The sequence below is a fragment of the Homo sapiens genome, chromosome 11, assembly GCF_000001405.40.
Source record: "Homo sapiens chromosome 11, GRCh38.p14 Primary Assembly".
Lineage (NCBI taxonomy): Eukaryota > Metazoa > Chordata > Mammalia > Primates > Hominidae > Homo > Homo sapiens.
The window spans coordinates 20,343,407-20,583,992 of NC_000011.10; the positions used below are offsets into that span (position 1 = coordinate 20,343,407).

The 240,586-nt window shown below is 39.2% G+C and overlaps 2 protein-coding genes, 2 long non-coding RNA genes and 1 pseudogene across 13 annotated transcripts, besides 21 other annotated features; 4 read left to right on the top strand and 1 right to left on the bottom strand.

Moving 5' to 3' along the window:
* Positions 17,327-17,546: an enhancer, noted in NCBI's record as "active region_4525". NCBI's record gives its function as "activates an Ori minimal core promoter by ATAC-STARR-seq in GM12878 lymphoblastoid cells {active_cell/tissue: GM12878}" and the evidence as "EXISTENCE:reporter gene assay evidence [ECO:0000049][PMID:35858748]".
* On the top strand, positions 20,308-40,376 carry HTATIP2 (HIV-1 Tat interactive protein 2). 5 transcript variants are annotated; one of them, NM_001098520.2, is made up of 6 exons: positions 20,308-20,506; positions 20,831-21,026; positions 23,768-23,875; positions 33,174-33,311; positions 38,772-38,833; positions 39,574-40,376. In NM_001098520.2, the coding sequence occupies exons 1-6, from the start codon at positions 20,406-20,408 to the stop codon at positions 39,797-39,799; spliced, it is 831 nt and encodes a 276-aa protein (NP_001091990.1). In that variant the 5' UTR covers positions 20,308-20,405; the 3' UTR covers positions 39,800-40,376. The 5 variants fall into 5 exon arrangements, with proteins under 5 accessions (NP_001091990.1, NP_001091991.1, NP_006401.3 ...); NM_001098521.2 differs by having other exon boundaries at positions 20,308-20,392; NM_006410.5 differs by having other exon boundaries at positions 20,308-20,343.
* Positions 20,309-20,728: a silencer, noted in NCBI's record as "silent region_3202". NCBI's record gives its function as "represses an Ori minimal core promoter by ATAC-STARR-seq in GM12878 lymphoblastoid cells {active_cell/tissue: GM12878}" and the evidence as "EXISTENCE:reporter gene assay evidence [ECO:0000049][PMID:35858748]".
* Positions 20,515-20,657: a silencer, noted in NCBI's record as "fragment chr11:20385467-20385609 (GRCh37/hg19 assembly coordinates)". NCBI's record gives its function as "represses an EF-1alpha promoter that drives an FKBP-Casp9 reporter gene in an ReSE screen in HepG2 liver carcinoma cells {active_cell/tissue: HepG2}" and the evidence as "EXISTENCE:reporter gene assay evidence [ECO:0000049][PMID:32094911]".
* Positions 23,841-25,040: an enhancer, noted in NCBI's record as "P300/CBP strongly-dependent group 1 enhancer chr11:20388793-20389992 (GRCh37/hg19 assembly coordinates)". NCBI's record gives its function as "activates an origin of replication core promoter dependent on BRD2, BRD4, P300/CBP, MED14 and CDK7 cofactors, with strong dependence on P300/CBP, by STARR-seq in HCT116 cells {active_cell/tissue: HCT116}" and the evidence as "EXISTENCE:reporter gene assay evidence [ECO:0000049][PMID:35650434]".
* Positions 24,289-24,433: an enhancer, noted in NCBI's record as "145 bp enhancer 64 fragment used in the MPRA reporter construct; PK_construct_3522". NCBI's record gives its function as "activates an SV40 promoter by MPRA in HepG2 and K562 cells {active_cell/tissue: HepG2 | K562}" and the evidence as "EXISTENCE:reporter gene assay evidence [ECO:0000049][PMID:23512712]".
* Positions 24,356-24,366: a transcriptional cis regulatory region, noted in NCBI's record as "NFE2L2 motif; enhancer activity is reduced when this motif is scrambled". NCBI's record gives its function as "necessary for full MPRA enhancer 64 activity {active_cell/tissue: HepG2 | K562}" and the evidence as "EXISTENCE:site-directed mutagenesis evidence [ECO:0005528][PMID:23512712]".
* Positions 41,504-41,704: a silencer, noted in NCBI's record as "peak1232 fragment used in MPRA reporter construct". NCBI's record gives its function as "represses an SCP1 promoter by STARR-seq MPRAs in K562 erythroleukemia cells {active_cell/tissue: K562}" and the evidence as "EXISTENCE:reporter gene assay evidence [ECO:0000049][PMID:32103011]".
* Positions 41,504-42,138: a biological region, named in NCBI's record as "H3K27ac hESC enhancer GRCh37_chr11:20406589-20407090".
* Positions 41,637-42,138: an enhancer, noted in NCBI's record as "H3K27ac hESC enhancer chr11:20406589-20407090 (GRCh37/hg19 assembly coordinates)". NCBI's record gives its function as "activates a minimal SCP1, AML or CMV promoter by ChIP-STARR-seq in naive H9 embryonic stem cells {active_cell/tissue: H9 hESC(naive)}" and the evidence as "EXISTENCE:reporter gene assay evidence [ECO:0000049][PMID:30033119]".
* Positions 44,018-44,187: an enhancer, noted in NCBI's record as "experimental_19887 CRE fragment used in MPRA reporter constructs". NCBI's record gives its function as "activates a minimal promoter by MPRAs in K562 erythroleukemia cells, with activity observed for both the introgressed and non-introgressed 11:20409055 variant alleles {active_cell/tissue: K562}" and the evidence as "EXISTENCE:reporter gene assay evidence [ECO:0000049][PMID:34662402]".
* Positions 44,018-44,668: a biological region, named in NCBI's record as "H3K27ac hESC enhancer GRCh37_chr11:20409013-20409620".
* Positions 44,021-44,580: a silencer, noted in NCBI's record as "silent region_3203". NCBI's record gives its function as "represses an Ori minimal core promoter by ATAC-STARR-seq in GM12878 lymphoblastoid cells {active_cell/tissue: GM12878}" and the evidence as "EXISTENCE:reporter gene assay evidence [ECO:0000049][PMID:35858748]".
* Positions 44,061-44,668: an enhancer, noted in NCBI's record as "H3K27ac hESC enhancer chr11:20409013-20409620 (GRCh37/hg19 assembly coordinates)". NCBI's record gives its function as "activates a minimal SCP1, AML or CMV promoter by ChIP-STARR-seq in primed H9 embryonic stem cells {active_cell/tissue: H9 hESC(primed)}" and the evidence as "EXISTENCE:reporter gene assay evidence [ECO:0000049][PMID:30033119]".
* Positions 44,310-165,932, top strand: PRMT3 (protein arginine methyltransferase 3). Of its 6 annotated transcripts, NM_005788.4 has the most exons (16): positions 44,310-44,368; positions 44,613-44,748; positions 46,338-46,420; positions 48,805-48,854; positions 49,491-49,593; positions 52,397-52,556; positions 54,171-54,315; positions 59,513-59,578; positions 64,505-64,626; positions 83,360-83,459; positions 108,724-108,802; positions 118,574-118,761; positions 121,054-121,140; positions 150,513-150,563; positions 150,761-150,848; positions 164,898-165,932. In NM_005788.4, exons 1-16 carry the CDS (start codon positions 44,341-44,343, stop codon positions 165,005-165,007), a joined length of 1,596 nt encoding a protein of 531 aa, NP_005779.1. In that variant the 5' UTR covers positions 44,310-44,340; the 3' UTR covers positions 165,008-165,932. The 6 variants fall into 6 exon arrangements, with proteins under 6 accessions (NP_005779.1, NP_001138639.1, NP_001138638.1 ...); NM_001145167.2 differs by lacking the exon at positions 44,613-44,748; NM_001145166.2 differs by lacking the exons at positions 44,613-44,748; positions 48,805-48,854.
* Positions 44,669-45,275: an enhancer, noted in NCBI's record as "H3K27ac hESC enhancer chr11:20409621-20410227 (GRCh37/hg19 assembly coordinates)". NCBI's record gives its function as "activates a minimal SCP1, AML or CMV promoter by ChIP-STARR-seq in naive H9 embryonic stem cells {active_cell/tissue: H9 hESC(naive)}" and the evidence as "EXISTENCE:reporter gene assay evidence [ECO:0000049][PMID:30033119]".
* Positions 45,131-45,180: an enhancer, noted in NCBI's record as "active region_4526". NCBI's record gives its function as "activates an Ori minimal core promoter by ATAC-STARR-seq in GM12878 lymphoblastoid cells {active_cell/tissue: GM12878}" and the evidence as "EXISTENCE:reporter gene assay evidence [ECO:0000049][PMID:35858748]".
* Positions 98,164-106,665, top strand: LOC124902808 (uncharacterized). Its single transcript, XR_007062965.1, has 2 exons — positions 98,164-104,359; positions 105,435-106,665. It is a non-coding gene; the product is annotated as an uncharacterized LOC124902808 (long non-coding RNA).
* Positions 107,080-107,249: an enhancer, noted in NCBI's record as "experimental_19926 CRE fragment used in MPRA reporter constructs". NCBI's record gives its function as "activates a minimal promoter by MPRAs in K562 erythroleukemia cells, with activity observed for the introgressed 11:20472117 variant allele {active_cell/tissue: K562}" and the evidence as "EXISTENCE:reporter gene assay evidence [ECO:0000049][PMID:34662402]".
* Positions 121,700-121,869: an enhancer, noted in NCBI's record as "experimental_19937 CRE fragment used in MPRA reporter constructs". NCBI's record gives its function as "activates a minimal promoter by MPRAs in K562 erythroleukemia cells, with activity observed for both the introgressed and non-introgressed 11:20486737 or rs7126986 variant alleles {active_cell/tissue: K562}" and the evidence as "EXISTENCE:reporter gene assay evidence [ECO:0000049][PMID:34662402]".
* Position 121,785: a transcriptional cis regulatory region, noted in NCBI's record as "Neanderthal adaptively introgressed variant 11:20486737 (GRCh37/hg19 assembly coordinates) or rs7126986 in the experimental_19937 CRE". NCBI's record gives its function as "modulates activity of the experimental_19937 enhancer by MPRAs in K562 erythroleukemia cells {active_cell/tissue: K562}" and the evidence as "EXISTENCE:reporter gene assay evidence [ECO:0000049][PMID:34662402]".
* Positions 146,575-146,624: a silencer, noted in NCBI's record as "silent region_3204". NCBI's record gives its function as "represses an Ori minimal core promoter by ATAC-STARR-seq in GM12878 lymphoblastoid cells {active_cell/tissue: GM12878}" and the evidence as "EXISTENCE:reporter gene assay evidence [ECO:0000049][PMID:35858748]".
* Positions 201,058-201,764: an enhancer, noted in NCBI's record as "NANOG-H3K4me1 hESC enhancer chr11:20566010-20566716 (GRCh37/hg19 assembly coordinates)". NCBI's record gives its function as "activates a minimal SCP1, AML or CMV promoter by ChIP-STARR-seq in primed H9 embryonic stem cells {active_cell/tissue: H9 hESC(primed)}" and the evidence as "EXISTENCE:reporter gene assay evidence [ECO:0000049][PMID:30033119]".
* On the bottom strand, positions 216,662-229,592 carry LOC105376584 (uncharacterized). Its single transcript, XR_931105.1, has 4 exons — positions 229,507-229,592; positions 218,227-218,286; positions 217,507-217,535; positions 216,662-216,840 (listed from the first exon to the last, which is right to left on the bottom strand). It is a non-coding gene; the product is annotated as an uncharacterized LOC105376584 (long non-coding RNA).
* Positions 217,740-217,909: an enhancer, noted in NCBI's record as "experimental_20020 CRE fragment used in MPRA reporter constructs". NCBI's record gives its function as "activates a minimal promoter by MPRAs in K562 erythroleukemia cells, with activity observed for the introgressed 11:20582777 variant allele {active_cell/tissue: K562}" and the evidence as "EXISTENCE:reporter gene assay evidence [ECO:0000049][PMID:34662402]".
* HMGB1P40 (high mobility group box 1 pseudogene 40) lies at positions 230,726-231,953 on the top strand (annotated as a pseudogene).

Sequence of the window (240,586 nt, forward strand, 5' to 3'; positions counted from 1 at the left end):
GGAGTGATCCTACTGGCATCAGGTTGATGCCTCTCGAGGTCAGTGATCCCAGAGGAAGGAGCAGGCACCCATCTTTGCTGTTCTCCAGCCTCACTGAGTGACATCTCCAGGCATGGGAGCGAACCAGATGAATAGGACCTGAAGTGAACCCCTAGCAAACTGCAGCACCCCTACAGAAGAGGGAACTGACCATTGAAAACAAACAAACAGAAAGCAACAACAGCATCAACAACACAAAAAAAAGTGCCCATGAAAACTCCATCCAAGGGTCAGCAGCCTCAAATATCAAAACTAGACAAACTCATGAAGACGAGAAAGAGTCAACGAAAAAACAGTGAAAACCCAAAAGGCCAGAGTGCCTCTTCTTCTCCAAATTGTTGCAACACCTCTCCAGCAAGGGTGCAGAACTGGACAGAGGATGAGATGGGTGAATTGATAGAAGTAGGCTTCAGAAGGTGGGTAATAACAAACTTTGCTGAGCTAAAGGAGCATGTTCTAACCCAATGCGAAGAAGCTAAGAACCTTGATAAAAGGTTAGAGGAGCTTCTAACTAGAATAACCAGTTTAGAGAGGAACACAAATGACCTGATGGAGCTGAAAAACACAGCATGAGAACTTCATGAAGCATACACAAGTATCAATAGCCAAATCAACCCAGTGGAAGAAAGGATATCAAAGTTTGAAGAACACCTTGCTGAAATAAGGCATGCAGACAAGATTAGAGAAATGAAAAGGAATGAACAAAGCCTCCGAGAAATATGGGACTATGTAAAAGGGCCGAACCTATGATTGATTGGAGTACCTGAAGGAGACGGGAGAATGCAAACAAGCTGGAAAACACACTTCAGGATATTATCCAGGAGAACTTCCCCAATCTAGCAAGACAGGCCAATATTCAAATTCAGGAAATACCGAGAACACCACTCAGATACTCCATGAGAAGATCAATCCCAAGACACATAATCAGCAGATTCTCCAAAATCGAAATGAAGGAAAAAATGTTAAGGGCAGCCAGAGAGAAAGGCCAGGTCACCTACAAAGGGAAGCCCATCAGAGTAACAGCAGATGTCTCAACAGAAACCCTACAAGCCAGAAGAGGGTTGGGGCCAATATTCAACATTCTTAAAGATAAGAATTTTCAACCCAGAATTTCATAGCCAGCCAAACTAAGCTTCATAACAAAGGAGAAACAAAATCCTTTCCAGACAAGCAAATGCAGGGGGATTTCATTACCACCAGTCTGCCTTTCAGGAGCTCCTGAAGGAAGCACTAAATATGGAAAGGAAAAACCAGTACCAACCACTGCAAAACACACCAAAATATAAAGACCAATGACACTATGAAGAAGCTACATCAACTAGTGTGCAAAATAACCAGATAGCATCATGATGACGGGATCAAATTCACACATAACAATACTAACCTTAAATGTAAATGGGCTAAATGACCCAATCAAAAGACACAGACTGGCAAATTTGATAATGAGTCAAGACCCTTTGGTGTGCTATATTCAGAAGACCCATCTCACTTGCAAAGACACACATAGGCTCAAAATAAAGGGATAGAGGAAAATTTACCAAGCAAATCCTAGTCTCTGGCAAAACAGACTATAAAACAACAAAGATCAAAAAAGACAAAGAAAGGCATTACATAGTGGTAAAGGGATCAATTCAACAAGAAGAGCTAACTATCCTAAATATATACCCACCTAATACAGGAGCACCCAGATTCATAAAGCAAGTTCTTAGAGACCTACAAAGAGACTTAGACTCCCACACAATAATAGTGGGAGACTTTAACACCCCACTGTCAATATTAGATCAATGAGACAGAAAATTAACAAGGATATTCAGGACTTTAACTCAGCTCTGAAACAAATGGACCTAATAGACATCGACAGAACTCTCCACCCCAAATCAACAGAATATACATTCTTCTCAGTGCTACTGGCACTTATTCTAAAATTGACCACATAATTGGAAGTAAAACACTCTGCAGCAAAAGCAAAAGAACTGAAACCATAACAGTCTCTCAGACCACAGTGCAATCAAATTAGAATTTAGGATTAAGAAACTCACTCAAAACCACACAATTACATGGAAAATGAACAATATGACTCCTGAGTAAATAATGAAATTAAGGCAGAAATTAAGAAGTTCTTTGAAACCAATGAGAACAAAGAGACAACATACCAGAATCTCTGGGACACAGCTAAAGCAGTGTTAAGAGGGAAATTTATAACTCTAAATGCCCACATCAGAGAGCTAGAAAGATCTCAAATCAACACCTCAACATCACAATTAAAAGAACTGGAGAAACAAGGGCAAACAAATCCAAAACCTGACAGAAGACAGGAAATAGCTAAGATCAGAGCAGAACTGAAGAAGATAGAAATGAAAAACCCTCCAAAAAAACAATGAATCCAGGTTTTCATTGGTTTTTTGAAAAAAATAACAAATTGGATAGACTGCTAGCTAGACTAATAAAGAAGAAAAGAGAGAAGAATCAAATGGATACAATAAAAAATTATAAAGGGGATATCACCACTGATCCCACAGAAATAGAGACTACCATCAGAGATTGCTATAAACACCCCTATGCGAATAAACTAGAAAATCTACAAGAAATGGATAACTTCCTGGACACATACACCCTCCCAAGACTGAACCATGATGAAGTCGAATCCCTGAATAGACCAATAACAAGTTCTGAAATTGAGGCAGTAATTGATAGTTTACCAACCAAGAAAAGCCCAGAACCAGAAGGATTCACAGCCTAATTCTACCAGAGGTACAAGGAGGAGCTGGTACCATTCCTTCTGAAACTATTCCAAATAATTGAAAAGGAGAGACTCCGCCCCAACTCATTTTATGAAGCCAGCATCATCCTGATACCTAAACCTGGCAGAGATACACACACAAAAAAAAAAAGAAAAGAAAAGAAAACTTCAGGCCAATATCTCTGATAAACATTGATACAAAAATCCTCAATAAAATACTGGCAAACTGAATCCAGCAGCACATCAAAAACCTTATCCACCACTATCAAGTCAGCTTCATCTCTGGGATGCAAGGCTGATTCAACATACATAAATCAATAAACATAATCCATCACATAAACAAAACCAGTGACAAAAGCCACATGATTATCTCAATAGATGCAGAAAAGGCCTTTGATAAAATTCAACATCCCTTCATGTTAAAAACTCTCAATAAACTAGGTACTGATGGAACATATCTCAAAATAATAAGAGCTACTTATGAGAAAACCACAGCCAGTATCATATTGAATGGTCAAAAGCTGGAAGCATTCCCTTTGAAAACCAGTAGAAGACAAGGATGCCTTCCCTCACCACTCCTTTTCAACATAGTATTGGAAGTTCTGGCCAGGGAAGTCAGGCAAGAGAAAGAAATAAAGCGTATTCAAATAGGAAGAGAGGAAGTAAAATTGTCTCTGTTTGCAGATGACAGGATTCTATATTTAGAAAACCCCATCATCTCAGCCCCAAAACTCTTAAGCTGATAAGCAACTTCGGCAAAGTCTCAGTCTCAAAATCCATGTGCAAAAATTACAAGCATTCCTATTCACCAACAATAGACAAGCAGAGAACCAAATCATGAATGAACTCCCATTCACAATTGCTACAAAGAAAATAAAATACCTAGGAATACAGCTAACAAGGGATGAGAAGGACCTCTTCAAGGAGAACTACAAACCACTGCTTAAGGAAATAAGAGAGGACACAAATGGAAAAACATTCCATCCTTATGGAAAGGAAGAATCAATATTGTGAAAATGGCCATACTGCCCAAAGTAATTTATAGATTCAATGCTATTCCCATCAAACCACCATTGACATTCTTCACAGAATTAGAGAAAACTAAAGTTCATATGGAACCAAAGAAGAGCCCATATAGCCAAGACAATCCTAAGTAAAAAGAATGAAGCTGGAGGCATCATGCTACCTGACTTCAAACTATGCTACAAGTCTACAGTAACCAAAACAGCAGGTACTGGTACCAAAACAGACGTATAGACTAATGGAACAGAACAGAGACCTCAGAAACAACACCACACATCTACAACCATCTGATCTTCAACAAACCTGACGAAAACAAGCAACAGGGAAAGGATTTCCTGTTCAATAAATGGTCCTGGGAAAACTGGCTAGCCATATGCAGAAAACTGAAACCGGACCCCTTCCTTACACCTTATACAAAACTTAACTTGCTATGGATTAAAGACTCACATGTAAAACACAAAACCATAAAAACCCTAGAAAAAAACCTAGGCAATACCATTCAGCACATAGGCATAGGCAAAGACTTCATGACGAAAATGCCAAAAGCAATTGCAACAAAAGCCAAAATTGACAAATGGGATCTAATTAAACTAAAGAGCTTATGCACAGCAAAAGAAACTATCATCAAAGTGGACTGGTAACTTACAGAATGGGAGAAAATTTTTGCAATCTACCTATCTGACGAAGGTCTGATATCCAGAATCTACAAGAAACTTAAACAAATTTACAAGAAACAAACAACCCCATCAAAAAGTGGGTAAAGGATATGAACAGACACTTCTCAAAAGAAAACATTTATGTGGCCAAAAAACATATGAAAAAATGCTCAACATCACTGATCATTAGAGAAATGCAAATCAAAACCACAGTGAGATACCATCTCACACCAGTCAGAATGGTGATTATTAAAAAGTCAAGAAACAATGGATGCTGGTGAGGCCGTGGAGAAATAGGAAAACTTTTACACTGTTGGTGGGATGTAAATTAGTTCAACCATTGTGGAAGACAGTGTGGCGATTCCTCAAGGATCTAGAACTAGAAATACCATTTGACCCAGCAATCCCATTACTGGGTATATACCCAAAGAAATGCAAATCATTCTACTGTAAAGACACATCCACATGTATGTTTATTGCAGCACTATTTACAATAGCAAAGGCATGGAACCAACCCAAATGCTCATCAATGATAGACTGGATAAAGAAAATGTGGTACATATACACCATGGCATATTATGCAGCCGTAAAAAGGAATGAGATCATGTCCTTTGCAGGGACGTGGATGAAGCTGGAAGCTATCATCCTCAGCAAACTAACACAAAAACAGAAACCAGCACTGCATGTTCTCACTCATAAGTAGGAGCTGAACAATGAGAACACATGGACACATGGAGGGGAATGACACACACCAGGGCCTTTTGGGGGGTGGCAGGCAAGGGGAGGGAACCTAGATGTCAGGTCAATAGGTGCAGCTAACCACCATGGCACACGTGTATACCTATGTAACAAACCTGCACATTATGCCCATGTATCCTGGAACTTAAAGTAAAATAAAATAAAATAAATTCCTTTAGCCATCATTGTGTAGGTAACCTTAACTTGTTCCATCTGCCAAAAACATAATTTGCATTACAAAAATAAGACAAAAATGAAAATCAACTCTTTGGTAGATTAGTGAATTTTGTGTTTCTGTGTTTATATCTAACTCATTGCTAAGATTTAGAATGAAAGCGATAAGATCTTTTTGTATCTGTACATATGTTTATATGTGTATGTATGTGTCTGGCATGTAATGTTATGTACGTGTGATATTTTTCTAGCTCTGAATGGTATTTCCAAAATTAATTTGTAAAAGAGTTCTATTTAATCAGCTTTAAAAAATACTCATATAAATTATGTATTCTCTCAGAAATATAGGAACTAACTCAAATGATTTTCAAGTTCATGTGCCCTGGGTAATCTTTGGTAAATAAAAATATTGTTGGTTTAGTTAAAGAAAATAAATATGCCTTTAGAGTTGTCAGCATTAAATATAATGCAGACATATTTTCTACCTAGCTTTACTAGTCAAACAAGCTTTAGTTATCTTTACTGGGTTAGTTAAGATTGTAAGACTATAAATCCAACCTCAGAACAAAATATACAATAAAAATGAATTGCTTGACATATATCAAGTACAGCAGTAAAATTTTAAAAAGCTATATGTTTAACTTTTTAGGTTCTTTGCTCCTGTGATATTTTTGATATTTGCCTGATTTGTCAGCAAAAACAAAAAATAATTTGAGGTGATGGCTGTGTTTAATATCTCATGAAATTTTCATGAGCAATTCAAGCATAATTACTAAGAACAAGTGAATTACTGTAAGTGGGATAAAAGTTTGTAAATGAACTTTTCAGCAATAATTATGATGTATAAATTATGGTTTTTAATATGTCTACTTAAAAATAGTTTCCACTCTTTTTGGTAATTTGAAACCTTAAAGCTTTAGTAAGTTAAGTTAAATTATGAGTATTCATTGAACATCTAGATCATTTCCAAATAAGATGAAACAATGAAACATTAATTGCTGAATATAAGTTTAAGTTTGTATACTTCTGTCATCTTGTTTTTATGCAGTATAGAGAATCTAAATATATTTGAGTCTGCTAATAAATATGAGAAATTGTACTATGAGGAAACAGCATATACCTATAAGAAATGTGAGATGAGGCTGGCATGGTGGCTCACGCCTGTAATCCCAGCATTTTGGGAGGCTGAGGTGGAAGGATCACTTGAGACAAGGAGTTTGAGACCAGCCTGGTCAACATAGCAAGACCCCATCTCTACAAAATAAAAAGTAAAAAAAATTAGCCAAGTGTGGTGGTGCATTCCGACAGTCTCAGCTATTCAGGAGGCTGAGGTGGAAGGATCGCTTGAGCCTGGAAGGGTGAGGCTGCAGTGAGCAGTGATTGTGTCATTGTACTCTAGGCTGGGCAACAGAGCAAGACCCTGTCTCCAAAAAAAAAAAAAAAAAAAAAAAAAAAAAAAAAAGAAAGAAAGAGAGAAAAGAAAAGAAAAAGGGAAAAAAAGAATGTTAGTGTCATAAATGTATGATGCAACAGTAAAATGATGGTTTTTTGGATTATGGGTCTTCTCTTAAAAAGAAATTGTAAAATGGCTTTTCTTTACCTTTTAAGTAACCTGCCTAGCAAACAAAGATTTGTGTCTGATCAAAATAATTTCCTGTGCTTCATGTTGTCTTTTCAGTTCTTGCAGGCCCAGGAACTTCATAATATTGGGGGAACCTTAAGAAAAGAGGAATTTGCCTAAATATGCAGAGATTGCAGGCAAGGTCTGATGGCAAGTCCCTGGCATGGCTTCCTAGCCTTAAGAGGCTTTTAAAAGTCTAATCTGAGATTTTTTTATGCAAAGTTTTAGCAAAGCGAACTAAAAGAAAGGGACCTATGTGGTCAGTCACTATTCTTGCTGTAGTATTGTCAACAATCCGACCAAGTTTAATGAGACTAGGCTCCTTTTGCAAACAAATTAGTTTCACTTTGATTATTTTTTAGAGAAATGGAGGTGATTGTAGAGAGAAAAATTATGTTTCAATGGAAACCTGTAGCACAGCTTTGTGAGTATTCCATTTTAGTCTTGTTCATTGTCTTTAAGGTTTTGTTATCTACCTATAAACTGAGTCCTGAATCTTCTAGTTTCCTCCAATATCTGTCTACAGCTCTTCAAATTAATGTTTCACATTTTTCTCTAGCCTCCTAAAATGGCACCACGGAGAGCTAAAACCTGACGGCTCATATTTTTATTGGGACTGTCTTTAACCTCCTTTTTGGGTCTTTATTTCCTAATGAAGGCTTCCATGTCACATAAAACATCTTAAATACATTCATATGACTTTCTCTTGTTAATCTGTCCTTGGTTATAGGGGCTTCAGCTAAGAACTTAGAAGGATAGAAGGAAAGGTTGGTTTTCCTCTCCTACACAGACAAATACCCGCACAGGTCCAGGTCCAGTAGGGAAGACAGTGCATCTCTTTTCATGGTTAACAGCCAAATAGGAATTATGTCACATGAGGTCTGATTGAGTAATGTGCCTAACCCTAAAACAATCGCTGTTGTCGGGGAAGGAAACGTTCAGACTGGCTAGAAGTGAATCATAGGCCCAGCCTTAGAGTTGAAAGTAGAATTGCTGCTAGAGTCACCTGCAGGACGGGGAATGGGAAGGGGCGGGCCACAAAGGAAATAAGGAATCGATGCTGGATAAAACAGTACAGCTGTCTGCTACAAGTGTTGTCACTCATTGATGTAAAAATAAACACCAATAGATGACACAGCATAAAATTTGCATGAATTTTTAAGAAAATATATATAATTTCATTAAAATTTATTTTTGCATTCCCCAAGCTCCAAAAATAGGTTTGCACTTTTCCCTACTCTAAGGAGTGTCTCGATATATTTACTCAATATTTACTGAGCATCCGCCAAGTGCCAGGCACTAATCCAGGTGGCAGGAATATAGTAATGAACCAAACAGATACAACTCCTGTCTTCATGGAGTTTGCTTTCTAGTGGGATGTTCACCTGCACCCACCCAAGCTTCTGCTCACAATCTGAGACGACTGAATAAGGCATTCATTCCTCAGCCCTTCTCCCCAGCTTTCTTTTAAACTGGGAGAAAAATATGTTTCTTAGCTCAGCTCTTCTAATGTCATTGCCAAGAGGGAATTTAGCCTCAAGGAACATTCCATGTCTTTTCCTCCTGGCTGTCTGCCTTTCAGTCTCTAGACTCTTCTTCCTCCCTAGAAGGGAGAGGTCTAGGCTGTGTTTTAATTTCCAAGCTCTTTGATCTCCAGCTGCCACTTTAAAGTTTGAGGTATGAGGGAGTGCCCTTCCTTTGTGTGAGTACAGCCTGCATAGTCTTTCCGGGTGTCATTCATTTGGTTTGGTGAGAAGGATGATTGTAAAATCTGAAACTGCTTGACCATCTTTTCTTGAAAGGCTAGGGTTTGTAGTTGGCTGGAGTGTCTTGTGTTTTTTGTTTGTTTTGTTTTGTTTTTTTACCATACCCTAGTATGGAAGAACTGAGCAGTGACTTTGTGTGATATTGACAGCTTTATGTACATTACCTCATTTAATTCTCTCAACAGCTTCAAGAGAATGTTGAGGCTCATTATTCCCTTTTACAGGATTGGAAAGGTGAAGAACTTTTCCATCTTACACAGCTAGCAAGTGGCAAACTTTCATTTTCTCATTTATAAGATGAGAGAATTAGATTAGATATTATTTCCTTTCCAGCTCTGTAGTTGTTTGAATTTATTATTGCAGTTGGAATCCTACGAATGGGTAGTACCTGAACAAGAACAAATAGCGGGCCAGGCATGGTAGCTCATACCTGCAATCCCAGCAGTTTGGGAGGGCCAAGGTGGGAGGATTGCTTGAGTCCAGGAGTTCCAGACCAGCCAGGATAACATAGTGAGACCCTGTCTCTATTAAAAAAAAAAAAAAAATTAGCTGGGTATGGCGGTGCCACCTATAGTCCCAGCTATGCCAGACGCTAAGGTGGGAGGGTCCCTCGAACCTGGGAAGTTGAGGTTGTAGTGAGCCATGATCAAACCACTACACTCCAGCCTGGGCCATAGAGCAATACCCTCTCTCGAGGAAAAGGAAAAAAGTAAAAAAAAAAAGGCCAGGCCACACCTGTAATCCCAGCATTTTGGGAGGCCGAGGCGGGAGGTCACTTGAGGTCAGGAGTTCGAGACCAGCGTGGCCGACATGGTGAAATCCCATCTGTACTAAAAATACAAAAAATTAGCCATGCGTGATGGCACATGCCTGTAATCCCAGCACTTTGGGAGGCCAAGGTGGGAGGATAACCTGAGGTCAGGAGTTTGACACCAGCCTGGCCAACGTGGTGAAACCCCATCTCTACTAAAAATACAAAAATTAGCCTGGTGTGGTGGCTCATGCCTGTAATCCCAGCTAACTCAAGAGGCTGAGGCAGGAGAATTGCTTGAATCTAGGAGGCTGAGGTTGCAGTGAGCTGAGATCGAGCTACTGCACTCCAGCCTGGGTGACAGAGACTGTCTCAAATAATAGTAATAATAATAGAGACTGCACTCTTAAATATCACACAATTCCAAGCACTTTACGTGGATGATCTCATTTAATCTTCACACCACCCAATGAGGTTGGTGCTGTTATCATCCCATTTTACAGACGAGGAAAGTAGGGCACAAGGAAGTTAATCGCCAGAAAGTGAAAGAACTGGGAACTGAACTCAGCTGTCTTACTCCAAAGCCTTTGTGCTTAACTATTACAGATAGTTCTTCTGAAGAGATTAACAGATGAAGAGGTGAAGAGGATAAGGAGAGTTTCAAATAGGGAAAATAAGGTATTATGAAATTTTAACTTCTGATGTTTCGATGAAAATTTGTGAGTGCATTTTATCTTTCTACCCATAGGGTTTAACACACGACTGGGCACCCAACCAGTAAATGTTAATTTATTTAATTAATCCATCACTAGCAACTTCTTTCCCTTCTGCATTCTCCCAAACTGCTTACTTATTTTAGCTTTTTCACTTGTGAACTATCCCACCCCTCAACTTAACCAAGTTAATAATGAAATATTAGCCAATAAACTTAAGGCTCATAGTCATTCCATTTCTTAAAAAAGCCAAGAGAACTAATAGTAAGCATGCTTATAAATAAAGATAAAAGGAGTTAACTAGAATTAATGGTAAAAAAGGAAAAAAATAGATCAAAGGGGATTTTCCAACACTGAATGGTACCCGGGAAAATAAAACATTTCCACCTTCTCTGGCGCCCTCTTGTGCTTCCTAGCTGCAACTGTCAAGATTGCGATGCTTCCAGGAGTGCAGGACGGTGATACTGGATCTGGATTTATGTTCTGCGTTGTACACACAAACCTTTATAAACTAAACTTGTTTTTCTTCCCTGTATGTTACTCTAATCAGTGCTTATGTCAGGAATTGTAAAATATCCTTTAACCTGGGTTTCCTAGGCTGAAATTGTCCTTATCCATTTGAAGTCCCTTCAGCTCCTGCTCCTGAAGACTCACACAATCTATGAAATGCGTTTTTGGAAGTATGTCTCCCTGTCTGACTGTGTTATTTGATAAGATTGTTCTCATTGCATTCTCTCTCTCTCTCTCTTTCCCTCTCCCTCCCCTCCTCCATCTACCCTCTTCCTCCTTTCTGAGGCCAAGGCTCTGAATTCTTTGAGGAGTTAAAACTGCAGGAAATTCCTTTTGGAAGAATAAAATACAGCCATTCTCCTTCCACTTTTCCTTTATTTAAAGGCAGCCTCCAAGCAGTGCTGCTTGTTCTTCATTGTCTTGCAGAGCTTTTTGTTCATTCCTTAGTAAAACAAGCGTTTTGGTTTTTCGGGTTCACTGTGTGTGCACCACAGGACTGTTACACAAAGCCATGGGAAACTAGCAGAAGCTCAGGAAGTAAATGTCATTAAGAAACAGATCCTACGTTGTATTTGAATCACCCTCCTTCCTTTCTGATGGCTAAATCTTTCTTATGAGGTGAAACTTTTCGTACCAGGATCTTTCTTTTGTTTGGATGCGTTATCTCCCAGGAAGCTCCTCAGACCCCAGCAAGTAGACTTTGGGTGTCCTGTCCCAGTGGCTGGATAAACAGGCTCGGATATTTCAAATTCTTAGTTAGAATTAAACTGGAACTTGTTTTATGTTTACATGAAACTGAATAATTAGTGATAATATTAAAATTAATAATAATTGGCCGGGCATGGTGGCTCATGCCTGTAATCCCAGCACTGTGGGAGACGAGGCGGGTGGATCACCTGAGGTCAGGAGATCAAGACCAGCCTGGCCAACATGGTGAAACTCTGTCTCTACTAAAAATACAAAATGAATCCATAATAATCATAATTCCTGATTTATAAGGATGTTCATAAGTTTTTTTTTTTTTAAAGGAGGAGAGTTGAACCCCAGTTTGCTTCAGGCCACTACATGGTCTTTCTAAGGTGAAGACTATGTTCATTTTCTTTATGGATATTATATCTTAATACCATGTCCTTCCACAGTGAATTTCTCCTTTAACTGGGCAGCAGTATGACTCAAGGAGTTTTTAAAACTGCTGTTCCTAATTCAGTAGGTCTAGGGCAAACTCAGGCATCTTTATTTTTCTAAAGCTTCAAGGGATGTCCATGTGTAGTCAGAATTGCAAATCGCCACCATGTGGCCACGTGGTATACTGTCACAGCACACAACCAGTGCTGTGTGGTATCTGATTTGAACTTTGCTATAAACCTATGCAATAAGCAGGTTTGCCATTACCCTCAACTTACAGATAAAAAGACTAAAACTAAGAGCTTGACCAAACGTACATAGCTAGTCAGTATACAAACTGGGGCTTATACGTGGGTCATATGACTCAAAAACTTATGCTCTTTCCATGTTGTTGGAGAGAACAAGATTGATTTTTTAAAAAATAAGGTCTTTCATATGCATTACTTCCTCCTCTTTCCTGCAGTGGCTACATCGGTCCATATTTTCATCATCCCGTAGGTTACTTTGGCAAGAGCTTTCACCAGAAGCCCCCTCCTGTCTTTATCTCTTCCCTGAACACTACCTTCGGCTTAATCTTTAACCATTAAGTGCAGAGTTCATCAAGTAACTCTTTCGTTTAAAAATGACCAATATTTGTCCTGTTTACCGACTATATTAGTCCATTCTCCTGCTGTTAATAGACATACCTGAGACTGGGTAATTTATGAAGGAAAGAGGTTTAATTGACTCACATTTCAGCGTGGCTGGGGAGGCCTCAGGAAACTTACAATCATGGTGGAAGGGGAAGCAAACATATCCTTCTTCACACAATGACAGGAGAGAGAAGAATGAGAGCTAAGCAAAGGCGGAAGCCCCTTATAAAACCATGAGATCTTGTGAGAACTTACTATCATGAGAATAGCATGGGAGAAACTGCCCCCACGATTCAATTACTTTCCACTGGGTCCCTCCCACAACATGTGGGGACTATGGGAACTACAATTCAAGATGAGATTTGGGTGGGGACACAGCCAAGCCATATCAACATCTGTAGTGGGTTGAATGGTGGCCCCCCAAAAGACCTGTCCTCATCCTAACCTCTGCACCCTATGAGCATGAACTTATTTGGAAAAAAGTTCTTTGTAGATATAAATAAGTTAAAGATCTTCATATGAGGTCATCCTGGATTATCTGGGCAGGCCCTAAATCCATTGACAATTGTCCTTATAAGAGACAGAAGACACAGACACCAGAAGAGAAGACCACGTGAAGACAGAGGCAGAGATGGGAGTTTTACAGCCACAACCCGAGGAACGCCTGGAGCCATCAGAAGTGGGAAGAGGGAAGGGAGCATTCTCCCCTAGAACCTGCAGAGGGAACATGGTCCTGCTGACACTTCAATTTCAGACTTCTGAGAGAGTAAGTTTCTGGTGTTGTAAACCATCCAGTGTGTGGTCATTTGTTACAGCAGCCTTAGGAAACTAATATACCAGCTCATCACCTCTTTTTGACTTTCAGGGACCATGACATCTGTGGCTTCCCTGCCAATCCAGCCCTGGTCTTGCATAAATCCTCTGCCCATCTGGTTGTTCCTTCACTGTCTTCTCCCTGGGACCCTCAGGTCTCTTTGTGTGCCTTCCCTCATGTTCCCTCCTCATCAGAAAGAAGACATGCCCTCTCAACAGAGTCCCCCTTCAGAAGGGAACTGGCTTTTGAGGTGGAGTGATAGTGGGGGAGGAGATGAGATCTCTAGGGACATGGTGGTGTAGTAGGCAGGGTGCTCTTTGCCAGTCAGTTCCTTGACATGTTTTCTAATTTTTTTTACCAGCCTCAACCCTTCCTTTTGTTGCCTGCATTAAAGAGTGTGTCTAAGATCCACTACTTGCACAAGTCTTGCTACATTCTTGGGGGTCATCCATAAAGTATGTTTGACTAGTTCACCTCTTACTCTCCTAGGTCTCATGCATAAGGTATGGTGAAATCTACCCCATGAAAACATTTTTCTTGAGCACCTACTAAGTGCCAAACACTGCCCCAAAGCTGGGGCTGTAGCAGTGAGATAGATGTGGTGGCTGACCTCACAGAGCAGAGTCTTCCTGTTTTGATAAATATTGTGCTTATCTAGTTGGACTTCACTGAGGTCACACAGCTACTAAGTGGATGGCCAGGATTCAAATCTACTTCCGTCTGACTGCAAAGTTGCTTTCTACCACATCATGTGTATCAGTTTGGGTCCTGGCAAGAAACAGAGAACATGTTCCAACAGAGTAACTGAGGGAGAATTTAGTGAAAGATTATTTACAAGGAAGCAGGAAGGGTTAAAGAAAACCCAACAAGGAATGGTGCTGTGTCTCAGTGCTAGCAATAGCGGGGAGCCATTTCTACTCCTAAGTCTAAAAGGTTGAGGCAAGGAGGTGGTTACTGGAACCTGGAGAGAGTGCCTGCAGCTGTCAGGGAGGCTATCAGACAGGAGTGAGGCTCTTGGGTCGAGGAATAGCAATCTCATAGCAGGAATTCAGGGGAATAAAGCCCCTAACCCCATACTCCTCCTCTGCTTCAATTTCCTACTGGTGACTCTTATCACCAAGGTAGGTGATAGGTCAAGGAGGACAAGGTAGACTGGGTGATGCAGGCCTTAGAGGTCAGCTGTGGAGTCACAGAAAAGGATACAGAGAGTGGAAAGTGGATCTGGAGGGGCAAATGAAAAATGTGCCTGTAATCCCAGTACTTGGGAGGCTGACACAGATAATTACTCGAGCTCAGGAGTTCAAGACCAGCCTGGGCAACATGACAAAACCCTGTTTCTGGAGAAAAAAAAAAAAAAGATGCGTGTCTGTAGTCTCAGCCACACGGGAGGCTGTGGGAGCTTGAACCCGGGAGGCAGAGGTTGCAATGAGCTGAGATCATGCCACTGCCCTACAGCCTGGGCGACAGAGCAAGATCATATCTCACAAAAGAAAGAAAAAAGAAAAATGCCCAACATACCAGTGTTTCCCAAACTTTACTCCTTCAGATACTATTTTCATGAGTTTACCATATCCTATGTTTACAATACACTCAGCTGTACTTAATATTTTATGAAAACGTCCTCTTTTTTTTTAAACTTTGTTAAATGTACTACTAGTAACAGGTACTAATAAATGTATTAATGGTAATTAAGGTAATATTTCACTACCTTGAATAGAAGAAAACCATAAAAAATAAATCTAATAAAATCAAGTTTGCTAAATTTTAAAACCTAAAATTTAACAATAATTATAAATGATAATGTATCTTATGATGTCCTTCACAGGCTGGTCCCTACCTGCCTCTCTAGTCTCCCCTCCCCTGCCCTGCCCCTGCCCCATGCTTCCATCTCTCCATTTCAAGCATATTGGTTTTTGGCCCTTCAAAACCAGCCATACTTCTACCTACCACAGTGCTTTTACATAGGTTATTCCTTTGGTATATATCAGTAAGAGGACATACCCATGAGTGCTAGGGAACCTGAAGAATTTAACAAATACAGTGCTATCAGCTAAAAACAAGAAGAATTATGCTTTCCTGAAAACATTCTAGAATTACACAGGTATTACTCATGATTTTGTCATTGATCTGGATATCCAGGTTCTTGTCCTGGCACCAAAGTTGAATCCCAAGATCTTAGATGATATATTTAATAAACGTGTGACTCAGTTTCTCCATCTATAAAAACAATTAGCTATCAAGAACACGATAGATACACTAAATCAACTACCTAAACTGTTGAATGCAATTCATGGTTGTATTTGTTATGTGAGAGCAGAAAATTACAATACTTTCTTTCAGACACCTACCTTTACCAAATCCAACCTCTTATGTGCCCAACCAGATATCTTAGTCATGCTACAGTTATTTAAAGCTCTCATTTGTTAAAAAAAAAAAAAAATTATCTAGCATTCATATTTACAAATAAATGAGATAAATGGGGAACAAGTATAGCCACTTTAGATGCTATTTAACATCCGTTCTGTTTTCTTTCTATAATAGTGACCTCTACTTTCCTTGGGGACCTTACTTCCTCCCCTACTCCCAGACATGTGGGAAGAGATAGCCCCACCCGGCTTCATTCCCAGAGCCACAGTGACAATCATAAGGTTTAATCAGAACTAAGGAGATACAGCTGGGGACTTCTGCTTACAGTTATGCTCTTTCTACTGGACTTGAATCTAGGGGGATGTACTTGATAGCTTCAATCATCCATTCTCCTCATTTATCTACCTTATTGTATGCCCTGAAGAAAACTGGTCTGCACAATATAAGTTCCCTCTAGCTTCTGGTTGAATTTAGACAATGAAGAGTATGAGCAAGAGCACAGCCTTTGGGTCATCTTGCAGGGTCTGAGAGTAAGGCCGACGTGAAGGGAAATAGAGCCATGGTTGGCAGAGGGACTGGGTCCTGGCCCCATTGGCTGACTGGCTGATTCTGGTCATGCCAAGACTATTATATACACTGATTCTTTAGTTGCATGAGCCAGGACATTTCCTTTTTTTTTTTCCTCAAAACATTTTGAGTTTGGGGCTTCAAACACGTGAAACAGAGTCTTAATGAAGGTATAACTAAAAATATAGCTCTGAAGTGAAGATGCATGGATCCCTGATCCTGAGGACTCTAAATCTGACCTAAATACAGTTCCAGTCTCCCTAAGGCCCCATCCTACAGCAGATCCTGTTTTGAGATTTCTCTGAGATTCTGTCTCTCTTATACATGATTTATAGCCTTACAATATTACAATATTCACCATCTTTACTCGCCATGAGTCAGTTTGTTCCTTGGAGCAAAGCGAATGTAATGAAACAGTTCCCATCTTACAGATAGGGAAATGGAGGCCAAGATATATGAAGAGACTTCATCAAAGGCAAACCTGAACGTGGCAGGCAGGTCTCTGGCCAAGGATCTTTCCATGCCAGCTCCGTTTCTTTATGTCCCCTTTCCCTCCTTCCCTATGCTTTCCCCTTCCCCTTTGCCCTGAATTTTTGTGGTCCGGTTGCTCTAGGAGCCTAGGTCTTGTCACATTATCTCAGCACTTGGATGACATGGTTCCAGCTGTCAGAGAAGGAAAGGCATGGACTTGTTTTTCTCTGAGTTTCCTTCTATTTCTGTATGCTCATTTGGCCTTCAGCATGTGCCACCCTGTGAAAGTTTGGGGGATGTTTTATAATGTTGCTTAACTTTATTTAGCTTCCCAAGTATTTATGACTTGCCTTCAAGATGAGAGTGAATTTAGCTGGTGTCCCTGATTCACCTTGGAAAAATCTATTGTGCCTAGCACAGTATCTGGCTTGCATTAGATAATCAGTAAATATCCATTGACAAGATTGACTAAAAGAATCTTACATTAGGCAAAATGCTGGCTAAGCTGCTGTAACAAAATTACAGTGGCTCCAACATGACAGAAGTTGATTTTTCTCTCACTCCCCAGAGGTGTGCCGGCAGTCCAGGGTGGGCAGGCGGCTCTGTTCTATGAAGTCATCCAAGGGCTCCTTGCCCTGCTATCCTCTAGAGAGTGTCTTTCTCCTCATGGTCAGAGCTGGTTTACCAGTACATTCACATTCTGGCCTAAGCAAAGGGGGAAAGGGAAAGTGAAGGGAAAGGGAAAGTGAAAGGAAAGAAGGTAACTTCCTTATAAAGATGTGATTCAAATGTGCACATATTACCTCTGCTTGCTTCTCGTTGGCTAAATCACTGTCACGTGCTCGTGCTAGCTTGCAAGTGTGTTGTGGGAAGTCAGGGACCCCGAATGGAGGGACTGCCTGGAGCTCCGGCAGAGGAACATAAATTGTGAAGATTTCATGGACACTTATCGGTTCCCAAATAATACTTTTATAATTTCTTATGCCTGTCTTTACTTTAATCTCTTAATCCTGTTATCTTCGTAAGCTGAGGATATACGTCACCTCAGGACCACTATGATAACTGTATTAACTGTACAAATTGATTGTAAAACGTGTGTTTGAACAATATGAAATCAGTGCACCTTGAAAAAGAACAGAATAACAGCAATTTTTAGGGGACAAGGGAAGACAACCAAAAGGTCTGATTGCCTGCAGGGTCATTATATTATATATATATATATATATATATATATATATATATATATATATATACACACACACACACACATCTTATATATATATACACATTTTATATATATATATACACATTTTATATATATACACACATTATATATACACACACATTATATATATACACATTATATATACACATTATATATACACACATTATATATATACACATTTTATATATATATACACATTATATATATATATAAAACATTATATGTGTGTGTGTGTGTGTGTATATATATGTCCAAGAGTAATGAAAACATGTTACTGCAGAAAGACTGGTCCAATAATGTTCATAGGAGCCTTATTCATAATTAGCCAAAAGGTAGAAACAAACCAAATGTCCATCAACAGGAGAATATTTAAACATGTTGTGGGATATTCATACTGGAATACTGGAAGGCTACTCAGCAATAAAAAGGAATGAATTCCTGATACATGAAACAACCAGGGCTGATTTACTCATTTGGCACAGTAGGCACAGTTCTGGGGCCTGTGAAAATAAACTTTTAGGTGGAAGAAAATGTTTTAGGTGAAAGAAATTGTCATATTCATCTTTATAGCAACATAGTCATAAGACATAATTTTTGATTATATAAATAGTTTGTCATATTCATCTTTATAGCAACATAGTCATAAGACATAATTTTTGATTATATAGTGTGTGTACATAAAATGAAGGGGCTCATGAAGTGCTTAGGGCCCATAGAAATCATAATGCAGGCCTACAAACAAGAATAAATACTAAAATATGTGTTAAGCCAAAAACCTGGGACACAAAAGAGTACATGCTGTACTCTTAAATAGAATTCTACAACAGGCAAAACTAATCTATGTTGATAGTGACCAGAAAGTGATTACCTCTGGAGTGGGGAGAGATTGCAAGAAGGGAATGAAGGCACTTTCAGGGATGGCAGACATGCTCTATATCTTGTTTTTGGTGGTGGTTATTTAGGTGTATATACAATCTCCTAAAATCATGGAACAGAACCTTTAGGTTCTGTACATTTTATTGTATATTAATTATGCCACAATTTTAAACAAAGGGGAAGAATAGACAGGGTACAATGAATAATTTCTGTGACAGATTTGATAAATGAATTACTAGGACAGTGTTTGCTGACAAGGTTTAACATTGCATTCTTGTAGAAAACCTTTAGGAACTCAAAGGGAAGAGTCCAGGCACTGTGACAGGCCAGTGGGGAATGAACCACACTGCTCTATATTAATCAAGCTTTTTTATTGCAAACAACAGAATATATCTGGTAAGCTTATACAGCACAGGAATTTATCAGAAGAATAACAGGAAGTACTGTATTCACAACAGTCTCTGAAAACAGGCAGGAATTTAAGACAAGATCAGACCATCAGATGGCTGGTGGATCATATGATGCCATAATCCTATACCCTTGCCCCAACCAACCCACATATATCTCAGGCCTTCACTGCATCTTTTCATTACTCCTCCAAAACTGAAAACCTATGCGTGAGCCTCTGGCTTGCTGAGCCTAGGCAAAGCCTACATATAATAACTCCCATGGAGATGGAAGAGGCAATGTGTTTCATTGGCTTCTAGATGGGAGGTGGGGCCCCCAAATGACCAATGTTCCCAACAAAACCTGAACAATCTGAAATTATTCAGATTTCTGCTTGTCATTCTAACCTCTGTTCAGGACTTCCAAGATCCAGGACAGGCCCAGTGTAGATACCTGTGTCCCAAACCACTGATCTGGGCTAGGAAGACTGAATCACAGGTGTGGAAGGTCACCCGGGTTCAACCATCTAGGTGATGAATTAGGCCAGGACCTGGGCAGGTAGACCATTTATTCTGGGGAGATATGATGCGAGCTTGAATTACATGGGAGAAATATTTGTAAGGCAGATGGGATAACAGGACTTGATAAGTCTGTAGTGTGGAAAGGCTAGAAAAGAAAGGAATCAAAGGAATCCTGATTTCTGACTTGACAGGGTAGAAGGAGGTGTGTGTGTGTGTGCGTGTGTGTGTGTATGTTTATGTAGGGACAGTGACACCCAAGAGAGGCTAGGAATAGGTTTGTTTTATTCCTGTTTGGGGTGGTTGGGTAGGCAGGGTTAAGTTTTTGACTTGGTGAATTTGAGATGATGGCCAATATACAATTGACATTCCAGCTGGGGGGACCATTGAAGATCAAGTCTGGCAAGTCTACTAGCTGGCGCCTGGGTGAGCTGAGCCCAGCAGGTGAGGGAAAACGCGGGAAGAGGGTCTTGCAGATTCCAAACTTAGGAAGGGTCGCGGCTCCGCGCACGTGCTCTCGGGGTCACCTTCCCCGCGCCTGTGAGGGTGCCAGGAGTTCGTCTCCAGGTCCCGCCCCTGTGGGCGGGGCGAGGCAGCGTCGCCGCGAGGCCACCCGGAAGACCAAGCCGGGTAGGCGCTGTCTCCGTCGCCTCCAACCCCCCCGGTCCGACCAGGGAAGGTGGGATGCTCTGATGGCCGGGCCTGCGGCGCTGAGCGCGGCGGCGGCGGCTGCTCTGGCGGCCGCCCTGCTCCTGCTGCGTCGTGAGGACCCGGGGCCGGGGGCTGGCCCCAGGTAACCCCTCCGCGTATGGGACCGAGCTGGGCCAGGTCTCCTGGCCGGGCCGGGGATACCGTGGGGTATGCCCAGTGATGCCAGCAGCTTGTGGCACCTGGGCGCACCCTCCAGCTCGGGCCCCTTCCGATGGGTCTGCTGGCTCAGGTGCGGGCGATGGCCGGGGAGCCGCGCCCCGCACGTGACTCAGCACTTTCCCCAGAGCCCGGACTGCGGAGAACAATATCCTCCTCCCTAACAGATAAACAGCCCTTGTTCCTCGGGATAAGGACTGGCAGTCCCCTGACACCCTAAGACCGGCATCTGTCGATGTTATTTCCCCAGCATGGCCGAAACAGAAGCCCTGTCGAAGCTTCGGGAAGACTTCAGGATGCAGAATAAATCCGTCTTTATTTTGGGCGCCAGCGGAGAAACCGGCAGAGTGCTCTTAAAGGAAATCCTGGAGCAGGGCCTGTTTTCCAAAGTCACGCTCATTGGCCGGAGGAAGCTCACCTTCGACGAGGAAGCTTATAAAAATGTGGTGGGTATTTCAGCTGGGACTCAAATGGACCCCCAGGATTCTGCGAGGTGAACATATTTCATGCCTAAAGGCTGAATACTGCCCTGCCAGTGGTGGGGGTAGTGAGAGGCCATCAAAACTTGGCCAAGATTGGTCTGTGAGAGTCCCTCCCAGAAGTCTGACTCCTGGATTGTAGCCCAGGTGTGCCTCCCTCCCGCTCATTGTGTGGTCTTGGGCAAAGCCCTTCTCTCCATCTGCAACCCTATAAAGCTGGGTCTGGGTTGTAATGGGGGTGGGGGCTGGTGAGACAGAAGAGCACTGTTTTCAGGGTCATACAAGCTGTATTCTAGAGGCAGCCCTGGTGACCTTGAGAATTTTCTCAGCCACTTTGCTGATTTTGTCAACCTGCGCACTTCACACTAATATTGTCAGGGATTCTGAAACTGCTTTGCAGAGTGAGATAGGTCTATGGCAGTGAAAGGTGGGATTATTCACTTACAAGAATTTGCCCTGCCTGACTTCCCAGGCTTGTGTCTGTAAATCGGATATTCCCTTCACTCTAAGTTAAAGGTTTTTTTTTTTTTTTTTCTGAGACGGAGTCTCACTCTGTCCCCCAGGCTGGAGTGCAGTGGCACGATCTCGGCTCAGTGCAACCTCTGCCTTTCAGGTTCAAGCGATTCTTCTGCCTCAGCCTCCCGAGTAACTGGAACTACAGGCGTGCGTCACCACTCCTGGCTAACTTTTGTATTTTTAGTAGAGACGAGACAAGGTTTCACCATGTTGGCCAGGCTGGTCTCGAACTCTTGACCTCAGATGATGCTCCCGCTTCAGCCTCCCAAAGTGCTGCGATTACAGGCGTGAGCCACCGCGCCCAGCCTAAGTTACACTTTTATGATTATAGGAATGATATACCAGACTTCTGTCTTGTCATGACCCCCTAAATATCAGAAGCCTGAGTTTCTTGGAGATTCTGTTCTTTATTTAAAGGGAATTATCTGTGAACTGCAACAAATTAACATAGTGTGATCTCAAGACACCACAGCTACAGAATTTGGCCCCACAGGTTTCATAGAAAGAACATTTCAAATAACAAGCCATCTTGCAAATAAATGTTCTTGATTCTCGCAGGTCTGTGTTCAGGTCATGGTGTGAATGCCTTTGGTCCATCAAGTCTTGTTTATTTAAAACAGACATCTTTCCTCAGGCTGAGGCAGATGTGTTCTCACCGGTTTCATGGGCTGTGTCAGATATTCATGGTAATTAGAAGCTGAAACTGAAGGCTGGGCGTGGTGGCTCATGCCTGTAATCCCAGAGCTTTGGGAGTCCGAGGCAGGGGATCTCTTGAGGTCAAGAGTTCCAGACCAGCCTGGCCAACATGGTGAAACCCTGTCTCTACTAAAAATACAGAAATTAGCTGGGCGTGGTGGTGCACGCCTGTAATCTCAGCTACTCAGGAGGCGGAGGTGCGAGAATCACTTGAACCCAGGAGATGGAGGTTGCAGTGAGCAGAAATTGTGCCACTGCACTCCAGCCTGGGTGACAGAGCGAGACTCTGTCTCAAAAAAAAAAAAAAAAAAAGAAAAGAAACAAATTGAAATCTGTGTTTTGAGTGTCGAGTTTTGGTGGCACATCTGTTTGACTAGGTACTTTGTGAAACCCTATTTTTCTTTTTCTTTTCTTTTCTTTTCTTTTTTTTTTTTTTTTTTTTGAGATGGAGTCTCACTCTGTCGCCCAGTCTGGAGTGCAGTGGTGCGATCTCAGCTCACTGCAAGCTCCGCTTCCTGGGTTCACGCCATTCTCCTGCCTCAGCCTCCCGAGTAGCTGCAACTACAGGTGCCTACCACCACAACCGGCTAATTTTTTTTTTGCATTTTTAGTAGAGACGGGGTTTCACCATGTTAGCCAGGATGGTCTCGATCTCCTGACCTCGTGATCCACCCACCTCAGCCTCCCAAAGTGCTGGGATTAACAGTGAAACCCTATTTTTCTTTAGTGTCATAGGCAGTGCCAGAAAAATTCTTTTCAGAGTTGACAGTAAGGATGGAAACCAACATTTTATCGGAGTTCTTGGATGATAGGAATTTATCATGCTTTCTTTTTTAAGTTATACAGCAAACTGATAAGGTTAGATGGAGGTTCGTAAACTTCTGTGTGCATGAGAATTAAGGTGGGTGCTTGTTAAAAGTGCAGATTCTGATTCAGAACTATTGGTGTGGGATGTAGGAATATGCCTTTTTATTAAGCACTCCCTGACTAATTATAATGCAAATGGTTCATGGATTGGACTGAAGGAAAGATTATCACCCCCATTTTACAGCTGAAAAAAAAAAGCTGTAGTGTATGATGAATAATTTGCCCGTAACTACATGCCTAGTGAGTGTAGCAAGCCCAAGATTTGCAGCTAGGTCTTCTTTAAGATGCCAAACGCCATCTCTTGCCCTCACATCATACCTCAGTGGTCTCCTTCCTGGTTAGCTACACACAGGTCTTTTATTTTTCCAGAGAGAGATTATAATCGAACCTGACTTCAGAAATCTGGATCACCCCTAGTCCAGTTATATAGACTGTGGACATATGTGTGTGTTGTTGATTTTCAACTGAGGTTCATTGCTTTTTGGTTGGAGAAAAGGAATTTGTAAAATTTGATGTTAAGTGGACAGGCCTGTCAGTAATGTTCTGTAACTTAGTCTTTAAATCTAGAGGGGGTTTTTGGTCTGTTGTTTAAATAACATGAAACTACATACAACTGTGTCCTTGCCTAGAATCAAGAAGTGGTGGACTTTGAAAAGTTGGATGACTACGCCTCTGCCTTTCAAGGTCATGATGTTGGATTCTGTTGCCTGGGTACCACCAGAGGGAAAGCTGGGGCGGTAAGGAAGGCATATGCTCTTTTCCCTTTTTGCTGGCCAGTAATATCAAGGATTCTTTTCTTGCTCACTCTTTTTCTTTGTGCCTGTTGCAATGCTTAAATGTGAATAAGCCTTTATTGTTTAAGATTCTATATGCTGCACTAACCTTTGGTATCCTTTTAATAGTACTGATAAGTTCGTCTTTCAAAGTAATCCTTGAGTTCAGGCCCCAGTGCTGGAGACGTCGTAAATATTTACATGATTTTGCCTATTGTGATTATCGCTATCACTACATCCCCTGACTAAGGGAAACCATGATGTCTGAGTAAAACTAATTGGTTTATGCTGTTAACAATCAGCTGTTTTTCCCCTTAATAAATGTTTGAAATTTGAAATGTTCTGTCTCACTTGAGTGATTTGCTTCAACTTATTTTCATGTCAAGCTTTAAACTTCTGGAATAGAACATCAGAACACAGGCACGATTCAACCAGCCTCCAGCGATGACTCAGCCTTCAGCGATGATTCAACCCCACTAATGATTCAGTCTTTACTGACGCAAAAGTCTTTTAACGCACATTTTATTTTCTTTTTAATGGTGTTCTAAATTGAGTCAGCTCCTGTACAGAAGTCATAGTTTACTACATAGTTAGAAATCAGAGTTTACTACCTGGATTCTGGGCAAATGTTAGTGCGGGTACATCTTATTTAATTTATACTTTGACTATAGTTTATTCCTCTGGCAGAATTTACATGCTGGAGCTGAAAAAACCTGCATGTTCTGCATATGTATCCCAGAACTTAAAGTAAAATTTAAAAATATTTAATAATAAATACATAAATAAAACAGAAGAAAGTGAAAAAAGTAAATAAATAAATAAAGCCGAGGCACAGTGGTTCATGCCTGTAATCCCAGGAAAACAAGAAAAAAGAAAAAATATATATATATATGACTATGACTCTGCCATGGGAATTCTCCTTAGGTTTATAAGCCAGACCCCTTCACCTGAAACATTAAGGGAGCATATAGTGAAGAACTATTCATTTATACCAACCGAGTAGTTAGATTCAGATGTATTTCTTTGGGCCTCCTTGTGATGCAAAGAGTAATTCTATGTATGCTTTCAATCAAGATGTATTTCCATACCTTCTGCAGTTCTGCCTATCTGTCCTGGAACACAGCTGGGATTGGAGCTCTGTGATGGGAACTATGGATTATAGAGAAGTTTGACTTTCCCAGGAATTGGCACATTATCTCTCCTAGAAAGGGTCATGTTCCTGCTTAACAGTGGGTGCAGTCTTTTCTGTCCCAGGCACAGTCACAAGTGGTGTGCCCTCCAAAAGCATTGAAAAACTTTTGTTCCAGGACACTGCAGGTTTGTCTCAAGTGCCAACCTGGTTTTGGTGGTGAGTCAGCAAAACAAAATGCTGCATTAGGCATAGAAGGGTTGATTTTCATGACATAAGGCAAATCTCATTATAGGGTGTGCCAGGGAAAAGTCTAAACTGCTTTTTGTGTTCAAAATGGGTAATGCAATTTTAATCAGAGGAATTGTGTGTCTTTACTATCCAGAATTTTCTTTTTTAATGGGGTTGGTTCTTCACGTCTCAGGCTATTCAATACCTTTTGTTCTCCTTTAAAATCAATTTGGAAAGATAAAAGTAATTAACTAGTAAGCAAGAATAGACTAATGAGCCTAGACTATTCACCTAGCTTAGAAATGAATTAGGACTTAAATGATTTAAGAGGTTAGTGGTGGAAAGCAAGCTGACACTTATACCAGAAAAGTGTTTTGTTTGTTTTGGGGGCTTTAAAAAAAAAACTAATTTGGGCTGTGTACAATATAAAGTTGGGAGGTTGATAACTTTAGCCAATATGAAAGAGGTGACAGTTCATATGTGGCTAAGTAACGATAGTGTTTTAAGTGGAGGTTGTGGATTTCCAAGCTTATCCCAGCTGGTGTTCTGGGTCAGCAGCCCTCTCTGTAGAAAAAAGTTCGTTGGGTGGTTTATCATATGAGTACTACAAAGCTAGTGGCAAAACTAGTACGCTTCACTAGGGATTTTGTAACTGGAACACCTCATATATTGCCTTAGCAGTCTGTGTTTCCAGCAGAGAAACTTCAAGAAATTCAGCGTTTTTGTCTCAGTATTGAGATCCTCTGTGTAGGTGGCTTATTTCCATGTGATGTTCAGTGTATTAGTTTGCTAGGGCTGCCATAACCCAAGTAGCTTGAACAACAGAAACGTATTGTCTCACAGTTCTGGAGGCTAGAAGTCTGAGATCCAGGTCTCAGCAGGCTGGTCAGTGCTCTGAGGCTGAGCCCTTGAGTTTCCAGGCCCTCTCCTTGTCTTGTAGATGGCAGCCTTCTCTTTGTGTCTCTTTACGTGGTATTTTCCCTGAATACCTGTGCCTATATCCACATTTCCCCTTTTTATAAGACCACTAGTCATACTGGATTAGGGACCACCCTATTTAGTATGATCTCAACTAATTACATCTGCAATGAACTTATTTCCAAATAAGGTCATATTCTGAGGTAATGGGGGTTAGGAGTTCAACATACGCATTTTGGGGGGATGTAATCCAACCCACAAAATTCAGTCTACTCAGGTTTCTATTGACACTGGTTCTAGGAAAAGGTCTATTAGCTTTCCTCAGCTGTTTGGAAGACTATTTCCTTTAACAGTAGCTGGGCAGATGCTAATCTTCCTTTTCATATTCACAGAACACAGTTGTTCAGTCAATGCACTGGCTCCCTGACTTGGCCCTGATCCAGATCTACTGCATCAGCATCTCTGAATTTGGAAGCTTGGAATCTGTATTTTTAGCAGGCTCCTTGGGAGATCCTGATGCAGTCAACCCTGTCCTTCTTGTTGAACCTACTTTCAAGAGGCATTGGGGTGTATTAATTCCCCTCACTTGCTGGTTTTCTGGGTACTGTGGTCCTGGATAACCTTTGCCTTGCTTTAGTGAGTAACTTGTTTGCTAGTGAAGATTGAAATAGCCTTTGAAAACCAGATCTGTATTGTCCTGGAGTGAAGCACAAAAACTTAGAGATGCCAGTGAGAATAGTTCATTTCCCCTTATTTGTATCAAAAGAGGGATTTGATTAGTGAATTCAAGGTGGTTCGATGTGGTTTCACCTTTTCATTTGTTTCCTCACCTGGTCGTAGTAGGCTCCAGAAGTCCAGGTTCTTGTTTTCTGTTGAGTGGATGATGTCATTAATGTGATTAGTGTGGCCACTGTGACATTTATTAGGCATCTCATGGCCCATCTCATTAGAACCTTATGGCTTCTGATTCTAATGATCTGCTCTTCTAATTCAAAGGTTTGCAATACAGCCTGCCACCTGTTTTTGTACACCCTGTGAGCTAAGAATGTCTTTATGTATATATTTTTTTTTTGAGACGGAGTCTCGCTCAGTTGCCCAGGCTAGAGTGCAGTGGCGCAATCTCGGCTCACTGCAAGCTCCGCCTCCTGGGTTCACGCCATTCTCCTGCCTCAGCCTCCCAAGTAGCTGGGACTACAGGTGCCCACCACCATGCCCAGCTAATTTTTTGTATTTTTAGTAGAGATGGGGTTTTACCGTGTTAGCCAGGATGGTCTCGATCTCCTGACCTCGTGATCTGCCCGTCTTGGCCTCCCAAAGTGCTGGGATTACAGGCGTGAGCCACCGCACCCGGCCTATATTTTTAACTGGTTAAAAAATTCAAAAGAATAATGTCATACCATGTGAAAATATAAAAACTTCAAATTTTAGTCTTTATACATAAAGTGGTATTGGGACACAGCCATGCTTATTACTTTATGTATTATCTGTGGCTGCTTTTGTGCTATTAACATAATGGTAGAGCTATATAGTTGCAACAGAGGCCTGCAAAGCTAAAAATAGTTACTGTCTGATCCTTTACAGGAAAAGTTTGCCCACCCTTGTTCTAATCTCTGTTGTTTATTTGATGTCTAGGAGGGGGCTTGTGAAGTGGCGAGGTCCTAGCTGGTTCAAGGGACCCAGATCACAGGCCCTGTTTGGTTGCCAAGTAGCTATGGAGCCTGGAGTTTGCTGGTTAGCTTTTGGAGGCCACTACCTCCTTGTCTGTCAGAAGGAGGTGACCAGTGAACCCACCTTCCTACTGCAAAATTCTTAAACATTTTTCTGTTTTTTTGAGACAGAGTCTCATTCCATCGCCCAGGCTGGAGTGCAGTTGTGTGATTTCGGCTCACTGCAGGAGTGCGATTTCGGTCACTGCAGCCTCCACCTACCCAGCTCAAGCAATCCTCCCACCTCAGCCTCCCAAGTAGCTGGGACCACAGGCATGCGCCACCATGGCTGGCTAATTTTTGTATTTTTTTTTGTAGAGACAGGGTTTTGCCATGCTTCCCACCCAGGCTGGTCTTGAACTCCTGGGTTCAAGTGATCTGCTTGCCTCGGCCTCCCAAAGTGCTGGGATTACCATGAGCCATCGCACCCGGCCTGAAAAATTCTTTGACTCTATGAAACACAGAAGAAAGAATATCCAATTGGAAAACTTTTTCAAGAACATATAGATTGACCCAGGAATCCTCAGTATCTGCTTGATTTTATTTATCTATCCAGAACTTCTCTAACCAAGATCTTTCCCCTACCATTGAACATCAAATATGGAGATGCCCTCCAGGACACAAACAAAAGGTGCCTCAGATTATACCATTTGGTGTTTGTCAGCATCTTTGTTTTCTAGTCTAATTTATAGGGTTGGATTGAAAGGGAGTGAAGGAGAAAGAACCTGAAGCAGAAATAGGGCTGAATGGGACCTTTACAGAATGATAGACCCACCCTTCTTGGAAAAAGATCCCCATGATTTACTTTTTTATAAATTAATTAATTTTTTAGAGACAGGGTCTCACTGTGTTGCCAAGGCTAGACTCAAATTCCTGGGATCAAGCGATCTTCCTGCTTCAGCCTCCTGAGTAGCTGGGACCACAGACCACCGTGCCTGACCCCATGACCTTCTTGAGTCGTTTAGACGTGCTAACTTGTCCTATCAGTCAGCACTGAAATACTATACCTTGTTAGGATGAGTTGTTCTGAAGCCAGAATGTTGTTTTTAGTTTTCAGGCACTGGTAAAGAAGATTAGAAGAAATACTTAGTAGCTTTGGATTTTAGTAAGACTTAAGAGTCGTTGGAGAATTTGCTGCCTTTGATGTTGTGGAGCCTATGAGGATATCTCTACTGAGTGTAGTATACTGTGTTTATTCTTTTTGAGAGGGTGCTGGGAAAGGACTTTATAGTGGGAACTTATTTAATTAATTCCTTTTTCTAGAAGGGACTCAGATTCCTAGCTTAGAGCAGGACACATTGGCTATGGAATCATAAAGACAGAATGACATGTGGACTTAATACTCTCAGAAGAGATGTCTGTCCACATGGTTAGGGAAACTAAGTACAGTTTTTCTAAAAATTGTGTTTCTGAGATATGAAATAGCTTGCTTTAGTTAGTTTTTCTGTTGTTTTTTTAATCGAGCTATTGGAGAACAATAAAGGGCATGAATAAGATTTTCGAGATCGCTCCTTTCATCTGTAAATAGAATCTTCCTCACTCCAGAGAAAATTGGTGTGTGATACCTCCTAGTCAGTCATCAGGACCCATGCTTCAGTTTGATTTTTAAGTCTTTGAAAGCTGTTGACCCTTTTGCTTTTGAGTTTCATTCACCAGCTAAAAGGCCACGCCATCAGGGTGACGGAAGTGAAATTCAAAATTTAGTGGGCTTGGAAAAACGCGTATTTATAATGAGCTTGAAGGCTCAGAGGATTTGTGAAATCGTTTTGGATTAACAGCCATTGATTGCTAATAAAACAATATTTAGCTTTGTCCAGAGAACAGCAATGGAGAAAGGTATGGGCACCTTGTCAACAGGCCCCATTGAGCAGGGATGATGGGCTAAGTGTGGGGGTCTCTGCAGCAGCGTGGGTGCTCGTCCTTCAAGGAGCGGTTGTCAGTCGTTAGCGAGGCGGGTGAAAGGAAGGACGCCAAAGTCTGATGGCCGGGGTGGTATTGATGTGCCTTCGCTGACTAATCAGATTGAAAAAGTCCCATGGTATTTATGTCACTTTAATTTTCATCAAACAATTGGAGACGACAGCACTCTATTAAGGAGAGGTTGATCCAGAACTAAAGCCAAATAAATTAGGGTCTCAGTTTAATCAAATTATCCTTTTACTGGCTCTGGATTAAGTGAGAGAGACAGCGTCGGTCAGGAGACTTGTGATTGGCTGAATCTTTCCCTTATTTTTAAAGAAACGGATGAAAGAAAAAGTATTTTAACAGACTACTATAATAATCCTTCCAATCAATCTTGCTAAAACAACAACAACAAAAAAACTGAATTTATTTCACTAGTCAACTGTGTCATTTTGTTGTGAATAACTAACCTGTCATTAAAATCAGAGTTCTGATAAACTGGCATGAGGGGAAGAAACAGATGTGGAAGAAAAATTTAGTGTCTTAGAATTTTTCTATGTAGTTTTGGGCTGTTTCTCTTGGCACACTTTCAGCACATCTAAAGTCTCCATTTGGAGAATGGCTCTGAGGGTAATCACTTCTCTCAGGATGTGCTGAGTACTTAAATTGGTTTGCTTTACACTAATTTTAAAAGCAACTGCATGAATTTGAGTCGGTATATAGACAGCTTGGCAAGTCCGTTGTTCAGGACTGAGTGTCAAAGTATACAACAAAAAGTATACAAAAGGAGATGGTGATGACTCGTGAGTAAAGAGGTAAGTTTATATTACCCACAAACTAAGGTAGAAAAAGTAAGGCAGAAAAATAACACTGTCCTCCAGGTGGTGGATATAGTTAAAAATGTACTTGTGAGTGATGGGAAAGGAGGATGAGGAAGGCTTTTACAGTAATGGTAATGTTCTATTTCTTGATCTTGGAACTGGTGGCAGAGCATGTTCAGTTTATGAAAATTTATTGAGCTCTATACTTATGTTTACTTTTATGATACACTTCCATACAAAGTTAAAAAATCTGCATGGGCGTATTGTTTTAAAATTGAATTCTGTATTAGTTTCCTATTGCTGCTTTAATAAATTCCTCAAATTTAGCAGCTTAAGACAACACAAATTTATCATCTTAGAAGTCTGACACGGGTTTACCTGAGATAAAATCAAGGTGTTGACAGAGCTGCATTCCTTTCTGGGAGGCTGTAGGACAGAAACCATTTCCATACGTTTTTCAGCTTCTAGAGGCCACCCCCATTCCTTGGCCTGTGGTCCCCTTACCATCCTTAAGGCCAGCAATGTGGTAGCTGAGCCCTTCTTAGGTTGCATTACTCCAGCCTGCTCTTCTGCCTCGTTCTTTTACTTTTAAGGGCCCTTGTGATTACATTGGGCCCACATGGATAATTCAAACTAATCTCTCTGTTTCAAGGCCAGCTGATTAGCACCCTAATTCTAAACACTGAATTTCTAAAACACTGAATTTCCCTTCCACATCTATTTCTTCCCCTCATGCCAGTTCACTAGAACTCTGATTTTAATAATGTGTTTGTTACAACAAAATGACACAGTTGACTGGTGAAATAAATTCAGTTTTTTTGTTGTTGTTGTTTTAGCATGATTCATCTTGCTTCTGCCTAAATACCATCTGTGATGGAATTCCCCCTTGTCATGTAACATGACATATTCACAAAGATTAGGACGTGGGCATCTTTGAGGGACCATTATTCTGCCTACCACAATCACGGATTAGTCATTTTCATTAGCGAGAGAGGGTGGGGGATAAAAAAGGAACATGGGTACAGTGAAAAGAGCACTGCTCAGAGTCCAGAATCTGCACTCTGCTCTCGGCTCTCCCACTTCCCAGCTAACAGTTCACCCGCCCACTGGACCTTGGTTCCTGTCTATATCATGAGGGGACTGGATGTGATATTTCCTAAGGTACCTTCTAACATTCTGTGAAAGATACACATCGCCCTACCAAATAGAACATTTAGAATCAGTAACTACTGAGGAGCAAATTTTTTAATTAAAAAAAAAAATCAGGCCGGGCGCGGTGGCTCACACCTGTAATCCCAGCACTTTGGAAGGCCAAGGTGGGCGGGTCATCTGAGGTCAGGAGTTCAAGACCAGCCTCGCTAACGTGGTGAAACCCTGTCTCTACTAAAATACAAAAATTAGCCGGACATGGTGACATGTGTCTATAATCCCAGCTACTTGGGAGGCTGAGGCAGGAGAATCACTTGAACTCAGGAGGCAGAGGTTGTGGTGAGTGGAGACCACGCCACTGCCCTCCAGCCTGGGCAACAGAGCAAGACTGTCTCAATCAATCAATCACTGGGGCAGTAGTCCAGTCTTCAGATTTGGAATTCCTACTACTCTAAGACCTCATTCTGTAATTGTGACTACCTATAAAGTTCAGCTTCAATAGACTTTAGACTTGTCTTCAGCTGTCTTGGGTTTGAAGATGCCAGAATTTATGGTGGTCTCAAGAGACTGTTACTCCTTGGAATTCCCTTTTCTGGGTAAAGGTGCATGCTTTTCAGTTAGGCCCTGGAAGTGAGTCTATATTCTGTTATTTGTGTCATTCTCTTCCCTCCCCCTTTTATTGCCACTTAGTTCTGTTTGTTTCTGACTGGATTTACCTTTTCTCTGCTTTCATTGGCGTTTTGTTCATTCATTTTTGGAGCATCTACCATATGCTGGACATGTGCTGATGCTGAGAGATGAATTAAGAAAAAAGACCCAGCCACTGCCTTCACTGGACTGAATCTAGATTGGGTGTCTCCAAACACTTTTGACTAGAGACCCATTAATAAAAACGTTTGAGGATGCATTCTTTACTAATGTGTGAGGTACATTGTAGAGCATACACAAAAATTGGGAATTAAATAGACTTTGTTCTCTTAGTGCCTGGGGAGTGTCCTCACCCATACTCGGAGACCCTACCACATTAGAATTGACACAGAAAACAGGAGTGTAAAGTTGTGAAGTTATTAAGACAAAAAAAAAAGTCTGGCTTAAAAGTAGTTTCTCAGCCTGATCTTACTGTTCCCTTTGTTCTTTGCAGATTTGTTTGGTGTCTGTGTTTCAATGTCATTGTCCTTGTTTCCTTATTGCAGTCCAGTCTTGCTGCTAAAGCTGGTGTGCCTATCCAGAGGACCAGACCTGGAGCCTTTCCCAGGGTCTAAGCCTGACTTTCATGTATTGCTTGGACACATTTTATTTAGATCTCCATCCTTCTAGGCCTCCCAGCCTGCTACCCAAGCCAAGTAGTAATCTTTAAGATGAACTTGCTGCTTTTTGGAAATAACTCATGTCCTTTTCCCCCTTAGGAGGGATTTGTTCGTGTTGACCGAGATTATGTGCTGAAGTCTGCAGAGCTGGCAAAAGCTGGAGGGTGCAAACATTTCAACTTGCTATCCTCTAAAGGAGCTGATAAATCAAGCAATTTTTTATATCTACAAGTTAAGGTTTGTGCAAGTTTCTGTTTTTCATACACTTTGGAGAACCCTAGCTATTTGGCAGTACTAAAGAATATAAAATATTATATAATACAAAAACCATCAAATGCATCATATTATGCATTTGTATGGCTACGGGACTGCAGGAATATATTTAGTAAACAGGAATGATTGGAAAGGTAATTTCCAATGTCTTCCTCTCTATTAATTATCCAGCAACAAATGGAATGAGATATGGCATCTCCAGCCTTGACTGTCAGCATGGCAGCTTAGCATTGGAAGAGACTTGGAGGCAGTGATTCTTAAACTTTTCCGTCAGTCTCCCTAATGACTGAGCGGAAAGAAGAGCTTTTATTTGTGTAGAGATTTGGAGAAATCTATCCTGAAGCAGTATTCTAGTTACAGACTCAACTTTCTTTTCTTTTTTTTTTTTTTGAGACAGGTTCCCAGGCTGGAGTGCAGTGGCATGATCTTGGCTCGCTGCAGCCTCTGCCCCGCCAAGTAACTGGGACTAGAGGCATGAGCCACCATGCCTGGCTAATTTTTGTATTTTTGGTAGAGATGGGGTTTTGCCATGTTGCCCAGGCTGGTCTCAAACTCCTGAGTTCAAATGATCAGCCCATCTCAGCCTCCCAAAGTGCTGGGATTACAGGTGTGAGCCACTGCGTCTGGCCTCAACTTTCTTAAAAGTCTTAACGTTTTATCTTTTAAAAATTTATGCACATTTTGCTATTCTTAGTACTATACATATCCCTGTTTATTTTAATTTAAAAGGTTTCTATTAACTTACCTTTCAGTTAAATTGATGCTGTTGGAAGATAGGCATGGCTTTGTCTTTGTGTGCCTCCCTTTGCACCCCAGGTGCCCACAGTTTAAGCAGCAGAGCCACAGAGGTCATTCAGCCATAGACTTTTCCTATGTGAAGTCCTTTTACAGAAGTTCATCTCCTTTCTGCTTAAATATCTCCAGCACTACAGAGATTACTATCTCGTTAGCCAACTTTTTCTATTTTGGGTCAGATCTACTTGTCCAAAAGTCTTTACCTTGAAGTGAAATTTATTGTTATGTAAATACAAATTGTTATCAGTTCTGCCTTTTAAAATAACAAAAATACGTCCAGTCTTTCTTTTGCATTGTAGTTTTTAAGACATTTGGAGATTATGACCCCCTTAATTGTATGTTTCCCAGGCATAACACCTTTAAATCCTTGCACCATTCTTTATGGGTTCCTGTGTCTAGCTCCTTCATGACTGCATCACTTTGCTAAGGGTGAACTTTGCAGTGATATTATACTGGAACTGCACTGGGAGTACTATTCATGCTCCGAACACTATGTTTTTTTAAAAAAATAGGATATAAGATTGTTACTATTTTACCAAACATCCTTATTATGTTGTTGGCTCATGATCAGCCTGTAATATTAAAAATTTCCAGATTTTTTTCACATGGCTTATAGCTGAGCCATATCTCACCTATCCTAAAATAGTATTTTGAACCAGATGAAGATCAGTGAGCCACCAATGAAATTACATGAAGAATGGAAAAGTTTCCACTTAATTGTCAGAGTTTAGAACAATTCTTAAAAGGAAAAAATCTGTTTTCCTTTTTTTTTAGAGTCAAAGTCTTGCTCTGTCACCCAGGTTGAAGTGCAGTGGTGCGGTCACAGCTCACTACAACCTCAGATTCCTGGGCTCAAACAATCTCCAGCCTCAACCTCCTGAGCAGCTGGGACTACAGGCATGAGGGATCAGGCCCAACTTGTTTTTTAAAACACTGACACATGTGGGTTCTGAGAAAGGTTATCAAATAGGATTTTTGCTCTCATTAGCAAGATCAACATTTATACCTTTTAGGAAAGAAAATATACATAAGATATTTCCTCATTGTTAAAGATAAAGGCGTTACTACTGACTCACTGGGTTATAATAATGATTTAACCAGATTTTTAAAAAAATAGCTAACACTAAATGAGCCAGGCAGTATTCTGAGGGCTTTTATGTGCATTTGCGTGGAAACAGGTACTGTGATATTAAGACCACCAGCTGTTGGCTGGGCACGGTGGCTCACGCCTGTAATTCTAGCACTTTGGGAGGCCGAGGTGGGAAGATCACTTGAGGCTGGGAGTTTGAAACCAGCCTGGGAAACGTGGCAAAACCCTGTCTGTACTAAAAATACAAAAATTAACTGGCACAGTGGTGTATGCCTGTAATCCCAGCTACTCGGGAGGCTGAGGCAGGAGAATTGCATGAACCCGGGAAGCAGAGGCTGCAGTGAGCCAAGATCACATCACTGCACTCCAGCTTGGGGACAGAGTGAGACTCTGTCTCAAAAACAAAACAAAACAAAACAAACAACAACAACAACAACAACAACAAAAACACCAGCTGTTAAGCGGCAAAGCTAGAGCTTGAACCCAGGCTGATTCCAAGGCCTATGCCACTAGCTATTAAGTAATGAATAGCCTTTGTCACTAATACATGCAAAAGGGACCCAGCAGAGATTGGACCGTGACAGAGCCTCAGCAAATATTAAGGCCAATACAACGGAAAGACACTTCTGATTTCACTGCAATTGGCCTGCATTACCTGCAGCCTGGGATTATGAATTAGATTAATAAAGGACAGAAATGACAACCAAATGATCCAACCCAGAATGACGCTGAACAATATATAATTGCTTTTACAATTTGGAAAGATTATCTTTCCAAAATAATCCTTCAACTACTGTGTGTAACATTCCTAGTATTTATTGCCTATTTTCTCAGCCTCCATGTGTGTATGAACTCCCCCGCCCCACCCAATTTTAGAAACTCCTTTATTGTTTAGGAACATTTATTCTACTCAATGAAGTTTCAATTGCATTCATTCATGGTGGGCCAGCTCTGGGGGCTTGGATCAATCATGTGCTTTATGGGCATTCTGCTGGTGCCGTGGGGAGACGTGTCAGGATGTGGAGCCCAGAGTACTGGATGGGCCTCATGTCCTCTGTTCTCAGGGTTTATAAGCTTTGGTTTCCTCATCTATTCAGGGTGAAGGTATACTTTCCAGACATGTGACATTTTATTATTGGGTATCATCCTTGACCTCAAGGAGTTTATAATCTGCTTGTATTGAGGGATCCTCAAAGACACCCCCAAGTTTGGTAATTCACTAGAAGGTTTCATAGGACTCAGCATATAGTCATACTCACAGCTACAACTTATCGCATTGAAAGGATATAGAGCAAAATCAGCAAAGGGAAAAGGTGTGTCGGGTGAAGTCTGGAGGAAAGTAGGTACAAGCTTCCAAGAGGCCTCTCCCCATAGAGCTTGCACAGGATGTGCTTAATGTCTCCAGCGATGAACGTTTTCTGCCAGAGAAACTCATCTGAGCCTAGGAATGCAGGGTTTTTATGGGAGCCAGTTACATAGGCACATTGGCCTAGCCAAATTGCAGCCCTCCAGAAGAAAGGCAAGTTTTCAGCATAAACCACATTGTTTGTACAGACAGTTTAGGCATAGTACATGACCCTTATCAGATAGGGAATGGTGGGAACACACCGAAAATCCAAGGTTGCAAGCACAAGCCAGGGGCCAAACTTGTAACAGGCCTTTCTAAGGATAGCAGTCTCAGCCTGCTATGGTATCTCTTTTATGCACACTGCTAATAGAGACAAAACAAATCTTTTAAAAAGCTAAGAAATGGGCTGGGCGCGGTGGCTCACGCCTGTAATCCCAGCGCTTTGGGAGGCCGAGGCGGGCGGATCACGAGGTCAGGAGATTGAGACCATCCTGGCTAACACGGTGAAACCCCGTCTCTACTAAAAATACAAAAAATTAGCCGGGCGTGATGGCAGGTGCCTGTAGTCCCAGCTGCTCGGGAGGCTGAGGCAGGAGAACGGCATGAACCCGGGAGGCGGAGCTTGCAGTGAGCTGAGATTGCGCCACTGCACTCCAGCCTGGGCGACAGAGTGAGACTCCATCTCAAAAAAAAAAAAAAAAAAAAGCTAAGAAATGTGTGTACACATAAAATCTTGTGTATGACTGTTCATAGCAGCATTATTTATAATGGCCAAAGAGTGGGAACAACCTAGATAGCCATCGACTGATGAATAGATGAATAAAATGTGATATATTCATGCAATAGAATATTATTCAGCTATAAAAAGAAATGATACATACTACAACATGGGTGAACCTTGAAAATATTATGCTAAGTGTGAGGAGACAGTCACAAAAGACCACGAATTATATGATTTCATTTATATGAAATGTCCAGAATAGGCAAATCTATAGAGATAGAAGGTACATTAGTGGTTGACTAGGTCCCCAGAGGGTAGGGTACGAGGAGTGACTGCTAATGATATGGGATTTCTTTTCAGGGTGATGAAATATTTTAAAACTTAGATCGTGATGAAGGTTACAGAGTTCTGTGTATATACTAAAAACCACCTATTAAAAAAAAAAGAATGGCCAAGCGCGGTGGCTCTCGCCTGTAATCCCAGCACTTTGGGAGGCTGAGGCGGGTGGATCACTTGAGGTCAGGAGTTCGAGACCAGCCTGGTCAACATGGTGACAACCCCGTCACTACTAAAAATACAAAAATTAGCCAGGCATAATGGCGGATGCCTGTAATCCCAGCTACTTGGGAGGCCGAGGCAGGAGAATTGCTTGAACCTGGGAGGTGGAAGTTGCAGTGAGCCAAGATCATGCCCTTGCACTTCAGCCTAGGTGACATGGTGAGACTCTATCACACACAAAAAATACATAAATAAATAAATAATTAAAATTAAAAAATTTTTAAAAAGAAAAAGATATTTAAAAATAGCTACTTAAATGTCTGTGATGAGACAGGTTAAGTGCCAATTGAGTGGTACACACAGGCCAAGAAGGAGGCGTGCATGACCGTGTGGTAGTTCACAGGCCTTTGGAAGTGCCTGTGGGCTGAGCTCCTCAGGCATTTTGTTTCCAGAGATGCCTGCCATGAAAATGCATGCTTTATTTAACAAATTAGATTTAAAGCATCATCTAGATGTAATCTGTCTTAAAATTTTGTGAGGTTTAAGAAGTGAGTAATATAGTGGGTCTATGGTTTTCTGACCCACTGGAACTACCTATAAACCAAAAAAACGTTAGTGTCTGCTAGCATGCAACATGAATTCTGGACTAAATAGAGGATATTCTTTTATGATTGTACTAACGTATGACTTACCCTCTCTGAATCTGTTTTAATATCAATAAAGTGAGAGGACTGACTATGCAGCCATTCACTCATTTAGTGGATCTTTTAAATGAAAGACTACACATCAGGATTAAATGATCTCTTCCTTAATTTCCCAGACTCCTTGGAACCTAAAATTCTAGATAAGGATATTTTGAGTATTGAGATCTGCAAAAGCAGATTATCTCAAAACCACAAATTATTCTCTCTTAAACTTCACACAGGTGAGCTGGTCGCGATTAAATACTGAAAATGTGTTTTTTCTTAATAGGGAGAAGTAGAAGCCAAGGTTGAAGAATTAAAATTTGATCGTTACTCTGTATTTAGGCCTGGGTAAGTATAATATTTATACTGAATGAGAGTATGCCACTGATGGTTAATCCCTAGATACTAATTTTTCATTTGGAAAGGCTGACAGCTGAAATATCTAAGATATGAAAGACATTGGCTAGAGGTAGATTGCTTCTCTGAAGGACACACCTTTTTGCTTAGAAAGAAAGGGTAGATGGTGGGGCCTGCTTCAGAATAGTCTGGAACTTCCTGGACAGCATTTGCTGCCTTCTTAAATCCTCTTCATGTGCCAAATAAAACCTTACGTCTACTGTATTAGTCTGCTTGGGTTGCCATAACAGAATACCACACAGATTGGGTGTCTTAAACAACAGAAATTTTTTTTCACGCAGTCTGGAGATTGGAAGTCCAAGATCAAGGTGCCCTCAGGGTTGGTGTCCGGTGAGGCCTCTTTTCCTGGCTGGCAGACAGACCACCTTCTGGCAGTGTCCTCACATGGCCTTTCTTCTTAGTGTATGCAGACAGAGAGAGACCTCTGATGTCTCTTCCTCTTATGAGGACCCCAGTCCCATCACACTAGTCCTATTCCATCCTTAAGACCTCATTAAACTTAATTACTTCCCTTAATGCCTTATCTTCAAATATAGACACCTTGGGGATTAGGGCTTCAACATTAGAATATTGAGGGGATACAGTTTTGTCCGTAATGCCCACTGTGGTCTCAGTGCAATTTACCACCTCTTCCTCTGCTTTTCTTTCTTTTTTTTTTTTTTTTATTTTAGAGTTCTGTTATGTGATAGGCAAGAATCTCGCCCAGGTGAATGGCTGGTTAGAAAGTTCTTTGGCTCCTTACCAGACTCTTGGGCCAGTGGGCATTCTGTGCCTGTGGTGACCGTGGTTAGAGCAATGCTGAACAATGTGGTGAGACCAAGAGACAAGCAGATGGAACTGCTGGAGAACAAGGCCATCCATGACCTGGGGAAAGCGCATGGCTCTCTCAAGCCATGACCACATTGGAGAAATGGTTTTTATTGTCAACCTTAACACCCATCACCAAATCGGTAATTTCAGGGTCTAAAAAAAGTCAGCATGTTTTAACTTTGTTGTTTTACTATCCTCAGGCATCCATTCCAATCAAGAAATGATGGTGCTCTGCATCAGTGGTTCAGAGCCTGGTTATACATATAGATCACTCAGGGAGCTTTGGAAAAATAAAGATTTGTCAGCCCTATCTCAAACTTGAATCAAAATTTCTGGGGTGTGGGCACAATAATCTGTAATTTTCTTTGTTTATACTTCCCCTGATGCCACTGGTTCCGATGCCACTGGCTGGGGGGCCTGCTTTGAAATGCTTGTCTGCAGAGTCACAGCAGCCATGAAAACCTTATGACCGTGCAAATGAGCTCTGCTCTAAAATTGTTGACATTCATGTCTCTGAGTTACAAAAGTGCTAATTCACTACATGTAATTGTGTAAGTAAACATTGTGCCTTTACTACTTCTTTATGTAATAGAAGTTATATACCTAAGCTTATATAATACATGGGGAGGATTAAATAAAGGAATAAAGATGAATGGACAACTCCTGGGTGCCTCTTAGATTGCTTGAAAATGCCCATGTAGTGTGATATGCAGCATTTCAGCCTATGGGGTGATATAATAGCAGCTAATATTTACCAAATGCTTGCTAAGTACCAGTCTTTACATGTGTTATCTGTGCTTTAACCCTCTTATAAACAATCCTTATAAAGTGATACTATCATGATCTTCATGTCTTAGATGGGGAAATGAGGCTCACTGTGGTTAAGTGCCTTGCTCAAGAGTCCAAATCTGAAGAACTGAAGCAAAGAAATGGCAGAGTCAGGATTCTAACCCAGGTCTGCCTGATCCCATAGATCCCATATATCGTGTTTTTAAGCACCCTGCAAAAGCATTCTGTTCCCGTATATTTCCAGGTAGTTCCAGTTGATTGTTACTACATGTTGTGGATGAACAAAATCGAAATATTTGGGTTTCTCCTTTGTTCTAGTGATTAATTACTAAATGTTCACATAGCCAGTAAAATTCTATGCCACCAAACTTTAAAGTGCTCATGCTGCTGCACTTTAAAAATTAAGGCAAAGGAAGATGCAGAAGGAAGGGTCAAAGCCAAGAGGAACATACATTGCTAATTTCCATCATAGAACAAAAGATGTTAATGTAACTTGTCTTAACGTCTGCACCAGGGAAGCAAAGTGATTCGAGGGACTCAGTCAATTCTTCCAAGGCCTACTGTATGCCAAGTACATTTCAAGCTTCAGTATACACTGGAGGATAAAGGCCATTCTCCTTAATTTGGAGTGTATATCCTTAGAAGGGAGAAGACATTCCCAGTGTCAGTCACCCAAAAAAGAGGCATATTTTAGGGCAGGGTGGGATATTGAAATGTGAGCTTTAAAAGGAAATGAAATATCTTCCTTCTGCCAGGTGGGGTTCCCTGGGAGTTGGACTTTGAAGAGCCTAAGTGTGTTGTTTTGATGGTGAAAAAGCATGGGCCGAGGATATGTTGAGGCCTCTGGGCTCTGAAAGCAGCTAAACCCAGTGGCCTGTTTTAAGTTATTCTCCTTATATTATTTCCTTACTCACAAACCTTCGAGCAGGTTTCATTCAACATGTTATTCTGGTCTCAGTAGTGATGTGGGATAATGAGGAAGGGTCTGTGTTCACCTTTGGAGTAGAGAGAAAAGCAGCCCTCTCTTGAGCTCTGCATTGTGGTGAGATATGAACTTACTAAGGAACAAGACTCTGGCCCAATCACTCCTCCACAATGGGTGTTAACTTGTTTTATTGTCAACACTGAATGGACTGGGTGTTCCATTTAGTACTAAGGGATTCAGGAAGTTTTCCACCAAATGTTACACAGACAGAAAAAGTTTATGTTGGAAGGATGAAGGGAAAAGTTGGATGGGCCCAGGTAATCAAGTGTTCATTAATTCATTCAGCAAATGCTTATTCAGTGCCTTTCATGTGCCACTGAGCACACAGGCACTGGGGATGCATCCATGAACGATGACTCCAACTCAAGAGAGCCAGCAGCTATTCTGGCAATGTCCTAGGATGTAAGAAAGCTTCAAAATTAATATTTGGGCCGGGTGCGGTCAATCACGCCTGTAATCTCAGGACTTTGGGAAGCCGAGGTGGGCAGATCACTTGAGGTCAGGAGTTCAAGACCAGTCTGACCAACATGGTGAAACCCTGTCACTACTAAAAATATAAAAATTAGCCAGGCATGGTGGTGAGCACCTATAATCCCAGCTACTTGGGAGGCTGAGGCAGGAGAATCGCTTGAACCTGGGAGGTGGAGGTTGCAGTGGGACAAGATCGCACCACTGCACTCCAGCCTGGGCAACCGAGCGAGACTCTGTCTCAAAGAAAAACAAAAACAAAAACTAATATTTAATGGATTCTGTCCTCTAGGAATTTACAATTAAGGGAGAAAAGTACATTTAGAAGTACATTTAGCAATAATATAAGGCATCATTTTTATTCAGTGAATACATTCAGTATCTATTAATACTATGGGCCAGGCCACATATTATGTGCCAGAGAAATGAAAGTAAAGAGACATGGCCCTTACTTACCCTTATTGTTCAGTGCTGTGGGGTATCACCAAAAAAGAAAAAAAAATCAAGTAAGCAAATGGTGGGTGCTAAGAAACTAACAGGATACTCCTGAAATAATGGTGGAAACTATTTTAGAAATGGCCTGAGGAAAGTGTTTCTGGTTGAGACCAAAGGGACCTACCCATGTGTAGAACATTCAATGATTAGCAGTAAATAAAAGGCTTAAGGGTGGGACCCAAGGTGAAGGGTTCCATTGGAAAGAGGCAGGATTATGCAGGGCCTGATAGGCCAATTAGATAAACTCTGCTAGAGCCTGGGGCACTCCCTCCTAAGCAAGAATTCTGGGCCGGGCGGTGGCTCGCGGGCAGGTGGATCACCTGAGGTCGGGAGTTCCAGACCAGCCTGACCAACATGGAGAAACCCTGTCTCTACTAAAAATCCAAAATCAGCCGGACGTGGTGGCGCATGCCTGTAATCCCAACTACTCGGGAGGCTGAGGCAAGAGAATCGCTTGAACCCGGAAGGTGGAGGTTGCGGTGAGCCTGAGATCGTGCCATTGCACTCCAGCCTGGGCAACAAGAGCGAAACTCCGTCTCAAAAATCAAACAAAAAAAAGTTCTATGGTTTGAAGAGATATAAGGAAAGGAAGAAAGGGACGTGGCATGAGGCAGGCAGGGGAACATTTGTGTTCTTCCCCACACAGCAGCCAGATTGTTACTTTCTCAACACATCTGAGAGCATCACTCCCTGGCTTAAATAGTTATGTCTGAGCACTTTACATGTATTAACTCGTTTTATCCTTACTGTAGTTCTGAAGTTAGTCCAGGTTTTTTGTTTTTTGTTTTTTTTTTTTTAAGATGGAGTCTTGCTCTGTTGCCCAGGCTGGAGTACGGTGGCACAATCTCGGCTCACCACAAGCTCCGCCTCCCGGGCTCAAGCAATTCTCCTGCCTCAGCCTCCCAAGTAGCTGGGATTGCAGGCGCGTGCCACCACACCTGGTTAATTTTTGTATTTTTAGTAGGGACAGGGTTTCACCATGTTGGCCAGGCTGGTCTCCAACTCCTGACCTCAGGTGATCCGCCCGCCTCAGCCTCCCAAAGTGCTGGTACTATAGACGTGAGCCACCGTGCCCTGCCCAAGTGCAGTTATTATCCTTGTTTTGTATTTGATGAAACTGAGGCAGAGAGAGGTCGAGTAACTTGCCCAAGATCACAGTTACAAAGTGACGTGGGTAGGATTCAAACCCAGCAGGCTGCCTCTAGAGTTCACGTTCTCACTTAACCAAAGATTAAAATCCGTCTTGGGGGGTTTGACACCTATCTGTCCCTGCAGTAGACCCACCCTGGCCCATGCAGTTCGTTCCCTCTCGCCAGCTGCACCCCCTCCAGGACCTGGGAGCCCAGAAACCAGCCGAGCCTCCAGCGTTTGGCCTCCTCCGCCACCAGAGGGCGTCATGGGCCGATCGCCCCTCCGCTAACCGCTCATCCCAGGAAAAAGGGGCGCACAGAGGACAGGATGCCAACCCCAAAACCGCAGCGACGTCTCTCTGCCTTGGGGCTCACAGCAGCGGGCCGCGACCTCCCACTAACGCCTGCCGCAACCCAAGGAGGAGACAAAAGTCATCTTCCGGGCTGCAACATTAACCGTCATCAGCGCGCCTCTTCAGCGCGCACTGCGCCAACCCTGCGGCAGGAGGAGGCGGAGCCCCCGCTCTCGCCCCGCCCCCACCTCACGTGACCCGCACGGCGCCTCGAGGCCGGAAGCGATTGCGAGCCAGCGCGCGCGCTTCGGCGTTCCCGGCGGTCTGCGAAGTTTCCGGAGCCCGGGTCCCGCCGCGGGTTCGCGCTTGTGCTCGCGCTCGTTCCTGGAGTCGGCGGCCGCTGCGCGCGCTCGTTGCCCAACCCGGTCCCCGCCCCCAGACACGCCGGGCTCTCGGGGCACCACAGCCATGTGCTCGTTAGCGTCAGGCGCTACCGGTGGGTACCCTGGCCCCTCAGCACCCGGCTCGTCCAGCCCCAGGCCGCGCCGCTGTGGGGCCGGTGGAAGACCCTCCGGGACACGGGCCCGGGCAGGGTGGGGGGCTCGCAGGGATCATGAAGGAGGTGCTGAGTGAGGGCCGCGGGCGAACGGGGCGGAGGAGAGCCCATCGTCACCTGCTCCTCGAGCCCCCGGGCCGCACCGGTGTCCGAGGCCGATCTGATTGTTGTGTGTGTGTGTTAGGCGGCCGGGGCGCTGTGGAGAATGAGGAGGACCTGCCAGAACTGTCGGACAGCGGGGACGAGGCCGCCTGGGAGGATGAGGACGATGCAGATCTCCCCCACGGCAAGCAGCAGACCCCCTGCCTGTTCTGTAACAGGTTCGTCCGCCTCAGCGCCTGGCCTCTGCCCTAGGGTGCCCGGGCGCGTGGGGTCTGTGTGCCCAGGAACGCCTTCGGGCGGGAGGCAAGCCAGAGTGGCCTGTCTTTGAATTCTGGAACCACTGGTCTGGGGTGAGGGCTTGTGGAGAAGGAGGACCCTCGGTAGTAGAGAGGGGGAACCGTGAACTGGAAGGCCGGTTGTACTGCAAGCTTTTGACTGGTAGTGCATTGAATCTGTGGTTCCCAAATCTTGTCACTTGAGACGCTGAAAACAAAATGATACTGAACTCTGCACCTGAATCCTTCCAAGTCAGGGATGGGGTCTAAGAATATTCTGTTTTTATGAGGACAAGATCGGAAGTAACAGTGAAGTTACTAACGAGTTACTACTAACGAGTAACATATTTGGCAGCCACCCTGAACTAGATAATCCCTACGGAGCCTTCCGGCTTTACCATGCTAATTCTTTGACCAGTACAGAGCTTCTCAGGTGAAACATTTCTTTTTTATTTGAGCGGTTTCCATAGTCTAAGAAGGAAGTTCACCTTACTTAAGTAGGACTTTTCACTTAAGGAAAAAGACTGTAGTATCAATAATTTGCTCAAGGTCACAAAGCTGTGGTGTGCTTATTTCCAAACTCACATTCTTGCCACTTAAAATTCTGCCTGTTAGTCTTGGGAAGCTTTGGCTCCTGTCCTAGGCAAGTAGGCATGAAAGAGGCCCGGTTGGCATTGGCCGGTGTTACTTTAATACATTTTCCAGTGTTCCCTGTATCTGGGCATGGTGCTGAGTGGTGGTGCGTTAGTGTTCTCATCTGTAGCCCCATTGGGTAGATAGAATGCCTGTATATATTCTAGTTGTCATAAAATATTTATTGAGCACCAGTGGTACCGTGGCTGTGATAGCCTCCATAAATAGTCGACATAACCTATCTCGGTAAACATTTGTGGAAAACTAATGCTCCACATGTGTTAGGAATATAGATAAGGTATACAGCTTCTCTGCTGTGTATTCCTGTCTTTAAGTAGCCTTCAGATTTGCATGTCACATAATAAAGAGGATTGATCCTCACAGTGTCTGTGATGCAAGTACGTTGGGAATACTACAAGATCACTTTTGAAATAAGGCACTTGGGGAGTATGCCAGCTGTAAAATTACATTTTATGCTTTATTTCTAAAAGCAGTTTGAGCTGTGCCAGTTCAAAGCCTCTGAAAGCAGAGTTGACACTTAGAGGAGAAAAGAATCTCAAGTAGAGAAATTGTATGACTTGAGAGAAACAGACTCTATCAAAGGGAACTCTCTTAAAAGCCTTTTGATAAAATCAGTGATATTATTTGACAAATAAATTCACTTTGACATTTAAAGGATAATTGGTTTTAGGTATAAAATGGGACTCAGAAGTACTAATTCCCTTTAAAAGTGCTGGATTCCCTTCCTTTCAGATACAAGTGTGTTTGTTTTTTCTTAATTGGAAGTAAAACTAGAAACCAGCAGAGTTAAAAAAAAAAAAAAAGTGTATATGTAACATGAAATCAGTATTTAGACTTCTTAGGGGACTATTCCATGAAGCTATTGCTTGATTTTTCAGGTTATTCACATCTGCTGAAGAAACATTTTCACACTGTAAGTCTGAGCATCAGTTTAATATTGACAGCATGGTTCATAAACATGGTGAGTAGTTTTTAGAATAAAGGCAATTTAATTTGTGAAATTTGGGCAGGCATGGCAGCTCACACCTGTAATCCCAGCACTTTGGGAGGCTGAGGTGGGTGGATCACTTTAGGTCGGGAGTTCAAGACCAGCCTGGCCAACATGCTGAAACCCCACCTGTACTAAAATACAAAAGTTATCTGGGTGTGGTGACGCACACCTGTAATAGCAGCTGCTCAGAAGACTGAGGCAGGTGAATTGCTTAAACCTGGGAGGCAGAGGTGGCAGTGAGCTGAGATGGTATCACTGCACTCCAGCCTGGGCAACAGAGTGAGACTCTTCTCAAAAAAAAAAAAAATCTGTGAAATATAAGTTCAGATTTTATAGTTTTTCAGACCCTTTTCTGTACGAGTTTAATATGGCGAATCACACAGCAACATCTTGTGGAAATGGAGTTTTTTTGACAAGCGGTCCTTGAGAAAAGATGAATAAGTCACTCTTCTAGACAAGATTCACTGTATTTAAGCTTATATTAGCTTTTCAACTAAAAACAAAAACAGACTTGGCATGTGATTACATTTTTACATTTTATGTGATTACATATTAGATTTAGGGAGAGCAAGTGTAGATGTAGGACTTGAAAAAGGACGCAGGTCATTTGAAAAAAGACAATCAGCTCAAAGCATGACATGAACTTCACAGCCTACGAGACTGAGTTTTATACAAAGTTCGGTAGAGACTGGAAAAAGAGTGATGAAGTTAAGATTAATATGCAAAATACTCAGGTGATGTTTCTATTGAAACTTTTATTTAAACACACTTGCCTTACAATTAAGGCCTTCCACTTTAAATGGATGTAGAAGAGCTATACTACAATAAAATTAACTAAATAGGCCAGGTGCTGTGGCTCACGCCTGTGATTCCAACACTTTGGGAGGCCAAGGCAGGTGGATCACAAGGTCAAGAGATTGAGACCATCCTGGCTAACCCAGTGAAAACCTTTGGGAGGCCAAGGCGGATGGATCACAAGGTCAGGAGATCGAGACCATCCTGGCTAACCCAGTGAAAACCCAACTCTACTAAAAATACAAAAAATTAGTCGGGCATGGTGGCATGTGCCTGTAGTCCCAGCTACTTGGGAGGCTGAGGCAGGAGAATTACTTGAACCCGGGAGGCGGAGGTTGCAGTGAGCTAAGATCATGCCACTGCACTACAGCCTGGGTGACAGACTGAGACGCCGTCTCAAAAAAAAAAAAATAATAGGTTTTTTGGTCCCTATATTTGTTGACAACTAAGAAGGGACATTACTGAAGAATAGCAAATACTAACAGGTGTTTCAGTGTCAGATAAATACGTGATATCACATGTTTATAAATCATAAATTCAACTGCAAGTACTTTCGTAAGGCATAAATGACAGCCTCATTTTTTAATGTTTTTTGTTTTTGTTTTTTTTTTGAGACGGAGTCTCGCTCTTGTTGCCCAGGCTGGAGTGCAATGGCACGATCTCGGCTCACTGCAACCTCCGCCTCCCGGGTTCAAGTGATTCTCCTGCCTCAGCCTCCCAAGTAGCTGGGATTATAGGCATGCGCCACCACACTGGCTAATTTTGTATTTTAGGAGAGACAGGGTTTCTCCATGTTGGTCAGGCTGGTCTGGAACTCCCGACCTCAGGTGATCCGCCTGCCTTGGCCTCCCAAAGTGCTGGGGTTACAGGCATGAGCCACTGTGCCCAGCCTTAATGTTTTTAATGTTGCATTTCTAAAGTATTAGAATCATACTTAAGATAGAATTTTGTTTTGTTTTTTTTTTACTTACCGATATAGGGGGTTTGTATACTATTAAAGTTTTCTCATAACAAGAGTTTTATGACAAATAATTGGTTGGTTGGATGTATTACTGCTTTCCTTTGTTTTAAATGCTGCTTCATTTCTGGAAAGATACGAGAACCAGATAACAAGCCTTATTGGGCTTGCATCATTTAACTTCATGTAAAAGCTAGTATACACCATGTCCTGGCAAAATTATAATTTGATACACACCATAAAAATTAGGGATTTAATACTTTCAGCTCTGATATCAGTTGCCAAATACTTGGTAAAATGTGGATCTTAATTTTCCAGATTTGTATTGTTCTGACAAAGGAGGAGTAGAATTTTAGAAATCAGTTTTCCATCTTTTTAGAAATACTAGAAAAGCTTTAATTTGTCATTTATGGCTGCTTCTCAAGATATTCAGAAGTATCATTGTATTACTACTTCTAATTCTTAATAAAATTCAAAATATAAGTAGTAATTTAGAGGTCAGAATTATTTTATTGTTTAATCAGAGAAGGCTTTATAGAATAGGTCAGTTAAACAAAACTCATTATGTTAACATAGGTGAATTATCTTTTTCCCCCTTTAGGACTTGAATTTTATGGATACATTAAGCTAATAAATTTTATTAGACTTAAGGTAAGTTGACAGCTTAATTTATAATTTCGTTTAGAAATCAAAGAAATGCTACAGTGACTGTCAGTGTACTGATTATTTAAAAGAATATGAGGAACTGCATTAAATTTGGTACTCATCATATTGGGGGAATCACGGACATTAGGAGGTAGCACAGCAGAAAGCACCATGTAAATGTCTACCATAACTAACAAATATTGTTTTCACTGCATCTAAGAGATGAATCGGTGTATGTGAAAAAGTAATTCAGTGTCAAATAAAGGGAAATACTGATGGACAGGATCTGTAAAATCAGAAATAATTTCTAATGTGATTTTAAGTATTTTGGTTGCTCTTTTTTATTCTGTTTTTTTTCAGATACTTTGTTTTTTTTTTTTTTTGTCCTGTTTAAATGAATGTTTAATGACATGACAACGCTTTCCCCAAATCCAAACAGTAAAAAAAACTCTGCGTTGAAACTGCTGGTTAAGCAGTCGTCCAGCAAGTTAATGAAATGACAGGCACGTAGACTTTTTGGAGACATACTGACTTTGTGTAATGCAAACATGATTTCCTTTTTGTTTAATTTCTGTAGTTTTTACTAAGGGGATTTTGTGATTATATGTAATGAAAAAAACATGAGATTAATTTTATATCCAGAATCCTACAGTTGAGTACATGAATTCCATATACAACCCAGTGCCTTGGGAGAAAGAAGAGTATTTGAAGCCAGTATTAGAAGATGACCTTTTACTTCAATTTGGTAAGATGAACATAAGTGTATCTCCTTTAATTAACATAAGGCCGTTTGTTAACGGCAAAATGGAGGTAGAGTGTTTTAGGAAAAGACATGCTTTTTAAAATTATCTAAATGCTTCATCAGGTAGTTAGTTTCAGTAGAAAAGTTAAGTTGCTTAAAAACTAATAGTCGGCCAGGTGTGGCGGCTCACGCCTGTAATCCCAACACTTTGGGAGGCTAAAAGGGCAGATCACGAGGTCAGGAGATCCAGACCATCATGGCTAACACAGTGAAACCCCATCTCTACTAAAAATACAAAAAATTAGCCGGGCATGGTGGCGGGCTTCTGTAGTCCCATCTACTCGGGAGGTTGAGGCAGGAGAATCACTTGAACCTGGTATACAGGTGACAGAGCAAGACTCTGTCTAAAAAAACTAAAAACTCTGTGATCAAAAGATTGTCTGGTTTTGCCTTTAATTGCTTCATGTATTTTGGAGCTCTTATGTGAGGTTTATACACATTTATAATTGTTATATTTTACTGAAAAATTGGTCAGCCTTTGCAGTAATTCTTCTCTGCCCGAAAGAAGTATCCAGGTGATTTGAACATCCTGAGACAGAAGGTAGATGTAGATGTTCATCTTTCTGAATATGGTTTAGGCCTTTGAATTAGACTGTTCTAGCAAATTGTAGTTAGGAATCTTAATATTTACTGAATCCTCTTTTTTTCAAATCTCTAAGTTTAATCTTTAATATATAATTATCTGCATATTCTTAACATTAAAAAGTTTTTATTATGACTAATTTTTATTGCAGCAGAAAGCAAAACAGAAACTGGCCAAACAGTTTGAAGAATTTTGAAATCAAAATACAAAATGAGGTTTGTAGTAGGAAGTAGAAAATACAGTATACCAGCCTTATATAGTTTGGAAATATTTTGTTGTGCTGATTAATTTTTGGTGAATTAGATAGTGAATGATGCAGTTTTTAAACCTCAGTGACTCAATATTCTGCCACAGTGATGAGAAGTTAGTGACACCCTGCACTGCTTTTATAACAAGAATTCAACTTAGGCTGTAGTCTCTTATAGTATAATGCATTCGTTTGGCTTAGCTATTTTGTCCTAATTCCAAGGACGTGTCTTCACAACTAAAAAATGAATAGGAATTTTTACGAAGTCACATTTCTTCCAGTGCTATCCTGAGGGGAAAATGTAATATTTGCACTGCTCACTGCCTTAAGTTGATCCGAAAGTTAGATCAGTAAATGGACACTGATTTTGTGAAATTCACTAACTACATATATTAACTTCTCTTTGTAGAGAAGTGAAATTAAAATTAAATACTAGGAATTAGGATATTTAATAATATCAGCAATAAGACTTTAGTGTATAGATTTCACTCCACCTTGCCCAGGATGAAAAATTATTGAATGTGTAGAATTCTTTACACGCTGTCCTTAGGAATGTTTTTTTTTTCCTCCAGTTTTATTCAGGTATAATTGATAAGTGAAAATTGTGTACATTTCAGGTATACAATGTGATGATTTGATATGCATATACATTGTGAAATGATTACCATAACCAAGCTGATTAACATCATCACCTCACATTCCATTTTTTTATTTTTGTGGTGAGAACAGTTAAGATCTATTGTCTGCAAATTTCAAGTATACAGTGCAGCATTTTTAACTATAGTCACTTTACAATAGACAGATGCCCAGAACTTACTCATCTTGTAGCTGAAAGTGTGTACCCTTTGACCAACATCTCCTCATTTCCACCACCATTCCACTCTCTGCTGCTGTGAGTTTTTTTTTAATTCCACACAAGAGTGAGATCACACAGTATTTGTCTGTTTGTGTCTGGCTTATTTTGCTTCACATAATGTCCTCCATGTTCATTCATATTTTCATATATGGCAGGATTTCCCTTAAGCAATATCTGAATTTAATACCTGCTACAATAAGGACATGGGCTAGGAGGTGGCTTTGTGTAATGGGAAGAACGTGGGCTGGGAAGGCAGGTTTGGGTTTAAATCTTAGTTCCTCCATAAACAGATATATAACTTTAGGATAGTCACTTAATTTCTCTGAAATTTATTTTTTCCTTGCCTAAAATAGGGATAAATACATCTTAACTGTGTTTTGAGAATAAAACAAGATGTAATGATGTACTGGAAAGATACCTGCTGATCAATAAATATTAGGTTTTTTTCTTTCTACTTTTTTCTTTCTTCCTGGATTTGGTTGAGTATAATTAATAATTAATATTTAAATATATGTTCAGTTTAGCCAACTAATGAAAAACTTAGACTAACAGCATGCTCTTTGAATTCAAATTAAAATAGTGTAGATGATAAATATTTATTATTATTATTATTACTTTTAAGACCGAGTCTCACTGTATTGCCCAGGTTGGAGTACAGTGGTGCGATCACAGCTCACTGCAACCTCCGCTTCCGAGGTTCAAGCAATTCTTCTGCCTCAGCCTCCCAGGTAGCTGGGACTAAAGGCTCGCATCACCAGACCTGGCTAACTTTTTGTATTTTTTTTTTTTTAGTAGAGATAAGGTTTCACCAAATTGGCCAGGCTGGTCTTGAACTGTTGGCCTCAAGTGATCTGCCTGCCTCGGCCTTCCAAAGTGCTGGGATTACAGGCAAGAGCCACTGTGCAAAGCCAAGATGATTAATATTCAATTAAAAGTACTTTCACTAATCTTTCTCAATTGGCCACATAGTAGAAACTTAGGGCGTATTTATTCCTAACATATTTATACTTGTTTTATTGTTATAAGATGGCCTGATAATAATGTCCATTTATTTCTTTAGATGTAGAAGATCTTTATGAACCGGTGTCAGTACCCTTCTCATACCCCAATGGACTCAGTGAAAATACATCTGTTGTTGAAAAATTGAAACATATGGAAGCCAGGGCACTGTCTGCTGAAGCCGCATTGGCCAGAGCACGTGAGGATCTGCAAAAAATGAAGTAATTTATCAATCTTGCAAAATTAATTGTTTTAGATCTCCAGAATAATACAACCTAATGGCAAAGTAGAATATAGTAGAACATTTCATATACTGGAAAGTACAATGTAGATATTTTATCTTCATACTGTTAAAGATATGTAGCATTTTTGTACACTATGGATATAGTTAATTAATATAAAATCTTATAGTTTTACCTATTCTGATATGTTCTGACAAATGTTGTCCTCATGAATGTTTTTGTTCTTTATTGCCTTCCTTTCAGTTTTCCTGTTTGCATTGATTTCTCCATTTTACTTTTTCTATCCTAGTTTTTTAAAGTGGAAGGATTAATCTTTTTGAGGTTTGGGGAAAATACAGGGTTGAAGTTTTTAGTTTTAAAGAATCAAAATGTAGGCCGGGTGCGGTGGCTCACACCTGTAATCTCAGCACTTTGGGAGGCCGAGGCAGGAGGATCATGAGGTCAGGAGTTTGAGACCAGCCTGGCCAACATGGTGAAACCCTGTCTCTACTAAAAATACAAAAATTAGCCGGGTTGTGGTGGTGCACGCCTGTAATCCCAGCTACCTGGGAGGCTGAGACAGGAGAATTGCTTGAATCCGGGAAGGGGAGGTTGCAGTGAGCTGAGATCGCACCACTGTACTCCAGCCTGGGCAACAGAGCAAGACTTTGTCGGGGTGGGGTCGGTGGGGGGGAATCAGAATGTAATTATGGTGTAGTATGAACCCAGAAAACCAGATATACAGTGACAGTTTTTTCCAGTGAATAAATTAGCATTCTACTGGTGTAGTACTTTTCAAAGTTTAATGTGCATAGGAATCAACTGGGATCGTGTTAAAATATAAATTCTGATTCAGAAGATTGAGAATAGGGCCTGAGATTCTGCATTTCTGACAAGTATACCTCACAGGCCTTCCTGTTGGATTTGTAAGCTGTTTGCTGTTGCCTGAGTACCCATCTGATGGTTTGCCAGAATGAATGTCCAGCAGGAAAGATAGTAGAGCCAATTGTAGTTCCTCTTCCCTGTTTCAGAATTTTTATGCTAGGTAACCAAGTAACCAACACCAGCTCTACCTTTTGCCCCTTTGAACTTCTCCCTTTTATATACCTTATGGATTCCTAATATGTCATGATCTGAGAGGGATCTAAGTTTTAGAGCTGGAGTGGGCGGTGCTGGTGTATGTAAATAATTATCTATTTGGGTCTACTTTCTGCTTACATAATACTCCCAAGAAATAATATGGTTTTAAAGAATATTAATAGAGCTGAAATAAACGACATTGATTCATTTGCTAAAAAAGGATTTTAAAACAATAGAAATAATAGAGGATTATAAAAGTAATATGCTTATTTGTTCAGTTGAAAGACATAAGGAGCTACAATCTGCGGTTGGCATTGCTTTTGTGGTTTGTAGAAGGAGTATGTATAATTGTTTCTGAATATTGCCATTGCTTCAGATCCAGCAGGGGGAGCTTTCAGTTGTTCAAGATAGAATGTGATTTAGAAGACTCATCACACTGTACTCCCTCCCCTTTCCTCTTCCTCAACCTCTAGCCTTTCCTTTATTCATGGTCCAATAAACCTGTCTCAAGGGTGTATTTCAAATTGATTACAGACAATTTGCTCAGGATTTTGTGATGCACACAGATGTCAGAACCTGCTCGTCATCTACTAGTGTCATTGCGGACCTCCAGGAGGATGAGGATGGTGTTTATTTCAGCTCATACGGGCATTATGGGATACATGAAGAAATGCTAAAGGTTAGAAAAGAACACAAATGCGTCAAATCCATACTAAAGGAAAAATAGAACAGGTTCTTTCTTAATATATGTGTGCACTATAGGAGACCTCTTTTTTTTGGGTGGGGAGAACTGCTTTTTAAACACCTCTTTGGTGCTTGGTATCTCATCTTGGGTTGAAAATATTACAAGACTGGGCACGGTGGCACATGCCTGTAATACCAGCACTTTGGGAGCCCGAGGCAGGAGGATTGCTTGAGCCCAGGAGTTTGACACCAGCCTGGGCAATACAGTGAGACCCTGTCTCTATTTAAAAAAAAAAAAAAAAAAAAAGATTACAGAGGCATCAGTCATTTGTACATTCCATTTAAAATCATTAATCTTTTTATGAAATCACTTTTTCCTTAAAATATTGGAAAAACGACAATTTTAGTCTTCTCAAGGGCAGCTATTAAATAGGAACAATTAGATGGATTAAATTATATATTACCTTTTAACGTGTAAAGGAAATGATTAATTTCAGTGTTTTAAATAGCCATACTGACTTTTGTTTGGGCCAATAATAATTCTTTGATATAAAGTTTAATTATAAATCTCACAATTTTTATGGTGTAAGTTTTTTACATTTGAAATAATTGACATATAGGAGTATTTCCTGAATTGGTCAAATTAGGTACAGTTGTGCACTGCATGCTAGTGTTTTGGTCAGTCAGACTGGTGTGATGGTGCTTCCATGAGACTATAATGCCATATTTTTTTTTGTTGTTGTTGAGATGGAGTCTCGCTCTGTCACCCAGGCTGGAGTGCAGTGGTGCGATCTCGGCTCACTGCAAGCTCCGCCTCTCAGGTTCACGCCATTCTCTTGCCTCAGCCTACCGAGTAGCTGGGACTACAGGTGCCCGCCACGGCGCCTGGCTAATTTTTTGTATTTTTTAGTAGAGACGGGGTTTCACCGTAATGCCATATTTTTACTGTACCTTTTCTATCTTTAGATATGCTTAGATACACAAATACCACTGTGTTACAGTTGCCTACAGTATTCAGTACAGTGACATGCTGTACAGGTTTGTAGCCTAGGAGTAATAGGCTATCTTACAGAGCCTAGGTGTGTAGTAGGCTATATACCATCTCCATTTGTGAAGTATTCTCTATGATGTTCACACAACAACACATTTCTCAGAAGTATCCCTAGCATTAAGCAACATGTGACTGTATTTAAATCTGGCTGGTTTTAATTTTTATAACGGTAATATCCATATAAAATAGAAGTTGATTTCTAGCTATACTTGATAATTATACATTTTATTAAGTATTATAGATTGTAAAATAGGAAGATGTAATTTTTAGTTCAGTGAAATTGAGAATATCTACATAGAGTAAAATAAATGTTGGAACGTAAAATTGAAAGTTTTAGATGTTTATCTCTGAATTTTAGATGCCACCATTACCTGTTCTTAAAACCAACAAACAAAATATCCCTTTCTAAATCCTTCTTTCAGAGATTGTTTTATTTTATGGTTTCCCTGAAGCATAGGCATTTAAGCTAACCAGGGATATTTGATAACATGTATATATTTTGTTGATTCAGTTTTGCTGGATCACAGAATAGAAGTTTGGTAATTGATAATTGTACTTATATGGGGTCTTTTAAAACATTGTCATGTCATTACTAATTGCATGTCATGGTTGTGCTTTTTGTTGTCACGTAGGTAATGGCATAACATTATAAATAATAGATATGTTATTATAAGTAATACGTTATTTTAAGTCTCAGTGAATTTGTTGAAAAGAAATTGACTTGCTTCATTTTCTTTATTAAAATTAATTTTTTTATGTTTAGAGTATTTTCTTTAAAGAGGTTTATCTAGGGCCATGTTTGTCATATTAAATCACCCCATCAGCTTAAATACCATAAACCTTTCATTCCTTTGGTATGGAAATTGTGTTGGGCTTTTCAGACAGATTAAAGGTCACCGAAACTTTCAGTAGAGTGTTGAGTGTTGTGAGTACAATCATCAGGGAAATTCAGTTTGAGTACTTACCATTTACAAATCTTTATCCTGGACACTTGTATGTCAGTAACCATAAGACTTCACACCTGCTCTGGTACGTTTAACTCCTTTCAATGTACATATAGATTTAAGAAGTTCCAACTTGAAGTTTCCAGTGCCACCTTCTCCCTTTGAGAGAATCACTTAAATATCATTCTTTGTGCCTTAGCTTCCTTTAGTTCTTGTGCAGTGTAATTTCCTCCCCTTGGAAATGATTTGATTAAATGTCTATAGGACATATGGATAGTTGATTCAAAAAGAACTGTTTATTCATTTGCATTTTGCCAAGTTACGTGCCTTGGATGAATGTGAAGCATGCCTTATATCACAGCTTTATTTCTTGTTTCTTAGAACGATTCTTAGCACACATAAACTGTTCAAGGTATATTACCACTAGAATCTTACCTAATTTTTATAAATCATTTAAAATTGAGAAATCATATTTACAGGACATATTTTTATGCTTGGCATTGGCCTTGTTTTTATAGAGTATAATTTGGATTTTTTGTTGCTTGGCTTCATGTCTTTCCATGACACTATTTTTGGTACATGTTTTAATTATAATTTTAAATAAAAGTAGCTTGTGATCTTATTTCTTTAGATAAGATGAAGATACCTTTTTTGAATTCCAGAGATATGATTGATAGAGGGATAGATTACATGAACTTTCAGAATTCCTTGCCACTTTATCTTTTTGAAGAAGAGTCATCATTGGCTAACACTATAAATCCGAAATGCATCGGTCTTCTTTGTTTTAAGATAAACATTATTCATTCTGTTGTACATTTATCACAGATCATAGTACCATTTAGTAAAGTGAAATTTCAGTAATTTTTCTTTGCTGCATTCTCTTTATTGTATCTGCACCTGTCTCATGCACTTGGTCCACCTTTATGAGCTTGTAAATTAAAAACATACTGTTGCTTGTGTATGTAAAATTTGTAGTATATAACTTTTTTCTTTACCTTCATTCTTTTTTTTATATTTGTAGGAATAATTTCTTGATACTTTACTAGTCTTAAAATATTATCTTGCTCCTAAGTATTGGAGCAGTAATTTTGTTATTTTATTTTTCTTAGTTTCAAGGTTGATATAAAAAAAATTTTTAAATTTCTGTTTATTGTTGATTTGTATTGACGTGTTAGCCTTTGTTAGAATAAATTTTTAGAAATGGTTATAAAGGCTACTCTTTTATTTGCTTGCGTTTTCGTATTTATTGGATTTTTTTTTTTTCCAAAAATTAAGTGACTGAATTGAAGCTCTGCTATATACAAGACACTATGTTTTGTATACTTTGGATTTCATTACACCAGCATGAGCATACAAACAAAAACAGATTTATATATTGTAAGAGCCAGAATGAAAGATTGTAGTTTAGTTGAGCAGCAGTGCATGGCATTAGGATAGCAGTTGGAATTCTTTTGATTAAGGGGAAGTAGTGGTCAGGCAGTATGATTAGTGGGAGCTTTCTGAGTGACTGCATTCCTGACTGATGTTCACTCTGTGTAAGTTTTGTCGTTTCTGCAAAAATCACTGGTTATAGTATCAGAAGAGTGTAAAATTTGTAAAAGTGTATGAAACGGTATGCTTTGAAAAAAAGTTTTAAAATTAGATAATTAGTTAATATATATACATTTATTCATCTTAGTAATTCTTCAGGAGAAGATTTAATAATTTTTTTGTAAAGCAGTGAGAAATAATCAGAAAACATGGAATTAATTATGGACAATTCCCTTTTTAGGTCTAGTACTTAAGTAAAACAACTTGCCCTTTAAGATCTCCTTTTATGCATTAAAAAAAAACTCAGTTGGCATAAAAATGTATTGGGGGTATGAGTTGTATAAAATTTTGATATTGTAGCAATTGGTGTAATATGTTCTTTTCACCCTAATGTGAAACTTAAAACTAGAATTCCCATTCTATGATATTTATTTTTATCACAGTCATATTTTACTTACTTGACAGCAGAGCCCCTAACTGCTTAATTTGCAGTCAGTATGTGTTTCAACCTAGGGAATCAACTCTGTTCATGAACCAGCATAAATGTTAGAGTTACATGTTTGCCTTGGTCACAGGTTATGGGAGACTCCAGAGTGTAGGAGCCTTATAATGTGGGCTGCAGGGCTCAAATGATTTACTTTTAGGCTTACAGGCTTTTAAACATCATTTCCTACTACAGAAATTTTTACAGACAAAACAGGAATGTAAATCAGATAGGTGCTGATCAATGACTTTCTTAGAAAAACGTATCCAGTTTAGTGTAATTTTTTGTATGTAGCTGAAACGTATCCAGTTTAGTGTAATTTTTTGTATGTAGCTGCAATGTTTACATTTATTTACTTTTATCTCCTTTCTATTTTTGTTTTTGTTTTTTTTTGTTTTTTGAGACGGAATTTGCGCTCTTGTGGCCCAGGCTGGAGTGCAATGGTGCAATCTCAGCTCACCGCAACCTCCGCCTCCCGGGTTCAAGAGATTCTCCTGCCTCAGCCTCCCCAGTAGCTAGGATTACAGGCATGCGCCACCACACCCGACTAATTTTGTATTTTTAGTAGAGACAGGGTTACTCCATGTTGGTCAGGCTGGTCTCGAACTCCTGACCTCAAGTGATCCTCTTGCCTCGGCCTCCCAAAGTGCTGGGATTACAGGTGTGAGCCACTGAACCCAGCCTGTTATTTTTATTTCTATTTTTTTTTGGAGGCAGGGTCTCACTTTGTTGCCCAGCCTGGTCTCAAACTCCTAGCTTCAAGTGAGTATTACAGGCATGAGCCACTGCACTTGGCTTCTCCCTTATTTTAATATAGCTCTAGTACAGAGAATCAGGCTGTAGTTTCCAGGCCCTATTGAAAGGAGCAAAACATGTTCATCTTTTATTAGCTTTAATTATCACTCTAAGTCTTATGGTGATAATGCACGTCAAGAGGAAAATGTACGCATTTTTAAGAACTTGGGTCTTATTTGAGTTTCAGTCTTCATAAAATATTTTCTTTGTGTGTTGTTGCTATTTCTATTCTTTATTGTTTTCTTAGGAAAAAAATAAGCTTGGTATCCCAGGTATAAAAACTGCTATGGAAACTAGCAATGTGTGTTAATATGGCAAATATCTCCCTTAAAAAATTTATTTGTTTAGACTGTCCTATAAACACAGCGTTTTCCTCTCTCCACCCTAGGACAAAATACGAACAGAAAGCTACCGAGATTTCATATACCAAAATCCACATATCTTCAAAGACAAGGTAAGTAGTATAGGTTATAGAATTATACATTTCATCTTGTTCTTGGGCAGTAGAAATCCTCTCTTGGCTCATCATTGTGATAGCAATTGATTTAACATCTTCTGTCTGTATTTCATGGAAGACATTTATGATGCTGCTCTGTGGTGCAGAGTACCAATAACAAATGCTGATTGCTGCTGTCATTCAGTATGCTCTTTTTTAAAATTGAAAGTTATTACAATGGCGTAACTTAGTTATAATGACATAGCTTAGTTAAATTTTGCTTATTCAGATAATTTTGCTTAAACCATATTTTTTGTTTACAGTTATTCCCATGAATTTTAAATGTATCAGATAAGCACCATGTCATAGCATACTTTTAATTATTACTCTAGTTTGTGTTAAGTAATTGAGAATTAATGAGTTTAAGAACAATAAGGGTTCACTATGGTAGTATAGTATTTAGTTTATATGCTTTATTTTAATACTTTATTTACCCCATTTAGAGATACTTTGTATTTTACAATTAATTTTAATATTGGCTCAAGTTATTTAAAAAATGATCTTATACCCTGTGTGTGCATGTGCCTGTGTGTTAGAAATTTGTGTTTTTTGGCTTTTCTTCCTTACACTTTTTTTTTTCTTTATTCTCTTTTTCCCTCTCTCTTTTCCTCTCTTTATACATTGGCATGGTTACTTAAAAGTTCAGGTTTTCCGTTTGTTCTTCCTGATGGGAAACTAGTCCCCTAATTTAATCAGGAATATTATGATCTCTGCCATTTATATACCTTTCCTTGGAAATTTTTTCCCACTCTTTTTACTTTGAGAACATGTATATTGATAATGTATCAGGTTGTTATAATTCGGCTTTCATCTCTCTAAGGTTACTTCATGGGGTTTACATGATATGGCAGCAGTAACAACTTTTGTGTTTTAAAAATCCTTTTTCCTGATTTTTGTATTGTTTGGAATATAATCTGGATTGGCTTTTCATTTTCCATACCTCTTTTTTAAGAGCAGTGTTTCACTTGTGAGTTGGCTGAACTGGACAGATATACTGTAATTTATATGGTGCTCTGATCTTTTTGGCCAAAGCATTGCACCTCGTGAAAAGTTTATAATTGTTTGTGCTGATTCCCACCAGAGACAAATAAATGATTTCATTTAAAAATTATAGTTATCAGTTTTTTATATTTAGTTTTTTTTTGTATGCTTTCTATATGTTACTATAGTGGAGACTTTTCATAGTTTTTTTTTTTTTTTTTTTTTTTTTTTTTTTTTTTTTTTTTGAGACAGAGTCTCGCTTTGTCGCCATGCTGGAGTGCACTGGCGCGATCTCCGTTCACTGCAACCTCCGCCTCCTGGGTTCAAGCGATTCTCCTGCGTCAGCCTCTGGAGTAGCTGGGACTACAGGCACGTGCCACCACGCCCAGCTAATTTTTGTATTTTTAATAGAGACGGGGTTTCACCATGTTGGTCAGGATGGCCTTGATTTCTTGACCTTGTGATCCGCCCGCCTCGGCCTCCCAAAGTGCTGGGATTACAGACGTGAGCCACCACGCCGGCCCTTCATAGTTTTTGTATTTGCAAAACAAGTGCTGGAAAGCTTATTTAATGTTTGTCTAAAAACCACTCTGTTTCCAGTGAAGCAAATTATGTTGCTGTTAATGATGTTGCTTTATATTTCTAGTTGGATGATGCCCAGATTTTTATTTTATTTTTTCCTTAATATGTTATATAGAGATGAAACATGAGAATCACTAATCCTGGCTAGTCTGGAACCAGTTATATACTTTTGGGCAAGTGGTGAATCTCTTTGGGCCTAACCTGTAAGGTGATTGTAAAAATTCCTTCTGGTTCTAAAATTCTGTGGGTTTTATTACGGTGAGAGCATTATCATTGTTTTTCTTTTAGCCATCTTCTCTTAATACTTGGTGATAGGAATACCAGAGGAGCTTGTTAAGAAAGTAAGTTAGAATGTTCCTTCAGTATGCTTCTGAATGGACTTGTCTTATAATAGGTAAGTAAATACTGAAAAGGCTCAAGTATTAGTAATCATAAGATTAATCATCAAGATATTAAATATTTTTATTAAAAATGTTTTCTTTCCTTTTTTCCTTCCCTTCTCTCTCCATCCCTTCCCAGCCTCCTTTTCTTCCTTCTTTTCTTAATATTATTTCAATTCACAAAGCTCCTGTGGAGGCCATATGGTTTCTCAGATTAATTTAACTTTGGGTGGTATTTAATCGTGTTGTCACCCACTCATAATTAATTTCTGTTTGTAGTTTATTGAAGAAATTCCCAGTTAGGTGCCTTCTTTATGCTTGTGATTATTATCTACAGTTAAAATTCATTCAGTTTTTTAAGAAAAAAAATGAATCAAATTTCCTCATCATTTTATAAAATAATGTTCATTCTATTTCTACCTCTTTGATTCTATCAAATTTTAGCTAATCTGCTTGATCACCTAATTCTAAGCTAGATGTGATAAATAACTAACATACAATTAAAAATATAGGCTTTAGAAGAAGGTTAACCTGTGTTTGAATGCAGGCCCTACAATTTACCAGCTGTGTGACCCTGGACCTATTTCTTTGCCTCTCTGAAGCTCACATTCTTCATTTGTAAAATGAGAATTAAATAAGGATTTCATACACATACACATATATGCATTTGTATATACATTATATATGAATGTATGTATGGATAGTCTTACAAAAAAACACATACTCTTATTGGAATATACTAAACATATCTTTCTATACTTAACTTTCTTCACTCAGCAGCTTTTCTTGGAGAAATTCCTTATTATCTTTTTACCCCCGTGTTTTTTCTTATGGTAAATAAACATGATACAAAATTTGCCATCTTAGCTATCCCTAAGTGTATAGGTAAGTGGTATTAAATACATTTATAATGTCATGCAGCCATCACCACCTCCATCTCCAGAACTCTTCATCTTATAAAACTGGAACTGTTCTCATTAAACGGTAATTCCCCATTCTCCCTTCCTCCCAGCCCCTGGAAATCACTGTTCTACTTTCTGTCTCTATGATTTTGACTACTCATATACATCATATAAGTGGAATCTTACAGTACAGTCGTTCCTTCAGTATCTGTGAGGGATTGGTTCCAGGACCCTCTGTGGATACCAGCATCCACAAATGCTCATTTACCGGATATAAAATGGTGTAGTGTTTGCATATAACCTGCACACATCTTCCTGTGTACTTTAAATCATCTCCAGATTACTTATAATACCTAATACAATGTAAGTGCTATATAAATAGTTGTTATGCTGTATTGTTTAGAACCGTGACAAGAGAAAGAAGACTTCATGTTCAGTACAGAAGCAATTTGTTTTCCCGAATGTTTTCGATTAGCAGTTGGTTGACTCCCTGGATGGGGAACCCAGGGATATAAAGGGCTGACTGTATTTCCTTTTGTAACCGGCTTATTGCACTTAGCATAATGTCCTCAAGATTTGACCTTGTTACAGCGAATGTCAGAATTTTTTTCATTTTTAAGGCTCAATAATCCATTTTACATATGTATGACATTTTGCTTATCCATTCATTCATCTGTCTATGGATATTTGGGTTACTTATATATTAAAGCTGTTGTGAATATTGCTGCTATTAACATAGGTATACAGATATCTCTTAGGGGCCATGCTTTTAATTCTTTTGGGTATATACCCAGAAATGAAATTGCTGAGTCATATGGTAATTCCATTTTTAATTCCTTGAGAAATCACTGTGCTGTTTTTCACAGTGGGTGTACCATTTTGTATTCCCACCAGCAGTGCACAAGGGTTCCAATTTTTCCATATCCTTAGCAATACTTGTTGTTTTCTAGTTTTTTGATAATAGCTATCCTAGTTGGTGTGAGGTGATATTTATATTGATTTGCATTTTTCTAACGATTAGTGATTTTGAGCATCTTTTCATTAATATTCTTTTAATAGTTCGTATATCCAATGTAAGAATGTCCATAAGTTGTTTCAGTTTTTATGTTAGAAACAATGCTTCATATAAAATATTAAAAATATTTGTATACATATGCGAGCACAATTATAAGGTAATTTGTTAGCACTGGACTCCCTAGGTCATGAAGGGTATATACCATGTATGGTGTCACCAGTTGTGCTGCCAGCTTGTCTTTGGTACACAGCAAGGGAGTGTTGATCTTCCCAGACAGTATCACCAAAGCACTTTCAGCAAACTTCTAAATTCCACACTGATCTTTTATTTTTCATTTTTTAGTTTTGTAAATGTTTTATTTTAATGAGAGTTTCTGGAAACTTATTATATACTGTTCTATTGTGTATATTTTTCTATTTTTTCATTTTCTGCCGTACAGTATTTCAAGTTGAGGTACTATAACTGTACTGGATACATATATACTATGTAGTATACTGTTTTCTTGCCATTTTTGTTACTACGTTTTATTTGGAACTTTTAAAAAATTCTTTTTGTTTGCAGTGATGTATACAGATTGCATGTTAAAGTAAAATTCTTAATGTTTATAAAAGTAATTATGTTAAAATGTACTGACTCACCCAGACAGGCCATGTGTTCAAGAACAGACAAATTCCCACTGAAACCATCTGGGCATAGGATAGGAAGCACAAAGTAGTAGCCTTTCAACAACTTTATTTCTTCAGTGGATATCAGGATGGTTAGATTATCTCTCTTCTGGAGTCAATACTAATAAATTATAATTTCAATACGTAATGGAAAGAGCCGGGCATGGTGACTCCTGCCTGTAATCCCAGCACTTTGGGAGGCCAAAGGATTACAGGCGTGAGCCACCGCGCCTGGCCAGTTTCAGATTTTTATTGTGATCTTTTCCTAGCCAGAAACATCATAATATATGAATAGAATTTAATATAGAGACCTTTTTGATAACATCTGTTTTGTTTTGGTTTTTTCTTAATTACCCTAGGTAGTTTTGGATGTTGGGTGTGGAACTGGAATTCTCTCTATGTTTGCTGCTAAAGCTGGGGCGAAGAAGGTTCTTGGAGTTGATCAATCTGAAATACTTTACCAGGCAATGGATATTATAAGGTACATATATTTTAAGCCTTCATTTAAGATTATTTTAAAATTTAATGATTATTTAATAGATTTTCTTGTCTTTAGTAGCTATCTAAGGCAGACTAAAGACATTTGTCTTTTAGTAAAAATTCACTCCAGAATAATAAGATTTTAAGTTGAATTGAGCTAGACACATTTGAGCTATGCTGCTGAATAATCTTTTCACAGTTCTCATTGATGAGAATTATTTTTATATTGATTTCTGGCTTTCTGACTATGGCTATAAATATGCCAATTCTAATAATATAAAATTAAAAACTATTGATACTTAGAGTAATACTGACAGAGGACTCCCTACTTACTAATATATTTATTATATATTAGTAATATTTTCTTTAGCAAATACCAGTTATACTAAAGACTAAGAGTTATTTGTCTTTTCCTTTTGTAACAACACTAGTCCATGTACCTCCTTCAAATTAAGTAAATTCCAAAGTTGCTGAAAACAAGGCAGAGTGGATTTAGTTTATTACCCCCTAAAACTTTTATTCTCTAAAAATCTCTGTCTTTTGAGTATTTAGCTGGGTTGATTGATTTTACAGTTGGCTTATACCCTAGTGAGAAGGCCTTTATTTGAAATCCAGCTGACACAACTGAATTTCTTTCCCTACGTGCTTAACAAAAGCACCTTACATTTGGAACTTAGGAGTCATTTCCAGAATATGTGATTAATAGGAGGCTTCTCATAGCAACTTTTAAGTGATTCTTCAACTTACATTGCTGTTCCACTCTTAAGATTGATTAATGTTGGCCAGGCATGGTGGCTCATGTCTGTAATCCCAGCACTTTGGGAGGCTGAGGTGAAAGGATTGCTTGAGCCCAGGAGTTCAAGGCCAGCCTAGGCAAAATAGTGAGACTCTGTCCTCTATAAAAAGTGTTTTAAAATTAGCCAGGCATGGTGGTGCATGCCTGTAATTCCACCTACTTGGGAGACTGAGGCAGGAGGATTGATAGACCTGGGGAAGTGGAGGCTGCAGTGAGCCGTGATCATGCCACCGCACTCCAGCCTGGGTGACAGAGCAAGACACTTTCTCCAAAAAAAATTTTTTAAATTTGATTAATGTTGGTCTTTTCTGATTAGTTTAAAAATTTAAATATGATTATATAAAATATTTAAATTTGTTTAGATTTTATTTTATAACTAGAAGGATAGTGTTGTGGTTAGAAGAACAAGTTTGAATCAAGCTTGGGATGTAGTCTTCACTCTACCATTTAACCAGTACTTGGAACTTCGGTTAAAGTACATCTAACGTGTTAGAAATCTCAGTTGTTTCACTGTCAAATGAAACTTATAATGGCTATCTTTTGTGGTTGTAAGTAAGATGCGTAAGTTATAAATAATACGTATATATAAATCAGTTTGGCCTGTTGCCCAGCACATAGTAAATATTTTGAGGTGCATAAGTTCTAAGTAAGATATACATATAAATCAGATTGGCCTATTGCCCACCACATGTTAAATATTTGGAGCGTTAGCTATGGTTATTATTAACAAATACCAAATCAGTGTTAATGGAAAAATTGCCCTGAACTTGTTTAGGTTTTTCATAGATAATGGTTTGTGGTTGCGATTTTTGTATTGGAATACACAAACACACACACACACACACACACACACACACACACACACGTTGCATTTGCAATTATAGAATTACACATACATATATATAGATAGATATCTAGTCAAGCTTTTTCTAGTTCTTATGATACCATTAAGTACAACATGATCATTTTGGGGGTTCCATAGAGAGTACCCTCAATTGCTTATTCATTGCCATCCAAACAAATATGAGAACCACTGTCCCAAAGAAGAGATTGTTTTAGAAGAATTCTCAAAATTTTATTGTTGATAGTAAAATTATGGTGAGCTATTTCTACTAGAATTTCTAGTCTTATGAAAGCTATTTCTACTAGAATTTCTAGTACATTTATGAGTTAGTCATTGTTTTTTACGATAAAATGGGACTAGATGTGCTCTCATTTTAATTTCTTAACTCTATGAAAGAAATGTAAAGGAATTATAATACATTGTTTCATTTTATTTTACAGAAGTCCTGATTCCCATTGTCTTTGTAGAAACATGTTTATGTAATGATTACACCTAAAATTCATCGTTTATAATATTAATATTTAGTGCTAGGGTGTTCATGTCCAAGCTTCTTAGTAAAATATTTAAAATGTTTCTGACATATACATTTAACATTCAATTACTTAATGAGGAAAATGTTTTCTGACAAATTATTGCTAGAAGGAAATTAATTTTCAGTCCTTTTTTCATTGCGGTCATCTAAACACTTCGTGATATATTACTTTTGATCTAGAGTTACAGTTTTGGAGGAACGAGACACTGGAATTAAATGTGTTTCTGGTATATTGATGAGCTCCCAGCGGAAACAATTTCTAAAAAAAATTATATTTTATGATTTTTCAAAATAAATAGGTAGTTGTGTAAATCTTATAATTTAATACCAGTATTAAAAACCTTGAAAATATTTAAAAATATTATTTAAAGATATTCACAGTAATTCTATCCAGATTTAAGAACAATTTTTTTTCTGCCCACATAATCCTAAATATTTTTATTAGTTAGAAGACCTTCTAAAGTATATTTGTCACTGGTGCAGAGCCCAGAATAATTTGGGATTAATAGTCTTTGTTTTTAAAGTCTCCGGGAAAGCTACCAACTTACTTTTAATCAAAGGATGGGTGTCAATTTGCATCTATTAGTATTTTTTCTGTTAAGATAGCATCTTCTACATCAGTGGGCAAAAATAGAAGTGTGAAAGAAATATGTCCCTGATTCAGCAAGTGACATCTGCAGTCACAAAGGAGTGCTTTTCCATGTACTCAAATACAATAAATTGCTCCTCCCTTCTCATCTTTAGATCTTTCACTTATAAAGCCAGAGCTAACAGAATGTCTCTTTAGCAATACTTACAGGATTCGATACAAAGATGTTTTTGAGATAACTTAAAGTTAACTCAGCTAAGTAAGCACATAACTAAAAGTATTTTAACAAGATTTTTATATAGTAATAATGAGATTTAAACCCAGCAATCTAGCATAATAGCTTTTCATTAAAATTATTAGGGTTCAAGATACCTAAGACCTAAAATTTGAGCTCTGTCAGTTTCTTAGGATAAAATAGGTAGAGACATGTGACTTATTTGGATAAGGATCCTCTGTCTGTAATCATTGACTCAAAATACTTGTCTTCAGTCTTTTCTGTGTGTATTTTTGGAAAGGGAGTCTGATCATTTTGTCAGCCAGATTTTTGAATCTCGAACACTAATTTTAATGTAGTGAAGTAGGAAGTACATATGTCAAACTAGTCTTTGCTGTGTCAAATATTTTATGCTTACCAATGTTTATTCTCTCAATCTTGTAAAGTGTCATTTTTGTAAGATTTCCTGCTAGCTCCAAAGTATATCTAGAATCTTTGCTTGAGTGTCAGATGTAGTTATAGGAAGGAAGCATAGATAAGAAGTGCAGTGAAGAAATCAAAATCAGTTTCACTACTGCAAATAATTATTTTCTTGCTGTAATGTTAGCAGTCAGAGAAATAGCATTTGTGACAAAGATCACTACTAACCATGGAGAGTATAACAAAATGACTAAAACTTAAGTTTATATTCAGTTAAAGTACCAATTTAGCTAAGTGAACATTTTGCATAGAGCACATATTTACTATAAATAGGCTTTTGCAAAAAATAATCACATTTTAAAAAATAGTTTTAAAACATTGCACATGAGAGCATATACCTAGAAGCTTAGTGAGGAAAAGTTTTATTATACAGCAGGTTCACAGTTGATTCAGAGGGAACAGCCATGTATTGTGACTTTGTGATAATGGATTTTTAACAAAACAAATTGTATCCACATAAGACTTGTTTTTTTCTAATTATCTATAAAGCTCCTGCATATGTTATTTTCCCCCTTTGTACAGTGTGGAAATTGAACAAGTAGATGTATTTAAAGGACTAAAGAAGCAGACTTATTATTATCTCACAGTTTTTAGTACTAATGACCAAGCTTGTACTCTAGTTGCTTGTTGAATGCTTTGTCACTCAATTCCTAGTTTTCTTTTCAGATGGAAACTATCAAAGGCTATAGTTGTTATTATCAAGATCCAGTGATATTTGTGTAGACCTTTTTGTCTTACCTCATGCTAGATGGCCATGTTTAAGATTCATTATAGACATTATTTTTGCCAATCATTACTAGAGTCATGGTCATCAGAGCAGAGGGAAGCATTTGTTCACCAGATCCATTTTGCAAAAATATGAATTTTTAAAAATCTGTTCACAAAACTGTTGAACAGCTATGTAGTCTGAACCCCCCCCCCACCTTTGTTTTGAAGTATCAGAGAGTTCCTTAAAAGGATTTTTGAAATTTTCAGCCATACATGACAGTAGAGAGAATGATATGAATTCCTGTGTGCCTATCACCCGCGTCTACATTTATCAATTTTTCACGATTTTTTTTATACATTTCCCTCCCACCTTTTTTGTTTTGTTTTTGTTTTTGTTGGAGTATTTTAAAGTGAAACTTATACATTATATCAGTAAATGTGTCCTAATACATTTGAGTGTTGGTGCATGAGAACATTTATTGAAAATGACTTAGCACTCAATCTTTAGATATCCCAGTTTAATAATAAAATTGCTAACATTAATTTAGTTTTTTCTATTGAATCTCCTTTGGTGCAGGTGTAACTGAATCTCCTTTGATGTAGATTATTTATACCTATTATAAGAGATTAAGAGGCTGGGCATGGTGGCATGTGCCTGAGGCAGGAGAATCACTTGAGACTAGGAGTTGGAGGCTGCTAGTGTGCTAGGATTGAGCCTGGGCAACATAGTGAGACTCTGTTTCTATAGTGGGGTCAGAATTAGTTACCAGGCAGCCTGACTCCATAGCTTATCCTCATAGCCAGTTTGCAATTCCTTATCTCCATTGAACTACTTACAAGGTATGTATTGGTTGTATTCAGTAGTTTGCTTTACTTAAAACCTATGGATGTTTGAAAAGCAGGCCTTTTTGTTTTGGATAAGCCAACATTGTACTGTTTCTTCAGAAATGTTCTTTGCCTTTTTTATATTGTGAAAAGGTAGTTATTTTTATAGTGTTCTTATGTGTCTCTCCTTTGTCTTCCATTTGAAATTTTAAAATTTGGAGTGAAATGCCTTCTATTCCTCTGTGAATGTACTTCTAAAAGAATATGTAGGAAACAGTTAATTGTTAATATCACTGCAGTTTACTGACTCATTATTCTAACCAGTTGAGGAGGCCGCATAGCATGCTCATCTCAGCATCCAGACATGACTTGAGTTCTAATTTTTCTTTCACTACAACCCCTTTAAGCCCTGATTTCTTCATTTATAAAATGAGGTTGATGGAGTCTTATCTCATAAGATTGTTACAGGAATTGTATCCGTTATGATGCTTTGCAAAATGGCTGGCCCTGTAACTGCTTACTAAATGTTAGCAGTAATGATAATCATGTTAATTATTAGTAGTGGTCATCTGTTTGGCTTGGCATCAATGCCTCAAATAATATTTTACGTTTGGGTGGTTATGTTTCTAAGATGGACATTTATTGCAGCTATCTTGTCAAACTGTGACTACTTTTTTGTCTTCTTTCTATTTCACAATCTCTATTCTCTTATACCATAAAACTTCAAGCTTTAGTCGTACTCTGTACTCACTTGCCTCTCTTCAACTCTGTTCTTAACTTCTCTGATACTTGTCTATTCTTGCATATTGGAGTTTTCTATAACATCAGTCAACAAAAACAGCTCTTCTGGTTAACAGGCTCTAAGTTGTCCTTATCCCTTCTGAGGCCCTTTTCTCGGTCAGAAGTCTATATACAGCAGAATGTCTTCTGTTAAACTCCACAAGCCTACATCTATAAAAGGCACTTTAAATTCTAAAAGATAGATATTTTAAAAATACATAGTCTTTTATTCCTTCAAACACGTGCAACTTAACAATTCTTGGATTATGTTTAAAATAATTTTTGGCTAGGCATGGTGGCTTAAGCACTTTGGGAGGCTGAGGTAGAAGGATCCCTTGAGACCAAGGAGTTTAAGACCAACCTGGGCAAGATAGAACTGTCTCTACCAAAAAAATAATAAATACCTCTACTAACAATTTTTATCTTTTTTATTTAAAAAGGTGATCTAGCATTTCTAAAGAAATGAGTTTAGAATTGGATACATTTTGGTTGTTACTGTAAACTGACAGTATATCAGGTTTTAAGAAGATTAGGCTGGCTCTTCTGAGGTTGCAGACATGAATAAAACAATATAGATTTTCTGAGATGTTATGTTAGTAAGGGCAAATAGGTCTCAAAGTGACATATGGAAGAGAATCAGAAATTGTTTCTTATTTTTGCTATCATACTTTGAACTCTGCAGTGAAAGATCATTTCGGCAACATAAACTTACCTAAGGATAGCAAAGCTATTCAGTTGCCAGACAGTTGTATACTGTGTTTATTACCCTCAGGAAGCGCAGGTAGCGTCTGTTTAATATTTTTACCATTATTCTGGGTGCCTTTGGTTTCTCATTGACACAGTTATGGAATAGCTCATTATTCAGACTTTCAGATGTTACTGCAGAAGAGTTTTTAGGAGAAGGTTGATCCATCATATGGCCATAATGCAGTACACTCAATCTCAGTTTGACATTAAAGATGCAATCTTTTATATTGCCTGTGTTTAGAATACTGTTAGAAAGGAAACATTAAGAAAAGTCTAGAGAATATTTTGATTTATTGTCATGTTTATGCAGGTGTCCTTCTCTAGACACAAGGACAAGAGCTTTATCCTCATCTTTTTATCCCTAACACCTAACAAAGTGTCTGACACACATAGTAGATGCTTAGTTAAGGTTTTTGAATAAAAGTGAAGTATCTTAAGGTAATGATTTTAAAGACAGTGGTGGTGGTAGTGGTGTGTGTGTGTGTGTGTGTGTGTGTGTGTGTGTGTGTATTTTGGAAAAATATTACAAAATACACCAGCAAAAATTCTTGACATAAGGGATGCTACTTCATATTTTGTTTCTAAGTTTAATAGAAATAACAGAAATGTGAATTAAAGCCAAAGAGAAATTTGAACCACTGATGAGGCTAAAATGGTTTTAAAAAAAATTTGTTCTTCAAAAGCCATAAAACTCTGGTGAACGTCATGAAGGTCATCAAGACACCTTACAGGGAAATTAAATTTATTTCCCTTCCTAGTATACCCCGAAATCCCCTTAATTTCTGATTCACTCCAGTGGTTCTGTCTTTGTGGGGTACATTCCATGACCACCCACTAGTTCAGTGATTTACTGGAAGAACTCACACAATTCAGTATAAAGCTGTACTCACAGCTAGGATTACAGAAAAGGGTATAGTGCAGAAACAGCAGGAAAAAGATGACCATAGGCAAAGAGGTCACAGGCAGACTTCCAAGGTATCTCTCTCACTTTTTCCACTAGTTATACAAGACTTTCTTTCCTCCCCAGCTTCATACCTCAGAGGCACATGTGAGATGTCTCTACCCAGGGAAATTTGCATGAGTCTTAGAGACTGTAGTTCTCAAAGCTAGCTGGTCAAGTAGGCATATTTCCACCATGTTGACCAGCCATGGTATACACCCAAACCAGGTAACAAGTGTGCATGATGAATCTTCATGTTTACTTTAAACATATTGTCAACCTGCTTCATCTAAACCTACTGCTTCAGGTAAAATAGAGTAACATTATTATTCTGCAATCATATGAGTGATCTGGGAGTTCTTGTTCTTAGAGTTTGATCAAGAATCATTGCCATGGCTATAGAGATCTAAGCAAGAACTGAGTAAAACAAAACAGACCTGCTGCATTCACTCATTTCTTCCGAGTTGTAAACCTGGGATTCATACTTGACATTTTCTTCCCCTTTACCCAACATACCTGTTGGAGACAGAGTCCTGTTGAGTATCCTTAATGTTTCTCAAATGTGTCTCTCATCTATCCATGATGTTTCTCATGTCTTACTTTACATTCTTAGATCTCTCACCTGAATTAATGCATCTGCACTTAACTGGACCAGTTGTTTGTACTTTGTCTTTGCCTCCCACCACTCTCTGTCATCTGTTCTCTGTAGTGCAGCCAGACTGATTTCCCCACTTAATTCTCCTCTATTTTAAATAAAGAGGAAGAAGGGGTGGGGGGAAGATATGTTTGTCTTGGGAAGACATAAAAGAGGGTAAATTACATATGATTCTACTATCAGAGACTACTATCAACATTTTGGTATATTTCTTGCCACTCTCAAAAGCCTTAGGTCACAGAGATGAAATTCATAGGAATGTAAACTTTACTAAAATATCAGCTCCCCGTGGTGTGGCAGGAATTTTTCTTTTTTTCATTCTTTAATGTGTCCCAACTACCAGGAAGGGGACCCAGCACATCCTAGGCATTCAGTGTAAGTACTTATTCAATGAATGAATTAATCAATTTTCAAGATTTGGGACATTACATATTCAAAGCCAGGTAAATCATTGTCACCAAAGCCTGCAAACCCATTGTTTCTGATAGATTCCAGATGACTATTTTTATATTTTTTCACTTTATTAGAACTGAGTTATTGCTAATTTCGAACAATAAATGTCCTCAGTGTTAGTAATTCCACAGCTACACATTTGTAAATAAAGATGATACATTTGGGAGGGAGCAGCTCATAGAATAGCCCGTTATGGTTCCAGGTCTATGCCCCATACCTTCTTGGTAGTTCGTTTCTCATGGGATGTGTGTAAATCTACCCCCAGCTTCATAATGTTTAAGAATTCTTGCTTTTTGTTGACATTTATGAATGAAGGACTGGATACTTTAATAAAGATAACTGGCATAGGTTTTGTCTCTGAGGGGAAAGGGTGGAGACTGGTCAGTTTACAGTTACCCCCGTAATGTTTTAGTCCCTTTATCACTCCCACTTTGTAAACCTCTTGACTCCAATGGTTTGCGTTGTGAAGAATGGCTCCACCTCCACTGTCATGCTCGCTGACGTGTGCACTGAGTACTGGGTCTTTCTTCACAGGTTTACCAATATAATTTCATTCCCTTTTTTCTCTCACTGAATTATGAGATTCTTTGGCTCTTTGATATTCCCTTCCAAAATCTCCATGCATTTATCAGTGTCTTACATTTTACGTTATTGTCATTTCACTGTTCTTAGGGAGCAAAAGAGAAATAAATATGTATACTTCGATGACATATTGAACTGAAAGTAAATGAATAGTATATATTGTATCTATTTATATCTATTAGGATATTCCTTTCTTCTCCCCCATAAGCTATCATCCATATATTCTAGGTGAACTTTAAATTTGTTTTATCACTAACTTTAAATGCACTCGATTAGGTGTTCATTGTATGAACTCACATGTACTTTATGCTGTTTGCTTGTCTGTCTCCCCACTAGACCATCTTCTTCTTAGAACATAGACCGTATCTTTTACCTAAATCACATAGGGAAAATGTAGATTGAAAATTTAATCCTATATTTTTTATTCCAAAGATCCTGAAATGACTCTTCATTATCTTTAAGTAAAATATAGACTTGAAGATAAGTCATAGCATTACCTCTAAATATCCCCCAACTATGTCACTGTATACTATCTCTTGTTGCTCTAGTCATACTAAACTGTTCAGTTATTTAAATTTGCTTCTCTCTCTCTCTCTGTCACACACACACACACACACACACAGGAGGCAGTTGTGCACAGACACAACCCTCTTCTACTCCCATACCTGTACACATCTTTGTGTATGCTGTGTCCTTTCCTGGCTAAGCTCAGATGTCACTTAGATAAGGATTTATCATTTGAGCTTCCATAGTCCCCAATCCTGTTTACTGTTCTGTCTCTCTTAGACCATACCCGTAAGTGCATGGACTGTGTCTTTTATCTCTGTATGCTTCGTGCAAGATAATTAATCATGATGATGTCCCTGTATCATGAAGTGAAAGTTAAATTGCTACTTTTAAGATAGGAAATAAGATAGGAAAGTATGTGTTCTAACAAAATTTCCCCTCAGAAAAAGTTGATAATTTCATTTTTATTGGATTAGTGAAGAGAATTACTTAAAGATATCCTTTTTATTACCTCGTCATAGTTCTCTACATTAGAATCATGCTAGTTTTTCAGTAGGTGTTTCCAAAGATAAAGATTCATTTGGTTTATACTGAAGTAGGGTTTAGTGAGTAGCCACTTGAGAAAACTAAGTAAAATCTGTATATTTTTTTCACGAATGGAAAAAATCAGGTGGTGATTAACAGTCTCATGAAAGAGGTTTTCTGTGTCAGTGATATCTGTTTTAATACAAAATTAATGGGAATTACAAGGCTTTGTCTTTTTTCCTGTGTTTTCCCTTAAGTCATAATCTTTCTTGTTATAGTCATATTTGAACAAATAATTTCTGATACAAATAGGTTTATAACTTGTAGCAGACAATAAACAGGCCTAGCAGATGGTCTTTTACAGAACACAGATCTTGTTTCGGCATAACCATTCTGAAGATATTTTTAAGCAATGGGAACATTTTTCTCTTTTAAAAGAAGCTTGCCTTCAGTTTTCTTTGAAGTGTTTGTCATTGTTAAAGCCTTAATCAGTATTTTGGTAAGCAACAAGCAACTATAGCAATTTCATCAGAATTTTATTAAATACCCTTTTGAAAAAAAAAACTCATAAACATTTCTGTAAAACTTTTTGTATGAAATATGTAAAATGAGTACATAAAACATCAATAAACATGTTTAATATGCATAAGTATCCATAAATAACAAATGAAATTAAACATGTAGTAACCATCACCCAGGCCAAGAGAACTTTGCCACCAATTCAGAATCCCACCCACCTCCACTGCTCTTTCTCAATCAGATGGGCTGGTATGAACAATTTTGTTATGATCAGTTTTTACATGTGCCTTGGTGCACACATCTGGGGGGTGTATACTTAGAAGTAGAACTGTGGTCCTTAGGGTATACATATCTTCAAATTTCCTAGATATTGCCAGACTATTTTCCAAAGTGATTATACCACTTTATCTTACACCTATAGTATGTAACAGTTGTGGTTGGTATTATCCACCATTAAAAAATGTTTCCAGTCATTTGTGTAGCAGTATCTCATTGCAATTTTAATTTTTGTTTCTTTGATTGCTAATGAAACTGAGCACCTTTTCATGTGATTGTTAGCAATTTGGATTTCCTTTTTCTGTGAAATATCTGTTTATGCCTTTTGCTCAGGTTTCTTTTGAGTTGTGTCTTGTTCAAGTATTCATAGGCAATCTATGTGTATATTTTGGACTTGAACTGTTGATAGGTTTTATGTAACGTGAAAGTCTTCTCTCATTCGTGTTTGCCTTTTCACCCTCTTTGTCATATCTTGATGATCTGAAATTCTCAGTTTTCATATGGCAACATTCTTATTTATAGTTGCCACTGTTTGTGAGTTGAGTAAGGAATCTGTACCTTTTCTTAGGTTATAGAGGGTATATTTTCTTGTAAGTGCTTTATAATTGTGCTTTTTACACTTAGGCATTGATTTTTGTATATAGTATGAAGTGGTGGTCCAGTTTTGTTCCTTTTTTTGGTATTCTCTTTAGATGACCCAGTTGTCCTGGTCCCATTCATTATTCTTTGTACTTACACTATCATTTTTATCAAGAATCAAGCATCATTATATGAGGTCTTTATAACTTTTATACTAAAACTCCATTAAGGCAGTAGAACCGAAAATCACAAGTCACTCATTCATGAATGCAAATGCAAGAATCCTAATAAAAATATTGGAAAGCTAGGCCAGGCACAGTGGCTCACGCCTGTAATTCCAATACTTTGGGAGGTCAAGGTAGGTGAATTACTTTAGGCCAGGAGTTCGAGACCAGCCTGAGCAACATGGCGAAACCCTATCTCTACTAAAAATACAAAAATTAGCCCAGCATGGTTGCACATGCCTGTAATCCCAGCTACTTGGGAGGCTGAGGCAGGAGAATTGCTTGAACCCTGGAGGCGGAGGTTGCAGTGAGCTGAGATCGTGCCACAGCACTCTAGCCTGGGTGATAGAGCAAGACTCTGTCTCAAAAAAAGAAAAGGAAAACTGAGCAATAAATTGGGAAGTAAAGTTTATTCTAGGAATGCAAAGTTGGTTAAATATGAGAAAATCAGAAAAATCTATTGAGCGTCTCAAGAGATGCAGTATAAAAGTCTGATAAAATTTAGTATCCATTCAATGTATCTATGTATTTAAAACTGTTAGTAAACTAGAGTTAGAAAGCAGTGTCCTAATATGATAAAGAACAGGGGTCCCCAATCCCCAGGCTGCGGATGAGTATCTGTGGGTGTCCTGTGAGGAATTGGGCCACACAGCAGGAGGTGAGCAGTGGGTGAGTGAACATAATCGTCTGAGCGCCACCTCCTGTCAGATCAGTGGGGGCAATACATTTTCACGGATTGCAGGCGCTATTGTGAACTGCGTATGCGAGGGATCTAGGTCGTGCATTCCTTACAAGAATCTAATATCTGATGATCTGAGGTGGCAGTTTCATCCCAAAACCATCTCCCACCCCCAGGTCCATGGAAAGATTGTCTTCCACGAAACTGGCCCCTGGTGCCAAAAAGGTTGGGGACTGCTGATAACAGAATATCTATAAAAACAAAACCTACAACCAGTATTGTGATGAAGCATTGAAAGCATTCTCTTTAAGTTCAGGAACAGGACAAGGATACCTTTCATCACCTCTTCTATCCAACACCATAAAGGAGATCCTAGCCAATGCACTAATATGATAAAAAGAGAAGTATAAGAATTGGATGTGAAAAAACAAAACTGTTTTTATGTTTATGTATGTTTATGAATACATACATTAGAAAGAAGCTATAAACAAATTACAGTAAAAGTATCAAGATGCTGAATACGTAATTAATCAGAGTTTATTATTATTATTTTTTGTTTGTTTGTTTTTTTGAGACAGGGTCTTAGTTTGTCATCCAGGCTGGAGTGCACTGGCAAGGTCATGTCTCACTGCAGCCTTGACCTCCCAGGCCCAAGTGATCCTCCTACCTTGCTTCTCGAGTAGCCGGGACCACAGGCTCACGCCACCGTGCCTGGCTAGTTTGTTTATTTTTTGTAGAGACAAGTTCTTCCTATGTTGCCTAGGCTGGTCTTGAACTCTTGGGCTCAAGCAATCCTCCCGTCTTGGCCTCTCAAGATGCTGGTATTATAAGCATGAGCCACCACTCCTGGCCTATTGTTAATATTTTTAACCTCCTCCCAGACAATGCAAGGACATTAAGTCACTTTAAATGGAAAATTCACCCTGGGGATGAACATCCCCCAATAAATGTTGGCTGTGACTCATGGGTCAGCTGTTTTAATTTCTTCCTCCCCACTACCTTCTGACCTTGATCATTATCTCCTTGCCATATATTTCTCAGGTATCTTTTGTTTTATTGTTTTCTGCAATCACTTATGCAAAGAATAAGTCTCCAAAAACCCTTAATGACCACCAGAATTTGAACTGTCCTCTACAAAGCTTGTTAATAATTTCTTCGTAGAACCCTCATCTAATTTCTCTTTTTTACATCATTTTTCAAAAACCATTGAGTCCTTGGTTATTTTTTCCCTTGTCCTTTCTTTCCTCTCTTTGATTTTCCTTTTCCTTTCTATGTTAAAAACATCATGTGGGCCCCGTGCTTGTTAACTGAGCCAGTCAATGAGATAGTGCCTCCTGAATATTCTCTTAGCCTCCTAACGGTAAGATTACATAAAGTACTCGAGAATGGGGAGTTGCTAATTTCTACATACATTGTCACCTGTGTCCATAGCATTAAATTCTATTGTTATCATAAAGCCTATCTAAGTTCAGTTGCACTCCTAGCATGCCTACTCCTTCAGAAGGACTGTTTGCTTTATATGTGGGGAAGAGAGTATGGCAGTTACCCCTCTTGCGGTAGGTATGCTGCAATCCTACTTTTACTCACTGTAGCAGATTAGTTGTCATACCACCTGGAAGAATCTCTTCACAGCCACTTGGGGATCAATCAAGCCAGTAATCCCTTCTACTCAGTAGTATGTAAAGTAAGTGATGTGTTTCCCTGATTGTTAATTCTGAGAATTTATGCCAGTAGTAAATGTTGAGAGTTTATGCCAACAGTGAATCACCAGGCTTTTTTGGTGTTTCTCTGTAAAACAGTTTCTTTTTTTTTTACTGAATACTCTCAGAACATAGTAGTCCCCGAAACTTGTCCTCTAACTGTCTGCATTGTCTTTGTGACAACTCATAGTTTTAAGTTCATTACTTTCCTGTTGAATACTTCATTTTTCCAGGTAGACGTAAAAGCATAAGAAGTCTTTCAGTGAGGAAAAACTCTCTCTTGCCACCATTTCCTCTCTAAAAAGACTGACATTTATTAGAAACTAGTAACAGCCAGAGAATGGGATTTTTCACTATCTTCCCCTCTGCGTACTATTCCCTATCAGTCCACTAGCAGGTTCTCTAAATCTTGCCATTTCCTACCGAGGTTAGGTAGGCAAACATCCTAGGATTCAATCCTCTGCCAGTTTTCTTTTTTTAAATTCCTTCCTTTTTCTGACTAAAAAAATTATTTAGGCTTTGTGATTCATGGGTCTGCAAGAGAGTCCTGCACACAGCACCATCCTGAGCTAACATAGTTTCAAGTCAGACACACGTGAACCTAATTACCCGATATTACCAAGAGAGATTACCCAGTTTTAAACTTTATTAATAATTTCAAAGGTACAGGCAATCAGGGGACTCAGAAGAAGTAGGGATCAACCTGGCACATAGAGCAAGGCTTCTTACTGTGTGAATTGATAACCCATCCACCCCATTTGAAGACCTTTTCTACTCTGGGCCAGAGATTGTGTAGCTTATGTAGGGAAGGAAGGACCGAAGCAGCTGCTTTTAATATCCCAAATCTCTTAGTCTGGACTTCCTGATTCCCTGTATTTTAAAAATTATTTGTAAAGCTTGACACTGGGTAAGATCTCTGGTTCATGTGAGTTAGATTTGACACTCTGATCTTATGTATTCTTTCACCCACATATGTCCATTCACTTCTCTCATTTCTTCCTTTTTCCCAGACCATCTAGGACCAGTTTTCTTCTTCTTGAACTAATTTTTTAATATTTCCTTCATTGTACATTTATGTCAGTAGCCAAAGAGATTGTTGTTAGTTGGTCTGAAATGTATTTTGCCTATAATTCTGGGAGATATTTTTCTCTACATATAGAATTCTACATTGGCAGTAATATTGTTGTACAGGAGTTGGTAAACCTCAGTCCATGGGCCAGCTACCTGTTTTTGTAAGTAAAGCTGGAACACGGCTGGGCCTTTTTGTTTACATATTGTCTATTGCCTCTTTCACACAGAAATAGCAGTTGAATAGTTGCAACAGAGATCATATGTCCTGCAAGTCTAAAATATTTTTACTTCGGCAGTTTAAGAAAAGGTTTGCTAGTTCATTGGTGATATTCTACTATCTATGGCTTTCATCGTTGCTATTTTAAGAAGTCACCTGTCAGAACAATTGTTATTCCATTGAAGATAATTTGCCTTTGTTGATTTTTTTTCTCTGATTTTTTTAAGTATTAAAGATTTTAAAGAATTTAGTCTTGAGATTCATTGGATTACTTCTGTCTGTGGCTTAATGCTTTTTATCAGTTCCAAAAAGTTCTCTTGATCCCGGGAGTTTGAGGTTACAGTGAGCCATGATCACACAACTGCACCCCAGCCTGAGTGACAGAGTGAGATTCTCTCTTAAAAAAAAAAAAAAAAAAAAAAAAAAAAAGGCCAGGCGCGGTGGCTGACGCCTGTAAACCCAGCACTTTGGGAGGCCGAGGCAGGTGGATCACGAGGTTAGGAGATCGAGACCATCCTGGCTAACACGGTGAAACCCCATATCTACTGAAAATACAAAAAATTAGCTGGGTGTGGTGGCGGGCGCCTGTAGTCCCAGCTACTCGGGAGGCTGAGGCAGGAGAATGGTGTAAACCCGGGAGGTGGAGCTTACAGTGAGCCGAGATCGCGCCACTGCACTCCAGCCTGGGCAACAAAGCAAGACGCCATCTCAAAAAAAAAAAAAAAAAATTGATATGGGAGTGCAAATGATCAAGAATAGCCAGAAGGATTTTTAAAAAGAATAAACTTTAAGGAGGTACTATCAAATTTCTTGGCTGAATTTAAAGCTATAGTAATGAAGAAAGTGTTGTATTGGCATAAGGATACACATCTAAATTTGGGGGCAGAATTGAAAGTCCAGAAATAAATCCACACATACATGGTTGTTTTTGACAAAGATATCAAAGTAATTCCGTAAGTTAGTGATAGTTTTCCCAACAACATTGAAACTGTCACTGTTGATAGTCTGTCCAACAAAGTTTTTTCAACACTGTATCAGTAGTTATTGATATGGGGGAAAAATGAACAAGATACATATGGGAAAATTAAATGAAAACTGAAAACATTTTAGGAGAAAACATAGGTGAAGTATTTGGTGTAGGCAAAGATTCCTTAGATATGTCACCAAAAGCATGAACCATAAAAGAAAAAAATGATAAGTTGTTCTTTATCAAAGTTAAAAACTTTAGCTATTCAAAACATACCATTTAAAAAATTAAGAACCAAGCCACAGTATGGCAGAATTACTTACTGTACATAAATCTGACAGAATTTATGTCCAGAATATGTAAAGAACTCTTAGAATTCAGTAATAAGAATACAACTGGGCTAAGTGTGGCAGCTCATGCCTGTAATCCCAGCACTTTGGGAGGTTGAGGTAGGTGGATTGTTTGAGACCAGCCACAACATAGAGAAGCCCCATCTCTACAAAGAACACAAATATTAGCCAGGCATGGTGTCACGCACCTGTAGTCCCAGCTACTCAGGAGTCTGAGGTGAGAGGATCACTTGAGCTTGAGAGAGGTTGAGGCTGCAGTGAGCTGTCATTGCACCACTGCATTCTAACCTGGGCAACAGAGTGAGACCCTGTCTTTAAAAAAAAAAAAAAAAGAAAGAATACAACTGACCTGATGTTTTAAATGGGCAAAAGATTCGAACGAAAGAAGACATGGGAATATGGCAAGCAAGCCTAGAAAAAATGCTTGATCATTAGGAAAATGCAGTTTATAACCACAATGAATTCTTTCTACACAGTGAAAATTTCGAAGATCAACAATAGTGATTATTAACAAGGATGTGAAGCAACAGGAATGCACATGTATTACTGCTGGAAATGTCAAATTGTTTATATGCTTTGTAAAACAAGTTGGCAGTTTATTTAAAAAGTTAGATATACACTACCATTTGATGGAGCAATTCTGCTTATACACAGATGTTTATACCAGCTTTATTCATTATGGTCCAAAGCTAGAAGCAATCCAGAATTACATACACAGGTGAATGTATAAACAAAATTGTGATTTATCCATGTGGTGGAATACTACTCAGCAGTAGCAAGGAACAAACAAACTACTGATATACACAAAAGCATACATGAAACTAAAAAAGCATCATGCTTATTGGAGGAAGCCAGGCACAAAAAGAATCAGCACGATTCTGTTAGTATGAAACTCTGTCTGTAAAATGCAACTCTAATATATAATGAAAGAAAGAAAATCAGTGGTTGCTTGTGGATGGGGAGATTTTCTGGGATGGGCACTAATCTTTGGGGGAAGAGGAAATGTTCTATATATTGATTGTGGTGGTCAACAAAGTATCTGTTTTTCGGAATTTAACAAAACTACCCTAAAATGAATGCACTGAATTGTTTGTAAATAATACCCAATGAAGTTAAGGGGTACAATTTCTTCTTTGATGCAGGAAAAAAATCCTCTATAGTTACAATGTACATTCTGAGAATTGAGAATTTATTAATCAGATGTAAACTTAACCAGCAGCTTACATTCACCTTTGTGAAAATAACTGTTGTTTCATATTACAGAAGAAGGGGAAATATTGCTAATCTTATGATCAAGTGTATAAGAACATCTAATGAGTGCCACTGGTCAAGGTTAATTTTTGATAGTGATAAGATTTCAGGTTTTAACACTTAATGTTTTGTTGTTGATGATAGTGTCATTGTTTATAGATACATGTATAGCTTTCACAAGTATTTGATCCTCTTAATAGCCTGTGACGTAAATAGGGTCGGTATTATTCTCTTTTACACAGGAGTAGCACAGGCTCAACGAAATTACTTAAAAATTTGGTGAAGATCACATAGCTGACAAATGCTAGAGAATCTGGGGGTTAAATTATGGGCTTGGGGCTTCAAATTCTCTCACCCCTATGACAGACACAACACTTCCCTTTAAACCATACTTTTATATGTCTTATATGTCTGTCTTCACCACTGTGTTGTTTGTTTTAAAGACATGTAACTTCATTGACATGTTATTCTTGATAAAATTTGGATTTCTTTTCAAACTCAGATTTTAAATATTGGTTCACTGTATTGCCATATTAACCACAAACATCTTTGGGCATGCATGGAGTAACCATAAAATAATTACAATGTCCAAAGAACAACTAAGCTTTGATTGAAATACTTTTTTGTCCCACAAAACAATACGAGTTGTTGGCAAAAAATTATGTAATTTAACTAGCTTTCAGAATCTGTTTAACCTACTAATCTAATTCATTATAATTTTCAGACTAAATAAACTTGAAGATACTATTACACTAATTAAAGGAAAGATTGAAGAAGTTCATCTTCCTGTAGAAAAAGTAGATGTTATCATATCTGAGTGGATGGTGAGTGTTTATAGAAAAAACTACTTTCACTGGTAAAATGAAAAAACTTTTTTAAAGTAATAGTTTTCATGAATTTAATTATATTTGATACATGGCAGAATGGTGACATTATTTTTTAAGTAGCTACATTAGATACTATAATGTGTAATTTAAAAAAATAGCTACAGTCTTCTTACTGTAGTTTATTCTGAAATGGCCCTTATTTATTGGCTATTCATAATCTTTAAAAAGTGATAAATTATCTTTTTTATCTTAAAAGTCCTGATAAATTATTTTTCTACTTTCTAAGTTTTAGATACCTAAGTGTTTGCCTGAAAGCCTCCAGGGACTAATAAGAACTCATTAGGACTGTTTCATCAAAATTAACATGATATTGCCACCATTATCATACTGAATGTCCTATCTTTCTAATCTGTTGGGCCATGTAATCAATGTCCATTATCACATAAAATAGAATTTATTGCTGTTACTGAAATATTAAAAGGAAGGTATGTTACATAGCTTTATAATTTGCTGTTGAAATCTTTTGTCAAGACAGAATGTTTATTTTTAAATATATGGAAATAAAATTAATGGAGTCTGGGTATGGTGGCTCACACCTTTAATCCCAGCACTTTGGGAGGCTGAGGCAGGTGGATCACCTGAGGTCAGGAGTTTGAGACCAGCCTGGCCAACGTGATGAAACCCCATCTCTACTAAAAATACAAAGATTAGCTGGGCGTAGTGGCAGGCACCTGTAATCCCAGCCACTTGGGAGGCTGAGGCAGGAGAGTGGCTTGAACCCAGGAGGTTGGAGGTTGCAGTGAGCCAGGATCACGCCACTGCACCCCAACCTGGGTGACAGAGCGAGACTCCACCTCGAAAAAAAAAATGTATTTGACAGCTGATTTGACTTACTGATATGTCAATTTGACAGAAATAAACTGGATAGTGTTTCTAATAAAGATTTTTAAATTATTTTGAAATAATTTTTTTCCTTAAAGTTCTGTTTGGTAGATATATTTTCATAAAATTTATCAAAAAATTTTGAAAACATTGAGTTTTGCTTTATAATTTTTTATAAATTTTGAATAAACATAGTTATAATCCTAGTGAAATAGATGTTTCAAGGAACTTTTGGAATATTCAGATTTAATGTAGTAGTGTAGGGAGTTCCAGTCTAGAGCTGATGACAGTCACAGTTGTTGACAGTTACTATTTTGTATGTGAAACAGTATGTTGATTTTTTTTTTAATGCTAAGATTGGCCTTAAACAACCTTTAGTCACAATATCAGTATTCTCACACCAAAGAATTTGTATCAGCACTCTGATTTCTCATGAATTGAAAGAGTAGATATGAATTAAAAATGTAATATTTCTTTAAAGACTATGAAAAGATGCTTCTGAGAAAGCACATTTGAGGCATATAGACAAGAATTTTAAATAGTTTATGCTGTATATTTTACTCTTCTTAGAAAATGCATCTTTTAAATTACTCCAAAATAGACTTTATAGGCAAACCAAAAGAAAGACTTGTCCAAACTTCCTGTTACCTCAGTTGAACATTATTATATATCTGATTACAATAACTAATGGGATAGTTCTTGCTCTGCCTAGCAGAATTATACTGCTGGATATTGATGTTCTAGGATTTTTCACTTCCAAATCTGAAAGATGATCTAGAATTATTAATAGGCAATTGATATCTTAGAGCCAGCTGGTTTAATAACTGCAGTTAGCTGGATTGAATGAATTCATGAGATTGTCTTTATGATGTGAACTTTATTGAAAGTTGTACTGGAATCCATTTTGTACCCTTCTGCTTTCTTCTGTACCAAGGAGGGCTAACCCTGCAGGCTGCCTTTACCAAGCTCCTATGATGGCTAACTTCTGCTGAGTTTGGGGAACCCAATGGGAAACACTAGAAACACTAAATCTCCCAAGATTTAAGAAAGGGAGAAGCCAGGGCATTTCTTCCCTTCTTACTTTATCTCTAGTGTGTTGCTGGCAAAAGCTATTTCTTTTGTGGTTCCACTTCCCACCGAACAGGCATGCTGAAATTCCAGCATCCACTGTGCAACCCCAGCCCTGGGTTCTTGTAGCAGTAGCCTAGGAATGCTAGTTACTTGTGGGCATTGTCAAGTCTGGTTGTCTCACTCTCTTGATGACTGCTCATATCTTTTATCCTCTGTATAAGTGACTTTTGACATTAAATTTCCTCTATTTTAAATAGCTTTTGTGGTTTCTCTTTTCCTAGTTTGTGCTTGTAACTCAGCAGTCCCTAGACTTCTTGGCACCAGGGTCCAGTTTCATGGAAGACAGTTTTCCCATGGATTGGGGGATGGGGATGGGATGGTTTCAGGATAAAACTGTTCCATCTCACATCATTAGATTCTCATCAGGAGCATACAGTCTAGATCCTTCACTTGGGCAGTTCACAATAGGGTTCACGCTCCTGTGAGAATCTAATGCCACTGCTGATCTGACAGGAGGCGGAGCTCAGGTGGTAATGCTGGCCTGCCACTCACCTCTTGCTGTGTAGTCCAGTTCCTAACAGGCCACGGACCAGTACCCATCCCTGGCTTGGGGGCTGGGGACTTGCTCTAACTGAAATAAAGAACACCTTTCACTTCAGAGCGTTGGTCAGGTAAGACCTCTCTCTTCATCAGGAAGGCAGTCACTGGAGTCACTGGAGCCTGAGATGAAAGGAGCCAGTTGTTTGGAAGCCAAGGTTCTTCGAAACCAGTAATGAAAAACAAATCAGTGTATTCAGGAAGGGATAACTAAGAACTTTTCTTCTTCCTCACCACAAAGGTGTTACTTAAGCATTTGTATTATCTCACTGTCTGCCTTTCCTTGTTTTAAGTGAGTTGAAGTCTAGCAACTGTTTTAAGTGCTCTAGGTGGGGCATTGGACACTAAACTTACAGCAGTTATTCTATGGCAGTCAGCTCTGGATGGCCTTATTTCTCTGGTGAAATTTGCATTTAAGGCTTAAGAAGGCTTGTGCTAAATTATTTTCAATCATCTTTGTGGATTGGAAATATCATTTATGGTATCTTCTAAATCCTAGAAGTCCCTAACTTTATTTGGTACTTTCATTAGGATTTTTGATTTGAGAAGCTGGAAAACATCAATTACATAATTAAACAAAGGGCAGGTATGCTTTCTAAACTTTATCCTCCATGTTTCAGGCGCATTGGCTGAAACAGTAGGCAAATGGTAAACAACTATTTTAAATCTGTAGCCACATTTTCATGAACCAGCATTTTAAACTTAAATTGCACAGACTCCTGTCTTTATTTATTTTATTTTTTACATACAACATAATAAAGATGCAAAAATCTAGAATGAACCATAGTTAAGCATTTTTTTTCTCTTTTTACAAGTATTTTCAACAAGGAAAGACAAAAATAGAATATACCCTCCAGAATTGGGCACAGATGTTTAATGGATGTGTAATCCGGTATAGCAGTGTAGAAATCATATAGCAGAGATGTACATGTTTTCTTCTACTGTGGTCCACTAACTATTCCATGGCTTAATCTAAATATGTTTCTAGTCTGCACCTGTTCATGAATTTTTGTCTTTATTTTGGAAGATTTTTCTAGATAAGAATGTAATTTTAAAAGCTAAATTATTGCTGTTAGCATGTTATTTAATAAACAATCACTTGGCTTGCATTAACAAATTTCCAGTTCTAGGCTTGCCTTTAATTTTATATTTTCATTTTTGTTTTTATTTAAGAGAAGTTTTCTTTTTATTTTATATATTTAAGGTGTACAACATGATGTTTTGATTTACACAGTGAGATTATTACTGCTGTCAAATTAACATGTCTGTCATCTCACATACTTACCTGTCTTTCTGTATGTAATAAGAGCACCTAAAATCTATTCTCTTAGGAAATTTTTCATATACAATACAATATTACTAACTGTAGTCATCATGCTCTACATTTTCATTTTTATCAGATGGAATTTCTGTTTGACAAAATTGTTTCAGTTAAATGTAAACAGTTTAATCCCTGGAAGATGTTAATACCTATGTCTTTGTGTATGTGTCCTCATTTTTTACATTTTAGTCTACCAATAGAAGTTCTTGTTTTGAGAGCTGTTCTTTATTGCTTCTTATTTCTGCCTACTTAATAAAACTGTTCAAAATAAGCATCCCTAATTCCGACTCAGTAAGCCAAATTGACTCATTTGGTGTTGCTATATTTCCTCTATGTTTTCAGCATAACTTTGCAAACACATAGACTAAGTCCACGAGGCTTAGCATTAGTAAATGATGACGGAATGTGAATTGTAAAATTGTAAGAGAACGTTCCCAAACAGAAATTCGCTGGCCTCAGACATTTATAATTTTATGTACAATACATGAAGGCATGGAGATATAGTATATGACAGGGTTAAGAATGTTGCTCCAGAGGCAAACTACCTCCATTCTTGGGCATGTTACCTCTCTGTGCCTCAGTTTCCTTCTCTATAAAATGAAAATAACAGTATTACCTACTTCATAAGGTTTTTTTGTGAGGATTAAATGAGTTAATACATGCAAATTTCTTAGAACAGTTTCTGGCACATAAGATCTCAATAACTTAGGTATTCAGTTTTGAAAGTTATACAAACTTTTAAGTACTCTGTAACTCATGAGCGAGCTACTACACTAGCTAATTCAATAAATAACAGTTGAAAATAATCATATACATGAAATAAAGAATATTAATTCTTGGAGGAAGAACATTCTTAGGGCTTCTCCCTTGCTTAAAGCCCTTTGTAAAAGCGGAAGACTTTCTCTTTCCATGTCTAGCATTTACTAATTGACTGTCTGTGGTTGGTATACAGAAGTATGAAAGTAAGCTGATGGATGTGAGTTATTGGGATTTGGGGTATTCTTGGTATTTTTCTTAATGTTAGTTGAATCAAAATGTACTTTATGTATATTTCAAGCATAATTCTCAGTTTGCTGCCTTGGAAACAATTTTTAGGCAGTGCTGACAATGCCTAATAATTTTAGATAAAATATAAAATTCCCATTCCGCAGTACTGTTTTCTAGTACTGTTAAGTATTAACAGGGAGATATTTATAGTACTTGAACAATGAAAGAAAAGTTGTGGTTCATATTTTTTCATAGATATGCTAACATCTGAATCAAGAATAAAATGAAAGCAAAGGGAATAGAAATGTAATAGGTCCCTTGTGTATAATTATTTTGGTCTTATAATCTATATTTTTGTTCTTGTCTGTGCTCTTAACCACTTCCTAGCCTTTCTTTTATTCAATCTTCGATAAGTGACAAAGTATTCTAATCATGAATATTAAAAGGTTAAGTTATTCAGGAACATGAATCAACTGCCCTTACAAACATTTTTCAGGTAATCCCTCAGAGAACACAAAATATTTGTTAATTTTTATTTTAAACTCTAAAATTGTATAACAACTTAAAAATATTTTATCAGTAATACTGTTTACTTCTACCTGGGAGTAAAAGTAAACCCTTCAAATTTACAGCTTACATTTGTAGGCACATAAGCATTTATTATAAATACAAATTGTCTCCTATAAACTGTATATTGTGTATATATGTCACATTTTTTTTGTCCATTCAACTCTTAATAGACACTTAGGTTGATTCTGTATCTTGGCTATTGTGAATAGTGCTGTTATAAATGTGGGAGTACAGACATTTCTTTGACATTCTGTTTTCCTTTCTTTTGAATATGTATACCCGGTAGTGTGATTGTTGGATCATATAATAGTTCTATTTTTAGTTTTTTGGGGAACCTCTATACTCTTTTTCATAATGGCTGTACTAATTTATATTCTTACCAACAGTGTATAAGAATTCTCCTTCTCTGCATCCTTGCATCCTTATTTTGTCTTTTTGATAACAGCCGTTCTAACTGGCATGAAATAATATCACATTATAATTTGTTTGCATTTTCCTGATGGTTAGTAATGTTGAGCATTTTTTAATATACCTGCTGGCCTTTTATATGTCTTCTTTTGAGAGATGTCTATTCAGTTTATTTGCCCATTTTTGATCAGATTATTTGGGTTTTTGCTGTTGAGCTCTTTATATATTCTGGATATTAATCTCTTACTGGATAAATAATTTGCAAATATTTTCTCCCATTCTGCAGATTATCTCTTTACTCTTTTGTTTTCTTTTCTGTGCAGAAACTTTATTTACTTTTTTAGTGGCTTTTTTTTTCTTTCAGATCTGGGAATACATATACAGGTTTGTTATTTAGGTAATAACTTGTGCCATGGGGGTTTGTTGTACAAATTATTTCATCACCTAGGTACTAAGCCTAGTACCCAATAGTTATTTTTTTTTTACTCATCTCCCTTCTCCCAACCTCTACCCTCAAGTAGGCCCCAGTGTCTGTTGTTCCCTTCTCGTATTCGTGAGTTCTCATCATTTAGCTCCCACTTATAAGTGAGAACATGTGGTATTTGGTTTTCTGTTGCTGTATTAGTTTGCTAAAGATAATGGCCTCCAGCTCCATCCATGTTCCCACAAAAGACATGATCTCATTCTTTTTTATGGCTGCAATAGTATTCTATGGTGTATCTGTGACACCATTTTCTTTATCCACTCTGTCACTGATGGATGTTTAGGTTGATTCCAATTCCGTATCTTTGTTATTGTGAATAATGCTGCAATGAACATTCATGTGCATCTTGCTCTTTATGGTAGAATGATTTTTATTTCTCTGGGTATATACCCAGTAATGGAATTGTTGGGTCACAAGGTAGTTCTGTTTTGTTTTGTTTTTGTTTTTTTTAAGATAGGGTCTCACTCTGTCTCCCAGGCTGGAGTGCAGTGGTGCAGTCTTGTCTCACTGCAACCTCCACCCCCCAGGTTCAAGCAATTCTCCAACCTCGGCCTCCAGAGTAGCTGGGACTACAGACATGTACCGCCGTGCTGGCTAATTTTTGTATTTTTGGTAGAGATGAGGTTTCACCATGTTGGCCAGGCTGGTCTTGAACTGCTGACTTCAAGTGATCTGCCCACCTCGGCTTCCCAAAGTGCTGGGATTATAGGCGTGCACCACCACACCTGGCCTGGTAGTTCTGTTTTTAGCTCTTTGAGGAATTACCATACTGCTTTCCACAATGTTTGACCTAATTGACACTCAGACAGTGTTTAAGTGTTGCCTTTTCGCCTCAATCTTGCCAGCACCGTTATTTTTTCACTTTTTAATAATAGCCATTCTGACTGGTGTGAGATGGTATCTCATTGTGATTTTGATGTTCATTTCTCTAATGATCAGTGATATTGAGCTTTTCTTCATATGCTTGTTGGCCACATGCATGTCCTCTTTAGAAAAGTGTCTCTTCATGTCCTTTGCCCACCTTTTAATGGGGTTGTTTGCTTTTTGTATAAATTTGTTTAAATTCCTTATAGATGCTGGTTATTAGACCTTTGTCAGATGCATAGTTTGCAAATATTTTCTTGCATTCTAAGGGTTGTCTGTTTACTCTGTTGATGGTTTCTTTTGCTGTGCAGAAGCTCTTTAGTTTAATTAAACCCTATTTGTCAGTTTTTGCTTTTGTTGCAATTGCTTTTGGCATCTTTGTCATGAAATCTTTGCCTGTTCCTATGTCCAGGATGGTATTGCCTAGGTTGTCTTTCGGGGTTTTTATAGTTTTGGGTTTTACATTTAAGTCTTTAGCCCATCTTGAGTTGAAAGGAAGGGGTCTAATTTCAGTCTTCTGCATATAGCTAGGCAGTTATCCCAGCACCATTTAGTGAATAGGGAGTCCTTTCCTCATTGCTTGTTTTTGTCAGCTTTGTTGAAGATTAGATTGTGATCTTCAATCCGATTGAAGGTTGTGGGTGTGTGGCTTTATTTCTGGGTCCGCTGTTCTGTTCCATTGGTCTATGTGTCTGTTTTTGTACCAGTACTGTGCTGTTTTTATTACTGTAGCCCTGTGGTATAGTTTGAAGTTGGGAAATGTGAAACCTCCAGTTTTGTTCTATTTGCTTAGGATTGCCTTGGTTATTTGGACTGTTTTTTGGTTCCATATGAATTTTAAAATAGTTTTTCCTAGTTCTGTGAAGAATGTCATTGGTAGTTTGATAGGAATAACATTGAATCTATACATTGCTTTGGGCAGTGTGACCATTTCAATGATATTGATCCTTCTACTCATCTGCATGGGATTTTTTTGTAAAAGCTATTTAATTTGGTATAATCCCATTTGTCTGTTTTTGCTTTTGTTGTTTGTGCTTTTGAGATCATCTCCACAAAATCTTTGCCCAGACTAATGTCCTGAAGCGTTTCCCCTATGTTTTCTTCTATTAGTTTAATAATCTAAAGCCTTACATTTAAATATTTAATCCATTTTTAGTTGATATTTTTTTAATTCATTTATTTTCTGTCGCCCAGGCTGGAGTGCAGTGGCACCATCTCAGCTCACCGCAACCTCTGCCTCCTGGGCTCAAGCAATCCTTCCACCCCAGTATCCTGAGGAGCTGGGACTACAGGTGTGCGCCACTATACCCAGCTAATTTTTGTGTTTTCAGTAGAGATGGGGTTTTGCCATATTGCCCAGGATGGTCTTGAACTCCTGGGCTTAAGCCAGCCACCCACGTCAGCCTCCCAAAGTACTAGGATTACCGCGCTCAGACCATTTTTAGTTGATTTTTGTATATGGTAGGAGATAGGGATCTAGTTTGATTTTTGTTTGTTTGTTTGTTTGCATATGGATATCCATTCTTCTCAACAATTGAAGAGACTGTCCCTTCTCCAATAAATGTTTTTGGTACCTTTGCCAAAAATCGGTTGGCTGTAAATGCATGGATTTATTTCTGGGTTCTCTATTCAGTTATTTTGGTCTATGTGTCTGCTTTTATGCCAATATCATGCTGTTTTGGTTACTATAGGTTGTTGACATCAGGAATTGTGATGCCTCCAGCTTTGCCGTTTTTGCTCAGGATCACTTTGGCTATTCAGGATCTTTTGTGGTTTCATGCAAGTTTTAGGGTTGTTTATTTCTACGAAGAATGTCATTGGTATTTTGTTACACTGAATCTGTAAATCACTTTGGCCAGTATGGTTATTTCAACAGTATTAATTCTTCCAATTCATAAGCATGGGATCACTTTCCATTTTTGGTGTGTTCCCTTCAATTTCTTTCATCAGTATTTTGTAGTTTTCATTGTAGAGATCTTTCAACTCTTTGTTTAAAGTTATTCCTAAGTATTTTATTTTACTGTAGTTATATAAATGGGATTGCTTTCTTGATTTCTTTATTACTTCCCCTGGGTATAGAAATGCTACTGATTTTTGAATATTGATTTTGTATCATTCAGCTTTATTGAATGTGTTTGTCAGCTCTAAGAGGTTTTTAGATTTTCTGTATAAGATCATGTCGTCTTCAAACAGGAACAATTTGTCTCCCTTCTTTCCAATTTGGATGTCCTTTATTTCTTTCTCTTGCCTGATTGCTCTGGCTAGTATTATGTTGAATAAAAGTGGTGAAAGTGGACATCCTCATCTTATTCCATATCTAAGAGGAAATGGTTTGAACTTGTCCCCATTCAGTATGTTGTTGGTTGTGGGTTTGTCATTGATGGCCTGTATTGTGTTAGGTACGTTCCTTCTATGCCTAACTTGTTGAGAGTATTTATCATGAAGGGATGTTGAATTTTATCAGATGCTTCTCTGTGTCTTTTGAGATGATCATATGGCTTTTGTCCTTCATTTTGTTGAAGTATCATGTTTATTGACTTGTGTACATTTTGTCATCCTTGCATATCTGGGATGAATCCCACTTGATCATGGCAAGTGATCTTCTGATGTGCCACAAGATTTAGTTTGCTTGTATTTTGTTAAGGACTTTTACATCTGTGTTCATCTGGGATATTGGCCTGCAGTTTGTTTTTTTTTTTAATAGTGTCTTTAACTGATTTTGTTATCTATATAATGCTAACCTCATAGAATGAGTTTGGAAGAAATCCCCCCTCTTGATTTTCTGGAAGAGTTTGAGAGTAATCGGTGTTAGTTCTTTAAGGGTTTGGTACAATTTAGCAGTGAAAGCATCGGGTCCTGAATTTTTCTTTGATAGACTTTTTATTACAGATTCAATCTAGTTACTTGTGTTCTGTTCAGATTTTCTATTCCTGGTTCAATCTTGGTAGGTTGTATGTGTCCAGGAATGTATCCATTTCCTCTAGGTTTTCCAATTTGTTAGCATATAGTTGTTCATCATAGTCTCTAATAAACATTTATAATTCTATGGTATCTATTTTAATGTCTCTTTGTTTCTGATTTTATTTATTTTGGTGTTTTCTCTTTTTTTTTCTTGGTTAGTCTAGCTAATGGTGTGTCAATTTTGCTTATCTTTTTTAAAAACCAGGTTTTCTTATTGATCTTTTGTATTTTTTAAGTCTCAATTTTGTTCATTTCTGCTCTGACCTTTGTTATTTCTTTCCTTCTACTTTGCTTTTCTAGTTGTTTGAGATGCATCATTAGGTTTTGTATTTGAAATCATTCAACTTTTTTGATGTAGACATCTGGTGGAGCAGTTGCCTTTTCTAGACTTCCTAGTGTTGCAAAGGGAAAGATTAGTGTTCCAGTTGGGAATGGTGTGGTGAGTATGTTTCCAGATAGGTGCAGTGGTATAGTCTCTTTGCAGCTTCTTGACCTGTGTTCAACATCAGCAATAATATGAGTGACTCAGTGGTATAGGCTGTAGAAGTTTGTGGCAGTGGTGGCAGCAGCATAGTTTTTTTTGTTGTTATTTTTGAGACGGAGTCTCGCTCTGTTGCCCAGGCTGGAGTGCAGTGGTGCGATCTCGGCTCAATGCAAGCTCCGCCTCCCTGGTTCATGCCATTCTCCTGCCTCAGCCTCCCGAGTAGCTGGGACTACAAGCACTCGCCACCATGCCCGGCTAATTTTTTGCATTTTTAGTAGAGACAGGGTTTCACCATGTTAGCCAGGATGGTCTCAATCTCCTGACCTCGTGATCCGCCCGCCTCGGCCTCCCAAAGTGCTGGGATTACAGGCGTGAGCCACTGCGCCCGGCCGGCAGCAGCATAGTTTTTAAGGTACTCAGTTGCAGCAGTTTGGGAGATCCTCATGTTTTCATTTTTCCTACAATAGGAAGACTTAGCTGACCCTGCTGTTAGGTCTGACATGGTCTACAAGCAGCAGCAGTGGTGCTTGGAGCAGCAGTGGGGCCACAGTACTGCATCAGAATCCCATGAACCTTTTGTGTTACCTGGGTCTTTGGGTGCAGATTCACCCTCTGTGGCAGGGTTGGATGTAAGTTTCCCACAAGAACTAGGATCTGTGACAATGGAGGCACCCTCCAGCAGCTCGGAACCAGAGGGCTCAGTTGTAACTGTGGTTTTACTCAAGCCACAGCACTGGCCTGACCCTGGGGAAGCAGGGATGTTCTGGAGGTTTGGGCTGGGGGAGCAGGGTACACTGTACAGTAGTGACTTTAGACACTGGGATGGTGGGTGTTGGCTGTATCCCAGACTCTGTGAGGCTGGGTGCAGCAGCAGCAAGTACCCTAGAATGGTGGAGCTCAGCTGTCATTTGGGCCCTAAGGGTGGCAGGTGGCCTAAAGGCACAGTGATGACTCTACTTCCCAAGGAAAGGGGTGTCTCTGCAACTCGGACTCGTGGGGGTTAGTCTAGCTTCAGGCAAGCAGGGTACTAGAGTCATTGTGTAGGGTGGGGTGTCTCAGCTCAGCCACTGCTCTTGTTTCCCTGGGATGCAGCATACTGCATCAGCTCAGCCCTGGGATGCACAGATGCTTAGCTTAGCCAGGTCACTGATTTCCCAGAGGGTGATAATCCACTTCACCATAGACCTGTGGGGCATTACTGTTCTGGGCAGCCCAGGTTCCATTTCTCATGATACTGGGTGCTACTTCAGCTTACCAAATGGGGTCGTGGTTTCTCTGGGCAGCCAAGGCACCATTTCCTGGGATGCAGGGCACTGCTTCAACCCTGATGGCAGAGGGGTGTTACTGCTCTGAGTGGCCCCAGTACTCTTTTCCCAGGAGGCAGCATACTGCTGCAGCTCCAGCTTGAGGGGGTGGGAGAGGGGTAGGTGGAGTGCCTCCACCTCTGCTTTGACCCTACGTGTAAGGGTGTAACAGCTGCTCACAACTCTGCCTGGGGAAGTTGGACCACCAGACTGGGGTGGTTCAGCAGCTTAGCCTTAGAGATGAAGGGGAGCCATGGCTACTCACCCCTGAAGCAAGGTACACTTCAGCCATAGTTTCAATTCCAAGATGGCAGTAGCCACACAGGCACTGGGGGCAGGACAGAGTGTCATTTTCCCTTGGGAGAGCACAGCTATTTGGACCCCAGGCAGCTCCTTCAGCTGGCATATTGCTTGTCAGGACTGCAGGTGACCCCAGTGGTGAGGTCTGTAGATGTCCAATGTGTTGATGGAGGTTGCTGGGATCCTCTTGCTTACCTCCTTGCCATAGGGAGAAGTTCTCCTGATTCCCACTTGATCCTGGCTGGGATTTGGGGTGGTAGGAGACTGGTGTTCCCTTTCATTCTCAATGTGGCCATCCTGAGTTTTTGTGCTCACCAGCGTTTCTGTTACTCCACTGATGTCTCCAGAGCTCTCCCTGGGTTATTTTCATTAACATAGTTGTATATTTCATTGTTCTTGCTGTCTTTGTGAAAGGGGCAAGTGCTAGTGGCTTCTAGTCAGCCCTTGCTGATATCACTCTCCAAAGCCACCAATTTTAATGTACATTGCAGTTTCAGACATTGTAGTATTGGGGGAGGTGTCCATTTTAGAACTGATGAAATACTGTAAGTAAGTGGAGATAATATTACCATGTTTGAAGTTTGGAAGACATTGTAAAGATGTCAATTCTCTTCATATTAATCTGTAGATTTAATGTAATCCAGCAAAAATCTCAACCATGTTTATGTGGAGTTTGAAAAAGCAGCTTTTTAGGTAAATGAAAAAGAAGCCCAAAAGCAGCCTGTATACTCTTATGAGAATAAGGTGGGAGGACTTTGTGTACTAGATATCAAGCTATAAAGTATACTACAGCAATTAAAACAGTGTTTTACTTGTGCAAAGACTGACAAACAGACCTGTGTAACCCATACTCATAAGGTCACTTGATTTGTGGTAAAGGTGGTACTACAGAGTAGTGAGGAAAGGATGATGCTGAAACAACTGAATGTCCTTACTGGGGAAAATAAAAAGAAGTAAGATTTCTACTTCATAGAAAATGAAGAAATCAGTTCCAAGTGGAGTAAAGTTCTAAATGGAAAAAGAGCTTTAGAAGATAATAAAAGGGGATATATTTATGACTGGATAGAGAAAATTTCTTAGTCAAAACCCCCAAAATACTAATGTTAAGAGAAAAGATAGTGGCTCACTCTTGTAATCCCAGCAGTTTGATTGGCTGAGGCAGGAGGATGGCTTAAGCCCAGAAGTTCAAGACTGCATGAGCTATGATTGCACCACTGCCCTCCAGCCTGGGCAACAGAGCGAGATGCTGACTCTTAAAAAGAGGCCGGGTGTGGTGGCTCACGCCTGTAATCCCAGCACTTTGGGAGGCCAAGGCGGGCGAATCACGAGGTCAGGAGATTGAGACCATCCTGGCTAACACGGTGAAACCCCATCTCTACTAAAAATACAAAAAAAAAAAAAAAAAAAAAGAGAAAATAAATTGGACTGGACTACATCAAAATTAAGAAATTCTGTCATAAAAAGACACATTTAAGAGCATGAAAAGCAAAAACAGTTGTTCTGGATGTCTTTTATGTACAATGATGATGAATAAATTGATATGCTTTTATCAAAATGGTTAGTATTCTACTATATATTAAAATAGTAATATTAATTTTTCTTGAATTTTACAAAGAAAAAATTTGAAATTATATTGAAGCATCCACTGAGTACTTACTGTGTCCCAAGCACTGGTTACTGTTGTGTTTGGCAGTTCTTTTTACTAATCCTTTATTGGATATGTGGTTTGCAAATATTTTCTCCCACTCTGTGGCAGGTCCTTTCGTCCTTTTAACAGAGTCTTTCATAGAGCAAAAGTTTTTAATATTGATAAAGTCTAATTTATCAATTATTTTTATAGATCATGCCTTTGGTATCAAGTCTAAAATTTCTTAATCTGTAGTTTCACCTCTCCCTTTTTTTTTCTTGTCTCTTGTGTTCCTTTAACAAACCCTAGTAGTCCTCAATATAACATCTGAATTACAGGTTGATATATTGTAATAATACACAGAAAATATCAAATAAGTATGTTTATGATTCAGATTTTACTTTCTGGTACTAGAAGATATTTTATGGTCGTTTTATACTGCCTAAACTTGGAATCAAAGAATCCTGGTCTTTCATTGGAAAATGATATGTAGAGATCATCATCTATGTTCCTACAGACCAGATGTTACTAACTTTTTATTTATTTATTTATTTATTTATTTATTTATTTATTTATTTATTTATTTATATATTTTGAGATGGAGTCTCGCTCTTTCGCCCAGGCTGGAGTGCAGTGGCGCAATCTCGGCTCACTGCAAGCTCCGCCTCCCGGGTTCACGCCATTCTCCTGCCTCAGCTTCCTGAGTAGCTGGGACTATAGGCACCCGCCACCATGCCCAGCTAATTTTTTTTGTATTTTTAGTAGAGACGGGGTTTCACCATGTTAGCCAGGATGGTCTCGATCTCCTGACCTCGTGATCCACCAGCCTCGGCCTCCCAAAGTGCTGGGATTACAGGCTTGAGCCACCGCGCCCAGCCTGTAATTAACTTTTTAAATATAAAAAGTCACAAATCTACACTCATATTTTCCGTGTAAGATTATGGAATTTTTACTTGAAGTCTTTGATTTTATACTTGCGTCTCTTTACGTCTGTGCAGAAAACCTTGGTTCCTAAGATGATAATTGCTTTATCATATAACCTACCTACAATAGTTTCAGGTTTTTTTTTTTTTTTTTTTTTGAGATGGAGTTTTGCTTTTTTTACTCAGGCTAGAGTGAAATGGCGTGATCTCGTCTCACTGTAACCTCTGCCCCCCAGGTTCCAGTGATTCTCCTGCCTCAGCCTCCCTAGTAGCTGAGATTACAAGTGCCTGCCACCACGCCCGGCTAATTTTTGTATTTTTAGTAGAGACGGGGTTTCGCCATGTTGGCGGGGCTGGTCTTGAACTCCTGACCTCAGGTGATCTGCCTGCCTCAGCCTCCCAAAGGGCTGGGATTACAGGCGTGGGCCACTGTGCCCGGCTAGTTTCAGAACTTAAATACCAACTTTACTACTATACAATAAGACTTCTAAATGCAGCTTAAATTTTGTTTATATTTTCTTATAGAATGTATCTCATAAGAAATGTACAGTCAAAATATTGTTTTTTTTTTTAAAGTCACTTGTAGTCACTATTTTCACCTATTCTGTTACCAACTTGACATACAACCAGATTTCAGTGTTTTCTTTTTTTCAATTTTGGGGAGGATTGCTTCTTTTTCCCTTGTTTAGTTTAATTTTGTGTTTTAGTTATGCAAAAAATTACTAATTTTTTAGTAATTTTTATGTACATTTTAAGATAACAGGACATTCTGTTTCTTCTTCTGTTATCTTCCTTTGTGGATAGATGACCATTTTCTTTTTATTTTTGGGGTTATTTTGAAAATATTAGATATGTATATATTCACCCTTATGCAAAAGTTAGCATATTCTAGATATTGTTCTATACTTTGCTTTTATTCAATTAAAATTCTTTCTCAGAAATCACTTCATTATTCTATAGAGATATTTCTCATTCCTTTTTATGGCTGTGCACACATGCACACCAACTTTCCTAGACAGGTATTTGATTAATTCTGCACACCCCCATGACCTGGACTAATATTCATGTATATTTCAAATATAAGGTTTTTATTCTTGTGTAGAATAAATTGTATAGACAATTACATTCTACGTAATTAATGCTCATTTGAATTTTACCCATTCTTTTGCTATTACAAATAATATTGTATTGAATATTCTTGTATATGTGTAATGTCATTTTATATTGCTAGAGGTGAGATTGATATATCAAAGGGTTAATGAGGGCTGGGCATGATGGCTTATACCTGTAATCCCAGCACTTTGGGAGGCCAAGGCAGGAAGATTGCTTGAGGCCAGTTCTGGAGGGATGGAGAAAGGGAAGGAGAGGGCAACGTTACTAGTTGTTGCCAAATTCTCCTCAATGCTGTGTACCATTTGACTTTCTTACCAACAATGGAATGAGAATACCCATTTTTCCTCAGTCTTACCAAAGAGTGTGTTGAAGGGTCATTTTTAAATTATTGACTTTAGGTTTTTCCTGCCACCCAGGCATTGTAAATCAGGGTTGTATGTTTGGGGCCTGTCTTATGCATATTGGAGACGGGGTGGAGTTAGGGAGGAAGTATGTGTTTGACTGCTCAACACCAAGGTTCTAAACTGAATTGGGGAAATGGGTGACAGCAGATGAGACTGTAAATTCACATTTGCTCTGTAGATATATTTGTTTGTCCCAGCTCTGTTATTTAGGGCAGTTTCTTCTTAGAGTTCTCACTTTGGTTGAACTTTGGGCTTTGTCTCCTATTTCCTCCATGTTCGTTGACTACATGGAGAATTACAAGAAGCCAAACTATCAATGACACATAATAACCTAATGTTATGCACAATTATGAAGTATTGTTCTTTGTCCCTGATAATGTTTTTAATAATTGTAATAGATATTCGTTGAGAGTGGAATATCCAGTTACCATTAATGAATTTTTTTCACCCACCATGGGGGATTGGGAATATTGTTTTAGAAACTGTTTTTGTGGGTCTGGAATAAGACCCACACGTGCCTTGGGAAAGATTTTTAGAGATTCACTTTTTCCTTTGATAGACTTGCTTATTGGGCGGTTTTCTGCAGTCTGAGGAATAGGGCCAATTTGACTGTCAGTCTTTTGTTGATTAAGTGAGAGTGCCATCCAGTGGGAGAAAAAGCTAATACAAGTTTTTTAAACTTTAGAATATGCAGAGGAAATTATTTCTTGTGCTAAGTTATGTTCTCCAGAAGTCCACAATACTAAAAAGTTGGGAACTGTATGTTGGAAGGTGAGAGAAGTGGAAGAAAGTAGTCTTGCAGAACAGTAGCACGCATATAATAGGGACCTAATAAGTAGCCGTTATTACCATGATTCTTCTTCTTGCGTGGAAGTTGGTGATCAAGTTAAATAATAGGTAAATTAGGAGCTTCTCTGACAGATATTTGTGATTAATACATGTAAAATTCTATTGTCATTTTTTGACTATGTGATATACAGATATTATAAATTTTATCCTTTTTTGTCTTTAACCCTATTACTCAGGACCCACCCCTGGTCCCCAAAAAAATGTTACCAGTTTCTAGTATATCTGTCTTAAAATATTACACTCTATTATAAACATGTATGTATATTTCTTGGCATACTCATTCATTTAACAAATAGTGTGGCTACTATGTACCTGGCACTCTTCTAGGCGGGATAAAGCAGTGAACCTCATGTTCAGTGTAAGGTATGCATATTCTACATATTGTTCTGTACCTTGCTTTTTTCGTCAATAAGTTTCCCTCTAATGACTGTTATAGCTGCATCCCACAAATTTATTCAATTCAAAATACACCCTTGTGATTTCTGCTTTGGTCCATGGATTATTTAGAAGCATGTTTAATTTCTAAGTGTTAAGAAATTTTAAAAATGTCTTTCTGTTATTAATTTCTAATTTAATTTGGTTGTGATAAGAGAACATGCTCTATATGCTATCATTCCTTTAAATTTGTTCAGACTTGCTTTATGGCCCAGCATGTGGTCTCTCTCATTGAATGTTCCACATTGATTTAGAATGAAGTACCTACTCTGTTATTGTTGGAGTGTTACGTAATTACCATTTGAGTCAAGTTGTTCAGGTCTTTTAAATCCTTATTTATTTTGTCTATTAATTCTGTTAATTACTGAAAGAAGAAGAATGAAATTTCTACCTATAGTTCAGGGTTGTCTCTTTCTCTTTTCAGTTCTGTCAGGTTTTGCTTCAGGTATTTTTATATGGTTATTAGGTGCATACACATTAGGTTATTATGTGTCATTGATAGTTTGGCTTCTTTATCATTATGAAGTATTGTTCTTTGTCCCTGATAATGTTTTTAATAATTGTAATTTTCTTATGGTTAATGTTTAAATGTTATGGGTTTTCCCACCCTTTTTCTTTAAATATAAAAACATAGGTTAAAAGTGGATTTCTTCTATATAGCACTTTCTTGACTTTTCCTTTTCTAAACCTCTCTTACAATCTCTTCCTATAATCTTAATTTTTTAAAAAAAATCAGTTTCACTTTTTCTTTGCAAAATGTAGTATGAAAAACTATTGTCTTTTTAGCTTGTGATTATTTGCCTTTTTGTTTTCTTTTTTAAAATTTTATGTGCAAATAGTGTATAACAATGATGTAAAATTTGCAAGATATGAAAGAGTTTATATTGAAGAGTTAGTCTCCTTCCCTTCCTATACCCCTACTATTATATTCCATACACAGAGGCAATCATTTTGTCTAATTGTGTACTGTTCCACACATGCTATAACCATTTATAAGCAGATATGAATGTGTTCTTTTTGCTTTCACCCACGTTATTGTATATTATATATGCTAGTTATATAAATCTTTGTATAACCTTTTTAGTTGTGAAATGTACCATACACAGAAAATTGCATAAACTTACAGGTACAGTAATAACGAATAGTTATATAATGAACACCTGTGTGATCATCAGCCAGGTGAAAATATAGAAAGAAGACATCCAAATATCATTTCTCAGTTAGAACTCCGTACCCCAGAGGTAACCACTCTCCTGACCTTTATGATAATCATTTCCTTGCCTTTCTTTTTGCTGTTACCACTTATACTTACATCCCTAAACAGTGTAGTTTATATTTACCTGTTTTTGAAATTTATATGAATGGAGCAAAACATACCTTTTTCTTTTTAAAATGTGTTTTTGCTTTCTTCACTCAGTCATGTTCATAACATTCATTTATATTGCCTATAAGGATAATTTATTTTCTATAGATGTCGTTGTATGAATGTACCACAAGAAAACACATCATAGGAAAAGGTTTTTTAAATTTTACTGTTGGTGGGCACTGGATCATTTCCAGTTTATTACGCAAATAATAGTGCTGTAGTGTGCTTGTACGTGTGTGCTCTTACACTTCAGCACTCATGTCTGGGTATACAATTAGGAGTAGAGTTGCTAGAGCACAGGGTGTGCTGCTCTTACATGTTAATTCCAAAGTACTGTACTTTTCCAAAGTACTGCAGTAAAATTTTATTTCATACCTCCATAGACTTCTCAACCCTGGGTATTGTGTGACTGCTAATCTCGTAGTCATGTAGTAGTTTCCCATTGTGTTTGAATTACTAATGAAGTAATATATTTTTTGTCTTATGAAGTAATTGTATATAATTATTTTGCCCATTTTTCTTTTGGGTTGCATACTCTTTTTTTTTTTTAACAATTAGTATTCTTCATTGGTGATGGAAAATATACAAACGTGTATATGTGTGTGGCTGGCCAATATCTTTTCAGACTCTGTGACTTCATTGTTTTTATGAGCAGAGGTTCTGGGTTTTAACATAGTCAAATGTATTGGTCTTTATGGTCAGACTTTTTTCCCACAGGAACATGAAAATATTCTCCATAAGCTCTATACCTTTCCCTTTTACATTTAGGTCTTTACTCCACTCATACAGTTGTGGGAATACAAATTGTCATAGTCTTTCTGTGGGCAGTTTGATGATACATATCAAAATTTTGAATGTGCCTATCCTTTAATCCAAGAATTCTACTTTAAGAAATTTATCTTGGCCAAATACATTAAACATTGTACAAAGATGTCTATGTGTATATATACAGATGCCAACACAACATTTTCCTACCCATTCTATGGCAAATAAGTGCAAAGGGTAAAGGTATCCCTGTTGAGTGATATCATCAGCCGCCTGTATTTTGCCAAGTGCCTAACAGTGTAATATAATCTTTATCAGTCACTGTGGAGCTGTAAGGAAAGTATCTTACCCAAAAGGATTTTATATAATTACTTTGAAAACTCTCATGTAATTTCATTATCACATTTATGATAAATTAGGTGGTTAGCATTAGCACATTTTAAGATGGAAGGGTCAAGTGATAGACTGGGGAATCATTGAAAAAACTTTGCAGTAAAAGTGTTTAATATCTAAGGCTATTATAACAGTGAAATAAATAGAGATTGCATTGCATTCTGTAAGACCTTAAGTTTGGTGCTTTTTTTTTAAGCAGAGAACACAGTAGATTAGGAAAGAATGCTTATTTATTTGCATTTTGGATACCTCTAGAACAGTGGTTTTCAATGGGGTGGAAGAGGGGACAGTTTCACACTCCTGGGATTATTTGAGCTGTGGGCAATCTCTGGAAACATTTTAGATTGTTAGAATTTGGGACTGTGGGTTGGGTGGGGACAATGGTGCCGGTGAGTAGAGCCCAGGAATGCTGCTAAACATCCTTCAATGGACAGGAAAGCCCCTACAAATTTATCTGGCCCAAAATGTCATTAGTGTCAATATCGAGAAACCCTGCTTTAGAATGATTGTTTCTATGCGTTGATAATAAGTTAGCCTCTAATTTGGGTCATATTATAAAGGTACTTGACCTGGTATGGGGCATAAAGGATTTTCTTGGAGAGGTGACATTATGACAGTATACTTTGTTACATGAATATGTCATAGAAGACATCATAATCAACCTGCATTTAACTAATTCACCAAATTTGTGATGTTCTGCATTCTTTTTACGTAACACTTTGCTAGGTTCCTGTGGCTCTCTCTAAACACGTAAAGCCACCTTCAGCTTGCTGCCACTGTTCTGCTTCTGTCAGTTGCGTTGTTTACCAAGATCTTATTGTGTTTGTTTGCCTGCTTATTTATGTAAAATCAGTTAAATATGAACACAAACTATTGACAAGATTATATAAAGGATATAGTTGGTTTTTTTCTATGCAAACAAAAGTGACTGCTTTGGAAACACTCAGGAAGAAGAAAACACTAAAAAATGCTATGGAATGGAGCAAGTAAAATTGTTTTACTCACAAACAGTTGTAAATTGTTTGTAAACAAAGTGTTTTACTCCATTCCACAATTTTTTTTAGTGTTTTCTCCTTCCTGAGTTGTCTCCTCCTAGTTTGAAGAGCCCGAGTAGGAGGGTGGAAATCGTAGAATTCAAGGAGGATTCTCTACTTGGCAAGTGCTCATAGATTTTTTTTTTCTTCTATTTAAAGTAACCAAAACTGGAAATTACCTAAAACCTATGAATTTGTTTTAGATAGGGAAGATGATGAGGATTCCAGTCAGTGGATATATCCTCAAAGAATGCTGGCAAACGAATCTGTATGTTTTTACTTGAAATGTCTTGTTTCCAATTAACAACTGACTGCCAGCTCCAATCACATCAAAAAATTCTGTCTACAGTGAATGTTACAGAATTTGAGAGTAATACTGGTAAAAATGTTATCAACTACTTATTATGATTCAGAGATATACTACATAGAAATTATGATTATATTATATAGGCTTGTGTATTTGTTGCAGGTAATCTTTAAGTATTTCAGATTATTGAGTCTTTGTCATCATCCTTCAGATTAACTCTTCCATTATATTTGTAACTCTACCTTGTCTTACCTTTTTTTTAATAGTTAAATTTTGCCTAGAGATGTATCAGTAATTCAGTTATTTGAACTAAAAAAAGTTAGAAAGGCACCTTATACTGAAGGTATCAAAAGTTTCATTTATCACTAATGTATCTAATCCAAGAAGATATGAACAGCCATTTTAAAGACAAGATTCCCACTTCAATGAATGAAGTTAATATTCTAGTCCCTGATTTAATTCCATATGTTCCTTTATAGTAATCATTAAAGTATAAATGCAGTATTTAATTTTTTAAAAGTAGATGTCACTGTTGGAAGAAGAATGCCCATGAGCATCATGGGAGAAAATATCAGGCGTAATTCTCCTTCCAGATGGCACCCCTACAGGTGAGGCAGCAGCCTGTGAAATTACAGTCTGAATTACACTGCAGATGAGCGGGGCATTTGGACCAGAGCCTTCTGATATCAGTAATAAATGACTTGGTTCAGAACCAAGGACAATTCCCAGGAATTTAAAGGCTGTTGTATCACATAGGGAGCCTATCGTAAAATGAAGTTTAGCAAAGTGGAAAGTTGAGAGAAAGGACAATGACCATTAGCAATACGTATGTGAATCTTTTCATCTGCTAATATTTTTAACTGGATATTTTATCTCATGAATGTCTTATTAGTTCTATATATATGCTAGTATTTGCATTGATTTTTCCAAACTAATATTTTCACAATGAATAGTGGCTAAGGGCCAGTTGCCAACTGAGATATTACTCTGAAATGATTGCACACCTGTTGTAAATTCTAATCTTGTTTAATATGGTCTATGGAAAATTTTTCATTTTTGCAATGCTTGAATCCTTAACAAATGTAGTATAATACACATACTAAATCTTATTTTCAATTAGACAAATCAATTTAAGAGGCAACATAAAAGGGTGATTCAGAACTTGTATAGTGAGATCAAGGTTCGAATTCTGTCTCATTCACTCCCCATTTATGTGACCGAACTATTATTTTAGATCGCAACTTACTTAACATAAATAAATTAAATTGGAATAACAATAAATGGTGCTTTGGGGAAGAATTAAATGAAATAATTTTTATAGAGGCATCACAATGAATTTTAACGATTATCACCACCATTATTTGTCAGTTTTAATTTTAGAAAACAAAATATCATTTTAAAATAACATTTTAATTTCTACCACAAAAATAAAAAGCAGTTTCATTTTAACAAATATAATATTACACATAGTATTAATAACTTTTATTTATTCATTTTAAAGTTACATATTGAGTTCCTACTATGTACCAGACACATTTTCAGCCTTCAGGAATATAGCTTCAAACAATATGACAAAGTCCTTGATCTTGGAGCTGATATTTTAGTAAGGAGACAAAATAAAAACAAAAATAAATAGTATTTTCATTCATAAGTGCTATGATGAAATACAAAGCAGGATAAAGAAATGGAGCTTGATGAAAGAAAAAGAAAGGATATTTTATGTAGGAACATCAGAGAAATTCTTTGTGATAAGGTAACAGCTGAGCTGAAAGATAGAATACTAGAAAACAATTTGACAATGACAAATCAATACAAACTTTTTTGGGCCTTTGTCCAAAAAGGATTGGAATGTAGTGAATACTTAATTTGTACTAAAGTGTTAATTTTATTTATTTTATTTTCAGTTTTGAAACACAGCAGTCTTGCAGATAGGGACCATTTTTTTCACCAAATCTATTATGTTTTACCAGCCAATCTTTTCTTCGTAAGATAGATGCCTTCCATTTAATAATTCCTTGGCATAAATTATAATTCACTATAAGCAACAGTTGAATGCCTATTTATAAGCATTTGTGTGTGAAATCTGCGTGAATATGTCAGATTGGTAAAGATTTCTTAGTTGAATCCCATAAGTCCCTTGTTCTTTGAATACATAGATAATATTAATGGGGAACTAACTTGTAAGAATTTTACATATTACTGAAGTACTCTATCCAGAAAAACATGTTTCTGTCAAATCCTTAATTTTCCTAATGTAACATATTGATAAACAAGCTTTGTTCCTAAGCCTCTGTTTAATAGGCAGTTATTTTTGTATCAATGAATCAGTGAGCTGGGGGGAATAGGTCAATACCGACGTAGAGTTGCCGGCAATTCAGTTCAGTTCCTTTATAAGTGATTCAAGCATGAGAGCTGTATTTTCTATAAATTAAAATTGCTGTTAATCTCTTGTGAAGATTATCCATTCTGGGTTTGCAGGTTTTTCTTGTTCTAGAGAAACCTTTAAAATGTTTTTTTAATGTGGTTAAAGAATATTATACTTACCCCACTGATCATTTATTTGTGAACAAAACAAATGAGTGGATGAGAACAGTTTTGATATAGAATGCTAAAGTAAAGGTAAAATTAATGTTGGTTCACCCTGAGCAATAAGATGTACTATGTGCTGAGCACTTGGCTTTCCCTGCTGCATAGGGCTGTTGGGGGGTTGGACCCTAGAAGGAGAAAGACTGACTGAAACTGATAGTGATTTCTCAGTCATGATTATTTGTCATTTGTATAATAAACTGTGAAGCACAGTATTGGAATGTAGCGTATTTGTGACACCAGTAGTGGCAAATTCTTTTTTCATTTGTACTGTATTATTTACCCTTTCTTGGTAGAGGATTCATTATCATACTCTAAAATCGGTAGTACACCAGGATCATGTTTCATGAATTTTATTTCCATGAACACTAGTTCTGCAAGGTGTTGATAGATGTTAAATAGAAAAAAAAAAGGTCTGTAGTCAGAAAGTGGGTAATACTTGGTTAAAATATGTTCAGCAGTTCTCTTTACCATGAGAACTACTCAGAACTTTTAGTGTGCTCATGCACATTATGAATCTCTAATAGGAGGATATGGCAGCTGGCGTTTCTTAAACCTTTTTGACTAAGGATCCCTCCACTTTCTTTTTTGTTTTTTTTTTTAATACCAAAAAGAAAGTCACTAGACAGGAAATTATTTGGGAAGTGGTTTTCTAGACTAGAGTTTCTCAACCTTAGTGCTATTGACATTTTGGGCCAGGCCATTCTTTCTTGTAAGAAGCTGTCCTGTGCATTGAAGGATGTTTACCAACATACCTTGGCTCTACACAGTAGATGCCAGTAGCATCTCGTTCATCCCCCACCCCCAGTTGCAACAATCAAAAATTACTCAGACATTGCCACGTGTTCCCCAGCAGGCAAAATCAAGTGGAGAACCACTGCTCTAGATGGATATTGCATCATTCCAGGGAGTTATAGGGCTTGTTAATAATGTCTATCCAAACATTTTTTAATGAGGAAGAAAGAGTAGTCTGGAAAGTAGAATCATAGATAAAGAAAATGCAGTATATTTTACCACAATAAACTTTCTGGGTTCACTTTATAAGCTGGCCTGATTTTCCAATAACTTACTGCAAAAAAAAGTTTCAGATTTTGCAGAATATTATTACATCTGTGGCAGAAAAAAAAATATTCTGTAATTAAAAGAGTAGCACCGATGTTTAAATTGACCTGCTTATGAGAGTATTGCACATTTCTAAACTCTTTTTTTCCCCTTTTTTTATGCAGGGCTATTTTCTTCTGTTTGAGTCTATGTTAGATTCTGTCCTTTATGCAAAGAACAAATACTTGGCAAAAGGAGGCTCGGGTGAGTATAAAATTCTGGTTTTAATAATCTAATTTTAGTCTAGCAGAACCAGATGAACCTTTGGATTTCAAATAAACTATGCATGGCTGAGGAAGTTCCCGATAGGGTTGAAAGATGTTTGCATTACAAGAAGCTTTAAGACATTTGTTTACTATATTGTTGAAAGTAGAATATTATATAAGACATGGGGGACTCCAAGGTAATGGTATTCTCAAGAATGCTTTTATTAAAAGGTCCTTTTAATAAATATCTAAAGACTAGGTTTTGGAAGCTTTTTGATATTCAAACTCAAATCTAACAAACTCCTTTTTATTTTTAATCCTCATGTCATTTAGTTCCCTTTTTTCCCAATGGCATATTTCATTCTAAGTTGGAAATTATTCACGACTTCACTAAATCTGTAAACCCGACTTCTCTGTGATTTTCTGAGAACATTTCAAGTAGTGACTGGTTTCTAATGAGTTTTAAAAGTGCCACATAACCAATCCACATATAAAGGGATCCTAATAAATTTGGAAGGCTTTCTTTTCATGTCTCTGGAAAACATTTAATCATATTAACTCTGCATACTCAGAGTGAGATTCTGTTTTTACAGACCATCTGCTGTGAGCAATTATATACATACAAAATAATTGTCTTTCAGGACAGGGATTGTGTTTGTTTAGCTTTAACTCTTAAATGAGCTCCACAGCTTCTAGGATGTAGATGGAGCATCATCCATGTTTATTGAATTGAATCATTTAAAGAATCATTAAAACTGAATTGAATGGCATGTTCCTCCTTCACTTACCTCCCTGCATCTTAACCTTTCTCAAAGCTTCAGAATCAGTAAATGGTTTCCATGGTCAGAATACAGTTGGTAAAACTGTCACATGAAAGGGGCAGGCATTTCAAACTAGTGATGCAAAGGACTTGACCATAGTTATGCCTCCTACCATCCATGTTCTATGAAATTACTTTGGCAGTTTTGGTACAGTTAAAAATCAGGCCGGCTGGGTGCAGTGGCTCACGCTTGTAATCCCAGCACTCTGAGAGGCCATGGCAGGCAGATCACCTGAGGTCAGGAGTTCAAGACCAGCCTGACCAATATAGTGAAACCCCGTCTTTACTAAAAAAAAAAAAAAAAAAAAAATCCAAAAATTAGCTGGGCTTGGTGGCAGGTGCCTATAGTCCCGACAGGAGAATTGCTTGAACCCGGGAGGCAGAGGTTGCAGTGAGAGGAGATCCTGCCACTGCACTCCAGCCTGGGTGACAGAGCGAGACTCCATCTCAGAAAAAAAAAAAAAAATCAGTAAGGCCAAAACATAAATACAGAGAAAATTCTCCAGAACAAGAGAGTTCTTTTTATAATGGCATTTAAATGGATTGCCTTTCTTTTTCAAAATGTGCCCATTTTATCACTTTATTTTCTGCAACCATTTCAAGATATGTTCCCAATCTCTGTCATGAACCTGGCTAGAATTTTTAGATATATTTTACCCTGCAGCAATTGGCTGCAACTTTCTATGATTGCAGTGGCTTTGTTTTTTTAATGACTACTCCAGGTTGAATATCCCTTATCTAAAATGGTTGGGACCTGCAGTGTTTCAGATTTTGTGTTTTAGGGGGGTTTCGGAGTACAGTCTTTGCATTATACTTACTGGTTGAGCATGCTTATCTGAAAATCGGACATCTGAAATGTCGCAGTGAGCATTTCCTTTGGGTTCATGTCAGTGCTTAAAAAGTTTTAGAACATGGAGCATTTCAGATTTTCAGATTAGGGATACATAAACTGTAACATTTAATGACTTAAAAACAACATTATACATCATTTGTTGACCATCTACTGGCTGCCAAACAATATACTCTACCTTCATTTATGTTACTAGACATAATCCTCACAAGAGCCCTTTGAGATTTTACAGTCTCCTAAAAGTGTCCTGGATGACACATATTAAATGGCTAAACCATGATTTTTTTTAAACTCACATCTGCCAGCCTCCAGTATTCATGTTCTTTTTACTAAGCCTTGTTTTCCTACTAAAATGTATTTTTTAAATGTGATTATTGCCTTGACGTTCTAGGGAAGATCCAAGTAACTGTTTCCAGACCTGCCTGACTTGATCTTATTGAGGAACTGACAGCAACTTAATACATTTAAATTGAATTCTCACTGAAATTCATTAAGAACTTACAGCAATGTGAACAATGGCAGAGCTATTTCTTATCATCAGAGGGATAAAGTGGAGGTTCATATATCTAGCTCTTTCTATACTTTTATATAGCTAATATTAGTATTAAGATAATACAGGGGTATATTTAAGAGAGGTCAGCATTTAACTCCTTAAGCAGTGCTGTTGAATCTTATTTGTTAACAGAATCAAGAGAAAGAAAGTTCAGAAAAGAGTAACAAAAAATAGTCTATTTGTGTTTTTGAGTATGTCTTGATGCGTATCACCAGTCATTTAGATGCTCATTGTTTTATCACAAAGCAAAGTTTTCCTTTCTGTTTTTCTGAAGGAAAGATTTACCAAGTAATTAGTAGTAAAAAGGTGATAGAAAGAATGAATGCAGTATGAGAGAGGGAAAATATTGAAGGCCCATACAAACGTGATGGGACCACAATTTATTTTTACATGAGTTTAAGTTCAATTTATGTCTCACCATACATATTATGGTGAGCAGTAAAGGCTTTATAAAGCACAGGCAATAACTGGGATGTTCATCTACCCCATTATCAATCAAGCAATTCCACTGTGTTTTAGAGTTATATATTTACTATCTTACTTCTAAGAAAACTAATTTTGTAAAGTTCATGAAAGCAGGTTTACTAGCAACGATTTCTACTATTTCTAGCTAATATTTACTAAGCACTAATTGTGTATCAGGAATTGTAATGTTTTACATGCAGCCAACAAGAGATGAGGAGGAAAAATAGGAAAATATTGGTTATGACCAATGGGTGTTTTTACAACTACGATTAAGACTAAAATAAATGTATATTTTAGGAGACAACATAGAATATAAATGTTTTATGTGCTAACCGTGTCAAATACTCCATCTCACAAAAATTGGAAAGGGAATGCAGACAGCAGGTAGAAGTGTTCACATTTTAATTGCTTTATCTTTAATAATAGAAACTTAAAGAATATTATTTAAAGCTGATGGATCAAGTAGTAGAATTATTAAGTACATTTAGCACTACGAAGCTAACATTAAATTGAGTGATGAGGTTGGTGGTGGTAGATCCTGTCTATGTCTCTTGACTATGGTGGTGATTGCATAACTGTGTGACTTTATCAAAGCACATGCAAATATATACCAAAAAGAGTGAGTTTTGCTGCATATAAATTATACTTCAGAAAAGAGACTTTTAAAATCAGCTGAAGTAGCAATTCCCACCTTCTTCGGGTCAAATGAATTATGAGATAATTTGATTCCTAATTTTTCTGAAAAATAGAAGGGTGCAGGATGGGGGGTAGCAGAAGGAATACTGCTACCAAATATTAAAACACATTATAAAGCCTTAATAATTAAAACAATATATTATTGGTTCTTGAGAGATGCGTTGAAGAGAGTGGTATAGGCCTGACTATACATGGCATCTCATATAATTGAAGAAATGATATACTGTAGCAAATTCTATTGAGACAATTGTGTAAAAAAAAAAAGTAAAGTTTAATCCACACAATAAATTGTACACTGTGAATTTCAGATAATCAAAGATTAAATGCAAGATAAGTCAAATGCTAAAAATACTAAAAGGAAACATAGGTTTATAAACTTGGAGGAAGGGAGTCTTTCTAAGTAAGAACTTTAATTCAGAAACCCTGAAAGAAACACTGATAAATCTAATTGCATCTATATAAATTTCTAAATGGCAGAATATGCTATAAGCAAAGTCACAAGAGAAACTACATACTGAAAATAATTTTTCAATTTCTGTCACAACAGAAAGCTAATCTCTCCCACATATAGGTAGATTATATAAATAAATAGACGACAAACCCAATAGAAAATTGGACAAATAATTGAACGGTGGCTTACAAAGAAGGAAATACAGATGACTCTTAAACATGTGCTCAGTCTCTGTCGTACTAAGAAAAATGTCTTAAGAAATCTTTGCTTTACTCAAGGTCACACAGAATTTTCCTTTGTTTCTTGGAGTTTCAGTTTTTACATTTATGTCTATGATTTATTTCTAATTAATTTTTGTGTATAGTGTGAGATAAGGTTAGATATTAATATTTTCTAGCACCCTTAATTGAAATGCTGTTCTTTCCCATGAATTGCTTGGCATATCTTGAAAATTAATTGGCCATATTCATGTGAGTCTATTTTTGTGTTCTTTTCATTTGATCTTTAAGGCTGTCCTTTCACCAGTAACATACTGTCTTAATTACTGTAACTTTATACTGAGTCTTGGTCAGGTAAGGAAAATCTCCCCATTTTGATCTTTTTAAAAATTGCTTTGATAGTTTGGTCATGTGGCAGGGGGGAGTTTAAAATAAATGTTAGAATCTGGCTATTTCTGCTTTAAAAAAAAGACTGCTAGAATTATGAAGGGATTGGATTGAATGAATTTATCAATTTGGAATTGGATAAATTTGGAATTGGAATGATCAGCATTTTAATATTGAGTTTTACAGTTCATGACTATAATGTATCTTTTCATTTTTAAGTTGTCTTTTTTATTTTTATTTTTTAATGGAGTCTGTCCCTGTCACCCAGGCTGGAGTGCAGTGGCACGATCTTGGCTCACTGCAACCTTTGCCTTCTGGGTGTAAGCAATTCTCCTGCCTCAGCCTCTCGACTAGCTGGAATTAGAGGCGCCCTGCCACCACGTCCAGCTAATTCTTTGTATTTTTAGTAGAAGTGGGGTTTCAGCATGGTGGCCAGGCTGGTCTTGATCTCTTGACCTTGCTTGCTTGCTTTCCTTTTTGGTGTTTTTGTTTTGTTTTTGCCTTGTCATCTCATTCCTTTGCTCAGAGCAAAATAAGCTTAAATGTTACCATTTTCCTTACTTTGTCCTGAAATTTTATTTATCTCCACTCTTTTCAACCCCCTTTCTCCTTCCTTCTCTTCCAACAAGTACCGTTTACCTTAGGAACCTGGGGTTCCTCTTTCCGTTTCTTCCATTTGAAAAGCATTAAAATGTGGCATCATGCATAATGGAAAGCATATGGATTTCACAATTAGACCTTAAGTTGAATCTCTGCTGTGTCAGCTGACTAGTTATCTGGTTAGCTGAAGAAGACCAGGTATTTATTTGGGCAAGTTACTTTCTGCCCAAGTTACTCTCTGAATTTAAGTTTAATTTATAACATGAAGATTATAATCCAACTTTGTAAAATTATTCAAAAGTCTAAATGAGGTGCTTGACACAAAGTAGTTGCTCAATAAATGTTAATTCCCAGTCAGAGTTACAACTGGTGAACATGAGATTAGCAGTAGGTTTATACTTTATAAAAGTTATGAAATGAATTTAAGCATTGTGGTATTAACACTTACCTTTTATACAGCACTTCACATTTTCTACACTTTTACATAGATTATCTCAATATAATCAGCCACTGGCATTGGTTCATAGTGCTTAAAGGATTCCTTTAGTATTTTCATAACTGTCTACTTCCTCATCTTCAGATCTGCATTTTTCACATTTATTAGTTTGAGTTTGTTCAGTAATAGAGCAGTAGTGTCATTTTTTATTTTTCAGCATATAATTTTTCAAAGCATATTACAGCTATATGTTAGCCTTAGCTAAACGTTAGTGGGTCTTGTCATTATTTATAAATGAATGATGGGGAAATGAGTCCAATTTCCAAATAAATATTACTTTTTAAAGATACCTTTATTATATAAACTAGAAATTAATTTTTAAAGCTCATTTAATTCCCATTTGGTGACTTTCTAGTACATTTTCTTTTATGCATATCAAGCATTTTTGCTACCATTGTTATTTCACTAAAATCTTCATATTGTTCATATATATCATGAAAAAAGTGGTTTATTTTGACTTATTTACTATCTCCTTTGTTTTAAATCTTTTTACTCTGTGGTTATTTATACAAACAGTGATACAAAATTCCTAGTGTTTACTAGAAATTGTTTCTTTATGCATCTCTATCTTATCCTTTAGTGTCCAAAAGTTTATGAGGCATTTCTAAGGGATAAAGGATTTCCCATCTTTATCTATTCACCATGTGAGCCATTCTAGTGACAAATGAATTCTGGGCAGTGAATCGAGAAGGACACAGATGTCAAAGCCATGAATTTATAAATGGTCTGTTAAGAGCATGCTTTTGTCCAATCAGCGCTTTGTTAATTTCACCTACAACAAGAAATAATTATTCAATTATAGCTTCTATCTGACAAAAATCAAATGACAAATGTGTCAGAATGCAAAGGTAAAGGGTCAGGATTCTGGCAGGTGGTCCAAGATTTTAGCCAGCTGTGAGGAGGTGGTTATAGAACCAAATTGACCTATAACACTGATTACATATCCTTATGCATATTCATAGATCTTACTAACCGAAAGATTAAAAATAATTTTATTTGCAAATTCTAGCAATATAAAAACTGTGCTTTTCTGTATTTTTGTGAAAGACAAATAATTTGAAAAATACACAACACCCAAAAATAAAATCATGTTCTTCTTTAGTTTCTCTTCTAATTACCAACAATTTCAAAATTGTTTTATTACTTTTAGTAAGTTACAATTTTTTCTTATAAAAAAGTTACCTTTAGTTTTATGGTGTCACTAATATATTACTTAATATAGAGCCAGAGATAAGTAAATTTTTTCAGTAAAAGGCCATATAGTAAATTTTTTTTCAGTTTTATAGGCCATATAGCCTCTGTCCCAACTATTCAACTCTGCCACTGTAGTGTAGTGTGGCCATAGACAACATGTAAACAAATGAATGTGGTAGTGTTACAGCTAAACTTTATATATTAATACAAAAACTGGCAGCAGGCTGGATTTGACTATGGGCCATAGTCTGCTGACCCTGATAGAGAGACTGATGGCATTTTAAAACTTCAGCAAGATTTTAAAAGATATTCTAAAATAGCAGAACTGTATCAACTATGTTAAGTATCTTGAATGTCTGTGTACTGCACAACTCCAGAGGATATTCAGTTCCCATTAACTATATAGTGTGAACGGCACTCCCTGAAGTAGGACCATATGGTGGCCCTGATAATAACCCCCCTCCATTTCTGCTCATTTATATCAAGGTTATCTGTATCTAGCCTGCTGCCTGTTTTGTAGATAAAGTTTTATTGGAACACAGCCATGCTCATTTGTTTATATATTGTCCATGCTGCTTTCACACCAATAGCAGAAAGCAGTAGTTTCAACAAAAGTCAGTTTTGTCCACAAAACCTAAACTGGTAATTTCACAAAAAATGTTTGCTGATCACCTGACTATACCCTTATTATGTTCCTCTTTAATGATGAAACGACAGGGCATAATGTGGGAAAGCTTCTGTAATTATTCAGTCCAACAAAGGATGTATCAGAAAGTTAGCCACATACCTAAAGCTGCTTCTGAATTCTTATTTTTTTATTCAGTGTTTCTCATCCTAAGGATGTGGTTCAACAAACTAAATACACTTCCTTATAGCTGATCCTCTTACTGAGTTAACATTTTCAATAACAAATCAGTTACTTTGAAGAATTTGTATCAATCAAGAATTTAAACACAATCCAGAGGCTTTACCTGTTTGTGGAGGAAGGGCAGAGTTTGCATGGCAATGGACCGTGGTCTGGTGCAGCTGGCATACATCCCTCACATGCCTATCAGGGAAGACTTGAGAAACTTCTTATCAGTGACTTAGTACTACGTAGTTTTTTCTGAGTATCTCACAAGTTAGGTTTGGAAGCAATTGCGTTGGTGCCAGTAAATCTTATCGTGGGCTTTATTTGGAGAATAATTTAGTGCTGCTGTCATTGAATAATAAAATTGCTAAGGCTGTGGAAATAAACGTTAGGAGGAAGGAGAGAGTAATTTTTCTATTGTTTACACCTGAAAGCTAGTTAATACTCATGGTTTTTGTTTGTTTGTTTTTGTTTTTGCTGCATTTCTTTGGTACATTTATACTTGTTTCATTTTGCTGATATGGGAACATGTGATTTATATTTTTAATTCATGAGTACCCTAAAAGTTGATATTTGAGATATTGGAAAGACAAAGTTAATTTTGTTATTTCTTTACTTGTTATTAGTGGAGAGTTTCTCCTTCAATCACACTTTCCTTAACTCATGTAACACTTACCTTCTTGGTTCTCTTACTTTTGTGGCTCCAGCTTCTCGGTCAAGTCCCTTGAATTCTAGTATTCATTATCTATTCTCCCTAGGTCTCATGAACTCCCTTTACTTATCTTTCATTTATATGCCTATGGTCTCCAAATTTATGTCTTCAACTTAGATATCCTTTTTTGAATTTCAGACCTTTGTATTCAGCTACATTTCAGACATTTTTATTTGTTTATCTCTTAAGCACTAAATGCTCCTGTTCCTTTTGAATCTGCCCATATTTATGTCCTATTATAATGGTTAGTACCACAATCTGTGCTGTTACTAAAGCTAAATACTGTCATCCTTGACCTTTTGCCCCACAGCCACTCAGCCTCAAAGTCCTCTGAGTTCTACTTCATAAATATCCCTTGAATACATCTCATCCTTTCCATTCCCACAGCAATATCCTAGTTCAGATCACCTGGTTTATTTTAACTATCTCTTAATTTGTCTCTGTTTTCATCTTAGACCCTCCCATTATTCTCCACATTGCATTCCAGGTGGTTTGTCTAAAATCAAAATCTAGTCATGTTGCTACCCTATGTAAAATTTTTTACTGGATTATCATTATTCTTAGAATTAAGTCCAGTTTACTAATTTGGTTTACTCAGCATGTAGTCTTTGGTCTCTACTTACCTTTCTAGCCTTGTGTCTTATTTCTCTCTCAATTAGATTGTATATGGGCCATCCCATCTATTGTGACCCTTTATGCACACTGCTGCTCACTTTGCCTAGAATACACTTTCCCTCCCCACTCCCAACTTACTGGGCTTCAGTTCTTATCTTATATATTATCCCTTCTCCCCTGCTCCAGCCAAGTCTGAATTAGCTGGTTTTGCCATGAGCTCCCTTAGTACCTTGGATGCTCCTGTTCTTAGTATTTATTACCTCACAAATAACTATGCATTTCTTTTTCAAAATAGTCTAAATATAAGTTTATTGAGGATAGTGATATGTGTCCATAGTCTGTAAATTAGACTGGCACATGTGTCTGGCACATACTTTATGCTTATAAATATTTTTCTATTAAATGAGAGTAATATGAAGTGGTCTTCTGTATAACTATAAAACCCTATTACATGATTTTCTTACATGCTACATATCTTTTTAAATGATTTGTCCTTTTCTGCATGTTTTTAGAGGAATATAGGAATAAGTAAAGATCTAGTACCTTTTAAGTTAGCATACTTTAAGTTTTAATATCAATAAATATGTTTATTTCAGAATTGTTTAATTATATAACCCTATTTTAATTCAAACCCTATCATTGGAATCCCTGTTTTAATTTTATCATCATGATAATGCGTATCTGTTTTTAAAAGAGGCTACAAGATGAAGCATGGTTGTTTTTCCTGATCTATACCTTCATTAATCTCCCATTGCTAGTAATCCTTACTGATGGATTTGATATTTATATTTAGGCTTTAAAAAATTATATTCCATAAGAAAGGGAGATAATGCTTAATTGTTGGGCATTTTGTTTGTTACAGTCTACCCTGACATTTGCACTATCAGCCTTGTAGCAGTGAGTGATGTGAATAAACATGCTGATAGAATTGCTTTTTGGGATGATGTCTATGGCTTCAAGATGTCCTGCATGAAGAAAGCAGTTATTCCAGAAGCTGTTGTGGAAGTTTTAGATCCGAAGACTCTTATTTCAGAACCTTGTGGTATTAAGGTAGGTGTTTTACCAACTTTATTTTTTATAATGGTATTGCTATTTTTCTTAGTTCAGCATTTGAAAATAATATATTGATTTTATATATGGGCTTTCAAAACAGTACTTTTCCCATTGTAATCAGTCTAAAACAAATTGAGGTCATAATATTTACCAGTTGACTATATCATCTCTTTAGAATCACTTCTCTGTATATTAAAACTCCTTACACTCAGTTTTACAGTCCTTCAAATCTAACTCTGAACCGGTTGAATAATTTATATTTACTTTGGCTTAATAAGGTAAAAAGTCCTGCTGTATTATCAGTTCTGCTTCATCATCCTCCCCAGCCTTATTTTAGCTTCTCATTTACAGCCAGATTATTCATTCGTGTCATATATTCCACACAGTTTAACTTCTCTCATTCAGATTTCTTCCAGCGTTTTCAGATTAAGTAATTACATATAGTAAATTTGCCCATGAAACGAAAGCCCTACTATGTTCAGATTTCTCAGTTAATTCCTTTTGTGTTTTGTCATCTTATTTTTTGCCATGTTAATCTCTGGGTTTATTATGAATTTTTCTATGTTGAATTTACATGGGTTCACTAATAACTTTGCAGCAAAAAACAATACTGCTTTTCTTAACTCTTGGTCTGTTTCAACTAGATAATCAAATCTAGAGCAGTATGTTCAGTGTTAGGTTCAGGATATTGTCTTTGTCTCAAGAGAAAAAAAAAAAAAGAGTCTCACTCTGTCGCCCAGGCTGGAGTGCAGTGGCGCAATCTCGGCTCACTGCAATCTCCGCCTCCCGTGTTCAAGCGATTCCCCTGCCTCAGCCTCCCAAGTAGCTGGGACTACAGGCATGCACCACCATGCCTGGCTAAATTTTTGTATTTTAGTAGAGATGGGGTTTCACCGTGTTGACCAGGATGGTCTTGATCTCCTGACCTCATGATCCGCCTGCCTCGGCCTCCCGAAGTGCTGTCTTCTCGTTTTAATCACGCTGTTACTTTCATATAGCATCAATATTTCTTCTCTGTACAAAGCAGATATTTAGTACATATTTAATTTTCTTAAATGGATAAAGCATTAATAGTATAGAGTAATAAATGTGAAGTTTCTTAACAAGAGCAGGCTGATTAAAAGTGCGTTCAGCTTTTAAGAAAAACAGTCTGCTTGATGGTTATACGACTTCAGTGCTCTGGTACAGTGAGAATAAAGAGTTTATTTGGGCTCTTTGGCTCAGGATAGGAGTGTACAGTTATAACCAACTAAGCCTTAAAGTTGAGCAGAAAGAGGAGAGTTGGTGGAGGTTGCTGATTTCTCTCTCTAGTGATCTCTGCTTAATGCAAAAACTGCCATGAATAAATAGTTGAGACAGAAAAATTTAGACCTGAAAATAAGGTGTTAAAAAGTGTATGTACTCTTTTTTTTTTTTTAACATTTATTTAAGTAAATAGTTTGTTCTGTATTTTCCAGTCCTCCCACAAACACATTGTACTGTTAAAATGTTTTCTCAAATTGTTTTCAATAGTGTCTCAGATGTGTGGTTACATTAATTGCATTCACTGGGTTATGATCTACTCCTGGCTGGATCTACTCAGCTGATGACGGTCTTTACAGCACACTTCTGGTTAGACTGCTGTAGTTGAAAGGTGATTCCATCCCTTCTCCAAAGTATAATGGAGAAGGATTTGAAAAAGGGCAGAATGGGAAAATAAAGATATTTCGCTATTTTTTCTCTGGATCGAAATCTCCATAGTTTTGCTGTTTTGTTTGAATTGTGTGGTTTCTCCTCATATCTAACAAAACTTATCTTCAATTATAGACATGAATTTTAAAACAACTTTCTTTTCATTAGCATGTGTTTTCAAGTTGGCAGTTCCTATAAATGTATTGACTGTTATCACACATATTTTATAGCAGTTGTGGTGGGTGTACCATACACAGTAGGCAAAATGATGTTAGGTGAAACACAGGAAAACATTTTTTATTTGAAAGTATTTATTTTAGTGTGTCAGGAAAACTTTAGCACATTAGCACTATGATTTGATAAATACTATTGTTTACAAGGAGCCTAAGTTAAATGAATTTAAGAAAAAATTAACAAGATGATAGTACTAGTACTCCTTAAACTTATAAATAATTCCAAAAATTAGCATGTGAGTAAAGTTTGCAAAACTTTGGTTTCCAATAATCATTTGTGCATAAAAGAAGTAATGTTTGTCTGGGTTGTTTTTGTTTTATTTTTTGTTTTTTTTTTTTGGACTATTTTTACTAAGCTCTTTCTTCACTTCTTTTTAATGGGTAGCATATAGATTGCCATACGACGTCTATCTCAGATTTGGAATTTTCATCAGATTTTACCCTGAAAATCACAAGGACATCCATGTGCACGGTAAGCTATTTCATTCTGCTTTTACAAATTTCACTAGCAGTGCAGTTGATTGGCAGGCTAATGAGTTTAATTACCAGGCTTGTGACAAATGAAAATGACTATTGCCTCTGACAGTCTACCATTGCCTTTGCTAGGCCATTGAACAGATCTGGTTAATAGGTCAGTAAACTTCAAAAAAGTTTAATTCAGTAGAAAAAGTATTAGGAAACCCTGTTTACATAATGATTTTTCTTTATAGAGTCTTCATTATTTCCTATCACGTGGTTAGTCAAGAGCACTCAACTTTATCTTCAAAGACCAAAGTTCATACCCTATTCCTCCCTTTAACTCTTTACATTTAATTTAGATGGAAGATATGTTTATTTGGTAGAATATTTTATGTTTTATATTTATGTATGAAAAAATTACTGAACTGCTATTGAGTTACCTTTCAAAAATCTAATAATAATTTAATAGTCTAATAGAAAAAATCCTTTGGAAAAGTTAGGCAGATCTGGGTTCCTATGTGGTTCTACCACTTATTTCGTTGTTAAGTTACCTAAGTAATCTGTACTTCAGACTATTCAGTTGCTTTAAGAAAAATGGGGATAATTCTGTTTCGATGACTCATTACATGGATTCATGAGATATATGTGAAAATACCTGCAATGTAGCCAGAAACGTTAGATTATTAAAATATAAAAAATTTTTCATCTCAAATAATTTATAAATGTTTATTTTTTTAAGATAACATTTACTGCTGTCAGGAGACTCAAATTGTTCATAAAATCTGCTCCTTATAGTATGAGTTTATATAGGTGGTATTAACATATTTATATTATTTTAAAAATATATGGTTTTTAAAACTATGTCCTCAGAAGTTTACATTTTTATGGAAAATTGTATTGTCAGAATCTGTAAAATAGATTATAAGTCATGTTAACATTGAGTCTTCTGCCTGATTCTTTTAAATATTTGGTTCAGATCGATATATTATACACAAGACTTCATGTCTTTACAGTTGTTTCAGTTCATTTTGATTCAGTGATTATTTTATATCCAAATAAGTTTAACAATGTACTTTGATGTTTTGAGGGAATCTTCTTTTAGTTGAAGTTGGTTTTATAATTTTTTAAAGTTTAAATATCCAGATTTAAGTTTAATTTAAATATCCAGATTAAAGTTTAAATATCACAAATAAAGATTTGTGACTTTGGAGCACTCATTATTTATTTAATTAACAAAAAGCAAAATTTGATTCATTTCCCATGTATTTTCTAATTCTGCTTTTTAGTAATTGAAATTATTTTTGTCAATTGAAATTAGGCTAAAGGCTAACTCCTAGACTTTCCTTTTTGTTTTGATATTATTAATACATGAGGGTTGAAAAAAGACCATCTTGATTAATGAAAATTGATCAATCATCTATAAAGGAATTCCTAGAATAAATTGTCATGTCACCAGTATTAAATATATATTTCACATATATTTTCAGTGCCTATCACATGAATCAAAATAGAGCAGATGTAAAACTCTACTGAAGATGTCAAAAGCTTGTGCATATTTGTGAACTCTAGAAAAGTTTATTGACTTTCATTGAAATGTTCTTTTTTTCTAGTTTATTGGTCAGGGTTCTTAGTTTTCGACAACAGAATTTAAATCGGTTGGTTTAAACTGAGAGATTTGTTAGAGGGAATACAATAGTTTCCAGACACATTGGGAGACCTAAAGGAACAGACAGTATTTTCAACTTCTAGAAACTTCTAGAACCACACCTTTGAACTGGCCTGCTACAGAGCTGCCTGTTTTAAATAGCCTAGCACTGTAGGTTCTATTTACCTTAATTCCCCTAGCCCACTCCGTGTTAGCCACCACTGACAACCCCAGATGAACAAAACCCTTTACTACCATCCTGGTTCCTGGTCCTCTGTCCTCCCAACCCAGGTAGGCCATGTTCTCCTTCCAAATCTTCATTCAGCATATCTGCTTGGTGAATCTAGGTCATGTGGGGCCCTAGCTGTCAGTAAGTTTTGGAAAGCAGTTTTAGCTACAGTTTTATACTACAGATCTGGAGTTTCATAACACATATATGGAATTGTTTTCTATTTCCTAGTATTTAGGATAGAGTACAAGAAGGTTTGTATTAAATGAAACTGTATCCTTCAGTCATCTTAGTTTTATTCTGTATACTTAAAAGAGTAAAAAGAAACATCTTAGTTTTATTCTGTATACTTAAAAGAGTAAAACAAAACAAGAAAAAAATTGGTAAAGTCTATTTAATTCAAAGATTGTAATTGAACTTTTAATATTGAAGAATCTAAGTATCAAATAGTTACTTGCTGCATTTGTCCCTGTACAAAGTTCCATAAGAAAAATGAATTATAAGTAAACTGTTACATTATATCTATAAAGTACCTTTTATTTAGATTTGCATTTTTAGTCGCAACTTGCCTGAATGGTGTTTATGAAAAAGTTTGTTTGGAAATTAGGTGAGCCTAAGGTTTGCGAAGAAGGTGGCAGGAGGTTGGAGTGGAGTTACAGGTGTCTAGTTACTGCTGAATAACCTAGTTCCATAACTCACCTCAGGAAGAATGTATTGTTACAAACCATTTATTGGATGCATGCCAGGTACTGAAGATAAAATATTTTAGTAGTTAGCATTGAATGTTAACTCTTCTGACATTATCCTTTAAAATTTAGTTAATATTATCAGAGGAAGGTAACGTACATCAACAGTCGTTGAACACTTGAATGTCAGACAATGTGCTAATCACTTTAAAAGCATTATTTAGTTCTCATAATAACCATTTGAGATGAGTACTCATATTATTCCCATCTTACTGGTGAAGGAAAAAAATTACTGTTTTACTTGTGAAATAAAATCTCCTTACTCTTTCCTGACCCAAAAAACCTTCTTTGTGGGATTGTAGAAACTATTAAAAGAACTTAGAGAAACCTATGAATAAGATCTTACAGGGGTAGAAGAAAGCAGGCTTCGTGTTGCATTTGAAACAGATTTAACAATGTTTATTTTTGGCAAATAGTCCAGCAGTTGGAATGAAGAGGGAAAGAGAATATGTATAATCAGAATTCACTCTTCTTAAGAGACAGGCCTCACAGATTCATGTGATGAAATCAGTACCAGAGTTCATCCTCTTTGCAGCAGATAGGAAGTAGATCTTTGAAGTTTTTCTTTATCCTCTCAGAGTAAGCTTATACTTGTTTGGTTAAGCATCTACATTTCTTGGAAACCTCCTTCCCAGCATGCTAACTCTAACGTGAGCTTGACATATGTAAGATGTTGTGGCCTAATGCTTCTATTAGGTGTTCATTATTTGTGAATCTTAACTATCCACCCATATTTACTTCGATTCTCTTGCTCTTTGGGATGGTATCAGCTCCTTACCCTCCCTCCTACAGACCTATCCATCTGGAGCTACTTACGCAAGCATGGCCTCTTTGAATGGATTAGTCGCCCAGTTTATGTGGGAATAATCCATAACAAAAGTATTAAAAAGGATGAGTGCCTAATTGGAACTTTGTTTCCCCTTTATAGTTAGAAGAATTAGCGAAGATATTGAAAGTTTTTGAAAAAGCCTAGTAAAGGAATAAATAAAGTAACTGGGGAATAAGAGGAAGAGATTGGGCTTTTTTAGATAGAGGGAAGAAGAAAGTATCTGAATTTGTACTGCTAAGTACAAACCTTCAGATATTAAATGCTTTTCTTCTTGTGTTGAAACTTGAATGCTTAGCTACTAATTAAAGTGGAGAATTTCTCTATTATAGTTAGCCCAGTTTAAATATATGTATGATATATGTATAACGTGGTTTTTGTTTTGTTTGTTTGTTTGTTTGTTTTGAGACAGGGTCTCACTCTATATTGCCTAGGCTGGAGTGCAGTGGCATGATCTCAGCCCACTGCAACCTCCGCCTTCCAGGTTCAAGCGATCCTCTTGGCTCAGCCTCCCTAGTAGCTGGGACTGCAGATGTGCGCCACCACAGCCGGCTAATTTTTGTATTTTTAGTAGAGACAGGGTTTCACTGTGTTGGCTGTGCTGGTCTCAAACTCATGTCCTCAGATGATTTGCCTGCCTCAGCCTCTCAAAGTGCTGGGATTACAGGCATGAACCACTCTCTGCCTGGTCATAACCATTTATTTCTTAATGAGATTCTAAATTTGTGGCCTAATTTAAAAGTTAGAGGAAATTGGATTTTACAAAGTTACAAGATGCTAAGAACACCCCTTTTGTATTTTAATAGCATGTATGCTATAGACTGATAATGCTTTTAGATAGCTTCTTGAAGATTATTAGAACCTTTCATGAAAAACATTATCTTCTGCAGTCTTCTCCACCACCAAATACACACATCCCCATATGCCACAGACGAAGCTTCATGGCATTTTAATGTTTTACATTAACAGACTTTATATTTTAGGAATTTAACATGTGATATTTATATGTAAATGTCTTGAATCTTGAATCATCTATAATGATTGAAGGATAATTTTTCAATGAGTACTGGTACCACATAGCAGTTTTCTGAGCATTTCTTACTTTAGGATATTTTTGACAGTTTAGATAAAATTGTCATTGCTTTTACAATAGAGATGAAGTTTAGCTGGCTCCTGACATTTCATCTATCATATCAGCCTGCTTAACCTAGCCAAAAATGAACAATAAAGTCAGTGATTTTTGTGGAAAGTTTATAGGTGTTCAAAAGCAAAAGCGGTAAGACTATAAAATTTAGAAGTCATATGTTTTATCTTGTGAGTTCTCGTTTATTTGTAATGTCATTTGTGTAATATTCGCTTACTCTGTATGCCAAGTGGCATTTATATTTTCATCTGTGTGTCTATAAGCTACTTAAAGGTATAGAAAGGTATGTTCGTTCATAATTCTAAGTATACATTAAATGATTTTGAATAATGCTTATTATAGAACAAATGAGTTGTTTACCTTAAAAATGAAAATAGTTAAGATGGATTTATCAGATTACATGCTCACACAAATAACACAGGTTGAGTATCTCTTATACAAAATGCTTGCTTGGGCCCAGAAGTGTTTCAGATTTAGAAATTTTTTGGATTTTGGAATATTTCCATTTATGCATTCCTAATGCAGAAATCTGAAATCCAAAAGCATTTCCTTTGAGCATCATGTCATCACCCAAAATTTTAGATTTTGGAGCATTTCAGGTTTTCAGATTATGAATATTCGACCTGTAAAGGTTTTTATTTGATATATCATCTCTTAATAGTTTTTATATCTTAATTTCAGCATTTTTTCTTTTATTCTACTTTTCTATTAGCATGTACCAGAATGACTGGTATAGCAATTTTCAGTTTTCACAAACATTCCTTAACATGTTTTTCCTAGGAATTTTTCTTTTACTACAGTTGTTAAAGATAAACATCTGAATTAAAAAAGAAGCAGACTTTTTTAATACAGTCATGTATCACTTAATGAGGGGGATATATGTGAAGAAGTGTATTGTTATGCAGTCTTGTCATTGTGCAAATATTATAGAATATACTTACAAAAACCTAGATTATATAGCCTACTATACACCTAGGCTATATACTATAGCCTGTTGCTCCTAGGTTACAAACCTGTACAGCATGTTACTGTATTTACAACTATAGGCAATGACAACACAATGGTATTTATGTATCTAAGCATAGAAAAGGTACAGTAAAAATATGGTATTACAATTTTTTCTTCACCTTTTCAGTTCTGGGGTTCATGTGCAGGATGTGCAGGTTTGTTCCATAGGTAAACGTGTGCCATAGTGGTTTGCTGTACAGATCATCCCCTCACCCAGGTATTATGCCCAGTGTCCATTAGCTGTTCTTCCCTCAACCTCCTCCCTCTAACAGGCCCCAGCATGTGTTGTTGCCTCCCCAGGTATCCATGTGTTTGCATTATTCAGCTCTCACTTATAAGTGAGAACATGTGGTGTTTGATTTTCTGTTCCTGCATTCGTTTGCTCGGGATAACAGCTCTCAACTCCATCCACGGCCCTGCAAAGGACATGATCTCGTTCCTTTTTAGGGCTGCATAGTATTCCATGGTGTATATGTATATGTACCACATTTTCTTTATCCAGTCTACCATTAATGGGCATTTAGGTTGACTCCATGTCTTTGCCATCATGAATAGTGCTGCAGTGAACATACATGTGCATGTATCTTTATAATTGAATTATTTATATTACACTGGATATATGTACCCAGTAATGGGATTGCTGGGTCAAATGGTAGTTCTGCCTCTAGGTCTTTGAGGAATTGCCACTGTCTTCTGCAATGGTTAAACTAATTTACATTTCCACCAACCATGTAAACAGCGTTCCTCCTTCTCCACAACCTCACCAGCATCTGTTTTACTTTTTAATAATCACCATTTTGACTGGTATAAGATGGTATTTCCTTGTGGTTTTGATTTACGTTTCTCTAATGATCAGTAATGTTGAGCTTTTTTTCCATATGTTTCTTGGCCACATGTAAAGAAGTGTTTGTTCCTGTTGTTTGCCCACTTTTTAATGGTTTTTTTTCTTGTAAATTTGCATTAGTTCTCGGTAGATTTTGAATATTAGACCTTTGTCAGATGGATAGATTGCAAAAATCTCCCATTCTGTAGGTTGTCTGTTCATTCTGATGATAGTTTCTTTTGCTGTGCAGAAGCTCTTTGTTTAATTAGACCCCACTTGTCAATTTTTGCTTTTGTTGCAAGTGCTTTTGGCATTTTTGTCATGAAATCTTTGCCCGTGCCTATGTCCTTAGTAGTATTACCTAGATTTTCTTCTGGGGTTTTTATAGTTTTGGGTTTTACATTTAAGTCTTTAATCCATTTTGAGTTAATTTTTGTGTATGGTGTAAGGAAGGGGTCCAGTTTTAATTTTCTGCACATGGCTAGCCAGTTCTCCCAACACCATTTATTAGAGACTCCTTTCCCCTTTGCTTGTTTTTGTCAGGTTTTTTGAAGATCAGTTGATTGAAGGTGTGAAGTCTTATTTCTGAGCTCTCCATTCCGTTCCATTGGTCTATGTGTCTGTCCTTGTACCAGTACCATGCTGTTTTGGTTACTGTAGCCATATGCTATAGTTTGCAGTTGGGTAGCATGATGCCTCTAGCTTTGTTCTTTTTGCTTAGGATCATCTTCACTATTCAGGCTCTTTTTTGGTTTTAAAATAGTGTTTCTAATTCTGTGAAGGATGTCCAATGGTAGTTTAATGGGAATAGCATTGAATCTATACATTACTTTGGGAAGTATGGCAATTTTCACAATATTGATTCTTTCTATCCCTTAGCATGGAATGTTTTTCAATTTGTTTGTGTCCTTTCTGTTTTCTTTGAGCAGTGGTTTGCAGTTCTCCTTGAAGAGGTCCTTCACTTCCCTCGTTAGCAGTATTCCTAGGTATTTTTTTTTGTAGCAATTGTGAATGGGAGCTCATTCATGATTTGGCTCTCAGCTTGCCTGTTGTTGGTATATGAGAATGCTAGTGACTTTTTGCTCATTGATTTTTGTGTCCTGAGACTTTGCTGAAGTTGCTTATCAGCTTAAGAAGCTTTTGGGCTGAGATGATGGAGTTTTCTAGATACAGGATCATGTCATCTGCAAACAAAGATAATTTGACTTCCTCTCTTACTATTTAAATATGCTTTATTTCTTTCTCTTGCCTGATTGCCCTGGCCAGGACTTCCAATACTATGTTGAATAGGAGTGGTGAGAGAGGGCATCCTTGTCTTGTGCCTGTTTTCAAGGGGAATGCTTCCACCTGTTGCCCATTCAGTGTGATATTGGCTGTGGGTTTGTCATAAATAGCTCTTATGATTTTGAGATATGTTCCACCAATACCTAGTTTTAGAGTGTTTAACATGAAGGGATGTTGAATTTTACTGAAGGCCTTTTCTGCATCTATTGAGATAATTGTGTGATTTTTGTCATTGGTTCTGTTTTTGTGATGAATCACATTTATTGATTCCATATGTTCAACCAATTTTGCCTCCCAAAGATGAAGCCAACTTGTGCTGCTGAATTCAGTTTGCCAATATTTTGTTGAGGATTTTTGCATTGATGTTCATCAAGGATATTGGCCTGAAGTTTTCTTTTTTTGTTTGTTCATCAAGGATACTGGCCTGAAGTGTTCTTTTTTTGTTTTGTCTCTGCCAGGTTTTGGTATCAGGATGATGCTGGCCTCATAGAACAAGTAGGGAGGAGTTCCTCCTTTTCAATTTTCAGTTGTTTTGAATGGTTTCAGTAAAAGTGGTACCAGCTCCTCTTTGTACCTCTGGTAGAATTAAGCTGTGAATCTATCTGGTCCTGGGCTTTTTTTGGAGGGTGGGGGGTGGAGGGTGGGGAGGTGTTGATAGGCTATTTATCACCGCCTCAATTTCAGAGCTCATTATTGGTCTCATCAGGGATTCAATTTCTTCCTGGCTCAGTCTTGGGAGGGTGTATATGTCCAGGAATTTATCCATTTCTTCTAGGTTTTCTAGTTTATATACAGGTTTTTATAGTTTTCTTTGATGGTTGTTTGTATTTCTGTGGAGACCACGGTAATATTCCTTTACCATTCCTGATTGTATTTATTTGATTCTTCTATTCTTTATTATCTAGCTAGCAGTCTATCGTATTAATTTTTTCAAAAAAACAGCTCCTGGATTCTTTGATGTTTTGAAGGGTTTTTTGTGTCTCTATCTTCTTCACTTCTGCTCTAATCTCGGTTATTTCTTGTCTTCTGCTAGGTTTGGGGTTTGTTTGCTTTTGGTTCTCTAGTGCTTTTAGTTGTGATGTTAGGATGTCGATTTGAGATCTTTCTGTCTTTTTGATGTGTACATTTAGTGCTATATATTTCCCTCTTAACACTGCGTTAGCTGTGTCCCAGTGATTCTGGTATGTTGTCTCTTTGTTCTCATTAGTTTCAAAGAACTCCTTGATTTCTGCCTTAATTTCACTTATTTACCCAGGAGTCATTAAGGAGCAGTTGTTCAATTTCCATGTAGTTGTGTGGTTTTGAGTGAATTTGATTGTGCTGAGGTTTGAGAGACTGTTATGATTTCAATTCTTTTTCATTTGCTGAGGAGTGTTTTACTTCTGGTTAACAGCTCCTGTAATGTTTTACCATGATTCTTAGCTTCTTTACATTGGGTTGCAACGTGCTCCTTTAGCTCAGCAAAGTTCATTATTACCCACCTTCTGAAGCCTACTTCTGTCAATTCAGCCATCTCAGCCCAGTTCTGCAGCCTCAGCCCAGTTCTGTGCCCTTGCTGGAGAGGTGTTGCAGTCATTTGGAGGAAGAGAGGCACTGGCTTTTTGAGTTTTTAGCATTTTTGTGTTGATCCTTTCTCATCTTTGAGGTTGTTAACCTTTGAATGGGGTTTGTGTCAGGTTTTTCATTGATGTTGTTTTCGGTTTTTAACAGTAGGTCCATTCCAGACCCTAGTTGCCTCAGTTTTTCCCATACCAAGTGTCATACAGGGTATGACCAGTGAAGGCTGCAAAACAGCAAAGATGGCAGCCTGCTCCTTCCTCTGGAAGCTCCATCCCTGCAGGGTACTGACCTGTTCCCAGCCTGAACTGCACCCGTACGAGGTGGCTAGAGACCCCTTTTGGGAGGTGTCACCCAGGTAGCAGGAGTGGGATCAGGGATCCGCTTAAAGAAGGAGTCTGGCTCCTTTTTGGTAGTGAAGCTGTGCTGTGCTGTGGGAGACCATTCCTTGTCCAGACCATCTGGACTCTCCAGAGCTGGCAGGCTGGAATAGTCAAGTTGACAGAACTGCAGAGATGGCAGCCGCCCCTCCCCCTGGGAATTTGGTGCTTCTCAGGCAAACCTCTCTGACTGGAATTCCAAGCCAGTGGGGCCCACAGAATTACACTACTTGGCTTCCTGGATTCAGTTCCCCTCCTAAGAGTATCTAGGGACAGATCTCTGGCCTTGCCAGGAATCCTGGGGCCAGAGTATGCAAAACTCCTGAGTCTCTGTGTATGCCCCAGCGGCTGCTCTGCCAGGACTCTATACAGGTGCTATGTATTGGACCGAAGGCCCTGGTGGTGTGGCTTACAAAGGGATCTCCTAGGTGCAAAGATCCATGGGAGAGGTGTGGTTTCCTGGGCAGGATCGCACAATCACTCACTGCTTCCCTTAGCTGGGACTGAGTGTTCCTTTGGCTTCGTGCTGTTAGAATGCTTGTTCTTCAGTACTGCAAGGAAAAATCAGCATTTAGACAAAAAGTTCTCTCAGCGAGGCAATGGTGCTCTTTGCAGATAGAACAATGGCAAGAGCACACTTGAACAAAGGAGGGAAGCAATTTATGTCTTTTATGCAGCTTGTCTTTTCTACTATGTCTTGTTTCCATTGGCTGGAGCCAGACCTCACAATCTAAACTAAAACCTGACTGGCTAATAATTTTAAACTTTTCTAAATAGGTGAAAGCAATGGAAGGACAAAGGAAAAGAGGAAGTTGTTTACTAAAGGACTTAGAAAAGTAATAACATTCTTAAATAAGGAAGGGGTAGGCTGCAAGCTGGGACATGCCTGTGAGCACATCTACTACAAGTATCTTGGTTAAGGTACAAGGACATAGAATGTACTACTTGCCTGTGAGCCTGTGTAACAGCTACATAGGATAGGGCTTAACAAAGGGTTATTAGCACAAAGCAAGGAGGCTTGAACAAACTTAGTCTTTAAAAGAAATTATTATTTCTAACATTTATTATTATCCTTTAACAAGAAGGGAAACTTTGAAGAGGAACTTCTACTTTCTACAGTGCCGCTCCCAGTTGGTTCATCACCCCACCCTGCTTTTCTTCTTTCTCTGTGGGTTGAGATGTTTGCCCAGTCAGTCCCAATACAAGAACCTGGATATTTCAGATGAAGTTGCTGAATTCATTTGCCGCTTTCATTCTTCTCTGTGAGTGCTGCAGACTGCAGCTGCTTCTAATTGGCCATCTTGGCCCCCTTAGTATTATAATCTTATGTGACCACCATTGTATATGCAGTCATTGACTGAAACATTGTTATGTGGCACATGACTCTGTTTTTACTTAAAAACCTCTTAAAGTCCTTTATTTTGGATTCTGTCAAACTTCATAAATTTGAATAGTGTCATGAGAGATACTTAATGTCTTTTTTTTTTTTTTTTTTTGAGACAGAGTCTAGCTCTGTCTTCTGGGCTGGAGTGCAGAGGTGCGATCTCTGCTCACTGCCACCTCAACCTCCCAGGCTCAAGGAAATTCTCCTGCCTCAGCCTCCCCAGTTGCTGGGATTACAGGCAGACGCCACCACGCCCAGCTAATTTTTCTATTTTAGTAGAGATGTATTTTGTATTTAGTAGAGATGGGATTTCACCATATTGGCCAGGCTAGTCTTGAACTCCAGACCTCAGGTGATCTGCCCACCTCAGCCTCCCAAAGTGCTGGGATTACAGGCATGAGCCACCGCCTTTTAAATCTTTACATTAACAGATTTAAACAAATATTAAATGCTGACTATGTGCCAAGTACTTGTCTATAAAGCAGGCACATAAAAACAAATAAAACATGGCGGGGCACAGTGGCTCATGCCTGTAATTCTAGCACTTTGGGAGGCCGAGGCGAGTGGATCACCTCAGGTCAAGAGTTCAAGACCAGCCTGGCCAACGTGGTGAAACCTCATCTCTACTAAAAATACAAAAAATATTAGCCAGGCGTGATGGCAGGCGCCTGTAATCCCAGCTACTCAGGAGGCTGAGGCAGAAGAATTGCTTGAACCCAGGAGGCAGAGGTTGCAGTGAGCTAGATCACCCTATTGCACTCCAGTCTTGGCAATAGAGCAAAAACTCCATCTCAAAAACAAAACATATTCTCTGCCCTGGAAAGGCACTTTAATGAAAGGAGGCAAGTACTATGAACATTTTAATATGAATGATGAACATTTTAATATGAATGTAAAGTTTTAGAGATACACCAAGCGTGGTGTGGTACTGGGTTTCTGGAGGAAAAATGGAGTTAATAAATTTTACGGCCAACATTCCATGAGGAAGTGAAAAACTTTGCCCCTCCCAAACCCAAAATAAAGGAAAAGCTTGAAGTATGGTAGTCACTTCATAAGTTCCTTTGAGATAATTTTTTTCACCTACTTTTTAATTCATTATTTCTTTTTTACATTCTTTCTGCTGTTCATTTTTAGCCAATAAATATTTTTATTTCAGATATCTTTTAGTTGTACAATTTCTATTTTCATTTTTAGAGTTTTTTTATCTCTTTAACCAGTTTGATCCATCTTTTTATCTGAATTCCTTGACATTTATAATCATTCTTTTAAGATGTAATTTGCTAATTCCCCAAGTGATCTGCGATTTTGCTTCTCTTCCCTTTTAAGGGTCACATTTTTCAGTTTGTTCTCATATTTTATGCTAGACATTGTATAAAAGAATAATACGGACTAGAGTAGGTAATATTTTCCCTTAGAAGAATATCTCCTAGCTAGCTAGCGGGAGGGGTCGATCCCTTTTGATTTCCCGTGTCTTAAGCACAAGATCAAGCCCTTCCCTGTGGCCAAGTTCTTGGGAAGACCATCAAAATAAAGCTGAGTTTATGGTTTATTACAGTAAGGATGACCACTACATTGACAGTCTTAATAGCATCTCAGAGGAAGGACGTGAGAATATTTATGAAATTCTCAGCAGGTCTTTCAGTGTGTGCATTGGAGGGAAAAGGTCCTGATTAGGATTTGGCATGAGTTGAGAACTGGTAGACACATCAAGGGGTGGGTTTTAAAGTGAGTCTTGGCCGGGTGTAGCAGCTCACGGCTGTAATCCCAGCACTTTTGGAGGCTGAGGCGGGCAGATCACCTGAGGTCAGGGGTTCAACACCAGCCCAGTCTCTACTAAAAATACAAAAATTAGCCAGGCATGGTGGTGCATGTCTATAGTCCTAGCTACTCGGGATGCTGAAGCAGGAGAATCACTTGAACCTGGAGGTGAAGGTTCCAATGAGCCGACATAGCACCACTGCACTCCAGCCTGGGTGACAGAGCAAGATTCCGTCTCAAAAAAAAAAGAGTTGAAGAGTAAACAGCATAGTGAGTCATCTGTTCTTGACGGGAGGGTATTTACTCTCCTGAGGATTCATTGATATATCTGTTGTTCAAATAAATAGATTTTCTTGAGGTACCTGAAACAAATACCTTCTTCTTTCTAAGCAGTAGCTTCTGGAATAGCAGATAATTGAATAGTAATGTCGTATTAATAGAGATAGTGAACTGTGTGGCCACAGAAGGTTTTGGCTTAGGAGAAACCCCCCCCCCCCACTTCCTGTTTTGCAGCACAACCACCAGCTTCATCCACTCCAATAAGTAACGTGAGGGAGAATTGGTTTGAAGAGAGGACCAACTCTGCCTTTTGGATTTCTCCAAATTCCAGGGAACTATACTAGTGTACCAGTGCACTGGGCCTGGCTAGTGTTTCCTTGTCCCAGCAAAGTTCTTGTGACTGTGGCATTTTTGCTACTTTACCCACTACATGGGCCCTAGCATTGGGCAAACGCCCTCAGGTATGAAAGCAGCTGTTTTTGCTCAGCTAGGAAGAATTTATTCCCCTCTGGAGACAGTTATTTAGACCTATTTGCAAGTAAGACTCCTCTGTGGTTTTAATGAGAAATGTTTAGTCAGTCTAGTGTTTTCTTTTTGTTATGTTAGAGTGAGGGTCTTTTTTATGTTAGAGTGAGGGTCTTTTGCAACCTTCTACATCCTAATTAGAAGTCATCCTTGGATAAATTGCTTTTTAAAGCCCAAACTGGAAAATAAATCTGGGCCTACATATTTAGAATTTTAGAAAGTTCAGAAATAAAGTTAGGAAAGGTAAATGAAAGTAAACATAAGTTAGTGAAGTAAAGGTAAATTTCATGTTACCTTTCAGTTCTCAATTCAGTTCTTTGATGATCTACTTGATAGGAGTTGAAGGCTGCAGCAAGCAATGATTGTACCACTGCACTCCAGCCTGGGTGACAGAGTGAGAACCTGTCTCTTTAAAAAAAAAAAAAAAACTACTTGATAAATGATAGAGATATTTAAAAGGTACCAATATTTAGCTTTGGATGGAATCAAAACAAGTCTTTCAGTTACTGAGTTTTTTAAGGCTAATGCAATTGCTATTAAAAGAAACTTTAAAATGTTTACAGTTCAAACCAGTGATCTCTTAGTCATAATACTCTGTTTTCATTTTACTTTTTAATTAAGCTTTAAATTTTTCTAATGGCTTAAGAAAAAACTTCAAGATTAGCCCATTTATTTGCAATTGTGTTCTTTAAATCTTATAATGCTTCTGGAAAATCTCTGACAGCAGAATCCTACTAATTCTAAGCTTATTTCTAGGTATTAAATTAGCTCTTAGTACTTTTTGTTGTAAGTTGACCTAATTTTGACCTTACAAAGCTAATCAGCTAACGAAACTAATTATTAAAACAATTATTAAAACACATCTGTGCTGCTTAGAAATAGTAAGATTTGTCTTGAACTTGCATCATAGGTTTTAATGGGACATCTGGTGTATATTTTAATAGGCTTCATTAAGTAAATTTTATGTCTTGGGGGAGAACATTTCTCATTATGTGATCCCACCTCTACAGTTGGTTTTAGGCTCCTCCTTGTGAATGACCATGTGGTCTAAAGTATGGTCTTGAACTTTCTACTCTGCTCTGAAACCTGAACCTTTGTAGCTGGGCTTAGGTGGTGGTGCGAACATTTAAATCTCTTCGTTTATTCTCAGGAAACGTTCTTTGAGTAGTAGCATATGCTAGGAGCTGAGAGGTATTGGGAATGTAGTAACAAGCCACACCCGATAGTTCCTCTATTCAGGAGGCATTAATAGTGGAAACATAATAAAATTCACCCTATTTGCATCACTACCTTTCAGTGGAAAAAATATTCACCCTATGGATATTAGATAATACTAAAGAATTATTGAATTATTGAACATTTGGTTACATGTGATAAGGGCATTCTAGTTATCTAAGAAAATGTCCGTCTTTTTACAGACGCAAACTGAATTTGGAGGGAAGAAATGACATAATATAGGGTACTTGCTCAAGAGATTAGGTGAAGTATGTGTGCCGAATATAGGTTTGTCAGAGGTTCTCTAATTGTGTATGTTTGAAATTTTTGATAGTATTTTTTTAAAGAATCTCACAACAATAAGAAACGCCTAAGAGTGACGAGGCAAAAGTACTGCACTGAGATAAAGATATTTCTGTATATCTCAGCCACCTGCTATAGTTACCAAAGCTGAACACATGTTTACCCTGTGTCTTAACCATTTCCCTCCTGGATCCAGATACACACACAGAAATATGTTGACATGTTCACCAAAAAAAATGTTCAAGAATGTCCATTGCGGCCTTCCTCAGCCCCAAGCTAGAAAGTAGGATGGGTAAATGTGGTATATTTATGGAATAAAATAAAGCATTGAAAAAGAGATGAGCTTGGCAATATAGCACAACATGGATGAATTTCATGAACAGTTGATTTAAAAAGGGGGGAAAGGCTGGGCGCAGTGGTTTACACCTGTAATCCCAACATTTGGAAGGATCGCTTGAAGCCAGAAGTTCGAGATCCATCTGGTCATGGACATCAGAATAGTGGTTACAATTTGTGGGGTGACTTGATGGGAAAGGAGCATAAAAGAAGTCTCTGGAGTACTAGGAGTGGTCCGTATCTTGATCTGGGTAGTGGTTATACAAGTGTGTTCACCTTGAAAAAGTTCACTGAGCTGCATCCCAATGATTTGCTCACTTCTCTGTGTGTGTATGTGTGTTCTATGTAAAACCAGTGGTTCTTGCGTTAGCTAGATATCTGTTTTTTTGCTTGTATATAGTACTTCAGTTGAAAAGTTGACCAAAGCCAAAAAATGTCTATCTGGTGGTCAGTAGTTTGATAGGTTTAAGGAGTTGAAAGAAGCCTAGGATGGCTGGGACATGTAGATCATAGTGCTAAGAGATGGAAAGCACCTTGTGCTATTTGGCCGTTTCAGTTGTGATGTTTTTTAAGTAGAGTGTTGTGATCAGAAGGGCCCTTTAGAAAGATTGTGGCTAGAATATGGAGAACAAAGAGGAGACCACCAGAGTGGATGTGGGAGGCCAATATGTAGGTTATTCTAGTAGCTTTGCAGTGACTTACACAAAGGCAGTTTTAGCGGACTTGTTCATGAGTTACCTAAGAGATAAAATTGACAGGACTTGAGAATGAGTTAGATGATGGGGAGTGAGGGCAATAACTCCCATTGCTCTCAGTATCAATGATGACTCCAAGGTTTCTTACATGTACAATTTGAAAAATTATGGTCCTGTCAAAGAAAATTGGAAGAGCAAATTTAGAGGTGAGGATCAGATGCTCAATTATTAGTACGTTGAATTTCATACCTTTGAGTTATGTAAGTAGTGATATCCAGTAGGAAATTGAAACACAGTTCTGTGGCCTGTCTTGTCAAGTCATACTTGTGACATATTTGGCCCAGATACATAAGAGTAGGAATCAAAGAACATTTTATGAAAGACTTTTTGAAAATATCCATCAAAATATGCTGCTGACACTTTAACAAAGCATTTTAAACAATGATAAAATTACATGAATGAGGATGTATTTTTTAACCTATGCTATTCCTTGAGGCTGTTGGATTCCAAAAGCTTGTTTTTTAAAGGAAATCCAGTGGAGTAGCATCATATGCAGATATAATTTACGCAAATTAACTGCAAGCATTCAGGTAAAAAAAAAAAAAGTCTGAGAGAAATAATGGTCTCAGTAGTACAGATGATTCTGCCCTCCTTTTTAATTGTGAACATGTGCCCCAAAATGAGCATGATGTGAGAAACACATCTGCTGTTTCTTTAGTAGATTTCTGTAGGATGAGCATCTTGCTAGACTGCATGATTGTCTTTATAAAAGTGTGTATTTTTAATACAATATGGCACTCACTATAAGCCATCTACTTCATCTGGAGCCCAGCCAAAGAAATGGTGATTTGTACCATTGCTTAAAGAACGGGTTGTATTGAACTTACTGAGGGATAGTTTATATGTTAGTCTCTAAAATGACATCTTAAGAGATTTTCCAAGGTAATTTTGAGATTTTTCCCATATGACTTATCCTCTGCAGAATATGAGTACTATAAAATAATGTTTTGTCTTATTACTTTGTTTCAAAGGGATTCTGTCTAGTTCTAATATTTTCCATATTTGAAGTCCAGGTGCACCTTATGCATTGCTCTCCAAATTTACTTCCATTTGACTTCATTTTATCCTTCATTTTTCCAACCCTAGAGAGTCAAGAGCCCTTGAAACTGGACCCCAGAGTATTTTAGCCTTTTAAAAGTCTGTATTTTTTTCAACCCATTCTTTGTGTTTAGCTTTTCTGTCTACTCTTTTTGGAAACATTACCATTATGAAAAAATTATTAAGAAGATAACGTTTCCTGCTTTGGAAAACTTTTAGGTATATGTTCGTTGCCTAGAATAGTGGGAGGAATCGCCTGTAATACTGAAATCATATTTGAACCTAGTCAGAGAGAATGCAAAAGTCCACAAAATGAGGAACCCTGCAGTTGAGTAAAATAACCTGTCCATAGAGTTAATAGAGATTCGTGTGCTTGATCCTCTTTTGAAAGCCATGCTGAAAAATAATGCTTCTGAATTTCTGTAATTCATTGTTTAAATTTCAGAGACATTAAAGAAATTTTATCAGCATTTTAAAAAATTCTGATTCTAAAGCCTCCAAGTGAGTGATATTATAAAAGGATTTGAACATCAAATTGTCCTAAAATACAATTTGAGTGGAATCTTAAAATTCTTAAGCTATATTAAAATCATTTAATTCTAGATAGGTATAGGTTTATGCTTGAAATCAGCAATGTTGAAGGACAATAAATTCTGAGAAATTAGCAGGACTAGAATATCTATCTGAAGTTTAGCAATAAGCACAAAATAGTGTATTTATCAAATAATCAATAAGAGTGGACTCTTGATTAGAGATGTCAGAGGGGTTCTCCCTAGACTTATCACAGAGGCTGTCAATTAACATTATTAGATTGTGATAAGAAATGAGTTGGACCAGGTATTTTCCTTTTTGATTCAGCCGGTTACCCATGGAGTAATGACGTATAAGGAAGTAATCTTCCCAAGTTCAGGCTTATTTTAACTTAGGCACTGACAGACACCATTATGAATATTGGCATTAAGATCTTCTAAAAATCCTGAAGTACCTAATGTTTACAGACATTTTATGTATATGTATGTATTAACAGGAGGAAATCACTCCTCATGGAAAGACAAGTCAAGTCAAAAATTTGGAAAGACAAGTCAAGTCAAAAATTAGAAAAATAAATTTGATATATATACCAGATGGCTCAGAATATACCTTATAATATTTGCCAGATTTTTAGTTCCCACTCTATATATCAGGTACATAACAGAAGGGCTTAGGTGGTGAGTTGGTAGCTATCTTTCTACCTTACTTTTCAAAAGAGCAAAAAAAAACTATTCATTTCAGAAAATAGGGTATATCACATCTTCTATATGTCCCCCTTTTACCGTCTGTTAAATCGTTGTTTCAGTGTTCCATCTCTTAATTTATACTATTGAAGGGTTGTAAAGACAAGTAGCATTTGGTAGAACTTGGTCACCTAGACACAAAAATTAGTTTTAATATTTTTCAGTTTTAAACTTCTTCAGCAGTCATAAAACTAATTTTTTTATGCTGCGTTGATTTGTAAATTCAGTGTATCTGTTTTGTTCAGGTGAACAAGTGTATTCTTAATATTAAAATATAATGTTTACTTACGACTGATAGTATCTTCTGTCATTTGAGGAATTAGGAATGGAACATAGGGCTTTTGCATGGATAGTTTTGGGGGAAGATTGGAAAGCAGCACAAAAAATGGAATATAAGGAAACAGTAATCATTGATATCAAGCAGTGGAAAACCGATGATGTGTGAGGGAGCAGGAGAAGAGAAATCTAGAGAAGCAGTGGGCTGCAAGCCTTTTTAAATGGCAGAGATTGCCAAAAAAAAAAAAAAAAAATACTATGCAACATCACTTTTCATTCAAACATGGACTGAACACTATGTGTGGGCTTCTGTGCTAGGCACTATGAATACAACAAATAATCAAAATGTAATTTCTAGCCCTAGAGACATTCATTTAGAAGGAGAGGCCAACATAAATGGAGAATTGTAATGTAGTGCTCTATAATAGAATAGCAGAGGCATATAAAAGACACCCGTAGCCTTGTATACTCTTCCTTTCCCTGATCCCTGCTCGTCTTTAAGGTTTTTACTTTAAGTATGGCTTCTTCTTGAAAGCCTTTCTAATACCATATGTATTGTATTAGTGGGAAGTAATTAATTGTACAGATGAGGGAATATTTCTCTGAAGTTGTTGCATCTGATAGCAGTTTTGAGTTAAAAATAGGAAGTTATAAGTTACAGCATCATCATTTCCTTTTACCAAAGGTTGGGACAGGTTGACCATATCTCTTTATCATTTAACAAATAGTTTACTTAATAAATCATACTGATTTCCTATAGTCCCTGAACATTCCAGGATATTTCATGCCTTCTGTGCAGTTTCACCATTTAGATAGCATGCCCAGGCATGCTTAGGCAGTGAGGATGCAGAGGCGAACAAAGAAATGGTAAGACTGCCCTTAAAGGGCTATTGGGATCTACAAGTGAACAAAGACATTGAACAAAAAGTATTATAAATATAGTGAGTGTTATTACAAGGAGTGCAGGAACATTTTATGGATGTATTATACCCTACTCTGGGATTAAAGAAGGCTGCCCAGAGGAAATAATATTTAAACTGAGACATCACAAATGAGTTAGTTTAAGAATTGGGGGGAGTGTTACAGTGATATGGTTTGGCTGTGTCCTCACCCAAATCTTGAATTCCCATGTGTTGTGGGAGGGATCCAGTAAGAGGTAATTGAATCATGGGGGCAGGCCTTTCCTGTGCTGCTGTCATGACAGTGAGTCTCAAGGTCTGATGTGTATTATAAGGGGGAGTTTTCATACACAAACTCTCTTTGCCTGCTGCCATCCATGTAAGACATGACTTGCTCCTCTTTGCCTTCCACCATGATTGTGAGACTTCCCCAGCCACGTGGAACTGTAAGTCCCATTAAACCTCTTTCTTTTGTAAATTGCCCAGTCTCTGGTTTGTCTTTATCATACAGGTAGGGGGCCTTAGGTAGGAAAAAGCAATACAGTAAATAATCTTCCTCTTTGTAGTGGTAAGCCACATAAAATGGAGAAACCCTTTTGCCGAAAACAGCTACAAATGCCAAAAAAAAGTTAAATGCTATCTGTTTGAAGTTAACAAATAAGGAAGTACTACTAAGCCAAGACTCAGAAAAGAAGGTAATCTGAAAAATGAGACTAACAATTGGGGCTGCTTTTGCCCTATAGGCATTTACCAATTCAGAGGAAGGAGCTGAAAGACTTGTGTAGCCCTTTTGATATTGCTCACGTGGATAGGAATACAAAGTGGGACCCTAATAGTTTTGCAGGACTTTGCATTGGGACTGTAAAGACTGTGCCCAAGAATAAGGTATGAGAGAAGTAAATGAACACTTGCATGGACTACAGCACAGCTTCAAGTCATCTGGGTGGTCCAGGAAGTCTCAAACCCTGATATTAGATTAAGATCTCGGTTTGCCATGCCCCCAGGTTCCTTGCAGAAACAAAAATTCTTTCTAGAAGATTATTACAGGTTTCAAATTATTTTCACAAAGTTTTTCAAATATTAATGTTCAAAACATATTCAGAGGTAATCAGTCACACAAGGACACAAAACAACATGAATCAAGAACCAGTTGAAGCAGTAGACAATAAAAACAGAGCTCTAGGTGCTCCAGGAATTAGTTATAGCAGACATAGGTTTTGAAAAACTATGCTTACTAAATTCAAAGAGAAAAAATACTGCAAATTTTAACAAATGGAAACATTTTTTAAAATACGGTTTGGAAAAGAATTGAACAGACATTCTAAGACCAAATTAAATATGATTTGAACAGCAGATCTTCATGTATTAGTGTAGAGAAGATCTGCGAACTGGATTTTAGGGCAGAAGAAAATGTCCAGAAAGAAGCCTGGAGACATGCAAGAATGAGACAGAGGGAAGGGCAAGAAATAACGTAGATACAAGAAAAGGTCTAATTACATATACATGTAAATGGGCATCCCAGAGAAAAGGAGGATGAGAATGTTACAGTATTTAAAGAGATGATGGCTAAGAATTTTCCAAAACAGATGAAAGCAACAATTTAAGAAGTCAACATAACCTAAATAGCATAATTTTAAGATTGTATCCAAATGTAGGTGTATATCTAAGAGAAGTGAAAACATGTCCACGCAAATGTTTATAGCAGCATTATTCATAATAGCTAAGAAATGGAAGTAATTCAAATGTCTATCACCTATAGAATGGATAAGTAAAATTTGGCATATCCATGCAATGGAATATTATTCAGCTACAAAAAAGAATGAAACACGATACAACATGGTTAACCCTTAAAAACATTACGCTAAGTGAAAGAAACCAGTCACAAAAGACCATCTCTTATATGATTCCATTTAGATGAAATATCCAGAATAGGTATATTTGTAGACACAGACTGGGCAAGAAGAGAATGGATGGAAGATTTCTTTTGGGGGAAATGAAATGTTTTTAAAATTAGATTGTAATGATGGTTACACAACTCTGAGTATACTAAAGAATGTTGAATTGTACAATTTAAATGGGTAAATTTTTTGGTATGTGAATTATACCTCAGTTTAAATGAGGGAAGAGAAACCCACACCTAGACATATCCTAGTGAAACTACAGAAACCAAAGAAAAATCTCAAAGTTGGTGGAACTATGGTGCTGGAATTACCTTTAAAGAAGAGCTAAGTAGACTAGTAGATAATTTCTATAATTGGTAAATCTTCAAACTGAATACAGCTGTGAAACCCACACCCAGATGAAGAAACAAAACATCTCAGCACCCTAGTAGTCCCCTTTGTACACCTACCTAATACAGGGCATGTATGCCCTGTATTAGCCAGGTGCACAAGGAACAATGGAATTCGGGGAGCAGGGGAGAGGAACATTGTAATCAGAAGAAAAAAAGACAGAAGAAATTGTAATGATGACATTATCACTGTGCTGCCAGAAAATAACTGCCAACCCTGAGTTTAACCCAACTAAGATTTCTTCTAAGAATGAAGCTGGACAACTTGGCTGGGCACAGTGGCTCATGCCTGTAATCCCAGCACTTCGGCAGGGCGAAGCAGGCAGGTGGCTTGAGGTCAGGAGTTCAAGACCAGCCTGGCCAACACGGTGAAACCTCGTCTCTACTAAAATTACAAAGATTAGCCGGGCATCATGGCACACACCTCTAGTCCCAGCTACTCGGGAGGCTGAGGCAGGAGAATTGCTTGAACCCAGGAGGTGGAGGTTGCAGTGAACTGAGATTGCACCTCTACACTCCAACCTGGGCAATAGAGTGAGACTCCATCTCAAGAAAAAAAAAAAAGAAGAAGAAGAATGAAGCTGAAATAAAGATATTTTCAGATAAGCAGAAAAGAAGAGAAAGAATTTGCCTTAAAAACCTGTGCCAAAGGAAGTACCGAGGGATATTCAGGCAAACAGCAAATGATCCCTGATGGAAGGCCAGAAATTCAGGAAGGAATAAAGGTGAACAAAACTGGTAAATATTTACATACCAGTAGTTCTCTTAGGTATATACCCAATGGCCATGTTATGTATATTCACAAAAACCGTTCAAGTGCCTGTCAGCAGTAGACTAAATTATATAGTCACATATACCTTACGGCCATGAAAATGAATCATCTGCAGTAATGTAGATGAATTTCATAAACAATATTGAGGAAATTAGCCAGACACAAAGGACTGCCTGATGTATGATTCTTTATATATTGAAGTATAATAGGAAAAATGAATCTTTGCTTAAGAGTATTAGGATAGGTCGTTAGAGGCATAGGTGCATGAGGGGGACTACTAGGGTGCTGAGATGTTCTGTTTCTTCATCTGGGTGTGGGTTTCACAGCTGTATTCAGTTTGAAAATTCAGCATGATGTACACTTATGTGCACTTTTCTGAATGTACATTATAAAGCAGTTTCTAAAATGAAAAATCAGTAAATTTCAATGAATATGGGTTGTATAAAACAATTTTGTGTTTATAGCTAGGAAGAAATGTGAGGTATCAATTTATGAAATGTCAAAATGAAAGTATTCGTGTTACAGACTCTGAAGATGATTTTTGCCCCCTAAAACCACTTTAATAAGCAATTTTGAAATTACAAGGAAGCAATCCCAAATAAATTTAAAAGGAGTTTCAGTTATCTTGAAATATTCTATGTAGATCAGAAATAAATTACATTGTGTTTTTCAATAAAAGTATTTTTAAAAATATTTTTGGACTATTGCCTGTTTTACTACTTCCCATATTGCTTTGTCTATTTTTTACCACCACTCAATCTGGCAGTATCTCTTGAGACGTATATGGCACTTAATGTGTATTGTTCCCTAGAGGAGAATCATGAAAGAAAAGGTGCAGATTTTCTCTTGGGATACAATAGAAAATTAATTGAAAAAGAAAGAGTCCGTAATTTAATGTATAGTTACAATTGGGGAAAAAATCATAATATATAATTTTCATATTTGTTGATTATGTCTTCTTAAACGCCATTTATTACTAGCACAGTTCATGCTCTGTATGTGGCAGCTCGTATAGCTTATGTTTGTATTTTCATCTCCTTGGTTTATATATGATGATCTAAGCTATAACAGTCATTTTTATGGCATTGTCTGCTTACTCTTTCTTTGCTTGCTTCAGACTCATCAGTTGGCTTTTGCATTCCATATTGAGATTTTGAAAGAAATACTTCAACGAAAAATGAATTGTATTTTTGTTATAGTGATTCTGCTGCATGGATTACAAGCACTCTATCTCCATGCTTGGATAAACTCCATCAAAAGCACATTATCCTCCTACTTCTGTGGCCAGCTGCCTAATTGTATCTGCTGTAACCACATGCTGTTGGAACATGATACCAATGAAGAACAGAAATGATAAATTACTCCCTGCAGGTGATAGTGATAATGATAATTTTTAATTTCCTTCTTCCTCATAAGGTCTAGTCTGATCTTATTTCATTGGTTGCCATCCTATTACATACACACAATGTGTCCTCTTTAAAGAAATATTCATCACACTAAAATACCTGAGAAAGTCATTTTTTATCCCAAATCATTGTTCTTCAAATGAGTGTATATTAAATGAACTGCATTTACCTTTATACATATAAACAAAACATGGCTTAAAACAGATTTTTTCATGATTCAGTTTACAAATGCCATGAGTTTTCTTTTTGTGAAATCCACAAAAAGATGAGTTCTGAAACTATTACATGCTGAGGAATATTTAAGATGTACAACAGAGCTCCATGCTTGTATTTTCCTATGTGCATCAAAGTAATTGTCGAGGATTCTCACAAAATATCAAGAGTGATCAAGCTATCCCAGAAATTCACTATGTATACGTAGTTTCCTTTCATTCTGTTTTCTTCTATCATTGTTTTTGTTTTTTTACTACTTACCACTCATTCTCCCTTCTCTCACTCTAAGGGACTTTTATAACTAAACTTTTAGTTATAAATTTTTCTGACTGTGGTATAATTCAGTGAAATTTTATTTAACTGTGACCTTGCCTTTGCAGATTAACCCAACTCCTACAGATAGATTTTAATGCTTTTTTCCCCCTCAGCAGTTCTCATTGCCCCAACAAGATATATACGTGAGACAAAGGAGAAATTTCTTCTGCAGTCAGCCTTCAGACCTCTCTGATCTTTTACGAGCATATGTCAAGTTGTAGCTCCAGTTAGTTATTTGTTGCCATTGCCTATTAGTCATTATTTCCTATGGTTGTTTATTCTTATATTTGAATGACTTCCACAGAGATAATGTATATTCATTGAAATTAACATTTAAAAGATGTTAAGATAGCCTGTCAAAGTGATGGTAGCAAGGTGGCCAAACTGTAATTGAAAATAGTGGCATGTTTATATTTTCCTGACAAAATAAGTCATTTATTCCTAAATCAGCTGATATTTGGTTATATCATTATTCCTTATTTAATAGCTTTGCAGAAATAAAAACACTAATCATAATTCATTTGGTTTTATATTACTATGTTTCAAATTGAAGGGGTTTTTTTTTTTCTTAATCTCTTTTAATTAAGAGTTAGTAGCATGCAACTGTTGTCCCAGCTACTCAGGAGGCTTAGGCAGAAAGATCCCTTAAGCCCAGGAGTTTGATTTCAGTCTGGGCACCATAGCGGGACTCCATCTCTAAAATTAAATAAAAATTTTTAAAAATAAGAATCACACAGAAAAGAAAAGAAAAAAAGGTAACACCACAAACCCTGTCTCTTTAAGGGGCATTCTAGATCATGTTGGTGTTTGAGGGTAGACACCCATTTTAAAACCAGAAACTCCCTTTGTTTTTTTCAGAGCAGCAATCTTCCACTTTCTCAACTGTACGAATGCTGTCTAGTGAGTAGATAGATTATCTGCACACAGTTTGAATTTTAGGTGAATTCCTTCCTAACTTCTCCTCATGCTTCTGCTTTCTGTTTAATGTGTGCTGTGGAACTGAGTATTACTGTAAACCAAACCTCATTAGAAATGTGACTGTGCTTGAAGACTCAAAGATACTGTGAGGCATTTCACATAGATGCAATTTCAGATATTTGTCATAGATTCTTTCCAGTGCTTACAACTGAAGTTAACTATATCTGTCATTTTTCTTTGTCTTAAAACTTATTTTTTGGTTACCCAGAACTTCCCAGTATTTCTTTCACTATATTATTAAGGGCTGGAAATTTTTAACTGAAATTCATACACAGATTTGGAGATTGATTAATAAGCATGTGTGGCTGGACGTGGTGGCTCACACCTGTAATCCCAGTGCTTTGGGAGGCCCCCCAAAAAATGTGGGGAAAAATAAATCCTAGTAAGCTAATAAGAGCTTTTGTGAAAATTTGGGTTTAAAAGCAGCTTTTGTGACATCTTCAGATACATGAAGAGAAGCATTTCTAATTCTGATTAAAAAAAGACTGGCAATAAATATAACAGTTATAGAAGTATAATTACAGAAAGATGAGAGGCTGTTACATGAGTTTAAAACAATTTTAAAAGGTACACTAAAAATTTTGAAAACAAAAGGATGTTTTAGAACTATGGGTTTTCTGTTCTTGTTGTTCCAGTTTACCTTCTGAAGAACTTCTTTTAAAATGTTTCTAGAGGAAGTCTATTGGCAATGAATTTCTTTACTTTTCCTTGACTTGAAAATGCCTTCATTCATTCTGTCTAGATATAGAATTTTAAAACTTTTTTTTCTCCATCAGTGTCTTTTTCTTTTCCATCTGGACCACCAATGACACGTTAGATCTATAGGTCTCCAAGGTTCTATAACATGCATTTTAATTGCTGTCTTTTTCCCTTCTTCAAATTGGATAATTTCTATCAATCTTCAAATTCACTGATTTTTTCCCTGTCATCTCCATTCTGCTATTCAACCCGGAAGTTTCAGTTATTATAATTTTCAATTGAAAATTTTTCATTTGGTGCTTTTTTATGGTTTCTCTGCTGAGAATTTCTGTCTTTTGATTCATTCCATTGTGTTTTCTGTCACCGTTGGAACATGGTTATAATTGCTGCTTTAAAGTTTTGCTTGATAGTTTGAGCATCTGGATTATCTCAGAGGTGGCTTGTCTTTTCTCCTGAGAGTTGTTCAATTTTCCTGATTCTTTGTATGTTGAGTAATTTGAGATTGCACCTTAGATGTTGTGCATGCTATGTTGTGTAAACTGTGTGTCTTGTTAAAATCTTAAGGATGTTGATGTTTGTTGTTAGCAGTCAAGCCCAGTTAAAATCAGACCATAAGTTCTGTCTTAGTGTCCGAGCAGACAGTTGACCAAGTCTCAGTCACATTCTCTAAGCCTTTGTTATGCTGTTTTGAGGCTGTCTTACACATACCTAGTTTACGGATTAGTCTGAGACTTTTACAGATTTTTCCAATCTCACGTCAGTTCTCTAGGCCTTTACTTGTTGGTTTCGGTTTTTTTTCCATGCATGTTTTATCCAGAGGTTAATCCTGAGACTTGCAGCAGTGATTCAAATTTTAGTTCAATGCTCTAAGCTTTTGCTGTGTGGGTTTGGATCTCACCTGAAAATGCGTAATTTGGGGGTTAGGCTGAGACTTCTGCATTTCCTACATACAGAATTAGATCTTTTCTAGCTCTCTCCTCTCCATATTTGTCCCACATGTTCCATGCTTTTCAGAGTTAAAAATTATTAGTTCCATTCAAGTTCAGTTAGTCAATGCTTTAATAAAGTATACTGACTATGTAATAAAGCTAGCCATATTTGAGACTGAAGACTAAAAATTTTAATTTGGCTAAAATTTATTGAGAACCTACTATATAACATTGTATTGGGTAAGGGGCATAGAAGTGAGTTATACATATGCCTTGCTCTTAAATAAATTGCAGTATAAGGCAAACTGTAATATACTATCGTAACTAACATAACAGAATGTATAATAAACACATTTGCTCATCAAATATTGTATTGTATTGTATCCTATGGGCCAGGTTACTGCTCTGGGCACTGAGAGTATAGTGGTGAACAAGACAGGCATACAGGAATAAATAAGAAAACAGTTGAATTGGTCTGTGAAGGGGTATCATAAGTATCTGGAAATCAACTGATAAAGTTATATTTAGAAATATTCTAATTAACCACGTGGTTTTTATGATAATCTGTGGCTGAGTACTACATTGTTTTATAATTCTATTTGGCAGAATTATTACTAGTATTTTGATTCTCTCTTGGTATCTAAATTGCAGTGAACCTCAGGGTTAAATATTGAGTTTGGTTTGGACCTAATCCATATTAACCCTACCAGATCAATAAAATGTCACATTTTTAACAAAAGTAGCAGAGTACACAAATTAGCTTTACCATGATTTTTCAAAAAATCAGTGTCCTGTTTTTTACACTTTCTAAGCTTAATGTAATGCCAGCTTTAAAAAGTGATTAAGTCCAGCTAGTTCCAATAGTGAAAGAAAATGGAATGGTATTTAAATTTAACCAAAAAACTCAAAATTATGTATTTATCTGAGTATGTTAATTTCTTTAAGAGATCTTTTGTAGGCTGGGTGCAGTGGCTCACACCTCTAATCCTAGCACTTTGGGAAGCCGAAGTGGGTGAGTCGCAAGGTCAGGAGTTCGAGACCAGCCTGACCAACATGGTGAAACCCCATCTCTACTAAAAATATAAAAATTAGCCGGGTGTGGTGGCGCACGCCTGTAGTCCCATCTACTCAGCCTTGCCTGACCAACACGGTGAAACCCCGTCTCTACTAAAAATATAAAAGCCAGGTGTGGTGGCGCACGCCTGTGGTCCCATCTACTCAGGAGGCTGAGGCAGGAGAATCGCTTGAACCCAGGAGGCGGAGGTTGCAATGAGCTGAGATCCCTCTGGGCAACAGAGCAAGACTCCATGTCAAAAAAAAAAAAATCTTTTTGTACTATCACAATAACCCTTAGAGCTCACTTTGGAGTTTCTCCTTTGAGTACTTGCTTAAACATAAGATTTGAGTACTACTGTTCATTTTTTCAGGAAAAAAAAAATAAGTAACATTTTAAAAATCTTTATTTCATCACAAAAATATTCATAGTACTTAAAAACAGATATACTGGACTAGAAGAAATTAAATGAACTGGCTTTGTATAAATAGGATGTTTTAATTATTTATTGCTATGTAATAGCCCATCTCAGAACTCTGGCTTGAAGCCCAAACCATTTTTATCTGTTTGTTTCCGATTCTGCAATCCTGACTGGACTTAACTGAGTAGTGCACTTGCTGGTCCTTCCTGGCATCTTTCATGCCGCTGCAGTTGTCTGAACACTTGACTACAGCTGGAGAAGTCAAGATAGCCTAATGCGTGGGTGGACATCTCAGTTGGCGAGTGAGGATCAGTGAGGGGCCAGCTGAGTCTCTCTCTCCATGTGTGTTCACCTTTCAGTGGTCTAGCATGATTATTTCTCTAATAAAATGTACTAATTATTTGATTAGCCTTATTACCTTTATTATGTTGTTTCTGTGAGGAAAAGCCAAATTACATTACTTCGTTTTTACTTACAACATCTTTTCCAGGAAAAATATTGAGTTTAAGAGGTATTTAGTCTCTGAAATGGTTTATCATTTGCCATGTCTTAAGAGACAGTAATGAGTTATTATATTATGTAATTCATTTAGTAAGCATTTATATTTCTTTTTTTAAAAAACAGGCAATTGCTGGCTACTTTGATATATATTTTGAGAAGAATTGCCACAACAGGGTAAGTATCATGAATTATCTCATAAGAATTAATTATTACAGAAGTACATTATATTTTATTTTGTGCCCCAAGGTGTTTAATCATAAGCATTTTGCTGCTGTAAGCAATTGGGGCTTGTGTTTGATGTCGTAGATTAATGTACCATGATATTAAAAATCTTGTACTTCATCAAATACCTTTGAACTTTACCAATTCAGGTCGTGTTCTCTACGGGCCCTCAGAGCACCAAAACACACTGGAAACAAACAGTATTTCTACTGGAAAAACCATTTTCAGTTAAAGCAGGTGAGAAAGAATAGTAGGGGGGAAGTATCTTATTCATTCTGAAGTAAATGATATTCATTCATTTTACAGCCACTTTTTATGTGCACACTATATTTGTTTTTTGAGACGGAGTCTCGCTGTCTCACCCAGGCTGGAGAACAGTGATCTCGGCTCACTGCAACCTCCATCCCCTGGGTTCAAGCAGTTCTCCTGCCTCAGCCTCCCAAGTACTTGGGATTACAGGCACACACCACCACACCCAGCTAATGTTTGTATTTTTAGTAGAGATGGGGTTTCACCATGTTGGTCCCCAACTCCTGACCTCAAGTGATCCACCTGCCTCGGCCCCCCCAAAGTGCTGGGATTGCAGGTGTGAGCCACTGCGCCTGGCCTGCACAATATATTTGAAGCAATATAACAGATGTTAAGAAAAGATATTCTTAGAGCTTACCATCTACATAAATTTTAGATGGCATATCATTTAATTAAAGACATAATTTAAGAAAAATTTTTAAGTCTAATTTCTGCCAACTAAAATAAATAAGACTACCTGGCTCTTAAAGTATCACAAAATAATTCAGAAAACTTTCGGCAATAATTAGTATTTAATAAGTTACAAATATAACTAAAAATATTTTCTTTCTCCAAGTGACTGAAGAGAAATATTACCAATAAAATAAAAGTTAAAGACAATTTCATTCAGTAGTTATTGTAGGCCAGGCACAGTGGCTTATGCCTGTAATAAGCCACTTTGGGAGGCTGAGGCAGGAGGATAACTTGAGGCCAGTTTTGGGTTTTGTTTTTTCTTTTTTGAGACGGAGTTCCACTCTTGTTGCCCAGACTGGAGTGCAGTGGCACCATCTCAGCTCACTGCAACCTCCACCTCCTGGGTTCAAGCAATTCTCCTGCCTCAGTCTCCCAAGTAGCTGGCACCACCACGCCCAGCTAATTTTTGTATTTTTAGTAGAGATGGGGTTTCACCACGTTGGCTAGGCTGGTCTCAAACTCCTGACCTCAGACGATCTGCCCATCTCGGCCTTCCAAAGTGCTGGGATTACAGACATGAGCCACCGCACCCAGCCGAGGCCAGTTTAAACCAGCCCAAGCAACATAGCAAGACCCTATCTCTACAAAACAATAAAAATTATCTGGGCATAGTGACAAAAGCCTGTAGTCTTAGCTGCTTGGAGGCTGAGGCAGGAGGCTTGCTTGAGTCTGCAGGGAGCTATGATGATACCACTGCACTCCAGCCTGGGTGACACAGCAAGACCATGTCTCAAAAAAAGAGAAAAAGTTATTGCATTCAAAATATATTTGTCTTAGCATTCTCTCCACTGTCTCTTCCCTGCCTATCCAAATCTTATGCAGTATTCAAGGGCTAATCAGATTCTATTTTTTATTTTAAAAACTCATTGATTGTTCACTTACATTAGCACCTATAGTTCTGACATACCTATATATTTCACTCTAAAAGTTAGAATTTGATTATGGAATTTAAAAATTTAAACTGCTTACTACATATAAGTCTTCTTGTACCACCTTCTCTGAAAACCTCCTGAGAGTACAAAAGCTGAATGTATAACAAGCTGCAGTGAAAAAAATCCAGCTTCACCAATAACTCAGGAAAAGGCTAACTGAAACCATGAGATGCTGTTTCTTGTCCATCAATTGGGGGAAGAAAATACATAAAGTTTAACAATGTCAAGTGCTGGCAATAATGTAGCCAAATGGAACTTTCATTCCCTTTTGCTGGCTTTTAATTAGTAAAACTTTCGAGAACAGTTTGATACTATGAAGCTAAGTATAGATGTACCATCCCTACAGCTAAGCAATTTTTTCCTAGGCATGTATTCTAAACAGTCTCTCCCACAACATATGTAAAAATCTTTATAGTAGCATGTTTTATAGAAGGGAAAAATTGGAAATAACCTTAATTGTCCCTCAGCAGAAGATGGATAAATAAATGTGGTAGTTGCATAGCATAGTATCTGGATCAGGTAAGTTATGTATGTATGTTTCTATCAAAAACAACATTGAAGCCGGGCATGGTGGCGCACACCTATAGTCCCTGCTACTTAGGAGGCTGAGGCCAGAAGTTCCCTTGAGCCCAGGAGTCTGAGGCTGCAGTGAGCTGTGATTGAGCTGCTTTACTCCAGCTGGGGCGACATAGTGAGACCCTGTCTCTTGGGGAGTTAATGTAAGGGAGGCAACATTGAGCAAAAAAGAAAATTGCAGAATGAGTCTGACAAGATACCATTTATGTGAACTTTTAAAACATGTAAGCAACCATACATACACATATCTAATACAAGTATGAAACAAGCAGCTCAGATTCAGCATAGTGGTTACCTCTGGATAGAAATAGGATTAGGGCAGGCTACAACTGGGGTGGGGGGTGGGGGTCAATGTCATATAAAAGACATATAAAGGAAAACTTTGTAAAAAATTGGAGGAACTCTGATAGATTTTACAAAGCTGAGTGGTGGGCTCTATATTACAGTTACCAGGTGGTTATCAATCTCTGTTTTAAATATTTCATAAATTCTATAGCTTCAGTTTCACTGTTGGTACATAAATTGAGTTTAATAGATGCAAGTAAATACCAGATTGAAGCAGCACCTTGTCATTTTCTCACTTTGAAGTTGCAAGTGATATGGAAATAAAACCTTGATGGTGTCATTTTCTCTGTCTGCAGAAAGCTTCAGCACAGCAAAAGTGAAATGAGGCAAACCCAAATGAGGTCCTTTAAGCCTCATTTTTGTTTTTCTGTAGCTCTGGTATTTGGATTGATGTTTGGAAACTTGAAAATGTTGCTTTTTTTTCTTCATTGTAGCCATTTTGTCATCTTAATACTAGAATTTTAAAGGCAGTACTAGTTCATGTTTTAATCGTGAGGGAGACTTAAGATAGCATTTGAGTTTGATTCTCAAAATTTTCTCCTACTTCATTACGAGAAAATATTGTTTGATGACTAGTGAAGTTTTAAAATCCTAACTATTCTTTACCCAGTAATCCTTAGAGTAACTGGTTTGTGCTTTGCTCTTAGGTATTTATAGAATATCGTGAAGGAGGTGTGTGATGCAAATGTTGCCTGCTGGCACCACCTGTGTTTCTTTTACTACTGTGGTGTATGCATTTGTATCTAAATAGTAAGACCAATGTATCACAAAATATTAGAATCCCCTAAGAGAGTACAAGCTGAAGAAAGATTTTAAAAGGAAATTTTACAGTTGGAAAAATAGTCATTTCTTAGTTATGGGAGTATAAAGAAAGGATCATGTAAGTGTTAACACTTTTTGTTGTTCTGAATCCTGCTAAGCCTTTGATGTTAGCCTTGATTAACAGATGCTGGGAAGTTGCAGAGCAGAGTACTGAAGAGGGTAAGCTCATCAGAAAACAAGCTCAAAAAGATCTATAGGAAGACTCCCGGAGTTTTACGCAAGTAATAAGATGTGTATATGTAGGATTAAATGCACAAGGTCAGGCAAAGTAGTTGGAGCAAATGTGTACCAAGGAGTTCTCAGTTCACACAGGGCTGCAAGGGGTTCACGTTTCTAGCTTAAGGCTGTCTAGATCCTCCTTAACAAATCTTAAAAACAAGCCTTGAAGGGAAAAGAACTAAGCTGCAAGTAACTTAGTAGCCACAAAGGAAAACAAAATGGATACATTCAACCAAACAATGGGTGCAGGAAAATGTCTGATAGGAACAGACCCAGAAGTGATGAAATTAGCAGACAAGCATGTTGAAAAAAATGTTATAACTATGCTTATGTGAACATAGCGAAGAGAATATAAGAAGACATTTAAAGTGAAAATGTCATTTGATGGAATTAATGGCAGAAGAAAAGATCAGTGAACTTGAATACATAGCAATAAAATGTATCCAAAATAAAGCAAGGAGAGAAGAAACATATTTAAAATAAAAATGAACATATCCACAGTAGCTTATGGGGAAATACCAAGCACTCTAGCCTAGTCCTTGGAAGAAGCTGAGGGAGGAATAGGGTAAGGTGAGGCAATGCAACAGGAAGTATATTTGATACAAGCTACACATCGAAGAAACTCAATTAACCCGAAGAAGGATAAGCTCAAAACACCAAAACATGCCAAACTAACAGTGATAACTTTTTAAAATTTTAACATAAGCCAGAGTAAAATGAAACATCATGTAGAGAAGAACAAAGAAATAACCTTAGAATATTCATCAAAAACTGGCCGGGCGTGATTGCTCATGCCTGTAATCCTAGCACTTTGAGAGGCCGAGGCAGGCAGATTGCCTGAGCTCAGGAGTTCGAGACAGGCCTGGGCAACATGGCGAAATCCCATCTCTACTCAAAATACAAAAAATTAGCTGGACGTGGTAGCACGCACCTGTAATCCCGGCTATTCGGGAGGCCGAGGCACAAGAATTGTTTCAACCCAGGAGGCAGAGGTTGCAGTGAGCTGAGATTGCACCACTGCATTCCAGCCTGGGCAACAGAGCAAGACTCTGTCTAGAAGGAAAAAAAAGAATATTCATCAAAAACTGTGTAGGAAAGATGATTAATTGAATGACATTTTGAAGTATTGAAACTGGCAACCTAGATTCTGCATCTACAAGAAATATGTTCTTTAATGAAACTAAATGAAGACTTTTTCAGGAGAAAAATGCTGAACAAATTTATTTTCAGCAGACTGGAAATATAAGACATGTATTAAAGTAAGTTCAAGAGGAAACAAAATGTCACCAAATGGAAACTTGGATCTTAACAAAGCAGTGGAAAATGCCAGAAATGGTAAATGTGTGATCACATTAAAAAGCTTTATTTTTTCATTTCTTAATTTCTTAAATGATCATTGACTAAAGCAAAATAATGTTTTTAGGCTTAAAACATATGGAGAAGTAAAATATATGGCAATGATAACCAAGGAAATTAATGATAAAATAGAAATATTTAATGTATTGTAAAGTTTTTACACTGTATGTGAAGCAGTTAAGTATGTACATTGTAAACCCTAAAGCAACAGCTAATGAATTTAAAATTAAACCACAAACTATAGCTAATAATTTACTGGTGGAGACAGAATGGAATCCTGAAAAAAGTACCCAATTCAAAAGAAGATAGGGGCCAGGCGTGGTGGTTCATGCCTGTAATCCCAGCACATTGGGAGGCCAAGGCAGCAGGATCGCTGAGGCCAAGAGTTTGAGACCAGCCTGGGGAACAAAGCAAGACCCTGTCTCTAAAGAAAAAAAATTTTTTTTAATTAGCCAAGTGTGGTGGCACATAACTGTAGTCTGAGCTACACAGGAGGCTGAGGCAGGAGGATTGCTTAAGCCCAGGAGGTCCAGGCTGTGGTGAGCTATGATTGCATTACTATACTTCAGCCTGGGTGCAGAGCAAGGTCCTATTTCTAAAAAAAAATTAAATTTTTTTAAAGAAGAAGATGGGGAAAAGGACACAAACAGGTGAACAAATAGAAAACAAATGGTGAGATGATAGACTTAAATTCACGCTTAAATAGACTGATAATTACATTAAACATAAAGGATCTGGAAAATGCCAATTAAAAGGCAGAAATAGACTGAATAAAACTAAATGCTGCCTCCAGGAAGCACACTTTAAATATAAAGGCACTGAAATTCCGGTCCCAGGTAATGTGATAACAGCACATTCTATCCAATTTTTCCCGCCAAATGTAGCTATAAAACCAGAGTATATGGAGCAGCCATCAAGATCTCTGAAAAGTAATAGCAAATAATTGGGAGGAGAAGACCGGAATTCTAAGTACCAGCAAACTTGTGGTAAATTTATGTTTTCTTCCAATATCCCCCAGCCTGGAATCCAGATAGCCTGAAACCTAGGCAGGGATCAGCACAGACAGCGAGAGCTCCTGGAGGAGCAATGAATGATTGAACTTGTGATTTAAAAAACAATACCATTTACAGCAGCATCAAGAAAAATTAAAACCTTAGGAATAAATTTAACAAAATATATGCAAAACTTGTATATTTAAAACTATAGAACATTGCTCAGAGAAATTAAAGAAAACTTAAATAATGGAGAGATATACTCTGAATTGGAACACTTAATACTGTTACAGTGTTACTTCTTCATAGAAGAATTTCCTTTATTAATTCAGTGCAATCTCAGTCAAAATCTCAGTTTTGTAGAAATTAATGGGCTAATTCTAAAAGTTATATAGAAATCAAAAGCCTAGAATAACCAAAATAATTGAGAAAGAACTACATTGGAATCTTTATGCTGTGTTATTTCTAAACTTACCAAAAGGTTATATTAATCTAGGCAGTATAGTAGTGGTGTTTATTGTAGCCATGTAAGTCAGTATAACAAATAATCCAGAAATAGACCTGCTCTTGTATAATTAAATTTTTACAAAGGGGCAGTGTTGATTAATGGGGAAAGGGTGATCTTTTGAAATGGTGCTAGAACAAGTAAATATTTGTTTGAGAAAATCATTCTTCACACCATATCCAAAAACTAACATACATAAAAACTAAGTGGATCATAGGTACAAATCTAAAAGCTTAGACTGTAAAACTTCTGGAAGAAATAATATTTGAGACTTTGGAGTGGTTTATGAAACTAAGATAGTGGCAACATTCGAACACATTTTATGTAAGTAACACCGTAAAGTTAGTTTTAAACTTCTCACTGGACAGTCAATATCTTCAGGATAAAATACAAACTCCTATGTCCCTTTGCAGTCTGACTCTGGTTTTTCATCATTTCCAACCCCATCCTTTCACAACCCCAGGTAAGCTCATGTACTCCAGTTGTACAGATTGCTCATTTTTAAGCTAACTTTTATTTTTCTTGCTTTTGTCCAAGATGTTTTTCTACCTAGAAGGTTGTTTTGACCTCTTTCACTTGATAAATTCCAATTTACCCTTCATGACATAGCTAATTTCTGTAAAATTTAAATGTCTTCAGAGCTAATTGTTCCCTTTCTTGATTCCCCAGATAAATTCATATACACATTTGTTACAACATCTTAGTGTACTGGAGTTCTAATAGAAGTTCAACATCTTAGTGTGCCTCCCTCATTCCTTCTTGATGTGATGTAGTATTTGACATACTGTGCTGAATAAATGAATAAGTACAATAATATATATTGTCATTGAAATCCAATTTTCTCCATCACCTTGGGTAACACTATGCCAAGGTCATCTAGTGTCCATATTTGGATGGCCAATTTTGCCAACTCTGGTGTTACCAGAAATTTCATCATACTATTGCACTTGAGCAGGTTAATATTCAAACTTACCTTGGTGTGGCTGAAAAAGAGTTCTCTATAGTTATATTGAAACTAAAAGTAGCTTTTGACCCAATGTACTATAAGATTTTTAGATAAAAATAAATGAAGCTATGAGTCTAGTTTGGAAAAATTACTGTATGTAAAGCTTATTTTAGTGTCCAGAAGGTAATATGACAAGATAAGTAAAATATTGTAAATGGAACTATAGAGTTATTTTGCCTAGATGAGGACACTTAAAGTTTGAATTCAGGGTGGGTTTTCCCTTTACAATTCATGTACAGTTTTATTGTACAAACTTTTATTGTAAGTAAATATGGCAGTACTTTAAAATTCAAATCTTTTTAATGTGATTTGGCTTTGAAAATATAAAATCAGGCTATTTCTCTTTATTTATCCATACAGTACATAGTAAGCTTTTATATGATAGATAATCTGGGATTTTTTTCTTTCATTTTTAAACTCTAAGCTTTGACAACAATTAATAATGATTTGTTGTGTTTTTCTTTCCTTTTTCTGGGGAAATGAAGTTTCATTGCTCCGGAAGAAATTAATTCTAAAAAATACACTGTAACAATTAAAATGAAGTCAATTTTGTTCTTGAACTACGGCACTGCTTTGTGATATACTAACAGCCGTCTGCTGATGATAAAAAACAAGTCCATGCGGCTCAGCTCCAGAGTGTTCCTTCCAGCTCTCACCACAGTGCACACACTTAACAACATCAGTCATTTTATATCTATTTGACACTGATTAATTACTCTGATTCATTCTGGTATTATAGCCACTGCCTTGGCACTTTAGTTAGGTCTGAACAATTGAAGGGAGATCAGCAGTGTGAATTATGTATTTATTACTGTGACCCTTCATGCTACTTAATTAACTTAAATGATTGTGTGTGCACCCTCATCTTTGAAATATGATTATGGAAAAGATTTACCTGTATTTCATTTTAAGAAATGAAAATCATGGTTATCAGCATCAGCTTATATATATGACATTATGTTAATTTTTCAGCTGCTATATTGATGCTTAGCATTTTTTCTTTTGTGAAAAATTAACAAATATCCATTACTAATTCATTTTGACTGGGGTTTTTTATTTCTAAACTGAGGAATGCATAGAACTCTTATAGGTACATCCTTTGATCCTGAAATGAAGATGATAACCAGATTTATAAGCACTATGGAACATTTCTATTTTGACTTGCACTAAGGATTGAATAGGACTTCTATAAACAAGACAGCTTACATATTTTTAACACTCAAAAGGCAATGTAAATGAAAGAGCAGCAACCATCAGAACAAATGTACAAAAATGAAATATTTACTAGCAATACCTCATATGCTTCAATGAGAAAAGAAGTAAGGTAAATGCACCAGATTTTTTAGATGGTAGTTAAATAAATAGTACTTATCTCCTCTGATTTGAAATACAAATCAGAGCAATCACGTTTTGGTTGTTGTTTTTCATTTACTCTTTTGTTGATGAAGATGGCAGGAATGTAACACTGGAATATATTTCATACCTTTTATGAAGGAATTATACTTCTGATAATCCATCCTAAAGAATCAATTCAAAATTCAGACTTAAAAAATACTTGTTACACAAAGACACTGCTTTAATTTGCTTTTCTTTCTTTAAACTATCTTGCTTTATAGAATTTTTTTTCATTTTTTATAGTCACATCTGTCAACCTTTTGCTTTTGGTGTCTGGCTTTGGTTTCATCCTTTAAAAGATTATATTACTACTTTTGTACAATGTATTGAATCCTTTCCTCAGTGACTTAAAATGCTCCACTTACTATGTACTGAGTCTTCATAATTGATCTTATTTCTCTCATTTGTCTGTGTTTATTCCTAGGCACCACATTTTTAAACAAATAATTTACATATAATCAAAATTCACACATTTTGATTGTACAGCTCATTGAGTTTTGAAAATTACATATACCACTGTGGAAATATAGATTATTTCCATCACTCCAAAAAGTTTCTTCTGCAATTCCCTGTATGGTCAGTCCCCAACCGTGATTCCCAGACCAAGACAGTCACTGATATGCTTTGTCATTATATGTTAGTATTACCTTTTTAGAATTTTTATCAATGGAATTATACAGCATGTACTCTAGCTTTCTTGGCATTTTTTTTTTTTGAGATTCTTCTATCATTAGGTTGTTCCTTTTTATTGCCAAGTAATATTCCTTTGGCTATGCCACAGTTTACTTAGGTATTCACCTGCTGCTAGACTTTTGTATTGCTTTCAGTTAGGGGCCATTAAGAATAAAGTTGCTATGAATATTCATGTAAAAGTCTTGGTGCAGACAGATGTTTTCATTTCTCTTGGGTAAGTACCTAGAAGTGGAATTACTGGGTCTTATGGTAAGTGTATATTTAACTTTATAAGAAACTGGCAAATTTTTTAAAAATGACTATGCTATCTAACATCCCTAGGGCTAACACCATTGTGAATTCAGTTGTTCCACATCATTTTTAACACTTATAAAAAAGATGCAGTATTTTAAGCCGTTTTGAGTATGTAGTTATAGCTGTGCTTGTAGTTTTCATTTGCCTGATGTGATGTTGGGCATTGTTTCATATGTGTATTGGCCATTTTTATATCTTCTTGTGAGATTTCTGCTCAGATATTTTGCTTGATTTCAAATTGGGTGGTCATCTAATTGAGTTAAATTTAAAAGTTAATAATAGTTCATCTTTTCCCAAATGTATATTCACTTGCTCCATCATCATTTCTTAAAAAGACTATCCTTTTCCGATTTAATCGCCTTGGCTCCCTTGTCAAAAATTAATTGACCATATGCATATAGATCTACTTCTGAGCTCTCATTTTCCCCCAGGGATCTGTATGTCTGTCCTTGTGCCTTTAAGACAGTCTTTATAAGATTGAAAAAGAACAAAATGGCAAGATTTACACAAACAGTTGTTTTGGCTATTCTAGGTCCTTTATATTGCCATATAAATTTTAAAATCAGCTCATTAATTTCTGGCCTAAGAAAGCCTGTTAGGATTTTGACTGGGATTTTGTTAAATCAATAGATTAGGGAAAATTGACATCTTAACAACATTGAGTCTTTCACTCACGAGAGAGTGGGTCTCTCCATTTATGTGGACCATCTTTAAAGTTGTTTTGTAGTTTATGTAAGTCAGACATATATTGTTACATTTATCTCAAGTATTGTATGTGTGTGTGTGTGTGTGTGAGAGAGAGAGAGAGAGAGAGAGAGAGAGAGAGAGAGAGCGAGAGCGACTGAGACTCGGTCTGTCGCCCAGGCTGGAGTGCAGTGGCATGATCTCTGCTTACTGCAACTGCCACCTCCTGGGTTCAGGCCATCCTTGTGCCTCAGCCTCCCAAGTAACTGAGACTACAGGTGTGCACCACATGCCTGGCTAATTTTTGTGTTTTTAGTAGAGACAGAGTTTTGCCAGGTTGGCCAGGCTGGTCTCGAATTCCTTGTCTCAAGTGATCCGCCCACCTTGGCCTCCCAAGGTGCTGGTATTACAGGCATGAGCCACCACACCCAGCCTTTATGCTTTTTTGAAGCTGTTGTTTGTAGTATTATATAAATTCTTCATTGCTAGTACGTAGAAATAGAATTTTTATACCTTGATCCTAAATCATAAGACCTTGCTTAAACTTCAATAAATAGTTCTAGTAGCCTTCTTTGCATATAGCTTCAGGATTTTCTATGTATAAAACCAGGTAGTATGCAAATGAAAACTTTAATTCCCCCTCCCCCAGTCTGTATCCTTTTTCCCTCCACACTTTAATGTCCTGACTAGGACATCTAATAGAATACTTACTTTATGTTGGGTCTCTGGAGGTCATTTTGTTATTTTTGAATCTCAAGTGTCCATTATCTGTCTTTTCATATGTGAACTACTTTATACCAGCAACTAAATTAAGTAATTTGTATAAGACATACTGCTTGTAAGTAAAAAGGAACTAACAAGCCACTGTGTTGTAAAAATCAAGTTTGTTGATTCAGTGTTGGCAATTCAATAACAGTAAGTTAAACCCAATAACCAAGTTGGCAATTACTATTCTCTGTCATGTATTTACAAAAACATTGTCAGTTTATCATAATGTGGCTGTTCGTTCCCAGTTTTGGTGTCAATAAATAACTTAAATAGAAGTTTTTAAATGTTGATTTAAAAAGAAGCAAATAAAATAGCCAAAATAGAAAAGTCAAAATAGGAAAATCTTAAATGTGTTCAATATACTAATGATCTTTTATTTCTTCCTTAGGTTAATGCCTTAGATAAGAAAACGTGTATCATTGTTCATTAGTTATTATAGAATAATAGTTACATCAACTTACATATCAATTGTGTTTATAAACAAGTAAATATTTTTACCAAAAAAAAAAAACAAAACCCACGGGGCGGTAAAATTTAGGTCTATTTCTTATTCATTATAGTATATTTAAAGCTATAATCATCATTTTTTTAGATAGAGATAGGGAAGCACCAGAGTATAGTTGAGGAACTTGGGTTCTGGAATCAAACTGCCTTGCTGAAAATCCTAGTTCTTTCACTAGCTGGCAGATGACCTTGGGCAAATTACTTACCTTTTCTGAACTTCATCTGTGAGTAAGGAAAATGCGCTTACCTCATAGCAATATTTTGTGACCATTAAGTGAGATAAATCATGTAAAGACCTTAGAGTAGAGCCTAGCACAAAGTAAGTGTTGAATAAATATAAGCATAAATTATCTAATGATTAACCTGAACTCCATAAAGTTTGTAGAACTATCTGACTGGTAATCTTTATTATGTCCACTATTGGTGAACATGTCATATGAGATAGTTTTATATCATTTTCTTAATATAGAGGAATAGGTCAGATATAAAAGCTAAAGCCAAATATACACATTAACATATATACGTACACAAAAATTGTTATATTTTGTTGAATGGATTGCACCTTGGGCCACATTATTTCTTCTATTATTTAACTCCTTAATTATGTGTTAAACTGTGAGTCTCACCTTTTTTGCAAAGATGTAGAGAAGGTATCAGTAATGGAATCTTTATATTCTGAAAATAAATATAACAGGTGGTTATGTTTTACTTGTGTTATTTCACTACCATCTTGAAAAGCATTCAGATAATTTTCCTTGAATATGGGGAATTTGTATTTTTTTAAATACGATATTCATTCAGTACTTCAATAGTTTTATGTAGATTTCCTTGGTCATTATATGGAGCCTCATTGTGTCCATGCAGATGCTAAAGCTATTCCTGACACTGTTTGGTGTTATCTTAATATTATTTAAGCAAAGAATGGTGATCAACTACAACTTAGCAATTTGTTACTTTTTAAACAGCTCTTTAAAATAAATGAAAAATTAAATGAGAAGTATTTATAATTAGAAAAGTACATAGATAAAAATTTGGAACCTACAGAATTTAGGAAATCAGCCTTTGCACAGGTAAGTAATTTTTGTGTGTTCACTGTTTCACATGGGTACATTGTTTCCCTTTTACAGCACCAGTGCATCAATGGCCAATGGCTTTGTCATGTGCCTCTACATTTTCCCAGCTATAATTTTCAGTTCCTCAAAATGCCATTCCTGAAGGTTCTGTGTATGTGTTTTCCTTAAATACCATTACATGTACATCCCTTAAGCCTGGTTCTCCATGACTTCAGCCCTGGCATTGGGTAATTCATTAATTCTTGTGAAACCTTGCCTTTAACTGCCTTCCAACCATCCCCAGTGCTCACCTCCAGCACACTTTAGACACATGCCTATTGTGTAATTGTTAGTATAGCTTTTTTCTTCACCCTGATCACAAACTCTTTGAGGGCAGGGACCATATCTTTTTTCTAGATGCCCAGAACCCACCATAGGGCCTCATATTTAGAAGTTCAGTAAAATGCTTCCATTGACCCTTTATGACCACAATAGTTTTACTCACTTTCACAAGGATTTGACACTGTGGTATGTAGTTAGTTCTCGCTTCATTCAAAAATTAATGAAACAGGGCTGGGCGCAGTGGCTTACGCCTGTAATCCCAGCACTTTGGGAGGCTGAGGTAGGTGAGCGCATCACCTGAGGTCAGGAGTTCTAGACCAGCCTGGCCAAAATGGCAAAACCTTGTCTCTACTAAAAATACAAAATTAGCAGGTCATGGTGGCGCATGCCTGTAATCCCAGCTACTTGGGAGGCTGAGGCAGGAGAAATCACTTGAACACGGGAGGCAGAGGTTGCAGTCAACTGGGATTGTACCACTGCACTCTAGCCTGGGCAACAGAGAGAGACTGTCTTAAAAAAAAAATTAATGAAACATAATGCTGCTCTAAAAAATGAATATTGGCTGGGCACAATGGCTCATTCCTGTATTCCCAGCACTTTGGGAGGCTGAGGCGGGTGGATCACCTGAGGTCAGGAGTTCGAGACCAGCCTGGCCAACATGGTGAAACCCCATCTCTACTAAAAATAAAAAATTAGCTGGGCATGGTGGCATGCGCCTGTAGTCCCAGCTATTCGGGAAGCTGAGGCAGGAAAATCTCTTGAACCCAGGAGGCGGAGGTTGCAGTGAGCCAAGCTTGCACCAGTGCACTCCAGCCTGGGAGAATGCAGTGAGCTGAGATCACACCACCGCACTCCAGCCTGGGTGACAGAGTGAGACTCCATCTTAAAAAAAAAAAAAAAAAAAAAGAATATTAACCTTAAATAAAGTTTAAAAAGTGGGAAAACATCACAATAAAAAGAAGTGCTAGTTATACATTGTTTACTTTTCTGCTACACTGTATTCCTTGAATTCTTAACAATTTTTGCCTTTGTTTTACAGGTGAAGCCTTGAAAGGAAAGGTCACAGTTCACAAGAATAAGAAAGATCCACGTTCTCTCACCGTGACCCTCACGTTGAATAATTCAACTCAAACTTATGGTCTCCAGTGAAACAGCCATAAAAGCACACTACCTTGTAGTTTTTAATGTGGGGGTAGAGTGGGTCAGCAGGAGGGAGCTGGTTTTATGTGAGCAGATGGATGGATGATGGACCCTTTCCTAATGAGCCTCCTCAATAAGAGAGAAGTTCTCATTGTGGGAATCTGACATAGTTCAGCTGAGGAAGAGAATCAGCTGATCCTCATGGTCTGCCACGTAATCATTTTCTTAGACGTTTGCTCCACCAGATTTAACCAAATGTAACTCCCACATTGAGTTTATCTATATTGAAAATCATTTACATTGGCCTATATTTGGAAGAGAGATAGTCTTTTGTTTTTAATAAGTTTCTTACTATAAATTTTAAACAAATTGGTTAGTTATTTGGATATTTTATTAAACTAGTAACACAGGTACTACACATTTTATTATGGACTCCTCTGAGGAGGAGTTTTTAATTGTATTTGCTAGAAAATCAGGATGTAATAAAGATTTGTATAAAAAAACTAAAATATGGAAAAGAGCTTCAGCCTTCATATACAAATCATATATGCAGACAGCCTAGTTGATTATCTAGCATACTTAGGGTTCTCATTTTGTAGTTTCTTCCCTCTTTGTGACTATTCCTTAGCCTTATAGATTTCTAGTACTGCCCAGGAAATCTAATTTCAATACATTTATCCTAGGTTTCATGAAAGTTTTTAAAGATTGGGATAAATATGTACTTATTTACTAACGTATTATCTTTTTCAAACCAGATTTATGTGCAAAGGTTAAACATGTAACTGTTACTAAGCAGTCTATAAAGTTGTCATTTACAATTACTGATTCAATTTGAAATGTAGAATAAAATTTTAATAAAATGTATCAACTTATAAAATATTTTAAAAATATTGATATTATAAAAGTTTTCAATAAAATATATCAAACAACATTATAAAATATTTCAACAGGGTATGGTAGCTCATACCTATAATCCCAGCATTTGGGAGGCCAAGGCAGGAAGATCACTTAAGCCCAGGAGTTTGAGAGCAGCCTAGGCAACACAGGTCTGTACAAAAAATTCTTTTAAAAAAATTAGCCAGGCATAGTGGTGCATGCCTGTAGTCCTAACTACTTGGGAAGCTGTGGTGAGCAGATTGCTTGAGTCCAGGAGTTGGAAACTACAGTAAGTCAAGATCGTGCCACTGCACTCCAGCCTGGGTAACAGAGAAAGACTCTGTCTCTAGAAAAGTTAATTAATTAAAAGTAAAAAACAGGGCCAGGCATGGTGGTTCATGCTTATAATCACAACACTTTGGGAGGCCAAGGCAGGAGGATTGTTTAAGGTCAGGAGTTCAAGGCCAGCCTGGGCAACATAGGGAGACTCCATCTTTACAAAAAATTAGCCAGGTGTGGCACACACCTGTAGTCCCGGCTACTCTGGAGGCTGAGGCAGGAGGATCCCTTGAGTCCAGGAGGTCAAGGCCACAATGAGATCACACCACTGCATTCCAGCCTGGGTGGCAGGGTTAGGCCTCATCATTCATTTATTCACTCATAAATAGATAAGTTTCAACATACTAAGGCCTTTTGTAAAATCAGAAGCATTTAAAACAAGTCTTAACAAAGGGATTATTTTTAAGAAAATAAGGCTTTTAAGGAGAGGCATTCCACATGCCTCTTTTAAGTTCAGCAGTTGGTTCTTTGTCAAAACAAGACATACACGAGGCAGCTTAGCATAGTGTTGACAAGCATGGAGCATAGTATTGAGAAGCATGATAGCTATGGAGTCAGTGCCTAGGTTCAAATCCTAGCTCCAGCTCTTACTTGCTGTATGATCTTAGTAGCTTTCCTTAACTTCTGTCTCCCTCCATGAACGTGCCAATTTATGAATTAATAAAGAATTTAGATCAGTACCTGGCACATAGAAAACTATTAGGTGATAGAATCATCATTATCCATTCAAGGACTCCCAAAGAATATATGGCACCTACATTAGATCAGTTTAAGAATTGTCACGTTCATCAGATAGTAATTATTGCCCTAGTACATGAATGCGTGAGAAAATTATGATGGGCATTAATATTTAAAGTGGCAAAATCTGTTTCAACAAGAAATTGTCTTTGGTCTCAGAAAACTGGCCTAGCAATGAGGAGGAAAAACCTCTTCAAATGTTGGTTTTAAGACCATAGTCTTTAGTCTTCCTTCACAAACATGATTCGCTTTCATTGGGCTAAACCAGTCAGCTTGTTTTCACTATGGATTTGAATTCAGACCATTACTAGAAATGTATGGTGCTGATAATACAGTTTAAACTACTTGCAATTTTGTCTTGAATGGCTTCCTACACAAATTTGAGGTTAGGGTGATAAATAAGGAGGCCAAAAAGAAGATTTAATGAATTTTTAAAGTAACCAAAAACTATCGGATTTTTTGTTTTCTCTCTCATTGTAAGTGCATATTAAATATTTCCTATTGTATAAACTTCTTAATTATTTCTCTTCAGAACTCTTGTTAGGTTTCCATCAGATTTGCACCTGGTGACACTTTATTCTCTTCAGGTTATTACTAGCCCAGCTGCAGTTAGTGGATCTTTGTTTGTTTCAATTAGCCTTCCAAGGCCAGGACATTCTTATTTGTGTACCCAAGCATTTTATGAGAACATAAGTGTCCAAATGTTAGCTCTTCAATTAGAATTTCCACCTTCAAATTGCTGTAAAAAATAAGTACTTTGTACCCCTTGACAATGATAAATACACTATGCTTTTATGTTGTGACAGATGGGCATCTATAGATACCAGTTTACTCTGTTTCAGGGATTTTATTTCCATTAAGAAAACACATTTTTCCTCTACCTTTCTTTGTGATATTGTGTATTGTAATGTGTGGGGCTCATCTCAATATGATGGTCATCTATAGCGAAACAGTGTGGTCTGAAGATAGCACTTCAGAAGGAATGTTCCAAGGAAACAGACCTCTCAAGTGTGTACAGAATGGTCCAATAAGTAGCCATAATGGCTATAGAGCACACTCCGTGATTAATCAGGCAGCTGTTTAACTTTGAAACAATCCCTGTTTGGGTTAGGGAGGAGTGAGAAGTCTGGTCCTACAGAGTTTTTTGTTGTTGTTTTTTAAATCACTTAATGTGGATTAATCAGTGTAGTCCACCTGTGTCCTTCAGCATTCTACCTCACTTTTTATGATGATGTAAAATATAACGTGTGATATTATGGACTTGAGATCAGTCCATAGGAGTCTTACCAGACATGCTCTCAAGCTTTCAACAGGAGAAATTAAAACAATATGATATGCCACTTTGCTTTTAGTGACTGTGCCAAAAATCATAATTTAAGCTGCTGGGCTGTAACATGTACCCAAAATATCGAGGTATTCAGATTTTTCTGTGTAGCAGAATAACAAAAACATGTCAGGTTTGCAACACTGTCATAGAGTTTCAGCCACACTTTAAATTATTTGCAAAAACAAATAGTATAAATAGTATAGCATAAAGTTTTTAAACTATTTCACTCCTTCGAGAGAAACTAACTTGTGGTGAAAGACCAGATAGGTGAGATACCCAAGGTCAAGCCCTGTCCAATGCAGGGTTAGCAAACTGCAGCCCCGGGGCCAAACCCACCTGCCCCCTGTTTTGGGAAATAAAATTTTATTGAACACAGCCACACTTAATTCATTTTTATACTATCTGTAGCTGCTTTTGTACTATCATGGCAGAGTTGAGTAACTGTGACAGACTGTGTGGCCCACAAGGCTGAAAATACTTAACCAGCTGTCCCTTTACAGAGAAAGTTTTCCAACTCCTGGCCCTGTAAGGCTTGTAGTGATAGCAAGGTACATATTTGCTCTTACAGCTGAGAGTGAGGTGATGATAATAGAGAAGTCAATTCTGAGTCAAACAAATTTAGGTAAGATTTATTATCTGAGGCCGGGCACAGTAGCTCACGCCTGTAGTCCCAGCAGTTTGGGAGGCCGAGGCGGGTGGATCGCCTGAGGTCAGTAGTTCGAGACCAGCCTGAACAACATGGTAAAACCCTGTCTCTACTAAAAATACAAAATTAGCTGGGTGTGGTGGCGCATGCCTGTAATCCCAGCTACTCAGGAGGCTGAGGCAGGAGAATGGCTTGAACCCGGGAGGCGGAGGTTGCAGTGAGCTGAGATCATGCCACTACACTCCAGCCTGGGCAACAAGAGCAAAACTCTGTCTAAAAAAATAAATAAATAATCTGTATAGAAAACCTACTCAGATGAAGTAATAAATTTGTTTTTAGTTGCAGCCAAGAAAGAACAGCTACCTTTTGGAGCAGAGATGACTAATGCCATATATAAAGTATTTCTTCATATAACTCATTAATGGTCATGGCAGAGAAGATATAAATGCACAACAGAACACATAGATTTTAAGAACTATTTTTTTTAATGTGGAGCTAAGCAACTGGATATATTACTCCATTTATGAACACAGGATTGATTAAACCTAAATTGCTAAAAAAGATACAGCATTTACATACATGAAACTGATGTTTTGAGTTGTAACAATTAGTGCCTTGTATAAAGGGAATTAGTAAAACTGAAACCTTGTAGCTGATTGTCAACTCCATTTTAAAAGTTTTAATTAGACCAGAAGAAATCTGCAAACAGAACTTTTGTTTGCTTGTGGTTTTGTTTTGAAATAGGGTCTCACTCTGTCACCCAGGCTGGAGTACAGTGGCGCTATCTCGGCCCACTGCATCCTTGACCTCCCAGGGCTCAGTTGATCCTCCCACCTCAGCCTCCCTAATAGCTGGGACTACAGGCACATGCCACCACACCTGGGTAATTTTTCTATTTTTTATAGAGATGGGGCTTCACCGCGTTGCCCAGGCTGGCCTCCAACTCCAAAGCTCAAGGGATCTGCCCACCTCAGCCTCCCAAAGTGCTGGGATTGCAGGTGTGAGCCAGCGCTCCCAGCCTAAACAGAACATTTTAAAGCTAGAGATGGTTGACCCCTGCCCTTGAGCTACAAAATAACCCAGCTAGTGAATGACTTCTGAGCCTTAAAGAAAGTAATTGCAGTGGTCTTCAAGATAGCTCTGGACCCAAAACTATCAACATTAGGAGAGACAGTTGGGGAACTCAGCAGTTTTAACAAGTCTTGGGATTCCTTAATGCCTTCCCTGCTTGGATGTCACCCAAGAACATGGCACTACTGTTGTAGTGATGCATGGGGCCATGGCAAGATATGTAAAGTGCCTGCACAGCTATCCACACACGCTTTGTTGGCTTGGAGGCTCGTCGGTCTTAAGTCTCTTCATGATTTTGAGTGTTTCGTTGCTATAAAGTTAGAGTAAACTTTTTCAAGAAGAATGATAGAAGAAACACTTCTAAAATATCTTAGTAATTCATGGACAGAAAACCAAACGCCGCATGTTCTCACTCATAGGTGGGAATTGAACAATGAGAACACTTGGACACAGGGTGGGGAACACCACACACCAGGGCCTGTCGTGGGGTGGGGGGTGGGGGGAGGGATAGCATTAGGAGATACACCTAATGTAAATTATGAGTTAATGGGTGCAGCACACCAACATGGCACATGTATACATATGTAACAAACCTACAGGTTGTGCACACGTACCCTAGAACTTAAAGTATAATAATAAAAAAAAAACTTAGTAATTCATTTGACCTTTCCAATAAAGTTTTCATCTATTGTCTCACCATCCTGGTTAATGTGGAGCTGTTCACATTGTTAGTTCTACAGTGTAGCTAAATGCAGACAAAAATGTTGCCACTTAGTTGTAATTAAAATGAAGATAATAGATAACAAAGGAGGCAATTAATTATAGCATAGTCATTTTATGGAATATTATGCATTCAAGAAAAATCAGTATCACGTCCTCAAGGCAGCATGGAAAAGCTCATGATAAAAAGATAAAGCAATATAAGGTTACACTGATTAAAAGAAAAAGCCTACACATGCTAAAATGCTGAAAGAAAAAAGTGTCAGTGATTGGATTATAAGTGGCTTTTTCCTCTAAACTTTCTGTAATGTTGTATAACTTTTGTAAGTTTTTAAAATATATTCTTAAACAAAACTGAGTAGCTGAAATCATTTTGCAAAGTGTTGATATAAGAAATGAACCCACCAGGCCACCGCATCAGCTTAGATGGAATGTGGAAGCCCAAGAATTCTGCACTCTGGCAAAACGCAACCCTCCATCTCTGCCGACAATCCCAGGTTGGAAAACATTGTTTGGAGACCATCAGGACTAATTTCATGATACCCTTTATTCCTATTAATGCCAATCACTCCAAGAAGCCCAGGTCTCACAGTTCATTCTGCATCCTCCATTTCTAATCTTCATGCAGTGCCAATATATCCCCATTTTCTAAATAAAATCCTGAGATCACTGCCAAGATCACTGCTTCCCCTGAAGCCTTCTAAAATGGGAGCTATCTTCTCGCACACCACTCATCGCCCTAGACTTGGCTGTAAGGTGGGAGACTTCTTGTTTTTGGTTGCCAATCATAGACCATTCTCCTTACTTCTACTGCTTTTACATCTTTAATCACCTGTCATCAAGACTGTTAACACCAACCACCTAACCTTGTCAGCATCATCACACCACCCCCAGGTCACTCACCTCATTCCTGTTTTCTTTCCATTGTTTTGCCTTTAATTTATATACAATAAATTGCACACATTTTAATTGCATACTATGATGAGTTTTGGCAAATGTATACGCCCTTGCAACTGTCACGTCTCTCACCTCCTTAAAAATGTTAGCCCCTAACTCACTGCCCACACTGCTCCTGCCTAATCAGAGTCAGTATCATCACATGGATGATCCTTTATTCCCTGACCTTTTGGTTCATTGGCCTCCTCCAGTGATCTTGCCTCCACCTGACCTCAGCTACTCACCCCTATGGTCATCCTCTAGAATTGGCCATAACCCAGAACTCCAACGCCAGCTGGATCTTAATTTTAAGTATCATTCTCACTACCTACTTTTTCAGCTCGCTCTCTTTAGTATCACAAAGCTTCGGGTACTGAGGCTGAGGCCAGCCACTGTCCCTGTGCCTCACACCCCACTCCCTTAATTACTCAGATGTTTTGTCAGCATTTCTCCCCTTTCCCCTGCATCATCACCGTTTCCCTCCACTGCTCCCCAGTTAGCATACAAATAGGCTACAGTTTCTCCTATCTTGACTCCACTTCTTTCCTGCTACTGCCACATTTCTAGTTTTCCCTTTACACTGAAAACCCTCAAAGAGTTGTCTGTGTTTACTGTTTTCTCTATTTCCATTGTTTCACCTATGATTTATATACAATAAGTTGCACACATTTTAATTGCATGAGTTTTGACAAATGTATACACCCTTGCAACCATCACCTCTATTAATATTTAGAACACTTCCTTCACACCAAAAAGTTTCCTTATTCAGCCTTGCTGCCAACATTTGTCCTCCCGTTCCTCCCCAGGCAAACACTAATCTGATTTCTATCGATGATAAATATGTTTTGCCTGTCTTAGAACTGCATCTAAATGGTGTCTTGGTCCATTTGTGCAGCTATAACAATACCACAGACTGGGTAATTTATAAAGAACAAATTCATCTTTCTTACAGTTTTGGAGTCTAGGAAGTCTGAGATCAAGGCACCAGCAGGTTTGGTTGTCTGGTGAGGGCTGCTCTCTGCTTCCATAATGGCACCTTGTTGTTGCATCCTCCCGAGGAACACTGTGTCCTCACACAGCAGAAGGGCAGCTGGGCACAGTGGCTCACTCCTATAATCCCAGAACTTTGGGGAGGCTGAGGCAGGAGGATCGCTTGAGCCCAGGAGTTCAAGACCAGCCCGGGCAACAAAGTGTGACCCCCCCCCCCGCCCTCCCGCTCTCTACAAAAAGAAAAAAAAATTAGCCAGGCATGGTGGCACACACCTGTGGTCCCAGCTACATGGGAAGCTGAGGCAGGAGGATGTGTTGAGCACAGTAGGTCAAGATTACATTGAGCCATGTTTGTGCCACAGCACTCCAGCCTGGGTGACAGAGTGGGACCCTATCTCAAAAGAAAAAAGAAGGCAGAAGGGCAAGAGGGCCACAAGGTGTCTGAAGCCCCTTTTATAAGGGCCTTAATCCAATTCAAGAGGGAGCAGCCTTCGTTGCCTAATCACTTCTTAAAGGCCCCACCTCTTATTACCATCTCATTGGCCATTAAGTTTCAACACCTGAGTTTTTGAGAGGTCCCATACAAACCACAGCAAATCGAATTATGCAGTGTATACTCTTGTTTCCAGCTTCATTCAGCATGTTTTTTGAGATTCACCATGTTATGTTTCAGTAGCCCATTCCCTTCTGTTACTCAATATTATTCTGTTATAAAAGGGATACCACTGATTTGTTTATCCATTCACCTGCTGGTGAACATGTGGGCTGTTTCCAGGTTTTGGCTGTTATGAATTAAGCTGCTATGAGCATTTGTGTACAAATCTTTCTTGAGCCCAACCTCACCAGGCCTTTACCTCCACCACCCCATTCAAACTACTCTTTTCAAGCTCACCAGTGAACTATGTTAATTCCAGTGACCAATTCTCAGCCCTAATTTTACTTGACTTACCAGCAGTATTTGATTCACTTCCTTCTTGAAACACTTTCCTTGCTGTTATGGATTGAATGTTTATATTCTTCCAAAATTCACTCAGGCATACCTCAGAGATACTGCAGGTTCAGTTCCAAACCACCACAGTAAAGCAAGTCACACACATTTTTTAGTTTCCCAGCGCATGTAAAAGTTATGTTCACACTATACCATTAAGTGTATGATAATTTGCATTATGTCTAAAAAAAGTACAGATCTTAACTTAAAATTACTTTATTGCTAAAAAATGCTGACATAGAGATACGAAGTAAGCACATGCTGTTGGAAAAATGGCACCAATAGACTTGCTCAATGCAGAGTTGCCACGAGCTCTCAATTCGTGTGTGTGTGTGTGTATATATATATATATATATATATATATATATATATATATATATATATATATGCAGTATCTTTGGAGTGCAATAAAGTGAAGCACAACACAACGAGGTATGCCTGTATGTTGAAATCCTCACCCTCAATGTGATGGTATTAGGAGGGGGACGGCCTTTGAGAAGCAATTAGGCCCGAAAGGTTGCACCCTCATGAATGAGATTAGTGTCCTTAAAGAGCTCTCTTGCCCTCTTGCTGCCAAGTGAAGATACAATGAGAAGTCAGTGGTCTACAACCTGAAAGAGGGCCCTAACCAGAACCCAACCATGCTGGCATCCTGATCTTGTACTTTCAGCCTCTAGATGGTGAGAAATAAATTTCTGTTGCTTATAAGCCACCCAGTGTAGAGTACTTTGTTGCAACAGCCTGAACTAAGACACTTGACTTCCCCTGCTCTCCTCCCTCCTCCTTGGCCACTCTTCAGTTTCCCTTGTTCTTCCTCATCTCCTCACCTTTAACATGTTGGCATCTTAGTCCTGGGATCTCTTTCCTGTCCCTCCCTTGGGGATTTCATCCAGTCTTGCGGCTTTAAATACCTAGATACTGATGACTTCTAGAGGTATTTGTCTACCCATCTATCTTCCAGGGCAGTCTTCTATGTATAACTGTGTACATGGCATCTCTCCTTGGATGTCTAAAGGGCATCTCAAACTTTGTATAGTCAAAGCCAGATTTCCAATCTTCCCCCAAACCCTGTCCCTGCTGTCTTCCTCCATATCACTGAATGGACTCCAACTTTCAGTAGCTGAGGCCAGAAATCGTAAAGTCATCCTTGACTTCTTTCTCTCACACCATATCCAAACTGGTTAACAAGTCTAGGATCTACCTTCAAAATTCATCCAGAACCAGAGTATTTCCCACTACCTATACTAGTGCCACCCTGGTCCAAACCATCATTGTCTTCCACCTAGATCACTGATTCTCAAAATCATGCACAGACTCTGTGCACAAAATAATACACAGACTCTGGCAGTTCCCAAAAACCCTTGCTGGCAGTCAGGAAAGAAAAACTATTTTTGGCATAGTACTAACACATTGTTTGCCTTTTTCACTGTATCAACATTGGCACTGATGGTGCAACAGCAATGGTAGGTAAACTTGCTGGCCCCTTAGCACAGATCAAGGCACCAAACTATACTAATAGTCATTGCATTCTTGTTTGTTTGTTTGTTTGTTTGTTTGTTTGAGACAGAGTTCCACTCTTGTTGCCCAGGCTGGAATGCAATGGTGCGATCTCACCTCACCGCAACCTCCGCCTCCCGGATTCAAGTGGTTCTCTTGCCTCAGCCTCCTGAGTAGCTGGGATTACAGGCATGCGCCACCACGTCTGGCTACATTGCATTCTTTATTACCACATACTCTCTAAAATATCCTTGATAAGCTGGACACGGTGGCACATGCCTGTAGTCCCAGTTACTTAGGAGACAGACTGGAAGGATCTCTTGAGCCCAGGAATTTAAATCCAGCCTGGACAACAGAGCAAGATCCTGTCTCAAAAAAATAAAAGAAAGAAAAGAAAAGAAAAGAAAAATTATTGGCTGGGTGCAGTGGCTCACGCCTGTAATCCCAGAACTTCAGGAGGCCGAGGCAGGTGGATCATCTGAGGTCAGGAGTTTGAGACCAGCCCGGCCAACATGGTGAAACCCCATCTCTATTAAAAATACAAAAATTAGCCAGGCATGGTGGCTCACACCTGTAGTCCCAGATACTCAGGAGGCTGAGGCACAAGAATCACTTGAACCCAGGAGGCAGAGGTTGCAGTGAGCCAAGATCGTGCCACTGCACTCCAGCCTGGGTGACAGAGCGAGACTCTGTCTCAAAAAAAAAAAAAAGAAAAGAAAAGAAAAATTACTGATGAAGCTGTAAAACAAAACAAAACACTAATTTTATTAAATTCTGAACCTTGAATATACGTCTTTTCGAAATTCTGTGTGACATTAATAAAGCACTTCTGTTGCATCCTGAAATACAACGCGTGCCTTGAAGAAAAGCACTTATGCAATTGAACTGTGAGCTACACTAGACACATTTTTTTATGGAACGTCATTTTTACTTGAAAGAATTACCGACAGACAAACCATGGCGGACATTTTTCTGCAAAAGAAAAAAGTGAGCTTATCACTTCAAGTGAGACAACTGGTAGTATTTGTTATTAATGATAAAATTCAAGCTTTCATGCTAAAATGTGAATTTTAAACAATATGTAATTTTCTACTGTGAGCTTGAGGCTTCCCAATTTTTAGATTTTGAGATTAGTGGTAATAATAAGAAATATGATTTTTTAAAATATTGCAGAACAAAATGTGTCCACATTTGGAAGATCTGCATAACCCAGTGATCTAATATTTCCCCCCAAATGGATGATCTTACAAATATCCATTCAATGGTCAAGACAAACCACTGGATTTCAATGTAACAATACAAAAATTTACTGATGTGATTTCAGATTCCACATTGCACCTGACGTTTAAGAAACTACTTGTCAAGTTCTGGTTTAGTATCGAAGAGGACTATTGGTGTGACGCCATATTTTCTTCATAAACTTCAACTAAAACAACTTACTGTTCACAGACTGAAGGCAGAAGCAGCTGTAAGAAACCAGCTGGGTTCTACTAAACAAGACAATAGAGATTTGTAAAAATGCTAAACACCACCATTCTTTTCATTAAATATTTTTTAAAAAATAGGCTAGGTGTGGTGTTTCACACCTGTAATCTCAATACTTTGGGAGACCAAGGTGGGAGGATCACTTGAGCCCAGGAGTTAAAGACCACCCTGGGCAACATAGTGAGACCCCATCCCCACAAAAAAAAATTTATTTAATTAGCTGGATGTGGTGGCACACCTGTGTTCCCAGCTACTGGGGAGGGAGGATGCGGTGGGAGGATCACTCGAGCCCAGGAGGTGGAGGCTGCAGTGAGCTGTGATTGTGCACTCCAGCCTGGGTGACAGAGCAAGACACTGTCTCAAAATATATATATAGTTATTTCCATTAAAAACATATTATTTCTGTCAACATATATGGTTTATTATTTTTAATAAATTAATAAATATAAAATTTTCTCAGCTTTAATTTCTAATTATGGTAAATATTAATAGATGTAACCCACAAAGAAAAGCTCTTTGGGATAGTTAATTTTTTTTTTTTTTTTTTGAGACAGAGTCTCGCTGTGTCGCCAGGCTAGAGTGCAGTGGCCCCATCTCAGCTCACTGCAACCTCCGCCTTCCGGGTTCAAGCAATTCTCCTGCCTCCGCCTCCTGAGTAGTTGGGACTACAGGCACCCACCACCATGCCTGGCTAATTTTTTTTTTTTGTAGTTTTAGTAGAGATGGGTTTCACCATGTTGCCCAGGCTGCTCTCGAACTCCTGAGCTCAGGCAATCTTCCTGCCTCGGCCTCCCAAAGTGCTGGGATTACAGGTGTGAGCCACCGCGCCCGGCCGGGATATTCAATTTTTAAGAAAGTAAAGAGGTCATGAAATAAAAAAAAGTTTGAGAATCACTAACCTAGATTATTACAAGACCCTCCTAATTGGTCTTTCTACTTCTGACTTACCCCACCATAGCCTCAATCAGACAAAGTAATTCTCTCAAAATATAAATCAGATTGTTATTCCTTTACTCAAACACTCCCAGAAGCTTCTCATCTCACTCAGAATAAAGACTCAAGTCCTGACATTTGCCTACAAAAACCCTGCACCTCACGTCCCATTACATACATCTCTGAAACGTGTCCGGGGACCACTTCTTTCACTGACTCAGCTCCAGCCACACTGACCTTCCTCTCCTTCCACTCTGCTCACAAGCTGTTCCTTCTGCCTGACAACCTCTTCCTCCAGAGAGCCACATAATTCACTCTTTGCCTTTTTCAGATCTGCCTTCAAAAATCACTTTCTCAACGAGGTTTCTCCAACCTGCCAATTAAAAGTTGCAAAACTCACACTCAACATTTCCAAACCCCATTCCTCTTTTATTTTTCTCACAGCATATATTGCCATCTAATATACTCTATATTTTACCAATTTCATATTTTTTATTTTATTATAAGCTCCAGAAGGACAGGGATTTTCATCTGTTTTATTAACTACTGTATAGTGCACTGGGACAAAATAGGAACTTCAGTAAATACATGTTGGATAAATGAATGAATACAGCATCTATTGGCCAGTAATCTAGACTGGTACCTTACGTAATTAACCAATGATACTCTGGCAGTTATCTTCTTCATTTGTTTTATTGTCTATAAATTACTTTGGCCTTTCTGAATTAGGAAACCTTTTGTATATCATTAGTATATATTTAAATATTTCTTTTCTCTCAACCACTGTGATGTATTAAAATTTCAAAGCCTTAGACCACAGGATGGTCTGAGCCCACAGAAAAACTCTGGGTTTGCATATGAATGGGTCATTTAGTTAATATGTACACATTTAAATAGTTTTGAACTGACTTGCATGTTGATCCTTTTTGAAACGTAGATAATCTGGTAATATTAGAATTTTCAAAGGCTAACCCTGTTGTATTGGTAAGTGTGTGAAAACTGCTTGTATAGATACAGTTAAAGCTTCCCTTAAAAGGTCAATATAAATTCTAACACACTTTAATATTGTTTACTTATGAATTAGCAGGTAAGGAAACGAGGACAAAATTATGAATGGCACCAAATATCTCTTCAACACATAGCCACATAAACTACGAATATTAATAATTAGGATATTTTAATGAGGAATCTTGATCAGATAACTTTTTAAAGCCTTATCGAGTTGTATAAAAATAATGACAGTGGGCAGGTACGGGGGCTCATGCCTATAATCCGAGCCCTTTGAGGGGGCCAAGGCTGGTGGATCACCTGAGGTCAGGAGTTCAAGATCAGCCTGGCCAACATGGCGAAACCCCCTCTCTACTAAAAATACAAAGATTAGCTGGATGTGGTGGTGTGCACCTGTAATCCCACTTACTCAGGAGGCTGAGACAGGAGAATCGCTTGAACCCAGGAGATGGAGGTTGCATTGAGCTGAGATGGGGCCACTGCACTCCAGCCTGGGCAACAGAGTGAGACTCTGTCTCAAAAAAATAAAAATGAAAATAGATAAAAATAATGACAGTAAGGATTCTTGTTAAGTTTTTTTCTCTCTATCTCAAAGGTTTCTGAAGGAACAAAATCTTTCGTGTGGTGAGTGTCTCCAGGATGTTTTCTGAAAGTAAACAGCACATTTTTCCCCTCTTTGGAACTGAAGCTAAGGCCACATTAACATGAATGGAGCTCCAGGTCTTTGTTTCATTAGTGTGGGTGTCTCCAATGAGCCTCCTACTGTGAACCCTAATAGGATTTCCCTGCTTACACCTTTGTTTGCCCTGGCTCCTCATGCTGCTCTGTGATGTTTGGTTTAATGAGACAACTCCTGTGATCCAGAAAGAAAAATAAAAGGAGGATCCTGTCTTTTCCTTAAACAGACAAAGGTGTAACTGAGGGAATTCAAGATTCTACTGTTTCCTGGCACTTTATGTTATCAACATGTGATGGCAATCCTGAACACACTGAGCCATCCCAGTAACCATTTAATCTCAAAAAGTCAGCCGCGGACTGGCAGATTGCATCTCACAGAAGTCCATTTAGCCTTAATAACGTGGAAAGACAGAAGACTTGAGTTGGAGGGGCAAGGAGTGGGTGAGGAAGGCAGAACAGAGAGTAGGAGCTCTAAAGTGTTTCTTCTGAAGTGAGAACTTGAAATGTAACCTAGTATGGGTGCAATCAAAGTACATACATAAAATAGGTAAAGTAACTATGGAAATAAGAACAGTAATAGATACAGTAACAGTAACAAAGTAGTAATAGGAAGGTTAGGGTAGCCTAAATAAACTGAATCCTCTCTATCATAGAGAAAGGTAATCATAGATAATGTCTAAAGTGGATACATAAAAACATGGAGACATAAACGTAATATTTAGGGATGTAACAGTAACTACAAGAGCAATTTAAAACAGAAACTGTTGTAGCAAGTGAAAAGAGGTTGGTTCTGGGTAGGAGGACTGGGTTCAAACTGCATTGAGGCAAGGAAATCTTTTTATGATGATGATGGTCTCTTGTCTTCTTTGATTGTATAACAAAGTATATACATATATTGCCTAGATAATAAAAATAAAATATTTTAAATGGAACCAAAACTAATTTGGTGGTCTGACCTGTTTGTTAGTGGAGTTGGGGCTGGATAGAGAGGTGAAATCCACTCTGGCATGTCAGACTCAACGGTTTGATACAAAGTATCAGCTTTTGCTGTTGGCCTTATTCAGGCATGAAAGGGGAACAAGAGGATTTCCAGGGGCTTCCAGTGGTCCTGGTGTCTTGGCCTTGCCGTGAAGATTTGGGTACAAGACAGGTGAGAGCTCAGGATAGTAAAGAGCATTCCAAAGTGAGTTTTCGTAATTGAGTTTTATTTATTTATTTATTTATTTTTGAGACAGAGTCTCGTTCTGTCACCCAGGCTGGAGTGCAGTGATGCAATCTCGCCTCACTGCAACCTCTGCCTCCCAGGTTCAAGCGATTCTCCTGGCTCAGCCTCCCAAGTAGCTGGGACTACAGGCACATGCCACCATGCCCGGCTAATTTTTTTGTATTTTTAGTAGAGACAGGGTTTCACTGTGTTAGCCAGGATGGTCTCCATTTCCTGACCCCGTGATCCACCACTCTCAGCTTCCCAAAGTGCTGGGATCACAGGCGTGAGCCACCATGCCTGGTCCTGAGTTATTTTCATATCCTGTAGATGGCCTAGAGAAATGGTCCTATCCTTCTCGAGTTACCTTAGAGAATTAAAGACACAAAGTAGCTCTGGGTCACAGAGGGACCCTTCTGTGCCTTGGCCCTGTAACAAACCAGTCATGCTTCGGAGAGAGAAAACTTGACTTTGTCCTTGCTGCTTCTGGGGTTGGAGGAGAAATGTAACTCTTCGTTGGTTAGTCCAGAAATCTCTTTCCTACTGGTGGCTTTCACCACTTGTTCCCAATTGTAGGTCTGTGGTCCATCTGCAATAAGTCCCAGGGAGCTTTATTTAAAGGACATATCTCTGGGCACCATCCATGGGGATCCTAATGCTGTAGGTCTTGAGTGGCGTTGAGGAATCCATAGTGATTCTGATGTGCCCCAGGTGTGGGAGCCACTGCTCGAATCCAGTCTAGCTTATGTAGTCCTTACAACCATCTTCAGAAATAGAAGACCAAAGTTCAAAAACGAATCGCTTTCCCCAAATCACACTTAAAGTCCATATTTTAAGCATATGTGTCTGCACTGGTAAATGTCTAACATCCAGTTCTCTAAAAACAGACCTCCCTTCCCTCAAATGGGCCCTGATTTGGAGCCTTTGCCAAATTTTGTGGTGTAAATACTTTTATGTTGGATGATTTCAGGCTGCCAACAGGACATTACTGTATGTGGAATTGTCAAGAGATGCTCGAGGACACACAAATATTTCCACCGTATAGATACACTAGACATAAATAACCTTAAGAGCATAGATTATATTAAACTGTGGTGAAATAATTAAGAAATAATACATATTGCATATTCATTGCATATTGCATATTCATTGCCTTTGTAATATTATGTATTTAACTAAGATTATATAATAAAAATTTTAATAATGCCTGAATTTGACAACCAGCTCTCAGACTTTCAGAAAACTTGATAATTGGCCCTCATGAGCTGATGCAAGGCAGCTCCAGCAGGGCCTGTGTGTCTGACTCCAAAGCCCTCGATACCAGTGTTTAATAACATGTGGTCTGTGGAATACTGGTTCTTTAAAATCTTTCCTGAAACCAGATTTTAAAGAGTTAAATATGTTTGGGAAATGATGCATCGTTAATTTGCTTCCTTAAAATCTACCATTTAGATGGACATACCATAGGCCTTAAGAAGTGCTGAGGTAATGAGACCTGTTAATTTCAACCCAATGTTGCCTTTTTCATGCAATAGCATTCAGCATCCTGCAGGATCATGTGTTTGTGGTTTTGTTTGTTTGTTTATATTTCTTTTCTTTTTCTTTTTTCTTTTCTTTTTTTTTTTTTTTTTTTTTTGAGACAGGGCCTGGTTCTGTCCTCTAGGCTGGAGTGCAGTAGCATGATCTCAGCTCACTGCAACCCCTGCTCAAGCGATCCACCTGCCTCAGCCTCTGGAGTAGCTGGGACTACAGGAACGTACCATCACGCCCCTCTAATATTTTCATTTTTTGTAGAGACGGGGTCTTGCTATGTTGCCCAGGTTGATCTCAAACTCCTGGGCTCAAGTGATCCTCCTGCTATGGCCTCCCAAAGTGCTGGGATTATAGGCATGAGCCACTGCACTCAGCCATCAGTGTGTTTTAGAATGCACTTTGGGAAATGCGGTGCATTTGGGGAAGTCCTAGTAAAGTAATTAAAGCACTGACTCTGGAGCCAGACCACCTGTGTCTAAATCCCGACTCCATCATTTACTAGTTGTGGGTCCTTGGGCAAATATACTCTTCCTGTCTCAGTTTCCTTTGAGCTATAAAACAGGAATAATAATAATAATGCCTATTTCATATGGTTGCTGCAAGGATTAAATGAGTTTATATATGTGTAAAGTACTTAACACAATCCTAAGCACCTAAACAATGTTATCTGAGTACAAGCTGTTATTGTTGTTGTTATTATTCTTACACTATTCAGCTTCCAGCCCAATCATTCCAGTCTCCCAGACTCTCAGATTTCCTATCAAGCTATACCAAAGAAGGCAACATGATGGCAAGGATGGGGCTGTTGACATTCCTTCCTGAGTTCAAAGCATTTATAGCCACACTAGAAAGATTTGGAGTTTGCCATTTTCTTTCCAGAACTTGCCAACTGGGACTGTGATTTTAGATGTGCATACATTTAAATAAAGACTTCTTTAAATAGAAACCATTTAGACGTCCCATGGCATTGGTTATAGAGAAATTTTCCCTTGGCATCAAGAAAATAACAGGCCTTTTCCTTCTGAGTCAGCATCATTGGAAGTAGGAATTGTCACCCTTCACGGAAGACTGGCCCAGGTTCTGACCTTCCCTAGTTGTCTCATGTCCATGGCTTTTTCCCAGTCAGATGAAGGGCATGAGCCCCTCCAATGCCTTGTCTTCTTGCCAACTTAGCTAATTGCATTCTGCCTTAGGAAAGGGGATGAGAGTGACACCTCAGAACAGATTTCCACAAGACTTGGGTTAAGAGAAGCTAGCAGTGACCTCATCCTAGTTTTGTGAAAATATGATTTTATTTGAAAAAAAGTGATTTAGGTAAAAGGCTTAAAGAAGTCATTTACAAAAAGAAATATAAAAGGCCAAGAAAGATACAAATATTTCTAACCTCACTTATAATCAATAAAATGTAATAAGAATCTAAATATGTTTCTTGTATTAGGATGGGCAGCCAGGCATGGTGGCTCACGCCTGTAATTTCAGCACTTTGGGAGGCTGAGGTGGGCGAATCACATGAGGTCAGGAGTTCGAGACCAGCCTGGCCAACATGGTGAATCCCCATTTTAGTACAAATTTTGTACTAAAAATACAAAAATTAGCTTGGAGTGGTGGTAGGCACCTGCAGTCCCAGCTACTCGAGAGGCTGAGGCAGGAGAATTGCTTGAACCTGGGAGGCGGAGGTTACAGTGAGTCAAGATCGCACCATTGCACTCCAGCCTGGGTGACAAGAGTGAAACTACATCTTAAAAAGAAAAGAAAGAAAAGAAAGGAAAAAAAAGGATGGGCAAGGGGATTTTTGCTGATTTTGTTTTGTTTTGTTTTTTTGACTGACAAAACCTGTAGTGGAGAAAGTGTGATGAAACTAGGACCCTCTTGCATTATTACTAGGACTACACAATCTTTTTGGAACATTCTTAGATAATATGCAGTATTTGAAATGCATATGCCCTTTAATACAGCAATTTGACTTAAAGATAATTGGACACGTAAACAAAAACGTAAGTTCAAAGAAGTTTAAAACTGTCTACGTGGTAGGTTGAATTGTTTTCAATTTTCCCTCTTCTTTATTTTATTTATTTATTTATTTATTTTTTGAGATGGAGTCTTGCTCTGTCGCCCGGGCTGGAGTGCAGTGGCAGGATCTCAGCTCACTGCAACCTCTGCCTCCCCATGGCTGCAGTGAGCCATGATTGCACAACTGTACTCCAGCCTGGGCGACAAAGTGAGACTCTGTCTAAAAAAAAAAAAAAAAAAAAAAAGAAATGTGTTGAAAAGTAGGAAAACACCCTATGAAGGATTTATTCATATATCTATTCATTCCCAAGCATTTATTGAGTGCTTACTATGTGCCTTGCACTGTGCTATATTCAAGCAGATTACAGTGTGGCGGTAGTGGGGTTCAAGGGATCTCCTGCCTCAGCCTCCTGAGTAGCTAAGACAACAGGCGCACACCACCGCGCTTGGGTAATTTTTTGTATTTTTAATAGAGACGGGGTTTCACTATGTTGGCCAGGCTGGTCTCGAATTCCTGACCTCAAGTGATCCGCCCACCTTGGCCTCCTAAAGTGCTGGGATTACAGGCATGAGCCACCAGGCCTGGCGTTGGTCTCAATTGTTCACCCCAACCTGCAGTTATAAGTCCTCATCATAACCAAGGTCTATTTCCCCAACCCTTGACTGGACTTGGCCATATGATGTGCTTTGGCTAACAATCTATGGGAAGAAGTGACATTAAGCCCAGACCTTAAGAGACCTCAAGTATTTCTGCTTTTCCTCTTGTGTTCCTATATTCTCCAAAAGAAAAGCATGTCCCAGTTGGCTCTTTGGTCTCAGAAAGAAGATAAGAGACACATGGAGGAGAGTCAGCCTTGCCAGCATATAGACAGAGCAGCTATAAGTTGAAGCTAAAACACACACACACACACACACACACACACACACACACACAATATATATATATAAAATATATATGTATTTATAAATGTAAATATATATACATATATAAATGTAAATATATATATATTTTTAATTGTCATTTGAAGCCTCTGATTTTGAGGACAATTTGTTATGCAGCAGTAGTTAACCAATACAGTCCCTCAATAGAATATACTATATGTAATACCATACTAAGCAGCCATTGTAAATGATTAAACGATCTATAATTTTTGACATTTAAAAAATCTATTTAATATTGTTAAGTGAAAAAAAATTGAGTTTTACTGGGCATAGTGGCTCATGCCTGTAATCCCAGCACTTTGAGAGGCTGAGGTGGGCGGATCACGAGGTCAGGAGTTCGAGACCAGCCTGGCCAATATGGTGAAATCCCATCTCTACTAAAAAATACAAAAATTACCCTGGCATGGTGGCATGCACCTGTAGTCCCACCTACACGGGAGGCTGAGGCAGGAGAATTGCTGGAACCCAGGAGGTGGAGGTTGCAGTGAGCCGAGATTGCACCACTGCACTCCAGCCTGGGTGACAGAGTGAGACTCCATCTCAAAAAAAAAAAAAAAAAAAAAAAATTGAGTTTCAAAACATAATCTATCTAGGTACAATTACACATATGAACATGCACACACAGATATAAGAAAGAATGTATCATAGTGGTTGTTTCTGCATGATAGGAATCAAAAAATATATTATTTTCTTTTCTCTGTAGTTTTGTATATTGCTTGATTTCATTTTTCAAAGACCATCCATCTTTTTTATAATTGGAGACATGGCAATGGCAATGATTATGATATGTACTGAGAAAATAAAGACTAGCATTTTTGGAATAAATAGAAACGTAGTTAGAGAGGAAAAAGGGACCCCATATTACATGCAGCCTCAAAAGGTGGATAGAGTTCAGATATGATATATAAAGAACTAGAAGTAGACATAATACTAGTTAACATTGATTTATTCTTACTCTAAGCACTCTGATAAGTGCACTATCTCTCATTTAATCCTCATAGCAATCCTATGAGGTCATAATTTTAATTGTCCTATTTATTTATTTATTTATTTTGAGTCAGAGTCTCACTCTGTCACCCGGGCTGGAGTGCAGTGGCACCATCTTGGTTCACTGTAACCTCTGCTTCCCAGGTTCAAGCAATTCTCCTGCCTCAGCCTCTCAAGTAGCTGGGATTATAGGCACGTGCCACCACACCCGGCTAATTTTTGCATTTTTAGTAGAGATGGGGTTTCACCATGTTGTCCAGGCTGGTCTCGAACTCCTGACCTCAGGTGATCCACCCACCTTGACCTCCCAAAGTGCTGGGATTACAGGTGTGAGTCACTGCACCCAGCCTAATTGTCCTTATTTTATAGAAAAAGGAACTGAACTTCTGAGTGGATAAATACTTTGCAGTAGATCACACAGTCTAGATTTGAACCCAGGTCTCTCTGACTCCAGGACCCTTCTTCTTGCCAGTACACATGCCTACTCCCATTGCACGATTTGCACAGAGAGAGTGATCCAGAGGCACCAGGTATGGAATCCAAATACCTAAGATCTTACAATGTGAGGGACCGTAATGCAAGTCCAGTGGAGGGCATTATAGCACAGAGGACAGGCCACAGAGTCAGCTAGCATCAGAAGGCAAATCCTGTCTCTGCGCTTAGCAGCCAAGCAATCGTGTACCAGTTACTTGGCCCTCACTAACCCTGACTCATCCCTCCATGAAAACATAGAATAGATAAGAAATACCTCCTTCACAGTTACGAGAATCACTTCATTGTCTGACAAGTAAGCTGCCAATACTTGGTTTAGTAATATTACTAATATCAGTAAAAAACACTTTGGAAACTGTAAAATGTTAATCAGATACTAATAATTGCAGTCTACAATTTTAGTAAACACAGTATTTAGGGGAAATTGAGCAAGTGAGCTGAGAGGAGATTTGAGCTGCCTGCGACTGTGCTAGAAAAATAGTGTTGAGCTAGATGAAGAATGTTTCATTAACGATTCATCAGAAATGTGTTGAGGCTGGGCGTGGAGGCTCACATCTGTAATCCCAGCACTTTGGGAGGTCTAGTGGGGGAGATTGCTTGAGCTCAGGAGTTTGAGACCAGCCTGGACAACATTTTTTTTTTTGTAGAATACAAAAATCAGCCAGGCATGGTGGTGTGCACCTGTGGTCTCAGCTACTCATGAGGCTGAGGTGGGAGGACCACCTAAGCCAGAAAGGTAGAGGCCACAGTGAGCCATGATTGCACTACCGCACTCCAGCCTGGATGACAGAGTGAGATTCTTGTCTCAAAAAGAAAGAAATGTGTTGAAAAGTGGGAAAACACTCTATGAAGAATTTGTTCATATATTCATTCATTTGCAAGTGTTTACTGAGCACTTACTGTATGCCTTGCACTGTGGTATATTCAAGCAGACTACAGGGTGATGGTAGTGGGGGAACAAATTTTAATCAAGTGATCACACAAATAAATGTAAAATACACCTGTGATAAATGCAAAAAGAAGGACGTAGAGTTATGGAGCATAGTGCAGGAAAATGTTTACTGAGAAAGTGATGTATCAGCTGAGAGCTGAAGGATGAATAGAAATTAAAAGGATTTTAGTAACAGGTTGTTATTTTGCAGATGAATGGATCGGCATTCTGACAGGGAATTTATATTTAGCCATGTAAATCAGAGGTTCTCAAATTTGAGGGTGCATCTGAATCATGTTGTGGGCTCGTTAAAACACCAATCGCTGAGCCTAACTCTCAGTTTCCAATTCAGCAGGTTTGGGGTGGGGCCCACGGAGGTGCAGATCTAACAAGTTCCGAGGTGATGCTGTTGCTGCTGAACTGGGGACACACTTGGCTGATCTTGGGGCCACTGCTCTAAATTAACACGCACAACACCTCTTGACAACTAACAGAAAACGAAACGTGAGCAACTTCTAACAAATGTTTTCCAGATTGCTCACCACAAAAATCAACTTTCAAAGCCTTTTGGTTGGAATGTTTTTACACTAGGTTGAATGCTAACATTACATGTTCAACCTTTCAATCCTTATTGAAAAAATAAGAAATAAAAAATCAAAACAAAAATGCCACTGTAATCGTAGAATCACCCTGCAGTTAGCTCTGGGTAAACAAATGTCAAAGCAATGTAAACAATACTAATGGAATATTTGAAGGGAAAGAATGAGCGTCTGGCCTCCTAGACTGCAGTGGAATGGAAAGGAGTTTTGGCGTCCAGAACGAGACAAGAGATGTGCTGGGAGGAGAGGGTTCATTTTGGATGTTGCTATCATTTACAGCATAGGAATTCTGTTCCTTGGAGGCTGGGGGAAGGGAAACTGCAAACCGTCAATTGCTAATATATTTTAATACTTCAAAAATCTATTTTTAAGACTACATCAGTAATGCATGAATATATTGCCCTTCTAAACAAGTTAAATCAGTATAGAGCTGAGCCTCCCAACACTAATTCTGTCCCCTTTCCAGAAATAATTTATGACATCCATTTGGTCTTATAGCTTCCAGACCCTCTTCTAGGCAGTTTTGAGGAGAACAATTGAGTATTATTTCTTGTAATGGTATTACACTCTATGTATTCCACAATTTACTTTTTTAAAACTCATTGTGAAGTCATATGGATTTTCCCTATCAGTACCATAACTCCATCATATTATTTTTAATGTTTTGCATATAATTGCAAAACATAGAATTAACAAGATTTATTTATAGATGTTCGTTTAAGCTGTTTCCTACTCTCTGCAGTCTGTTATATTTTAGTGACAACAAACAACGTTGGCATGAACATTCTTGTCTGTGCCCCTTTGTAGGCCTATGTGGGTGCTTCCCTAAGGGATAAATTGGGAAAGATAACCACAGAGTCACCGGAATTTGAATATTTTTCATTTTAACAGATAATGCCAAATTGTTCTTCTATCCCCGTCAACAGGGCCACTGCTTTCCTATAGATTTGCCAATAATTAATATTACCAAATATTTGTTACCAAACCTAGGGGTGAAAAAACAGCATTTCATTCATGTTTTAATCTTCATTTCCTTTGTTACTAGTAAATTTGAGCATGTTTTCATATTTTCATCATTCATTTATGTTTTCTTTGCTGTGAACTGCCTAGTTGTGATCTTCTCCTCCTTATTCTTTATATAGTCTAGACACTAGTCTTTTTTTCTCTGTGTATGCTGCAAATACTTACCCCCAGATGTTTTTATTTTGACTTTATGTCTTTTATCATGGAGAATTTTTAAATTTAGAAATTAGGCCAGGTGCAGTGGCTCACGCCTGTAATCCCAGTACTTTAGGAGGCTGAGGTGGGTGGATCACTTGAGGTCAGGACTTTGAGACCAGCCTGGCCAACATGGAGAAACCCCATCTCTGCTAAAAATACAAAAAATTAGCCGGGTGTGGTGGCTTGTGCCTGTAATCCCAGCTACTTGGGAGGCTGAGTGCCACTGCACTCCAGCCTGGGCAACAGAGCAAGAGCCTGTCTCAAAAAAAAAAAAAAAAAAAAAAAGGAAATATTCACTTTATCATTCTTTTCCCTTTAAGGATTTTCCTGTCTGTGTCTTGTTTAAGAGAGCCTTTACTTTTGTCTTCAACGATTCTGCACCCACTTATGTGGATTACCTTTAAAACCAATAAGTCGTCTAAGCAGACTTGATCTTACAGATGTTGTAGCCTAGTCATGTCATTTTACAGATAGCAAAACAGAGGCACAAGCAGGAGATGTGATGTGTAATACTAATACAACTCGCCTCACCCCGTAGCTGGGTGACGACAGAGCCAGCCCTTGAACCCAGGTTATCAAATTCTAAGGAAGCAGATTCTAAATTCTCCCCTGATGCATCTGCTGTGACTTTTAAAGCTAACACAGGTGCACCTGATTTGGAAAAGTGTCTACCAAAGCTGGCGCTAGAGGCCACAAGGCCAAAGGGCTCAGGGGAGATGCACACCCTTCTTCAAGCCAGGCTGCTTGTTTACTCCCTTATGAGGAGCCAGTGTGACTCCAACATGTGCCAGCTCTATGACCTTGAGGAAGTAATGTCCTGCCTCAGTTTCCTCATCTGCTCTCTAGAAATCAATAATGATATATGCCACAAAGCACTGTTGTGAGTTTAAATGAAATGAGTCTGTGTAAGGACTTACAACATAATTTATGTCCAAAAATATTAGCTATTATTTGTTAACAGCAATAACAACGCAATACCATTCTTCTTGCGTTTCTGAAAACTCGCATAAATTGGGTTTCTGAGGCCTCCCAGGTTTATGGGGTTTGGGAACCTCTTGTCCACTCCTCCATATCCTTCCAAGCCACCTCATACTCCAGGCACTGTGTGACGACCACTTCCTCACAGACCTTCAGCCAGCTTTGAGCAGGTGCATCTGTAATGCCTTCTCTTGGGTCACTCCTCATACCTTCACTTCCTGCCCCAGGCCTTCTCTGACTCTCTGAGTGGGACACCTGAGAACTTGCTGGAAGCGTGGGGCACTTAACACCCTTGGGGGCACTACGGACAATATGGAACTAAAGCTAATAGATAAATTCATCCCTTTTATCCCCTGCAGGCCAATAGGCTCTCAGAAACTCCCATGAATCAAGGAGCAGCCAACCCAACAACACACCCTTGTAGTGATTCTCCATTCTTTTTTATTTTATTTATTTATTTATTTTTGAGATGGAATCTCGCTCTGTCGTCCAGGGTGGAGTGCAGTGGCGTGATCTCAGCTCACTGCAACCTCCACTTCCTGGGCTCAAGTGATTCTCCTGCCTCAGCCTCCTGAGTAGCTGGAATTATAGGCACCCACCACCACACCCAGTTAATTTTTATATTTTTAGCAGAGATGGAGTTCCACCACGTTGGGCAGGCTTGTCTCAAATTCCTGGGCTCAAGTGATCTGCCTGCCTTGGCCTCCCCAAGTGCCAGGATTATAGGCATGAGCCACTGTGCCTGGCCGTGATTCTCCATTCTATGTTTCCCTTCCCCTTGTCTCTGCCTCCTGCTCCCCAGGATCATATTCCCAAATCAACTACCTCCACACAAGCATGGATCTTATGCTCTGTTTTCAGGGAACCCAGGCTAAGATCTAATGAATTTGTAGTAACTAAATTCTCACCTGTCCTTATCTCCAATACAGGACTCAGCCTCAGCACCCTAATTTAGACCCCTCCTCCTCCCTCACTATTACTGGGAATCTTCAGAGCCAGCTCACCTGTTTTCATGAGGTTTCCTCATGTGTTCTTTGCTCTGGCACATGCTGAGTGACACTGATTGAGAAGTCACTTAAGGTGCTATCATATCCCTTGAGATCCTGACCGTGTCTTACTCTGCACACATTCCTCCTCAAGGCACTGTCTTCCCACGTTCCCAAACCTGCAGCCCTGTGGAATCAAGGCAGCACTGCATTCCTGGAGCGCTTCCTGAATGAAGCCACACGGCAATAGTAAAACACATGGGAAGGAGGCTTGTCCCCCCGTACCCTCTGTATTAGTCTATTCTCATGCTGCTAATAAAGATATACCCAAGACTGGGTAATTTATAAAGGAAAGGGGTATAATTGACTCAGTTCCACATGGCTGGGGTGACCTCACATTCTTGTTCCTAGAAGAACAAGGGATGTCTTACCTGGTAGCAGGCAAGAGAGAGCTTGTGCAGGGAAACTCCTCTTTATAAAACTATCAGATCTCATGAGACTTATTCACTATCATAAAAACAGCATGAGAAAGACCCACCCCCATGATTCAATTACCTCCCACTGGGTCCCTCCCACAGCACGTGGGAATTGTGGGAGCTACAATTGGATATTTGGGTAGGGACAGAGCCAAACCATATCACCCTCTCTCGTCACCTGGTCCCTTAAGCAGGCTGCTTATGCCTCATGTCCCTCATGAAAACAGCTCCTCCAGCCTCTGCTTGTGCTCAGTGGGGCTCAAACACAAGTCTGTGGGACCAAGCTGGGGACCAAGAGCTGAGAAGATACCCTGTTCTATCCTCCCCAACCCTGTCTTGCCTTCAACTCCAGCCAAATGGCACTTTGCAGTATGAGGCAACCCAACTCGTGCATTTATCACACATATCTGAATCCCAGTTTAGACTTTAGCTGAGTTCCCTGGTATGCTTGAAAGGTGAAAGTCCCCCCTGAATTTTACTGCAGCTGTTAATCAGCACCTGAGTAAGAATTGTTTCTGCTGAGGCTGAAACATAACCTGGCAATTTTCATTCACCCTTCAGGACTTAGCTCAGCTACTATGGTCCCCAGTGCCTTCCTTGCATTGCTCTTCAGGCAAGGCTGGGAGCTCCTTTTGATAGTCTGATAGGGCTCTGGCGGATGGTAACTCCCATCTTACCATGTTGCAACTTGCAAGCTTTTGTAGTGCTGATGCTTCTGTTAGACTGGCCCAATCTTGCTTGTCATTAAATTTCCAGTTTACAGCTTGGCATGTCTACACCCTCAGAACATGTTTGTCAAATGAATGAATGAAACAAGGAGACATTGAGATCTTCTGGGAAGTGGGAGCATCACTAACAAATGGGTTCAAGCTCAGACTGGCTCAGACAGGCACATTCACACAGAGGCACCTAAATGCGGGCTTGTTGATGGTTGGTCCTTTCTGCTAGAGTACAAGCATCATGACCACAAAGACTCTTATTTACTGCTCTTTGCCCTACCTAGAACATTGCTTGGAACATATAGGCCCTCAATCGATATTTACTGAAGAAGTGAATGAAATACAGGTGTATTTCCAGCTGTCTTCTCTCCAGGGACACTAACTGGCTTGACTTTTTGTGCTTTCTCCCCCATCCTGGGGAAGAGATGGGCACAGAACTAATCTTTCTTCCCCACCCAAGAGAATGGTGGACAGTGGCTGCAGTTTTGCAGATGAAGCCTGGGCCTCAAGGTCAGACAAGCCAGAGGAGCAGGGCAAGCAGTCACCCACAGTCACGGCACTCTGGCTGGGCTGAGGGCAGGTGAGAACTCAGCCATGGAACTGAAACTGGAGGCAGAAGGTGGAGAGCATTATGACATTTTTCTTTTGATTTACCGCTTTTGTAAGAAGTGGCGCATATACCCAGAGAAGTATGAAGATAAGGTAAAAACCACTACAAATACTGCAATCCCAAGGCACTACTGTTAACACTATGATGAATATCTTTGCAGGCATTTCTGTATGCATGTGCAGACACATGTGTGTGCATATATTAGGTTACATTCAGCTCTAAGTGACAGAAAACCAAAACAACAATGATGTCACCATGATAGAAGCTCATTCCTCTTTCACATGGAAGTCTGGGTGGGAGGCTCAGGCCTGGCAAGGCACTCCATAATGTCAGTCTCCTAGACTCCTTCTGTCTTGTTGCTAAATTGTAGGTAGCCTCCACCTCATGGTCCACAGGACAGAATTTGCCGTCTAGGAAAGAGAAAGGAACAAAACAAGAGAAAGGGGTGGGGGTGGGGCAACAGGAATACGTGTTGCTCTTGAGGAAGCTTCCACATATTTCTGCTTACATCCCATTGGCCTGAACCAAGTTACATGGTCATACCCAGATGCACAGGACTTGGGAAATGTAGCCATGTGCCCAGTTAAAAATCCTATTAGTGTGAAAGAAGAGAGGAGTAGATATCCAGGGGTGTCTGGCAGTCTCTGTCACAATCACAGTGTCTATGCAATATTACATAATAGGATCACAGAGACAGTATAATAGTGATAAAGATTAGAAGTCTGGAGATAATTACAGGTTGAAATCTGGTTTAGACACTATTCAGTTTACTTATCTGTAAATTAGGGATTATAGCAGAACAAACCTATTTCATAGGATTGTTGTGAAGATTGAATGAGCTAATGTATGTAAAAGGGCTTAGCATGGTGCATGACAGTAAGGGAGTAAGCTCTCAGCAAAGTCAGTTATTACATTTTCTGCCTTTTTTTATCCTCACCAATATAACGTGAATAAAGTTCTATGTTATCATCTATAGATTTCCTTGTACTATCTTTTTAAATGGCTACACAGTGTTCCATTATGCAGAGAGAACATTATTTAATTTGTCCACCACTCATTGCCACCATAGATTGTTCTTAATTTTTGCCATTATCAACAATCCTTGCATCAACATCATTTTGTACTTGCATGATTACCTCGTTATAGTAAATTCCTATCTGTGAGGTAGCTGGGTCAAACACATGTGTATTTTACATGTGACAATATATTGCCAAACTTAGGCAAACAGCTAGCTTCTGAAGACATTGGAACATTCCAGTTTAACCAACAGTTTTTGGGTACCTACTAGATGCTGAGCCTTGTGCTAGAGGCTAGAGAGGGTCCAAAGATAAATTAAGACATGTCCTGCAATTAGAGAGAAAATAACTCCTAGGGTTTATTTAAAGAAAAAAAAAAAGTTCAGGATGCTGTGAATGCTGATGATGAGGCTTGAGCTAGGGTGGGAGTGTGGAAGGATCTCCCCAGGGAAGTGCTATTGCACCTAGAAACTGAAGCCCAAAACATGTGTGCATGGATGGGGAGGATAGGATTGGGGAAGAAAAGTACACTCTAGGGAACAAGAATATGTAGGGGAAAGTTGGTTTGATGGCTAAGAGTATACATTCTGGAGCCAGGGTATCTAGGTCCAAATGATGGCCCTGCCACTACTACCTAAGAATGACTTCTCTGTACCTCAGGTCTCTGACCTTTACAATGGGATGATAGTAATATTAATAATAAGGTTATTGTGAAGATTGAATAAGTTAATGCACAGAAGCACTGAGACAAGCTCCTGGCAGATAGAAAGCGTACTGTATCAGCTAATAGCAATACTTTCATCTTCTTGTCTGCTTGAAAGTATTTTTTTATTTTAATTTTTATTTTAAGTTCTGGGGTACATGTGCAGGATGTGCAGATTTGTTGCATAGGTAAATGTGTGCCATGGTAGTTTGCTGCACCTATCAACCCATCACCTAGGTATTAAGCCTAGCATGCATTAGCTATTTTCCCTAATGTTCTCCCTCCCCCATCCTCCCCCAACAGGCCCCAGTGTGTGTTGTTCCCCTGTTGCGGTAAGTCAGGGACCCCGAACGGAGGCACCGGCTGGAGCCGAGGCGGAAGAACATAAATTGTGAAGATTTCATGGACATTTATCGGTTCCCAAAATTAATACTTTTATAATTTCTTTCACCTGTCTTTACTGCAATCTCTGAACATAAATTGTGAAGATTTCATGGACATTTATCACTTCCCTAATAATACTCTTACAACTTCTTATGACTATCTTTACTTTAATCTCTTAATCCTGCTATCTTCGTAAGCTGAGAATGTACCTCAGGACCACTATTGTACAAATTGATTGTAGAACATGTGTGTTTGAACAACATGAAATCTGATTGTAAAATGTGTGTTTGAGCAATATGAAATCAGTGCACCCTGAAAAAGAACAAAATAACAGCGATTTTCAGGGAAGAAGGGAAGATAACCATAAGGTCTGACTGCCTGCAGTGTCAGTCAGAATAGAGCCATATTTTTCTTCTTGCAGAAAGCCTATAAATGAATGTGTGAGTAGGAGAAATATCGCTGAATTCTTTTCCCAGCAAGGAATAACCCTGGGGAAGGAATGCATTCCTGGGGGTAGGTCTATAGACGGCCGCTCTGGGAGTGTCTGTCTTATGCAGTTGAGAAAAGGACTGAAACATACCCTGGTCTCCTGCAGTACCCTCAGGCTTAATAGGATTAGGAAATTCCAGCCTGGTAAATTCTAGTCAGACTGGTTCTCTGCTCTCGAACCCTGTTTCCTGTTAAGATGTCTATCAAGACAATGCATGCACAGCGGGACATAGACCCTCATCAGTAATTCTAATTTTGCCTTGCCTTGTGATCTTTATTGTCCTTTGAAGCATGCGATCCTTGTGACCTACTCTCTGTTCGTACACCGCCTCCCCTTTTAAAATTCCTAATAAAACTTGCTGGTTTTGCGGCTCGGGGTTGTCATCACGGTCCTACCTTTATATGATGTCACTCCTGGACTCCCGGAGACCCAGCTGTAAAATTTCTCTCTTTGTACTCTTTCTCTTTATTTCTCAGACTGGCTGACACTTAGGGAAAATAGAAAAGAACCTACATTGAAATATTGGGGGCTGGTTCCCCGATATTCCCCTCCCTGTGTTCATGTGTTCTCGTTGTTCAGCTCCTACTTGTAACTGAGAACATGTGGTGTTTGGTTTTCTGTTCCTGTGTTAGTTTGCTGAGGATAATGGCTCCCAGCTGCATCCATGACCTGCAAAGGACATGATCTCATTCATTTTTATGGATGCATAGTATTCCATGGTGTATATATACCACATTTTCTTTATCTGGTCTATGTTGATGGTATTTGGGTTGATTCTATGTCTTCGCTATTGTGAAAAGTGCTGCAATGAATATATGCACGCATGTATCTTTGTAATAGAATGATTTATATTCCTTTGGGTATATACCCAGTAGTAGGATTGCTGTGTCAAATGTCATTTCTGGTTCTAGATCTTTGAGGAATCACCACACCATCTTCCACAATGGTTAAACTAATTTACATTCCCACCAACAGTGTAAAAGCATTCCTATGCTCGAAAGTCTTAATCCAGGATTGTGAGAGTTCAACAGTCAGCATCACAGCATGCCCTATGCATTTTCCCCATGAGATTCCTCATTCTTTCATTCAGTGAGTATTACTGAACACCTCCCAGGGTGGTAAGCAAAATAGTCCAGACCCAGGCTTCGAGGTACTGTCTGGTGATGGAGGATTTTAAAAATCAAAAATCCCACACCAAAAGAAGCCCAGTGAGTCACAGACCACTCTGTGCTGTGAAAAAAGCACAGGGAGATCTGTGAGAGCCCATCAGGGACACATCCAGAGGGACACGACAAAGAAAATGACAAAGAAACAAAGATGTGGGGATTAGGAGGCATCAACCAGGTAAATCGTGTTGGGGGTGTGGGGTAAACCAAGCAGAGGGAACAGCCTATGGGAAGAACCTGAGGAGGGAACGTTTAGCACCTTGGAGGAAGTGAGAAAAGGCCATTGTGCAGTGAGGACAATGTGAGGAGCGAGGGAGTGAAGAGATGCACCAGGCAAGGTGGGGAGGGAGGCAGGGCTGGACTGCACGCGATCGATCTCTAGCTCTCAAAGGTGATCCCCAGAGTCTAAAGGTGAGTGTGGAGACCAAGTACTGTCACAGACATCTTAGTAGCCCTGCCAAGGTCTTCATTTTTGCTAACCAAAAAGTGCCTCTCTTAGGGTAACTCTTCACATCTCTCCTTGGACTTGGTTCCTAAACAATCCTGGGACTCAGAAGAAAAGTCCTCAACACCAGCACTTTTTTCAGAAAAGAAACAGCATTTATTGAACACCTATTATGGGCCAAGGAAAGTCCTGGGCCTTCTATCCTTCTTACTTCATTTACTGCCCAACAATCTGTGAAGTGACTAGTGTTAACTTTCTTTTAGATAGTTAAGAAAATAGAGACTTAGAGAACACAAGTAACATGACTAAAGTCATACAGCTATCAAATAGTGGAGTCAAGTCTCTGAGTTCAAAGTCCTGATCATTTATTCCACATTGCTCAGACCACAGGATAGGCCTGGTCTGTTTTACTTAGACTTGTTAGAACCTCAGGAACCCACTTCACTGTGCAAAGTGATACCATTTCAGGCAGCAGCGAGCTGAAAACTGAAGAATCCTCTCTTTCACCAAGTGTGGTGTTCATTAAGCTGCAGGGAGCTGTTAATATTGTCAGCATTTCAAGGCAGCTCTATGCTACCTGAGTAAAGGAAAGAACTAACACCCATCTTTAAAAAGGCGAATGGAAGTCTTTGCTAACCAAATACTTCAGATAAGCATCTTCCCCATTTGGCTGCAATTACCTTGGTCCCAAGTTACATCATTGCTAGTGAAATGATTAACAAAAGAATGGTAATGATACTGATGGTAAATTAAATGGAAATAAAAGGAGCTCAGTGTACTGTTCAATTTCCCACTTGGGGACTACTCCTAAGCTGTGTTCTTCAGCTTCCCACTGGGAATTTCCACATGTAAATAAATATGCCTGATTGAAACTGCAAACTTAGATGTCTATACATGGCAAGCACTGAAATCTGAGCTTGAGATTTTTCTCTGCCTCCCAGGTAGTTCCCAAGGCTAATGTCAATGAAGATGGATTTCCCTCCATGAAATGTTCTGATGAATTATGTAAATAGAGACAAACACCTTATAGGACTGACCTCTGCCACAGAATTTGACATCCTCCTGCCCTAGCCAAACCAAGTGGAAAATTGGATTTAAAGAAAAGACTCAGGACTTCATTACAACCCACATGCTTTGTGGTGTCTGGATTCTGATCACCACAAATCAACACAACCCCACCAAGATAAATTGCCAAGAGATGTGACAAGGGATGGACATGGCAGATGAGACCCGGTTTATGTCATCAGGAGGCTCTTATCTTGCCAGAAACCCTTTATTAGAGTTTCAGCCACAATCATTAGTTTTTCTAATAGGACACTGTACAAAGAGAGTGAGGGCCCTGGGTTTAAAACCTAGCTTTGCCTCGTATTAACTGTGTGATTTTGAATGTGTTACTTAAAAAGCTTTCTGAGCACAAATTTCATCATGTTTAAAATAAGGACAACAATAGTACTTATTTATAAGGTGGCTTTAAGAATTAAAAAGAGAATGTATGTAAAAGACCCAGACTAATCGCTCAAGAAATGGAAAGTATTTTTTTGTTTTTGTTTTTGTTTTAAAAAAATCATTATTAGCCTTAAATTAAAGGTTGGTTCTATTTCAGGGTGAATATAAACTGGGTTTCAGACTTTGAGTTTTTAATATGACTTGAGTGCCTCTTTGGTCTTGAAATTATATTGATTTTATGCTGTATAAAATTAGATTGGTTTTTAAAAAATTATTTATCTGCCACTTAGTAGCAATGTAATTCAGAGCAAATCCTACCTTAACTGAGTCTTAGTTTCCTTGTTGGTTTAAACGAAATAGTCTAAGCAAAAACTGTAAGACTCTCAGAAGAAAACATAGGAGCCAATTTTCCTAATCATTAATTAGGCAGTGGTTTTTTAGATATGACAAAATGCACAGTGATAAAAGAGAAAATTGATAAGTTGGGCTGTATCAGAATTAAAACTTTTTATGCTTCAAAGGACATCATTGAGAAAGTGAAAAGATAACCCGCAGAGTGGTAGAAGATATCTGCAAATCATGTGTCTTGATAAGGGACTTGAATCTAGAGTACATTTAAAAACACATATAACTTGACTGGGCGCGGTGGCTCATGCCTGTAATCCCAGCACTTTGGGAGGCTGACGCGGGTGGATCACCTGAGGTCAGGAGTTTGAGACCAGCCTAAACAACATGGTGAAACCCCGTCTCTACTAAAAATACAAAAATTAGCTGGGTATAGTGGTGGGCGCCTGTAATCCTAGCTACTCAGGAGGCTGAGGCAGGAGAATCGCCTGAACCTGGGAGGTGGAGGTTGCAGTGAGCCGAGATTGCACCATTGCACTCCAGCCTGGGCAACAGAGTGAGACTCCATCTCAAATAAAAAAACAAAAAACAAAACAAAACAAAACAAAACAACCACTTACTACTTAACAACAAAAAACAAACAACCCAATTTTTAAAATGAGAAAAAGATTTGACTAGACCGTCCTCCAGAGAAGTTATACAAATGGCCAATAAGGGGCCAGGTGAGGTGGCTCAGGCCTGTAATTCCAGCACTTTGGGAGGCTGAGGTGGGCAGATCACTTGAGCTCAGGAGTTTGAGACCAGCCTGGCCAACATAGCAAAACCTCCTCTCTATTAAAAATATAAAAATTAGCCGGGCATCATGTGGTCCTGTAGTCCCAGCTACTCAGGAGGCTGAGGGAGGAGATTCACTTGAACCCAGGAGATGGAGGTTGTAGTGAGCCGAGATCATGCCACTGCAGTCCAGCCTGGACGACAGAGTGAGACTCTGTCTCCGAAAAAACAAACAAACAAACAAACATGGCCAATAAGCACATGGAAATATGCTTGGCATCATTTGCCACCAGGGAAATAAAAATCAAAGCAATAATGAAATAGAAGTTCACATCCACCTGACTATAGTAAAAAGACAGACGATAACAAGTGTTGGTGAGCATGTGGAGAAATCCATTTTCATTGCTACTGTAAGTGTAAAATGGTGTAGCCACTTTGGAAAACAATCTGGAAGTTCATTACAGAATAAACGTAGAGTTCCTGTGTGACCTAGCAATTCCACATCTGGTAACCAAGAGAAATGAAAACAGGTTCACAGAAAAACCTGTACAGGAATGTTTACGAAAGCATTGTTCATAACAGCCACAAAGTGAGAACAACCCAGATGTCCACCAACTGATGACGAACTTTGAGCACACTAGTCTACATGAAAGAAGCCAGTCCACAGAGGACCACATATTCCATGATACAGTTTTCACAAAATATTCAGAATCAGAAAATCCTTAGAGATGGAAATTGGATGGGCAGTTGCCGAAGGCTTGGGAAGAAGGGTTGGGGAAAATGGGGAATGACTGCTAATAGGTACAGGGTTTCCTCTGGAGGGGAATGAACATGATCCAAAATTAGACTATGGCAATGGTTAATCAACTCTGTAAATATACTTTTAAAAAACCATGAAGTTGTACACTTAATAAAAAGTAAATGGTCTGGGCAAGATGATTTATTTTGATCTTGCCCAATTTAACATTTTTTGGAATAGAAGCCCATCTTGAAATGAGGCTCGGCTCTACAGGAAAAGAATGGCTCTGTCCATGTTAGTGCACAATGAAGGGAAAGAAGTTGGGCGACTTTGCCAGTACACAGTGACAAAATCCTACCACTCTATTATAAAAATGAGCTAATTCATAAATTAGGTGCCACATATGCAAACTGTAGTTAAGTGCTTAGTAACCACTGACGTTTGATGGGATACTTAACATACGCCTGGCCCTGTTCTTTCCATGGATCTCATTTAATCCTCACAACACCTCTATGAAGCTTCAGATGAGAAACTGAGGCTCAGAGGGTTACAGTAAAGACAGGAGGCTGAGAGGCCAGATGCAAATACAGGCAATTTGACTCTAAGACCTGTGCTCATGACCTCTGGCTATCCTGCCTTGCCTTCTCCATGCAATCCACCTGGGTGCAAACTCTGTGCTTAATCAGCAGAAGCAAATAACCAAGTCAAAAATAACCTCATAGTTTCTTGCTCGATTTCTTAAAAGCAAGGAGAATGATCATTTCATTTTTCAAAGCCCTGAATTCAGCTTTTCTTACGCTCAGGCAGACACTGTTATTTGCTTGCAAGGCACATACTCCTGGCTTCCCGGGGCTAGATGTGCTGCTCTTATCTAAGCCAGGCTGACTGGTTTTTTCCTTTTTCTTTTGTAAATGTCTGTAATCCAGCAGCTTCCCAGCAGGCCCCTGGAGCTCCCGATTGCTCTACACCTGAGAAATTTGCTGCAGAAGCCCTAAGGAAGCCAGATTTCAAAGTGCATGCTATTTGTTTTTCCTCTCACCTCCAGCCATAACGCTTTGTTTGCAACATAGTAATCGTTCCACAGCCAGAGATTCCTCCATCATAAACACAAGAATATGACTCTGGGAATGTAGTGAGCAGTAGGAGACGACAAATTGTTCAGGCATGGCCTTTCCAGCAGGCTGGTCCTGATGTCAGAGCCTGTGCTGCCTTGGTGCTTGCCTCTCACAGCCCTCCTCTTCCTGCCCACACTAGATGCTACTCTCGAGCCCAGGCCCAATGCAGGCTGCAGAGAAACACCCAAATGTCTGCTCATAACTCAGAAACCACTGTCCAGCTTTGGAGCTTACCGTGGGGATCAGGAAGGTCAATGCCCAGCCCTCAGCAAGAACTGCCAGCTTCTTTTGGTATGGGCACCCAGGCCTCCAGCCTGTGGTACAGAATGCACCTGTGTGGGAATGCATGTGAGTGCCCGAGTCTGTGAACATTCAGCCTGCTGTGCAGGCCTCATGAGTTCTGTTTGGCTACCTGGGCTCCATACAGGCAGCTGGGCCTCTGTGTGGGTACACTCACCTCTCTGTGAGCACCTGGGCACACTGGATCTCGGTGCCCCTCCAGATAACACCTAGTTAGCACCTTGGCCTGTGAGAGGACGCTGAGGCCCCAGCCAGGTCCCCTTCTCAGAGGCCTTTAATCTTCCACGGTTCTTGCAAAGAATGGAGACGAGCCCCCAGCCCTGGGATTGTCCACAGCCTTGGAAGGCAGGTTGGCCTGGCATGTGGGTGGCATGCAGAAGATGGGACTGGTACAGAGAAAAGTGGCCGTTTTTTCAGGAAAGGAGGCCTTCTCCACAGAGGGCCAGGCCCTGGCAGAAATACCCCAGGCCTTTTCTCTGTCCTCTTCCTCATGCTCCTCCCTCCGCCTCCGCCCTTCCTCTGCCCTTCCCCGTAGGCTCCCTCTCCCCTATCTTGTCTTTGTCTCCTTCCCTCTTTCCTCCTCCTCTGCTTTTCTCTTTTTTCCCTTTCTTCCCTTCCTCACCCCATTCCCTATCCCTCTCCACATTTCTGTGTCTTCCAGTCTGTTTCCCCCTTTTTCTCGTCTCCTTGCTCCCTCTCTTTCTCTGAGTCTGCCTGCTTTCTCCTCTTTCCCATCTACCTCCTCTTATGCTCACCAGGATTCCTCTCTAGGCTGCCCACCAGGTCCCCTGGAGCATTCACAAGACTGCTGGATTGACCACCTGATCCCCGTGCGCCCAGGCAAGGTGAGGCGCGGCCATCGTCCTGCCTAGGTCCCTGGCCAAAACACGCAGCACTGCAGCCAGTTGCTTGGGCTCAGAGGACCACTGTGGGCACAAGTGGCCCCTTTGGAAGGCCACTTCCTTTGCAGATAACTAGCGCTTGCACAAACGAATTGTCAAGGTCTGAGTTTAAAAAGAAGAGAAATCTCCAAACTAAAAGCCAGAGTGCTATAATGACCTCGCCTGGGGGTGACATCAACCCCAAACACTGATTCCCACCTCATTCCAGCCTCCCTCCGGTTGGGGGGCCCTATGGGGGATGCTGAGCTCAACCTCTGGGTTCCCTGTCCTCAAATGATTTACAGGTGGTCTACGGAGGGCCACAGGGCCACGCGCGGTCACCACACCACAGCTTCCTGCATGGCCTGATCTCTCAGGGTGAGATTGACTGCTCTGATAATGCTCCTCTTTTCTTTAACTGCCTGGGAAGCCCAGAGAGTGGGAAGAACCTGACCAGAGAGGGTATAACACCTGATCAAAGGGCAAATCAACTGGCTCCAATCCCTCCAAGAAGGGACAAGAAAGTGCCAGTGAAATGTAATGGGACAGAGATAATTTCTTTTTCCAAGACTCCGCTAGGGGAAAGGACACAGGCCTACTTGGGTAAACCACTTGAAGTGGGTGGAGGTGGTGAGACCTTCCAAACATGTTTTGCTTGAGTAACAGCAGGTAAGCACTGCCCCCTGACCTGGGAATGTCGATCAGGTTAATTGGAGGGGAGGTAGGAAAGTCTGGGCCAGAGCTGACAGCTTGGGCAAGGAAGGTGAGAAGCTGGACCCTGCAGAATTTTCCATCTCAGCCTTTCCCTCACAGGGCTCAGTCTTATCTTTAAATGGCACAGAATGTTTGACTGAAGAGGCATCTAATTATCAGGCCCCCAGGATCCTTGAGACCTGGTCTGGCTATGTGGCTGCCTCAGTTCCCCAGTCCCCACCACCCCCTTTTCCAGGCCTCCCTTTCTGCATTTGAAGAATGTGGGGCTGGACTCCATGGGTCTCTCAAGGTCCGGCCTGCTGGGTCAATCTGTGAGTCTGTGCCGTGATTCACTCTGAAATCAAGGCTGAGTGATAGAATTGGAAGCTCTTCCTGTACATTTTCTCGATGGTTCTCTTAGGTTTGTTTATTCCTCACAGTCTCTCTGATCCTGGCCTAAAAGAACTGGGCCACAATCTGATGATCAAAACAACTGGTGCAGGACAATTGCTTTGATTTGCTGTTGGCTTCAAATCTGGATTAATGGTTGCCTTTCTAATTAAGCCTCTGAGCACAGGATTTAAAAACTCACAGGTGTCAGGTCCTTAAAATGGACCAGCCCCTCCTACTCTGTCTCAAGGCTCCTTTTCTATTACATAAAAAATATTTTTTAATATCCTTTTTACTATCCTGAAATTGAATTCATAAATAATATAAGCCACTTATGCACATGATTTTAAAAATCATTATAATGTTCTTAGTACATTATATAGGAGACATAAGAAGAATCTATTACAAAATACATATTTTAATACAGAAATGTCTCTGTCTCTCCCTCTCCCTCTCCCTCTCCCTCTCCCTCTCCCTCTCCCTCCCTCTCTCCCTCTCCCTCTCCCTCTCCCTCCCTCTCTCCCTCTCCCTCTCCCTCCCTCTCTCCCTCTCCCTCCCTCTCTCCACGGTCTCCCTCTGATGCCGAGCCAAAGCTGGACGGTACTGCTGCCATCTCGGCTCACTGCAACCTCCCTGCCTGATTCTCCTGCCTCAGCCTGCCGAGTGCCTGCGATTGCAGGCGCGCGTCGCCAGGCCTGACTGGTTTTCGTTTTTTTTTTGGTGGAGACGGGGTTTTGCTGTGTTGGCCGGGCTGGTCTCCAGCTCCTAACCGCGAGTGATCCGCCAGCCTCAGCCTCCCGAGGTGCCGGGATTGCAGACGGAGTCTCGTTCACTCAGTGCTCAATGGTGCCCAGGCTGGAGTGCAGTGGCGTGATCTCGGCTCGCTAAAACCACCTCCCACCCGCCTGCCTTGGCCCCCCCAAAGTGCCGAGATTGCAGCCTCTGCCCAGCCGCCACCCCGTCTGGGAAGTGAGGAGCGTCTCTGCCTGGCCCCCCATCGTCTGGGATGTGAGGAGCCCCTCTGCCTGGCTGCCCAGTCTGGAAAGTGAGGAGCGTCTCTGCCCGGCCGCCATCCCATCTAGGAAGCGAGGAGCGCCTCTTCCCCGCCGCCATCCCATCTAGGAAGTGAGGAGCGTCTCTGCCCGGCAGCCCATCGTCTGAGATGTGGGGAGCACCTCTGCCCCGCCGCCCTGTCTGGGATGTGAGGAGCGCCTCTGCTGGGCCGCAACCCTGTCTGGGAGGTGAGGAGCGTCTCTGCCCGGCCGCCCCGTCTGAGAAGTGAGGAAACCCTCTGCCTAGCAACCGCCCCGTCTGGGAAGTGAGGAGCCCCTCCGCCTGGCAGCCACCCCGTCTGGAAAGTGAGGAGCGTCTCCGCCCGGCAGCCACCCCGTCCGGGAGGGAGGTGGGGGGGGTCAACCCCCGCCCGGCCAGCCGCCCCGTCCGGGAGGTGAGGGGCTCCTCTGCCCGGCCGCCCCTACTGGGAAGTGAGGAGCCCCTCTGCCCGGCCAGCCGCCCCGTCCAGGAGGGAGGTGGGGGGGGTCAGCCCCCCGCCCGGCCAGCCGCCCCGTCCGGGAGGTGAGGGGCGCCTCTGCCCGGCCGCCCCTACTGGGAAGTGAGGAGCCCCTCTGCCCGGCCAGCCGCCCCGTCCGGGAGGGAGGCGGGGGGGGGGTCGGCCAGCCGCCCTGTCCGGGAGGGAGGTGGGGGGGTCAGCCCCCCGCCCGGCCGGCCGCCCCATCCGGGAGGTGAGGGGCGCCTCTGCCCGGCCGCCCCTACTGGGAAGTGAGGACCCCTCTGCCCGGCCAGCCGCCCCATCCGGGAGGTGAGGGGCGCTTCTGCCCGGCCGCCCCTACTGGGAAGTGAGGAGCCCCTCTGCCCGGCCACGACCCCGTCTGGGAGGTGTGCCCAGCGGCTCATTGGGGATGGGCCATGATGACAATGGCGGTTTTGTGGAATAGAAAGGCGGGAAGGGTGGGGAAAAAATTGAGAAATCGGATGGTTGCGGGGTCTGTGTGGATAGAAGTAGACATGGGAGACTTTTCATTTTGTTCTGTACTAAGAAAAATTCTTCTGCCTTGGGATCCTGTTGATCTGTGACCTTATCCCCAACCCTGTGCTCTCTGAAACATGTGCTGTGTCCACTCAGGGTTAAATGGATTAAGGGCGGTGCAAGATGTGCTTTGTTAAACAGATGCTTGAAGGCAGCATGCTCGTTAAGAGTCATCACCACTCCCTAATCTTAAGTACCCAGGGACACAAACACTGCGGAAGGCCGCAGGGTCCTCTGCCTAGGAAAACCAGAGACCTTTGTTCACTTGTTTATCTGCTGACCTTCCCTCCACTGTTGTCCTATGACCCTGCCAAATCCCCCTCTGCGAGAAACACCCAAGAATGATCAATAAAAAAAAAAATTAAAAAAAAAAAAATACAGAAATGTTTGATTACATCCTAACTAGAGACATAATGAAGTACTCAGAAGTCTACACCTACACATAGAATCATGGATATACTTACACATAGAACCACATGCTACACCTATGCGTAGAATCATGGATATACCTACACATAGAACCACGTGCTATACCTATGTGTAGAATCATGGATATACCTACACATAGAACCACATGCTACACCTATGCATAGAATCATGGATATACTTACACATAGAACCACATGCTATACCTATGTGTAGAATCATGGATATACCTACACATAGAACCACGTGCTATACCTGTGCATAAAATGATGGATATACTTACACATAGAACCACATGCTACACCTATGCATAGAATCATGGATATACTTACATATAGAACCACATACTGTACCTATGTGTAGAATCATGGATATACTTACACATAGAACCACATACTATACCTATGCACAGAATCATGGATATACTTACACATAGAACTGCATGCTTTACCTATGCATAGAATCATGGATATACTTACACACAGAATCACATACTCTACCTATGCATAGAATATGCATTGATATACTGATGCATATGTGATTCTATGTCTATGACTGTGACCAGTAGCACTCCCCATGCACATGTATACAGGAGCATTATATTGCTGATTCAGATACCATGAGCAATGTTGATTTTCCAAAATGAGTTCCAAAAGAGTTTAAACAACTCTTGACTTAAAAAAAAATAAATAATTCAGCAATCCTGCTTCTAAGTATATGCCCAAGTGAAATGAAATATATGTCCTCTCAAAGACTTGTATAGGAATATTCATAGCAGCCAAATTCCTAAGAGCCAAAACCTAGCAACAATTCAAATGTCCATCAAGCTGATAAATGGATAAACAAAATGTGGTTTACTGCTATGGAATATTATTCAGCAATAAAAAGAAACAAACTATAATCCATGGTACAATGTGGATGAATCTTAAAAAACAGGATGCTAAGTGAAAGGAGAGAAATACAAAAGACTATATATTGTATGATTCTTTATATGTAAAATTTCTAGAAAAGACAGATCTACAGAAACAGTAAGCAAATCAGTGGTTGCCTGGGGCTTGGGGTGGGAGTGATAATTGACAGCAAACTGGTATAAGGAAACTTGTTGGAAGGAAGGAACTGTTCTGAAGCTGGATTTTGATGATACATGCCCAACTCCATCAAATTTACCAAAATCACTGAATTGAATAAACACAAACTGAATTGATATCACTGAAAAAATGAATTAATTTTCTGGCATATAAGTCATACTTCGATAAAACTGTTTTTAAAAGATGTGGATTTCTTTTGATTTATGTGGTAATTCCATTTTCAAAAGTTCAACACACACTGGTACGGTGCAAAAACAACTTGTGTTCCTATTTAAAGCAGAGCTAGTTTTTATCTGACTGGAGTCAGACAATTATGAACAAGTTTTTCATCTACATGAGTATCCAGGAGGACATGTGACAGTTGTGCAGGATGTGGGATGGTTTTTCACTGTGGGGGACTGTCCTGTGTATTACAGGTTATCTAACAGCCCTGCCCCTGCCCAGTAAATGCCAGAAACAACCTCCAGTCATTGGGACACTGTAAAATGCCCCCATAACTTTCCAGATCACCTCCCGGGAAATGGTTTCTCCCCCACTGAGAATCCCTGAGGTAGCCTAGCATCACATAAGGAAACTGAGACCAAGTGAAAGGAAACTTGCCGAGTGTCACAGAGTGAGCTAGGGTTTAGCAGGATTGAACCCAGACATCCTAAATCACAGTCCAGAGTTCCTCAGCCCATTCCAGGCCTTTTCACTCTTTTCTTCATCTCCAGACTTCTTCATCATTCTGGTTATAGCATGTAAACAGCTCAATCTCATTCAGAATTCTGGAAAAGACAGGCAGGAGGCCAGAACTTGTTGGTATTATGCTGACACATGAATGTCACTCTCAGGGAATTCAAGCAATGGGGGCAGCCGTTCTAAGGGTCCCAAATATGAAGCTGTGGTGGGTATATGGACCCAAGGATGTCAGATACCCACTATGCAGGCTGCGGTTCAACCTCTCCTCCCCATGGTAGATACTGATGGTCCCCACGGTAGACATTGATTGTTGACAATAGTGCACTTCCCATCTGAGACTGGATACAAACTGCCTCCTTCTTAAGGCAGACGTTGTCAATTAACTGAAATTTGCAGAAGAGAAACAGTTACTATCCTGGGGTGCTGGAAAAAGCTGGGTGCAGGTCTGAGACAAAGAACCAACATTAGTCCAGAAAGTTCAGCCCAGGAGAAGAGAAGAAGGGGTGCATGACAAAGAAACAGACAAAAATGGAAGACTAGACAAGGACACTGGAAAGAGTTTCAGGCTTTAGCTCAGGCAGATGGGTCCTCAGAGAGCAGATGCTCAGTAACTGCTTGATGAATGACCACTGATAGAAGAACAGGGACTGTCTGTCCTGGTTTTACAGCAACCTCTTAGTCCCCAAGCAGGTGTTTGCTGCTCCCCAAATTAAGGCTGGCGTCCCCAGGCCTCTGAAGCTGATCTCACAGCCTGGGCTTTGTGGAGGGTCCTTGACCCTTTTTAAAGGAGTTCAACCTGAGCCCAGGTTGTTCCCTAGAACAGCTAGGGGTGATCACAAGAACAGGTTTCTCTTGGAGGCAACTGGAGAGATTCATACAATAGCTGAGATTTGGGGCACTGGAGTCTAGAGGCCAAGTGCATAGACTTTGAAGTCAGACAGACCTGAGTTTGGATCCCAATGTTGCTAATTACTAGCTGCCTGATCTTGAGCAAGTTGCTTCTCTGAGGTCATTTTTCTCACCTCTCCCTGGGATCTAATTCACAGCGTGTTGTGAGGATTAAATGAATGGACATTCATTTGGCTTTTCAACATCTATTCATCTCTTCCTCCATTTGAAAGCAGCCATGTAATTTGGTTAGAAAAGCCTGCATCCCAAACTCCAGAAATAGGCCATGGTTGATCCAATCAATTAGGATAACACCAGCCCTGTTGCTACACTGATTGGTCGAGGGATGAGTTACCTAGGCTATGCCAATCAACATGTGAATTTCTCCTGGTTGGTTCAGTTTGCTTTGGTCAGAGTAAAGTTCAGAAATTTCTTTGATGGGGCTGGGTGTGGTGCCTCATGCCTGTAAGTAACTCTGGCACTTTAAGAGGGCAAAGTGGGGAATCACTTGAGGCCAAAAATTTGAGACCAGCCTAGGAAACAAAGTAAGACCTTGTCTCTATAAAAAGTACAAAAAAAACCTAGCCAGCATGATGGCATGCACCTATAGTTCCAGCTACTTGGGAGGCTTAGCTGGGAGTATTGCTTGAGCCCAGGAGGTTAAGGCTGCAGTGAGCCATGATTGCACCACCGTACTCCAGCCTGGGTGGCAGAGTGAGACAGAGTCTCAAAAAAAGTTATTTGATGGTAGATATTGTTTGATGGTAGAGCTCTCCATCCCTGTGCCTCCCCTAAATGTGAACGAGGAATTGTGTGGCACCAGTTACAACCAGCAGCCATTTTGAATCCATGAGTAAATCCAGCCTAAGGAAAGCCAACACATGGAACTGGGTGGAGCTGAATTACAGGGAAGCCAAGTCAGAGCCCTGATCAAACTTTACCCTGTCCATGAACATTTTAAGCAAAATTTGAGAGGGGCTTCCTTTTACTTAAAACATAAAAAGCACATATAAGTCATCAATAAATGCTAGCAATCAAAACTGTATTACAATCAAGAGGATTACTAATTGAAGCCCGAAAAAGAGTTTGATATTTTCAGCATACGACACATCAACAACTTTCCCAATGGTATTCATTTATTTCTCCAATTCTTCTTCCTCTTCTCTTCCTCCTTCTTCCTCTTCCTCTTCCTCCTCCTCTTCTCCTCCTCCTTCCTCCTCCTTCCTCCTCCCTCTTCCTCCCTCCCCCTCCCCTCCTCCTCCTCTTTCTTCTTCTTCTTCTTCCTCTTCCTCCTCCTCCTCCTTCTTCTTTCTTTTTCTTTCTCCTCCTTCCTCCTTTTTCTTTCTCCTTCTCCTTCTTCTTCTCCCTCCTCCTCCTCCTCCTTCCTCCTCCTCCTCCTTGAGACAGGGTCTTGCTCCATTGCCCAGGTTGGAGTCCACTGACACGAACCCAGCTCACTGCAGCCTCAACCTCCTGGGCTCAAGCAATCCTCCCAACTCAGCCTCCCAAGAAGCTGGGATTACAGGCACATACCACCTCACCCAGCTAATGTTTGAATTTTTTGCAGAGACAGTGTCCCACTATGTTTCCCAGTTTATTTTCAAATGCCTGGGCTCAAGCAATCCTCCAACTCAGCCTCCTGAAATGCTGGGATTACAGGAGTAAGCCACCACGCCCAGCCTACCAATTCTTCAAACAAATTAATTCAACAAATAATTATTGCCTTTCTACTGTGTGACAAGCCTGGTGCTAGGTGTGGGGTTAGAGTGGGGAGCAAGATGGAGATGATGCTGCATTATCAGAGTTTATTATCTAGAAATTAGGTAAGCATTTAAAGGGTGATAAGTGTTAACATGAAGAATGGTAGCAGGAATGGATAAGTGTACTGGCCAGCATCCTGCCCACACATCCCCTCACCTCTGATAAGTTTCTTTCTTACTAAGCAGAAAGGAAAGCCTGCACACTCACAAATGTGGGAATATTTAAAATGAAAACCTTGCAAGATGATAGTGCATGGAGAAACTCTACATCAAAGTCATATGGTTTTCAGTGTGAAGATGTCAGGATCCTCCCTCCCTCCCTCCCTCCCTCCCTCCCTTCCTTCCTTCCTTTGCTTCAGCCAGGTATGCCTTCTTTACCTTCCTCTATCTCCTTACCTTCATCTACCTTTAAGACCCAGCAGGGACTCCATAAGAGGCTCCCTGGCCAACATAGGTGCTTACATTCTCCCTCCTGGGGCCTTGCATCTGTTTTCTTCAAGAGCTCACCGTATTCTACTCCTTTAGTTACCCTGGGTCTCCTAGTATCCAGCTGCCTGTTCTTCCAGCTGTCTATCACCTTGTCTTGTGCTCCAGGATCTGAGCTCTCATAATTTGCATTTGTCTCAATGATATCTGTAATAGTCCATTTTCAAACTGCTATGAAAAAATACCAAAGACTGGGTAATTTATAAAGGAAAGAGGTTTAATTGATTCACAGTTCCACATGGCTGAGGAGGCCTCAGGAAACTTACAATCATGGCAGAAGTCACCTCTTCACCAGACGGCAGAAGGGAGAATGAGTGCTGAGCAAAGGGAGAAGCCCCTTATAAAACCATCAGACTTCATGAGAACTCACTCACTATCCTGAGAACAGCATGGGGGAAACCACCCCGATGATTCAATTATCTCCACCTGGTCCCACCCTGGACACGTGGGGATTATTACAATTCAAGGTGAGATTTGGGTGGGGAAACAGAGCCAAACTATATCATTCCACTCGTGGCCCCTCCCAAATCTCATGTCCTCACATTTCAAAACACAATTATGCCCTTCCAACAGTTCCCCAAAGTATTAACTCATTCCAGCATTAACCTAAAAGTCCAAGTCCAAAGTCTCATCTGAGATAAGACAAGACCCTTCCACTTAAGAGCCTGTGAAATCAAAAGCAAGTTAGTTACTTCCTAGATACAATGGGGGTACAGGCATTGGGTAAATACACCTGTTCCAAATGGTAGAAATTAGCCAAAACAATAGGTCCCATGTAGGTCTGACATCCAATAAGGCAGTCATTAAACCTTAAAGTTCGAAAAGATCTCCTGTGACTTCATGTCTCACATCCAGCTCAAGCTGATGCAAGAAGTGAGCTCCCATGGCCTTGGGCAGCTTTGCCCCTATGGCTTTGCAGGGTACAGCCCCATTCCCAGCTGCTTTCACAGGCTGGCACTGACTGTCTGAGACTTTTCCAGGTGCATGGTGCAAGCTGTTGGTGGATCTGCCATTCTGGGGTCTGGAGGACAGTGGCCCTCTTCTTGCAGCTCCACTAGGCAGTGGCCCAGTGGGGACTCTGTGTGGGGGCTCTGACCCCACATTTCCCTTTTGCACTACCCTAGCAGAGGTTCTCCATGAGGGATCCACCCCTGCAGCAGACTTCTGCCTGCATTTCCATATATCCTCTGAAATCTAGGCAGAGGTTCCCAAACTTCAATTCTTGTTGTCTGTGCACCCACAGGACCGACACCACATGGAAGCTGCCAAGGCTTGCAGCTCTAAAGCAATGGCCTGAGCTGTGCATTGGTCCCTTTTAGCCATGGCTGGAGCAGCTGGGATGCGGGGCACTAAGTCCTCAGGCTGTACACAGCAGGGGGGCCCTGGACCTGGCCCATGAAACCATTGTTCCCTCCTAGGCCTCTGGGCCTGTGATAGGAGAAGCTGCCATGAAGGTAACTAACATGCCCTGGAGACATTTTCCCCATTGTCTTGGCAATTAACATTTGGCTCCTTGTAACTTATACAAATTTCTGCAGTGGCTTGAATTTCTCCCCAGAAAACGGGTTTTTCTTTGCTACTGCATCATCAGGCTGCAAATTTTCCAAACTTTTATGCTCTGTCACCTCTTGAATGCTTTGCTGTTTAGAAATTTCTTCCACTAGATACCCTAATCATCTCTCTCAAGTTCAAAGTTCCACACATCTCTAGTACAGGAGCAAAATGCCACTAGTCTCTTTGCTAAACTATGGCAAGAGTCACCTTTATACCAGTTCCCAACAAGTTCCTAATCTCCATCTGAGACCACCTCAGCCTGGACTTCATTGTCCATATGACTATCAGCATTTTGATCAAAGCCATTCAACAAGCCTCTAGGAAGTTCCAAACTTTCCCACATTTTCCTGTCTTCTTCTGAGCCCTCCAAACTTTTCCTACCTCTGCCTGTTACCCAGTTCCAAAGTTGCTTCCACATTTCAGGTATCCTTATAGCAGCACCCCACTCCCAGTACCAATTTACTGTATTAGTCCATTCTCATGCTGCTATAAAGAACTACCTGAGACTGGGTAATTTATAAAGGAAAGAGGTTTAATTAACTCACAGTTCTGCTTGGCTGGGTAGGCCTCAGGAAATTTACAATCATGACAGAAGGGGAAGCAAACATGCTTCACAAGGCAGCAGGAGAGAGAAGTGCTGAGCAAAGGGTGAAAAGCCTCTTATAAAACCGTCAGATCATGTGAAAACTCACTCACTATCATGAGAACAGCAACATGGGGGTAACCACCCCCATGATTCAATTACCTCCCACTGGGTCCCTCCCACAACATGTGGGGATTATGGGAACTACAATTCAAGATGAGATTTGGGTGGGGACACAGCCAAACCATATTAATATCTAACCCATTACTCTGTCCTAAGGGCTTGTTTTATACCTGTCCATATTCCCATTCGCTTACTGGTGGCTTATGAGATTTTGAAGATAATTCAATTAGTTCCTGGCTCTCAGCCTAGACTTCACTGGTACTTAAATTCCTACTGCTAACATAATGGGGATAGTGCCTTCTCCTGATTCACCGCAAAGAAGAAAAGAAAAATGCTCCATTGCTATCTCATCTTCCCCAGCCTTGCTTTATTTTATTATATATTTTTAAAGCAAACAAGTAACACATGTTTAAGGAGAAAAACTCAAACAGTATAGCATTTGGTAAAGTAAAAAGTGAAAACCTTTCATCTGCTCTTCTGTATCTCCTCTCCCTGGAGACATCCATGCTACCAGGTGGTTGTGTAGCCTCTGACCTAGGATAGTCATGTGGGCTCTAAAAGCAGGTCACACGGGTTCAAGCCCAAGCCTTATCACTTACTAGTTGTAGACTTGAGCAACTTGTAGGTTAGCTAACCTCCATATGCCTTAGTATATTTATCTATAAAAGTAAGATAGGCCAGACATGGTGGCTCACACCTATAATCTCAGCACTTTGGATGGCTGAGGTGGGAGGATCACTTGAGTCCAGGAGTTCAAGACCAGTTTGGGAAACATGGTGAAACCCCATATCTACAAAAAACACAAAAATTAGGTGTGGTGGTGTGCACCTGTAGTCCCAGCTACTGGGGAGGCTGAGGTGGGAGGATTGCTTGAGCCTGGGAAGTCGAGGCTGCAGAGAGCCGTGATTGTGCCATTGCACTCCAGCCTGGGTGACAGAGCAAGACCCTGTCTCTGAAACAAACAAACAAAAAAAAAACACACACCACTAGACTAATAACAATCCTCTCATGGGGTTACTGGAAGGGAAAAACTAAAAAATATACAGAACAATGATTGACACTTGGTTAAATGTTTAATAAGAATAAATAATTATTATCTACCTTGTTTTTAGTAACAGCTATATAGGGTTCCACAGGGCAGGTGTCTTTTATTGATAACTGATGTGGTTTATAAATTCACTGACTAGCTACTCCAAAATCATAGTCCAATACTGAGAACAAGTTTTTGAAGTTGGGGCCACTTGGAAAATCTAGAATTTGTGGTTTGCGTTTTCTTTTCTTTCTTTTTTCTTTTCTTTCTTTTTTTTTTTTTTTTTTTGAGATGGAGTCTTGCTCTGTCACCCAGGCTGGAGTGCAATAGCGAAATCTTGGCTCACAGCGACCTCCGCCTCCCGGGTTCAAGCGATCCTCGTGCCTCAGCCTCCTCCTGAGTAGCTGGGACTACAGGCGCCCACTACCATGCCCGGCTAGTTTTTGTATTTTGGTAGAGACAGGGTTTCACCATGTTGGCCAAGCTGGTCTCAAACTCCTGACCTCAGGTAATCTACCCACCTCGGCATCCCAAATTGCTGGGATTACAGGTATGAGTCACTGTGCCTGACCGGTTTTGGTTTTCTTATTTGGAATCTAGTGACATTTCTTATTAAAGCTTCCTAGTGTTCACTTGCTGCTAGAAGGTACTGCAAGAGACCATTTTCTAGCAAGGGCCACTTTATTCTTCTAGAAATAAAGTTCTCAAACCAGGCACCCTTTCTTTCCTCCCAACTCTATGTCCTGGGTAGCCAGCACCTTGGATAATGAATGCTGCTTTGAGCTGGGATTACTACCAATTGGAAATGGGACAGTTTTTCTCTCTGCTTCTCGACATGTTTGGCTGGCAACACTCTTGGCTCCTAGCAGGTTAAAGGGACCACAAAGTGCCTTTGTTTGAATAGTCCTCTTTCCTGGAGAAAAAGAAGAGAAAGAAGCAACCCATAACAGATGGATCTAAATTGAACACACTTTTCTCAGCACTTAATTTCCCCTACACAGAGTGCAAAAGGCCTTCTGGGAATATTTCCTAAGCAGTGCCTGGTGTTTTAACCATTCGACAGCCATTAACCATATTGAGTCTCACAGGGCTCAGCTCCCCACCCCCACCGAGGAGCCCAATCAGACTACCATTTGCCTGGTAAAATGTCCTGTAAGTAGTACCAACCAATCTTCCCCAGTAAAAGGAGACCACAAACAATGTTAACAACTATGCTCGGCAGAGCCTTGATCTGTAGATGCAGACGAGGAAAAAAAAAACAAAGATCGAATATAGCCCCTGGAAGCAAATTTTCCGTCTTTCCCGGTTAAGATGTCCATTCCATTCTTGTCCCCTTTTATTAGTGGTGCTATCCATTATTAAGATGGGGTCAAAGGCAGATCAATAGGAGGTAGAGTTCTCAGACATTCTTTCTTTTTCACATCATATCCAATCAGCTGTCAGCTTGTCTACTATGTGATCGGTCTTATATCCATTCCAACTTTAGAATCTCTACTGTCTATTTTCTAGTTTAACAAAGTATATTGAAAATATTGGGTACTTTGTTGACACTCAGTCAAGGACACAAATTCTAACAATGCTATTTACTAATTGCAAGACCTCTAGCAAGTCTCTTAACCTCACTGAGTCTTATTTGTCTCATCTGTTAAAAGGGGAATCTAATGCCTAATGCATAGCACTGCTGTAAAGATTAAATGAGAGCTGTGTTACAAGTATCCAGTGCTGTTGATATCTACTAGGTAATCAGAAAATATCTGTTGGACAGATGAAGAGGAAGTGAATGGAGTTCCACATTCCAGTTAAATGTGATGAATGTATATTTACTTTTACTCCTTCCCAAAACCACACTAAAATGACAAAGAGATTTAAAAAACAAGTCTAGACGGGTTGATAGGTGCAGCAAACCACCATGGCACATGTATACCTATGTAACAAACCTGCATGTTCCGCACATGTATCCCAGAACTTAAAGTAAAATAAGAAAAAAATAAAAAAATAAGAAAAAAAAACAAGTCTAAGTCAACAAAGACACATAGATTAAAACAGCATAGCCTTGATCTCTGCGATTTGTAAATGCAACCAATATACCTCGTATTGGTTATCACCTGCTGCATAACCAACCACCCCAAAGCCTAATGGCTTAAAATAAAAATCATTTTACTTGCTCATAATGGTGTGAGTCAGTCATTTGGGCTAGGCTCAGGTAGGTGGGTCTACTGTTGGTATTAAATGAGTTCATTCATTTGCAGTCAGCTGGTAGCTGGTATGACAGGTCTGGGTTCTGCTGGGATGGTTTGGCTTCTCTCCATGTGTTCTCTCACCTTCCAGGAGTCTAGCCATTGATTCTTCACTTGGTGGGCTCAGGGTTCCTAGCAGTCAGAGAGTAAATCCCAATGCAGAAGCCTCTACCTGCTTCCCATTTGCTAATTCAATGTGGGAGAGAGCTACGCAAGGTTGTAGATAACTTGATTCACTGAGGGAATTGCTACAACAATCTACCACAACCTCTGAAGCACATTTACCAATGTTACCATCTTTTTCAATTAAGACAACTACATCTCTGTTGTCTCTTGTTGATAGAAATGCTTTCCAGCAGTGCTGATAGAGTCAAAGATAGGTCAAAAGAGATAAAAACAAGTGGGTAAGTGAAACTGTCTTAGCAGACCAGAGAAAAAGAAAACTAAAGTCTGAAATGGAGGAAGCCAAGAAGGAAGTTAGTTCATGCAATAGAAGCCTAGAGATTCAGATATTGAAGGCAGGAAGTACATCTGAAATTCAGTGTGTAGGTGAGGCTAAAAGGAGAATGAGCTGCAAGTTTGTGTAAAAGGCATATCTTAACTTCTATATCTTTTCTCCTGCCCTAAACAATCAAGTAAATACTCTTGCTATACCCCAGAGCCTGGAGGTACACTCTGTGGAGGTGCTGAATCATAAGGACTCTTCTGGATATCAGGCACTGCTAAATGCAAGGGCACCATACTGCAAACAGGGGAATTACACACTTGACAGTAAGAAAACAATGGTAAAAAACTTACATGATTCCACAACTGGCTAACAGGAATTCCTGAAAGAAAGAACAGAGAAAAAAGATATGAAGAAATGATCAAAGACTTCAATAAAATTTCCCAGAAATGAGTTTGTAGACTGAAAAGACTTACTAACTACCTTGCAGAATGAATTTTTTTTAAAAAACAGAGAAAAAACAGAACTAAGGTAAATTATTGTGATTTCAGGATAACGGAGATAAAGAGATATATCCTAAAAGCAGCCAGAAAGAAAAGATCAAACAAACAAAAATCAACAAAAATAAGTCATATACAAAGGTTCAGACATCCATATGGCATCAGACTTAATGGCCACAATGGATGCTAGAAAATAATGGAGTAATGCCTTCAAAATAATGAGGGAAATGATCTCCATATTCAGCCAAACTATAATTGTGATGGTAGGCTAAGGATATTTCAGATATTAAAGATCTGAAACAGTCTATCTTACATGGATCCTTCCTTAGGAAGTTACTGAAGGGACAAAAATTAGGAAGACATAGAAACCAGAAAACAGAGTGTGCCTGTTATCTTGTCTTGCAGCTGCAAACCCACAATTCCATACTCTGCTACATGATTCTGGGGCTCAGACTCCAAAAATCACTCTTCACCTTGGCCAGCTGACTCCCTGTTAATCTCTGCTAGTGGGGGAGCAGGGTTGCTAGAGGGAGACTGGAGGACTGGGGAAGGAAGAAGGGACTTATTCCTTACTGTTTGCTTGCTGTTCTCTTGCAGTTCCTGAGAGCATCACACTGGCAACACTTCTTCCCCCTGGCAGCAAAAGTTCCTTCTTGTAGCAACTGTTAATCCAGTTGACAGTTTTCCCAACACTTTCAAGATCAGCCTCCTATGCCCCTCAGAGATACCAGCACCAGCTAAGCCACCTCTCACCCTCTGGTCTGTTAAAATAACTGGCATCATTTCTGAAGCCTGACTGATATACAGGAGATCCAATACAAGATGAAAACAAGAACTCAAAGGGTGAGGGTGGAAGGACATCCTGGGACAATAATTATGTACCAGACTAGTAGATTGCTTAAATTGATAGCCCCAGTTGGTGACCTTCCTGTATCTATATTATTTGTAAAGTGACTTTTCAGATTCTTCCATCAAGACATGGAGTCTATTTTTGTACCTCTTGAATCTTGGCTGGCCTTGTGACTCGTTTAGCCAGTACAAAGTGATAGAAGTCACAGTGAACCATTCTAATCCTGGCCTCAACAGGCTTTACATATTTCCTTTCTCTCAGATCCTTGCCTCCACCACTGAGCCTGGGCTAACCTGCTAGAAGGATAAGAAATCATACTATCCAATAGCCACCCACCAACCTCCTGCCCCAAGCACAGCTACTTAACTAAGCTGCAATTAACTGCAGATGTCTGAAGGAGTCCTGCCAAGACCAGGAGGACCATTCAGTTGTGCTCAGTCCCAATTGCCAACCTGAAGAATTGTGAACTAAATAAATGAACTGAATAAATAACTGATTGTTGTTTTTTACTGCTAAATCCTAGGGTAGTTTGTTTTACTGAAATAGCTGATACACAGGCCTAGAGAATAATGAGTTCACATTGGAGCAGAGGAGTTGGAGGCTTGCAGATGGAGATCTTCAAGAAAAAAAGTGGTATCGTTAGATAAGCTAATATGTTTCAATATATTGACAAGAATATTTACATTTCTAGTGAAGATTAAGAAATGATTTACTTTTAGATTCATAGAAAGCAAGGCAATTTGTTATCCAAAACGTTGTACAAGAATGAGAATGAAATCATAATGTTTTGAATGTCTCATCTATGAATAACAGTCACATGGTCATAATAAAGCAAACAATTGATATTGTTTTAACTCCAATTTATGATAGATAAGGACATTGGAAGGCTCAGAGGAGAGGGCTTGTGTGTACATGTATGATGGAGGGGTAGGTGGTGAAATGGAAGAAACCCAAATCCTACTTTCCGTAGTTAGAAGTCAAGAAATAGCAGAACAATCATGTTAATTAGAAGCGTGGAGAAAAGCATCAGAAGAAACAGCCGAAATATTCAGTAGATGCTTCTATGGAGTCGTAATTGTTAGTGGAGTAAACTGGGGCAAAGGACAGTGCCTTTTTATTTATTTATTTATTTATTTATTTATTTTGAGGCAGAGTCTTGCCCTGTTGTCCAGGCTGGAGTGCAGTGGTGTGATCATAATTTGACAGTGGTTTCTCATTGCAAGCATTGTGAAACGATTCGATGTGACATATGTATGTGTATAACAGAAATAATATTCAAGTTAAAAAATGAATGGGCCAGGTGTGGTGGCTCACTCCTGTAATCCCCGTACTTTAGGAGGCCAAGGGGGGAGGATCACTTGAGCCCAAAGTTTCTAGACAAGCCTGGGAAACCAAGTGAGACCCCGTCTCTACAAAAAATTAGCCAGTGTAGTGGCACACACCTGTAGTCCCAGCTGAGGTGGGAGCCTGGGAGGCAGAGGTTGCAGTGAGCCGAGATTGTGCCATTGCACTCCAGCCTGGGTAACAGAGTGAGACCCTGTCTCAAAAAAAAAAAAAAAAAAAAAAAGGAAAGAAAAAAAAAGAAAAGAAAAAGAATACACTGTATGGATTTTCTTCCATAGTAGTTGCCACTTAACTTGCCCCTTGGTGGTTTCAGCAACCACGCCTTTTGATGATACTGTTTTTACTAATGGAAATGCAGACAGTATTCATCAGTAATTTTCATCAGGCTGCTAGGGCCTCGCTCCCAAACCCAATCATTGAGTCTTTGATTCTACCTCCTAAAAATGGTGATCTACCCCTTTCCATCACCATGCCACTATAAGAGCTCAAGACACCAGCATCCTGTACCTGTACCTCTGCAGCATCTTCTCAATGACTTTCTTCCCTCTCATCTTCCTAGTACCCTTCAAATGTTCTTCACAGAGCTGCCAGAATGAGCCTTCTAAACAAGTCACCTCAGGTCATTACCATATCTAAAATCCTTTATTGATTTCCCTTTGTCTTTAGAACACAGTATAAACTCCTTAGGCACAGCTTTTCATGCTCTGGGATCTCCAACCCCTTCCAGCCTCATCTATTGCCATCTGTCAAGCTAGTCTCCAGCCATACTCAGCATCTTTCCACTCTTAATTTTGTCATGCTCTGGTTTTCTGCCAAGCTTTTGCATGTGTGATTCCCTCTTCCTAGAACATGATTCTCTTTTCTGGCAGGCATTGTAGGCAACAAGCCTACTCAAAATTCAGTCTTTCCTTTCTATTTGCCAACAGAATCCTGGAAATCTCTTAGTCCCAAGGAAAGTAGGTGCAGACCCTGGTCTAGAAGTGACATATAGTCCAGTTCTAGCTCATGATTTTTTAAAGGAAGTTGTTTCGTGACATCTTGAGAGATTTCTCCTTCTTTACAAGAAGAAGATATGTAAGCAAAAACTTTCAGCCCCATACTCCCCTCACTTTCTCCCCTAGAAATTGATTACGAGACCTGCACCTGTCACAGACCAATAAGAGAAAGGAAAGTGATGTTGACCAGAAGTCTGACTTCCTAGATCCCCTGGACCAATGCTAGAAACCACTTACTGCCAGACATTTTGTTACGTAGAAAAACAATCCTCTCTTTGTTTATGTCACTGTTGGCTGGGTTTCTGTTACTTGCAGCTGAAAGCATTTACACTAGATACAACCACACTTCCCAAGCTAAATCCTGTTTGATCTGCCGGACTCAGCAAAGTTACCACCTGGACCAGATTAGAGAACACGCTTCCCCAACCCTGGGTACCTGGAGCTTTTTAAATTATAGTATAATGGCTAAAAGTGCCATATCTAAAGCCATACTGCCTAGGTTCATAGCCCAGCTACCAACAAGTTGGTGACCTTGGGCAAGTTGTATATTTGCTCTCTGCCTCAGTTTTCTCATCTTTTAAATGGAGATAAGAATATTACCAACCTTATCTAATTGTCATAGGGATTCAGTGAGTTAATGCATGAAATGTACTTTGTACCTGGCTCCTAGTAATCATTCAATTAATGTTTATTGTTGTTAACACAAGCTTCCTCACAGTCTTATCACAATAGCCTATTAGTCCTTTTCCCTGATAGGTCAAAAACTTAATGAAAGCAGAGGCTGCATCTATTTTATTGCTCTGTCCTCAGGAATACCTGGCCTAGAGATATGCCCAGTAAATGTTTACTGAGTGAATAAAAATATTATCACATACTGTGAACAGTATATGAAAAGCAAAACAAGTCAAACATTAACCCAGTTGAAAAGGCTTTTTATTTTTTTTCCCCCACGTGAAACCAGTGAAGGGAGTTAAAAAATCAGCAACTTAGTTCTAGAAGGCTGCTGCAGGAGAAATTCTCATTGATGGCTCAAAGGACAAAATATCCAGGTGCTTTACTAGCCCCCAGGATAGTGAGATTCAGTCAATCAAGAAAATTACCTAAGCAGCCAAAAGATATTCTTAGAGTCAGTGTTGGGCCAATTGTTCATAAGCATTTTACCTTTGCCTTGTCCAAGTTTGCCTTCTAAAGATAGAGTCTGTAATCAAAGATAGGTTGTGGAAAATAACAATGAATCAAAGTGCACCAATTTGAGATAACCATACCTCTATTATCTTTCTTGTTTCATTTTGATTCACAGTGCTTTTTCTTGCCACTGACAGCCAGTGGGGCAACTCCCACTCTCAGATTTTTCTTCTTTTTCTCTTTCTCTCTCTCTTTTTTTTTTTGATCTTGTTGCATACCAACCACTCTCTGTCTTTCAACTCATCTTTATCCCTTACTTAGTTGGAGCTTTATGATAAAGTTATTTTTTGGTGTGTGTGTGCATGTGTGTGTGTCCAAGAAAGTAGGGAAGAAAAAAATCCAGCTGAAGGATGGTTGCATACAAGTATCTTCTGGTGAGTGAGCAGTTTTATTCTCTCATGTCTGACAGGTAAGACAGGGCACAGTGCTCTTTGGGTCTTCAGAAAGCTTCTACCATCGATCTTCATGATAATTTATGATATCTCTTTCTTTTTCTTTCACCTTGAGCAATTATGGCATCTTTCTTTGCAGAAGCTCAGTAATTGGAAAACTGGTTTACAAATCTGGTAACTTTTTCTTCTTTAAAGACTTTTTTCTTATCACATACAGAGCAAAGAGAAAGAAAAAAGTATACATTGTAGTGAAACCTAGAAGGCCAAAAATCGAGTGTATCTAATATTCCCACTTTTACCTTTTAAGAAAAACTTGAAGAAGGGCACAGGAATTTGATCATTTGGATAACTCAGGGCTAAAACCAGATTAGTGATTTTCTTTTAAAAACGTATTTTAGGCCAGGTATATTGGCTCATGCATGCCTGTAATCCCAGCACTTTGGGAAACCAAGGTGGGAGGATAGTTTGTGTATTGTTCCTGGGTGTGTCCATGAGGGTGTTGCCAAAGGAGATTAACATTTGAGTCAGTGGACTGGGAGAGATACACCCACCCTCGACCTGGGTGGGGAGCATCTAATCAGCTGCCAGCATGGCTAGAATAAAGCAGGCAGAAAAAAGTGAAATGAGTAGACTCACTGAGTCTTCCGGCCTTCATCTTTCTCCTGTGCTGGAGGCTTCCTGCCCTCGAACATCAGACTCCAAGTTCCTCAGCTTTTGGACTCCTGGATTGGCATTACTCTGCGTTGCAAAGCTCAGGCAAAGAGTGGCAGAAGGGTGGCATGTTTAAATTCTGTAGTATTTAGAATCATTCGCCAGTGATTTGCCAGGGCCTCTCAGGCCTTTGGCCACAGATTGTGTCCAGGTTTCCGAGACTAGCTTAGGCAACATAGTGAGACTCTGTCTCTACAAAAAGTTTAAAAAAATTAGCTGGGCATGGTGGTGCATGTCAGTAGTCCCAGTTACTTGAGAGACTAAGGTGGAAGGAATGCTTGAGCCCCGGAGGTCCAGGCTGCAGCAAGACATGATTGTGCCACTGCACTCCAGCCTGGGCAGCAGAGCAATATCCTGTCTAAAAAAAAAAAAAAAAAAAACAAAAAAAAAAACGTATTTTTAAAGACTTATAGCCTCTGCATTGATTTTAAACTATATTTGCAAGAGGGCATCAGCTCCAAGGATTACTTCATAACCAAGAGAAAATAATAACAGTAATACTGGCAACAGCTCACATTTATCAAGGATTATACTAAGCGCATTACTTCATTCACTCCCAACAAATCCATGAGGTAGATTCTATTATTATCTCATTTTCCAAAAATGTAACTAAAGCTTACAGAGATTAAAAGCCATTTGCTAGAGATCATGGAGCTAGTAACTGGAGCTAAGAACCCAAACTAGGTCTAACTCCAAAGCCTGTGCTCTAAACAATGGTGCAAACTCACCCAACATGTTTGACCAGCAGGAGAATCACCTTAAGAGGTTATCTGGACCCATTTCAAAACTGCCTCCAGCTTTCTCAGGGTTTCTTCCATCTAAGTGCTCCTGATTTGAGACCTGGTATTGATCAAAGACATAGCTACAAAGAGTTTAGGCAGGAGGTGCAATGTACAGTTGACATATGTACTTTGCTTGCTCCAGAAGTATTTTTAAATACAGTGTAATTAGGCAGGTATTATACTTTTCAGCACTTGTTTCAGGGATGCTTCATATATTAATCTTGCCTACCTGGCCACTATGGGCCTTTCAATGTGTCATGCCTATTTCATTCAGAGCTGGAAGGAGATTCAAGAAATTATTTAGTCTGACGCTTTCATTTCATTGGTTTTTGTTTGTTGGCTTATTTCTATGTTATACTATTGTTGCCTTGTGCATTTTATGTCTGAGTGTCTATGTATCAGCTAGCTTTCTCCAAATTATGTTTTGGTAACAAACAATCCCCCAATCTTAGTGGTTTAAAACAATAAAGTTTTATTTCTTGCTTAGATTATGTATTAGTCAGGGTTCCCTAGAGGGACAGAACTATTAGGATAGATGTATATATGAAGGGGAGTTTGTCAGGCCTCTGAGCCGAGGCCAGGCCATGGCATCCCCTGTGACTTGCACGTATACATCCAGATGGCCTGAAGTAAATGAAGATCCACAAAAGAAGTAAAAACAGCCTTAACTGATGACATTCCACCATTGTGATTTGTTCCTGCCCCACCCTAACTGATCAATGTACTTTGTAATCTCCCCCACCCTTAAGAAGTTCTTTGTAATTCTCCCCACTCTTGAGAATGTACTTTGTGAGATGCAACCCTGCCCACCAGAGAACAACCCCCTTTGACTGTAATTTTCCATTACCTTCCCAAATCCTATAAAACGGCCCCACCCCTATCTCCCTTCGCTGACTCTCTTTTCGGACTCAGCCCGCCTGCACCCAGGTGAAATAAACAGCCATGTTGCTCACACAAAGCCTGTTTGGTGGTCTCTTCACACGGACACGTATGAAACTTGGTGCCGTGACTCGGATCGGGGGACCTCCCTTGGGAGATCAATCCCCTGTCCTCCTGCTCTTTGCTCCATAAGAAACATCCACCTACGACCTCAGGTCCTCAGACCGACCAGCCCAAGAAACATCTCACCAATTTCAAATCCGGTAAGCGGCGTCTTTTTACCCTCTTCTCCAACCTCCCTCACTATCCCTCCACCTCTTTCTCCTTTCAATCTTGGCCCCACACTTCAATCTCTCCCTTCTCTTAATTTCAATTCCTTTCATTTTCTGGTAGAGACAAAAGAGACATGTTTTATCCGTGAACCCAAAACTCTGGCGCCGGTCACGGACTGGGAAGGCAGCCTTCCCTTGGTGTTTAATCATTGCAGGGACACCTCTCTGATTATACACTCACCTTTCAAAGGTGTCAGACCACGCAGGGACGCCTGCCTTGGTCCTTCACCCTTAGCGGCAAGTCCTGCTTTCCTGGGGCAGGGGCAAGTACCCCTCAACCCTTTCTCCTTCACCCTTAGTGGCAAGTCCCACTTTCCTAGGGGGCAAGAAACCCCCAATCCTTATTTCCGCACCCCAACCTCTTATCTCTGTGCCTCAATCCCTTATTTCCGCACCCTGACCTCTTATCTCTGTGCTTCAATCCCTTATTTCCATGCCCCAACCCCTTCTCTGCTTTTCTGGAGGGTAAGAACCCCCTACCCCTTCTCTGTGTCTCTACTCTTTTTTCTGGGCTTGCCTCCTTCACTATGGGTAAGCTTCCACCTTCCATTCCTCCTTCTTCTCCCTTAGCCTGTGTTCTCAAAAACTTAAAACCTCTTCAACTCACACCTGACCTAAAACCTAAATGCCTTATTTTCTTCTACAATGCTGCTTGACCCCAATACAAACTCAACAGTGGTTCCAAATAGCCGGAAAACGGCACTTTCAATTTTTCCATCCTACAAGATCTAAATAATTCTTGTCATAAAATGGGCAAATGGTCTGAGGTGCCTGACTTCCAGGCATTCTTTTACACATCAGTCCCTTCCTAGTCTCTGTGCCCAGTGCAACTCGTCCCAAATCTTCCTTCTTTCCCTCCCGCCTGTCCCCTCAGTCCCAACCCCAAGTGTCGCTGAGTCTTTCTAATCTTCCTTTTCTACAGACCCATCTGACCTCTCCCCTCCTCGCCAGGCCGAGCTAGGTTCCAATACTTCCTCAGCCTCTACTCCTCCACCCTATAATCCTTCTATCACCTCCCCTCCTCACACCTGGTCTGGCTTACAGTTTCATTCTGTGACTAGCCCTCCCCCACCTGCCCAGCAATTTATTCTTAAAATGGTGGCTGGAGCTAAAGGCATAGTCAAGGTTAATGCTCCTTTTACTTTATCCCAAATCAGATAGCGTTTAGGCTCTTTTTCATCAAATATAAAAACCCAGCCCAGTTCATGGCTCGTTCTGCAGCAACCCTGAGACGCTTTACAGCCCTAGACCCTAAAAGGTCAAAAGGCCATCTTATCCTCAATATACATTTTATTACCCAATCTGCTCCCGACATTAAATAAAACTCCAAAAATTAAATTCTGGCCCTCAAACCCCACAACAGCATTTAATTAACCTTGCCTTCAAGGGTACAATAATAGAAAAAAGTTGCAATTCCTTGCCTCCACTGTGAGACAAACCCCAGCCACATCTCCAGCACACAAGAACTTCCAAACGCCTGAACCGCAGTGGCCAGGCATTCCTCCAGAACCTCCTCCCACAGGAGCTTGCTACACGTGCCGGAAATCTGACCACTGGGCCAAGGAATGCTCGCAGCCTGGGATTCCTCCTAAGCCATGTCCCATCTCTGTGGGACCCCACTGAAAATCGGAGTGTTCAACTCACCTGGCAGCCACTCCCAGAGCCCCTGGAACTCTGGCCCAAGGCTCTCTGACTGACTCCTTCCCAGATCTTCTTGGCTTGGCGGCTGAAGACTGACACTGCCCGATCGCCTCGGAAGCCCCCTAGACCATCACCGACGCCAAGCTTCGGATAGCTCTCACAGTGGAAGGTAAGCCCATCCCCTTCTTAATCAATGCGGAGGCTACTCACTCCACATTACCTGCTTTTCAAGGGCCTGTTTCCCTTGCCTCCATAACTGTTGTGGGTATTGACGGCCAGGCTTCTAAACCTCTTAAAACTCCCCAACTCTGGTGCCAACTTAGACAACACTCTTTTAAGCACTCCTTTTTAGTTATCCCCACCTGCCCAGTTCCCTTATTAGGCTGAGACACTTTAACTAAATTATCTGCTTCCCTGACTATCCTGGACTACAGCTATATTTCATTGCCGCCCTTCTTCCCAATCCAAAGCCTCCTTTGCGTCCTCCTCTTGTATCCCCCCACCTTCACCCACAAGTATAAGATACCTCCACTCCCTCCTTGGCGACCGATCATGCACCCCTTACCATCTCATTAAAACCTAATCACCCTTACCCCACTCAATGCCAATATCCCATCCCGCAGCACGCTTTAAAAAGATTAAAGCCTGTTATTACTTGCCTGCTACAGCATGGCCTTTTAAAGCCTATAAACTCTCCTTACAATTCCCTCATTTTACCTGTCCTAAAACCAGACAAGCCTTACAAGTTAGTTCAGGATCTGCGCCTTATCAACCAAATTGTTTTGCCTATCCACCCGGTGGTGCCAAAACCATATACTCTCCTATCCTCAATACCTGCCTCTATAACCCATTATTCTGTCCTAGATCTCAAACATGCTTTCTTTACTATTCCCTTGCACCCTTAATCCCAGCCTCTCTTCGCTTTCACTTGGACTGACCCTGACACCCACCAAGCTCAGCAAATTACCTAGGCTGTACTGCTGCAGAGCTTCACAGACAGCCCCCATTACTTCAGTCAAGCCCAAATTTCTTCCTCATCTGTTACCTATCTCGGCATAATTCTCATAAAAACACACGTGCTCTCCCTGCCAATCGTGTCCGACTGATCTCTCAAACCCAAGCACCTTCTACAAAACAACAACTCCTTTCCTTCCTAGGCATGGTTAGTGTGGTCAGAATTCTTACACAAGAGCCAGGACCACACCGTGTAGCCTTTCTGTCCAGACAACTTGACCTTACTGTTTTAGCCTAGCCCTCATGTCTGTGTGCAGCGGCTGCCGCTGCTTTAATACTGTTAGAGGCCCTAAAAATCACAGACTATGCTCAACTCACTCTCTACAGCTCTCATAATTTCCAAAATCTATTTTCTTCCTCACACCTGACATATATACTTTCTGCTCCCCGGCTCCTTCAGCTATACTCACTCTTTGTTGAGTCTCCCACAATTACCATTGTTCCTGGCCGGGACTTCAATCCGGCCTCCCACATTATTCCGGATACCACACCTGACCCTCATGACTGCATCTCTCTGATCCACCTGATATTCACCCCATTTCCCCATATTTCCTTCTTTCCTGTTCCTCACCCTGATCACGCTAGCCTCGTGCTATCCCCAAACTGCCATTCTTAACTCTTGAAGTAAATAAATAATCTTTGCTGGCAGGGCTATGCTGAATCTCCTTAGGCACTCTCTAATCAGATGTCCTGAGTCGTCCTAATTCTTAGACCTTTTATACCTGTTTTCCTCCTTCTCTTATTCCATTTAGTTTTTCAATTCATACAAAACCATATCCAGGCCATCACCAATAATTCTACACAACAAATGTTTCTTCTAACAACCCCACAATATCACCTCTTACCACAAGACCTCCCTTCAGCTTAATCTCTCCCACTTTAGGTTCCCACGCCGCCCCTAATCCCGCTTGAAGCAGCCCTGAGAAACATCGCCCATTCTCTCTCCATACCACCCCCCAAAAACTTCCGCCGCTCCAACACTTCAACACTATTTTGTTTTATTTGTCTTATTAATATAACAAGGCAGGAATGTCAGGCCTCTGAGCCTAGGCCAGGCCATCGCATCCCCTGTGACTTGCACGTATACATCCAGATGGCCTGAAGTAACTGAAGATCCACAAAAGAAGTAAAAACAGCCTTAACTGATGACATTCCACCATTGTGATTTGTTTCTGCCCCACCCTAACTGATCAATGTACTTTGTAATCTCCCCCACCCTTAAGAAGGTTCTTTGTAATTCTCCCCACTCTTGAGAATGTACTTTGTGAGATGCACCCCTGCCCACCAGAGAACAACCCCCTTTGACCGTAATTTTCCATTACCTTCCCAAATCCTATAAAATGGCCCCACCCCTATCTCCCTTCGCTGACTCTCTTTTCGGACTCAGCCCGCCTGCACCCAGGTGAAATAAACAGCCATGTTGCTCACACAAAGCCTGTTTGGTGGTCTGTTCACATGGACGCGCATGAAAGAGTTTATTAAGGAGTACTGGCCCACACAATCACAAGGTGAAGTTCCTCAATAGGCTGTCTGCAAGCTGAGGAGCAAGGAAGCCATTCCAAGTCCCCAAACCTCAAAAGTAGGGAAGTTGACACTATAGCCTTCAGTCTGTGGCCAAAGGTCTGAGGGCCCCTGGCAAATCACTGGCGAATGATTCTAAATACACAGAATTTAAACATGCCACCCTTCTACCACTCTTTGCCTGAGCTTTGCAACGCAGGGTCATACCAATCCAGGAGTCCAAAAGCTGAGGAACTTGGAGTCTGATGTTCGAGGGCAGGAAGCCTTCAGCACAGGAGAAAGATGAAGGCCGGAAGACTCAGCGAGTCTGCTCATTTCACTTTCTTCTGCCTGGTTTATTCTAGCCATGCTGGCAGCTGATTAGATGCTCCCCACCCAGGTCGAGGGTGGGTGTATCTCTCCTAGTCCACTGACTCAAATGTTAATCTCCTTTGGTGTTAATCACCCTCACAGACACACCCAGGAACAAAACTTTGCATCCTTCAATCCAATCAAGTTGACACTCAATATTAACCATCACAGATTATAAACGTCCTTTGGGAATTGGCCATGACTGTGTTCTATGACCTCTTCACTTGGGGATATAGGATAAAGGGAACAGCTTCTCTATAGGATATGCTGTTCTCATGGCAGAAGGAAAAGAGAGACAGAAGAACCATTTGATGCCTTTAAGAATTCTGCTTGGAAGTAATGTATCACTTCCACTTACACTTTATTGAGTAAAGCAAGTCACATGGCCAAGCATGATGTCAATTGTGTGTAAAGTATCATTTTCTATAAGTGAGAAGGGCCAGCTAAGAGTTGGAAAAAAAAAAAAGTCTTAATCTACTTCCTTCTAGTCTTTTCATAAAAAGAATATTATTTTTCCTGTCGAATTAATATATGTCTACTACAAAAAGTTCAGAAATACAGAAAATGTAAAGAGATAAAACAAAATTCAGCCCACCTCTTACCTTCATAGGCACTAATTGTTAATATTCACACCAGTTCCTTCCAGTCCTTGTTCTAATCACTTTATTTTTTTAATTTTTTATTTTTTTGAGACGGAGTCTTACTCCTCACCCAGGCTGGAGTGCAATGGTGCAATCTCGGCTCACCGCAACCAATGCCTCCTTGGGTGCAAGGGATTCTCCTGCCTCAGCCTCCTGAGTAGCTGGGATTACAGGCACCCAACACCACGCCTGGCTAATTTTTTTAATTTTTAGTAGAGAGGGGGTTTCACCATGTTATCTAGGCTGGTCTTGAACTCCTGACCTCAGGTGATCCGCCCACCTCAGCCTCCCAAAGTGCTGAGATTACAGGTGTGAGCCACTGCACCCAGTGTTTTTTTTTTTTTTTTTTAACAGAATAAGATCATACTGTAAGTTTTTGTTGCCTAACACTGAATCTTAAGTACTTTCCTATATTCTTAAGAACGGCTTTATAGAGCCATTGCAGTACATTGAGCTCCATAGAGACAGCACCGGGGAAAGTGAGAGTTTCAGTCAACTTCTCAGAGTTTTCTAAGAAGTGCTCAGAGAGGTGGAAGAACATGTCTGCTAAAGAGAAAGGAAAATTTGGCCGGGCGCGGTGGCTCACACCTGTAATCCCAGCACTTTGGGAGGCTGAGGCGGGTGGATCACGGTCAGGAGATCAAGACCATCCTGGCTAACACGGTGAAACCCCGTCTCTACTAAAAAAAACCCAAAAAATTAGCCGGTCGTGGTGGCGGGCTCCTGTAGGCCCAGCTACTCAGGAGGCTGAGACAGGAGAATGGCGTAAACCTGGGAGGTGGAGCTTGCAGTGAGCGGAGATCGCACCACTGCACTCCAGCCTGGGCAACAGAGCCAGACTCTGTCCCCCCACCCCCCACCCCCCAAAAAGAGAGGAAAATTTGAAGATATGGCAAAGGCGGACAAGGCCCATTATAAGAGAGAAATGAAAACCTATATCCCTCCCAAAGGGGAGACAAAAAAGAAGTTCAAGGATCCCAATGCGCCCAAGAGGCCTCCTTCAGCCTTCTTCCTGTACTTCTCTGAGTATGGCCCAAAAATCAAAGGAGAACGTCCTGGCCTGTCCTTTGGTGATGTTGCGAAGAAGCTGGGAGAGATGTGGAATAACACTGCTGCAGATGACAAGCAGCCTTATGAAAAGAGGTCGGCGAAGCTGAAAGAAAAATACGAAAAGGATATTGCTGCATATCGAGCTAAAGGAAAGCATGATGCTGCAAACAATGGAGTTGTCAAGGCTGCAAAAAGCAAGAAAAAGAAGGAAGAGGAGGAAAATGAGGAAGATGAAGAGGATGAGGAGGAGGAGAAAGATGAAGATGAAGATGAAGAAGATGATGAAGATGAAGAAGATGGTGATGATGAACAAGTTGGTTCTAGTGCAGTTTTTCTTTTGTCTATAAAGCATTTAATCCCCCTGTACACAACTCACTCCTTTTAAAGACAAAAACTGAAATGTAAGGGTGTGTAAGATTTGTTTTTAAATTGTACAGTGTCTTTTTTTGTATAGTTAACACACTACCGAATGTGTCTTTAGATAGCCCTGTCCTGGTGGTATTTTCAATAACAACTAACCTTGCCTGTTATAGTATGCGGGTTGCAAATTGGCATGGAAATTTAAAGCAGGTTCTTGTTGGTGCACAGCATAAATTAGTTATATATGGGGATATCAATGAGACAGAAAGTTAAAAAGGATATCCAGGAATTGAACTCAGCTCTGCACCAAGTGGACCTAATAGACATCTACAGAACTCTGCACCCCAAATCAACAGAATATACCTTCTTCTCAGAACCACATTGTACTTATTCCAAAATTCACCACATAGTTGGAAGTAAAGCACTCCTCAGCAAATGTAAAAGAACAGAAATTATAACACACTGTCTCTCAGACCACAGTGCAATCAAACTAGAACTCAGGATTAAGAAACTCACTCAAAACCGCTCAACTACATGGGAACTGAACAACCTGTTCCTGAATGACTACTGGGTACCTAACGAAATGAGGACAGAAATAAAGATGTTCTTTGAAACCAATGAGAACAAAGACACAACATATCAGAATCTCTGGGACACATTTAAAGCAGCGTGTTGAGGGAAATTTATAGCACTAAATGCCTACAAGAGAAAGCAGGAAAGATCTAAAGTTGACACCCTAAAATCACAATTAAAAGAACTAAAGAAGCAAGAGCAAACACATTTAAAAGCCAGCAGAAGGCAAGAAATAACTAAGACCAGAGCAAAACTGAAGGAGATAGAGACATAAAAAACCCTTCAAAAAATCCAGGAGCTGGTTTTTTTAAAAGATCAACAAAATTGATAGACCGCTAGCAAGACTAATAAAGAAGAAAAGAGAGAAGAATCAAATAGATGCAATAAAAAATGATAAAGGGGATATCACCACTGATCCCACAGAAATACAAACTACCATAAGAGAATACTACAAACACCTCTATGCAAATAAACTAGAAAATCCAGAAGAAATGGATAAATTCCTCGACACATACACCATCCCAAGACTAAACCAGGAAGAAGTTGAATCCCTGAATAGACCAATAACAGGCTCTGAAATTGAGGCAATAATTAATAGCCTACCAACCAAAAAAAGTCCAGGACTGGATGGATTCACAGCCAAATTCTACTAGACGTACAAGGAGGAGCTGGTACCATTCCTTCTGAAATTATTCCAATCAGTAGAAAAAGACGGAATCCTCCCTAACTCATTTTATGGGGCCAGCATCATCCTGATACCAAAGCCTGGCAGAGACACAAAAAAAGAGAATTTTAGACAAATATCCTTGATGAACATCGATGCAAAAATCCTCAATAAAATACTGGCAAACCGAATCCAGCAGCACATCAAAAAGCTTATCCACCATGATCAAGTGGGCTTCATCCCTGGGATGCAAGGCTGGTTCAACATACGCAAATCAATAAACATAATCCAGCATATAAACAGATCCAAAGACAAAAACCACATGATTATCTCAATAGATGCAGAAAAGGCCTGTGACAAAATTCAACAGCCCTTCGTGCTAAAAACTCTCAATAAATTAGGTATTGATTGGACGTATCTCAAAATAATAACAGCTATTTATGACAAACCCAAAACCAGTATCATACTGAATGGGCAAAAACTGGAAGCATTCCCTTTGAAAAGTGGCACAAGACAGGGATGCCCTCTCTCACCACTCCTATTCAACACAGTGTTGGAAGTTCTGGCCAGGGCAATCAGGCAGGAGAAAGAAATAAAGGGTATTCAATTAGGAAAAGAGGAAGTCAAATTTTCCCTGTTTGCAGATGACATGATTATATATTTAGAAAACCCCATCGTCTCAGCCCAAAATCTCCTTAAGCTGATAAGCAACGTCAGCAAAGTCTCAGGATACAAAATCAATGTGCAAAAATCACAAGCATTCTTATACACCAATAACAGACAGAGAGCCAAATCATGAGTGAACTCCCATTCACAATTGCTTCAAAGAGAATAAAATACCTAGGAATCCAGCTTACAAGGGATGTGAAAGACCTCTTCAAGGAGAACTACAAACCACTGCTCAATGAAATAAAAGAGGATACAAACAAATGGAAGAACATTCCATGCTCATGGATAGAAAGAATCAATATCATGAAAATGACCAACTGCCCAAGGTAATTTATAGATTTAATGCCATCCCCATCAAGCTACCAATGACTTTCTTCACAGAATTGGAAAAAGCTACTTTCAAGTTCATATGGAACCAAAAAAGAGCCCTCATTGCCAAGTCAACCCTAAGCCAAGAGAACAAAGCTGGAGACATCACGCTACCTGACTTCAAACTATACTACAAGGCTACAGTAACCAAAACAGCATGGTACTGTTACCAAAACAGAGATATAGACCAATGGAACAGAACAGAGCCCTCAGAAATAATACCACACATCTACAACCATCTGATCTTTGACAAACCTGACAAAAACAAGCAATGGGGAAAGGATTCCCTATTTAATAAATGGTGCTGGGAAAACTGGCTAGCCATATGTAGAAAGCTGAAACTGGATCCCTTCCTTACACCTTATACAAAAATTAACTCAAGATGGATTAAAGACTTACATGTTAGACCTAAAAACATAAAAACCCTAGAAGAAAACCTAGGCAATACCATTCAGGACATAGGCATGGGCAAGGACTTCACGTCTAAAACACCAAAAGCAATGGCAACAAAAGCCAAAATTGACAAATGGGATCTAATTAAACTAAAGAGCTTCTGCACAGCAAAAGAAACTACCATCAGAGTGAACAGGCAACCTACAGAATGGGAGAAAATTGTTGCAATCTACTCATCTGACAAAGGGCTAATATCCAGAATCTACAAAGAACTCAAACAAATTTACAAGAAAAAAACAAACAACCCCATCAAAAAGTGGGCAAAGGATATGAACAGACACTTCTCAAAAGAAGACATTTATGCAGCCAACAGACACATGAAAAAATGTTTATCATGACTGGCCATCAGAGAAATGCAAATCAAAACCACAATGAGATACCATCTCACACCAGTTAGAATGGCAATCAAAAAGTCAGGAAACAACAGGTGCTGGAGAGGATGTGGAGAAATAGGAACACTTTTACACTGTTGGTGGGACTGTAAACTGGTTCAACCATTGTGGAAGACAGTGTGGCGATTCCTCAAGGATCTAGAACTAGAAATAGGATTTGACCCAGCCATCCCATTACTGGGTATATACCCAAAGGATTATAAATCATGCTGCTATAAAGACACATGCACATGTACGTTTATTGCAGCACTATTCACAATAGCAAAGACTTGGAACCAACCCACATGTCCATCAATGAAGACTGGATTAAGAAAATGTGGCACATATACACCATGGAATACTATGCAGCCATAAAAAATGATGAGTTCATGTCCTTTGTAGGGACATGGATGAAGCTGGAAACCATCGTCAGCAAACTATCGCAGGGACAAAAAAACCAAACACCGCATGTTCTCACTCATAGGTGGGAATTGAACAATGAGACCACTTGGACACAGGAAGGGGAACATCACACACTGGGGCCAGTTGTGAGGTAGGGGGAGGGGGGAGGGGTTAGAGATAGGATTAGGAGATATACCTAATGTAAATCATGAGTTAATGGGTGCAGCACACCAACATGGCACATGTATACCTATGTAACAAACCTGCATGTTGTGCACATGTACCCTAGAACTTAAAGTATAATTAAAAAAAAATGAATGGCTTTATAATACTTTATTCTAGGGCTCTACACCTTAAATTATTTGATTCCCCTAGTTTAGTCTACATTTTGTTATTATAGATGGTGTATCCTTGTGCATAAAATTGTGTTCAGATTTTAGAGTATCCTATTTGTTTGAAGAGACACCTGGAAGTTTAACTTCATTTTTCGGAGGAAAATTCAGTAGTCAAGAAAGAATGTTGCTGAAATATAATACTCGTGATCAAAAGGTGGACTATTACCAAAAGAGAATTGGAAAGAAACTACTACAGAATTTAAATATGCCAGCCTTCTACCACTCTTTGCCTGAGCTTTGCAAGGCAGGGTAACACCAATACCAGCCATCGATACGAATGTTTCCCTTCATTCCTAACCTTTTATGATAATTGAGTTCTAAAGTTTTTATTAAACAAATATGCCCTCAGGTCCTAGAGTTAATTGTAATTCCTAGTAACTGATAATATAGGATGGAAAAGACTGAAGAATATCTGGTGGTTTGGTGCCAGACCAAACTGTATGGACTTTGGTTTCACTGTGTGGAGTGTGGGGAAACAAAATCTAGATCTAAATAAATTTTAAGTTTTGCCCGAGGCATCAAGGTCTTAGCTTATTTGGAACATTAAGGACAAGATAAAACCTCTCAAGATATATTGGTCAGGGTTCTCTAGAGAAATAGAACCAATAGGATATATACGGATATTCAGAAAGAGATTTATTATGAGGAATTAGCTTGTGTGATTATGGAGGCTGAGGAGCCCCACAATCTGCCATCTGCAAGTTGGAGGCCCAGAAAAGCCAGTGGTGTAGTTCTAGTCTAAGCCTGAGGGCTTCAGAATCAGGGGAACCGATGGTGGAGGTCTCAGTTCAAGTCTAAAGGCCTGAGAACCAGTAGCTGTGACGTCTAAGGGCAGGAGAGGATGGATGGCCCAGCTCAAGAGAAAAGTTGAATTCTCTCTTCCTCCTCTCTTTTGACCTTCTATTTATTTATTTATTTATTTATTTATTTATTTATTTATTTGAGATGGAGTTTCACTCTTGTTGTCCAGGCTGGAGTGCAATGTTGTGATCTCAGCTCACCGCAACCTTCGACTCCCAGGTTCAAGTGATTCTCCTGCCCCAGCCTCCTGAGTAGCTGGGATTACAGGCATGCACCAACATGCCTGGCTAATTTTGTATTTTTAGTAGAGATGGGGTTTCGCCATGTTGGCCAGGCTGGTCTTGAACTCCTGGCCTCAGGTGATCCGCCTGCCTTGGTCTCCCAAAGTGCTGGGATTACAGGCATGAGCCACTGTGCCTGGCTGACCTTCTATTTAGACCCTCAACAAATTGGGTGATGCCCACCTACATTGGTGAGGAAAATCTTCTTCACTCAGTTTACTGATTCAAACGCTATATTAATATTTTCTGAAAACATCCTCACAAACATAACCAGAAATGATATTTTACCATCTATCTGGGCAACCCTTAGCCCAGTCAAGTTGATATATAAAATCAGCCAGGCACAGTGGCATGTACCTGTAGTCCCAGCTATTCAGGAGGCTGAGGTAGGAAGATCACTTGAACCCAAGAGTTTGAGGTCAGTCTGGTCACTGAAAAATAAATAAATAAGCATATAAACATCACAGGACAAACAATGATCATTGCAGTCCACTCCTCACTCCTATCATGTGGAACTAAGTGGTTATGTGCTAAGTTGGGAGGGGCATGACATTGGTGGGAGGGAACCTAAGACATGATTGTAATTCGTGATTTACAAAATCTTTGTGAATACCTCTTGGGACCTGTTCTGAGATGTTGCGATGGTGCTAAGGATGCCATGTAACCAATAAAAATCTCCCCAGACTTTGCCAAAGGGCTGAAGGTTTCTAACTTAAATTACATTGTCCTCCAGACCCTAAAGCTCACAGCTTTAGTTATTGGGGCGGGGTGGTGTGAGGAATGGGTCCTGGACCTCAAAACAGAGTGGCCTGCCTGAAGGTGCAGAGCTAGTCAAATGGGTCAATTGCCTCTCTTCCTCTTCTACTCACCTATGTATCCTCCCATTCCAAGTGGCTATGTTAGAGATTCCAGCCCATATAACTCTCCAGGTTCCTTAGACAACTGTCGCTCGAAACTAGTCCATGGAACATCATTGCCATAAGATCTAGGCCAGTTTCCCTAAACCAGCATAAAGCACATTTCCTTGATCTGGCACCACCTATGTTTCCAGTAAATCAGAATGTAAATGCATAGCTGTGAGAAGGGGCTACTGTGAACTCCAGAATTATAAGAAGGACTAGATTAACACATGTAACAGAAGCTACTAAGAGATAATGTGCTGGTCTGGTCATTGGGCACAGATGTCCTCACAAATGGGTCAGGCAGTGCTTTGTCTTCACTTTGGTGTTCTGGCACCAAACCACCAAGTAGAAAACTCCAGTGAGCCAGGGGGTCTCTTCCCCTAAGATATGGAGGTTTCCTTCGCCTGCTGTGTCTTTTCCCCAGTGCCCCAAAATATTAACCTTCAATCCCTTCAGTGGGACTTCATGACTCCAGGTGCCCAGGCCCTAAAAGCGAACGTGCATTTGTTGGCTTATTTAGGCCACCAAATTCCACTCCTAGATAAAGTGACCCTACAAATAACCTGAAATCTGAATCAACCAGATCTATATCCTCCTGTGGGGTTGGAGTAAAATGGAACAGTGTGGGTAGGGCTCCCATTTTTAGACTCCAATGCTTAGAAAACAGGCTGCTGCAGAATCATGAGAGCCCTGTCTACAGGCTGTCAAGTGGTTCCCATTGAAACCACTCTTGCTCTGTTGACATCTATAGTTTCTGGGTGCTCAGCCACCATTTTTCTTCTTCTAGTAAAAACACCCCAATTTTCCCTTTGGAAACCACCACTCCTCCCTCTCTGTCCAACAGTTTGGATGAAACTGACCCCATGTCTCTTCCCAGCACAAATTAGTATATGCCATGCCTGGCTGCAGTAATTGTTTCAGAGCTGGGACCAGGCCCCAAATCACTAACTGAGACACAGTTGAGGGTTATTTGATGGATATACTGAAAGGTGCAAGATCTCTCTCTCTCTCTGAGGCTGATAGAGCTGGCCAGTTTCTGTTCTTGCAATGAAATAAACTCCCACCATGAAAACACACCCCTCAGTGCCCGCTTGTCTTGTCCGCTAGTCGGTGAGTGCCTCAGAGTAGTGAGACTATCAAGTTAACCTACAGCTGCTTTTGTACAAGTTCAGCATCCAGGTATTTCACATGTTAATTTAATTAATGAACTTGGAGGCCTTCCCAAAGACCTCACCTTTCATTATGAACACAAACATGAAGCAAAGCCTTCTTCCTTTTGGCAAGAAGTTGCAGAAGAGGAAATGGTGTCCTATGGGCCACATTCTTGCCATCCTTGATGCACTTCAACCTCACTTCACTCTATTTTATGGATGAGGAAACTGAAAAATAATGGACAACATTAATAGGAGGCAATGTCCATGAGATGATTTTGAGGTGGTGAGATTAACCTGGACTATCCAAGTGGGCCCTGAATGCAATCACATATGTCCTTATGAGAACATGGCAGAAGGTTGGGCATGGCGGCTCATGTCTGCAATCCCAGCACTTTGAGAGGCCAAGGCAGGAGTTCGAGACCAGCTTGGTCAGCATGGCAAAACCTTGTCTCTACTAAAAATACAAAAATTAGTTGGGCGCAGTGGCAGGCACCTGTAATCCCAGCTGCTTGGGAGGCTGAGGCAGCAGAATCGTTTGAACCTGGGAGGCAGAGGCTGCAGTGAGCTGAGATCATGCCACTGCACTCCAGCCTGAGTGACAGAGTGAGACTCTGTCTCAAAAAAAAAAAAAAAAAAGCACGGCAGAGATGTTTCACGTACAGAGAAGTGATGTGAGGATGAAAGCAGAGACTGGAGTGATGCAGCCCCAGGCCAAGAAATGCAGGCAGTCACCAGAAGTTAAAAGAGGCAAGGAAGGGCTTCTCCCCTAGGGACTCTGTGGGGAGCACATTTCTGTGAACACCTTGATTTCAACCCAGTGATACTGAGTTTGGACTTCCGGCATTCAGAACTGTGAGAGAATAAATTTCTGTTGTTTTAAGCCATCAAGTTTATTGCTAATTTGTTACAGCAGCACTCCATTTCCAGGAACCAAAATCTGTATGAGTTTCTTATGGCAGCTGGGGTTGTCGGGAGAATTAAGTGGGTTAATACAAGCCCTTAGGATGGTGCTTAGAACAGTAATTGTTTTATGTTTTTGTTAATATTATTATTATAGGCATTGGAATGTTTTCAGGAAATAAAAATTTGCAAGCGTCCTTCAAGAGGAGCCCAAGGGTGTTCTGGGGTGAACTATGAATTCCCTGAATTTATATGTGAATTCTGATATATTTTATGTATTTTTAAGGTATACTCAAATATAGTAATATGCGTATATGTGTGCTTGTAGGGAAGGGTGTGTATTAGTTTGCAAGTAACAAGATATCATAGACTAGGCAGCTTAAATAATGGAAATTTATTGTCCCACAGCTCTGGAGGCTGGAAGTTTGAGATCAATGTATTGGCAGGGCCGGGTTCTTCTGAGTGCTGGGAAGGAAAGATTCATTCTAGGCCTCTTTCCATGGCTTGTAGATGGCCGTGTTTTCTCTGTGTCTTTTCACATCATCGTTTCTCTAAATGTGTCTGTCTCTGTGCCCAAATTTCCTCCTTTTATAAGGACACAAATCATATTGGAATACAGCCTACTTTAATGTCCTCATTTTAACTTAATTACCTCAGTAAAGACCCTGTCTCCCCATAATGTCACATTTTGAGGTACTGGGGGTTAGGACTCCAATATGTCTTTTTTCAGGGGACCCAATTCAACTCCCAACATTGTGTGTGTTTTCACAGTTTTCTTCATATCTCAAAAGTACCCAATACACATGCATAGGAACACTCGCCCACAGGATTGAAAACCCTCTTAAACGATGAAAGCTCAGAGTGTGGGCAGCAGGTAGTGAATGGTTTTGGGGTGGAGCTTCCAGGCCTTTAAGGTTCTCATCTCAATAAACAAATGCCAGCTTTGCTTAA

Excerpts from the sequence above, each read along its gene's own strand:
- HTATIP2 (NM_001098520.2), top strand. The coding sequence starts at position 20,406 with ATGGCCGGGCCTGCGGCGCTGAGCGCGGCGGCGGCGGCTGCTCTGGCG. Across the intron at positions 33,312-38,771 it reads TTTTATATCTACAAGTTAAG|GGAGAAGTAGAAGCCAAGGT; the intron begins GTTTGTGCAAGT and ends TTTTCTTAATAG. Across the intron at positions 38,834-39,573 it reads TACTCTGTATTTAGGCCTGG|AGTTCTGTTATGTGATAGGC; the intron begins GTAAGTATAATA and ends TTTTTATTTTAG.
- PRMT3 (NM_005788.4), top strand. The coding sequence starts at position 44,341 with ATGTGCTCGTTAGCGTCAGGCGCTACCG. Across the intron at positions 48,855-49,490 it reads TAAATTTTATTAGACTTAAG|AATCCTACAGTTGAGTACAT; the intron begins GTAAGTTGACAG and ends TTTTATATCCAG. Across the intron at positions 52,557-54,170 it reads GAGGATCTGCAAAAAATGAA|ACAATTTGCTCAGGATTTTG; the intron begins GTAATTTATCAA and ends AATTGATTACAG.